General features: G+C 47.8%; 11 protein-coding genes across 37 annotated transcripts; 6 read left to right on the top strand and 5 right to left on the bottom strand.

The window, feature by feature from the left end:
• Window positions 1-75,784: 75,784 nt before the first annotated feature.
• On the top strand, window positions 75,785-97,618 carry MRPS18A (mitochondrial ribosomal protein S18A). 2 transcript variants are annotated; one of them, XM_057415318.1, is made up of 6 exons: window positions 75,788-75,936; window positions 76,103-76,134; window positions 79,748-79,858; window positions 86,822-86,945; window positions 87,742-87,808; window positions 97,318-97,618. In XM_057415318.1, exons 1-6 carry the CDS (start codon window positions 75,837-75,839, stop codon window positions 97,460-97,462), a joined length of 579 nt encoding a protein of 192 aa, XP_057271301.1. In that variant the 5' UTR covers window positions 75,788-75,836; the 3' UTR covers window positions 97,463-97,618. The 2 variants fall into 2 exon arrangements, with proteins under 2 accessions (XP_057271303.1, XP_057271301.1); XM_057415320.1 differs by lacking the exon at window positions 97,318-97,618 and having other exon boundaries at window positions 75,785-75,936; window positions 87,742-87,812.
• A 1,478-nt stretch (window positions 97,619-99,096) lies between these two features.
• On the bottom strand, window positions 99,097-118,781 carry RSPH9 (radial spoke head component 9). Of its 4 annotated transcripts, none has more exons than XM_057415313.1 (5): window positions 118,419-118,778; window positions 118,030-118,192; window positions 117,327-117,456; window positions 116,619-116,765; window positions 99,097-99,360 (listed from the first exon to the last, which is right to left on the bottom strand). In XM_057415313.1, the coding sequence occupies exons 1-5, from the start codon at window positions 118,643-118,645 to the stop codon at window positions 99,200-99,202; spliced, it is 828 nt and encodes a 275-aa protein (XP_057271296.1). In that variant the 5' UTR covers window positions 118,646-118,778; the 3' UTR covers window positions 99,097-99,199. The 4 variants fall into 4 exon arrangements, with proteins under 4 accessions (XP_057271296.1, XP_057271299.1, XP_057271298.1 ...); XM_057415316.1 differs by lacking the exon at window positions 99,097-99,360 and adding an exon at window positions 101,035-101,105 and having other exon boundaries at window positions 118,419-118,780; XM_057415315.1 differs by lacking the exon at window positions 99,097-99,360 and adding an exon at window positions 102,659-103,044 and having other exon boundaries at window positions 118,419-118,781.
• A 27,572-nt stretch (window positions 118,782-146,353) lies between these two features.
• Window positions 146,354-156,839, top strand: LOC130602492 (epoxide hydrolase 1-like). Its single transcript, XM_057415389.1, has 10 exons — window positions 146,354-146,488; window positions 147,833-147,856; window positions 148,774-148,987; window positions 149,671-149,851; window positions 150,524-150,754; window positions 151,127-151,256; window positions 152,183-152,397; window positions 155,139-155,247; window positions 155,573-155,698; window positions 156,538-156,839. The coding sequence occupies exons 1-10, from the start codon at window positions 146,460-146,462 to the stop codon at window positions 156,737-156,739; spliced, it is 1,461 nt and encodes a 486-aa protein (XP_057271372.1). The 5' UTR covers window positions 146,354-146,459; the 3' UTR covers window positions 156,740-156,839.
• A 781-nt stretch (window positions 156,840-157,620) lies between these two features.
• On the bottom strand, window positions 157,621-159,504 carry MAD2L1BP (MAD2L1 binding protein). Its single transcript, XM_057415349.1, has 2 exons — window positions 159,226-159,504; window positions 157,621-158,231 (listed from the first exon to the last, which is right to left on the bottom strand). The coding sequence occupies exons 1-2, from the start codon at window positions 159,502-159,504 to the stop codon at window positions 157,701-157,703; spliced, it is 810 nt and encodes a 269-aa protein (XP_057271332.1). The 3' UTR covers window positions 157,621-157,700.
• A 557-nt stretch (window positions 159,505-160,061) lies between these two features.
• GTPBP2 (GTP binding protein 2) lies at window positions 160,062-170,761 on the top strand. Its single transcript, XM_057415344.1, has 12 exons — window positions 160,062-160,258; window positions 162,511-162,537; window positions 163,159-163,343; window positions 163,605-163,713; window positions 164,238-164,435; window positions 164,690-164,864; window positions 165,498-165,717; window positions 166,146-166,281; window positions 166,699-166,757; window positions 167,521-167,692; window positions 167,946-168,110; window positions 168,533-170,761. The coding sequence occupies exons 1-12, from the start codon at window positions 160,079-160,081 to the stop codon at window positions 168,728-168,730; spliced, it is 1,824 nt and encodes a 607-aa protein (XP_057271327.1). The 5' UTR covers window positions 160,062-160,078; the 3' UTR covers window positions 168,731-170,761.
• A 2,954-nt stretch (window positions 170,762-173,715) lies between these two features.
• On the bottom strand, window positions 173,716-183,627 carry POLH (DNA polymerase eta). 2 transcript variants are annotated; one of them, XM_057415383.1, is made up of 10 exons: window positions 183,478-183,627; window positions 183,259-183,393; window positions 182,910-183,142; window positions 182,348-182,517; window positions 178,957-179,060; window positions 177,763-177,882; window positions 177,028-177,151; window positions 176,302-176,367; window positions 175,472-175,674; window positions 173,716-174,668 (listed from the first exon to the last, which is right to left on the bottom strand). In XM_057415383.1, the coding sequence occupies exons 1-10, from the start codon at window positions 183,612-183,614 to the stop codon at window positions 173,813-173,815; spliced, it is 2,148 nt and encodes a 715-aa protein (XP_057271366.1). In that variant the 5' UTR covers window positions 183,615-183,627; the 3' UTR covers window positions 173,716-173,812. The 2 variants fall into 2 exon arrangements, with proteins under 2 accessions (XP_057271366.1, XP_057271368.1); XM_057415385.1 differs by having other exon boundaries at window positions 175,472-175,635.
• A 282-nt stretch (window positions 183,628-183,909) lies between these two features.
• Window positions 183,910-213,445, top strand: XPO5 (exportin 5). 5 transcript variants are annotated; one of them, XM_057415295.1, is made up of 33 exons: window positions 183,910-184,143; window positions 184,454-184,575; window positions 185,192-185,264; window positions 185,847-185,984; window positions 186,299-186,481; window positions 187,486-187,527; window positions 188,395-188,421; window positions 188,719-188,904; window positions 189,564-189,640; window positions 190,094-190,193; window positions 191,587-191,670; window positions 192,053-192,178; window positions 192,411-192,501; window positions 193,223-193,351; window positions 194,090-194,205; window positions 195,131-195,286; window positions 195,702-195,743; window positions 196,358-196,447; window positions 197,789-197,988; window positions 198,595-198,694; window positions 199,735-199,916; window positions 204,769-204,869; window positions 205,912-206,008; window positions 206,553-206,689; window positions 207,313-207,410; window positions 207,928-207,974; window positions 208,155-208,249; window positions 209,099-209,161; window positions 209,640-209,722; window positions 210,437-210,544; window positions 210,723-210,860; window positions 211,028-211,192; window positions 211,752-213,445. In XM_057415295.1, the coding sequence occupies exons 1-33, from the start codon at window positions 183,988-183,990 to the stop codon at window positions 211,890-211,892; spliced, it is 3,693 nt and encodes a 1,230-aa protein (XP_057271278.1). In that variant the 5' UTR covers window positions 183,910-183,987; the 3' UTR covers window positions 211,893-213,445. The 5 variants fall into 5 exon arrangements, with proteins under 5 accessions (XP_057271278.1, XP_057271276.1, XP_057271279.1 ...); XM_057415293.1 differs by having other exon boundaries at window positions 196,340-196,447; XM_057415296.1 differs by lacking the exon at window positions 187,486-187,527 and having other exon boundaries at window positions 196,340-196,447.
• A 549-nt stretch (window positions 213,446-213,994) lies between these two features.
• On the bottom strand, window positions 213,995-217,418 carry POLR1C (RNA polymerase I and III subunit C). 4 transcript variants are annotated; one of them, XM_057415352.1, is made up of 9 exons: window positions 217,242-217,418; window positions 217,099-217,170; window positions 216,914-217,021; window positions 216,189-216,321; window positions 215,981-216,100; window positions 215,621-215,773; window positions 215,305-215,454; window positions 214,640-214,756; window positions 213,995-214,298 (listed from the first exon to the last, which is right to left on the bottom strand). In XM_057415352.1, the coding sequence occupies exons 1-9, from the start codon at window positions 217,392-217,394 to the stop codon at window positions 214,180-214,182; spliced, it is 1,125 nt and encodes a 374-aa protein (XP_057271335.1). In that variant the 5' UTR covers window positions 217,395-217,418; the 3' UTR covers window positions 213,995-214,179. The 4 variants fall into 4 exon arrangements, with proteins under 4 accessions (XP_057271335.1, XP_057271336.1, XP_057271337.1 ...); XM_057415353.1 differs by having other exon boundaries at window positions 215,981-216,127; window positions 217,253-217,403; XM_057415354.1 differs by having other exon boundaries at window positions 217,253-217,403.
• Window positions 217,419-217,514: 96 nt separating this feature from the next.
• YIPF3 (Yip1 domain family member 3) lies at window positions 217,515-223,271 on the top strand. The gene is made up of 9 exons (XM_057415350.1): window positions 217,515-217,743; window positions 217,832-218,032; window positions 218,113-218,219; window positions 218,775-218,820; window positions 219,211-219,303; window positions 219,612-219,743; window positions 220,246-220,359; window positions 220,770-220,893; window positions 222,780-223,271. The coding sequence occupies exons 1-9, from the start codon at window positions 217,546-217,548 to the stop codon at window positions 222,899-222,901; spliced, it is 1,137 nt and encodes a 378-aa protein (XP_057271333.1). The 5' UTR covers window positions 217,515-217,545; the 3' UTR covers window positions 222,902-223,271.
• A 4,858-nt stretch (window positions 223,272-228,129) lies between these two features.
• On the top strand, window positions 228,130-234,422 carry LRRC73 (leucine rich repeat containing 73). 2 transcript variants are annotated; one of them, XM_057415451.1, is made up of 6 exons: window positions 228,133-228,525; window positions 228,968-229,128; window positions 230,131-230,253; window positions 231,472-231,572; window positions 232,187-232,370; window positions 233,965-234,422. In XM_057415451.1, the coding sequence occupies exons 1-6, from the start codon at window positions 228,254-228,256 to the stop codon at window positions 234,033-234,035; spliced, it is 912 nt and encodes a 303-aa protein (XP_057271434.1). In that variant the 5' UTR covers window positions 228,133-228,253; the 3' UTR covers window positions 234,036-234,422. The 2 variants fall into 2 exon arrangements, with proteins under 2 accessions (XP_057271435.1, XP_057271434.1); XM_057415452.1 differs by lacking the exon at window positions 230,131-230,253 and having other exon boundaries at window positions 228,130-228,525.
• Window positions 234,423-235,556: 1,134 nt separating this feature from the next.
• On the bottom strand, window positions 235,557-274,279 carry TJAP1 (tight junction associated protein 1). 14 transcript variants are annotated; one of them, XM_057415444.1, is made up of 11 exons: window positions 273,854-274,279; window positions 252,201-252,305; window positions 250,200-250,239; window positions 248,227-248,385; window positions 245,614-245,642; window positions 244,331-244,492; window positions 243,606-243,672; window positions 243,111-243,140; window positions 241,859-241,966; window positions 241,066-241,149; window positions 235,557-239,440 (listed from the first exon to the last, which is right to left on the bottom strand). In XM_057415444.1, exons 4-11 carry the CDS (start codon window positions 248,350-248,352, stop codon window positions 238,124-238,126), a joined length of 1,923 nt encoding a protein of 640 aa, XP_057271427.1. In that variant the 5' UTR covers window positions 248,353-248,385; window positions 250,200-250,239; window positions 252,201-252,305; window positions 273,854-274,279; the 3' UTR covers window positions 235,557-238,123. The 14 variants fall into 14 exon arrangements, with proteins under 14 accessions (XP_057271427.1, XP_057271429.1, XP_057271428.1 ...); XM_057415446.1 differs by having other exon boundaries at window positions 250,204-250,239; window positions 273,854-274,278; XM_057415445.1 differs by lacking the exon at window positions 273,854-274,279 and adding an exon at window positions 269,965-270,570.
• Between the last annotated feature and the right edge of the window lie 7,070 nt (window positions 274,280-281,349).

Here is a 281,349-nt window from a genome sequence, read left to right as displayed (position 1 = left end):
AGGTCGTGTTCACATATGGTGATGGTGTGGCCAGCTGATGTCTAACAGCTGGGTTCTCCCTCTCTTTCCTTCAGAAATCACTGGTTTGCATCATTTCATTTACTCCAACAGCCACAAAGTTAAGTGGTTTTGAAAATTCTACTGCTCTTTCAGATGTGGTTGAAACTGGCTGACATGTTGAAGAGCTACTTGAAGAGGAAAGGATGAACAGCCAAACAGGCAGTTTCCTTTGGAAAATGGACTTCAAAAATACGCTGCAAATAAACCAGACTTTCTTTCTTTCTGCTGACCCTCAGTTAAAGTATATACTTCACCCAACAGATAAAAAAGTCCTAACCCAGTCACCCTAGCATGCAGACAGAGCCACCCAGCCAGGCCCATCCTCACTTGACCGAACTCCTCATTCTCTCATGAGTAAATGAACCAAAACTCCACCTTGCATCTGCTTTGCTGGCAGCCCATAAGAGGATCAAAATGTTCCCAAACAAATGCATTATGCAAATTGTTTGCCAAATACTCACTTGTTTTCAAGGGCCTTTTTTCAACCTTTCAAGGCCAAGTCGAAGACGAAGGTTACCTCTGGAGATTTGGGTAGGTCTCAGGGAGATAGGGCTTTCTCAAGTTGCTAAAGCTCTGGTCTTAGGGTCAGGAGACCTGAGACCCCCTTCCAGCTCTCTCCAGGACCTTCCACATGATCTTAGAGAAACAATTCCAATTTGTATTTTATTTCTCAGAGTTTGTCCACCTGCTTCATTTTAACTGTTTTCTCTCTGGGGAGGAGGCTGGTGTTAGTGAAGATTTGACCAGCATTCCCAGAATGGAACCATGAACTGGACATCCAGGCCACTGCAACACTACCAGTGCATAAAAATATATAAGGACTTTGCAAGTCTTAATTTCTGGAGAAATATATGCAAAAAAGTAAGTATGAAAAATATATTTAAGGGAATACGTACATACATATATACACATTTAATGTTCACATGTATAAAGAACCCAATATAAAGCGTGGGAATTGATGTATTTAAACCTTAAGAAGTCATCTTTGAAATGTCTGCAAGCGTTTGATCTGGTTATTGGTACTGGCAATGTGCATGGGACACGGGAAACTGGCGGCAGTTACTAAGATGTGCCACATAAGCCAGGCCTGCCTGACACTTCCCATGCAGGAGAAGGCTCGCTCCTGGTGCCAATGGGCATCAGTACTCAGTAGCCAACATCTCTCATCTACTGAAGAGGACTTTGTGTGTGCATCGCCATTGGGCCTGTCTGGTGGTAACCATGAGAACCACTGTGGGATGGAGGTGTTCAAAACACTTGAGAAGCATCAGAACATTTTTGGGGTTTGTGCTGTGGTTTGTCCTTTGGGTTAGGACACCACCAGAACCGGCCAAGAATACTTTAGCATTACAAAGTTCTCATTCGCATGGCCAGCATGCTAACATCCTCATTCTTACCTTGCATGTCTGTCAAGTGTAAGCAAAGTATACATTAATTGTGTCTGACTGAATTTCAGATGCTCATTTAAAAGGTCGCTGATGTAAGTTTAGACAGTAGGCCAAGAAGAGGCTGAATCGCTGTGGAGAACACGAAAGGCATTCTCCTGTGTCACTGATTTAATAAGGAAGAGGTGAATACATTCCTGTTTACAAAAGCCCAAATACTTTGACGGTTTCTGCTTGAATGGAAATTGGAATTCACTTTGGCTGCGCTCTCACCCTCTGTATGCTCACCTCCCTGTGCTTCCCCAGCCAAGTACTTTTACTGCGAGAAACATCTGCAATAGCAAGGGATGCTGCTAGCTTCTTGTGGGAAATCCTGTTTCCAGTAGGTACCTCTTTCCAAGTATGAGGCTCATCCTCCAAGAGGTGATGCATGAGACTCAACATCCAAGACTGTAAATGAAATGATCAGCATGTTCCAGGAGAATGAAGTTAACTCTTATTTTGAAGCACTGGGGATTTGCAAGAAATAAACTGCTGAGAGTTCATCAGGAGACAAGATATAAATGTATCACTTAGGATGGCAAATAATCAATCATAAAGTCATGGGCTGCTTGAAAACTTGACCAGGGCTGAAATGCCCAGATGGCTGATTGGAAGTGTTACTCACTTGGTTGCAGGCACGAATCCTTAGGTCCACCTAAGGGTAACTAGAAACTCAGCCAAGATCTCACCAAGTTGGTCCTAGCCGCCAACTCCAAAGCCCCTTTGCTTAGTCAAGTCCTCTGTGCAATACACACTTCCTGCTCTATCCCTTGCCAAAGTCACACTCATCTGCAGCTCACCCCCAGCAGCAGATGGAAAACATCCACAGCAAGAAGCAATGGGAAAAACCAGTTCTGGTTGGCTCCTTACCCCTCAGCACACTCTGAAGCCGGTGAGCTGTGCTGGCTCTCTATCCCAGAGAATGCTGCCATCTCTCCCTTCCTATTTTAACTGTCTCACATAAGGAGTGGAAAATTCTGTGAGGGAATTAAGGTGCTGGGAACACTGGTACGCACTGAGCTGTGAATAACCTCCCACTTGCCTGAGAGGCAAGAAACGCAATACTGAGGGAAGCAGGGCAGACCAATGGGATACTGGCACGGATGCCCTGCCATAATCACTCTGTGCCTCGCACACCATAAAAAACAATACACCATGCATTATATTTATTATATACCTTCATAAAAGCTCATAAAAGCTCCAAGCAGCAACACATGCCAGAGTCTGTGCTGCATTACACCTTTGCAGCAGCTCCAGACACAAGGTCTATCCAGGCACTACTCACTCCCTGGTAGAATATCTCATGGAGCAGCACGCTAGAATTTCATAAGCACTGTATGTGCCCAGCTCATGAAAATGAGCAACTGTCACATGCCTAACGCACCAGAATAGGGAGGCTGTGCATTATTGCAACTGCCATAATCACAGCTTCGAATCTCCGGCATGATAACAGACAGTTTCTATTACGCAATCTGCGCCAGGTAAGTCCAAGCAGTCCACAGCATGGCATTACTGGCATTCTAGGAACAGCTCTGCTCCTCTGCTGCCAAAACACGCTACCTGCAGCACGTCCCAGTGCGGTGGCACACACATGGGGAGCTACAGCCACAGGGAAACCTCTTCCTGCAGTCTTTCGGAGCTGGCCAGGAGCATGTTTTGGGGGGAATACTGTAAAGCCCTACTGGAGAAGGCCAGCGGCTGGGTGGCTGTGGAGCAGCTCAGGCAAGATCCAGCACCACCCAGGCTGCCTGTTGCTTATATAAAACAGCTAATAAAGCTGGTTATCATCCAGGGAACTCCTGCATTAGGTGTCAGTGGCCATGTGGAGGACTCCCAGAACCGATATACATGCTGGCTTTGCTGCCAAAGGAGAGGAATGTAAAGTAGGAACTCAGCAGTTGGGTTTTGTTGGTCCTTTAACAGACATCTAGCAACAAACGTGGAACAAAGCTATACTCAAAAGGCACTTAAGCATGTGTGGATTAAAGTTAAGCATGTGTTTGTGTGCTGTCCTAGATCATATCCATTGCAATCTCAAGGCCTGTGTCTGGGGAGACTTTGTTGGCAGAAGGCATCCCAATACAAAATGCCACCTACTGAGAACAGGCTTTGAATGGGGTCACCACACCTAATGGAAGGATATATCAAATCAATATTCAGAGACAGAGAATTACCCCAGTAGGTGTAGACACTCCAAGCATTTTTGGTAACACTCACCAGCAAAACCCAAACAAGCTCATACAGCTGGACTGTGCTTCCAGATTTTTGTGTAAGAGCCTAGAAGGCACATAATAGAGGCAGGCTTACACCTCTGCCCGATGAGGACACATCCTTCCATTCCTTAGGGTGAGAATATACCACAGTGTATTTAGTTGCAACCAAAAGCACGAAAGGCAGGTAGGCCTCAGTGAAATCTCATCCAAGGAAATTGTTAACATGCATTGCAAGAACCAGGGGCATCAAATGAAAGTGGCAAACAAAACAAGCAGTAGGAGGTGTCCGTTTACACAACAGGTAGTTACGCTATGGAAGTCCTTGCCTCAGGATGCTGCAGGTAGTACAAGTTTACAGGGTTTCAAAATAAAACACAACAAATGTATGGGAAAAAAGTCAACAAAGATACTAAGTCTGCCACAGGAAGTCCCCAAAGTACAAACTGTGGGAGGCTGGGGAACATTTGGGAGACATATCACTATACATTTGCCTGCAAATAACACTCTTTGTTGTGCTTGCGCTATCAGCCATGGCTGGAGCCAGGCTGCTGGGCTCCATGAACCCTTGGTCTGACACAGCACAGCTGTTTCTCCCCTGTGCACATGCACTTTGTGCTTGTGGAGGCAGAAGGGAGCCAAAGGGAACACCCAAGCCCTGGATCAGGCTCTGTCCCATAGCTGACTGTGCATGATCAGGGATAGGCATTTTACTCAAAATGAGACTGGGCAGAGGCTTGAATCCAAGCACCTCTCAGGCCATTTCCCTAGGCACAAACACTAGCATGCACCCCTCATCTTCCAGCTCTGAAAAATGTAAGTTTCAGCCTGAAAATCACATTTCACACATGAAAAATGGAAATTTGACACAACTCTGTCTCTGCCAGCATAGCTGAAATATTGTGGCTTTGTCCCAACACAGGCTGAGAGCTAATTAGGAAGCTTTGAAAGTTGTTCCCCAAAGGAACTGCTTTTCTCTGGTTACCTACCATGGCAGCCTCATTCCAGAAATGCATATATATGCAAAAAAAAACCACCCCAAAACCCAAAACAACATCCAGAAAAACCCAGAGATGTGTAGCAGTGTATCAGCAACTCATAAATGTATCTGGAAAAGAATGGCATGGTCTATTTTACACAAAAGTAGGAGCATGGCTGTGGTTAGAAGTTGAAGCTCGGAAAACTGCTCAGGCTCTCTTTCTCCAAAGCTATGATAGGGAATTCCAAAAGCCAAGGAGATGGGCAGTGCTGGAAGGAAGCTGCTGAAGGGTCTGGGCTCCTCTCCCCATGTCAGCAGAATTAGGAAATGTCACGGATTCAAAAGTGCACCAGAAAGACAGTGAAGCGCCATTCTAACACAGCAATGGCTATCCCAGGCACCCAAAAGCACAAAACAGACAAAAATCTTCACGAGCTTTGTTTAAAATAAAGAAATTAAAATCCAACATAAAAGTGGATTTTTAAAGTAAAGTGAAGTGAAGCTTTCATGTCTGCCACGGAGTCTTTAAGCCTTCAGGGCTCACAGTCCCGAGGTTTTCTTGGGGACTCTTTGGGCTGGGAATGTGTTTAAACAAAGCCAAGAAATGTGTGAAAAATAAACTGATTTAGGGGGTTTTTGGATCTAGTTTTTTGCCAGGGCCATTTTGAAATCCTTGCTGTTACGTGCAGAGCAGCTCCTGCCTAAATATTTACCCTGAAAAACACTTCAGCAAATAGCAAGGTCACAGAGGAACAGGGCCAAGGATCCATCCATAGCTATCAACATTTTTAAAAAACAGAAGATATATTTTGCTACATGTCTCTCTAAAAAAAAAAATAAATATCAGCACTATCATTAAACAGTGGGGCCAAATTTTCTGGACTAATTGGTGAGTAAATTCACTCAAGTCAAGTGGCCTGTGAGCAGAATAGCCTGCGGAGTGTTAGGAAATAAGGAACAAAGATGTTAGCTGGTTTTGCAACACAGAAAAAGAACTGACAGAAATACTTAAAAGTAGTTGCTGCTCTGTGCGGACAGTTCCTGACATTCAAAGTCATTACTGAATAATTAAGTTACCAACTCATTAGGGGCTATTTACATTGTTTACGAGCATGTGACTAATTACACAATGAAGATACCAAAACATAATCACCTAATAACAGCATATGGTTGTGGCTAGATGAATTGGGTGAGCGGGAAGATCCTGCCTAAGTGCTGCCAGCAAGCCCCAGCCCGCCCTGACCATGGGCTCACAGCACTCTCTCCCCATCTCCCACAGGCAGCAAGTCCAGAAGAGACCAAAAAAAAATCCCAAGGACACTTGCTTTAGAGGAGCCATAGTTCATAGGGAAAGCAAGGAGGGCTACACGTGTACCCTCATAGGGAAAGCAAGGAGGGCTACACATGTACCCTCACAGGGAAACACTGATGCGGGGCTCTGTACAGAACCTCAACACCAGTGCCACAGACATGGAGGGTGTAATCGGGATGAGTGGTATCTGGGAGTGGTTCCAGCCCAAAGGATTCAATCCTGATGAAGAGTGTTTGACAGGTAGCCTTGAAGACCAAAGGTATCAACATCTAAAGAAGCAGCAACATCAATGCAAATGGAGCAACCCCCTTTGTCCAGAGCAGTCTCCATGCTGGCCTTGCAAAGGGACTTTGAGGAAGAACCTTATCTCCAAACACCTAGTGAGTGTCTTCTGCACCAGTGGATTCTCCTCATGTAGAAACTTGTCCTTCTGGACCAAAACTCTGGTAATGCTGGATCTGACATGATGCATTACTATAGCAGCTTTGCATGTTCAGGGTTGCTGTAAATACCTCCCAGAAATGTCCTGTTGCTAGTGAGGCTTCTCAGGCAGGGAGCCAGCTTCCCCTTACACGCTTTTATCCAGGCTACACAGATTTACTTTACAGCTAAATTCAAGTTACTTAACAAATTAACTACTCACAATGTCACGTCTCCTATCTCAGGTAGGCTCCCCCTAACCTCTTTGCTATTTAAAAACAAAAGGCTGACATGGTCCTGACTTAACCAAAACAGATGTCTTAGGGTAAAGGGTTGTCTTGAAGATGGTAAGGATAAACAGTGCTGCTGAAGTCCTAGCTCCACACTGATATCAAGTTATGGCACAGAAGCTCTGCAAATGCTGTAAGATGTTCCTTTCATAGAAAAAAGCCATCCACCAACAGCTCACAGTGGTGTGAACTTTTCTAGCCCAGCCAGGCTGAACCTCCTGTGCACAGAAAGATGCCCTGGGCAGCCAGCACTGGGGCCCAGCCAGGGTCCCACATGCATTGAACTTGCAGATGAAAGTCTCAGACAGATGACGTTGCAAGGAGGATGGAGCGAGGAGGTGGCTGGCCTCTTCTCCCAATTAACAAGTGATAGGACAAGAGGAAATGGCCTCAAGCTGTGCCAGGGGAGGTTTAGACTGGGTATTATGAAAAATTTCTTCACCACAAGGGTGATCAGGCACTGGAACAGGCTGCCCAGAGCAGTGGTGGAATCACCATCCCTTGAAGTGTTCGCAAACCATGTAGATGAGGCCTTCAGTGACATGGTTTAGCGGTGGACTTAGCAGTCCTGGGGTAGAGGTTGGATTTGATGATCTCAAAGGTCTTTTCCAACCTGGCTGATTCTATGATTCTGTGTGCTGTAACACAGATCCTGAACCACGGCTAGGAAAGGGGAGTGCAAGACTGGACTTTTACCCACCAATGGCCAAGAAAGACAGGGACCCCAAGGAGCTGTTTGCTAACCTCAATGGCAGCAACATCTTGGATGAGGCTGCTCCAGAAGAAGGTGCTTTATGGGCGATGACAAAATCAGACAGACTTACTGTACTACTTATGAATACGTCATTTCATCACAGCACCTGCATGTACCAGAAAACTGCCTGTGTCCTCCACACTGCTCTGCAGATCAGTAGCGCCTGGTCATGGCACCGCATGCACCCTGGCTCCCTGTTCTCCAGCACTGGGGTCCAAAGCTGTGACCCCTGACAGACTGATATGCCCCCAGTGGTACAGCAGAGCAGTGGCAGAGACAATGTCAGACCACAGCCGTGGGTATCTGAAGGCACCTGCAAGGAGCTCAGTTTGCTGCCAGACAAATATCTGTTCTCAGTGGTGCTTTCTTCATTCTTCTTACTCACTCAATTATTTCTTCTGCTGTTTGAAGGCACTGCCATGTGGAGGGCAGGAGTATACTGCACCAAGAATGGAAGCTGGAAGTCTGGCAGCACCTCTTAATCTTGGATAAGGCACACCCAGAAAGCCCAGGACATTCTGGGAGGGTATCACACCACTGCATTTCTGGAAATACTGCACAGTGACACACACAGGGCACCCTCAGCATGGTACAGACAAAGGCAGAAGAAGGAAAAGAGCTTTTGCCCTGACTGGGAGCATTTTATTCATTGCCAATGCCCAGAAACAGGATGAATGTCTCTGTGATGGGGCAGACCGGCAAGAAGGGTATGGCCCAACAGCAGTTTCTGCAGACAAACCAGTGGCAGCGCTGCTGTGATCTACAGCTCCCGGTGCCTGTAAGCTCCTCATGCTGTTCTTATTCCAGCCACCCCAGTGCTAACCATGAGCTCTAGCTTCTCATCTGCTGCCAGCTACAACCCAAGTTTATGCCTCCAAAGCTGCCAGGGATTTGTATCCTGAAGCCCAGGGAGCAGCCACAGCCCCTGCTCTTTGGTCTGGCTCTTTTGGCATAAATGCAAACAGAAGCTCCAGCAGGAACTATGCTGTCTCTGAAGGAACCACAGGGAAATCCCAGCCCGACTCTGAACCCACACGGGAGAGGCAAAGGACCCAGTTCTCTGAGTTATTCTCTAATCTCTCCCCTCCTGCCCTAAACAGGATGGTCAAGAGGGAACATGCTGATTTATTAAAGCAGCTCTTGTGCTGAAAAGAGGCCCTGGGTGCAGGACTGCTGAGCTCAGCTGAAATTGGGCATCTCCCACAAGCAGCGGGACAGGGAAATCTGTGTCAGCTGAGGAGTGACCCTGCTCAAGGCGTCCAGCTGTTTCCCTTCCCGCCTGGGCCTGAGACAGCGCAAGCCTGCACGTTTCCCTCCCTCAAAACCGACTGTCACATTTGTCACAGACTACATCGGCCTAAATAGTTAGGTGTCACATAGCCAGCAGCCCATACAGGAAGATCTTACATAACCCGGATAAATGGGACAAGGTCAGCGCCAAGGCCAAGCTCCTCTTGCAGAAGACCCTGCACTGATGGGTCCTCTCAGGCCTCCTGCAGCACAGGGGACTGCTGGGGACGGGGAGGAGCAGGGGCTGTCTGGGAGCCCCAAACACTGTCCACAGGCGGATCAAAGGGCACTGCTGATACCTACAGGAAGAAATTCCTGGTAGGATTTGCAGGGCTGGAATGTGTCGGCGTCAGTGAGTAACCAGAGGTGCCAGATCAGGTGAGACAGTTTAGTGAAACCACAGGTGTGGCCCTTTGTGTGTGCGCAGCGCCTGGCCCAGTGGAAAAGTTTTCCCTGGGTTACCTCACATCCCCTGCACCTGCTGATTTGGGCTCCTCTCTCTATTTTTAAACAAGGAGCTCAGTGTCACCCCGGCAGGAAAATTACTCTGTGCCTCCAGAAATAGATGCTACACCTTATGCCTGCTTTGCCCCATCCCCAGGGGAGTCCCATGGTACATTTCAGTGGCGATCAGCGCTGCTTTTTCATGCAGAGGGACTTCTGCAGTGCCTGCTCCAAGATTGCGCAAAACCTACGTTTGCAGGAAACTCTGTGGAAGAAGGAGAAAGGGGTCTGAGCTGTAGGAGAGCAGGGAACGGGTCAATGGGGGAGTGGGGCTGTGTGCTTTAATTTTCATGGAAAGAAGGAGGGAGGGTAAAAACCACAGGCGGGAGAGAGGGGCCAGCAAGGCTGGATGCTATGGGCAGCACTAGCAGGGGTCAATAGGCGGCCAGTGCCGGGCCACAACTTGGGAGCATTGGCCTCAGGAGCAGAGAGAGATTCTGTCTAGGGAGGACGGCTCTGGAGAGGGGCCTGCCCCATGCAACAGGGAGAGAAGAGTGCAGGCAGAGGTACCCAAATTAGGATGGAGTCTGCAATAGCATGGGTTTTCCTTAGAGCCCCTGCTGTCACTGAGGGAAGAAATTTTTCAGGGCTTGTATAAAAACAAAAGGCAGTTTCTAGTCATGGTGGTTTTAGAGAAAAGCTTACAGTTGTGTCCCGAGAGGAATTTTAAGGGTAAGCAGTTGGAAATGGGGGAGGAGGTGAAGCGCTGTTAAATACAGATGCTTTGCCTTACTCATATTTTTACTCACTCTGTCAATTTGTTGTGCACTTCAGGCTAGCACTATGGGATTTTAAGGGCTGCTCTCTGGTCACCATGCCTTGCTGGAAAGTGCAGCTCCCTGGCCTGTGCTGTCCAGGAAGGGTCTAGCCCCACAGCCAGCCCAGTGCCACCATCTTACTTCCCTCTCCTACATCCCCATGTCCCTCTCACTTCAGGGACCATCGTCTCCTTTATGCAGAGCCCCTTTTCTACCCCCATGCATCGGCCTGTCATGTTCCACAGAGATCCAGGAAGCACCAAAGCAAGTCTGAAGGGTGATGCTGGCTTTGTGACCCAGCATCATGAACCCTAACCCATCCAGGGACACGGGGCCAGTTACAGGTGTCCATCACCTGGAGGAAGCAGCCGGAGAGCAGTGTTTGTATCACGTGCTGGAGAAGGAAAACCACAGAGTCAGCCTGAGGCCAAAAATAACAGCCGTGAGAGGAGGAATTCATTAAGAGAAAAGTCAATGGAAGCAAAGTATGTTTGTGTAAGGGCAGAGCCGGCAGCAAGCATCCTGCGACCCACAGCCACAGAGGGTCCAGGCTGGAGCCATGCCCACCCCACACCAGCCACCTCCTCGGCTGGTCTGTCCTGGTGAGAGGCATTCAGGGACCCTCCTGTCCCTCCTAGTGGGCCTGGGGGGCTCTAGCTGAGGGTCTTCACCAAGTTGATGCTTTCAACCCCCAGCAGCATCTGCTGCTGCTGCTTCCAAGGCACTTCAGCAGCAGCGGCCCCTGGGGCAAGAGGATGGTTTTTCAGAGCCCGAGGCCTCATCTGGGGGGCATGTCTCTGCTTCTCATGGCTCCCCAGCTTAGCATCCCCTCTGGCATGCAGGCCAGTGAGTTCTCAGCAAGAGAGCTGGAACCAACTTCAAAAGGATTTACAGTAAGCAACCTCTCTATCTCTTGATCCTCTCAGCTGTACAATGGATTAGGGGCTGGCTGAAGCCTGGAGCCCCCCCTCTGGGGCTCGCTCCCCTCACTCTCTGGGGATTCATCAGAGACCTGCTTCCCATGCTGGCCTGCAAAAGGGAAGTTCTGTCCAGTGTCAGTGGCATTCCCTGGACTCTGGCTAGTGCGGGCCCCCTCCCAAGGACATTGGAGGGTTTGCCCACTACACCATGTGGCAGAGGTCAGAAAGGCACAGCATCTCCTCACCTCTGGGCTCTGCCATTAGGGCTGCTCCAAGCAGAACCCTGTATCCAGGAGAAGGGAAAGCTGAATTAGTCCAGACCCTGCCTTCCCTAACTGTATTTGCCAAGACAGCCATCCTAGCAAACCCTGCATTGCCTGGGGCTGGGCTGTTCTGATTTTTAACTGGGCTGCCTCTCTTCAGGAAATACATTGGTTCCTTCCACAGTACATCCACATCATGGAGCTGATGCATTTCCTCAGGTCCCGGGGAGGAGAGAACGGTGCTGGAGTAACAGCACCACAAGGACTCAGAGGAAGGATAATTTCACACCAAAGAGGGGAAAGTGGGTGAGGGGAGAAGAAATGCTGGAGGGGCTGCAAATCTTAACAAAAGGACTAAGCTTTCAAATGGAAAAGGAGAAGGAAACCTGGGCATGGAGTGTGGTTTTTATTCTTCCAATGGACAAAAGACCTGGTCCACATTTTTGAATCATGAAAACACAGAGAGTTTCTGAAAAAGAGAAAAATTATTCTGGTTCAGCTGAAGGAAGCAGAAGGGTGGTTTGAGCTCAGCATTACTAACTTCCATTTGCTCTGCAGGATGGGTCAGTGTGATGTAAAGTTTGTCTCTGAAAAGGATGTCCAGACTTTTTCCAATAGGTGGGGATGGCAACGGAGGTGGAGTCACTTCATTAGGGACACGAGAATGGGAAACTGCTCAAGCAAAGTTCATACTGCAAAAGTGAAGATGTTTTGCTGTCACCAGAAAAATACGTAGCCAGTACAGTGGAGAGGGTTACTGCAGGGCAGGACACCAGGGCTCCCCTCCAAAGTGGAGGAGAAGGGCTGAGCAGCGGTACTGGAACAGTAGGTCCAGGGTCCGGAAACAGCACTGCTGCTCTTGAAGCCCACTTTTGCCACTGACTCCCTGTATGGCTTTGTGCAAATCTCCTTTGTGCCTCTGCTCACTGCTGTAAAACACAGTGAGATGACTTCCAGGGGGCGGTGAAGGTGTCAGCCACTATTTTCTTGTGTTTTGAGAGCCACTGAGAAAGGGAGAGGACTCCATCAGTGTCTCCTGGGATGACTTTGTTCACTAAGCCTTCAGCCCCCATCACACTTTCCCCACAGCTAGGCCAGCCAGGGCTGGGAGGGCCATTGCACCAGGAGGTGCCGGCAATCACTGGACAGAGCCACCACTGCTGCCAGTGGCACTTCATCTTGTTTGTTTTCCTTAATCCCAAGGGGCAACATCTCTGACATGACATGAGCAGCGTGATTAAAATGATCCAGTGTTGCTGTCACAAGCATGTAATTATGGGTTTCCTGTGTCACTCCTGCTGGGAGGTCAGTGACTTGCCCTCCCTCACTCCAGCAGCAGCAGGGGACAGCCGCCAGCTCCCATCTGCCTCTTACCCCACTGCCCAGCTCTGTCCTGAAGCCCCCACAGTGCTAGTGAGGGGTGGGCAGCCTGTGGCACATAGCCAGGCTGGGCAGGGACAGCAGGCTGGGAGGTGATGGCAAAGACTGGAGAGACAGGCGCTTGAAAGAGAGACTGCAAAGAATCCCCCCCCCCCCCTTGCTGGCACTCAGTACCTTTAGGTTTGCCCAAAAGCCTCTGTAGCAAAGTGGCCTGCATGGAGGCAGCTTGATGGCTGCCAAGAAGGGGCCTGGCTTTCAAGAGGGGTTCTAGAGAGAGGTTTTGGGAGGCTCTCCTTCAGCCCCCACAGAAGACCTGGCTGTTTAAGGGTGACACTGGTTCCAGGAAGAGGGAAGCACTGTCCTTATGCGCACAGTGGCCTCTCAGGAGCCAGTATGAGGGCTACACTGCCCATGGATCCAGAAAATGGGAAACTGTGGCCTGTTCCACCTCCCATGGCCCTTTTAAAACATAATACCTCTAGGACCATCCTGACAGACCTGAGCAAGATTTCCCATCCCCTATGTCCACCTATCTCTGCCTATAAATACATGAAGAATGGGAGCTTTGCCACAGTCTGCTGCAGGTTCTCCCAAAAGCACTGCAAAATCATTTAGGAGGCCCCCAAGGAATCATCTCACTCCTCAACATCCACGTTTCCCTTGGAACTAGCAGGCTGGTCAGGGATGCAGAGAGGAGCTACTCTCGCCAGATCAGTTTCTGAAGCTGTTGCATGTGGGATTAGCTGGAAATCACAGCAGAGAAGGACCCGCTGCTGCTCTGTCAGAACAAGAAGAGGTTTTGTGCTGCATTTGCTCCTGGAGAAGGCAGGGTTTCCTCAAGCTGTTTGTTTAGTGACCCCTACATAAGGGAATCCATCACATAGCCTCCTTTATTAATGCTGGCAATCATTTGCAACCAGCTGTTGCCCAGCTGTCAGAGCTGGTATTGCACAGGAATCCCTGCACAGAGAGCCACATATCCTTATACTTACAGACTGGGCTCCAAAACAGACTTAAGGAAGAGCCTGGGAGGATATGGCAGCAGCCTGTTTAGTTGGGTTACTTGTACAGGCAGATGCAGTGGACCTTGGTCTCTACTCACACAGCAAACTGCAGCTCAGCTGAATGCCAGGCTGGCCATATCCCCACAGAACCCAGTATCAGTGCTTAGTCTTGGCAGGAGCATTTCTGTCTGAGAGAATCTGCTACATGGTCGCTCATTCTCACACCAAGGAAAGCTTAGCTCTCCCCAGAGTACCATGTCATTGTGTTTAAATGGGGACCAAAGACCAGATTCAGATGTTCAGACCAAAACAGGCTGGCACTTCATACATAAAGCAAGCTGTGAAACTGAGTCTTAGTTCTTCCCTTACTTATCCTAACTCTTTGCATCTACCAAGCCATACCTTCCTGAAGGTCATCCAAAACTATCAAGAAACAGAGAAGAAGAAACATCACCCACAATAGAGTGCTCCAGTGAAGAGTTGCCTTCACCATTGAAAAATTCTGATTTCTTCCTAGTTCAGATCTTGCTGTCATGAGCTAAGAAGGCAGGCAAACGATACATGAGCTGTGTTTACACAGCTACCAAGAGCTACAGTCTTGAAGTAACTGCTATATAAACCTACATGGGAGCAGACAGCAGTGAGGACTTTTTCTCTAATCTACATTGCATTAGAAAATAAATGAGCCCTGTCCATAAAGCTTGCTCTAAGCAGGGGCAAGATCTAGAACCTCACAGAGAAAGAGGTAGAGTTTCCTGATTCATGCCAGCAGCCTTCCCAGGCATATGCTGTTAATCAAAAAATCAAGGTTTTCTCTGAAACAGAAAAGGGAGTAAGGAGGTCCTTCAAGTGAAGGCTTTCAGGAGCAGCCTCACATTACAAAAAGCTCCAGCTAATGCACAGGCTTAGAGGTCACTGTGTGGTTTAGCTATAAAGAGCCTTCTTGAAGGGTTAGCACAAAGTTAGCAGTGGGAGTGCTAATATAAGCTGGAGGAGGCATGAGGCAGCTGTGTGGATCCTGCCAACCACCCTTCCACTTTCCTCCAGAGGAAGCAGAGGAGAATGCTACAGCAGGCTGGCCTGTGGTGAGGATTACTGCTGAAATCCTAAATGCATGCCCCATGTAGTTGGTCTGCACACTGATACAGCCCTCTGTGCAGAGATGGCCTCCAAATAATAAGTAGCCATCTTGCTCCTGACCACTTGCACAGCCAGTCACTGAAACTCCTCTGGTTTCTTCTTTGCACCCCCAGTTCCCATGACACAACCTCTCTGTGTTCCTGAATGCACACAGGATGATTCATAGGCACCCGCACGATGGGCTGGTTTAGCACGAGGCCAGTGAGGAGCTATGCCTGCCATGACAGAGACACTGCTGCTTTCTGAAAACAGTTCCCAGGAGGAAAACCCTTCACCTTGCCAAGTGCAGTGTCATGCTGGCTGCACTGCTGCAGGGTTAGCTGTGACTGACACAAGCAGAGTCCCCTCCCAGGATGTGGGAACTAATCACTTCCCTTCCTCTGCCACAGCCCCAGGGATGGGAATATCCCATAGCAGATGAGACCCAGGGTGTAAAGCCCAGAAGTGTTGCTTCTGGAGGGCAATGGTATGCTGCTTTATACTGAACCAGTGGAGGGGACACCAAATTTGCACACGAGGCAGATAACTTTGAACCCAAAGCAGAAGGCATCCTTTAAGCATCATTCAGGGAAGAGGCAGGCAGCTATTTGTCACCTACAGGACTATTGGACTGGGTAGGACCACCAAGTCCATCTGTCCCATTCTCTACAACTACAGGCTGATCCAGAGAGATCACAAGGACGTTCACACCCATCCCCTCCATCACCCACATCATGAAATATGTCATTATTCTCCTTTGCAGTTCACAGGAACATCTCCTGGTACTCTAGGGAAGGAAACCATGAAGAAGTTTAAAAGGTTAAAGACCACAACAGAAGGTGAAAAAATTGTTCCTGACAATCTGATTTGGATGGAAATACTTTCCTGACCTCAAATCAGGCATTTCCTTAAGGCTAGAACACGTGCATTAGACATGTCAGGCAGGCCTTGGAGGAGTTTCTGTGTCCACTAAAACCCCCACAACACCCCACAACACCTTGTCTCTAGCCTTAGCCTTGGTGCAGCAGGGTGGAAAAGAAACTTTTTAACTGTCTTTTCAGCATTCTTTCTGAGTGAATCAAACGGAAAAACGTCTGCTGGTGGGTTTATATAGGCAACCTGAGATAGGGAGTCATTTAGGAGAACTGCATGTATTAACCAGGATTTATTAGTGCGCTGCACCAAACTGAAATGAGATCACTTTTCATGTCCCTTTTGGCAATACCACCAACTGGAACATCCAAAACTCAGTATTGTGAGCTTTATTCCTCCAATCCAGAACCCTGTTATCCCGACATCCGATCCCCTCCATAAATCCAGCAATTCCTGCCAATGAATTATTCAGCTGTCCTAGGTCTTACGCATCAGCTGCTGCCCCCATGTAAGACTCTTCATGGGAAGTGGGACAAAAAGTAAGACAGTTTGCTTTCTCTGTAGCTAAAGATCACCCTACAGCACATCACATCCCAAAAAGAGGACCAGATCTCCCCAAAGTGCTTGTGTTCTTCTAGCTAAGACGCACAATGACCCTGGGGAAGGGCAAGAGATTCATACAATTCACACGAATCTTGTATTTAGACTGGTTGTTGAACTTGTATCGTTTAAAGGTCGTGGTCACTGATATTTCTACAGAACACCATTTTTCAGTGCTTTTTTTTCCCCTGTTTATCTAACCCACGCAGGTTACTCGTGTGGGAAGTACTGACAGGGCATGACTCAGAAATACACACAAGCGTATCCCTCTACATTTACGCAAGTAAATTCCCAAGGATTTGCTGCTGAGGACAGCTGCATTGCACTGGATAGAACAGGTACTTGTACAAAACATCCTTGGAGCCCTCTGAGCTCCTTGAACACCCTGCAGCCTTCTACCATGATGGAAAACAGCCATACGTCCTCAGGCACTGGTCTGTGATGGAGGACCCAACACCACAAGTCCTACCACTTTCTGCTAACAAAAGCAAGGCACATTTTTGTGATGTTCCTTCTCCACAAAGGGATGTAAATCCAAAGAAAACACCCTTCTCTCATTAAAAAAACAATCTTTCCTAGGAAGCAGACTACACCATAGAGGACTGCTGTTAGTCACCTCTCTTAGCAAGTAAGGTGGTGTGTTTTGGAGGGTGAGGTGAGAACATCATCATATGTTAGCTGACCCTGTACCAGGAAGTTAAGCCCAGCTTTCCCTGTAAAGGCTCTGCAGATCTTTATCTGCTAGAAATGTGATTAATCTCTTCAGAGCTGGGTCTGGTGGGGAACTTGCAAAAGGTGAAAGCTCAGCAAGGGGAAAGGAGAGGTGGATGAACAACTGATGGGCCATGCCAGAGAACGGCCATCCAACAGCTCATGCAGAAGGGGACAGAGAGTGCGAGCTCTGCAGCAGAGCAGGAGAGAACTGAAAGTCAACTGAGGAAGCTCCTTCATGCTCCTTTGGGGAACTTCTTGCAGTTCATTACCAGCATGCCATGGCCAACTGCTGAAAGAAATGGATTCCAAATGACAACAAAAGACAGAGGTTCTGGGAGTTCTGAAACAAAGATCCCCACAAAGAACTAAAGCAGGACAAATATTGCCACAAAGACATAGGAATGGCACTGAAGAAGGTGACCTTGCCACCAAGCTGTGCAGAGCAGCACCAAGTCGTTAGACCATTTCTACATGTGAGCATCATTCTTTCTTGATTTCTGATTGCCAACACCAGAGAAAAGCAGAACTTCCAAAAAGCAATACACGAGTGTGGTAGAACAAGCATAAAGCAATGCATTGACTGCAACACATAACACCTCCATCAGGAATTCCAGAGAACTCCAATGCCCTTCACAAGAACCAGGTAAACTTTACATCCTTGCAACAAAGGCATTACCATTTTACTGACCAGGAAACTGAAGGACCAAGAGATTCCAACCAACATTTATAAATGTGAAAGCCTTAAATCAGATGTGTAAAAACCTTGCAGGCATGTTAGAAAGGGTCTCTGTATTTCCAAGATGCTTCATGTCCCCGCTGTTGCTAACTGAATAATTGCCAAGTGACCTACTTCAGTGCTCATGATCACAAATCTGTACATAAAGGTGACAGGCTATTCTTATAACTGATAAGAGGGCCCAATTCAACCACTCCATTCTTCTATTTCATTCCAAGGCTCTCAATGCCATTCCCACCTGATAAGACAGAGAAGGCTGTCATAATTAGCTTAAGATTCCCCCAAGTTTTCAGAGTTACCTCTTGCACAGATTTTCTTCTTCCACTCTGAAGGCAGCAGAGTCATGCATGACTATGTGGGGCCATTTGATCCTATCAGTTTGAAACAAACGCCCCCCTAGAAATCAGGTGCTAGCAAGTCCAGGCAAGAAAAATCTCTGTCCCAAGACCGTGAATGACTGTAGTAGAGATCTGCATTAACATGTCCTTCCCAGGCCAAAAGAGACTTCACAGCTTTTTACTGTAAGCTAACTTTATCCAGACTTCTGGTTTGGATCACTGAATCGGATGTTTGAACAAATCTTCTCACTGCTCCTCTTACAGCAGGGCAGCAAGGAGTTTATGTGACAGGCTTGAGACTATTTTGTTAGATGAAAGCACACAACTTTTTGGACATCAAAAAAGTGACCCTTCATCACTTACAATGCAAGTAGGAATTCCTGACCATGAAAATACTAATCTTAACACTTTCCCAGTCTGGGTTAAATTAGTAGCATTCATACGCAGCACTTCAGGCCATTTACAAGGGGCATTTCCTGCAATCAAAAACATATGTCCTGTAAATGGCCCAGTTCTGCCTATGTTTGCTTTCCTAGAGCAGCTGGCCATTCCTGAGAGTACAAAGGAGAATATTTAAGCAAGTGTAGTGTTCGCTGATACCCAGAGCTGGCTGGGAAATAGAAATCCCTTCCAGCAAGAAAGAGAACAATGGTAACTGAGTTTCTTTTTAAGGACAAACCAGGGCTGAAAAAAATCAAAAATGCTGTTCTAATTAAGGTTCCACAAAAATCATGCTTCACAAGGACCAAAAGGAAAACTCCTGGCTTCCTGGCTGCCCATCTGGTAGGGACTAATTTGATGTCTGGTGCAGGTGAGCTGTCAAAAACCTTGTGGGGTGACTTCCCATCTCCCTGCCTTCTTGTGCCTCGGCCTGCTCAGCTGCGTTTCTGATTTGTAGACCTGAGGGGAAGGCTGGTGGCTGAGAGCTGCATGGAAAGACAACTTCTGCTGGTTCGCCTGCAAGTTTATTTTTTCCTCACAGAAAAAGAGCCAAGGATACTTCACTCTGATTTTCCCAATAGAAATCTGCAATTTTCTTACAGAAAGTGCTGAGTTAGTGAAAAGGGCATTTTCCATTGGAGAATTATTCTGATGGAAAATTTCCCAACTGGCTTTATTAATACCCTTGACATTGTTTTGTCATTTCTCCTATTTGTGTATCAGTGTCTGGCCACTGAACCAAATTTCCAGCCTGGACTTTCGTAGTTATTATTCCCAGAGGGCCATCATGTAATTCTTGGAGTACAGTAGACCTGAGATTTATTACAGTAACTGCTCTGGTGCCACACGTTAGGCAACCTGGACGTGTATTTCAGTACTCTCTTTCCATCCAAGAAGGCTCAAAGAAGCTCTCTGCTAAGCCCATCTCCTCCTCCTCCTTTCATCAGATGCCTAAGTCAGGCCTGGCTTGCTCTCAGTTTCAGATTGCATCAGGGTACCTGTCACTTGCCAGATACTTGTGGCAGCAGTTACTTCCTATGCCTACCACACTAGCAGAGCAGGGAGTACCCCAGAGCAGGGAGTACCTCAGAAAGCTTCCCTCTCCCTAACCAGGTTGTTACTCTTAACACTGAAGCCAGCGTTTGACATTTGCAACCAAAGTAAATTGTTTCCTTTTGAGATAAGCTGCAGTTAAACCACTGACCTCCCAGGATGATGCGTGGATCTTTTCTCTGGGTGTGAGCACAGTGCTGCAAAGCCATGCCAGTGAGCCCCAAGCACAGGTCTTTTCAGTATCTGACCCTGACAGCTGACTTTCAGCATTGGTGTTTCAGGCCCAGGGGGAAGTGCTGCAAGCTAATTTTACAAGCAGAGTTTCACTTTCTGATAATCCAAAATTCTTGGCTTCGTCTGGACCTTGGTACATCATGAGGATTAACATTACTTCTGTCCTTTGTGCATTGGTCTATTTAGGGAGTGTAATAGTGTTGATGTATTGGGCAAGACCCCTTGGTAATAACTGCCTATCCCCAGAAAGGAAGATAATTGTGACATATCTTGTAGTTGAGGTGCCTTGAGAATAGCTTTAAGCATTACTGGTGATTTATGAAAATAATCTGCAAGTCCCACAGCACATGGTTGGGCTTCTGAAAGATTTACTTTTCCTTCACTTGCTGTCCAGCCATTCTTGGTAACGTGACCAGTACCTCTGCAGACATCCCTCGCTGCACTTCCATTAACCCATATGTTTTCTGCATAGCTCTGAATGGTAAAAATGCTTTGCAAGAGCTAGTCCATGGGCCTCCACCAGAACATGGGTGTGGAAGCTATCATAGTGCTAGCCTGTTATACAGGAGTATTCATAGTGGGGGGAGGGTTTGCCATTAGCCAGCATCCCCATGTGGCTGATAGGTTTTGCTGAGTCCAACCTAGGCAAAGGATACCCATCTCTGTTCATAGAGACCAGGGAACCACCACAGAATGGAAAGCCCCCTCTTTCTTTCTCGCTGTCACCACATCCTCCCCATAACCCATGAAAGCATCCCAGGTCCTGCTCATGTTGCTCTGCCCCTACACAGGTTGCCATGCAGACGGGTCCTCGGGAACACAGAGGAATTAAAAACACGTTTCTCTTTCAAGCAAAGCTGTCTCTCATGAATGTTTTCAGTTCTGACATTCCCCTTGAAAGACTTTCACCCCAAATGGGTGACTGTCCCCTAAAGGGGGAACAATAAAAGTTTTGTTTCAGGCTGTTTCCTGCTGTTGCAACTCCCTGTCTTTTGGAGTAGCTGTATCCTTTGACACAGCAGTTCCTAGAGCACGATTTAAGGGTAAATCGGCCTCAGTTAATAACCGTTTTTGTATTGCTTCATTTTACATACCACACACTAACCGCTCCCTTGACGCAGCATTTAAACTCTCTCCAAACTGGCAGCACACTAGTAATTTCCTTAAACACACACCCCCCCCAACCCCCCAACACATACTCAGAAATCGTTTCTTTTTCCTTTCTTTCTTACTGTGTTTTTCAAAAGCTCAAATGCACTGTTATCGCAAGTGCCTTTTTGGAGAGAGGATTTGGGAAAACTTCCACCATCTTGGCAAGCATTTCACCCACCAGTTTAACAGAACCCACTAGTCTGTGGTTTCCTCTTTAGCTTTTTCGCAGTCACTGTATTCCTGGATTATAATCCCACTCTGGTAACCATTTCTTGTTTTTCTTTCCTTCTTAGACATAACACAAGGAGCCATACAGTTACGGATAAGCACTTACTGAATACACACAGCAGCTTCTCCCACTACAACTTGGCCTGACTGTGGTGCAAATGTTGTGTTCTCCTTCCGCACTTTGGCCTGCCTTCTTAACCATTTATTTTCTCCCTGGAGGTTGTTTGGCTTAGGGAGGTAAAGAGCTGGTTTCTCTATACATCCTCCCAGGATATCTGTGAACTGATCTCAGGCACCTGGTGATCTCCACATCAGGTGCTGCTCTCGTGCTAGTGAATCCTCGCTGGGTGGAGTTCAAACACCCAGGTTTGTTGTATGTACATGGTCAGCGGTGTCAAGGCTTCACCACAGCACACAAATAGCTCTCACCACTGCCAGTACATGTCTCTGATCACAGCTTCAGGCCTTCGGCTTCCTTTCTTCTCTCCTTTCCATATGGGATGATGTGATGCCTTTGCTTTTTCGTTCAGGGTCCTGGGCAGTGCAGGCTATCTCCCACTTACCTTGCCCAGCTCCGCAAACATCTGACCCACCTCAGCTCTGGGTCAGCACCCACCTTCCTCTGGAAACTGTCAGTTTCAACTGTTACATTTATTTTTTGGCTCTTCCCCCACCTACTACTCCTCTAAACACCCCTAGTGCCAAAACCACTGGAGCCCGGCAGCAGTTATTGCTGCCATCATCTCCCAGTGCCTCTCACACCAGGCTCCACCATCTCCCCAGATGACCACTGCACTCACCACCCCTGCTGCTGTCTCTGCTCACGGGCAAGCAAGAAAATATCTTAAGTGCATCTCTTCTGGAGGGCACAACAGGGAGAAGAGAAAGGCAGCCTGTGTATCGAAGGGGTGGAAGGACAGTCCATCCATACACAGGTACAATACAGGGACCTGAGTGGAAAAAGGCATTTTCCACATCTACCGTCTGGCTGTGCTCTATATTCTGGCAGAGCTGTGGAAATTCACCTGCAATATTGCATCACTGGGGCCTGGCATAAAAAGCTGAAAAGGAAGAGGCTTCACCAGGCACCCAAGGACTGGCTGCAGGCACAACAGAGTGGTTGGAAAGGTACTGAGATGGCAGTGAGTCACAAGTACAGAGTCACATCAGAAAGGGGATACCAGCTTGTCCCCTCCCAGTCAGGTTTCAGAAAGAGTTGCTTCCTGGCTCCTGCTGGTGGCATTTTCCATGCAAACTTGGCAGCACTGGTGATGCCCAGGATTAGCTTCACTGAGGGGGGAAGGGAAACCAGGTGATACTTGGGGTCATGCCAGCCTCATTCTCATGCAGAAAAGAGCTAGTTCTTTCCAGGCTCTGCTTCTTTCTCTTGCCTGCACAGGAACACGTCACCCACTAGGGACAAGCCAGCAGGGTACAGTGAGAGACAGAAAAGGTTCAAGGAAGCTACTGCTGTTGGCAGCTATGCTACCTAGACTAGCCCAGTGCAGGATCTCCTGGATCTCCTGGGGCTTGTCCTTCCTCCCTGGCATGCTCCCCCGTTCCCCTTGTCTTGCTTGGGCACAGTGCACACGCCAAACCTCACAACAGCTGCAAATTCTCACTGCTTGTATGGAAAACAACAGACCAGCAACCCCCCAGTGTTTTCTTTTATCTTAAATATGATAAATGTCAAAGAAAAGATGAGGAATTAGTTTGGCCTGAAGTTCAGGATGGACAAGAGTGAAAGTCAGGCCATGGGCAATTTTAAGGCAATTAGCCTACAGTTTACTGTCTTGCAGAGCATCCCTGTCCTGCCTCAGCCATCACAGGCATCAGGGGGTCGCAGGACAGCAGCAGAGCTGGGGCCCAGGGCTGGACCAGAGCTGAGGGTCAGGAGTGCAGAAAGAGGCTTTGGGCTGTGTGAGCTGCATGTAGGAATGAAGGGCACGAGCTGAGCAGCACAGATGACATTTCCACAGTGGAAGTTTGCAGTACCTGACTCTTCTCTCTGCCCTTCGTCTATTCACCCTTTATGAGCCACAGTTGTTTGTCTCTTCGCAGTAATTTCAAACCCAAGAGTAAAGCTGGAGCTGCCCAGAGCAGTGCTACTGTCCACACACCAGCTGACCTCACGTATGTATACGCCAGGGAGATATATTCATCATACAGTAATGACCCGGGACCTGCAGCTTTAAACTCCAGCTATAGGTGTTGCGTCAGGTTATGTAAAGTTCAGTTGCATCACGGACTGTTTCACAACACCGCCAGTGCCTGACGGCAGCGTGCCAAACCCCACTTCATTCATCCATCAGGTCTCGTCAGCCGCAGCAAGCTGGTCAGGAGAGAGGTGTCTGCTCCTGGGGGTACCCCAGTGTGGGAACGGCCTCTCCCAGCTCACCACACCCTCCTGAAACGTGCAGGGGGAGCTGCCACCCAGGTCTCTGTTGTACTTGGCACAAAAGCAAGGTGAGAGCCCAGGGAGTGAACAAGGCGCAAGCCACCCAGGTGGCATCCTCTTGACCAGAGCTGAGACCATGTCTCCTCTGAGGCAGCCTCTGCCAGCATCACTCTACAGGAAGTGCTGCCAGGCAAAATGCGCCATTTCAGAGCCGAGCACCTCACCAACGGTGTCTCTGCGGTACCTCTTGAGGTGGCACGGCCAGGCCACCACAGCACTAAACCCAGCTGATGTAGCCCCTGAACTGCACTTACCCCCCAAGGACCTACAGAAAGCGTCTGCAGGTCTGCCCAGGACAGGACACCACACCAGCATTGCCCCGCTCAAGCAATTCAAGCCATGGACTAATGGAAGAGATGGTGAGCTGTCCTCCAAGGGCCAAAGATGATGGGAATGGCCTGTCCAAAGCCACTGAAAATCAGATACCAGCAGGAGCACACGTGAATCCCAAAGGGGGTTTGTGTTCGTCTCCAGAGAGACCCCTGCCCCTACTCCTGCCGGGCTCCCATGAAACAGCCTTCCCTGGACGTGCTGGGCCACCCATGGTGGCAGGCTCAGCAGCGTTCCCTGGATTCACCGCTACTGTGCGAACTGCTGCCTTCTTGCCAAACGCTCTCCTCCTCTGCTAACAGCGCAATGCCGCGATGACCCACTCCAGGGCGCGGCATTGCAAGCACTGGCCCATCCACCAGGCTGAACTGGGTGAAAGCCCTACAGCATGGGAGGGTCTCCTCTGGGAGGGGTCGGGGGGACCTATGGTGCAGCAAGGTGCTCTGTCCCCCTCCAGTGGCAGAGACCTTCAGGAACCAGCTGCCGAGCTGCACTCACCTGGCTCACCCAGCCACAGCCACCCCACACTTTTCAGAGCACAGAGTGGGCATCTGGGGCCACCAGGCAGTGTCACATCATAGATGTGATGGGCTCCAAAGACACCAAGGCTTTGCACCGAGAAAGTCCTTACCAAGGAAGGTGACTTGGCAAGAGGTCCAGTAGCCTGCAAGAGACCTCAGCCAAGCACAGCCTGATCCTGTGTAGACCTTGCCTTCAGCACAGGCACACAGAGCTTTGCAGCTTCTATATTCACTGAAGAAAAATAGAGGTTTCACTTCTGTTTCTTCCCTGCCCAAGATACTATTGCTAGAAATGGAGGAAGGAAATCCCCAGTATCTCTATATACAGAACTATAAATTTGCTTTTGCATTTGCCATGCCTGCGATTTCCTTATGGAGCTGTAGTTGAGCAGGGACATGGACTGGTTGACTGCAAGCCTGCCTGTCTCTACAGTACATGTACCTCCACAGGGGAACGTCCCAGCTCTTGTGGAAGACACCAAGAGAGCCCAGGACAACAGGGATCCACCCAGATTATGGCACAGAGATGCTCTGGCGATTTTCCTAGAGTAGCTGTTGATATGGGGATGATGCAGAACAGGCAGACACGAACCCAAGTCCCCTGCAGACCCAACTACCTTCAGGCAGCAGGAACATCCTCCAGGCTGGGCACGAATTTGGCATACAGAGGATGAAGGTGAGAGGTCTGTGAAAATAAAGAAGTCTGACAGGGTGGCACATCTAGTATTTTCACTCTGTGCAGTGACAGGAAGAAAACATGTCCACACCCTCATGACTTATTTTACTACCAAGATACCGTACATTAGCTGCAGCACGAGCACACACCATGGGAGAGAGTCGCAACCAAGACATGGCCCAGCTCCCCAGCAACTAATTGCTCCCTCCAGGAAGGCACCCAGCAAGCCACAAGCTGGCTTCGTTGGGTTTGCTCAGGCTGTTGAGTAGGAGGAGGGTTTATTACCAGTCATTCAGCGGTGAACTGTTTAAGATGTGAGGGCAGCTTGGCTTGAAGAGGGCATGGGAAAATTGTTGGACCTACTGTGACCTCTGCTGGCTTGGTCTGAAATCGGTGTGCCGGTTAGCCTGGTCTCACCAGACCATGGTGGGAGCTGGTCCCCCTGCTGCAGGGCTCCCAGGAGCTCCCGCACTGCAGTACCCTGCGCACCCTCTCTCCAGTTCAGACTTTGCTCTCGCTCCTGATGCAAACGTAATGCAGCTCCCTCGGATCCTCTGGAAAACAAATTGTCCTCTAATCCTCACGACAACATCCTTCTGTGGTTCCCGGCCATGCCAAGTTTAAGCTGTAATATTCTCAGAAAGCTACACGAGCTGAACCCAGGACAGACTGCTACATTGAGACAAGAGATTTTCACAGAGCAGTGATGTCCTGCCTCGAGCAGGACTGGTGATACATGCATTCTCACCCCAGGCCTCCCCCCATAGTGTGGCCACTATTAGGTCTATGCTATGGAAAGAACCCTATTGGGGGGGATGCAAATGATGCCCTGAACACCCATGACTACAAAATGTATTGACAAGTCCCTGCTTGGGTCTTCAATGGAAGAGCCTTGTAAAGGACACCCCAACAAGGTGAGCAGGACAGCTTGCCCCCTTCAGAGCTGCTATATCCAGGTCTGAATCTGGATTCATTTTCTCCAAAGAACAAAGCTGGCTTAAAAGTTTCTTGGCTCTCCCAAGCCTGGCTGCTTGCCCCTGAACCCATGCTGCAATGTTCTGCCTTCTCAGGGGCATATCAGTGGCAATTTTTCCTTGGTAGCAAAGCTGCTTATGAAACTCCTGCCCCAGCCTGGTGCTCCTTACCCTGCACAGCAGCTTGTCTTTTCTCCTGCCCCTCACCCCAAGTGGTGCCACTACATTGCTGTACATGACCACAGAGAGAGCTCATTCACTGAAATGGTTTGCATCCCTTTGTAACCCACACCGTGGTCCATCTTGTAGACAACAGCAGCAGCAAAACCAAACACACAGCAAACCTTAGTGCAGGGGCAGGAGTAAATGCTCTGGGGCAGAAATCTCTGCCCATCTTTGATGCCAGTTGAGCGGAGTCATTGAACTGCACCCTTGGGGTTTTTGGACCAAAGAAGCAGTTGTTGCTTTACTTCTCTTTAGCTCAGGGGTTTGATCTTTTCTATGTAGGCAAAGAGCAGGAAGCTTCCCTTTTTAAAGGAAATCTGAGCTTTCAATTTAATCCTGTGTTTTTAGGAATGCCTCGATCTTAATCCAAGCCTGGGGTTTGGACTGTTTTAAATAGCTGTTGTGTGACATTTCAGAGCTAGTTGGATTTAATTAGTGACCTAGAGTCTGTTCACAGTGCTTTGTATGAAGTTTTAGGCTATAGTTTGATGAAAAACACTAAAACACACTCACCCACCTACCCCTTCCTCTACATATAAGAAGAAATATGGAAGAGAGGCACAATCATTAGCAAACCAGGAGGGTGCTGAACCTCACTTTGAAAATCAAAACCAGAGACTCACTAGTGGCAACATATTAAAGTGTCACAAGCTGCTCCCATAAAGGACACTGCAGAACTAGTTTTGATCAAGTGTTTGTGCTTTTCCCTATGCAAGCTACTGCCTGTAGAACAACACAAATATTTCTTGTAGCAGAACTTCTCCAGTAGTTCCATGTTTTAATCACAATTCCTCCTGCAGCACTGAACAAGACTGAGCGCCCATACAGCTTCAATGGGGTTTGCACTCATCTGACCTCTCTTGTAATCCAAATACTCTTCATCACAGCAAGTACACCTTCCTCTGGGCTGTTTGTTCCTGCCAAACACAGGACAGATTCTCACCAGCATTGTAGTATGTATGTACTGAACAAACATCGTGTTGTGATTTAAAAATAAAATCTGGCAAAATGAAAACCTGAAACATTTCAAACCTCCTAGAAGACATTCCTGGCTTACAGGGATGTCTTTGGAAAAGCAGAGACACACAGACAAATGACACAACACATCCTTATCAGCCAACCTTTGTCCCAACCCATCAGGCTGCTTCTCTTCTATATGATGTATTGTATGGACTTGTGGACTTGACCTTATTGTGATGCTTTAGTAAGAGCCTAGCCTTTCTTTAGCAAAGGGGATTGTCCGCACAGAAGACGGGAACACCTCCAGATAGCTGACAGTACCACAGCAGAAAGTATTTACAGCAACGAATAACCGATGGTGGAAAACATGAGGCAGGAGGCTACATTATTACCCTTACTATTGCATTTTTGTTGCAAAACTACCTAAAAGATTCAAACTCACATCTTTAGGCCCAATGTGCAAGGCTGATCTACATTTGCCAAAAGCTGAGAGTCAAGCAACACACAAACTGAAACAGACAGATGAATGAAGAGCACAGAGACAGGCAAAGTAATTACAGAGGGAGTTCACAACATGTGCTGTGCCCTATCCCAGGGGCAGCTGGATTCTCCAAGTCGAGCCGGTGCTGGTATGGAAGAAAATATGTACCATTGAGAATTATGATGATTGTGACTGTGAGAAAAACTATCCTGCACTATCGGTCCTGACCTCACTGAAGCAAAGCCTTCTGAGTCTATGAGGCAGGGTGGAGTGAAGCAAGATAACTTAAGGAAAAAAAGACTCAAACACTCCCAAAACAAGAGTCTCAATAACAAGCAAAGAGTGACTGAACAGGAAGGCAGTTGTGGGCTCTGCCGTGGGCTGTAGGCTGAATCCCCAAAGCTGGAAAGTTCCTTTTGGTGTCCATATAAATATTTCTGTAAGTTATTTTTAAGTGTGTGTTTTGAAACTGAAATATATTTAGACTGGTTAAATGAAAATGTGGTTTATAGAAGGTTGCTTCTCCAGAAATTTCCCACGCTGGGGAGCTTCCTTGGCCATGCCAGGACTGACCGGATCTGCAGGCAGCTTCAGAGGCTGGCACCATGCAGGCACTGTGGGGCACAAGCAGGGGCATCTCTCTCACCAGGCAGGAGAAGACAGCCATGCACCAGCCCAGTGTTGGCACAGAAAGGCTGGCAGCCTATGCAATGTTTCCATGCTGCTTTTTGACCCTAGCATGCATGAGTGGGGTAAGATGTGGTGCAGCACATGAGAGAAGGGAAGGGCCAAGGAGGAAATCCTGGATCTAGGGAAAGCAAGCTTTCTCCTTCCTGTGAGCCACAGCCAAGTGACTTTTCCGGAGCGCAGCATGGGTCATGATGATAGTCTCTTCCGAATGCAACAAGAATCTGGGGTACTTGTCACATGTGGTCCAATCCCAGAGCACTTGCCACAGAATCAGGATGTTGCTTTGGCCAGGCTCCAGCCTAGCTTGAACAGCCAGCACCCTTTTGGCAGAAACAAGGGATCAAAAACGTTCAGAAGATGGACAGCACAGTTCCTCTGCCTGGTCAGTGGACCATGGCATGCCATGTTCTGCCTTGCTTTCCCTGAAGGAGTTTCACTGAGTTGCAAACTTCTTTTTCCTTTCACATCACAAGCCATTCCGAGGTGTTGCTGTGCACACATGGGCAGTTTTCTGTCTCATCTCGGAGAGAAGTGCTTTGCAGTGGATGGTAAATTCTCCTACCTGTGTTTAAGGCTGAAGGAAAACAATCATTTATACAATCGTTTATACACTGGTTCACATAAAATAATGCTGGAAGTGACATCATGTAGAAGAATACTTTTTCTCTCACATTGCTTGCTTGCATTATCTGTCCATCTCATGAGCAAAATTCTCACAAGCTTTCCCGTGGATTTCAGGCGGCTGGGTTGATTTAGGAAAAACCTTTGAAGCTTCTCCACTCCAGCCTGCACAGTTGGATTGCTTTTCGGGGGAGTTCTGGGAAGTACACATCCAACAAAACCTCTTTCCAGGACTCTGATTTTCTTTTCCAGCTTTTATAGATAGTCCAGCTGGAACAGCAGCATCATCTATGCTATAGTTTAGAAATCTGACCTAGTTCCTTTAATCCGCACTAGCCATGGGAGCTCTCAGAGGGCTCAGAAACAGTGAACAGCCTCGCCAGGTCACTTGCAACACAGGCTTTAAAGAAACATTTTCATCCAAGAGTAAAAACATCCTTTGATGGATATTAAATTAACCAAATAGGGGGCGGGGGGCACTTTGAGCTTAAGCAACAGCCAACTTCAAGTGAGTCTGGTTTCTTCTGCAGATGAATGAAAGCTAAACTCTCTGTAGCTCTGCAACACCCATCAGAGCTCCTTGCAGGGGAATTCCAGAAAACCAAGCGAGAGATGTATCTGGTAAATACAAATACAGGATTAACAACAACTGGCCCAATGGCAGGACCCCAATGAAGCTGCTGTAATGAAATAGAAAGCTTACAGTAAGTGCTGGTTTCCCTGTTTCCTGCACTGCATAACGCCAGTGCTTGGGGGCAACGTTCCCCAGTTGGAAAGGCTGCTGAGGGGGACGGCAAGACCGCCAAAGTGTTACTAAATCCCAAACAAAAGCAACATTGCAGCTTTCTTGCCCCTCCCCCAGTGCTACCCTTCGAGGTCCAGAAGTCACCTCTTTGAACACTATTTCTCCTCCCAAAGCCATCAGCCAAGCGTTTTGATGTTCCTTTTCTTTTTCGTAACACACACAAGGGCTTAATTTCTTTTCTTCTTCTTTCCCAAGTGAGGGGTTACTCCTCATAATAAAGCAAGGCTGTGAAACCCACTTCCAGGCATCCTCAGTGTAAGCAGAGGTTTTTATAAGCCATATTCACAGTCTGTTCTCTTCCTACAATGATAGGTGTCGTTTAAAAAGTCATAAGAGAAGCAGACCTGCTTTCCTTCTAGTTGAAGCCAACGACAACATTCCTTATCCTAAATCACTCTCATCTTTTCCCTCTCTCATTATAGAAGTGCTTTTCCCAGGCTCCCAGCCTTTCTCAATAGCAGTGCCCCAGCCCCCTCTGTTTCTTTTTTACCAGAGTTGGAGACTGTATTTCCTTCCCATGAGAAAATGCCATTATAATATTTGCTGCTTTTTCTTTTTTCCTTCCATCCCACTCCTATTTTTTGTTTTCTTTTGACCCCAGTGGCACAGTGGGAAGAGTTTTCCACCCAGCAATGCCCACTGATAGTGACCCTCCTGTTCAAGCAGCTACAGCTCATTTAAAACATGGTCCTGTGAACAGTCAGTTCGACCAGTCCCTTGCCGTGCGCCTTCCCCCAGCTTGGTTTGCTTCTCTGGACCTAAGGGTCCAGATGTTTCCATCGCCCTTCTCACACCTCCTTTGGAGCAGAGATAACACTGTCCCAGGGAGGAAACCTCTGGGCCTCGCTAGCGATGTTGAAAATACATTTTGGATGCAAGTCTTCATCTTGCACAGTATCCCGACAGCAGCAACATACTTGTCTCATTGCTTTGATCAGCCCTTTTGAGAATATCAAGCGTACAAAAAGGACACTTGCTAAGATCAGCTATGAAAATTTAAGAGGTGGCCACTGCCTGCTTCATGCCAAAACTCCTCCTCCTACTCTGTGCAGGGAGACATTTGCAGGATCACTGGAGTTTTGTTTTGCTTTGTTTTAGGCAACAGGGATTTTGCTTTTGTTTCCTAGCATGCACATGCAGCTGAGGGGGTTTTCCAACACAAAACCCATCCTCCATTACAACCAGCAAAAAGATGGGCCCAAGGGGCATTCTGACCTCACAAAAGCAGATATATTATGACAGTGATAATTTGAAAAACGAGAATATTCAGAGTGAGTTAGGTAAGCAGAAAGAAATAAAGGTGAGTTTCGGAAAGGTATAGAGACCCTGCTGCCGCAGAGCTGATTCTGCATTTGGAACCCTGGTCTCACTACCCTTGGGTACAAGTCAACCAATAACCTTGCTGTAGGGGTTCATACACCTTCATCTGTCAGATGTCCTCATTTGGCTGTGGTAAAGGGGAATCCCAAAGCCCCCATGTGTGGTTGGCCCCGCAGACGTGGCGAGCCGGTGGGGCCAGCCAGGCGCCCAGCACACAGTTTTCCCCACCTCCCTCCTTTTCAAAGGGTCCTTTCTTATCATTCTCCCCCTCCCTGCCCCACCTCCCCATTTCCACACGTTACTCACATTCAAGTCAAATATTTCTCCCAGCCCCTTCGGTCTGGTCCTCCCCCGTGCTTTTAGGAGGCCCCTTTATCAGGCAAGATCATGGCAAGCCAGGCAAACATTACCTCAGGGGCGCTGTGAATCGGGGCTGGGGCGTGAATAGGCCGCACACATTCTCTCCAGCCTCTTCCCTTTCCTATAGCAACCAAGTTGGGAGCAGGCAGGTCACACAGCCCCTCCGTTGTGTGGAGAGTCCTGCTGGAGCCCGGGGGGGCGGCCATGAGGCCGTCCTGTCTGGGAGCGGGTCACAGGGGGACAGGGTTGGGAGCAGGGGCCGGGGGGGCAGTGCTCAACCCTGCTCAAATATGGCAGGGGGTGCCCCAGCTCCCCGCCCAGGGCCTGGCTCGCTCTTCCCCATTAACCAAAGTCATCTCTTCTGGTGTGAAAGGGGAACTCTCAGCTCCATCCCTGTCTTTTCCGGCCTTCAGAGAGGGGAAAGGAAAGCAGCACTATAAAAAAAAACCCTCTGTGTCAGCCACAGAGCCCAAAGGAAAGCACCAGGCAAAAGAGGAGGAAGGAGCAAGAGGAGACTGGCAGGTCTTTCCACCAACGAAGCTCCTCCAGGAGCCTTGGAAAGGGACCTCCTCCCAGCAATCCCAAGCCCCCACATGCCATGTGCAAGGCAGGAGCCACTGCTCGGGAGGGTCTCTCCAAGGCAGCACCACAAACCAAGGCGTTGTGCCTGCCTCTCCACTCCAGCCCCCAGCTCCCCCTGATGGACCCATGTTGGGAAGATCCCTGTGAAGCCCTCAGCCTTGGCGTAATGCGGACCTTGTTTCAACAGTCCCCTTGACCTTCACAAGGCATGAGTACCAGCTCCCTCAGAGTACTCAATGGCATGCTGCAGCCCTGTGCATGGACTGTCCTGCTCCCTTCCTCATCACAGGGCTCTCTGCAGTTTCATCCCAGGGGAATTTTTAGTGTTTATCTAAAGATGCCAAAGGGACATCTAATCTCTCACCCTTGACCTCTCACAGGTCACCTCCCTCTTGCCATGCTTCCTTCTGTGAGTATGGAGGCAGGGTTTAAACATGGCTGCCAAAAGGACTCACTCTCACATGGCTCCACAGAACTCCGTATCTGGATGTCCTTGGGGACAGCAGACAAGGTTCACCCCCTGGCACCAGCAACATGAGGGGGGACAGCACCCATTGACACCCCAGCAATGGGAGGAGATCTGGATTTTCATAGGGGAAAGGAGAAAGGATGCCAGTTTGGCACTGTAAAGTTTTCCCTCACAAAATCTTTATGACCTGATGTGACAGGGCTCTACATGCCACAGCAGCCTCCCTGTGGCTCCACACGTAAGGAAGAAGCACAGCTGTGTTGGGTCACACTGAGCATCCATGTAGCCAAGGGCTCTGTCTCCAACACTGGCTGATAGCAGATGCCTGAGGGAGAAGAGGAGCAGGCCAACAGCAATATTGCCTCCATACACTCTCCCAGGCCAATTGTGGCTCAGGACTTCCTGGGCCAGAGCCTGTCCTCATCTCTAACAATACTTAAGGGACTTTTTCTCCATGAGTCTGATTAGTCATCTTTAGGGTTCACAGATATTTAGCACCCACCACATCCTGATGCTTAACCGAGGGTTGTGTGACAGACTAACCCCCTTTGCACGATGATGTCTGGGATTCCAGAACAGATCCTCTGGCTCCAGGCTTCTGGTAAGAGACTGGATGCACCCACCCAGTAACAGGCTGCACAGGCAGATGAGCTCAGTCCAGTGTCCTTTCCATCATGCCCAGGTGTGGTGAGACTTGCTGCCTTTCCATGCCAGAGCCATAGCTCCTGGCATTGATATTGTGCTGAGCTGCATGGGACAGATTGTGCCTCTGCCAGGGAGCCCTTCCAGGAACTCCTGCAGCATGCAACTGGTGACACTACTCCAGCACCTTTCTCACTTTTACTCTGCTCTCCTATTCTGTCTTCTGCAGCCCTCCCCCAGGAGTCATTTCAGTCACTGACATAGCAGACATGCAGAGGATGGCCATGGATGGATACAGTCCCTTCCATGGGCTTAACTTGGTCCATCAGAGAGCTTCCAAGTCTAAAAATAGAGACATTGAACCGGACTTTGTTTCCAGAAAGTGGGATAGATTGTTGAAGTGTAGACGTGAAAGGGACCCTACTCAGGCACCACCAGCACCCTCTGGGAGATACTAGTCTAAGCTCCTCTGAAAACATCACAGGAAGCCCATCAGAAAACATCCCATCGAGCCTTTAGGTTGTTTGCCCCAGCATTAACTAGCCTGACAAAGTTTTTCCTAATACCATACCTCAAATATTCATGGACACTTATGCGTGCTAAGACTCATACCCACTGGAGCTTTTTCAGGACCTGTGGCTTTACTCCTAAGTATAGAGGGAAACAGTCAATTTGAATTCCCATCTGTTGCCAAAATGAGTGTGTTGTGGTTATTTTACTAATGTTTTTTATGTCATAGTAGCAGTTGCGAGGCACTACGAATTGTACAGATAGTGAGGGAAGAATGGACTTCCCAAAATCCTACATGATTCATGGCGAATTAGGACACTGACAAAAGGTGGGTAGCAGGGAGCAGCACGCCAGGAAAGCGATAGTGATGGTGACTAACATCCTGACAGCCAGGAGCCGTTTGGGCATTACTACCCACGCCTGAGACCCTCCATCACTTGTGGTTTCACAGTCATATATTCCACTTTCTAAAAAGGCTTTCACTCTCCCCCAAAGGCTTGTGCAAGGCCCACCCAAACAACGGAAGAAACTCACTGACCAGACAAAAACTGATTGCACCCAAAGTGCTGACACATGCACCGCACGACCCAGCCAGGACCCAAGCACAAGTTTTCCTCCATTCTTGGGATCTTGGAAACTTCCCAGCTCAGCATCAGGATGGAAATAACTATGTGAGAGATGCACATTTTTAAGTGGATAGCACCCCTTCATAAATTGCTACATTCTCTGCTGAGAGATAATTGGGTCTATCCTGGAATATTTTTGGAGGAAAATAAGACATCTACCATCTTCTGCTGATTCAAGGGTAAGGAAACCCTTCCTTACACTGGTCTCTCTCATGCTCTCTGACAAGAAGTCAGCCTCCATCCCAACACCCATAGCCATTCCCACCACATGACAGGGCTTACGCTCTCCAAGCAATGGAGAAAACCAGCCCTCTAATCTTGCACCAGAGACACTGCTGGCTGTGTCTAAAGGAAGAAGCTGAGGGACAGCAAAAAGCATGCTGTCAGTTGCACAAATGGTGTGCAGAGCCCATGACCTTCTCCTCATGGGACTCTGAGGGCTTCAGGAAAGAGGGGACATAAGAAATGAGCAGATCCTGTGCCAGACAATGTGGTCTGGCAGACCCCAGGTTGTGGATCATCACCCCAGTGTCCCAGGATGATGTGGTGGGATATGGCAACACCACATGCGTGGTAAGCTAACATGTTACACCAAGCGTGAGACGCAAGCTGGTACAGTAACATCCTTCAGCACCACCTCGACCCACTCCAGAGCCATGCACTGCCCCAGCTTGGGGCTGCTGCCCACATGGCACCCAGGGAGAGAGTTCGTGCTGGTTCCCAACACATGGCAAAGCTGGCAATAGTCACCGAGAGGGGCTGACCACCACCATGGCACTGATAGCCTGGACACACAGAGCCACCCACATTCCTTCCCCCTGACTCCAGGGAAGAAAACCCGGCACTGCCTGGCAACTGGCTATGTTATCTGGGGTTAGGATCCTGGCCACGTTGGCAGGTTTGGTACGTTGGCCACACTACAGGCAGGGCTGGCTGTATTCACAGCACAACGGGGAGAATGTGCTGCTAACAGCTCCCCAGCCTTGGCCCTGGAGGGTTCTTGCCACCATCTTTCCACCAGGAAAACCTACCCTTGAGGAAGAAGTCTGGTGGAGAAGGCAGCTCCCAGCACTGGCCAAGAGGATCTGGTGGCAGGCTCTTTGTCTCTGCAAAACTCAAAGGCTTGGTGAGGGAAATTACTGTAAGTCCTGAATTGTCAGATGACTCTCCATCCTAACACAGGTACCAGTCTCAACTTTTACCCTGAGCACCACAGAAACTTTGCACATCTCTGCATCATTCTCAGCCTTTGCCTCTCACCAGGTACTCCCACGGAGGAGAAAACACAAATCTGTGATTAACACAGTGGGCTCAGGACTCCCTCCTCTGCATGCAGCAGGCATGAGCCTCCTTGCCTCAGTGCTCCCACCCTGGGAGTCAGGGCTCACAGGTAACTGCTCCCTTCTCCTGGGGCAGTGGGAAAAGTAAGTTGCTGAGGGCTCTGTAGGCATCAGCCCTCATGCTTCCTGATGGTTAGCAGGTTACCATGTAGCTCATGCATCATAGCTGCAGTTTAATTAAAACCAAAGGCAGGCAGAAGAATAGCAGGGATGCGCTGGCTAAGGGCCACTTATCCTGCCACCCCCATGCGTGCAAAGCCTCCATTTGAGGCATCTGTGCCTCTCCAGGGACACATCTTCTGCTCCCGGACTGTGGGCAGAGCCCTCTCATTCCAGCTACCTCCTGCCCCCCTAGCCCTGCAATTGCCTGTGAATTAAAAGGAGCTATTGCTACTTCTTTTGAAACACAGAAGTTCCCAGAAAAAGCACTTCTACAAACAATAATCTATGCTAACGGGAGCCTTCAGGAAGGCACCCACCTTTGTCTTCCTGTCTCATTGCCACCTACCCAAATCAGCAGGAGCAGTGGGTGGCATTTACAGAATATCTCCCTACTCAGAAGCACAAGCACTAGGAAGGTGGCCCAGCTACCAGAGTGGGAAATGCAGTGGTCTGAGAGCACTTGGCCTCAGTGGTTTATTTCTGGTAACTCAGCCACAGCAGCTTCCAGTAATGCTCATAAAGCTCCTTTCCGCTTGGGAGATGCTGGCTTCCAAGGGCCAGCACAGCTATCACTCTAGTTTGGCTTCCTTTAGAGCATGCTGGTGGAAAACTGAAGTTAATGCAGGAGGTGAGGCTGCCCAAGATCCCATGTGGGGGACACCAAAGATTTCCTAACAGAACCCACAAGGCACTTTTACACTATGAGCAGTGATGAACCAACCTCATATGGTCTGGCCAACATCCACATGTTTGGAGAATGACAGGACAGAATGGCTTATGAAGACTACCTGTTCCTGTCATTCCTAAGATCTGCCTTATCCAGGCAGGGATTCACAAAGACCTGTTCTGGACAGGCTGTTCACATCACCTCACTCCCACTGAGACCAAGACATGGCAGTCTTAACTGGGAACAGCTGAGGCTTTGCCTTACAACTGCTCTAGACCTAATGATGTCCTGCGTATGCATTGTCCCATGGGGAACCTGGGATGCTGCTTGAAAGACATCTCCAGGGACAGCTATAGGAACAAAACCACAGTGCATCAAAGCCCAGCCTTGCCCAGACCCATTGTACAAGCAGATCCAGTGACTCTATGCTGTAAAAATGCCACCAGAGCTGCATTAAGATGAAGTGAGGCTGAAGAGGGCATGGTCCAGCCAGCTACCACAAACCCTTCTTTTGCCATGCCAGACTTAATCACTGATCACTAACTTGCTTCTCACCAAAAAGAAACAGGAATTCTCACCTATCATGGTGTCCTGTCTCCCTGCCACACTGGAAAGCAGTAGCAGGGTCACAATCAGAGCACCAGCAAGGCAACATCACCTCTGCATCTCACAGTACCCCTTGCTCTGTGTGGGGTTTCCCCTGACTGCATGCACTAGCCCCTCACCCTTGCCACAGGCAGGCACTCAGACCTGAGGACTTGACCCTTACCAAAGCCTCTGCAGATCCTGGCTCCAGTGGCTAAACAGCACCACCTGGGGCACTTTCTATAGCAATTGGCTAATGCTGCTTCTTGGTCATTAAAAATACTACATGTGCTCTGCACTTTAGTGTTCACCTGGGTTTGAGGGTTGCCCAATCACCCCTTTTATCTGCCTGAAGTTTGGCCCCTTTGCATTTCAGCTGTGCCCCCTTCACCTGAGACTCAAACCGGAGCCTCCCTGGGTTTCTTTGCACCATTTGTTCCACTTCTATGTTGCCCCATCTTCTCTCTGAGCTACCAACTAGGCCACAGCGCTCCCCTTGCTTGAGGTAACACACTTTTCAAATTGCTCCCTGTTTTGTCTCCTGTCTGATTATTTTGGGCCTCATAGCTAGTCTTGTGCCTCTGAACAGGGATGCAGCACCAAGACAGGGAAGGATGGAGCAGCAAGGACAGACAAAACCTCTTCCCATGGACAGCACACCCCACGGGTACATACAACTCAGCCTCAGCAGCATTCCACTGCGTTAACAGACACACACATGCAAACACACCAGCAACATACACACATACCCAAGCACTGCCATTTAACATCAGCACAGTGGTTCCAGAGCCCAGGTCAAGGAATCTGCCCCTGAATCTACAGATGCTGCTTCCTATTCATCCCCTATTCCCAGGGACCCCCCAAAACACTCATCTTCCAATCCAAATGTCAGGAGAGGAGTATCAAGGAGGTTGTCACAGCAGATCTCATCTCCCGCTCAGCTAGGCAAGCACTGCCAGTTCACTGGGGCAGCCAGGAGCCATTGTTAGCAAGGGAAGAAGGGATCTCATTCCCAGCTGAAGTGGAAATGATGGGCATCAGCTGAGAGCCCACCCTTATCCCCTCCACTGCTCCAGGCTGTGCTCTGGGCTTTCCTTGGGGTAGTCATTTTAATGCCTGAGCATGTCTCTGAATTTCCTGCCAAGTTTCAGTCACAGGGATGGAGAGAGAAATACACGCAATGAAGGGGAAAGGGGAGCAAGGCAAAGGGAATGAGAGATATGTTATCTTCAGCACGTCAGCTGGGGAGAGAAGGGCCTGAGCAAATGAAGGCAAGCAAAGCGATGTGTACTATCAACGGGTGGCTTCACCCCCAGGCCAGCCAAGGACCGAAGCTGGGCAGGGAGTTAATGTGCTGCAATGAAACACAGCCAAAGAGCAAAGGACCCCAACGGGGAAAGCAGAGGAAGAGAGGGAAAAGGTAAATAAGCATGCAAACACCTCCATCTTCCCCATGGAGACTTGGTAATTGGGAGTATCTAGGAGCCTTCAGGCTGTAGACAAGAGAATTAGTGAGGATTAAGATCCAGTGGAGATCAAATGTCCAGAGCAAGCTGGAAAACTTGGACGATTATTTCCCAATATGGTATATTTTCTAGGAGCTTGCTGATCACTGAAGCTCATAAACACAAGAGCCCTGCGGTGCCTACAGGTACCACTGACCCTCTCACTGGAGAGCCCAGCCACTACAGCCCATGGCCCCAGTACATGGCATTTTCCAGCTGAGGCATGTTCCCTTCCTGCCTGTGCCTCTGCCTCACCACCCTGCACATGAAAATGTCAGCAGGGATGTAGCTGTGCTCTGTGTGCTCCAACAGGGTGCCAAGGCTGGGGGCATGTCTGTCCTTTCAGTTCCCTGGCCATTGCTGACCCTGGACCAGAATCTCCCCTATGTCTGCCAGGAGTCTGGATCAGGCTCCTCTGTGAGGAGCCCAAAGCCTCTTCTGCTCCACTTCCCCTGTCCACTCACACCACTCCCCCCACCCTGCCTCAGTTTGGACTCCAGACACAAGAGCCTCGAACTTGTCCTGTCCTCCTACGGTGACCAAATTCCCCAAGGATACGCTGAAAGTGCCTCCCCAGGTCAGCTATGTTTGTCACTGTGGCATCTTGCCAAGCCAGGACCTGAGTGTATCCCAGGCTGAGCTCCTACAACCCCCCTGCCTCCCTGTGGGATGCCACATCGCTGGCCTCCAGCAGCTCCAGTGCACCAAGGAGGGCAGGAAAAGCTTTTTTTGTTTGTTTTGGAGATAGGAAAAAAATTGAGAAGGTGGTAAAAAGATGATGGCATCCACAATGTCACCTCTCTGTGCACACTTGGGTTCCTTCTGCCCTCAGTTCTGCAAATACCATGCATTGGTATTAATGCTAATGACTTTTATTCCCAAAATAACTGATGTTAAGAAACAGTGCTATCTGAGGACTGGAGAAAAGCCTCCCAGCAGATCCAGAGGAGAATGAAGACAAGGAAAGGAAGAGAAACTCTCCCCCTTCCCATAATACATACATGTGCTCCCCTGTTTTTATTTAACCCATGATGCAAGACTCCTCTCAAAAAACTGCTCCTGAGACTTAACTCCCCAGACCAAGGGTGCTCACACCCAGCTCTTCCAACAAACATCTTTCCCCTCCTGAGCACTGCAAGCTCTGCTTCATAAGTGGAAAACCCATGCCTGCACTGCCCACAACACGCTCAGCCCCCATGCCACTGCTCCCCACCACCCCCCATCTCCTCTGGCATCTCCCAGGGAGCACCATGACATCAGGACAGTGACAGTGTCCTGAGCTTTCTCTCACCCCATGGAGCCAATTCCCCCCTTACAGCAGCACTGAACTGGCCTGGAAAGCACTGCAAGTGACCAAGGAGAGGAAATTAATTCCCATGCCCCTCTGCCACAAAGCCTGAGAAGTAATCGGGGAACTTTATTAAAAAATAACAGCAGTGATATAAAGAGAGAACAGTAAGCCACCTTGGAAGCTGTTCAAACCAAGCACAGGGAGCACAGGAGGCCCTTTCAAATGCAACCACAAGTGAGCCCCCTCAGGTCCAAGCAGCACTGGGGCAGCAGGTTGCAGCTATGATCCATGCCGAGGCCCAGCGCCAGATAATTCCTGATCAAAACCAGCCCCCACTGGCTCTGCTGGGAATGAAGCACATCCCCGGGCTGCCTTTTGCCAGGATCAGCTCCCGCCTGGACAATGAATGAAAGAGTTTCACAAAAGCCAGCAGTGCCTCTTCCCAGCAGTTCTCCTCTCTGCACCTGGGGATTCCCCAGCAGGGAGCCCGAGGCTTCCCCCAGGTCCAGCTCTGTGAGCAGCCAGAGCCCTCCCAGCCCCTGGTGATGTAGCAGGTCCAGGATCATCCGAAAAGCCTTTTCTTAAATGTTTTTTTTTTAAATCAGTGTTTACAAACAACACAGAGCCCAGGGTGCACACCTGGGGCTCCCCTGGTAGCACAGAAATCAGGTGGGGCAGGGGCTGACAGCCCCAGAGGCAGATGGTATATTCATACCTTGTAATGGTATTTCACACCCTCTCCCCCTCCAGGACCCCTTTTGCCACCACTGCTAAGAAGGGGGAGGAGATGGGAAAGTCATGCTGATTTCCCCGTTCTCCAGCTAGGGAGATGGAACATGGCTAAGACCCATGGCCTGTCAACTTCCATCCACACAAACAGGGAGAAGCCAGCCCCTAACTGGGGAGAAGGTCCCATTGACTTAGAACTGCTCTGTGAAGTCCAGCTTCTTCCTCCATGTGGTGCCTCTCCTCCCCACAGCTGTCCTGAATCGCTGCTGGATATCGCACTGGTTACTAGCCTCCACCTATTTCTGACTTGGGCTGCTCTCTAGCAGTTTCCTTTCATATTTTTGTCATTTTTCTACTCAGATGAGCTTGCTCAACGTGAGGGAAGAGCTTCCCTGATTTATTCTTCCCACTCTGGCAGATGCCTTTCACATCACAGTGGAAGGAGTGCTCCAGCACATCCCTCACGTCTCTTCACACCGCAGTTGTTCATCCTTCCAACTCTCACAGTTTGTCTCTCTCACAAGAGATGTGTTGTTTCAGCAAAGCATGGTGCTCCATTATCCGTCACACCTGGAGTTCATCACTCCATCAGTGAAATCCTCCAGGCAGAAAAAGGCAATTCAGCATGCTACAGTGTAGGTATTGTACCTTCAGCTTTAGTCTCCAGGGTGGTCCTGTCCTCATGTGGATTCACCCTGCCTGTTCCCTCACTAGCAGCTAATGGATAAAGTGGGCATTTCATGCAGGTGAAGCCCCTGTGACAGGAGACCATCTCTAGGCAGCATGATGTGCTCCTCTAGGGAGGATTTTCTCACTCCAGGAATAAAGGATACCCAGGCAAGAGGCAGGAGCTGAGGGGAAGGCTCAAAGCCGCTGTTGGGATCAGAGCTACCGGAGAAAGGGACAAAACCATGGCCTGTGGGTGGTTGGGTCCTTCAGAGCTCTGTCTGCTGCAAGCCAAAGCCACGGCTGCAGTTAGGCCATCATCAATGTACTGGGTTTGGCTGGGACACCCCAGACAAGGTGATACTGTGGCCACTGGAGGTGGAAACCATTTTGCAGTGCCCGGTTGCATGTTGCCCTTCACACTGATCCTACCCATCCCCCTTTTCTCTGCTCCTCTGCACGCAGCTGTCCCACAGGGCTCACCAGCAGCAGGGCCAGGATGGCTGGCAGGAGCCAAAGGCTCCTTCCAGTGACATCCTCCTGTGGCTGACTGGGATTGGGCTCGTCAGCCTGAGTCAATCCCAAGACAAAGAGCCAGCAGCACGCCTCCCTGCAAACACAGACCATGCCAGGGCACAGCGTGCTGCCTTGTCACATCGGGTGTTTCAGGCATGAACTTGCTTGCAGGTAGAAGAAAGATTAAGGGAAGCACAAAGCCTGTCTCTGCATCTCTCCAGGCCTGCCACCTCTGGACAGGATCAACAGGAAACCAAACATCCTGTACACACAGAGCGTATCGCGTGGCGGGGACAGGAGTTTATCACCCGCTTCCTCTGCCAGCCTGCCTGAGCCTCCCAGGCTCAGCCCCGCTCCCAGCTCCACGTAACGAGAGGCGCAAACAAACTGCCAGCTCATGCCGACCTCTGCACTCCCCAGGCAGCCTCCCAAGAGCAGCTTTCCTCCCTTCACCTCCTCAGGGTGCAGGGAAAGCAGGAGAAAGTCCTGCTCCTCTGCCCTGCGGAGGAAGGAAACCTGGAACTTGCACTACTGAAAACCCAGGTGCCTTCCCAGCACTCCAAGCAGCATCCACCAGGCTCAGCCCCCAGCACTTTGCCAGTGTAATAAGGAATCGCTCCAGCCTCTAGGCTGGCCCTTCTCCTCAGCCCCACGGGTGTCCCGGAGCAGCCCATGGAGTTGCACCAGAAGGAAAGGTTGAAGGCATTTAGGACAAGGGAGTTAACAGCCAATGAAAGCCACAGACAAACACCTCAGCTAGGAAAAAATGGTACCAGGTTCTGCATGTCATGGCCACTATCTATGGGGTTTTCCCTTGCAGCCTCTGTTTTCCTTTGGGCCAACCCTCATATTTTTGAAGTCACAATCCCAGCACGAGTCCATTGCTACTTCTATTATTTCCACCATGCAGTCCATTACACAGCTGGATGTCTTGGATGTAATAATCATCTCTTGCGGCTAATTTGACTGTATTGGCGGCTTCAGTCCCAGCCTGCTTCATCAGGGCTGGGAGGTTTTTTCTGGAGGGAGAAGTGACAGAGGTCACTGTGCTGCCTCTGTTAGGTTAAACATGAATTTGTCTCGGGCTTTCTGGAAAATTGGTCACCTGGGAGCTGTAAAGTGCCTCCAGGACAGCCTGGACATGGAGAAGGAAGGCTGAGAGGGGAGCAGAGAGCTCACCCACGGATCTGGATTCCATCTCAAGCACTGAAATGGAATAACCCCCATGAGCAACTTCTCACTTTGCACAGGGATGCCTTCCCAAGGGAAAACACATGCCTAATTAGGTCCTGGAGGAGATGCTGCACCAAAAGCCACAAACTAAACCTTTGTCTTCACCTGCAGGCAGAGGAGACACACCTTTCACTGAAAGCCCACCCAGTTTCCCCTTTCCTCTGCAGCACTCTTTGCCTGCAGAAGGGGCCAAGGTAGGGATGCTGAAGTGGCAGCCCCAGTCCCCTCAGGCTCTTTACACCCCTCCACTCTGCTCCTAGGCTCCAGGAGATCATTATCAGCCACAAGTGACCACGGATTAGCTCTCTCCACCCGCCAGGGTCTGCCATCCCCCATCCATTACAAACCTCCTCCCTCAGGAGCAACATGGCTTCCTGGACCCCCCTGCAAGTTTGTCAGGGATGTTGGGACACAGAGGGGTGGTGGGAGCTGTAACTGATAGCCCATGACATGCTAATCCTGGGACTAGATGGAATTCAGAGGCTAATTTACAAAGGTGTGTAGAGGAAGAAGGGGAGAACAGGGACCATGGGAAGACCCAAAATGACTCTTCTGCCTATGGAGCAAGTTTAGACCCTGGCTGGCTGCAGCTTCTGAAAGACAGCATGAAGGAGGCAATACTCTGGGAAGACTTCATCTCCCACCTGGGGTCAGAAGGGCTGATCCCCCCAATGCCTGACCCATCTCTGAGCCACCAAGCATCCCCAAGGCCCCAGCTTATGGAACTAGAACAGACCCACCCACAGGGGTGTGAGGAAATCAAACCCACTGGAGACTGTGCATGACTAATACGACCCAGGCAGAGCAGGAACATAAAATGGGGACGAGAAAGGCAGATATTTCAGGGGGAGGCCACAGGATTTACAAATCTTCCCACCCATGCTGATTTCTCAGACATCTCTGCGGCAGAGAGGCATCACGCAGGGAGACCTGAATGGGCCCCCAAGCGGGAAGCAGCGTAAACGCTTCAACCTCAGTTCATTATCAGAAAACACTGCTAATTTGCTCCAGCACAACCCTACTAACCGCAGTTTTCTGGCTTCCAAGCCATGAAGTAGCTATCTCCACAGGACACCGCTCCTGGATTAAGTAGCTTTACCCACCCGTGGAGAGCTGCCTGGGTGCCTGGCATGGCAGACGCAGCCCCTTGCCATCCATCAAGCCCTGCCGATCACAAGGGGAAGAGAGGGATGGTGGAGGGTCACTCCCCAGCCATGGTCCCCAGGCAGCAGCCCCCCGGGCCACCAATGAGCTCCTGGCATGCCCCTCACCTGCCTCGTCACTGTCACATCCCCAGGGCTTTCCTTGGGGATGTCATTAGTCAAAAACTGCGGCATATGACTGCACATCTGGAAGGAGTTAGATGACAAGAGCCTCTGCCAGCTGTCTCCGTTTAGGTTTATTCATACTTGGAAGCGCTCTGCAGTGTGATCTGTAAAATAAAAAGTTGTGCTGATTGACACAAGCTGAGGGTTTCCTCCAAGGCGCTCCCTGCCCCCACTGCCTCCACTGAGGAGCCAGCATCAGTACTTATTACATCCCTGGCTGTGTACAACAGAGGAGGCTGTGTAATAATTTCAGTGCAGCAGTTAACCATCACCTTTCTTCCTGCCAGAGCATGGCCAGTTCCAGCCAGGACAGGGAGCCCATGGGAATGTCATCCCTGGCCAACACCAGGACAGCCCCAGCGATAAGTGTCACAGCCAAAGGGGCACCCAGTGGGACTTTGGCACAACCCTGCTGGAAGGCCGGGGCCTGTCCCTCACGGACTTCACCCCATGCTGAGGGCTGAACCACAGGGAGGTCCTGTGGGCTCTGGGGGAGCCAGTTCCTGCCCTCTCCCCATTTCTGTACATGCGATTCCTCCAGCCCCCTTCCCAGGCCCCTGCGATCCCCTGAGCTCATGTGTTTTGCTCTGCTGGCAGAGGGAGAGGGAGGACAGCCCCCTGCTGCAGTGTCGGGGATGGGGGGAGGGAGGGGGACTGGCCTTCCTCCAGCATTTCCCTCCAACCTCCACGTGCTGGACTAGGGTGGCTAGACAGGTTGTCCTACCTCCACTCTAAGGAAGGAGATGGGGAGAGAGACACCAGTGTTGTGAGGCACATGGGACAGAAGGCAATGCTGCAGCGAGCATGCTGGCAGCAGTGTAGCAGTGGGGATGCATACCCTGCTGTGACCACAGCTCAGGCATTCCTTACCTGTGAGTTCAGCCTAAATATCCCCAATACCTGCACCACCATCAAGCTCAGGAAGGGCTGCAGAGCTCACTAGGAAAGCAGATGGGAAGCTTGGGGATCTCCCTTTTCCACACCACACCACAGACTACCGAGGGAGACTTTCAGAAGAGTGGTGTCCAAACTTCACTGAATATTTGTGTATTTGTCCACAGCATTGGGATCAGCTGTTCACAATCTGATAATCCAAGTCCCATACATGCAGCCAGAGGTTGCTGGGAAAACAGCTCATCTGTTTTAGGATCCCCCAGGGTTGGATCCTTCCCACGAAAGATGAAGCAGGATAGGAATGGCCAACCACTGACACAGAGTCCTTCCCAAGAAAAAGGATGCTGCACTGCAGGGAGGTGGGGAGGGCAGTGAGGAGGTGTGGTGGTGGGAGATTATGTACCCCTGCAAGAGTGGCACGTATTCACACAGCCACCCTCAGCTTCCAGCTTCCGCAGGGCATGTGTGACTTGCCCAAAGCAGCATCAGGGGCTTGCAGCGGAGCCTGGGCGGTCATCTCGTCTGTGCAACACATGATCTCCCAGTGAGGCTGCCAATGCTGGGCCCCAGCCAAGCGATCGCGTTCCTAAGGACATGTCTTCAATTAATGGCTTTTCCTCCCCATTTTATTTAAAATTGGGGTTGAGCTGCTTCTAAACAGATGTGTTGGGGTAGCCAAAATATTTGCCTTTCTGCTGGCGGCTTGTTTGGCATCCATGCCTGGCTGATGATAAAATATTCTTTCCTCCCACCCGCAGCTCACGGGGTGTCGTGGGCACCCTCCATTCAACTACCCAGAGAGTCAAATTCAGCCAGGTCCGTGCTGCCCCCATGGATCACCTGCAACCCCAGCATCTCCCACGCCAGGTATGTGCTGTGGGAGCACAGAAAATGCAAAAACAGCTCCTCCCCTGAGAAATACAGGGAATAAGGGTCCAGCACTGGGTGGAGGGAGCAGGAGCCCTGGGAAGGAGTCTTCATGGTAGGGACAGGACAGCAAGCAAAGCCCTCCTGCATCATGAGGCTACATACAGCAAGCACCACTCACTCTGCTCATTTTGCAGCCCCTGCACCCAGCCCATTCCAACTGCACCCAGAGAAGCAAACCCTCCACCGCACACCCAGGGGAGCAGTTTCAGGGCTTGTCTACCCTGTGGAGAGAAATGGCTCTGGAGACACCCTGAACTACAGCAAGAAGTAAGGATGCGCTTGGGTGAAAGACACCATACCAGGGGCTGCAGGGTGGTCAGCACCCTCTGTCCCTGTGCTCTCTGTGGGGACAGACACCACAAAACACATCAAAGCACGGCAGGGACTTGCACTCGCTCAGGGACACTCAGCCCTGGCTTGTCCAGAGACGTGTCCTTGGAGATAATTCCCAGCTGCCCGAGAGGAGGCTCCTCCGCACGCAAGCCCTTGCACTGGGTGCTGGGAAATCCCCCTGCTTGCAGCCCGACCCCTGTGATTCAGAGGCTGGGGGGCCGGAGGGGCAGTTTCCGTGCAGGCGCTGATGAGGCAGGCAGGCGTCCTCTAGCTCTGCTCTGAGCCTCGGGAAGCAGCGGGGCTGCGCAGCATGCAGACACCCCGTGACTCAGCCCGGCGTCAGGCTCAGGCTGCAGCTGGGGAACCCGCCAGCACCAAGGACGTGGGGGAAACCTCTGCCTGTCTCGTCCTTTTCTTTAGAGACGTAAGGAATAGCATCGTGCTGTCCCCTCCTCCCTCCTCCCAGTCCAGATGCGGAACCCTTCGTGCTAGCAGAAAACCGCAGTCAGTTTGGGAGTTGGGAACGGGGCTGTCTCTGTAGATTACACGCTCCTGGCACGCTCTTGCCACCTATAGGGTTAAACGCAGCCCCCTGCCCTCTCAAGGGCTCTCACCAAAGCTCCCAGAGCCTGACACGCCAGCTTGACTCTCCAAAAAGCTAATAACCAATGGAGAGAGCGTTAAACCAACTGCTCCAGCTCAGCAGCCAGGTTCACCCATACTCAGTGACGCACCTGTACACTCATCCATGAGGCAGACAACTGTTTATGCCAAGGCTTACAGGCCACAAAGAACCCTAGTATATCCTTTGGTCCTAAGCATGAGAGGCCATGGTGCGAGGAAGACATTTCAGCATTGCAAGCTCCTGTCCTTTTTGCTAAGTAATAACCCAGAGGGTGGAAATGTCACTACCGGTTCACCCCAACCCTAGGCTGAGCCATCTCTGCCTCCTTCCACATTTTTTACCTCTTCTGTTTCCCAGGCTCCTCTGTCCTCACTCATCAATGTCTGGGTCCAGATATTCAGAAGACCTGGATACCAAAAGGCAAAACAAACCAGTCAGGTCAGTCCCTGGGTCCCATCAGCAGCTATTTGGGTCTCGCTCAGGGGCTTATTCTTGCTGGTGGCTTATACAGACACCAAACCGTCAGACCTGTGGCTGCAGCACCACAAGATGAGGTGTCATGATCCTGAGGAAGACATTTTTACACTGACTGCTTGACAAATTGAGACTGGAGTAAAATTCGCCTCTGAGCCAGTATCCCAGCGATGTGGCAAGCCACAGAAAGTCCTTACCCAAAACAGGAGGGTCAGGAGCTGACCTGGGAGCATGTCTCTTTCTATACTCTCACATATGTTTTCAGAGTTTGGTGCCAATTTTTTGGACCCACATACTTCTAAGTCTCCCTTGATCTCAGGCTTCAGTGTCTCTGTTACACTATTTTGTCTTCCGCCATTTCCCTGCAACAGAACCCAGTCTCAGCTGGTCTTGACCTCCAGCAGCAGATCTGAGCAGACCAGATACCCCAGTGCTCCAGCTCAGAGACAAGCAAGTTAGTTTCAATATCAGTTTAGATACCCAACTCCACTGCCTTGCAGTGGCCCTCAGCTCAAGGTCTGCTCTAGACCTGATATTGAGGCTCTCAGCCGCCCTGGAGTTTCTTGCAGCTCACAAAGACTCATCATATTTGGACCTGCATTTGGCAGTGGATAAATCCAAGCCATAAGAGATGGGAATCAGTGGCAAGGAAGAAGCAGCAGGTGGTGGGACATGCTGGCTAAAGTCAAATGGCTGGCACCTATGGTCAAGCTGGTCAGAAGGTCAGAAGTACAGAGCCAGAGGGTTAGCATGATCCATCTCAAAGGGACACATCACAACACCAAACTCCTCATTTCTGCTCCAGCTGCATGGCAGCACAGTGCCATCACGGGTTTGAAAGCCAGACTGGTAGGCAAGGCCAAGCAACTGTATCACAGATGCCTATGATAGCTCTGGCTGCATAAACAATATGAAGGAGGGAAGTCAACAAGGAGCTCATCCCTGAATCAGGATGTCCACACAGCTTCCTGGCCTTTCCCTTCAGTGAATTTTTGCCTTTTCTCCTCTGCCTGTGAAAGGCCAAGGGGAGAGGACAGTAGTGCAGCAGCCTCACAGGACTACACCCCAGCAACACCCTGCAGTTGATGTTGACTTCAGCTAAATGCCACAGGCTATAAAACAGGCTTCCACCACTGCCTGCGTGATCATGGCTGGGATCCATCCCTTCGTAAGGTAGAGGCTCTACCTCTCCAGTTCTCCCAGTCCAACATGACAAAAGACCACCCATCTCCCCTTTGCTATCCAGTCCCTAGGCCCATAGGCATGCAAGAGCGAAAGGCTGAGGTAAGATATAAAGGACAGATGCCCCAGCTGATCCCACGGCTGGGCCAGCACCAGCCCCTCCAACAGATGGGCCTTTGAAGGAAGGACCACAGAGCTCAGGAATATCCACTTTCACACCTGCTCTTCAGAGCAGCCTACCAGCAAAGATGGGGGCATGTTGTGAGAGTACTGTGCAGCAGCACATCTGTGACCCAGCTGCATGCCGCTGGCAGCACTGGCAGTATCCAAAGCCTCCTGAGGGGACAGAAATCACCAGCCCATGTGTGCTGAATGAGCTATTCCTCCAGCTCTGGGTCCTCACCACTGCCCCCCCTCCCAGCCTTTTAGACAAAAGCTGGCTGATCCCCTGAGGAGAGTCCCCCTCAGGAGGGCTTCGCATCCAGATGCCACCACACAGGAGTATCCAGTGAGGAGGAAGCACGGTCACAAGGCCTTGCCCGTTCCTGGTTACCACCAGCTCACTTACTGCCTCATCACAGTGTCCCAGACAGGTCAAGGCCTACTAAGTGCTGTCGTGTCCCCCCCCCCCCCCCCCCCCCCCCCCCCCCCCCCCCCCCCCCCCCCCCGAGACACCCACCAGGATGAATTCCTTCCCACTTAGAGAAAATGTCTAATGATGCAACAAGACTTCCTTTGTTTCCTCAATACCTGAGATTTAGGGCTTTGATTGCCCAACACTCATCTGATGAGCATTAAGAGAGGGGGAGGGACATTAAGCCAATATCCTCAGAACTGATGAGTATCACCCCAAAACAGCTTTGAGCTTGTCATGAAGCTCTGCCCCAAGTCATTCCCTTTTGAACTCAACAGTCATACAGTAAACATCCTCATCTTCAACACAGCAACATCAGATGCCTGATGTCCCTGACTGGCTGCTCACATACACTACTCATGTATTACTAGAGAGCACTTACATCTTCATTACAGCATCAGAGCAGGATTGTACTTTTCCAGTCTGTTGTGAGTCAGTGGTGAGCAAGTGAGGACATGCCGATTGTATCCGGTGATGGCATGCCGTGTGTACTCACATCTGGGGGAGTAATTAGACACATGGTCACACTCACCTTCCTCTGTGGTCTGATGCTCAACCTGAAAGCCAGAGACTCAGAGCAGTCCAGCCTCTCTGACAGCAAGCAGAGCAGAGCTCTGGTTTGAGAACATCGCTGGGGTGAGAGATATTGTGATGTTCACTTCAGCCCCAACTACCCAGTGCCTTATAGACAGGGCAAATGGTTGTGAGATGATGTGAGGGGAGAGGGTGCTGGTGAGGCTCTCAGTTCCCCATGCTCAGCACCAGACCCTGCAGTGCATGCCCCTGGGGTGCACCGTTACCAGCCCTGACTGCTCTCACTACTGCCCCCAGACCCTCAGCTCAGTGTCCTATCCAGCAGGACATCTCCCAGTGAGCGCAGCCAGCGGGAAGCGTGGGCATGCTCAGCTAAGGGAAATGAGGCTCATTCCTCAGTCCCACACCAGACAGGCAGAGACACAAAAAATTGCTCTTTATTTGTAAAAGACTCTTTCTCTTTCCCTTACCTTCCCCTACCCCCATCTGTGTCTCCTCACCTCTGACAGCCCTCCTACCTGTACTCCCAAGGAGGAGGCTATGATAGCAGCAGAGCTGGATAGTATCACTTCACTGATGCCAAGAAAGCCTTTGGTATGTTTGCTAAGACCTGTCTTGGGGTAGCAGCAGCCCAGGCTCAGACAGAATGAGACACAGGGGAGGTTTTTTGCTGCTCAGAGCTCCAATGGGGAGGACACGGATCCTCCAGGTGGGGTGAGATGTGAGCATCACCACCCTGGGCCCCTGCAGATAAACTCCAGGGATAGGATTGGGTGCAGCTGCTGGGAAGTAGGGGTGGTGGCTGCCCAGCTCAGCAGGGGAGTCCTCCCAGATGAAGAATGGCTGTAGCTTAATAAATGCAAAGTTTTCCTGCATTTCCCTACTAGTACAGTTTCTACCTCACCTCATTTAACATCAGACTTCGAGGAACACGCAAGGAGTAGGACCGCTGCAGGCAGCAGCAGTGCAAACCCTCACACCCTCTAGCAGGGTCACCATCACCCACCAACTGACTCACACAGGTCAATGCTCTTCCCCAGGGGCCAAAATGCCACCAATTTTCTGAAGAGAGGGCTGCTGCCTCCCCTTGGGATGGATGCTGCCTCCTCCCCAGTTCAGCCAATAGGAAGGTCAGACAAACCCAAATCTGTAAACAGACCACATCCATGTTGAAAAAAATCCCTTCATCAGCATAACAAATCCTTTGTAACAACCTGTATCAAGGATATCTGTGCTCCCATACTCCATATCAAAGCTAAGGCCTCTTGGCAAAGCCAGGCTGGGCTGGCAAAACCTGCTTGGCTGTTATGGCCTGGTGCAGCCAAGGACCTTTGGTTTGGAGGTTTCACACTATTGTCTTTCAGCAGCTCTTTAACACACAAAACATAAAAGCAGACAGCTGCTCAACCTGCACAGAGGAAGCAGGAGTGCTTGTTTGCAGGCTACTTTTGGAGAAGACAAGCCGACTCCAGCCTACCCCAACCCTCAGCCATCCCCTTTACTCATAGCTAGGGAAAGGGCTCGCTGGCCCCAGCTGTCTTTCCACCCCAGCTACCTTGCCAGATGTTGGCAGGTCCCTCCATTAACAGGGACCAGCATGAAGCCAGGCTTGCCTCTGGGAGCAGCCTCCATGTGCTGTTAGTGGTACGTGTGTGTGAGCAAGCGTGTGTGTGCGCAGGCCAGCATGTGTGTCTGCAAGTGTGTCTCCAAGGGCTGCAGTAACCGCTGCTTTGGCCTGCTGCCAGAGGTGAAACATCTTTCTCACACACGCAGGCTCTTGGCTTTTTGCTCACTCTTGCCCCCTTGCTGTTTTGCAAAGCCCCAGACCCAGCTGACTCAACAGCTGAAGTATCCAGAAGCTGGGATCTGGACATCTCCATCCTCCTCAGCTGTGTTCACATTCAGTGCACACCACTTCCCCAGCATGTAGAGGTGCCAGCCTCTGATGCTGCTTCCGCCATCCCCATTTGGCTCACTTGCTCTTATCAGTCCAGCTCAGCCTCACTCACACAAAAAGTCCAGCTTTCTGATTCATCTTCCGTGGTCCTGAGGAAAATGAATCCTCAGCTTTCGTCTTCTGAGGATGGAGTGGGATCTGTTTACTCAGGGAGGCAATGAAGTCATTTTTGTCTCGTTTATGCCAATAGCAGAAACCCATTTCAAAGGAAAAGGAGTAGGTTCAAAACTGGCCTCAGACAGAAGCTGAATGAAGACAGACCAGAATCACAGGCAAACAAAACTTCTGGGTGGCTTGTCCATAATACTGAGAAGTTCCTGACCCACGTTCTCTGACACTACAATCAAAGACTCTCCATTATGCACAGGACTACAGCCTATGAACCCTGGCTTCTCATCCCCTGTCTCCCATGATTTCAGCAGTGCTGCCTCCCAGGGTCCTGCTTCATCCATTAGGTCAATTTATTTCCTAGAGCTGGAAGGGGTGAGCCCTGGACTCCTGCTCCAGCCGTCTGGCATCAGTGTTTGGAAGAGCTCTTGATCTACCCACTGAACACAGTGGGGGCTGTGGAGGCACCTAGGGATAAAGCAAAAAGTGGGGCTGGCTTCATCAGCCTTTTGGAACATGGACACAGGATCCTCAGCTCATGCCCAGTTCAGTGCCAGGTGGAGGAAAATCTACAGTAACATTGAATCTACAATAACATTGTAGATTTTGTAACTTTTTTTTTCTCCTCTAAGCTTTGATCTTAAAGTCTTCACCATTTGGCATTTACACCTTCCAGCACAACTCCCCAGCCGATGCAACCAGAGTGCATCAGACACTGGGTGCTTGCTTAGGAAGATGAGCAGAGGCTTGTTGCCTTCCTTGCTGCAGGACCCACAACAACCACTGCTCCCACTGCTTCGTTGTGAAGCAGCAGCACATGGGAGATGGCTGGTACAGCCCAGTGGCTGATAGCTTCAGCATTTCCACAACTTTCTTGGCCTCAGTGGGTCAGTGGTCCTGGGGGTGGCCTCAGCTCCCACACAGGACTATGCATGCAGCAAAAACACAGCCGAGAGTGCAGAGGCATGGCCAGTGTATTTACAAAAACCTGTGTTGCTAAGCAGACATGCAGCTGGGATTCACACCAGTTGAAGTCTTCTTTATTCCCCCCTTGGCTCTGTTCCCAGGTGTTAATGAGTTGTACTCAAGGAGCTGAAGGGTCCTGCTGCCAGATCTGCATCCAACAGAATAGGCGTGGGGGCAATCCATGGTCGTGTAACCTCCCAGAACTTGAGATGTCATCATTGATTTCACTGGGTGCATTTCACTGCTCTCCAGAACCCTGCAGAGCGGCTCACTGACATCATTCCTCTGGCCGAGCTTGGCAGAGGTGGTGGGGATGAGGCCCACAGCAGCCAGCAGCCCAGGGATGGTCTGCATGGTTTCCATATGTCAGTTCCTTTTCGGCACTTTCTTCACTGTTCAAAAGCCTCAAGTGCCCTCTTTAGTTCACCAGTGCAACAACCGTGACTGCTGCTGTGTATGCAACTTCAACAGAGACACCCTGGCTAATGGGGCAACTGACTGGAAACCCTTCAGCTGCTTCTGCTATAGGCAAAGAGAAATTAAATGAGTTACTCACAAAGAGAGCCCTTCCTTTTTTGTTGAGTTGGCTATGAAATGTAAGATTTTCACCACTGCTGGAACACTTTCAACAAGTCACAGCAGGATTTGGGACTGTAGACACATCTGTGCTTCCCCAAAGGTACCTTCACATACAGGTCCATGCCAAACGATGGGCAGAAGGGAAGGAGAGAGGAGGGACAGCTGGAGAAGCACAATAGCAGAGCACTGCTCCAAAAATGACCAACACAGAAAAAAAATCATGGTTGCCATTACTAACTACCATCATTACAACCCAACAGCTGAGGTCCACAGCATCCATAATGTAGACTGGGGAGTCACAAGAAGCTTCCTTCCAGTAATATTTCTTACCAAAAGGAAGCTAGAAGAGCACTTTATCTGGAGCAAAATGCACACACCAAACAATGGTGCTCTCTACAAATAGCCAGAGAGTTGCTCTGTGTCTCAGCACTTCAAAGACAGATTAAAATAAAGGCTATAAGTAACATAACAAAAAGGAGAAACATAACTTTTCCTAATAAGCTCCCCATATAGACTAACAATTTAATGCATGTGCATGCTATGACAGAGCAAGATGTGTTTGAAGTGAAGAAAGATTCACTGGAAACTGAGACACTGAAGACTTCCACACACAGTCTTGGCCAGGATACCATGAACAAGGCTTTACTTTCTCATGAAAAATACCACCAGACTCTACACTGATGAGGAAGAAGACCACAGCTCTGTTATCCCAGCCAGCAAACAGCACTTCCTATAGCCTAGTTTCTCCTGGCACCATGATGTGCCATTGGGTTCAGCAAGGGAAAGTGCCAAATCTTGAATCATCAGGACTTGCTGTTCACTCCGCAGTGACTCAGAAGATACCTTTCTAACATTTATCTACTTCTTGTTTCTCTTTTCACCATGCTGTTCATATTAGATATCGCCAGTCAGGCAGAAAATGCTATACAGCCTGGTTTCTGTTACCTTGCATGTCAAACTGAAGCTCTTTTCTGTTTTTTCACTTGCATATACTAGTAGGCAAAATACTTACAGCTAACTATGCAGCGCATGTCTTTCGCTATGATGTTCAGCTGGTGCGAGATGATTTCTGGAGCAGATTCTGTTCTGGGAAGAAGACTGACATGTCCGGACTAGATCTTATCTGGTATTTCTCAGCAAAGTTGTTTTTTTTAATTACTGGAAAAAACACCAAGTTAATTGAAATTAACCTTTTTGTGGAAGCTTATCAGGGCTGAGAGATCACACAGATAGAGGTTTGGCACTCAAGAAGGATGTGGGAAACCCAGATTCATGGTCTGCATCAAATGTACCAGAGAGACGGATTCATTACACTGCTGTGGTTCCTCTGACAGGATGAGGCCTGTACTCAAATCCCTCTCCTAATAAATATTGATTCCCTTACACAACATGGAACAGCTCCTTGGAAAGAGGGCGAGCACCTCCACACAGAAACTTGCAGGATAGGGAAAATGTCTGGGACACTACAAGCTGAGATCTCAGTCCCTGCTTCAAGCCAGGCAAATATTTAAGCAGCTCTCACTTAAGCATCTTCAAAAGAGTTTGTGCCACTCTGCCCACAGTACTCTGAGTGGCCACTTTGCTCACTATAACTGCAGCAACCCTCACCTGGCAGATGTGACCTGAAGCACTGCTCTTTGTGTCCTGTCGTTCAGGGAGATCAGTGAGGATGGCTGAGCTGCTCCCAAAGCACAGACCAAGACATTAAAGAGCTGAAGCAAAGTGCTAACCCCTGCAGAGATCAGCCAGGTGCCCTCTATAAGGGTAGTAAATGGTGATGACAGGAGACGTTAAACACTGTCTGGGCAGCCAGTTTATGAGCCACCTCATTGCTGAAAAAAACAGTGGGACCTAAATCTCCTACAAAGTTGTGGAAAAGCAGATGGGATTTCAGATGCTTCAGGCTGCCCACCAGAGGCTCCTCTCCTCACAGGCCCTGGACAGTCCATTGTCTAAGCAGGTCCCTAAGCTGGTAAGAAGCTGGCATCTCCAGGAAGACTGAAACCAAGCCAGAGCAAATAAAAGCCACGCTGCACACCCACTCCTCTCCAGCAGAAAGTACATGGTACGGGTCCACAAGCCACATCCTGGTCATTCAGCCCTCAGTATCTCAGTGCTCCTTTCAGAAGCACAGCCCACACCACAAAGCACACTTTGCCACCAGCAACGGAAAAAAAGCCCTAACACCCAGCCAGCCACAACAGCCTAACACGCCAGAACTGAACAATAATCCCCTGGTTTTTACCAAACCATTGGAAGGGTGTGCTCACAAGAAAGGTCAGACTCTGTGTCCTTTTTTAGTATCAACCTATACCTATGACCTGGGGTCGGGCAGATGCTTGCCATTCTATGGTGAACTTGGGTATCAGGAGAGCTTTGCAAGCTATTCCCAGCTGCTCCTTGGCAAAGTTGCTTTCTGGAGGAAGGAATTCCCCAGAGCTAGCTGGTTGTCATAGGCTAAGCAGGGCTGCACCTTCTGGGCGTTCCTCCTGCTTTTCCTCCCTACTGGTGCTAGCCCTCACACAGCCAGGGCTGCCTTGTTTGAGGGGCAGCAACTCCTGGGCTACAGGACCAGCGCTTCTGACTGCAGAAATGCTCTGTGCAAGGCAGCTACCCCCAGCTCTGCCCTCCCCAGCCAGCCCCATCCAGCTCCAAAAGCCCTTTTGGCAGAGCGCCTCCTGGCTCCTGAGAAAGCATCCCCTCGGGGGCCGTTCCTAATTGGTGGTTTCCTCCTCTTTCTCTTATGTCGCTGTGTTTTGCTTCCTAGCTCATATTTTATAAGGCTGGTTTTTAATAGCCTGAGCAGGCTGCCAGACCTGAGTCTACCTCCAAACTTCTACTATTGGGAGAAAACGTCCTGTCTGCAAACCAGAGGATAGCAGTGGCTTTGTCTGGATGCAGGCAGGGCCAGTGGGCCCACACAGAGATCTATAAAAGCTCTAAGGTTGAAGGCTTCAGGCCTGCAATAATTTGGGTAGTGCCCAAGTATCACAGTGATGAGCACTGCAGCCCAAAGAAGACAAGCTGGGGGTGGTTTCTAATGTGCAGTTCGGATATCTGTTAACCCATAGCATAGTGTGTGTGATGGGCAGGAAAGATCTTCACAGACTGTCAACAGGCTGAATATTACCCTCCTACCATTACTATATCCTCCTTGGCCAGGGGATCACCAACTGGGACAGGGAGTAGATGAACCTGAAAAAAGCACTGCCTGAAACACAGGCAGGTTTTATTGCAGTACATTCCATCTGCTGAGCAAGGAATGACTAGACACAGGTAATTTGCCAGGACATGACAAACACACAGGAGGAGCCTGGCATCAAAGACAGAGGCTAGCAGATGCAGCATGCTCCCTTCCCACTGCCTTGGCCATTTGTGTCTCCATACTGCCCCCAAGAATATGCCTAGACACCCCTGAGAGTCAGGACACTGCCATCTTCGAGGCTCCTTTGTCCCTTTCTTCCCATGTGGGGACTAGTGGGGTGGTCTGGGCAGCAGTTGTACTGAATATGAACACCCATCATACACCAGAGCCAACTGGGCTTGGCAGCATCTTTCTCCTTACCCTGAGAGTAAGTCCTGGTGCTGGCAGGGCTGCCACAGCAACAAGGCTAGCCTCCACCTCCGGGTGAGCCTCCATTTGTCTGAACAGCTAAACTCCACATCCAGAGAGCAGACAGGAACAGCGGCACATGGCTATGGTTGGTCAAAGCCACAAGCTGTTCTCCAAGAGGAAGCCCAGGCTGAACTCTGCCATGGCAGCTGCAGTCCCAGCTCCTAGAGGCAGACTGCAGAAGCCCCACACACGCATAGACCCAATCTTCCTCCCTGCTTCCAGCAGATTGGCTCCCTTACCAGCTGCTCAGCTCCTCACCTCCAAATCGCCACCAGCTCCGGGCCTGAGCAAATCTACAAGTTATCAAACTTCACCTGCCTCTTTACTCAGATCAAAACTAGGGAGCCGTCACCCTTCCCCACTCCCACCTCTCACCCCCATCATAGTCCCATTGCTGCTTGAAAAGATTTCTCATCTCTGAGGAGCCCACACATGGTGTGACTACCGAACCCCACACGTGGCTGGCAAGTCATGAGGAGCTGTTTGTGCTCCTGCTTCAATTTACAGAACTGGCCAACATACCATGAATTACAAGTGTCAGATATCACAGGCACATCTCCAGCTGGATTTTCCATCCAGAGGGGAAGTATTGGTTCAACAAACTGCAGCAAGTGCCTCCCAAGAGTAAGAAAGAAGGGTGACTGTCAGGGAAGGGTCAGGGCTTGATCCCCTGCTTCCATCCCTCCTCCTCCTTCACTTGTGAGTTGAGGATGGGTTGCTCTGAAGTGTACCGCCCCAGTGCCTGCCAGTGAATATTCAGGCAGTCTATCTTGCATCTCCGAGCCTTTGATCCTATTTGCATACAAATGTCCTCAGAGATAAGGGGCAAAGAAGGGAGACAGAGGCAGGACTGGTTTTGGAGAGAATTATGTGCCTTCTGCTTTCCCATGGAGAACTGGGAGTGCTGCATCCCTTCCAAGCCACTGGCTTCACTGGGCACTGGAGATGAGCCCCACCACCAAGTCTGGGCACCAGGTGACCAAGAATGAGCTCTCAACCCCACGAACGGCAGAGCAGGATTTATTGAAGAGTAAATTACTACTAATCACTGTATGCAGTACAGGAGAGCAGAGAGGTTCTAGCTGAAATCATGGCTTGAAGGCACAAACACACATACACAGAAGCTCATCCCTGCCGCAGAGCTTGTAGTCTAAAGAGGTGCAGATGCTGATGCAAAAGGTCACAGCAGGAAACAGAACAGAGGTTGTCTCAGACCAAGCCGAGGTTCTCAGCTATCAGGCAACACGCACAGGGAGGAAAGAATACTGGGTGAAGAAGTGGGGGCTATAAAAGAAAGCAGATAAAATAAGTGGGAGACTCAAGCAAAGACAGTCACTGGAACAATTCCCCAGCACCATGCATTCTTGCAACCAGAAGGCACCCTGATGAACGCATAAAAAATACTCACAGGTAGAAAGACAACTGGGTGTTGCTGCTGTCCTTGGACACACCAGGGAGAACAGATATTCAATAAGATGAAGAAACAACCACTCCAAACTTCACCAAAGTAAGTAACTTCCTTCATATTACCTGTAATTGGACTAAGCCACCCCTAGCACAAGAAGCTGGGGAAGCCAAGAATTTAGCAAACCTTACAAAAAGATTGGACAGTGATGTGGATGAGAATAAAAGGAAGAAAGAAAAAAAAACCCAACAACATAATAATGAGAGCTAACAATGTTTTTGGAAAAGATGCTAAAGTTCATACTCAGGTGCCAAGCCCATCCCTAATGGGTAGGAACCAGAAAAGGATGTTAAGTGTGGAACAGATTATGTTACATCTGCCTACTGCAAAGTTCTTGCACCTTCCCCTGAAGCATCTGGCAAACGTATCAAAAGAAAGCATCAGAGCATCTGAGAAAGGCTCCAGGAATAAATGGATTTGGGGACTGACCAAGTTTGGCCATTTCAAGGCTCCAGCATTTCCAGGGTCAAGATTGAAATCTCCATGTTTGTGTATACAAAGTTCTTGTAGACACCAGTGAAGTGAAGCCATCTGAAGCAGCATTGCCAGTGCCTGTGATGGGTTGTGGATCTCATTATACTGGTCCTGTTTTTCCTTAAAGCTCCAGATCCCGATGACAGATGATTAGGTGAGAAACATGTTTTCTACAGAAGAAAAGTTTCTAGTCCTCTTGATTGTGGGGAAAACTGAATATTAGGAGCCCAATGCAACATGTTTTCTACATGAGAGAAGTTTCTAGTAGTCTGCACTGTGGCGAAAACTACAAAATGCCTTTTGAAGGCTCAGAAACCAAGAGGCAAAGACAGAAAATACAGCACTTTCTCTTTTATAAGAGCTCATGATTTTAAAGATATCACGAATTTTTGTGGTCCAGCTTGAAATGTCTGAAACCTTGGGAGTCCAAGTACTGAACTTAAGGCAATACGAATTGCTTTAAGCTTCCTAACATCTAAGGTCTTGCTAACTTCTCTCAGTCACAGGGCTTCTGCTCAGCAACTATTCAGAAGCCCTCCTCTGCAGGGTCTGCCTCCTCCCGCCACCCTGTGATGCTGACTTTCTAGATTTCATCAGACATCCCATTTCAGTCACTGTTTTTCTTAAAGCCCCAGCTCTCAGACTTACTCAATTACGTGAAAACATACATCTTATAAGCGAAAGTTCTTCCTCATAGCTGCCAGGAAAAGCTAGCAATGGAGCCTGACTCTTACCCAAAAGCCCAATATTGCAGGCCTGACAAAAACACCAGTATCTTCTTACACTGCTGAGACATTTATGATTTGAGAGATTTGAGTCTTGGCAACACTGCTCTCCTCACCCCTCTGTTTCAATGGGTCTCTCTTGCCTCCAGCCTACTGCTATGCCCTCCTAAATTTACACCACCACTTCCTAAAAAGGCTGGAAAAGGCTCCACAGCAGTATGGATTCTGGATGAAAAAGGAGACTCATGTCCAATTCCTTCCCTCGAACACCAGTTTTTGCAGAGCTTTGACCCAGCAAACATCACTGTTGTGCCTGCCTCCTACCCTCCAGCTGAGCTCTGTGCCCTTCTCCCTTGTCACAGGACACAGCGTCCCCTGGTGCCAGGGAGAAAAAGCAGCTCTCCTGCCTCCATTCCTGGCTCCCCACTCAGGTGAGCAGAACTAGGAGCTGGTAAAGGTTACAACCAGTTTCCCAGTGCTGCTGTAATTTGGCTCTTGTTTCTACAGCACAGCACCCTGTCAAGGCCAGGCTTTCAGAGCCCCAAAAGTTTTCCGGTTGAAGCTGGAGGGAATTGGATTCTGAGGGTTATGGCATTCACAATTTGCATGGAAAGCAAGTTAGTACTCTAATCCAGGCTCTGGCCCAGGTTTAGCATACAATGGGAATGTACCCATGTACTACAGTCTTGTCCTGGGGCTGTCTTATGGCAGCATCCTAAAGGTGAATGTACACATCTCCTAACTTTGTGTAACCTGCTCAGTCAGGGGTTGCCAGTGTGTCCCTCACCCTGATAAGCAGGTGTGTGAGATCTGCATCTATAGCTGCTGCACACAGGCAGAGCTTTCCCGGGAAGGTGTGTTTTCCAGCTCTTTCCTGTGCCAGTATTGCCGCCACCTGGAGATGAGAGGAATGGAGGGCTCCCAGCCATCTCCTTACCTTTATCCCTCTGCCTTTTCTCAGCCACAAAGCACACCCCTTTGCTTCAGCTGGAGGGAAAGCTGGCAGCCTCCCAGCTCCTGTGGTTATGATGTCCCATGCGTGCAGCCTGCTGCAAGCCCTGCTCTCAAGACAGGGCCCTTATGCTCGTGGTAAAAACACAGCTCCGGGGCACTAGAGGAGGCTTTTGCAAAAGAACACGACCCCCTACTCAGTGCACTCTCAGTGCTGCACCTTCTGTGAGGAGGCAACTTGCCCTGGGCTTTCCTGTCCTTGTTGGTTTAGAATTCAAGTTGCAGATCTGGGTGAATGAATACAAGCTTGTGTGCTCAGCAGAGCTGGGCACAGAAAGAAGGGGTTTCCTGCATGTATTTTATGGCACTGTCTGGGTATGGAGATGGGAAGGAGCTTATACGCTGCATGTGCACGTGCACATTTTCATGTTGCCTGCACGTGTGTGCATGCATATGTGCATTTCCATATTGTGTCTAATAGGCTCTTTGTTTCTCCAGAGAAGAAGGAAAAGGAAATCCGCATGTAATGAATCCATTTATTTTATGGAGCTCCCCTGGAGAGGGCCAGGGGAGCAAGATTTATGCAAAAAAACAGGCAGCTGCTGTTGGGAGGGGGACATCAATCTGGTTTTGATTTTCATTTGTAAGTGGAGGTGGCCACACAAGCCAAGGCCTCATAAACTCCCTGTAGAGGAGAGTGGCCCGTTGGTGTGAGGCTGTCAGAGCCTATCTGGCCATTAGTACCAAGCCGCCCTCCTCTGCCTCTAATTCCTACCCTGTTACTTTGCCTTCCCACGACTTGCTTCCCCATTCTGAGGCCTCCCATTAGAAGACGGAGGCAGAGCTGTACTGGGCCACAGACCGAAATCTTTGTACTGAAGGGCAAAAAGCCTTTTACAGAGCATTTGCAGTTCATGTCACTATCTAGTGTACACTACATACTATTAAAAAAAAACAACCACAAAACACAAAAGCAACATGACCTGTATGCTACAGTCTAGTTCCTCTCTGCCATTTATAAAAATGCAGGGAGTGAGATGGGGTAGAAAGACTCCTGGGCTGGAAGAAATAGCCTGGAAACTAGATACCACCCATGAGACTTTTTTCCATCCCTGCCATTTTGCATAACTCCATGCATATTGTCAGGACTGTGAGTGCAAAAGGACAGTGGAGAGTTGCCCAGTGGGAAAGCTATCTGAACAGGGGCAGAGCTCTCGACAGAATTCTATTATCTGTTTCTTCATCAGATTAAGGGTCCATGGAGTTTATCCATCAGCAACATAAGAGAAAACTGCCCTTAGCACACTCTAACTCACACTATGACTGTCCCATATGACAAGGAAGTTACACTTGGCTTCCTGAGGATCTGTCCCCAGCTGCCGGTGCCAGGCACAGCTCATATACAAGGAATCTAGCTCAAAGTCTAATTCAGGGTCTGTACTCTTCACCATCACCTCGTGAAGGTATGCAGGTACACGGCCAGACAGATAAATCAATTCAGGAAACCAGGAATGAAAGCTGGTCTTTTCTGAAAGCTGTCTTCACATGCTACCAGCAATTAATTACTGGACAAAGGTAGTAATTTGTGTATTTTAGTTCCTGTCTGTAACTCATATCCCACAGAGGACATGGATTCTCCAGTTCTCCACACAGAATGATATTTTTAGATCCCTCAGGTACATATTGTCTATACAGAGAAGCACTAGCCTGTTGACACTGAACTTTAAAAGATTTTTTCTTTGGCAGAATTAAGGCCCAGTGATGGGTCAATGAGAAGAATTTTTGAAGAAGAGGTGTGGTTCATTTACCACTCCTTAAAATGCCCAAATTACCTTGTAGGAGAAGGATTCATTTTGAGAGCTGCAGAAAAGGAAGGTGGCTCATTCACATGTAACACCTTTGCAGATTTTTCAGCTAGTCTTTCCAAGGCTCTCTAAGATCTTCCTTTACCACCAGCTTGTAAGACAAGAATCTTAATGCTGTGCTGCCAGTAAGACAGCCCGTGGCATCACATTGCTTTTGCATTACCAGACATTCTGAACCTCTTGTTCCCTAATATCTGGAAGGGGGGCGGGGAGGGGGAAAGCTGCTGTGAAAGTATAAAGGCCAAATGTGCACTAATGTGAAATGCTGACTTTAGAGAAGCAACCACAAGGAATGTTTGTTTCTGAAACCAGTGGGATCAAGGTCTCTTCCTGAAGCCAAAAATGGTAGGTCAACTGGGCCATCAGTATTCAGGCCAAGAGAAGGAGCTGCTTTTACAGCATATGCTAGAAAAAGCTCCTATAATAGAGTCCAATCTGTGGAGGAATGGATCAGATCACAGAGCTTCCACCAGCAGAAGCTTTCAAGGATAGAGTTAGATCCCTTTCATAATTTTGTTCTGAAAGAGACCTACTGGCATGGTTTAACCCCAGCCAGCAACTAAGCACCACAAAGCCACTCACTCACACTCCCCCCAGTGGGATGGGGGAGAGAATAGGAAGGGTAAAAGTGAGAAAACTTGTGGGTTGAGATGAAGACAGTTTAATAGATAACGCAAAAGCCACACACACAAGCAAAGCTAAACAGGGAATTCATTCACCACTTCCCATCGCCATGCAGGCATTCAGCTATCTCCAGGAGAGCAGGGCTCCATCATGTGTAACGGTTACTTGGGAAGACAAAATGCCATCACTCCAAATGTCCCCCTTTCCTTCTTCCCACAGCTTTATATGATGAGCATGCTACCAAATGGTATGGAATATCCCTCAGGTCAGTTGGAATCAGCTTTCCCAGCTGTGCCCCCTCCTAACTACTTGTGCACCTCCAGCCTCCTCGCTGGTGGGGTGGTGTGAGAGGCAGAAAAGGCCTTGATGCTGTGTAAGAACTGCTCAGCAGTAACTAAAACATCCCTGAATTTTCAACACTCTTTCCAGCCCAAATCCAAAGTGCAACTCCATACTAGCAACTATGAAGAAAATTAATTCTATCCCAGCCAAAACCAGCACACTTAATTGTGCATTAAGTCTCAGAACTACTGGTCCTGTAGCAGAGACTAACAAAGATCAGTTGAAAGGCCTTGAATTTGCAGTAAAGTGTCGTTATCCACACTCATCCATTGAGAACTCCTAGTTCAAGTATTTTCCTCTGCTTGAGACAAGACTCAGAACAAATGACGAAAATACTGTGCAAGCTGAGCGAGTGGCTAAAAGTAAACAGATCACCTTAATGCTCTCCTGTTTTATGTTTTCCTTCCTTGTATACAAATGTAGGTATCTTCAGGAGCATTGCAAAGGATATTTAGAATTAGGGAAATGCTGAACTGATATACCTCTCTACCTCATGCACGCTTTCACCTCCACTTATCAAGTGCACGTTTCAAGTCACCTTATGAACTATCTTATGAAATCTTGGCTGAACAATACTGTATCTATCAAAGTTTTTCAATAGTTCCTTCTGCTACAGCTTGCACAACTCTTAATTTTAATGTCTTCATCTTCATACAGACCTAGAGGGAACAGACACACCATTATTTCCCAGTTACAGTTCAGTCCCTGAGGAACTTGAAGACTAAGGCTTGTCCCACTTTGCAAAGCTCATCCAGTCAAAGAGGGCTTCTGATGTACTGTGCCAGAAAAAACCCTCATGTAGATGCATTTAAAGTGATGCAACCCTGTACTGTCCAACTTTTTGTCACTGGGTAAACAAGCAAATGGCCCTAGGCTGGAAAGAGAGCAGGCAGTAAATGACACTCAGACCAGCACAAAGACTTCTGGATTTGCAGACCATATTCCCACTAGGTGGCTCTGCCATGTAGCTATGCTCTTGATCATTTGGTAACTACTTAAAGCTATTATTTCTCAAGCACAACCAAATAGACCACATGTATGTGCTCTGTACTTCATGAGTAGCCAGCATGCAAAAGCTTATTCTTGCTAAATTTGAACCCATGAGGGTTCTGACTGTTGCTTCTAAAAATGTGTCATTTGATTGGTCACAAGAAAAATGTGTTGGAAAAATCACTTTGACTTGCCAAGGTCACGAAAAACACCTGTGGCAGAGGATTGAGCGCAGGTGACCTACATCCTCAGCCAGTCACCTAAGAACACGGATGAGATGCTGCATTGCAAGGAGGACAGCCTGGAAGCATACTGAGAACATTTATGCCAATAGGATGTAACAACCCATAAAACAGGAAGCCTTGACAGACAGTCACAATGACATGCTCACATATGCTATTCCATGGCTAGAGACATGGCATGCCGAATATTCCACGACACAGCACTATGTACATGTCATGCTATATGACACCTCTTCAAATAGATGGCTCTGAGGACAATGAGAGGAAACAGTTTCCTGCAGTATCTCTGAAATCAAAGAAGCTTCCATACAACTAGGGCAAGGACAACACAGTGAAATGAGACAGCAGCTGTGAGCAGAGAATATTCCAGCTTGGCCTCAGGGCACCTACAAAGAGCATAGTAAATTCTTCTACTCCTTACACAAAATCTATAGGTCCATTGCTGCCTGCTTGGTAAGGGTTTTAGTATAGAACGGGGAAAAATGAGAAAAAAATCTTAAAGAGCCTAGTTTAGTTCAGCTGGTCAAGAACAAAGTCCCTTCTTCTAGCAGCAAATAACTCAGCACAGCCCTGACTTTTCCATGTAGGAGGTGAATTCCAACCAAAAGCTCCTCATCAGTAACTACACCTTTTCAGCCAGCTCTCTGCAGTTCCTACTGACTTGGCATAATGAAAGTTACTCCTGATCATAACTGGTTTAGTAAAGTTCCTGTCAGCTCAAAACTGACCTCAGCTGGCTCCTGTCATTTCCAAAAAACTCCTGCTAATTTGGCTGACTGTCAGAGCTCCAGGAAAACTGCACTTAAGCCCTGCATTTGCAGAGGGTAAATTCTCCCCTTCTGGAACATGAAGCCAACAGGAAAAAAGCAGAGTCAGTTTGTCTGTATGGAAATGCTTGCAGCAACACCTGCTCTAGGGCTACTGACCCTGAGTAGGGCACCAAGACACTCTGGGTAGACTGACACCCTGGGCCTCAGTGACAAAAGCTGCACCAGCCTCCTGGCCACTTTCTTTCTAGCTCTTTTTGACTGTTCCAGGGCTGGACACCCGAACAACTTCATGCTGCAGCCACTTGCAGAGAACCATCCTTATAAACAGTTATCTCATCTTACAGGGGGCCAATAATGTAGCCCTGAAGAGGACACTTGGAAGCAGTCTATACTTTGGAGATGCGCCCAGCAGAACTTTCAGGAACTTTCCTCACCTCTCTCAAGCCCTTGGCAGAACCAGGATTCAAAATGATTGCTTTAATTAGGGGCTTATGGCCACTTAAGCATCTGACTTCCACGCATGGCCCACCTGGCAAGGCAGGCACACCTCCCCCAGACCCACACTGGGCCCATACATTTGCAGGCTGTGTGGGCTGCTCTGCTTTGGGGCCAAGGAGCCTGCCGTGTTCCCCTCCAGCTGTGTCGTCGGCAGCGTCATGCTGATAGGTTCAAGCCATGCAGAGAGAGTTGTTTTTATAACCCACTCTCTTTTAAAAAAACTTTCCCAAGCTTATTCTACCTTATAGTCAGGATCACCTGCTGCTCAGGGGGACACAGATTCTTAAAGGAAAATTGCAGGAAAAAAAAAAGGAAACATTGACACATAGCGGTGTCCAAGGAAGAATAAAGCACCTCGGCACTAACTAGTTACTCAAAATACTGAACTTTGCCAATGTCCCTCATTCCTGACTGGCAACCCCCCTCCTTTCTCTGTTGTTCCCTGGTGTCACCACAACAAACTCTGTAGATGCTTGTCAAACTGACCTGCAGCTCTCCTACTATTTCAACCCTGGGACTATAACATATTTTTGAGTAGCTGTCTTCAAGTCTTGATTGATAGCCCCAGTGCCACAGCAACATGCTGGTTTACTCACAAGTTAATCACAACTCAGCTCTGTGATCCCATAACCCATCTCTGCTGGCCTGTCCTGGCATTCACTTACATCATCCCAACTGCTCTAGTCCCACATTCAAAGCACAGCTCCTTCCACGTACCTCAGTCCTGACTCGCCACCTCCTTTAGCCCATACAGACAGAAACCAGCAAATGTGGAACAAGTTAATCACTCTGCTGTATTAGTCCCAAGCCTATAGTTCAGCATCTCACCTCTAGAAAAAGCTACCAAACAAGTCAGAGGAAGATGTAAATCTACTTAGCAACCTGTCCACCATCCAAATTTGAGCTGGTATTAATTTAAAAGCCTGACTCATAATGCTTATTCTGGCTTTCAATTACGTTATTAATAACTATAGTGACTCTCCACATACTGCCACTCACACAATGCCCAATCAAGTATATTCTCAGTGATACTGATGAACACACTCAGTAGTGTCGTTCAGGTCTTTTTCTAGACTAAAGGGATAAAATTAGAGCAATTGAAGACGTCTGAGCAAATGAGTTTTCTCCCAGTCATGCATTATCTTCTGTGGATACCACAGGGAACTTAATTTGCCACTGAGCTGCCTTTTCAGTAAGCTTAGCTGAGTCTCTCTGAACTTGCTCAGTGTTCTTCTCTAGTCTTGACCAACCTAAATTTGGCTGGTGCTCACATACTAATATTTAACACTCCTGCAGTACAAATTAAGAAAACATGCTACAACAGGATTCTAAACAATGCCATTTGGCTTTTTTTGGTTTAAAATTTTTGTATTGAATTTCATATGCTTGAATCCACAGCCCTGGAGAGCAGAATGCCCTTCTTACCCAAAAGAAGTTGCACAGGCAAGACAAGAACAAGTTTCTTCACAGTGTGCTGGAGGATCAACTTCTACATTCCCTAGCAAGTTTCAACTCTGAGGGATATTTAGTCCAAAACTTCTTCGATTGAACTATCAATGAGCACGATGAAAGTCCAGTGCCTTTCTGAGACAGGGATATTCTCACCCAGTAGGAACTGGACTACAAAACAACTTATTTCACACATGCGCTGCCAAAGAGCTGTCAAATGGATATAGCTTACTGTGAAATGTTTTTGTCATGAGAACAAATATTCACTCAAGAGCAAAACAAAACCTATCAAACTCTCCAACTTTAAAAACAAAAAGCCCTCTGGCCAAGAGTTTCAAAGTTGTTCACCATCCTCAGTTGGCTTGAGATCCAGGATCCAACAAAGTTCAAGACCTGATGCCCAGCAGGACAGCGAATGAGATCCCAAACAGGTGTGGACCAGGTGTTAAAAAGTAGAAGGTTAACACACCCCATCCATCACTGTACAGCACATATGTAAAAATGGAAATAAATATTAACTCAAGTCAAAATCTTGATGTCTGGAGATGAGCAGAATTCTCCCCAGTGACAACTAAAGAATATCATGTGGTGAGGACTGCAGCTGAGCTGATTTACTGCTAAACTGTGCTTCTATGGCTGCAGGAGGCTCTCATTCCCTTGCTGCTGAATTGCTTCTTAGTACAAGAAACAAAGAGTTCTAGTGCTCTTCTGAATATCGCTCTGGTTCATTTTTCCACTTGCAAAGCAAATGAAGTTTCATTGTCTTGCCAGACTCATAAAAAGAAGCTCTCAAGCACTAGCCAAATTGTGAAGAACAGCATGTTTTATGAAAACCCAATTAAACTCTGGCCATCAGTATCTCACTTTCATCTCTGCTAAGCACTGTCTCAGCTTTCTTGTTGCATGCCAAGCTCATATTCTTCTCTGGTTCACTCAGTGAGATTAGTTAACAGTTTTGTTTTGGGTTGTTGTTGGTTTGTTTTTTTGTGGGTTTGTTTTTTTTGGGGGGGGAGGGGGGGGTGTGCGGGGTGAAGGCAGAGCTCTTCTTGTTTATATACGAGATCTGCAGGGTACCAGAAACAAGTATCCTCAAGGTCAGAAGGGGAGTTTACTTCCACATCTCAGATATCAAAATGAGAATTGCTTATCGTTATCACTCACACAGAGAGACACCAAATGCCTTTCCCAGAAAGAACTGACAGAAATTAAATGCAAAGAGAAGGAGCACTGTGCTTCAATACACTGCGGAAATCCTCATCAGTGGAATAGCTCTCTGAGCTGCACAACATGGCAGAGGCCATGTAGACCCTACAGTCCAACGTACCAGAACTGGAAAGTGTCATAAAAGTGCTCCTGTGCCCTTCCTTCTGCAAGGAAAATTCCCTTTTCCCTTATCTGTCTCTAAACAGATAAGGTATCCAGCTGGTTGTGGCTCATATGAGGAAGCTGTAAGAAATGCAAGACCATGCTGTGTTTTCACCTGCCTGGCAAGGAGGGCAACACTATTATTTTCCAGTAGCCTCCAAGTCTCTTCCAAGCCACTGAATGTTTAAAGAATTCACTAAAAAATGCAATGCAACAGATTACAAAGCAGACAGCACTTATGGTTAGGGATGATGTAAAACTAATTTCAATAAACCAACAACCATCTCTCCAGCCCAGCTGATCTTTTTTCCAACACGCCAGTCCAGAAAGCGTGCTTGATGATCCCTGAAATAAAACAGAGTTGTCCTACTGTCTTGTACTGCTATCACTCTTCCATTTTCTGTTTTCTATTTAGAAGACTGTCTAATAATACTGTCTCCTGCTGTCTGCTACTCAGTGTAATTTTGGTGCTAAGTGATAAAAATGCAGTGAGTAGGGCAGTCCCTGCTTTTATTTGTCATTATATTTGAGGCTTTCATGCTGAACAGTATCAGAAGATGTAAAATAACTAGAGAGCAAATACATTCCTTCCAGATTTGCAAAATGCAAAGATAAACTGAGGTTCAGGTAAATGGCTAATCAAGCCAAATCTGCTAGGACTCATAGCAGTAGCAAAAATAGGTGTGTACAACAAGTGCCACATCCTAAACTTCTAACCAGCCAGAAAACAGCAGCATCACAAAGAAACAGCACTCTAAGAGCTACATCAACAGCACAGTTGCCTAAGCGAGCACTCTTCTCAGAAATACTCAGAGGAGTTAGATGACTGAAAGCCTCCAGAAGTGAAGGGCTTTGAGGCGAATCCAGCTGATATATTTGTTGTATGGTGCCAGCATAATTTCCCTTAACGGCTAGAGAAAAGGGGAAGCATGAAAAGGGTCAGTTGGGAATATACGTGCACGTGGGGGAGGGGGCAAAGAAAAGGCAAAACTAGCTGAGAACAGGCTCCATTTAAATTGCATACAGACCTCACACAAAGCACAGAGAATTGGTCAGTAGATTGAAGCCATCTGGCTAGAGGAGCCATAAGAGTAAAACCCTGCTGGAGATCTCTCCATCACGTCCCATCATGGTCCAACATCAGAGCACAGCACGGGCCTCCCCCACTCCAATCTCATGGAGCTAAATCTGTAAAGAAGAGCAAGAAGAGGACTACAAAGTTCATTGTTATGACAGAGCCTCTACTCTTCTCACAAAGTATAAACCCAGCTGGCATCCTCTCCTACAATCCATTTCAGTCTTCATGCATTGTTACAAAAATCCTACTTCACTGAAAGTCTAGGTGTTTAATGGTTTGGCTGGACCAGGCTGCAGAGCCTGCTCTGTGCTCAGACAGCCCCATGTAAATCTTGAGTGGAGTAATCTAAGGCTAAGCTTGCGGATCCTCCTGCACTCAGAGACAAGGAAGCACACAGATGTCCACATTAAATACTCAGTGAAACAGGTTCTAAAATAACGCATCCTTCTGCCAGAAGGAAGGATTGGGCATCACTGGGTTTTGCCTACACTTTCCCAAGGCTTTTCTGGTAAACCTCAGGCTTTGGTGGCAACAAGAGAGGAAACCGAGTCAAGGCTATATGTGCTGCAGCCAACAGCACAGAACACTGATGCAGACAGCTGGCCTCAGGCTTCCGTGACTCAGTAGTGAGAGACCACCCCAGGATTCTCCTCATGCGAATGACCCAGGGGACTCCAGGTCTCCTCCTTCTCATCCTCACCATTTACAAGCACGTCTGTTGTTGAAAGCAAACTCAGCATTCACTGTAACACAGCCTGAAGACACAACATTTTTAATACAAAAAAAAAAAATACAAATGTATTTCAAAACTTATAAAACATCTTAATTTTATGTCCCAGATAAACCCTCTGACTTCATTTAATGCAAACTAACACTGCCTGTGTTTCAGTGCACTGGTATCTGAACATGCAACAATGTGGTGGTCTTTATGGCAACCACCCCTTACGAATTCAATGCTTTTCATTGTCTGTTTTTCTGAAGTCCCTCCTTCACCTGTGTTAGTAAAAAAAAGGCACTTAACATCTGGAAAAATTAAAGCTTTGGAAGTTTGCCGGTCTGATTGCCATGGTGTTGTTACAGAGGTTTTGTTCCTTACAATTCTCTCATGCAGACCTATTAACTGTCAGAGATCAAATCTCAGCACAAGTGGTTCAGTTGTTTTCCATCATTTTGACTTGCCCATATGGAACATTTCCAAAATGTCAAAAGTCATTAGTATTTTTTAAACACTGAAAATCTCAGAACTTATCATTTTTGTATCAGAAGTGATTTTCAGTGATCCTAAAGGTTTCTCCCTCTAACAAATGCCATCACTGAGCTACTTCAGCTGGTGTCAGCAATGCCACATATACTGGGTATAAGAACAGTAGCAGTGAAAATATATAAGGAGAGGAGCGGGACAGAAACAGAACCGAAGTGCTCTCAAAAAAGGAAGTTGGATTAATTTTCCCAAAGGATTTTTCCTGTTTACACTTAGCTTGAAATCTGGGAAAGAAATGCAATGAAATTATTACTTGGTTATTTTACTTTGAAAAATAACCATACCCACTGGGAAAATAATAAAACCTTAAAAATATAAACAAGTTATTTTCAAGTGAGTCGCTCACTCTTCTACCAGACTGCCATCTCTCCCTGCTCTTTTTGCAGCCTTTCCTTCCTACCACCTCCAGCCACCTTTTCATCCCCATCCCTGCATCAAATTATTAAGTTCTGTCCCAGTGTTACTCTCCTCCATGTTCTGAAGTCTGTTTCAGAACCCATAAGATGCTGTTGTGTGGAATGGGCCCTTCCTGCTGTGGCCACTCTCCACCAGGACACCTGACTCACATATGTGAAGTGATCCCTGCAGAAGCCCCTGTGCCCTAACAGACTCATGACACTGGAACAATCTTCAGAAAGGTTGCTGTACTGCAGTGCTTGAGTAGGATGAACTGCATTTTCAGTGCAATGTGATTGTTACTCTCTTCCCTTCTTCAGACATAAGAGGGGGGTTGACACATATTTTTTACAATCAAAAATTTCATTTGAATTCTCCAGGCATTTTTTTAATGTAACTATAGAGTATTACTGTGATAGGTTCTAAATATGGACTAGACAAAACTGTGACTTGGTGTCTTTTTTGCTACAACTGGGCCTCCCCAGAGCAGTTCTCAGGATCTGCCACATTTAATATGCCTACATAGCTAACAAGTTGAAGAGCTCACTAATTTAAAATCTTGGATGATCAGTTGCTGGACTTGAAGACATTTCTTCTGCTTTTGGTCACCCAACATTATATTACATGCTATAATGTACATTTTAGCCATTTTGCAACCTACTCGTCACCAGATTCAGGTTTTCCTAATGTTGCAAGGAGGGGGAAGGGAGGCAAACTGTTGGATGCAAAGTGAACACTGACCTGCACTGACCCCTTCTGGAAAGCACCAAAAATGTACCATTGGAAACAAACCTGTACTGGTCCAGGGGAGTGCATGTGGGAACTATGTGACCTAATAGCTTTTTCCATCTCCATTTCTATAACTTTTAATCATGTTTGGTTGGAACGGCCTCAGCCTTCATAAGCTATTTGCACGGGTAAGGCTCTGGAGCAGATATACACATCATCCACAAGCACTCAACGGACCAGAAAAGGCCCAAAGGACCACAAAAGTTTCTTTGTAGTTGGAAGCAGAAAATAGCAATATGTTATAGGAAATCAGAAAGACAGCAAAACATATTCTGTTTTATTAGATAAGACCAGAACACACATTAGTGTGAAAAGAAAAATGAAGCCTTACAGAATATCTACAATGTCAAATCCCAAAGCATCTCAAAGAAGGGAATACCATTTCTTTGAGAACAGTCCCATAAAATCTCTGGAGACCATAAGCAGCTAGGACATACATTTCTCATCTAAAATGGGGTATTTCCTTGCTCTTGACCAGACCTACTTGGGACCACTGGTTCAGTTTTAATCCAAAAGGAAAAGGAGTCATTCTTCAATGGCCAGCGACATCCCTTGGAAACGTTCAGTTCTAACTAAACTGGATGACCCTCCGCAGTGCTGACAAATCACAGACCATGGCTGAACTGACTTACAGAAAGAAAATCACTTTATTTTCTCTCTTGTGCAGAGACATAGCATTCAGGGCTATTTTTCTTTTCCCCTGAATACAAGGTCTTGCTGAAATAAACACATTCAAAAACTATCTGCAAGAAATCAGAAATATGTCAAATTTCCAAACTTGGAAAGTGATGATGGGTTTCAACTCAAATTGGCACATGCTTTGTTTGTCTCCTTGGGACTCAATGTTCTGCATTACTAACAGTTGTAGAAAATACTCAGGAGACAAAACATCTCAGGAGTAGAGGCAATTTGCTCAAACCAGACTGCTGTTTTTTAAGAAAACAACTGTTTTCCTTCTTTGCATTAATTTATGTGTCACTGAAATTCCATTAGAGACAGCATTTCTTTGAAGGTGAGGCAAGCAATTGGAGTACTTACTGTATCTGAACTATCACTGTGCTGCCAGCTTCTTTCTGTCCAACCAAATACAGTGCTGCTTACATATCTGCATCAAAAGTCCTATGCACAGAGAAACTCTTGAACAGCCCTTGCTCCTCTGTCTACCTATCTTTCAGCATGGTGAGCCAGCACTATGCTTACCAATGGCTGGTTTCTATCCCATGGATAGAAACCCACCCCTTCAGCTTTCCCCATCACATGATGCAAGGAAGCCAACATAAGAAATTGGCATTTAATTAAGCCATTGAATAACTCCCCTGTTAGGCTGTTGCAGCTAAACTCCTTCCACTAGAATAAAACTCTCTATAAAATTTAAAAAAAAAAAAAAAGTAAAGCAGCAACTCATAAAAACATGACATCACTACACCACTGAGCCTAAGAGTGTTCCTTCTCCTCATAAGGAAGTTATCCCTGGACTGGATGGCAGTAAATATTTTGTTTGGCTCTCATGCTTAAGCTTTTGGACAAGCCAAAAATCACCCTGCTTCTAGAAATCATTATATAGCATAATCTGGCGAAAGATCTCTTCCAGCAAGCTCTCCTACTGCCGTTTGTTCTCTAACTGGGATAGCCCCATTTCCATTGCTCGGCATAGAGTACAAGAGTCTGGACAGAAGCCCTGCCTTCATTCCCACTTCTTCAGACAGTCCTGGAGCTAAGAGCTTAGATGTGCCACAGAAAGAGGTTACCAGACTGGACTGTAACAAGAAGCTAGTGTACCACACAAGAAGGAGGTGGAAGACCTCCTGAAACAGGAAGATCACATCTTACTTTACATGAAATTTCACATTTATGTCACAATTTCCATTTTACACATTTTAGCTACTGAGAAGAATGTACAGAACATCTCAGGTGAGCACTGTTGACCACTGTTGAAACAGAATGGCATGAATGTGCATTAATGCACATGACTTCCAAGGCACTTTATCTCTGTTAGTTTTGCCTCCAGGATTTTTCTGAAGAGTTGAAATTACAAAGAAAAAGCAAACAAGCTTTGGGGAAACCCCACAAATGACCTTTGCTATTGACTACAGTCCAACTCAACCTTAAGAACGCTCTTCATGAAGATACAGGATTACCATCTAAAACAAATAGTTTGTTGGTATCTGAAGTCCCAGCTATCTGACACACACTCCCAACGGGCACCTCTAATCTATCTTCCATCAAAGCCTGATGGAAGAAGCTAAAAGATGAGGCACAAGAAGGATGATAGTAAAAGTTATCACTCAGCAGCCGACAAGCTGTGCAAGACCCACCAAAGGCAAGTGATATTAAAACAAAAATGGAGAATACTTAAACTGGACCAACTGGTTACAGGAGTAAGTTTACAGCCTGGCAACATGCTGCTTCAAACCTTTACCTGACAAATTACAAAAGCCAGTGCAGGAACATGCTCTGACCTCCGCACCCCTAGCAGATACAGATGCAAACTGCAGATTTGAAACAATCCCCTTCCCTGCACCCCACAGCTGACCTGAACACCAACCTCCAACCCTGGTACAGGAGTCACTTCCGAGGCAATCCAAACAGAGAAGCCACTCCACCACACTTTAAACTAAACCACCCCTTGCCCTTCCTCTCACTGGAGACTCATGAGCTATGGCAGAGTGTAGCTCTGGCCTCCATAACAACTCCATAACTAACACACAGCAAGCACTACCTCTAGATTCACCTCCATGCCATCCAAACCAAGCTCAAAGAGAATCAGAATCACAGAATCATTAGGGTTGGAAGGGGCCTCTGGAGATCATCTTGTCCAAACCCAGAGCAGGTTACACAACAACGTGTCCAGACAGGCTTTGAGTATCTCCCAGGAGGGAGACTCCACAACCCCTTTTGGCAGCCTGTTCCAGTGCTCTGCCACCCTCAACGTAAAGAAGCTCTTCCTCCCACCGAGATGAAACTTCTTGTGTTTTAGCTTATGGCCACTGCTCCTTATTCTGTTACTGAGCATCACTGAAAAGAGTCTGGCACCATCCTCCTGGCACCCACCTTTGAGATATTTATATGCATTAATGAGATCCCCTCTTAGTCTTCTTTAGACTCGGTTGAGGCCCAGCTCACGCAATCTCTCCTCATTAAGAAAGATGCTCCAAGCCCCTGATCATCTTTGTGGCCCTCCACTGAACCTTCTCTATTCCTCGTCTTTCTTGTACTGAGGAGCAGGCAAACCGTAAGGGGGAAAACGCTGGGCAAAGAACAACACACTCTGACCCCTCCCTCCCCTCAGGTGTCATGGGCGGAGAAAGACGCCGTATCAAAATGGCGCGGGCAGAGCCCGCCTTTCCCCCGGCGGAAGCAGAGTGACGGTGGGCGACAGCGACAGCAAGATGGCGGCGCCCAGCCTGCTGCGCGGAGGGTTGCGGCGGTTGTTCACCGGGCTCTTTGGCGGCGGTTGGACGTCGCCGCCGGCCCGAACCCTCCGGGAGGGTGAGTCTGGGGGTTGGCTCTGCCCCGGCCCGCTCTCCGCTGCCTCACCGCGGATGCGAGAGACGGCTGTGTGCGCTGTATTTCACCCTCTCCCCCCTCCAAAATACTGCTCCTGTTAGTCTGAATGAGTCTCATTTTGTCCTCCCGTCTCTTTCTTTTTTCGCAGTCGTGGAGGTGACTGAAGGCAATACGACCACAGTAAGTCCCTGCACCCCTTTTCCTCAGTAGTTGCCCTTGCTGTCCCTTCTCTGTCCTTCAGCCTCCCGTTGTGTGTGTCTCTGTCCACCAAGGCCTCACTGCAGTGCCCAAAAGAAAAATAAACGAGGGTAAAAAGGTCGCTTTTCTGCTTGAAAGACATCAGGGCAACCTTATCTAGTTGAAGATGTCCCTGCTTATTGCAGGGGTGTGAACTAGATGTCCCTTGGAGGTCCCTTCCAACCCAGATCATTCTATGGTTCTATCGCAGGGTGTGAAAGGAAAACCAAAGTAGGAGTGTGTTGCAAATGCAGGTGAGCAATGGAGGGCTTGGCAGCCAAAGGTTGGGGTCGTCATCCTGTTGCTGGTGATGGGTGCATCCAGTCAGAGCCACCCATAGTGCTAAACCCCTCCTTGTACCCCAGGAAAGTTGGAAGCCCTGACCAGAGGCATTCAGGACCCAAAATGCAAGAGGCATTTCTTCAGATGCCTGCTTCAAATGAACTTTTGAGAAGAAGTCATTTCTTAAAGGTGACGCTTGGCATCGCTTTGAGTGCGAGGAGGCATGAAGGAGGTTTGCCTGGTGGCTTTGTCACTTCACCCTGTGCCAGCAACACTGTGGTGTCATAGGATGTCTCTCTACCAGCTTCATGCCCCACACAGCTTGCCTTTGCTCCGTATTGTGTTTGTTATCACTGAGTATGCCATAGTGACTGGAGGTGATAACAGAGTTTGCATCTTGTAACGCACTTGGTTTGGTAAGGAAAAATTTTCATTCAGAGGGGTATTGTCAAAGGGATGCCTGAAATACTAAAGGAAAACTGCTCCTGAAAATAAAACAGAAATTCTGTAGTAACTGATAAAAGTATTTTCTCAGCTACGGTTTAAGGTGAGAAGGAAAAGACCAACCAAAAGAATTAGAATTTTACTGAATAAGCTGCAGCAGATCAGATGGTGCTCATCAAGTGAATTTTCATTTTTTACAAGAAGTACTGCAATTTGGTGGAGGGTGCAGGAGTGGAGAGAGTGCGTTATTCTGCTCACATTATATATGCTAGTAGCAATCTATGCCTTAGCTGGAGACAGGCAGCACAGGTACTTTGTGTAAATACAAGAGCAGAGCAGGAATTATTTGGGAATAGCTAGAAGACAGTGCACCTAAATGCTAATCTGTATATACATAATAATAAGGAGGGGACAGACTTTTTTGCTTGCTAATGAAACAGGCAAAACCTGATTGACCATGCCTCTGAAGGTCTTGAGTTTCCTTCTTGTTACATTTGTTAGTGGACGTTGCTGTATTGGAAACCTAAATGGAGCATGCTGCTTGTATTTTAGTTATATAATATCTAATAGAATATGGTATTTAGCAAGATCTCAAAGACTGTCAACAAAAAGAAGGTGAAGGTGTGAGTTGGTATAGTGGAAAGTCTCTTTTTGTTTTCTCTTCAAGTGCCAGATTACTAATCTTTGCCCTGAGACCTGAAGAGAAGTGCTCACAATCGTGCACTGAAGTCGTTTTAACAAAACCAAGGGGGAAGTGCACACACCAGTACAACATATACAGTAGATTGCTGTACTTTGCCCTCAGTTTCAGAGGGAATGCATATTATAATCACAAAGTGCCAAGACATTAACTGAGGCTTGAAGTAAAAAAGTTATGCATTGCAATAGCAGAGCCCTTTAGAAAAATCATTCTCCCTGGCTCATTGTAGAAGCATAAGGGAGACTTTCTACTGTGTAATATCCTAGCATCAGTCTAGGATCCATCAGTACCCATAGATGAGGAACATCTTGTAACAGTGCAAATTGAGCAACCAAAGGGCTTATAGTCTTCTTGGCATATCCTCTGTTCGCTCCATTTATCCTACCAACTCTACATCAGTATTTCTGAATCCATCTTTCTATGTTCATCTTTGTATGTGTCCTTGCTTTTATTAGTATTGAAGGAAGTGTTTGACATGAACCAGATGAGTGAATCTCAGAGAAATCTGTATTTCATCAGCATACTGAGAATGTAGAGTCCCTGTATTTCCTCTTAGTTCTCTAACAGAAGACTAAAATCTGGGTAGGTTAACAATATGAAAATCCTCAGTAGTTGGGGAATAATTGCTAAAGAACTGTACGTTGAAATTTGTCTCAAGAAGAAATGATATTGACATTGTCTTCTGAATCTTTATTTATTTCCAAGATGGAATTACAGTTAAATTAAAGTCTGAAGGCAAACTGGCAAAAATCAAGCCTGGATACACTGGCTTCTCAGAAAACTGGCTTTACTAATTAACAGAAAATTAGACACTGGCCTATGTTTTATATTCATAGTAAGTTTTTTGGTTTTGTGAAAACTGGCTGTTCTACTTGTGGGGGGAGGAGTCTTACTTAAAAATTTACAATATTTTCTCTCTTTGAGGTAGCAAAATGCTTGAACTACATAAAACTTATCTGTTGCCATTTTTCCATCACTAGACAAGAAAGACAGAAAAACATGGTTTAAAAATAGTTCTGACAGTTCAGCTGGATGCCAGTTTCCCATGCACACTTACAGAAAAAAATCATGCTTTTTTCTTCTCAGGTTTTCAGGCACAGAAACTGATGGCTCAGTCTAAATCAGCCAGCTTTTTTCTTTAAAGTAACATTGCATTCCACCCAGGGTTTGTTTTTAAACCCTCTGGTGCTTGCCCTGTTTGAGAGTATCATTTGGTGTTCAAAATCTGGTTTTAATCTTACCTTGACCAGAGGAAGGTTTGAGAATATTTTGGAGGAAAAAGAACTGGCTTAGTTTTATTGTCTTTTCTGTCTCATTCATCTGCAGTTTGAGATAGCTCTTGCTTCTATTCATAAGCCCTCAAAAAAAGGCAAGTGCACATGTAAATAGGCTTCATATTCCTAACATCTACATTTAGGAAACAAATTTCTCAAGTCCTTCCCCCACACCTTCTGCATCTCTTTGTGTTAATTTGGAGAAAACGTTGAGTGTTGGGTGTCACCACTTCATAGTGATACAGAAAAGATGACAAAATGATCTGCTAAAGGAATTGTTCAGGGAATTAAACTGGATTAAAAAAAAAGAAAGTAAAAATCCACAGTCATTTCCTGACAGTCATTTCTTAAATTTAACTTTTGTTAAGAATTTTTCCTGTTGGTGACTTACAGTTTAGCAAGCCCCTGTGTGTTTTCACCTGCAGTGGCCATCTGCTATTCTGTGACTTTCTTGTATTTGCAGAAAAAAATGTGGTTTAAAGCTTTTGGCTTAAAGGCTGCTACAATTTCAAGGTGTGGTGCTTCATAGGAGTACTGCAATAAGTGGAATTCAGGGAGACATGAGAACTTCACACTGACTGTGAACTAGTTTACATTTAGTAAATCATATACGTGAATTTACCAAATGGTTCTCTGTGCCCCTTGGATTTGTTCTTCTCTCCATAGCCTGTGTATATGCAAAGTGCTTGGTATATCTACAGGTAAGCAAGTTGGATAATGCAGATACTCTTCCCCTTGTATGTACACAAGAGTGGTCAACATGTTGTGCACTTGATGAAAAGTATTCCTCATGTCACAGGTGCTGGTAGAGGTCTAAATGATTCCTGAGCATTTTATCCTCTGAATTGTTTCCTAGATCGAAGGGAGAATTATAGAGGATAAAAATGCTGCAGCACCAACTCCTCCAAACCCCACTGGCCAGTGTCCCATCTGTCGCTGGAACCTGAAGCATAAGTACGATTACGTGGTAAGTTTAATGAAAGAGAGTTCCCCTGTTCTCTCTCTCTTTTGCTTTGTGTTGTGAAGATAGCTAACTCTATCTCTGCTTCTTTTTGACTTAACAAAAGCTTCCTAAACACTAATTGTTTTCCTTGGCTGATGGTATTCCTTTGAAAAAGAAGGATGACCTCATATCAAATAGAAGGTTTGGAATTATACACATGGCCATCTGATCTGAGAAGGTCATATATCTCTTTTGTGCCCAGCTGCTGCCTTTCAGCATTGCGCTTCCAGGAGAATCAAACTGGAATGCAACATACAATCCACTGATAAAGGCCTGTTCTAACTCCAGAGAGGCCAAAAGACTTGAGTAGATCAATTAGGTATCTTCAAGCACTACCATTTCTCACTGAGTCACTGTCTGTTAACAACTGGTTTATATAACTTCTAAAGTCTTGATGGGTATGAAGGAGAGCATATGTGTTTACATCCCTTGCAACATCAGAAATAGGTTTGAATCAAGCTTTTTGCAGGAAATGTTAATGAGAAGTTTATTAACTAATGAGAGGATTACTAACACTAAATGTAGAAGATGGGAGTGAAATCCTCTAATGCTTTAAAACAAAAGCACAATAGTCAAGACACTTTAGAGTAAGCATGAGATACAAGATGCAGAATCTAACTTTACAAGAAGTCATTCAAACAGAGTTTACAAAAGGACTGAGTGCCCTCCCAGCAAGCTAAAAACCCAGTACTGGAATTAGAAAAGAAGAAAACCAGACAGGAACATGCTGTTAGTAAGATAAGGCAACAGCAAACTCAAAATAACTTAATGTCAATAGGATTAGGGTAAGAGAGATATAAATGCACTTGGAGGAAAAGAAATCTGTGTGAGAAAGCCCATTAACGAGAGTAGAGGACTGAAAGCCACATTGGCTGCAGAATGACTGAGCTGCTCACATGCAGTCCTAGGACGTACACAAAAGAAAAATTATGTTTTAATATCTAGGTAGGAATAGCAATCTTGCAAATGTAAACCAGCAGGAAAAACAGGTACATAAATAACTTGAGTATTGAATTAGGTACTGACCAGCAGGCCTGAGTTGTATTTAGCCCAAGATCTTAAAGGTAATTAGCTAAAAAAACACATTATTTCACTTGCAGGATTTTGGTTTTTGTTTAAAAGCCTGAAAAAATTCCTAAGGAATCACTAAATGGTTTGAAAATAGCAAGTGAAATCCTAAGTAGCTGAGAGAGGAAGGAGAATGATGCTGATGACTACCATTTGGTAACTCAGACATTGCGAATTCCAAGTAAAATGGTGTCAACTAGGACTAAAACCAACCTGTTGTATAGGGCTAATTATGACTCATGAATTATGAAGAATGTGAGTACAGCAGTGGTGCCAGATAAAATACTTGCAGTTACTCCAGGCACGTGAAACAACAGATGGGAGATGTAAATGAAATACTAGTTTACTATCTTTCAAAGCTTGTGTTGCAGAAATAAAAGTTTTTCAGGATCTGAGGGTTGTCAGTGATTGATTCAGGCTGGATGCAATATTAAATGGTGAAACAAACTGGGAACAGTGGAGTATTTAGTGTTCTCTGGTCTAGTTTCTCAACAGTCTGAGAAAGCTAAAAATAGAGCAATTTGCAAATGATAAAAAAATCAGGAAAAATGGCACATACCATTAAGGTATGAAAAGTACTACAGAACAGATCACGTCTGTTTTATTTTGCTTGTGTTTGAATGTAGCAGTTTCTTGCAGCTCTTTCCTGCTCTGTGGTTGCTGAACTGTGTTGTGATCAAAACAGACCACACTGGAAAATATTTAAGGTTAATACATTTTTATGTGACTCCTAAATGCAAGGGGTCAACAGTTTCATTAAACCAGGTAGTTCTACAGACTTCCAGAGAGTATTCCGTAAGTCACACATTAACAAGCCCAGAGAAACTATAAACTGATGCTCAGGGATGAAATAAGCTATAGGAGCAGATTAAATCTTGGAAGTTAGTATGGAGACTTACTTTCTGCTTCTGACTGTAGAAGACTGTTGCAGGTAGAGATAACAGTGCCATTGAGAGGCAGAAAAGCCTTTTTAGACAACATGACAGTGTGATGCTGTAGAGCCTGAATTTCAGGATTAGAAGCAGGCTGTTGGTCCCAACAGACAATGTAAAGGATGAGTCTTAAGTGTATTGGTAGAGTGAACTAAGGTTATAAGTTTTCTTCCACACTTCAGTTTTTATTTATTTAGATCCTGATTTCTATTATTCACTATGGAGGCAAGAGAAAACGAAATGTGAGGAGAGATCCTGCAGCCAGAGTCTTGAGAATCATTGCCAAGATCATTCCTAAGAAAATGTGGCCCTGAGAGACAAACTAGAAACATGTTCATCCTGTTATGTAATTTTTGAATGCGTATGTACCTGATGTGTATGTATATATATCCAGTACTCCTGCTGTAGAGCAGAGGAGAACCTAGACAAAAAGCTAGAAAGTCATTTCCAAACTGTAGAGTTTCTTACCTCAATATTTAGAAGCATTCCTCTGTGGGGCTGATGAGAACTAGGAGAAATTTCAGTTCTGGAGTAAATTGCCTTTTCTACATGAGTAAGTCCCTTATATGTTTGACAGGTTTGTACCAGTCACAGATTTTCAGGCTTTTAAATGTTAAGGTGGATAAAATCTCCCTTTTCTGCACAAAAGTACTGTCTATTCTTCTTTGCTGCAGCAGTGATGAGCAGCAGAAATTTGAAATGCTTAAATAATAAAGTACAGGCATTTAACTGTGGGTAATTAAACAGTGTCACAATTTACTCACTGGTTAATTGTCCTGTAAGTCTGTAAATTGAGAACAGCTATTTTTGTTAAAATATAGAGCTTAGTTCATACAGCATAACCTATAATCTATGCTTGGTAAGAGATCATAATAGGTGGATCACAGTGGTTCCTTTGAGATTGATAAGCTGAGATCAGTCAATTGCACAGAAGGGAAAGTGTGAGCTTTTTTGCTTGGGATGCTTGTAATTGGACTGAATGAGGCACTATGAAAAGGGAAGTGTTGAATTAGCCCCTGAGGGAGCTGAGTAATATGACCTCACAGGACTTTCCTTTTGTCATGTGCAACTAGCACCGTCTAAAGTAGTGGCATAATGAGTTGCTTTGGCTGTCAGAGAACTGGGGGACCAATGTCTCCAAAGTTATTAATCAACTGAACAGGCATTGTGAGCACTAGCAGGTCATGATTCTAACCTGCCTCAGCTGTGGTGTGGGGGGCTGCAGTTGTCTGTGCCAGTTCAGCCCTTAGTCTCTGCTGAGGCTCGGTACAGCAGAGCCCAAGGTATAAATTCCCATGGTTTGTGGTCTGCGTGGGTCTGACCATTGAAACTGAGACCTCAGTTGATTTATTTTCGCATCCATTGGAGATTAAAAAAATAAAATATTTTGGTCCCTGTCAGGATGCAACTGGGTTGAAACCTGCAATCCTGTTATGAAATGCCTGGAGAATGGTGTATGGCTCCCAGGGGTAAGGGAGAAAGGAAAAGCTAAACTCTTGTATAACTGGAAATAATGACTGGCAGACTTGTTTGATACAGCCCAGTAATAATTTGGCTACACAGACAGAACTCTTTGTGCGGTAAATGAAGGCTTTAATGAATTGCATGTAATCAATCAAGGATCCTGTGTTTCAAAGCGCATGCAGATATTAAAACGCAGAGATGCCTCTGTATTTTGGTTGCCATCTATTCACAAGAACTTGCTGTACATAGTGTTTCGTTTAGCAAGTTTATCCAGACCTTTTAGAGGTAAAGGCTAAACTTGTTTTTAATTTTCCCCCTTTTCTACTTCAAACATCATTAGTCTGAGTAGGCAGTAAATATGTCATCTTGCTTTGGCAGCAATTAGGGGAAACCAAAGTGCAAGCTTTGCCTGTTAGCCCTAGATTAATTCAGTCCAAGTTGTTTTCATCAAATGCTGCAGATTACAGGGCTGGGAATCTGGGTCCAGCCTCGTGGGAGCTGTCCAGTGATTAAAGCAAATCCGTGGTTATAGGCTTGGCTGTCCACGAGCACAAAATGTGAATTTCATGGAACATGACGGCACCATGAGAACCTGCCAGATATATTTTTTTTTGTTGACCGCTCTACATACTTGTTCGCTTCCCTCCACAGCTGCCCCATAAAATTGGCTGTACCTGTCTGCTTGCTCCCAGTGGTAAGAGGCATCTGTGTGAGTACTTAGGGAGCGGCACATGGCCTGTTGTTAACTGTAGGGATCTTCAGAAATGAACCAACCTTCTGTCAAGTGTGCAGCACTTAAAGCCGAACAGCGCAAGTGTAATTTGGAGCTGCAGCAGCTTGGACATGGGTGATTTTAGTTAAGAAATGACAGCCACGCAAGGGTGTTGGTCAAGTGGTGACACTGTTGGTCAGAGATGGTAGCAGAGAATGGATTTACCTGATTTTTTCCACAGGGGGGAAAAAGACTGTCTCCCTTTGCTTCCTACCTCCTGCCTTTGCATGGAAACACTTGATAACAAGCTTGTGACTCCATGAGGCGTGGTAGTAATATGAGAAATAACTTGGACCACACACACCCTTCTCAGGAGCCTGTGGCCTACTTAGGCTTTCATGGCTGCAGCAACCGGAACAGTCTCAAACTTGCCATCAGCTCCCTTTTTCCTCTTCCCCACAGACTAATGAAACAGTCTAGTAGAAAAGTCTAGGAAGTGTTTTACTTTTTAGGCACTTGGAACTGAACAGTCCGTTTGCACTTGAGGAAATGATAATACTTTTGCTAAATGGTAAATTGAGCTGTTAGTGACTTGGAGAATTGATAAAGATGAGGGGAAAAGGGGATGGAGACTTGCTCTGGTTTCCTGAATCCAATCCACTGCATTTCAAGAATGTCCAAAAGTCAGTGCCCTTGGACTGTTTCGGCTGGCCTCTGTCCGGTTTCCACCTCTGCAGCCAGCACCAGCTGGTCCTCTGGTTACTGTTCTCATTGGCAAGGCCATGTGTTAGCTGGGCTGAGGACACTTTGCTTCTATTTTAACTGTAGATGGCTTCTCAGAAGCTTGCTGCTAGTTTCTCAGCTGTGCTTTTCTTGTTCTTTTGATACACCATCACACTGTATGTGGTTTGATAAGTCATTTTTTATCAGTGAGAAGTTGCCTAACCTGCTGTATTTTTGGAGGTGCTGGATCTGAAAATCAGTCTGAACACGTTCATTGTACACAACTGGAGGTAGAAAAGAAGGGAGATAAGGCTAGAGGGAAGTTGTCTGTCATGATGATATTAGTAAGGGTGGGATTGAAGGCAAGGAGGCAAAAGAAAAATACAAACCACAAAACCCCCAAACAAACAAAAACCATCTAAATTTTGACTGCAGCACTTGTATGACAACATCTGTCGGAACTGGTCATTACCAGAAAGCCATACTGACTTCCAGCAGCCCCCTTCAAAGCTGAGCTGCTCTTCTGCAGTGGAGGTGGATGTATAATTCCTAGATAGCTAGGTTTTCTGAATATTCATTTTATATCCACTTGTGTTTGCTTGCTTTTGCAAGGGCAGTAAATGGAGGTAGGAATGTGCCGGGGAGCTCTTTGTAAAAGAGCAAAGATAAGGGAGTGGGAGCAGGTCTGTGACTCTCTGAACAGCAGGCAGTCATGGTAACCCCATGTGAAAAGCAATAAGTACTCCTTGTTCTTGCCTGTTGCCCTAGACAGGGGAGGTGTAAAATACTGACGTACCTGGTTTGAGTTCTCTTTCTGTCAGGTGCTCCCTGGCAGGTCCCTTCCAACCGGCACGTAGCCTCCGCATCATCCAGCTACCTCAACTATCAACATGTTTACAACAGCAGTGAAGAAGTAAATTCTCAACCAGCAACAAATCTGTCCACAGATGGGGAAGAAGCAAGCACAGAGTCTCCAGAGGCTATTTGGACCAACTTATGCTGATGTCAGCATGTCGAGGGGACTTGCCTGCGTTGGCCTGATGGGTACATTTGCACTTGTGTGTGGAAGTGGAGAGCATGTATATAAATGCTGAGATGCTCTGCTGTGTACAGTTAATGGGACACTTGTCCAACAGCTGTTGCTGCTGTGTTTAAAAAATGGTCATCCCAGCCCTGTGATAGTATCTGATTGTAGAGATTCCTTTCATTTTGTTTTTATTAAGAGTGCTTTATGTTTCTAGAGCTCTTAATTGGAAAGGTCAACAGCAGCCCAATCTAAATGATTCTCAAGTCACAGACAAACACGTTCCACATGCTCTGAGTGCTTCTTCCATCCCGCATGGCTGTAACAGCCCCACCTAATGCACGCACAGTTGAAGGACTGAAAGCAACAGTTTATCCTGTTAGGTCTTTCTCATCAGCATATGTTCTCTTCTTATAAAAAGCTGCTTCATGCAAGATCTTGGACCATTTCCCTGCTCTCCACCCCTCCAGAGAGACATAAGGGAAGTTCCACCATGGGAAACTGGATGAAAGTTTGAAGAGTAGATAGCAGAGAACAATCCTGCTCTGAGGGGACAAGGAGGGGGCCAGAGGTGATCTAACATATCTGCGACCTTTGGGACAGCAGCTGTGATGGCATTTCAAGTTGTGTAAACACTGTCCATCTGTAGGTCTTGTGTAACCGTGTCTGAGTACCTAGGACAACATTATCTTAGCTAGAATCTTGGAGCAAGTGACAATGAAGTAGCAGCATTGCGACTGACATCATGTGTTTACTCTGGTGAAGTCAAGGGACGACTCAGACCATCTGAGTGAACTTATTGAGCTAAGCTGGCAGGCAGAGTGACAGAAAGCAGAAGTCACTTGGTGTCAGACTGCAGCCAAAATGCGTAGGAAGGAATCATTGTTTTGTTTTGCTTTGTTTTCAGTTGTGTACACAGTGCGAGGGTCAGCACAATACCTAAGAATCACAGCAGTTAACATAGCAGTAGTACTGATGGTTTTGCCCTTCTCTTGGTCCCTCAGGATGTCTTGCTGCTGAGTCAGTTTATCCGTTCTGATGGAGGGATGTTGCCACGAAGGATCACAGGCCTTTGTTTGGAGGAGCACAAGAAGATTGCTGTCTGTGTGAAGATGGCTCACCGTGCGGGTACCTAGCCTCCTCCTAACACAAGCCCTTATTATGGGGTACCATAGAAGCCCTTGAGAGGGGTCTCCTGTCCAGTTACTGTAGCTCAGTAGTGAGATGTCATTCTCCAGTCACCCAGCAGACTCATTATGGCCCAAGAGCTGGGACAGGATGATGGACCATAGGCTACTTGTTCCACTTTCTATGTGTCTTGGCTCCTGCCTTGGCAGCAAACACCCCTGCAGAAAGATCTGGGAAGTGGCGTAGTTTCTCATAACTAATGATTAAATATCAGCATCTGACATTACTTGATTTAGTGTAAACTTGACCTACCCTGTTAATAGCATGGTAGCACCTGTCTACCATCTGCAGGCTTTTTTACTTTATCCTGTGAGTAGGACCCAGGTTAACACAGTCAAGAGTATAGTGCTGATCGTTATGCCCGGTACCTGAGTTGTATCCAGATTAAATGGACTGAGAATTTTAATGGTCAGTTTTTCATCCTAGAGATGGGATCTGATTTGACGCCAGTGCCCTATGTCTTCTCAAAAAGCCTGTCCAGTGAGCCCAAGTGGCTGTGTCTTTGGTGTGCATTTCCTCTCTCTCTATGCAGCAAAAACTCCTACCTTCTCTTTGGCTGGAGTTGCAGGTTCAGCAGTGACTAAAGATAAAATACCCTTTCTACTCAAGTTTTTGCTGTGCTGTCCCAGTAGGGACCTGGGTCACTGGGCTTATGAGATGTAATCTAACTTCTGTATTCTCTAGAGGCAAGAAGGAACTGCAAAATATTCTCACGCCTTTATTTTTTTTGTTTCAGGTTTGTTGCCAAACCACAGACCTCCACTTCCTGAAGGGCATATTTCCAAGAAACCCAAGCTCAACAGGTGAACAGTCTTGTCTTTCCACATCTCTTTTTCAGCATTAGATTGGAAAAGGAAAAGCAGTTCCTTATAACTGGGTAAAAGATGGCTCAGGCAACAGGACTCATATGTCCAGCTGTGGACCAGTAATGAGTGGTGTCACTCAGGGATCTGTATTGGGACCGGTCTTGTTCAACATCTTTGTCACTGACATGGACAGTGGGATTGAGTGCGCCCTCAGCAAGTTTGCCAATGACACCAAGCTGTGTGGTTCGGTTGATACCCTGGAGGGAAGGAATGCCATCCAGAGGGACCTCGACACACTTGTGAGGTGGGCTGATGCCAACCTTACGAAGTTTAACCATGCCAAGTGCAAGGTCCTACACCTGGGTCGGAGCAATCCCAGGCACAGCTCCAGGTTGGGTAAAGAAGAGATTCAGAGCAGCCCTGCGGAGAAGGACTTGGGGGTGTTGGTCGATGAGAAAATGAACATGGGCTGGCTTCAGTGTGCACTCGCAGCCCAGAAAGCCAACTGTATCCTGGGCTGCATCCAAAGGAGCGTGACCAGCACGTCGAAGGAGATGATCTTGCCCCTCTACTCTGCTCTTGTGAGACCTCACCTGGAGTATTGTGGGCAGTTCTGGTGTCCTCAACATAAAAAAGACATGGGACTGTTGGAACAAGTGCAGAGGAGGCCACGAGGATGATCAGGGGACTGGAACACCTCCAGTACGAAGACAGGCTGAGAAAGTTGGGGCTGTTCAGCCTGGAGAAGAGAAGGCTGCATGGAGACCTCAGAGCAGCCTTCCAGTATCTGAAGGGGGCCTATAGGGATGCTGGAGAGGGACTCTTCATTAGAGACTGTGGTGACAGGACAAGGGGTAACAGGTTAAAATTTAAACAGGGGAAGTTTAGATTGGATATAAGGAGGAAATTCTTTCCTGTTAGGGTGGTAAGGCACTAGAATGGGTTGCCCAGGGAAGTTGTGAATGCTCCATCCCTGGCAGTGTTCAAGGCCAGGTGGGACAAAGCCTTGGGTGACATGGTTGAGTGTGAGGTGTCCCTGCCTATGGCAGGGGGGTTGGAACTAGATGATCTTAAGGTCCTTTCCAGCCCCAACTCTTCTATGATTCTGTAAGTGTACTCAGCATTTCAGAGAAGGTTGACCTATCATCATACTCTGTCAGTCTTTTAAGGACAGACCACATCTCATTCGAACCATTTATTCACACAGGATTAAAACTGCCACACATGTTAAGAGCCTGCCCTCCCTTCCTCAGTTGCTCTCACCTCCATGTCACTAACACTCAGTAGGGCAGTCACAGCACATGGAGTAGTTGAGGTTGGAAGGGGCCTCTGGAGAACATCTGGTCCAAGCTGCCTGCTCAAGCAGGGTCACCTAGAGCAGGTTAGCCAGGACTATGTCCAGTCAGGTTTTGAATATCTCTGAGGATGGACCTACCACAGTTCCCTGGGAAGCTTCTTCCAGAGAACCACCCTCATGTTGAGACAGTGTTTGCTTACATTCAGACAGAATTTATTGTTTGAATTTGTGCCATTGCCTCTTGTCACTGGACACCACTGGGAAGATTCTGGCTCAGTTGTCTTTACACCCATCAGGTATTTCTGAACATTGCTGAGACCCCTCTGAGTCATCTTTTCTCCAGGCTGAGCAGTCCCTTTCTCTTGCCTTTTGGTGCCTGGCTCCCAACAGCAGTGGGGTGTGCAGGAAGGGGTACCAGCAGTTAGTGTGGGGCTGAGCAGCCAGCAGGGGACTATCACAAGCCTGTTCTCCTCTGCCCCTTACCTGTTTCCCCCAGTCAGCGATTCACCCTCTGCCTGTCTTTGCTATGCAACGGGGTTTCTTCCCCCTCCCTAGCCTGAATGGCCCCTGCCTTTGGTGAGCAAAGGGAAGGCCTGTGTCCACCTCCTGTGCTGCACCAGGACTTGGAGGTGCTAATCCCCTGTTTATGACCTCACACTCTGTTTCCATGGGGATGTCAGAGCAGTTTATGAACCTTGCATTAGCAAGCTGTGGGGTTACCAGGGGATATGGGGCTGTTGCTGGGAGAACTTAGGCTGCAGGGCTGGGGAAGGCTGGAAACTCCTGCATTTCAGGTCTGCATTCATTTCTGCAGCGGGGATTTAAGGCAAACTCTTGGAAATGTCCCTTGGATGCTGTCAGGCTATGTACTAGCTATCAGTGAGGATCAAATTAGAGGAATCTACATTTGATGCAACCCGGTAGCCATAAGATACTTTAACTCTGAAAACTTCTTCCCTGTGTCTTACAGCAATTTGGGATGCTTTAGCAGCTGTCTGTGTCTAGCAGCTGTGGGGTGGAGTGCATTATCTAGTTAGCATTCACATAGCAACCCTGCTTAGCAGGTTGAGACAGGAAATGGTAAATCCTTTATCGCTGGAATCGCACCAGGACTCCAGCTATAATGCCCTGACTCTTATAAGTTGTTCCATAGACTTTTAGTGAGAACAAAGAACAGATACCTCTGGATACATTGTATGTGCAAGTAGGTGAGCTACACTTCTGAAATTAAAGAGATTTAACTTGGAGATTAGTATCCAACCTCCCTATTATATTGCTACTCCTTCCCTACACCACCCTTGGTTTTCTTCTCCCAGCAAGTGAATGTAGCAAGCAAAGTGGAAGCAGAGTTTAAAAAAAAGAGCAGAGCTGTTGCTGAGGAGATAGACCAGCATTGAAATAGGCAGGCTTTGGGGTCTGGCTGGAGAGAAGAGAATGGGATCAAGAAATCAAAAGTTTTTGTGGTGGGGCTGGAACTAAAATAAGTGAGTCCCAGAGGCAGGATAATGTGTAGGGGTACTTCAGGAATACTCTCTATGATATTGTCTTCTCAGCCTGCTGCAAGCAGAAAGGTCTGCATGTCGGAGTTGTGCAAACTCTTGGCCACTGAAGTTCGATGGGAGTTTTGTGCATAGCCCCACCTGCATCTCCCACAGTGTTCTCTGGAACAGCAGCTGACATCACATAAGGCAGGAGATACACAGCATTGCATGGGGTTGTTGTGGCCCAAGCGCAGGACCTGGCACTTTGCCTTGTTGAACCTCATACTACTGTCCACAGCCTGTCCAGATCCCTCTGCAGAGCCTTCCTACCCTTCAGCAGATCGACACTCCCACCCAACTTGGTGTCGTCCACACATTCACTGAGGGTGTCCTCAATCCCCTCATCCAGATCATCAATGAAGATGTTAAGCACTGGCCCCAATACCAAGCCCTGGGGGACACCACTAACGACCAGTCACCAACCAGATGTGACACCATTCACCACCACTCTGGGCTCAGCCGTCCAGCCTGTCTTTAACCCAGAGAAGAATCCACCTGTCTAGGCCATGAGCAGCCGGTTTCTCCAGAAGGACAGTGTGGGAGACAGTGTTGAACGCTTTACTAAAGCCCAAATAAACAGTGTCCACAGCCTGTCCCTCATCAGTGGGGCGGGTCACCTTATCACAGAAGATCAGATTGGTCAAGCAGAACCTGCCCTTCATGAACATGTGCTGACTGGGCCTGATCCCTCTGTTTTCCCACATGTGCTTTTCTCTCCAGTCTCACAAAGTTCTGGCTGATGCTCCCTTTTGCCAGGCTTCCTCCAGGATTATGTCAGTATTTTTGAGAGCAGCTTCTTCTCTTGCCAAAAGAGGGACAGACCACTCTGATGGAAAGCCTTTTTGTCTCTGCTCTTCCCCGTGAGACAATGTACAGGCCAGCGGCATGAGAGGAACCCTATGGATCCTAAAGAAGTGCATAAAGAAGGGCTGAGCAGCTGTGTTAATGTGTACTTTTAAGAATACCAGAAAAGCTTCTCCTCAACTTTTCCTTGGCTGCACTTGGCGGCTGTCTTGGCCAGAGTGTTTGGCCCATGTCACGGTCACCTTGTTTAAAGTGAGCCTGCTTCAAATACAAAGTGTCTGGCATGCACTAGCTAGCACCTAGCTGAGATTAAAACATAACATGCCACCATATGGAACTATCAGCAGACTGTCTTAACAAGGGTCAGGAGTGCTGCCTTGCTGTTGATCTAGTGATGTGGATTTATCTAGTGTGGATTTATCATCCGGAATGCCTCTGCCTGCTCTGCTCCTCCAGAAGGTGCTCTTGCGGTGCTTATTCAATGTTCTCCAAAAGGCAGAATCCCTGCTTTATTTTCTGAAGGGGTTTTATTGTCTCCATTTTATGAACTTTGGGCATTCCCTTCTACGTAGTCCAGAGAAGGGCCATGAGGATGATCAGGGGACTGGAACACCTCCAGTATGAGGATAGGCTGAGAAAGTTGGGGCTGTTCAGCCTGGAGAAGAGAAAGCTGCGTGGAGACCTCATAGCAGCCTTCCAGTATCTGAAGGGGGCCTATAGGGATGCTGGGGAGGGACTCTTCATTAGGGACTGTAGTGACAGGACAAGGGGTAACGGGTTAAAACTTAAACAGGGGAAGTTTAGGTTGGATATAAGGAGGAATTTCTTTCCTGTTAGGGTGGTGAGGCACTGGAATAGGTTGCCCAGGGAGGTTGTGAATGCTCCATCCCTGGCAGTGTTCAAGACCAGGTTGGACGAGGCCCTGGGTGATACGGTTTAGTGTAAGGTGTCCCTGCCCATGGCAGGGGGGTTGGAACTAGATGGTCTTAAGGTCCTTTCCAACCGTAACTATTCTATGATTCTACATGCCTCAGATTTCTCTGCAGAGAGGTAAGAATTTCCCTGCTTAGCACTGGGTCACTTGGCAGCTGGCTCCCCTTACCCACCCCATGTCCTGATCCTCTTCCTACCACTAGAATGGAAAAGGAGAACAAAATGCTTTGGGATGTAGTGGCCTGCAGATTCCATCTTGTTCTTGGTCTAGTGCAGTATGGAATTGCCTATCCACAATGTAATTTAACATAGAGGATGAGATTGGGAACTGCAGAAGGTGTAACGTGAAAGTGAAATGCCAGTCTGAGCTAAGCTGTATAGTCCTGTGGGTGGTAGGAGACATATGAGAACACCTTGTAGTCAGAATTCAACTGGGGAGTGCTCTGCAGTGCTCTCTTCTACCCCCTGCAGCTGTGACACTGTCCAGGTGAGACTTGCCATGATATTTCTTATTTCTTGGACTTTAGTGCTTTGACTTTTTGCTTTCTGCCTGATTTGGTTTTGACAGCAATAGCCCATGAGTATTACCACTTAACTGCTTTACTATGGGTGCTTTTGAAGAAATACGGCCATGGGAATACCCCTGTCATCCATAAACTCTTGAGTCTTTTGTCCTCTACCTCTCTTTTTATCATGTGTCTGCAGAACTTGGACGTGGAAAACCAATGAAGTTACCCCCCGTCAATGCAGAATTACTTCCTACCGTTCATTTTCTCATGTTTGGCCTAGTCTAGGGCTTTCACTGCCTCCAAAGGATGATTCCACAAGCAAATTTGTCTTGCAGCCAAGAATTGTTCCCTCATCCTTAGCCTGAATTCTCCCTTTCATAACCTCCTGCTGTCATTTCTGCATCCATTTGTGCTTCAGCCGGGCATGTTCCAGTGAAGTGCTTCAGCAGCAAGATATTTTCACTAGCCCATGAGGCTGAGGAAGTTGTCAGGGATTTCACTAGCACTGTGCACAGTGACAGACTGTTCTCGTATTCCAGAGTCGTGTGTGTGCAGGCCACCACCAGAACTGTTTGGGAAGTGGTCAAGCACAGCTGCAGGTCAGACTTCTGTCCTTGCTTTCAGGAACGGAAACCTGAATAGCTCAGCAGTTTTCTTCCCAGCATGGAAGCTGGCGCATGGATAGTGTGGACTAACACTCTATCCAGAACAGTCGCTGAGTTCAAGCCGGCATTTAGATGCTCTCTTAATGTGAAAATAGCACTCACTTTCTTTTGGCAGGTCCAAAATACTGATTAAAGCAGTTGTTCCCTTTCCAAAAGGGCTAAGGGATATTACAGGTTCCCTCAGTCTGGGCTCTGTCAGCAAGATGTGCTGGAGTACTTACGGAGTACTTGATTTTGAGTGCTCAGTTGCCACTGCATTTTCAGCTTCCTGCTGGAAGAACAAAACTTGGCAGGGACAGTATCCAAGTCAATCCCTCCTCTATCACCTAAACTGAAGAAGTTGCTATGTGTTAGGAGAGAGGCAGTTCCATATGAACTCCTCATGAATTACAAAGTTCTCGGGCTCTGTGGAAACCTCTCGTCCCTAGGAGCAGAATCTGGTTTCACTGCTATCAGTGTTTCACTCCAGCAACATGTGGTTTCTCTCATCTGCATGGAAACTGTGCATAGCATGTGAATTCAAAGCAAAGAGCCAGAGCGGCTGCAGGTGAGCAAAGCCAAGAGGTGTCATGGGAAGAGATGTGGCAAGGAGGAGGCAGTCTTGCCAGCACTTTGATCAAGTGCTTCCTGCAGTCTGGAGCCCTCAGCCTTCTGCTCTGAATCCAAACAAAAGCCAGATTGAGAAAGTTCAGTGAGGGTTCATTAGTTCAGCCTTGAACTGCACCAACATGGCCTTTGCTTGGGCTGTGTAAAGGACTGCAGTTACCCCACGGGTAGGTCATGCCTACTACTAGCTGTTAAGTGGCAGCCTCTGAGTGGGAAGGCTTTGGGGCCCTCCTGCGTGCTGAATAAATAGACTTGGACATGCCACAGAGATTGTAGGCAATTGCAGTGACTGCAGGTGACTAACCACAGTTGTTTCCATCCTGCTTATATCTTGCCTTTTCCCATCAGGGAAATCCTATCAGAATTCCAATCCCTGATAAAGCATGGATTCCCATGCTTTATCCAAACTACTCATTTGTGCAGCTGGAGTCTAGGATTCTGGTTGTTGCCCAGGATCCTATGGTACTCAATGGGACAAGCAGAACCTGGAGGTGAGCTGCTGGTCCCCTAGATGGGCAGGTCTGTACACTGAGATAACAGGTTAGGAGACTGTGGACCATCTGCCTTTGGCATCCACATGGAGGCTCTGTCCTCACAACCCTCAGCAGGTTAAGTAAATTCAGACCATCTGCCAGTGTGTGTTTGTAGGTGATTATAAAATCTCCCCAGGACAAACAGTGTGGTTGGATACAATGGAAGGTTGGGTGGCTTGGCTAGAAAATGGGGTATGCTACCTTACGTGTACAGCAGAGTGTGCAGAAAAGGCCTGGGTGCTGGGCTTCAAAGCTTTACATGTGAGTTTTGTGGATTGTTTTTACTCTCAGGAAAAAAATGAAATAAATCTGTGACACAGTAGGAACTGGGGTTAGTCAAAGAGGAAAAGAACTTTGTAGACTGACTGCTCCCAGGCGTGAGGCTTTTGCTACTGCTGAATCAAGGTAAAAGAAAATTTAGAAAAAAGGGAAGAAAAAAGAGGCAGCAAACAAAATAGGACAAGTTTGAATCTGGGACAAAGCAAGTATTAAAAGCACTAAAAGCAAATGTGCTTCAGGAAGGGAAAGCATCCAAATGTCTGTTTCAGCTAACAATGAAAAGCCCCAGCCTGCAGTCCCCAAAGGAAGCCAAAAGCCTGGACCAGAGGGCTGGATTAGACCTGCTCAAAAGAGAAATAACAAAAGGTTTAAAATCAGGCCATTACTAAATCCTCCTTCCTATGCAGAATTGGGGTGTGCATTTCCAGCCCCCACACAGAAACAGAGGGATTTCTTAAAAAGCCACTGTCTGTCTAAACCTGCACACAGCATTGATGTGTATCTGACATTCACACACTCACTTCTCTCCCAGTGAGATCATTTAGTATCATGGGAGCACTTTCCCGTAAGCGTGTGGACACGTGACCAGAACTGCACTTGGCACATTGACACATTAAAACAATTTGGTTTTTTTTTTTTCCTCCTTTGCTCTAAGTTCAGTTTTGCAATACCAAAACTTGTGCTACGGACCTCTCTCTGCAGCAAGGGTAACATGAAAAGAAGGACCTAGCCCCATGTGCCTGTCTAATACCCCTACAGCTTCTCCCAGAGGAGCTTTGCCATGGTTCTTTGCCAGATTCCAGACTGGAACCTGTGTTTGGTCTCCTCTGAACTCTCCTTGCATGTGGAATCAGAGACAGGAGAGTCTCTCCTGCTTCCTGTCCTGGTGGTGTTATGTAAGGGATTCCACTAATGCACTAGCATAACATTAAAGGTCAAAAGGGACTAATTTAATGCATGCATAGGAGAACAAGTGGCTGGATCTTGCTGTATACCAGATCCCCCCCACTGTTGCTTCTAGATGTTTTAACTGTCATAAACTCCAAAAAGCAAAAGCAAAGCATTTCAGAAGTGGCTTTATTTCTATGGCAGGAACCTCCAAACGTGATTCATTTTTCAGTCTGCGTTGTCTGAGATCGCCGGGGAAGGAAAGTGCTAGGGGAATGGGCTGCTGTTATATAGTCTGTAGCTGCCTGGCATAGCGACCTTTCTCTGTAGTTCTCAGGAATGTGCCAGATGCATTCAAACAAATGCATTACATGGTCTCTGTCCAAAGTTCTTAATATCTCAAATTTGCACAATGCAAATAAAAGGTAACAAAGCTGTTTGGGGAGAGGATGACTGATGGAGGTTACATTAAGACCATGGGATTACTCAACAGAGGCATGCAAACATCCCTGGACAAAGTTTATCAGTCTGTTCCAAATTCTAATTTGTTGGAGCATTGTTTGTGCAGATTATGCTAGGATTTTACTTTGGATCCTTATTGTCTGAAAGACTCCTCTTTCTCTGAGGACCTCTATTCCCCTCTCTACTGGTAGCAAAAGATTTAAAGCTTAACAAAACTCCAGGCCACCCAGCCACAGGGTAAGATTTCCAGTAACTGATTCTGGATCTGAAATCCCCTGCCAGTTTGCAAAGCCAAGTCTAAAACTTCAAATGGTAAAAGCAGGGGATATTTGCCAGACGTTGCTCTTCCCAGAGATTTGTAGTTGTGATGATAATTCCATTCTAGTACCTCTTACACTGTAGGTTTTGACTTCCTGCACCAGCAAGCTGCAGTAGTATTGTACAGAAAGTACCGAAGCAAATTTAGACATACGGAAATACAAGACTAGGCCAGAAATCCATTGCATGCAGAGAAATAACTGATTATCCAACAAAAGTAAAATTAATCCCTTTTTAGAGACCTTATTTCTCAGCAGCGCTTAGCCTTTGTAATTAGTTTACCTTATTGAGGCCAGCTGTTGAAATAGCACCTCCCATAGAGGCTGGATGTAAGCAGGCTTGGACTTTGTTGCAATGAAGGGATTTGGCACTCCAGTTTAGCTACAGGTAGACAGCTTGCCAGCAGACTGGAGACTACACCTGATTTGTTTTGTGAGGCTGAAAGTCAAGCCGGTGCTGGTGAGTGCAATACAGAGGTCCAGCTTAGAAGTTCCAAAACAAAGATTCCTTTCCAGTGGTCCCTTCTGAATGGAGGGAGCTCTGCTCACAGTTACTCTTTTTATAAAGATGCATGTGGGGAGGCAGAGGCAACAATGCCTGCTCCTGCTTCAGTCAGAACCTTTTCTCAGTGATCAGTCTCAAACTGAAATGTGTTTGTGTTGTTTCAACAGGTATCTGACCCGCTGGTCCATCAGGTCTGCAAAGCCCATCTGGAAGAGGGGCCCCAAGTGGTGCAAAAAGCCCTTCCCAGTCGGACACCCTTTGCTGAAAGATAATGTCACATACACACAAAAGCTTCTCTGTTTAAACCACTAGTGGCCAGAACCAGAGTAGCCAGTAAGCACAGCTGTTTTCCGCTGTTTCTGCTGTTTTTGCAGGTTTGTCAGTACCTCCAACTTTCTTATTCCAAAACCTTATTAGTATTGTCTGCAGTGTGAATGAGCTGCAGTCTGCTCCTCTAGGAGCAAAGCAAATTTAATGTGCAAAATGATTTGGAGAAAGGAAGGGGCAAAGGTGCTTACCTCAAAGCCAGAAAGGGTCTGAAGGCTTTTGTTTCATTATGGTCCACAGCTGGATTTGGAAAAGGATGTTTCCTCCTTTTTCCAGCAGTGAACAATGATTCCCCATTAATCTGTATTTCAACTCAGATTTGCCTCATTTGGGCTTTTGTGCCTGGTTTGTGCTTCACTCCTGGATATAGCAAATACAGTATGTTGACATCCTTGATGACTTGACTTGTTTTTTCACCCTCCCCCATTCTATTTGCCCTAAGTTTTCCATGTCAGTGATACTGCTGCTTCCTGGGATCATTTGGGGCTGATAATGTGCATCATTTTCCATCCTGTAACTAAAAAGTGGCACCATTTCTCTCCCTGTGCAGTACATGTATGCACCATCCACCTACTGACCACTGCTGCTTGAAAAGTGCTACTTACAGGCCTGGTATGAAAGGCTCATTAAATTTATCAGGGTCATGATTGCCTTTGGCTCCTTTCTTTGATAACTGTCTGGGGGCTACAAACCAACACAGCTTTTTTATGTACTACTGTGCCACTTAACCTTGTACTGCCTTCATCAGAATCATCTGCCAATACCTGTTGGCATAGACAGGAGGAAAAAGTAAGGGTAAACCCTTATTACCCAGGAAATCAAATTAGATCATAATGGCTCTTTTTAGCCTTTCTTGGTGAAATGCAAGCCCTACATTCAGCCCCTTGAGCTGACCAAAATCTTTTTGCTTTGGGAGGCAGAGCCAACGCTTCATTAACTATCATGAGATAAAATCTCTGGCTGACCACCTCTGTTTTATGAAGCTGCAGCCCCGCAGAAAGGAAGAGATTTTTTCATTCTCCTACAAACAGAAGTTACTGTGTCTTCTAGCCCAGATAGCTCTGCAGAGTGAGCTTTCCAAATAAAAAAGTGACTGGATTAAATCATGCTTTGAGATGAACCTGAATGAGCACCTTTTCCAAAAAGACTGATTGATGCAAAAAAAAAGTTTGGGTTTTTTTTCTACAGTTTAGTGCCATGAGCTGGAAAGATCCCTCTAATTTTGGTGAAACTGAACATCTAAAAATCAAAATACTCTCTTCAATATGCCTTTCTACAGTTCAGGGTTTAGAACAGATCCCTTACAGTATGCATCAGCTTTCCATGCTGACTCAAACTCTATTTCTGTTTGTCATTCATGGGTGGCAGCTGGCATTCATTCATGTTGTCTCCAAATTAGTTTTTGTGTAAGCGTGGTGTCTTTGTAATCAGACAGATGGCCTTGGTTTGATTTCTGACCTCAGGCTTTGCCCATCAGGGAAGAAAATGCCATTTGTTACTATCTAAAGGATCTGCATGACACATTACAGGGAATTCAATCTGGAGTTGAGGGAGGATTGCACACAGTGAAGTCCTACAAAAAGAATCGGGGCCAGAGTCCAAACACAGAAGAATCGTGCTTAAAGTGCAGAGGTTTCACATATTTATTAGAACAAGCACTAAACAAAAATATCCTAAGTATAAAATCTAAATGTTCTTGAATCCTCACCCTGGACAGGAGAGTCACAGCATGAAGGGCAGATCCAAGTTCTTCTCACCGTTGCCAAAGTAGATGTAGCCATATTGCTTGGTCATTGGGACGTGGTAGAAGGTCAGTCCAAGCCATAGCAGGCTCCGCAGTACCACCACAGTGCCTCCCTTCTCTAGCTGGACAGTCCAGGAGCCTGTGCAAGAGGATGTGCTAATGAGTTACTAGGAAGCAGGAAGAAGCAGTGCTGCTGGAGCAAGCTGTCTCCAAGCTGACCAGAGGACTGCCATGGGTTCAGCCTCACCAGTTAACAGTGCACAAGGCTGTACTGGTGTTTATGACACCTGAAAGAAGGAAGCTGGGAGACCAGAAACCTTGATAACCTTTTTTCTTTTGTCAGTTCATCATTATATTTCCGTATGTCTGCCTCTAGGTTCACACAGTAGCATATTCCCATGGTGTCCTGGGTTCAGCAGTAGCAGTCATGTTTCTCGACTGCAGTCATGAAACTCGACTGCATAATTTGTGGTAGTGGGGGACTGCGTTCGCGCTCTCCCCTGGTTTAGCTACCAAGGAGGAGAAACATGACTGCTACTGCTGAACCCAGGACACATGGCTATGATGGTAATGCCATATGCGTCACAGGAAGGAACTCCTGGAGCTCCTATCTTGTATACTTGAGACCTAGTTGAAGCTACAGCTATTCTTGGCTGCTTTTGAGTGGGCAGCAGTTACTCTAACAAGCTCTGTCACCTACTTGGTCTGGCTAATAGCTGCAGAGAGCCAAGACTAGCTACAGCAATCCTGCATAGGTATGAAATTTCTTCTTAAAATAAACTTGTAGCATCAGTTGTGGGAAGAGAAAGAAGGCGCTTTCCTGATCCAGGGAAGACTGGTTTCCCTGATGCAGCAACTGGGAAAGAGGAAGAAGAGAAAGCAGAAAGCAGGGTATTTCCTATCTCAGAGAAATCTACAGAAAAGGTTAATTCTCTTCAGTCTTTCTTGGCTCCACCACTGGAGAGGATGTGCGTGGTAGGGGCAAAGGGATTAGTTTCTGCATTAATTTTGCTTTGGCTCTGAAGAGGATCTTCAGAGCCAGTGTAAAAATGCAATTTCTCCTGGATGCGAGGAGCTCTGAGCCACTGAGTATTTATTTTGCATCCGACATGACAGCCTGGGAACAATGCCAGGAGGGAGGGAAGGGGGCTGGAGCATCAGCTTGGATTCAATACCCTTGGAGGGCAAGGAGCTGCCAGGAGAGGAAAATGCCAGCTTCAGCACCAAATCAGTAATGCCTAGAGGCTGCATTGTAGGGAAGGTTCCTGCTGAATCTCCATCTTGAGGCAAAAGCCACAGGCACAAATTAAAAGGGAAAAAAAAAAAGACAGTTGGAGCTGTCAGGCTACTACTGGCCTGGATTCAAGTCAGCCTATCTGCACCCTGAGCCAGAATCTGCCAGTTCCAGAGTAAGCAGAAGGCCCATAATGTGTTGGGCCAGTTAGCCAGTATTCATCTTGTAGATAATTTTAGGCTCATCAATTTATGCTCTGACTCATGCTTACTCATGTCATGGTTAGCCTGGGGAAGGGCTTCTGTGATTGCTGTCAGCTGCCAGTCCTCCCCCTCACTTCCGACTCATGGCCAATTTTACATCCGACAAAGGGCTGAAGAAGTTCCACCACAAGTTCCTACTACAGGTCTCCACAGAACATGGCCCAGGGGTTGACTGCAGCTCCTGCAGATATTTGGTCTGCCCGCAGCTGTGAGGGAGCACAGGTTGCTTGGTTTGCCTGGCAGCCAGGAGGCAGCAGCTAGCGGTGCAGTTGGTGTTGGGGGTAACTTTGGGCTCTTGCACACTCACAGTACACGTAGTTTCTTATGCAGTTCATGGCAAACTACAGTAGTTGAGGGCTTGAAGGAGGGGAGACATGTATGTGGTGGCTGCAGAATCATAAAGAAACACCACGGTTGAAAGCCCTGTAAAACCAAGTGTCACAAGTTGTGCTGCTCACCTGTTTCCCATCTCCCTGTATTTCTGTATTTTTCAGAAGTTTGTTGGACAACATTGTTTGCCCTGTCTCCTTCAGCAACACGTTCCACAGCTTTGTTATACCATAGCGTAAATCCTATATCATCTTTATCTGTTACTTTTCAAAGTACCCTCTTCAGTTATGTGCAAATGTGGAACTAAATGGATAGATTGTGGCTGCAGGACACAAATACAAAAGAGACATTCACAGTCTTTAAAAACTCAGGAGATTTCTGCACTGGAAAGCTTACTTCTGACTCACTCAGCTCCATGTTTCCACTAAAGACAAACAGCTGAAATCACAGTAAAGCAAAGCACTACTTAATACAGGGCAGGACCATTACAGGTGTGTGCCATCTTTTCACCTTCCTTGCACTCCTGTAACATTCTAGTTAAAACATGAGCTAGTGTCTTCACGAGCAGTGGTTTCACATACAAGGCAACCCCAGTCTCCTATGCAGTCTCTCCATTGCCTCACATGGACACAAACTGAATCAGATCTTTGTCACACCTGAGTAAAAACACATGCTATGTTTCAGCCAGTGGCATTAAAAATTCTGACCTATTGGGTTTCCGACAAAATCTGCATGTTCTTAAGAAATTTCATTACTTTGATAGTATGGAAACCCAGATGAAGAATACTTCACTACAAGGCAGATCATCCAGTGGCTGAAGCACTACAGCCATCTGCTGTCAAAGGACAAGCTTTCAAACAGTTTCTTGAACTTTGCCTCCACGAGTTTTCAGTATTTGCTTAGTGGCAGTAGCTAGACTGTGCATGGGGCTGTTGAGCAACAAGTGGCAAGTGCATAGGTCTGAATGCAATTGTGACAAATAACTTTTTCCATTTCTCCTTTGAACACTGAACTGACTTTGCTTTAAGTGCATGGTTCTTTCAGCTTGAACTTGCAAAGTTATTTGCATGCCCTTCATCCAAATACTGGTGGGTCTTGCTACAGCTTTACACGTTGGTTTGCAGAGGGGGGACTGTAAACTTTTGGAAGAGTTTCTCTGACAAAAAGATAATGGAATGAGAAACTCTCATTGTATTTTAGGACCAGTCCTCCAAGAAGCAAGTCTGTCAAGAATAGGACTGTGTCTTGCCTTGTTGGGTGGCAAAAGCCTGTAGGGATTATCTAGTTTGCTAATGCCTCATGACATACCAAAAGCACCCAACAGCCTGGGTACACATGATAGCATGTATATATATGTTCGTGTACACAAATGAACCCTCTGCCCCAAAGTATTTACAAAGCACAAAAGGAAATGCCTGGACCATGGCAAGTGGGAAAGGTGAGAGGGAAAGCAGGGATATCAATGCTCCCAGGACCTATAACTGGATTCAGACTTTTTTGTTGGACAAATTTGCAGAGAGGGTAGAGAAAATCAAGTTCAACTTGATTGAATCCCCATACCTATGCTTTTTCAACTTGATTGAATCCCCATACCTATACCCCAACAGGGTACACTGATCCATGATCTCCTCAGAACATGTACCCAGTGTTACACAGGCTTATCAATCTCTGCGGAGTATTCAGCAACAGTTGACTGCTGATCAAAGGAACTTCCCATGCACCTTCACACCTGGCAGAAGTGGACAGATGTAATTGAAGACAGCTCCATTCACTTTTATGCCAGATCTGTGAAGGCTGTGATGTGCAGCTGCTTCATTTCCCTCCAGCCTATCCAAGCTGCAAACTCTCAAAGGGCTCAAATTCATAAATGTGAAATGTTTGGGGAATACTAAGTTGTTATACTTTCAAGTTCTTCTCCAAGCCTTGATTCTCCATCTAATTCTATGCAAATATGGACAGTAAAGTTTTGCTGGTGCTGCGTAAGTATTCATGTGAACTGAGGGCAAAACAAGCAGGTTACTTCAGGGCAATCCCAACTGGACTGACACAGCATGGGTTGAGGATAGGGAAAAAATTTAAGAAACTGCCTGAAACGATAATGTCATTTTCACACAGATCCTGTTCGCAGCCAGAATGATGGTTAGCCATACAGCTGCTTTTTATTCTTCAGGGCCAAACAGCAGCAGCAGTACCACCTTTACTAACCAGATCACTGGGCACGTTTCTCTAACCCAGCTATGATAAGTGACTTAGTCATGTCCTGGGTTCAGCAGCAGCAGTCATTTTTCTCCTTCTTAGTAGCTGGTGCAGTGCTGTGGTTTTGACTTTCAGCCTGGGAACAACACTGATAACACCGATGTTTTCAGTTGCCACTCAGTAATGTTTAGTCTGACCAAGGACTTTCTGAGTCTTATGCTCTACCAGGGAGGAGGGGAAGCCGGGAGGAAGCAGAGACAGAACACCTGACCCAAACTAACCAAAGAGGTATTCCATACCACAGCACGTCATGCCCAGTATATAAACTGGGGGCAGTTACCCAGAAGGGCTAGATCATTGCTCGGGTCAGGCTGGGTATTGGTCGGTGGGGAGCAGCTGTATTCTCTTCCCTTGTTATTTCCTTTATCATTATTATTATTGGTGGCAGCAGCAGTGATTTGTGTTATACCTTAGTTACTGGACTGTTCTTATCTCAACCCGTGGGAGTTACATTCTTTCCATTCTCCTCCCCATCCCTCCAAGAGTGGGGAGAGGAAGGGGGGGGGAGTGAGTGAGTGGCTGCGTGGTTCTGGGTTGCCAGCTGGGCTTAAACCACAACAATTCAGTACACTTCTCCAGGCTAGACTTCTGCAACATACAAAACCAATTCAGAAACTGCACTTGATACACAATGCTGGTGTCTGCCTTATTAGAAGACATCACATTACAGTTCTGGGACCTGCCTGCTTTTCTTGGTCCTTTAAGAAATTAAGAGTCCATTATCTCAATACTTATTTTCATAGAAATACAGAACAGTTTGGGCTGGAAGGGACCTTAAAGCTCATCCAGTTCCAACCCCCTGCCACAGGCAGAGACACCTTCCACTAGACCAAGTTGCTCAAAGTCCTGTCCAACCTACCCTTGAACACTGCCAGGGATGGGGCAGCCACAGCTTCTCTGGGCAACCTGTGCCTCACCATGCTCAGAATAAAGAATTTCTTCCTAATGTTTAACCTAAATCTACCCTAATTTTTTTCTACATGTTAGCAGTATTTGAGGAAATTGTATATAAAAAAAAAAAAAGAAAAGAATATTTGAGCTCACAAGACATGGAGAAAGTTGTTCTCCTTAAAAGATCCAAGACAAATATATTCTCTTCCATCACAGCTCAGATTTCATGATCTTCAGACACAATACTTTTTCAGGCCCACCTTTCTTGTAGGAGTTTGAAATAATGATGTTATAAATCACTCCAAAAGTACTTTAATCAGCAGCTAATGAACAGTATGAAATAATAGCTTAAAATTAATATGCCTTCTTTCCTCCTTCAAGAGAAAGTCTTAGAAATGCATTTAACAATAAAATCTGAAAAGGGATGAGGAGAATTGAGAATTACTAATTATGAAAATTAAAAGCTTTTATTTTCTTTTTAAGAACCTTCCCTGCTATTGCAAATGGTTCTTGGAGTAAAATCATCGCACAGGTAGTTGTAGGTCTGTATTACTATAATAAAAATGCAGAAGCAGGATGCTGGGTTCAAATTCTTGCTAACATTGGCTCAGAATATCCCATGCCAGTCCCTGTGCTTGTCATTGCCCTTGTATCAGATAACAGGTCTCTTACTGGGAGGCTGGGAAGCTGTAAGAAAGCATCATCAATCTGTAAGGCACACCAAGACTCCTAGATAAAAGTCATTAGGAAAAATTATTATTACTTGAATTAGAGGGAATAAAAGTAGAACTTGGAGACAGCAAGTAAAAGCTGGCTTTTCTGGAGTTAAATACTGATTTTAACTTGCATCTGTGTGTGAGCTGTAGCCTGTATTGTCTCTAAATCAGACAGCAGAGTTAACTTCACAATCATGCAAAGCCGCTGAGGTGCAGGGAACTGGAGGTCATTGCTCTCATGCTGGAGATTTCTTAACAGTAACACTGCTCTGGTGAGGTTTCCATTCTTCAAAATACGTTTTTTTTAAGAGCAAGTTAATTCTTAAGCTGCACCCAGCAAACCTAAGGAAGCCAAGCACTGTCTGTGCTGAAGCCATTGCCTGTTGCTGCTCCAGAAGGGAAGGGAGGGAGCTGCTGTGTGGGAGGAAAGAGCATGGGAAAAATATCCGCTGGATGAAGATCTGGAGCTTCCTATTCCCTCTTTGGATCAGCCTGCAGCCTCCACCCCTCCAAACACAGGCAGGAATTCTGAGGAGTTCCTTACATCTTTCCCAAACAAGAAAGTGCTTTGAAGATCCTGATGCTCACCCAGTGTTAAACCACTGCCTTTTTTATGGCCCTTCAACAGCTGCCAGGACACCAGGGCTGAATTTCAAAAGTCAACCTCCTTCTCAGCTTCTTCTTCCTTTCCAGTCGCCAATAGAAATCCCTGTCTCATCCCCTGTGTCTGTCTCGGCTATGGGCTGAATCTTGTAATCCACTGAGGCAAGAGGGTGCGTGAGATGTTAGCTTTTAAACAAAAGCCTTTTAAGAGGGCTGTTTGCAGAAGAACTTTCCTGCCATAACGTCCACTTTCAGTATGACCTCTCATAACATGCTGCTTTGGAGGTGATTCAGCAATGCCTCATTTCAGTGCAAGCTTGAGAAGAAACAGCTTTAAGAGCTAGACAGCCTGATAAAGAGGCTCCATGTCACAAATGCTCACAGAGGGTCATAAAAGTGACATTATCAATTCCTCTTCAAAGGAGGAAATGTCTCAAGGGAAAAGCAGCTACAGCATGGTTGCACTTACCATTAACACAATATGCTGCCACAAGAGCACGTAATAACATATCTTGCTGCAGTCAGTCCTGAGAGAGAGTGAAGTATGGAGTAATGGGACAAATATTAACACCCAGAGAGGGGCAACGTAACCATTTCCCTTGCAAAAGCAGCCACTGCTTGGCTGCCTGACCCCAAGCACTTAGCTCTGACAAAGCTACACTACACCCATGGGATTTAGCTTCTATTTGCCTCCAACAGAAAACCCTACACTGGGAAGAGTTTCCTACTTCTAATTTGCTGTCTGTAGGGAATAAAGACAAATTGCAAAGCACAGCAGCTGTAAGGAAAGGCCACTGTGCTTTGGCTCTCAACAAATTTCGACACACGGACATTTCAAACACAGCCTACCAACCATAAGGACACATCCATTCTTATGTGGGGCTAAAACTCCTTTATGCCACTTACTGGCTGCAAACTAAATCTCTTTCATTTGCTTGACACACCACCTGCACCCCATATGTTAACACTGCTGTCAATATTGCCAATTCCCCATATAACTATTTAATAATAATTAAACAAAAACACAGACTGGTTGCAGGTTCAGTACTGTTTTAAAAAGCCTCCAGAGCCAGGAAAGCACAGCTTACAAACAGACAGATGCTGCCAAGCGGCTCTTGCCTGGTCCTAACGCCTGCCACATCTTTGACACACAAATACAACCATGCCCAAAACTCAAAGTAAAATGATCTTGCTTCAGAGGCTTTTTCTCTCTATTATCTTCCGCCACTGGGGACACCTCTGCAGCAGAAACAATTAAGACAGGCCTGGGCCTTCTGTTTACACACAAAGTACCTGTTTCCTGCTGACAAGGAAGACTCAGGGACTGCAATGATGAATAGTATTTAGGTGCCTCCGAGTACTGGGTGAAATTTGGGCCATACTTAGACATCTGACAACAGTGCTGCTTAATCCAGTTGAAACAGCTTCTATCTTCAAACCCTTACTCCCCTCCCTCATCACTCTTCCATTATAGAGACCACAAAAGTGTTTATTTACTGCTCAGTGAACCAGGTCAGGGAAATGATCTGGCTGAAAAATAGTCTAGCCAAAAATAAAGTTATTTTTCCAGCTGGAATCTGGCTGCACAGCCAGCAATGCCAACACAAAAGAACGGACAATACGCAGACATAAATGAGCAGCAGAGGATGGTAAGGACTGAAAAAGCCAGCACAGAAGTAATACACATTAAATAATAGCCTCCTCCAGTTAGTTTGCCCTTTAGTTGTAAATCCACCTGATAATTAGAATAAAGCTATTATAATCCTTTTTACTTTTTTTTTGTTGTTGTTAAGAAAAAGATGCAGACCTTGCGTGAAAAACATCCAGAACAAAGATTTGGAACAGGGCTGTGCACTGGGGGAGACAGCAAGACAATATGCAATCAGAACTTAGGAGGAGGAGGAAAAACTGATTTGAATCCCTGCTATCTAGATTCTGACAACTACAATACAGACCATTGTATTTAAGGTCTTCTGTAGTACGTTTGGAAATCTCTGAGTGGCAATGCACCCTCCTTCCAAAGCACAAGTTTATGCTGGTTCTCATCACACTCCATATTTCTTGTTCAGCTGGTCGCTCTGGAAACGTTTTTGGAGCGTGCCACAAGTCACGTAGCATCTACCTGGGGAGCCCCTGCATTAATCCGTCACCTTCGTGGGCTCCTGTGAGCCCATTGGTTGGTAGGAGGAAAAAGAAGGAGTCTCTCGCTCCTCCCTGCTCTGAATGAAAGACGCTTCCTCTAAATCTTGCTACAGGATTTCAGGCTCAATTCAGCTTCTTTGGGGCTTTTGTTACCAAACAAATGTGATGTCTTTGAAAGCAAGATTAACAGTTTGATGAAAGGATGCAAGGGACAGCTTTGTTCTAGCCTGCTTCCCCCTAGAGCTTTCGGTCACTGTCACTTTCTTACCCACGGGAGAATATCTGTCTGACTCTCAGAGGAGATTATGACCACCTTGTAAGATTTTGCCTCTCCTGGTAACAAAGCACCGGCCACTTTGAGGAGGTGATAATGATGAACAGGGGCTGGATTAGGGGCAAAGAACCTCACATTGATCTCTGAATCCTGAGAGAACACAAAGCATTCGATGCTGGGATTCAAAACCCACTGAATACTTAGGGCACATCCAATTCACTCTCCTGCAGGAGGGGCCAGGCTACAAGCCCTGTCAGTTTCCCAGTTGTACTTCTTACGTCATCATCAAATTAGCAGGACTGGTTAAAAGGGCTTAAAATGAGGAACAGATGGCACAGATTATAAACTGTCCATGTTTTCGTACTAAATCAGGTATGAATCCCAAATTACCTGAAGAGTTTACCAGTTTCTGGGAAGACTGTCATACTGAGCATAGCCCCACAGTTGTGTTGATAATGAAGCTAATTCAGACCACTAAAGATGGCCAAGCATCTTCCAATGCTTGGGATAGCCTAACTATCTCTGTACGGCACAACTGCTGTACAAATATACCCATAAAGTAACTGTCCTTTTCCTTTTACACAGCCACACACCCCTTCAGGATGCAGAATTTCAATCCATATGATACTTGTGTACAGTAAAACAAGTCAACACCCACTGACTTCCTCCCTGCAAAAGTTCTATGGCCAAAGGGGCAGCAAACAGCAGAGCAAAGCTGTATCTTCAGGGCTAGCACCAATGCCAACTGCTGCACTCCTTACGTGGAGTCCCTTCAGAAATAGATCACACCCAGCAAAAGCTGACCTCGTTCCGACTTCGGTGACACACAGACTGCCCTATGCTTTCCCCCACAGGTAATTTTTCATTTCCTATAGAACGGGTTAGGCGAAGGCTGACTGATGTGGTGATAAAACTACTTCTGGTTCTAAGAGGCTTTACCAGCATTTCCTATCAGTTCAGCAAGAAGCTCATCTCCTTTTCATGTCCAATGAATCAGGAGCTAAAATGCACACAGGGTAGGCCATGGTTTCTTTTACTAGGAGGACAAAACTTTAAGTACAATACCTGGAAAGTTACTACAAAGACTCTGCTTCTGTCCTCATTTTTTCACTGAAGCAGTCAGCTGAGCAAAGGACTCTACCACAGCTCTCAGATGATGGGCAGCTCTGCTCCAGTATAAACTCATCCAAGGCCTCTGACTAAACAAGACCCCTGAGGTGATACAGACCTAGGACCCAAAAGCAGTGAATGCACTGCTTTATTATCCACAGACACAAAGCCCAAGGAAAACAGACTCCTTTCCAGAAATCAAGACAGACCATGCACAGCCAGTCAAAAGCTATAATAGTAGCTGGCTCTGGAGCCCTCCTGCTGTGCTGCCATGTGAGAGGTTCCAATACGATCTTGAACTCCTGAGCTGGCAGCACCCCAGCTTGTAGGAGAGACAACATCTTGTCTTGCTCCCAGGCAACAATCTTGGGTCACTGCAGGAGTGGCCTTAACAGCCTCTAAAGGTTCCCCAGCCCACACACCACTAGCAACAATGAAGAGCGTGTCTACTTTTGTAGGATGTGGAAGACATGTTTATGTATTTGTGTATGGCCATTTCATGCCTGTGATCTCTAAGGGTGATAAGAAAGCTATTGAAAAGCCCAGTGACCATTCCAGAAACAGCCTAAGCTTGGAAGGGACAGACTAGCTTCTCCATACCTACAGTTCAGGAGGTCAGTATACCACACACAGTCTGGAAACTCAGGCCATAGCTTCTTCTCAATTTGATGCTGCTCTTCGTGCTTTTCTTTCTCATTTTACTTCTCTGTGGTTTCCTTTTCTGTGCTCAGGACTGACAATGCTGGCACTAGAGTGCGCCCTGCTGGAAGGCAGCAGCTACGGCCATCCTAGGATTATTTCTAAGGATGGCCGACTTCAGTTTTAACAGAGAAATTCAGGTACCGATGCTGTAACTAATAACCAACTGAGACAGCTACTGGGTTCGAGTCTCATAATTGAAAGCCAACTTTTCTGGTGCACAGTAATTTGTTTTACTCCTTCTGTACCACTGTTATAGAGCTTATTTGTCAAAACCACTTGTATAAGTGGCAGGTAACTCCATGGGATGATGTAGCTCAGTTTCACAGATTTACTGAGCCTAAAGATTACCTCTTCTAACCAGGAATAAGATAGCTGTGAGCCACATGAAGTATTTCGGTCTACATTTTGGCTACCTCTTTTCTTCCTTGCTAACACGAAGCAGTGCCCTCTCATTCATTATGGGTCTTTTAGTTTGGATTTCAGTGAGACAGCTTGAAAAGCCTTGTCCCCGTGTGGCTCTTGGCAGGCTAAGAAGTAAAGTGCTCTTACTCTCAGCTTTCACAGAGCTGGGGAGGTGCTGCTTATTGTTAAGCAATGAAAGGGGAGGACTCAGGTCACATCTGTGAAATGTTAGCAGAGAAGGGAGGCTGGGTGAAAGTAGGTGGCCAGCACAGCATAGCACTCTGCTGGATTTTGCAAGGCCACTGGGGAGATAGGCAGCCATTTGTCTTAGAGCCCTGATAACGGGCAGACTTGCTCTCTGCTGGCTAGCTGAGGGTTGTAAATACCTCTGCAGACACAGACTCTTCAAATGGCTGTAGACGAGGCTGATAGGGGATTAATCGCCTGGAGGTGGGGTCAAAAGGGAGTTAATTAGCTGTGTTAATGCATGGAGATAAAGCAGGTTTCTGCCTCTTCACCTTCTTCTTTCCAGCACCTGGGTTTTTGGGCAGCCAAGATGGGGCAACCAAAATGGCTCTTGAGAGCGACCAAAGGAAACTATCTCCCACTTAGAAATGCAACCTCTCCATCTTCAAAGACCCGTTAAGTACCAGCTTTTGCTAAACCGATAGTGTGCTAATGAAGCTCAGACGACAGGAGGTTAGTGTTCTAACCCAGGCTACTGTTCAACAAGTTTACAAAAAAGTTAATGGCAAAAGTATTCAACCAAGGAAATAGCCACAGATCCCTTTGTCTGTAATGCTGTATAAGGAATGCTCCAAATGCAGTTTGGGGTGAAGAAATAGAGCTACAGACTGAGTAGCTGTCATTCCCTCCACAGTCAAAATGGTAAAGAAACTGAAATGCTCTTCTGTCTAGGTACTATAGCTGAATCTTGAAACAGCAAGTAGACAACTCACTATGATCCGCCCTGCCGCTTTATACATATTTAGAATAATACTATAAAGTCTCCACCAGCATTACAGTCAGCAATTACATTGAAAGGTCTCAGCCCCCCAGTTTGGCCTTCACAATGGACAATAGTAAATCAAGAATCTCCTCGGTCCTACTTTGAGCCCTCATGCATCATAGTCCAGAAAGCAAAGCCTGTGCTTTGAATCACTGTCTCAGGGACCCACTGTCACCTTTGTGTTATTGTCACTGACAACGAAGAAGCCCATGATCACCCTCCATGGCTGTTGTCAGGTTTACAGCCAGGTGTACCCCGAAATCATCTGTTCTGGACTCCTACACACCACTGCTCATTAAACTGAACCCAGTTACTCATGTCTTGGACTAACAACTTATATTTGCATTTGGCTAAAACACAATTCCCAGGAAGACATCCAGCATGATGTTAAGATGCCAAGAGACACAGACCCTCCATTGCCCTTGCTAGGCTGGTAATCATTTCACTGCTCAAATTTGTACGTAATTTTTCACTTTAGTTTTTCTAGCTATAATTTTCAGCTGCTGATTCGTGTTATGCCTTTTTTCTCTGCTACACTAAATAGATCTTTAGTACCTAAGAGTCATTCTCCTGTTATTTTCTGCAAGATAAACAGATTGAACTGTTTATGTCTTCTTACCAGCCCTTGAGTCATTTTGTGGCTCTTTTCTGCAACTGTCCAGTTTTGCAATGTGTAGTAATCCAGTTACGATTCCACTAGCAGTAGATGCAAGAGTAAAGTCTGTATAGCCTGTTCCTATTCGCTACACCCTTGTTTGTATCTATAGATCAAATTAGCCTTTAAGTCTCGGGATCAGACTGGGAGCTGGTGTTCAGTGCGTTGTGTCTCGATTTCCTTTTTCAGCCATAGCTTCCAAAATACTATTCTTACATTGCAGACTTCCAGTCCCTGCTCTTAGATATGTGACTTTGTAGGTAGCTACATCAAAGTGTGCTTTCTTTAAGTGAGCCCATTTTACCAGATCTCTGTAGCCTCCCTGCCCTTGTCATTATTTGTCTCTCCACCAATCCCCTACTTCCAGATCACTTAAAAATAGGTTGGAGAATATCAGTACTGGCACTGGTCCCAGCTGAAGCCCCCTCTGACCCCTTCCAGAAACACACTTGTTCAGTGACTTCTGAATCATTATCAGTACCATTGGTGGAAATGACAATGTTTTCTTTTCTTCTCAATACAGTTAGAAAAAAAAATCCTCCTTACATTTGTCATGGATTACTCCAGGATAACCCAGCTTCCTTTGTCATTTTTTACTCATTGTAAATTGCAATTTGTATCAATCATTTGTTGTTCCCACTTTAATGTATTTCCTTTTATATTGATTTTTACATTCTTTAAAAATTTAAATTATTTAAATTTAAATCCTACTCTTATTTAACAGTGAACTGTGATAGGCTTTCAACCAAATGCAGCTATTTATTGACTGGGAGTCATGACTTTTGAATAAAGTCTTCTATATAAATCTTATTTCCACTCATATCTCTTCCTATCTACATTTTTCTTTTCCTTTGCCTAGGACACACCTCCACTCCTGCATCAGTTTATAACAGTGCCCTGTTGGGGTCCCATATCTCCATATCAAAGTGATTTGAGTCAGTAATCTGTAACAAACTTTCAGAGTCGGGTTACTGCTTTACTGAACCACAGTTTGAAAGCTCAAAGAACTGAATTCTCCATCCCATTTTACTTCCAAGCTTTCCATTCTACACTAGTACCTTAAGTTTTCTCCCATCCCCTTCCTTAATCCTTGCAGAATGTATCATTGCCTCATCCAATACCATGGTCACAGTAAAACCATCCTTCCCTCTCCCTTTTCACTTTCCCTATCATGTCAATGCCTGACAAGTGACTATTATTTCATATCTACACAACATTAGGTCATCAAGTGAAAATGCTGTAGGCATGCTAGGAATTACTGCTATTTGCTTTGCCATTCCATTATCTGCAAGCCCATGTAAAACTGCCACAACTCTAGTTCCTGAAATGCTATCGCCCAGGGTGCTGAACTCCATGCAGCAGAAAAGACCACACTGGCAATCTGCCAGGAGCTGAAAGGCTACATCTAATTGTGCATAAAGTTGAGCAGATTGTCTGCTTAGACTAGAGCAAACAAGCTTATCTTTAATGCAGACATATGGCAGCAAAACCTACAGATCCCAGCATGCAACATTCTGGCCAGCTGGCCATTTGGATCAGAATGAAGCATTACATGATCTGATACTGTGGTAACAGAAGATCAATATCGCAATCAGTCCATGTTCAAAAAACCACTCCATGTCCAAACTCAAACTCATGAGTTTGGCTCAAAAAGCTGAAGACTTTAAGGGTGATAAACCAACTGAATTAGCTTTGGAGACAGGATTCACATTCTCCCACTTTTCTCTACAATCATTTTTTTTTAAATGTGGGTTTTTAATAAAAGCTAAGTCACAGTCACTTGTCTCTGGGAGCTGAGACATCAAGAAAAAACAGACAGACTCACAGTATGATTAGAGGAGGAGCAGCAACATATTCTGAACTCTTAAAGTGCACAGATAACCCAATAGACACACACACAGAATCTGGAAGGTGCAATCATGACAGGTACCACTGGTAAAGATAAGAGTGGCAGACAGTTTTGTTACAAAACTCCAGGTTTTCCAATCTTGCACTAAACTCTCCGCTTTTACCATCGTTTCCCTTATTCAGCCTGGATTTAACTTCCTTTCTTCCCACCTCTCAGCTGTCATATAAAATGTTCTCTCTGCCTCCAACTTGCCATTCTGTAAGACACCTCTGCTCTCCTATAATGACACACCATACATTTTATGACAGTTACCCCCTTGACAGCCGTCACAGAGGCTCAGTCTCCAATTTATAAAGAAAACTATTCCAACAGAGTTGTTACTTTTAGACAAGTTAAGATTAGCCCTTAATCTCTCAGTCCTGTTCTTCAGGTCTTTTAAGGTGCTTTTAAGGAAATTCTAGCCAGTGCAGGCTAGAAGCATCACTCAGATGTCACTCACCCCCAGTCCACTTCATGCACATTTGTTGAGGGCAGAGACAATTCTGACTTCAGATACAGTTCTAGATACAACAGATTTGGGAATTCCTACTTCTGCTCTGACAATAATTGCTCAAGAGAAGATCTAGCCAGGGAAGGGAAGAAAAGTTTCAGGTCAAAATGAAGGGATTTGACAGAGCTATGAACAATCAATGTGTCAGGAAATACAAAATGCACTGTCTGCTCTGGGTCGGGACCAACACACACTGGCAGAGCTGAAGGAAGGTAATCCAAGAACCAGCAGTTGAGTGCCTTGCAACCAGAACTGAGTGACTTTGGCAGAGCTATGCTGATAATATCAGCAGAAAGCCTGTGTCTGCCCTCCATTCTTTCCCCCCCCCCCACATTTTCACAAGTAACCGGTACTTTAGGCAACTTGAATGCTTGTCTAAAGGGAGGGTAGGCTGTCCTTTCTTTAATGTTAGAGCTCCTGTCTGCATGTGATAAGAATGCAGTTAGAGAGGCTACATGCTTTGCTGATCCTGTAACCAGTTCATGTCTTACTTCCTTCACCTGACAAGCTCATTCCATCAGCCCTCAGGTTCAGTCCAAAAAAGAGCAGGACAGAGCAGCCAGAGCTGCATAGGCACCATGATGAATCTTCTTTGCCATTAAGAAGCACTCCACTTCCCTTGAGCTCAGGTAGTCTTTGAGAGGTAATTTTTTTGAGGAGGCTGAAATCTGCACTAACAACCACAGCCTCCCAGGAAGGGGACAAAGGTTCACAGTAACACAGACCTCAGGTTGCCTCAGGGAAGACAAACATGACAACAGCACAGCTGAGCCCCATTTTCTATCTGCCACAGGGTAAAATACAGCTATAAGTCAAATTTGATTTAAAGACTTCAACAAAACCACCATCTTCATGTCTAACATGACTTGCCAGTTGCCTGGTCCCTTGAACTAGATGTGAAACACTGCAGAATAATATCTGTAATCTTTCAAAGGTGGCTAAAATCAGTTCTGTGATGCAAATCAGCCTTCAGGCACTTAGCCCTTGGTGCCTGCATTCTAGTAGAAACATAGAAAGCACCACAGATTCATCTCCTGCTGCAACAGGTTTGTAGTTTCAGGCCTCACAAAACCAAAAACCTCTCTACCACAAACCCTAAGAAAAAAGGGAGAGAGAGGGAAATACAAACTGTAGCAACACCTAAACTACCATAAGAAACTGCAGCTAAAGTTTTCTTAGGAGTTAACTAGTACTAAGCCCCCTTGCAATACTCATTTTTTGAGACAAAAGGGCCAGCTGATTGAGCCAGTGTATGTAAAAAAGTGCAGTCTCTCCAGACTGCACCTCTAGAAAATGACTGCCACAAGGACATTCCCACAAAGTTGAACAATGGCTTAGATTTTCTTGCTGTTTATGCTCTGAACAGTCAAAAATGTTCAGAACACAGGCAGAAGCTCACTAGGTTCAGTCTTAGTTTTTGGGTTTGTTGTTTTTTTTTTTCCAAAGGAAAGACTGGAATATATATATATATATATATGTATATATATGTAAAGTCTGAGAAGCTATTTACAGTACTGGCAATGCACCGTCCTTCCAGCCAATTCCATCTGGCACTGGTCACCTACTATCCTATCTTGCTACTTCAGGATAGGAAAGAAATAGCAAAGCTAAGTTCTGACTGTGTCCCAAGACTCTTTCTAGACAGCAGAATGTGAAAACACTTGGCCCAATTAAAAAAGAAAATAAAAAAAAAATACAGCAAATCAGCAAAAAGCAGTTAGAAGCAAATAACAACTTGTTCCCATCTCTTTAGAGAAAGATTCTGCCAGACATCCCTAGAGGAGGCTTTAAATATATTTAACAGTTGTCCAGCAGAACAGTACAGATGTGAACTGAAGATACATTCCAGTATGCACATCTTTCTTTCTCCTTCCACGGTGAGTAATCCTGCTAAAGTACAGATTATTCCACACTGCAGCACTTCTATCAGAGTTTATCAAAGGAACTTTTGAATTCAGCCTCTCAAAGATATCAGCTTCGTGTTAATGACAGCCCATTTAGATAAAGAACAGGAATAGTGGGGTGGGACAAGAGGTTTGAATTACTTCAAACCATATAAATTCCCTCTATCAGTGGTGGAGTTCTCTCTCCCCAGAGGAACATCAGCTACCACAGGCTTTACAGAAGTGAGGCCAGAATATGGCATTCAGGCAGAAGGAATAACTGCTGGTGTGGTCAGACCTGTGGAAGGATGCGACAGCTGTGGTACACTTACATCTTACCATTGTAAGCCTTTATAATTACTTAAAAAAGGAATTAAATACAATATGTAGTAAAGGATAAAGTTCCTTTACAGATTTGCATAAGCAAATACCAACTCTACAGTAACCCACACCTTGTTGCCTTGGCATTTCCCACACTACTCAGACTGCCTTTCATTTCATTGTAACTGTAGATTCCGCTACCTTTACCTCGTGGGATATCATGCTCCAGAGAGTCTAGAAAGTCGGTGGATGGGTCCAGATCAGCCTTTTCCAGCAGAGTTTTATTCTTCAGATTAACAGGCTCAGTAAAATGGAAATAGGAACTTAATTTTTTTGCCTCCGTGAATGAAAGACCTGCAAACAGCCATTGGTGACCATTAATACAGCAAGCTAGGCTAACATTCACTATATCAACAAATACCATATTGTTTCTCTAACACCCACAGCGTAGGACAGAATCACAATCTTTCTTTAGTGGACTCCACAGAAGATCAAAGACTTGCCAGAAACAGGGCAGCAGCACTCCCTGATACTGTGCATTGCAGACCATGCTAACTGCAGCTCAGAGAAGCAATGGAGACTGAATTGAGACCAACCCTCTGTGCCCATTTGCTTGCACCCTGTATCTAGATGGAGAATTCACTGCAGCTATAATTGCTAAACACCGACATAAACTATACACAGACAAATGGAACTACAGGTTTAATGACTCAGAGCCATTACTAACTCTCCTCCCACCTTCCAGAGTTGAATCATGCACCTGAATATTAGCGGCATTAAATTCTCTCATCCCATTCATCTTACCCAAGGAAAAAATAAATCTGAAATCAAAACATCAACTAGAGAAAGTCATCTTAATTTACAGCATTTATGATCAAAGTACAGTTGATCCTGATAAAGAAAATGGGACTTTACCTTCAAAGTTTCTGTTTTCATGCACAGACCCAAGAGGAGTCTTCACAAATGCCCCCCGGGGGATGATACCAACTGCTCTGTCTATCTGTTCTATCGTAGCCACAAGGCGGACCTCCTCCTTGATCGAGGTCTTTAAAGTAAAATAGGCAAATTTTAAAGGCAAGGACTAGCCTTGTTGTCATTTCTGAAAATAAACTCGAGGTGACAGCAGAAACCACAACTGACTCATCATCTTGGAGCCCAATGGCACTAAGAGTAGGACCTCAAACTGGACATTCTTCTCATGAGATGACAGCAAATGTGGCTAGGAGCAGTGAGGACCCACCAGTGGGCTAACAATCCCTCCCTCCATCCCTTCTTCCCTCTCAATTAAGCTACTTATGACTTGTCTATTCATTTATAAGCAATGGTGCCTGCATTCCTATTAAAGCTTCAGAAACTGCAGTGAGAACCTGTACCAGTTGTGCATAATAAAACATAAGGGAGATATAGTATTTCTGAGCCATGTCTTAACTCCAGCAGTAACTGAAATAAAAGTTCAATCAAGAAGCTGTTGCTACACAATGACAGAAAAGAGAAAATTGGATATATTTTGCCTGAGCTCAGGCTGCTTATTACAAACAAGGAGGAGGAGCCACCACCTGTCCAGTGTGAGGGGTACAACTGTAGCAAAGACAGTTCAGACGTGTTTTGCTGTATTTACCTCCTTATCACCTTCAATCAATTTCTCACCATCTTCTGCGTTTTTCTCAGCAAACTCATACGCAAAAGAAGGATCTCCCTGGAAGCGGCCCGTCAGCTGCTCAGCCTGCGCAATCATCTCCTTCGTCACTGGTGGCAGGAGGCTCCATTCCACGCAGTTCAAGCTGCAGCGCAAGCATGACACAGGCCTGAGCTCGCGGAAGAACCCGGATTAATGCAGCCTTGCCAGGCCCCTCAGGGGACAGAGAATCCCCCTCCAGGGGAGCTGGGCAGCCTGCCCTGGCTCCCCAGTCCCCTCTCTTCTCCCACCAGCTCCCAGGCCGCCCCCCGCCCCGCTCCCAGGTCGTTCCCTGCACGGAGCCGCGGTGAGGCCCGGCCCGACCTCCGCACCTGTAGAGGCGGCTGCGGGGCGCGGCGCGGTCGGGGCCCAGCCCCTCGGCGATGTAGTAGGCGCCGCGCACGCCCTGGATGCAGCCCCAGAACCAGACCCGATCGAAGCGGTAGTCGCGCTGTAGGAGCAGCAGCGAGGACCCCAGCACCGCCCGCTTCTCCGGGCTCAACCCCGCGCCGCCGCCGGCCGCCAGCTCCAGGGCAGCGGGCAGCGACGCCGCGTCCATGGCGGCCCCGCGTCGCCGTTGCCAGGCAGCCGTCGGTCGGGCTGGAAGGCTAGGGTCAAAGGTGAGGATGTGCTTCCGCTGCAGGGAACGGTCCCAAAACGTCCATCAAAGTCAGCGCCCTGGCAGAGGCCCGGGGGAACGGCGCTGCCATGGCAACGGCGGGTCCCGCCTCTCCGCTGCCATGGAAACGGTGCCGCTGGGCGCAGGCCGACAATGGCGAGCACTCGCTGCTGCCTCTGTGCCCGCTGGACGGCCGGTGCCGTGCCTTCCCACAGCGGCGCTGAGGACCTGAGGAGGGGGGTCATGGACTCATAGAATGGTTTAGTTTCGGAAAGACCTGCAAAGATCATCAAGTCCAACTGTTACCGCAGGATTGCCAAGGCCGCTGCTAAACCATGTCACTCCAGACCCTTCACCAGCTTTGTCGTCCTTCTCTGGACCCACACCAGCACCTCAACATCTCTCTTATAGTGAGGGCCCCAGAACTGAGCACAGGATTCGAGGTGCAGCCTCACCAGTGCCAAGTACAGGGTGGTGATCATTTACCTGGTCCTGTTGCCCACACTGTATCTGATACAGGCCTTCTTGGCTGCCTGGGCACAAGCTGCTCATGTTCAGAACTGACAGTTAGCACCCCCAGGTCCTTTTCCACTGAACAGCTTTCCAGCCACTCTTCCCCAAGCCAGGAGCATTGCATGGGGTTGTTGTGGCCCAAGCGCGGGACCTGGCACTTTGCCTTGTTAAACCTCATACTACTGTCCACAGCCTGTCCAGATCCCTCTGCAGAGCCTTCCTACCCTTCAGCAGATCGACACTCCCACCCAACTTGGTGTCGTCCACACATTCACTGACGGTGCCCTCAATCCCCTCATCCAGATCATCAATGAAGATGTTAAACAACACCGGCCCCAATACCAAGCCCTAGGGGACACCACTAGTGACCAGTCACCAACCAGATGTGACACCATTCACCACCACTCTGGGCTCAGCCATCCAGCCTGTCTTTAACCCAGAGAAGAACCCACCTGTCTAGGGCATGAGCAGACAGTTTCTCCAGAAGAATGCTGTGGGAGACAGTGTCAAATGCTTTACTGAAGTCCAAACAATGTCCTCAGCCTGTCCCTCATCAGTGGGGAGAGTCACCTTATCATAGAAGGAGATCAGGTTGGTCAAGCAGGTCACAGCGAGGAGGCTGTGCACTATCTGTGAGTCTGCCATGGCCTTCCTCTAGAACCACAAAAGAGAAAGCGGGGCCCTGGAGAGCTCACAGACAGATCTGGCTGTAAAGCTAACCCTGTCAGGAGCCCCAGAGACACTGACAAAGCAACGCGGTTAGAGGTGACTGACCTGCATAGGTGTTCCTCAATTTCAAGAGGCCTCAACCCAAAGGTAAGTCCCAAAAGGAGGAGGGCATACAAATGTATTGCACTTTAGCTGGAATACCATAAGCAGCTCCAAGCTCCATTTGCCTTGTTTCTTGAACAACAGGGAAAAAAAGAAAGAAAACAAACACCTTTGAATCTCATTATTTAGTCTCATTTTTATGGATCTTATTTAGCTCAGGTACACCTATAAATAAATTGCTTATTTATGAATGACTGTATTTGGATCACTCTTTGGGGGCTCATTTTGCTGAATCATAAAGACAAACACTTATGAAAAAGCTCCTGCCCTAAAATCTTGCAATCTGGCATAAGACACAATGCAATCAGTAATAATGAGATTGTTGAATTTCTGTTCAACATCTTCAGGAAGTTAAGCTTTGTATGTTTGCATTATATAAATAAATGTCTATGCACTTAGAATTAAATCCATTGCCATGTCATAAATTCTTGCATTTCTTTTTCCTCCATTTCCTGTTCATTTCTAAGGAAAACACTGATCCTGGGACTGCTGCCTGTAACAGTCGTCACCTCCTTGTCTGTCAAGTGAGGTGTTTCACGAGCTGTGCAGCCCACAGCCTGACCCCTTAGTTTTACTTACACCACACAAAAAGCAACTCAGATTCTTGAAGGTTAACCACCTCTCTTTGACATGAATCAGGCAGAACATGCAGGAGTGACTGCAAATATTTTGTCCTTGTTGTCACCTATCATCTTTGCTGATTTGCTCCATGGGAATAGAAACTTTCAGGCTTTGTAAAACTCATTTGATCACTGATGTCTCTAGAACTGTGCATCAACATTTTCTATTATGGCTATTATTGAGCTAAAAAACTGCAAGTAGAACTGCAAGCCAAACTCATCTCGTATGAGTCAGAGGCAACTTGAGACCCTAATGAATTTCTGCCACTGTCAAAACCTGCTGGATTCAAACCAGATGCTAACAGCTGAGAGGCTCTTTAACCTGTTATGGAGCTTCTAAGCCACCCAGTCTCCAGTCTTTGCCTGTCCTGACTGAAGATAATCAAAAAGGAAATCTATAGCTTAAGGAAATTCTTCCTGGTTCAGTAAAGTCTGGTGGGTAACTGTACTCTGCTTTGCTTTGTCTTGACCCCAATTACTAAACATTGATAAGGATCGGGAAGTAAGTGGTTGCATTATTTAACAAATGAAAGGTCAAAAGTGCTGCTATTCAACAAGGTCAAAGGTTACCATCACTGTTATTAAAGAGTTTGAAAGCAGTTTCTCCCATCGGTTGCCATTCCAGGCTCAAACGAGGAGCTGCAGAGCAGTCGGGATGCCCGGAGAAAAGAGAGGCACCAGGCATCTATAGCCAGCTGCTGGCCAGGAGGCTTTTCTTAGAGACCTGCTTCGGGGAGGGAAAGTTCCATGCTTCAGTAACACACAGCAGCTCCTACAGCAGGACTGAGCTCTCTTGCTTCTGTACAGAACATGCACATACCTGCATGCCAAACAGCTTCAGCTCCTCCCAGCTACCCCCTGTTAGAGCTGGCATTCTCTCAGGTGAGAAATAGAACTTTGGTTCCTTTTCACTCATCTTGGGCAAGGTAATGAAGTGCACAGAACTATTAAACATCTTGAAACACATGTAAGTTACTGCTGAGTAGACAGCGGCTCCTGTGTGCTTGCACAGCTTTATAAGGCTTTATATTTGAAAATAGTTTTAGTGATGTAGTAGGAAGTGAGCTCATCCTCCTTTATGTTTTTTAGTATACGTCATCTCAAAAGAAGAATACTTATTAATCCATGTCACCATTGCTGGTGGCACACCCTCAAAGTACTGTTTCAGGACCATCGCTACACTGCAGTGGACATCCATTAAGCTGACATTGCTCACAAGTTACATTGCTATCCGTCATCCAGGTCGCTTCTTCAGGTGGTAGAGACGGTATGCAGCTGGTTTTGATGCAGCAAGAAATAGAGAGGGATTATTCCTCCCAGATGTGTTGAATATAAAGTCTGATTTTACTCCCAATTACCTGAAAAGCTCAGACTGTCTCTGGCTTCAGAAACATAGCAACTTTGAATCACTTTCCTGCATGTAAGTCATTAGTGTATAAGGTCAGTAAAGATGGTAAACAAGAAAGGAAAGTAGAGAGTTTTTCCTCAACAAGCAAGATGTGATAGATGGCTGCTTGACAGAAGGGGAGGAGATTCTGGATAACAAACTAACTGTTAAACAAGCTTCAGAACTGCAAAGTGAAGCCTTGAGCTGTGTTGAGTATAAAGAAACTGGGGCCAAATAACAGTTTAACAGCAACATAAGGGACATGGAATCATCGAATGGTTTGGATTGGAAGGGACCTTAAAGATCATCCAGTGCCAACCCCCTGCCATGTCCAGAGACACCTTCCACTAGACCAGGTTGCTCAAAACACAGTCCAACCTGGCCTTGAACACTACCACGGATGGGGCAGCTCCTCAGCACCGTCACGGTAAAGAATTTATTCCTCATACCTGATCTAAATCTATCCTCTCTCAGTTTAAAGCCATTACCCCAGGATGTCCCTACTTCATATAGTAGAGATTTTCCTCTGTCTTGGAGATTGTACTAAATATGGCAAAACTACGGGAAATCTTTGACTGCAAACTGTTCAAACTAAAACAGTGTCAGCCTTTTGGCTTGTCTGCGACAAATGCTGTTTTCTCCATTAGTGAGACCTGAGCTAGCTGTGTGCAGTCACTGGGAGACTTGGAAAGGAAGGAACGAAGGGGAATGTGTGCTGTGGGGTGGGTTTCTCCACATCTGGAATCCTTGCAGTAGCATTCTCAGTAACAAGTCAGCAAGAAATCAGGCCGGTAGATCAGGATGAGAGCAGCTGTGCTGAGATAAAGAGAAAATCTGCAGGATGACTTCGACAAGTCTTCCCTGGAGATTGTTTTCGGCATAATCCTGGGCAGGCAGTATGCTCAAAAAGAAGTGGCTATACTGCCCTACTCAGGAAAAGACAGGAAAAGACAATAGCCAAAGAGCTTTGTCATTTTGTGACATGTCTCTAAGGTTTATTTCGTGCATTTCATCACCCCCCTGTCTTGCTGAATGCTCTTGACACAGTGGACAGGTAAAGGCTTTACTGGGGTAGGAAGTACCAGTGTGATGATTATATCATCTTGCCTGGTCATCACATGAGTAGCTGTGATGCTTCTACCTGGCAAATGAACACACGTCTGTCTTTGTGTTTTTTGCCAGGTACCCAGAGAGTTGAGATGCAGCCTTTTGACCTTGCATCCACCATGCTGCCAGTCAAACTGCTGACAGTCTGAGTAGGAGAATGATGTATAATGGTGCAGACCTGAGTGATGTGTGAGAAAAGCACGTATCATGCCAATGATAGGATGAGTGTTGCTTGCCTACAGCCTGAGAGCTCAGAGCAGAAGTGAGGAAGTGGATCCAGGGCAGCTCTGGGATCAAAACAAATGATAAGACAGATCTCATTAACTAAAGAGGACATTTCCAGAAAAAATCCTTCTTCTCATAAGCTTTGCTTTTATCTAGGCAGAGCTTATTCCCGTTGGAGACATCTGCATCTCTCCATTTGCCAGATAGTCAGAGACCAGTGGCCTTTTCTCGTGTACTTTCTATAGCTATTGCTATTTCCAACACCCTTTTTTTGCCCTCCTCTGGAGAATACTTCCCAATCTGAAATTTCTGCTCAGACTCAGGCACCTGGTTAGAACCTTTAAAAACATGCAGGAACCAGAGACCAATTCAGGTAGAGTGGATGGCCTGACTGTGCCCTCCAAGCATCAAACACCCAGAGAGGTGTTTGCATCCCCATCTCTGGGGCACTGACTCTTGTCAGCAGAGCTCAGCCATCCCCTTAGCAAGCCTTTTGCCTTTGTGTGGATTCACTCTTCCCACCTGCTGCTGAATCACTTTGTTTGAACAACGCAGCTCTGTCATGCTGACACTTTTATGTGGTTTCTTTTTCCAGCTATAGAGTGGAGCCAGGTAAGTTGCATCTGAAAAGGGGAGGAAAAGAGGGCTCCATGCACTGCATCTGCTGCAGGGTCTGTTCCTCCACATGCAGCATGTGGCCCTTACCCAGCCAGCCTTGAAGCTGCACTAACCAAGGAGGGTTTTCCTCGTTTTTACTGCAAGACTGAAAAATATTTTGTCTCTAGTTCTGAAGAAAATGTTACTCCTCTGAAATTTCCAGCTTTTCTTTCCCACCTGTACTCAATTCTGGGCAGAGATTGAGGAAATCTGAGATGACCCAGGAGAGAGAACAGCAGAATGCTTGGCCTAAACTGTTTGAATAGCTAATACCCTTTCCAAATATTGGCACCTGGGAACCCTTTAATGACTTGGATGATGCTTTGGGTTGACTGAATATCTTCTTTCAGAAGCAAAGACATTATTATTATTTATTATCTGCCTTAAATCTTAGAAACAGTCAGAAATTAACCCTTTCTTGCATTATATTCCTGATCCTATGCCAGATACCATGAGGCCAAAGTGTGCTCTCATTTACTCTGATCTAACAGCAAGTGTAAGTCAATATTAGGGCAGATATTTCAGATTTACATCAAAGAACAGAATTTGCCCCTATTCATTTAGTAAAATCTTGAATGCACATTGCATGTTTAGAAGGGAATTAATTATATGTGGAAAAAATCAAAGTACTAAGTGGATGTGTGCCTCCAAAATAGCTATTGAAAAGGTAAGTCATCATTTGTAATGGAAAGAAGGATTGTCACTGAAAGACATAATAGACCACCCTGTAAAATGTGTTTTATACTCTGCATTGGGCAATTGTTTTAATCAGCTGAACCTTTGTTGATTTTTCTTTATTGATAGAGCTCCAGTAGGAGAAATTTTTCCTTCTTTTCTGCTTAGAGATTAGTACTTGGTCTAAAGAGAGAATGAATTCTGTGGTTTCATGGGCATGCATGGAGACTCTTCTTAATAGCATGATCCAGAGTCATAAGCCTTTGAAACTTATCTTCTACCTCTTTCTATCTTGCCTTGATTTGTTTATCACCATCTGCATAACTCCCAGAACCTCATTAGCTCTACAAACTCATAATGTATAGGCTTGAGCCACACGGTTCCTTGCAGACTCCAGCCTTTCTCAGTTTCATCTCTTTTTCAGTCCTCTAATCTTTAAATAAGTGAAAGAATTTATAGCAAAAAGGTGAAAGAGTAAATGCTGCAATTTTAGAAAATTTCCTTTACATGAGCCCAGCTTACACCTGTAAACTGCAGGGTGGAAGGTCAGTCTGTGTTCATTCAGCACCTAGAGAATTAATCCTCCCTCCAGTCTCAGTTGTGACTTCCCTGTATGGGAATACAGGTAGTATCACATATAATAATGATAATGACAACTACTAGCTTGCTTTACTGCAATAACTGTTATATTTTCCTTTGCCTCTATACAGCCTCTATCTTAGAATTTCCTGCAGAATGGCAACCTTGTCCTTGTACATCAAGGTTTGGAAGTCATTGCAGGTATGACCCAGGGAAGTTTCCTCAACAACAATAAGAGAAACCACATGCCCAAGACCCCACTGTGAGTTTGTCAATGCAGCAGCACAGCACTATGCCAATGGAAAATGGGGAGGGTCTCACACAGAGTTATTTGGGCTTTCTTGCCAGCCATGGGGAAATTTCAGAACAAGCTTTGAGGCACAGAGGTGCATCTGAAGTGTGAGGCCTGGGACTGTTTTCCATTTTGGAAGCCCAGATGTGCCCTGCAGTCACATCCTGCTTGCTTGTCAGGACGAAGCCTGGGTTTGTAACTGTCTGCCCTCTCTTCCTTCTCCTCCCTGCCATGCTTCCGGCTTTCCATTGGAAAGAAAACAGGGAATGAAGGCAGGGAAGCAAGTGCTGTTGTGGACTCCTGGTTTAGGCTGCCATAGCATCACTTTACAGTTCACCTCAGACTAATAACAACACATAGCAAAGTTTGACCTTGCACAGTAGAATTACTGTGGTATGGGCTGTTGCCAGCTTCTGAGCACCTGAGACATACAGACTTGGACTGGAGCAGTGCCTTTGAGCCAAATTTCCTTTCCCAGAGAACCACCATGAGGCAACCTCATTGCTTGTTTTACAGCTATCACTACCAGCAGGGATGAGTTAAGATGTAGTTGTTTTGGGAGAGAACTGTTTGGGTCAGTACTGACTGATCTGGACGCCTAGTTCTAGAACTTCTGTGGATCTCTGTGTGCAAACGCTCAATTAGTTTCATCAAAATAAAAAACAACTTAATGTTTCCTTTTCATTTGACCACAGCTTTATTTTTGCCCCTTTTAACCCAGAATCACATCTTGGCCACTTGAGATCATTTATTTTTCAAATGATGGGCTACAGCTGTATGAAATTGGCTGAGGGTAGGTGAAAGCTGCAGCTTATTTAAAAACATTGTCTACCTGATGTAAGCAAAAACAGAAGCTCAGGTAGGTTATTAGATGTGTGTATTGCTGAGTTGTTGGAAGAATTGTGCCTAAAAAAAAATTAAATAGGAAACTGTAGCTAGATTAAAATACAAATTCAGTGACAGCCAGGGGCTGCTAGTTGAAGTGTAAGTCTGGCAGAAGTCAGTGGTAAAGCTTTCATTCATTTTGCTGAATCAGGGTCTCATCTGTAGAGTGCAAATGGGGAGCCAATGGAACAGCAGTAGCAGAAACAGCAGCAAAGCAGTTGGTAAGGTCGGGTATGATGCTTGATGCTGTGCATGGAGAAACAAAATTATAAACCTACAAAATGAACTTGATGAGAAGGTTGAAGTGTTTGCAAGGTGGCTACATGCTCTGAAGAAAAGCTGTTAGATGATATGATGGGAGAAAATTTAGAGCATGTCCTGGGCTCTGATCTTTGGGACTACCTCTCTCCCGAAGAAAGCTCCCAGCTGCTCCATATTACTGACTAATGTGGACTCCTAAGGGGAGAGATTCCTCACAAATTACTTGTTGTGAGAGCACAACAGCACGGTTCAAACTCCCAGAGGACTTCTGGTTACAATTATATAACAATGCCAAAGTCCATTGAACTGATTCTTTAAGCCAGAAGTAACCTTGGCTGATGACGAGCTCCCTTGTATGCTGTAGAAATCCTACCTTGTAAACATTCATAGGCTTCACACCCACCAGAGCAGCCCCCTGCTCTTCCAGTAGTAAGAGCATCAGGGCACTCATTCCTACCCTATAAGAACTGGTTTGCGAGAAGGCAGCATGCAAGAAACCTCTTTCCTCTTTAGTTTAAACAGCACCTCCTTGGGTGTTATGAAAAACTCACTACTAGTAACATTGTCATTTTTCCTCTCCTCGATTGTTTTTAAACTGAGAGATGTAATACTAATGAGAACCCAAAGGTAGAAAGGGAAGGGGGTTTTGTGCATTTAGTACTTCTCCTTTTTAAAATAATGTTTTATAAGGATTCTTTCTTTGCAGAAAAGACCTAGAGTGGATGAAGAAATCTCTCTCTCTCTTAGACACTGTGTTTCAGAAACACATATGGATTGTGTTCTATGGGCAGCTCAAGTTGATTTTTTTTTTTATTGTTACAGTGGCTGGGTCAAAACATAGTGGGTCTAGTGAAGGTGGTAGAGACAGCAGGCTTGTGAAAGTAGAGACCAAGCAAGCAGCAACTGAAGTTCACTGAACTGATTTTGTACAGCAAAAGCTTGGTAGACAGTGCCCTCTTCGTTCCACAAAGAAGAATGCATCCCTCTGAAAAGCAAGAAGCAAAATTCTGGCTATGTTGAAGAGATGCCAGCCGTTCAGCCTGGCCTCTTAATCTTTGAGTTTGGAAATCCTGTTGAAGTCAGGGCTATCCCAGCCTAAACTGGAAACCACAACAAATGATTGAGCGTAGACTTCTATGTCCCTGCAGGGAGATCTATCAGACATGGATGCACAGAGCAGGAGAAATATAAAGTGGCTTTGATCCTCTGTAGGAGTACCAGAATTGTATCCACTTCAAATGCTGTTTCTCTTGAAAGGCTCTTAGAATTTGAAGCCTTTGTGGGACCCAAATGCAGGGATCCAGTAAGATCCCCACTTGTTACATTCCCTGTGCTTCTGCTAGAGTTCAGCCAGGCTTGCCACAAGCTGGAACTGTCCCGCCTCTCCTAATTTTGGTAGCAACAAGAAGGTGGGTCTTTTTGGTGAGCCCTCCTGATCGAAAGAAACACAAAACATGGAGGTGCCAGGGGCTACAACCAGAGTTTTCATGCTCCAGAAAAACACAAAGTTTCTGGGCTTAGAAGCAAACCTGTATGGGAAGGATCTGGAAGTAGCCTATTGCCCAGTGGCATCAAAATGCGTGAGGTGCCCAGGCTGCAGTCGTCATCAGGGGATGCAGCAACTGCTGTGGCTGACGCACGCACACAGGTACTATGGAGGCCTCAGCTCCTCACAGTTCCAGGAACTAAAGGAAGACGCAGCCAGGAGGAGCAAAGAAAACACAGACTGAATAATCAGGAAAAGAAGATAAACTGTGCTGAGTGGCAGCTGGTTTTTAGAGAACAGGCTGTGTAAATACCCCAAGGGCCTCGCACTTCATCCCTGGGAAGCTAGTCCCCAGAGTGGGACTCAGCTGGATCACCACGCCACTCCACACTGGAGGTATGTTTATTTCTGCCCAGCCTTCAGTGTTTCCTGTGAGAACATTCCACTGCTCATAACCAATATATGCTGACCTTTCAACAAGCAATGTTTCCCTTCTGTCCCTGTACACATCTGTCCATGCCAGAAAAAGCCTACAAATAAATTATTTACTGCTTATCCTCTTCTAGGCACAGAAGGCAGAGGAGACTCCAGTCCCGCATTTCCCAGTGTTGAATGGGAAGGCCAGCCACCAAATAACAGGATTCTTCACTTTGTGTTCCATGCATATGTGACATACAGTGTCATACAGTTTCTCTACCTGTATGTTCTCGTACTAGAAACAGTTTGTAGGACAAATTTGCCTTGCATAATTTTCAGCATAATATACACTGACAGCTCTACACCGATGCTGTTGCAAGCGGTCAGGATGGGTGACTTTTGGAAGACAAATGTGCCTTGCCAGCATAATGAAGTTTCAGTGCCTGCTGTTAATGTTGCTTCTGGCTATAATTGTACAAACCATCATTCAATGACTATTTAACAAAAGTTATCACCAGTTTGCCCTTCTAATTTACTCTTAGGTCCATTTTGTGTCCCTTTCTTTCTCCTTTTGTCACAGACTTTGCCGTGTTTCCCTCTTTTCTCTGTGTCTCCGGCACTCCCCTGCTCCCCTGGAGCAATGTGTCTTGTTTCGTTCACTGCCTGCAATTCATTTGTACTGGTAGACTTGCCAGTGCTTGGAGGCACACAGCAGTTTTGGCACTGGCTTTGACATGATCTCCAGTGATCTTGGCAAAAGAACCGACGCCAGCCTGGAGCTGTGGGTTTCCTTACAGGGCTCTGCAGAGGCCCCACAGAGCAGGGATAGCTGAAGGAGAGGAACAGCTGAAATGATTTACTATCAAACAGTTGCTTTGTAGAAGCTGAGGTTTGGATCAGAAGATAAGTGCTGTCAAAGGAGCACTTAGGTGTCTTTCCACCCTGCTCAGTGTTTGGGCTGTAGCTGTTGTAGCAGTGAATCTTTTGGTCTTGCACCAACCAAATCCTTGGTCTCTCTTCAGTGTCCCTAGGTTGCAGTTTCCACCCTCCTTTTCCACACTTTTTGATAGCTGTCATCACCCAACACCTGGTTCTTCAAGGGAGCTATCTGACAGAAAACTTTCAGTGATTGCATTACTCTAGGAAATTAATAAATATGAAACTTTTCCTAGGACAGCCTACACCAACAGCCTGACAAGCATTTGCTGTAGGCACACTGTGCTTGCTCCCTGACACAGAAAACATCCCTACTCTAAGAAATGTCAGTCTGATTTAGAAATGAAAAATACCAAGAGACAGCAAGGAAGAAGAGAGAAGATGTGACCCACCTTTCCTTAGAGTGTTTATTTCATGCAGGGAAAAGGAACTGGGGATTGTCTTTACTCTGCAAGTGAGAGGCAGGTAGTGGAAACAAACCAGAGACTGGAAAACAAATGTGAAGAAAGAGCTTGGTCATTCAGAGATTGAGGTGAAAGGGACTGATCGTGCAGTGACTCCTGGGATCTACTTCTGAATTTACTGTTCCACTCCTTAGTTCTCTATCTAAGATCCCTACAGTGTCAGTTAAGGACCTGTTGATGGTGCCCAGAGGCTCTAAATGAGAACAGATAATTATCTGCTTTTACTGCAGTGCCAGGGAACTTCTGCCGTAGATCAGAATCTAATTGTTCTAGGAATACAAACAAACAGAAAACACATAAGCACAGAAGAAAGCAAAGTCGCTTTCAATCTAAGTAGATAAAAGAAAGAGCCGGAGAGAGAAAGCATTATCACCTCCTTTACATGGATGGAAACTAGAGCATTAAGAGATCAAATAACTTGTTCAAAGCCATAGAGATGATGGGCCAGGAAATGAACCCAATCCATCACCGGTCCTTACTTGCAATCCCATCTCTTCTGTGCACCAGGGCTCTGATCCACCTGTGCAGACAATGTGGTCATTTAACTACCATGTAACTCCCATGTTAGGATGTAAATTAAGTTGTAGGTTTTATAAGGTATAAGAACTAAACTTTGTGAATTCTGTAAGAACTGGTGCTGCTGATGACGGGCTACTCAGTTCCATGGACCCATAAAAAGGACTCAGATTATTTCTGTGCTTATACCCACTTGCACCTGTGACTTGCCTACATCTGACATCTTACATCTTACAGGAGGTGCAATAACTACCTAAATACTAAGAATGTTTTAGGGCAGGAAAGCACAGGAACTAAAGACTTGGGGAAAAAAAATCTGATTTTTTTTTGTGCTACATAATTTTGATGGAAACTGTCTGCATATCCTCTTGAAGAAAGCCTGTCTGGAAGTTGCTGAGGGATGGAAAAGACAGTTTGTTTTTCCAGAGGCTGAAGTGGTTGCAGCCACTTGTATTGCAGGTGGGCAGTGGGCACACAGCTGGTGGCTCCTGTGAGCCCATCAATTTGCCACTGTCATCACAGCTGCTAGAGATCCATTCCTGTATCCTGCCCTCTGTAAACAGCAGGTCATAACCACAAAGCACCAAGTGTCTCTGGTCCAGCATCAGCTCAGGGAGCCAGAGAGCTGCTTGCTGAAAGCTGCCTTCTGTTTGCTTTCAGAATTGTCAATATTTACTGAGTGAGGCTCCACTTTTGCCCAGCTGGAGCATGACAGCTTTGCCACTCTTGCACTCAGTGGCCCTATCTTCCAGCATTAACATCAGGAGGTGATGAGTGACCAGGCTGGCCTGATAAATGGGAAGAGATCTGCAAACAGAGAACAGCAAACACTTCCTGGGAGGCTCAGGACACCTGCTGAGAAAAATGTTCTTTTTTTGCAAGGATCAGGTAGCATATGATGCTGTATCAGGAGAGACACAGGAAAGGTACTATTGGTGGTGTTGGGTGCTGCGGCAGGTCCAGCTTCAAGCAGGGGTATGCGGTAAGCTGTTAAGGTGGCCTCACAGAGAGCGCACGGTGTGATCTCAGAGCTGTAGCCACGTCTCTGAGCTTTGGGCAGAGCACTATAAGGAAAACAGCCTGGAGCATGTGGCAAGGAGAAGGGAAAGATGGTTCAAGAGGTGCACCAGTAAGGTTGTGTCTCTCTCCTGTTTCTAACTATGCAGGAGATGCAGAAGGCAGGACGCAGGATGCGCTTGAGGGTAAAGTGCCGCCACAGGTTGGGGGTTGATCTTTTCTCCCATATAACAAGTGATAGGACAAGAGGAAATGGCCTCAAGGTGCACCAGGGGAGCTTTAGACTGGATACTAGGAAAAAATTCTTTACTGAAAGGGTGCTCAGGCGTTGGAACAGGCTGCCCAGAGTAGTGGTGTAATCACCGTTCCTGGAAGTGTTCGCAAACCGTGTAGATGAGACCCTCAGTGACATGGTTTAGTGGTGTTCTTGACAGTCCTGAGGTAGAGGTTGGATTGGATGATCTTAAAAGTCTTTTCCAACCTGTTTGATTCTATGATTCCATGATTCTACAAAATCCACTGCACGGTTAAAGCTGCAGTTCCTCAATTATCAAATGTGCATGCGTGAGCAATTTTATGCAAATAAAAATCAAGAGGCTCGTTTCTGCCATTAAGTCTTCAAGCTTAATTCTCCATGATTTCACAGATATTTGCAAATCCTGTAGCGGTGGGTATATTGCAACTAATGGTTTGAATGTGACCAGAGCTTACTGGCATGTTCTGTTCTGAATTAGGCAAACAATAGCTCCCAGTGGTGGGGACTGGCAAAAGAGAGGGATCTGTAAACAGTAGAAAGGGCTTACAGATGAATGGGGGAGAATATTCAAAAAAGGATAAAGCTGTTCAATTTGGGCTGTTTCTTCTTGGTTAGTTTATTTTTCTTTATCCCTCTCCATCAGGACCCTGTAGGGAAAGAAATTTAAATGACTGAAGTCTGGGCCTTTCTGTACCACCTAAATGACACAGGAACATGAGTTCTCCAGAGGCTGGCGGAGGCATCTTTGAAAATCCCTCAGAGAAATCAGTGTGGCTACCAGCTTTTCCCTGAGGATTTAGGAAAAAAGAGAGGGTGAGCAAGGAGGATACGAGGAAAAGGGAGTCCAGCCATTATATGGGTAAGTGGTGGCTTGATACAGCAGAGTGCAGGGATAGACAGAGTACTGAAAGGAAAGCAGGAAAAAAGATAAAAAATGGGGAATAATGTGGCTTATGCACTAAGGGAGAAAAATGAGTTTTGGCAGCTGAACTGTGTTTAGAATCAGGCAGTGTCACTAGCACATTCTGGCTTTTCTGATGGCAAGCTTTGCATCACAGATGGTTTAACATGGCTTGGGACTAATGACCCAGTGGTTCAGATCTCCTTTGCCATTATGGATTAAATGTTTCACCCCAGCGGGGCCCAGCATCCTGCAGTTAAATTCTCATGTATTATGATCAACTAAATGGGGTTAATTTAAATGAATTTTTATGGATAGGTCAACCCATGAAACAAGCTGCCACAGCAGAAATGGGTACCAGCAGGGCCGCATTCAGTACCGTCCTCTGAAGAGCAGTGCAAGGCTGCAAGGATCCCAGCCCTGCTACCCTGAGCTAGCAGAGCCTGAGGCAGACAGCAGCTGCACCAGGCTGCCTCCCAGGAGTAGGATGGGCAAGATCAGTCAACATCTGTTCCCCTTTAATCTCTTGTTCCTTTATGTTTTGACATAGTGCTTTTGTACCTAATGAGTTACATGCTCTGGCATAACCCCAGCCACTCTCCTGGACAGTGGTTCCTCAGGCAGGCAGCACTGCCAGGACTGAAGAACTCTCTGAGGCTGGGATGTGTCAGGAGACAGTGCAGGCTACAGACTCAAGTGTGTTTCTGATGGCTCAGCTCCTCCTGCCCCACGAGATTCAGCAGGATACCCAGGGCTCACCAGACCCCATCAGGAAGAGGCTGAACCGTGTGAGTTGGTTCTCCTCCATGTCACTGCTTCCAGCTGTTTTGATTACAAGGGGTTCATGTCAGGACAATCTCTAGGGCTTCCTTTCACTCACACCCCATTACATAGTCAATGTATGCACCTGCATACATTTAGGCTTACCTAAAGCCACTGATGCTTTTAACCTCACATGTATGCCATTGAACACACTCTGAGTTAGCAGAAATGGAAAGAGGGGAATAATGTACTAACAGTCTTCCACAAAGGCCTTGTGCTTCCACTGCTGTCTCCAGAAGTTTACTGTGATCCTGGGAAGGGAGCCAAAGATGGTCTCCTGCTGAGAAAAGCAGTCACAGATACTCTGTGGGATCTTTCTCCATTTAACCCCCTGCTGAAGGAACTCACAAAGCAGCATCCAGGGTAGCCGCCTGGAGTGTGAGGGCTCCTTGTGATATGAAGGATTTAGACAGACTTCAGGAGAGGAGGTGCTTTTCTTTCCAAATGATGTATGGAACTCTAGATAATTTCCTTCTGCCTTAGTGTTTGGAGATGTCCCTGCAACTCCTCCAGGCTGGGAAGCACAGGAGGAAAACATTAATTACCTTTCACTTCTGAGCCTTTTGAAACATGAAGGCCAGGATCCATGCAAATGTTTGTACCCAGGAACTTACCAGCAAGAGTAGTCCTGTGTACCAGAACACACAGTTCCATGTACCAGAACATACACGGGACTGAACTTAGCTGAAGTAGTGATGCACCAGCTTCTGCACAACAGCACGCTGCAGTCAGGAGCAGCAATGGTGGCAGTCTCATACACAGAAGAGCAGTTCAGATGGAAAAGGGATGTCAGAAATACGTGGTGAGACGGATACTGGAGGCTAGTGAACCCAGAGCACTTCCAAAGGATTGTGAAATGACCCTTCTTCATGTCCACCTGTAAGACAAAGCTGGCTGGATCTATATTCCCAAAACTCAGAGCAAGAGAGGATGAATAAAGCATGAGGCCCTAAGCAGAGGGGGCTACTGGCTTCCAGATTTCCCAAACCAACATCATTTCATGCTGGCCAGTCTTTGCTTTAGTGGTACATTCTCCTCCTCTTGAAGTCAAACGGGGAAAGGATGGGATAATGGCACCCTACAGCTAAAGTAAAAGAGCCAGAAAAACACCTAGAAAGCTGAGCTGCTGCCCTGCTGTGCTGGTTTTGGCCGGGATAGTTAATTTTCTTCATAGTAGTTAGCACAGAAGCTATCATAGCTTCATAGTAGCTAGCTATGAGAAAATTCAGGCACGTTTTAGTTACTGTAGAGCAGTGCTTACACAGAGTCAAGGTCTTTTCTGCCTCTCACACCTCCCCACCAGTGAACAGGCCAGGGGTGTGCAAGAATTTAGGAGGGGACACAGCCAAGAAAGATGATCCCAACTGACCCAGGGGATATTCCACACCATATGACACCACTCTCAGCATATAAAGGTGAGGGAAGAAGCAAGGGGGAGAGCATTCAGAGTAAAGGTGTTTTGTCTTCCCAAGTAACAGTTACACATGATGGAGCCATGTTTTCCTGGAGATGGCTAAATGCCTGCCTGCTGGTGGGAAGTGGTGAATGATTTCTGTTTTGCTTTGCTTGTGTGTGTGGCTTTTGCTTTATCTATTAAACTGTCTTTATCTCAAGTCACAAGTTTTCTCACTTTTACTCTTCCAATTGTCTTCCACATCCCTACCTGATCCTTGTAAAATGGAACATACCATCCCCATCTCTGTGCTAAGGGGAGGATGATGAACTTTCTCTTATTTCCTCCCTTGCAGTCTGTGCAGCAGGGAGGGATTGTCATGTCTGGGGAGCACACATAGCATGGAAACTATTGCTGTTCCATGGGTGACTGTTCAAGGGCTCAACCCTTTCTTTCCTTTTCTTTCACACTCACAACAGCTTTATGTTTTCAGAAGCCAGTGAAAGCAGGATATGATGAAATCAAACTAACCTCTCTGACTGCTTCTCCCAGGAAAACAGCTTATGGGCAAAGACCCTGTAAAGCCAGGAAGGAGCTGCCAGGAAAAACATAACAGTCTCCTAGTGGTGACTCCAGCTAGGGGGACCTCTGCCATGTCTTCTGTACAGAACAGCTTGTATCTCCCTCTTCATGTCACTGCACAGGTCAGGTACTTGAATGCATTGCCAGATACCTTTTATATGATGCTTTGCAGCAATGGAGCCTAAGGGTAGGAGATAGTAGAAACCAACACAGAGCAATAAGCACTTCCAGTACTGGTTTCCCTATTTACCTTCTCAACCTCAGCTCAGAGATACCCAGTTTGGGAACCTGCAGAGGATGCTAGTAAAGAACAGATTGGTCTTTAGGTTGCCAGAAAAGCCATGTCTTACAGGCTTATGCGCTCTGAGTCCTAGCTGCCATGCCATGGAGGCATGAAGGGATCTGGGCCACAAAGCTGCCCACACCAACTGTCCAGAAGACATTTGGAAGAAATTTGTCCTCTTTCCTGGAACCAGTGGTTCTCAAAACAGATGAACTGTAGCTTGGTTTGCTTGTGCTTAAACAGAGATCCAGGCTTGAATCAGTATTAGAATCAAAACAAAAGCTGTTTGCTCTTTGATTATTAATCTTTAACAGGAACCTGAAAACAGTGGACTGTGGGGATAATGTTCTAGCAAAGATGGTGCATTAGTCTGCCTCCAGGGTCTGAGATAGTCTGGTGTACGTGAATGTTGACTCCTTGATCCCAGTGCGGGGGGAGATATTGCTGCAGGCTGTAGAAAAGGGATTTGATTAGTCTTATTTGCAAATAAGTCCTCTGAGAAGAGACAATTGATTTGGCCATCTTTTTTTGTTCTCTGAAGACCTGTCATCATTGGTAAAGTTCAGCCCTACAATGGGACTGTTGGAAGAATTAGGATTTTCTTTCTTAAATAGGGAATCCGGGAAGGGAAGGAGGGGTTGCTGCTTTTTATTGATTTCGGCTTGGAGTCAGTCTAGTTGCTTGAGCTCAGTTTGCTTCCCAGATTTTCAGGCTCTGTCACGGTTAGGGCATGCCTGTCACAGCATCAGTGTTTAACTGCAGCATAGCAACTGTACATAAACTCTAACAAGGATAAAGTAACAGCAAGACGGACTTCCAGGAAGGCCAGTTAAATCTAGTCAGTGGCTTGAGCAAGCTTGTTAGACCATGCTGCTGAGGCTCCACTGTTGACATCCTAACTACTTGGAGCTAGACGAGTCTGCTGCTGCAGCATTCCCTTCTCCAATTGCATTTTAAATAAGGAACATCTTGCAGATCCTTCTGCCATGTCCTGGCGTAACAGGGCACCCCACACATTGGAAAGGCCCAGAATCACTCCTTTTGCAGCGCTCTTCAGTGGCCCAAGATCACCCTGAGGCTTTTGGCTCTGTACTTCTTATGAAAACGAATCCCAAGTCCTTGAAGGGAGCTCTGTGCAAAGAGCTGATTTTCATGCTGCCATATTCCAAGGGCTGATGTGGTCCCATCAGTGACTAAAGGAGGAATACGGAGGGACAGAAAGAGAAGAATGGAAGAGCTTGATAATGGGAGGCTTGGGTAAAATTGATAAATTTGGGTTCCAGGTGGATGGTTGACAGCTAGCAGAGGGAAAAGTGGGGAAAGAGATGGTTCTCAGCTATATCAGCATCCCTTAGACCTCACCAGCAAGGGGTACTAAGAGGGGAATGAAGCAAGAGAGCAGGTGATGGATAGGGCAGAAGTGCAGACTGGTGTTAGACAAGGAGACAGGAGATGCCCCCTTTGTACTGCCCTGGTTTGTAACACTTGCTTTATTGAGCACTGCTGACTCAGGCAGGCTGGCAGCTCCTACCAAATGATGGGCTGTGCCTCTGTCTTAGCACTGTTTTCTTGTGTTGTACTTACAAGGGCACTCAGAGCCCCCTCCACGAACACTGTGTAAGCTCTTCCATTCCTGAGCAGAGGACAAAAGCCAACCTACCCCCGAGTGCCACAGCTTTAGCTCTGCAGCTTAGCTCTGCCTTCAGGACTGGTACAGCATGATCCTGCCAACTATGTACGTTCCCAGGTTGCTAAATCCGCTCTTTGAAGAGGCTCAGTAACACCAGGGCTTGCAGCACCACACCTCTGCTAGCTTGCTCAGTGTATCCAGCTCACCCTGTACTACTCTCCCCTGCCCCATCTTGGAAGACTCCTTACACCTCTCTCCTGCCTTGTCAGGCAGATGGGAGGGCTGCCTGCTCCTGAGGAGGTACAAGGCTGGACCGCTTCTATCATGGCCATCCTGCGGGCTGTTAGAGGTACTGAATTGGACCCACACTGCACAGCGCCTGGTTCTCATTCCCCTTGGGTCCTCTGGCACACTCCTCCCAGTCCACAGCTCGCTACTGGTACATTAGCGCAGTGAACACCTCATTACCCACTGCCATGAGGCTCTGCCAAAGTTGTGCTACAGTAGACAGATCCATGCAGTGAGGAAGCCAAACCTGAACTGCAGAGCAGGCAGGACTTCTGTTTCCCCTCTCTAGACCTGTCTGCACACATATATGTGAAGGCAGCAGCTCGGTGTTTGTACAGAGCAGCTCGGTGTTTGTACAGAGCAGAATGCCTCCACCCCACTCCCCACCAGAAAAATAATTCTCCAGAATCAAGGCAAATGGTGGTTTGTCCCATGGGCTGCCTCCAACCACTGTCATGTCTGACCAAAGGCCCAAACACCTCCTCCCCTGGGAAAGCCATGGGAAGGTGGAGAAGTAGCCCTGGCCTAAAATCAGTGTTGTTCTAAAGCACCCCCAATAATATGTCATAGGCTGGCAAAGAAGAAAGATCCTTCTTGGGACCATATGTATCTCCCACACATGGATGTGGGAGAATAGTTTGGATTTCCTGGAATTTCTGACACTTTGGAGGAATGACCACTCTTTCTCAAAGAATTTCTTACTTTGTGGTACCCCTATCTTTGTGCCCCCAAAACACTGGTGTCCTTTAGCTACTGGTCATCTCCTGACTTCCAGATAGACTATGAGCTGCTCTTCTTGACCAAGTCTCTGTTCATGGCCCATACTATGCTTACCCTGACAGAGCCTTGACCTTTCATTAGAGAATCAGAATATGAACACCTCCAATTCACAGCCCAGTGTCTCACAGGCAGGAAAAACACAAGAAGAAGACCAGGCACATCTTCCTTGCCTGATTTCCACCAATTACTCATACTTCTTTATTATGCTGAATAATTTTTCTTCACTCTTTGAATATTTGGAGGCCAAGATCCTGCTCCTAATCAATCACTCCTTAGGCAAACTAGATTTTGCTTTTGTAATGTTTTTCTGCATAGTAGCTCCAGCCTCCTAATCCTTTTTGTTGCTGTTCTTGGAGCTGCTTCTTGTTTGTCACAATTTTTCTGGTAATGGGATTCCTGGAAGCAAGTGGGATACTGCAGGCGCAGGAGCCCTGCACATCTCATTGTGTGTGTGATGTTGCCCTCAGGTGGCTACTCCAGAGAAAAGATGCAGCTTTGAAAAAACCACTCCAGCGTCTCCAGGATGGATTTGTAACTTTCTGTGGAAAGGATAACTCTGTGCTCTCTTACGTGATGCTTCTGCGTCAGAAGACAGGATTACACTGGCTTTTTCTGGCTGTCCATCTTCAGTTCTAGCTCTCAGCGTTTAAAGTTTATTTCCCCATGTGAACACTGCTGTGGTTAAAAAGCAGCAGGAAGAATCTCAGTTTTAGTGAGCTACACAAAGCTGAATGGGAATACGAACGGACAGACTTTCACCATCAGCAACTTTATTCATACTAATTTTCTCACTGCAGCTACTTATCTTGGTCACATTTTTCAGCAATTCTTTTTGTCTCAAAATTATATTCATAATAAAATTAGATTTCCTTTATTACACAAGGTTTTGTGTAACTCCTAGATTGTAATTCATATAAAGTCATAGAAGGTGCTCAAGAGGTGACAGAGACCTTATTAAAGGTTAGATCAGAAATCCGTTGTGTTTGTCTCTTCCCTAACTCAGCTCTTCACAAAGCTAAACCATCCTGCTCACTCATTCCCTTCTCCCACCGCAACCTCCATTGTCCCAGAGATTAGGGTGCCCTTTTTTATCCTGCCTTTTCTATGCCTATCTTCCCCTTTGTTACAGAATGATCATACCTAACACTGGAGATACTCAGCTGCTACATTTAGGAATCATTATGGCAATATATACATTCCTGACCTATTTAATACATGACATCTTATTTTGGTTTTGCTTCGCTCTGCACTGAGGTTCCTCTCTCAACACTGCACCACCCACAGAGGTACCCGGAGCTTTTCCCAGAGATCAGCTCTAATTCAGAATTTTTCATTTATGTATTAGGTAATTTGAAATCTTTTTCCAGCTTCCCTTAACTTATATTGGAATACAGAGAGCTCCATCTGCCATCACTTCGTTCCACTTACCTAACTTTTGGTTCATTCCTGTTCCTACTGAATGGAAATGCCAAAACATGCAGTGGGTTTAAAAAGAACAGCCTTTGCTGTTTTCCCAGTTATTCTATATCTTGCATAGATTTGGCCACCTCACTGAGCATTTCATCTTCTGAGAGTGGTGCAAAAGTAAGCTTTGGTCTCACTAATGGCACTGAAGATTTTGCCATTGAAACCAAAGGAGCTGGACTGGATCATTCTTGGCTCCTGTACGTCTCAGTGCTGATCATAGGGGATGTCTTGCAACTCCTGTCAGTGCAACACTGATAAGAAATTGTGCTTTCTCCTGTGTTTTCTTTCACAACTTTATCTCCTTGCTTCCTGTAGAACCAATGCTTGTACAATCACCTCATGTGTCCTCCCAGTAAGTTTTTGATCTGTTCGCTGATTTCAACAACTTCAGAAAGCAGAGATTTCAGAAATAGTTCTGAAAGGTGTTTCTACACATTTCATAAAAACTGCTTTGGGAAGTGCTGGGGGAATTTTATAAACATACCTAGAGAAAACAAAGTCTTAGAACAACGCAGTTAGAAAGCCTTTTTGCTTGCAAAATACATATTATTTGTGTTTGCAAATAGTAGCTGTGTTTTGCAAATATGTGTAGGAAATGAGGCTTCATTAGTCCCACCGCTTGTGGAACTGCTTACTAATCTTTGGCAAGGATTCATCCTGCATGCTGCTCTTGCCAAGATTTCTTAATAGCCACTTGCAAAGGGGTTTATCCTCATACCTTTGAGAAAGGCCAGTCAGTTACATACCCTGGGATTTTGCTTAGACAAATCTTTCCAAGAATGCTGAAAAGCTGGAGGAGTGAAAAAAATTGGACTTGCTGATAGAGTCTTGCTTACCATATTCAAACCCGTATCTTGAAATGGAATGCCTACTCATTTTCCCAGCTGTATTTGTGGGTCCCCAAATAAGGCTCAAGGCCCATAGTGCTATTTTCCTTATGTGAGATGTCTGCAGTGCTGTTTATTACATTATACTCAAGCATCTCTGGTTTTCCAGACTAGCTGTTTTTAATGAAAAATGAAAATCACATCCTTATGTTAGAAGTTCAGTTTCATTTTCTTGATGGCTCTGGACCTGAAAAGTTTCTTCATATTACTGTTATTGCTCCTGTTGTTGTACAGTGTAGGCATAACAACTAATAATGGACAGTAGGAAAAACCATCGAGAGAACAAATAATTATTCAGAAAGGAATATTTCCAAATAGCAGTGCTGTTCCCAAAAAGGGAGGAAATAACACACAGGATCAGAGCAGAAAATTTTCCAAAATCTCCAGTAAACTGAACACATCACGAGACCTACTTCTCAAAAAGCACATCCCCTCTTGCATGTGTCTTCAGGCCTGCGAAGGGAAGCTCAGCTGCTCCAGCAGCCCCCACCCACCTCCCGTACCAATCATGGGAGTTCTGCAGATGTCTAAAGCTCAGCTGATGTCTCCGCAGAAACAGTGCTTAGATCTGGGCTTTTTTTCCCCTGAAGCTCCTCTCTGTTAGGGCTAGTTTTGAGAAGTTGGCTATCTGGCCCTCTCCTACAATGCGCCTACCCCTTGCAGCCGCTGAGCGCTGATGCCCACCAAAAGCAAGACCAAGAGTTTAACAAGATAAGGATGGGAAAAAGGTACTTGGGATCTGGCCTGTGATAGTAGCTACTTATAATAGTTAATAGTTACTAATAATCCTATTATAGGATTCTCAGAAGCAGTCATTGTTATTGAGAAGGATGGAGATCACTGTCATTTTTTTGCCTCAGCCAAATACGATAATTGCCTTTTTAGATTTTTTTTGTTGTTGTTAAACTATATAAATCATTGAGTATAGGCCCCCTACACATACTGATTTTTTTTATTTTTACTGCAAACCTTTGTTGAAGGTAAGGCCTTTGTTTCTGCCACTAATGCTTCTGTCACTACAGTAATGACAAATCACCCAGGATATTCTTTTCCATAAGACACTTATATCTATATTGTCCTACAGATCTTAAGAATATTCCCTTCTTCAAGTGCCTTTGGTCAGTTGCATCCTTTTTTTTTTGGTTATTTTTTAATTATTCTTGTTTCTTTCCAAGATGATGATTTTACATGGCTTGGAGCAACAATTGCAGGAGGTGATACATGACACGACCACAAAAATGTCGTAACTGACCAAGATTTAAAGTTGTATCTGTACTGATTGTATGGAGTTTCCTTCTATATAAGAAATTCCACATGTCCGGGCATTTGGGCACCTGGGTTTCCTGAGCCAAGCCCTCAAGCCTCTACCATACTCACCAAAACACCAGTAACGTGTCCGAGCCCAAGAAGGCTCTGTCTCACACTACGCTCAAGGATTAACACTCCTAGTGCACAGCATACAGGACCATGTCCCAGAGCACAGAAAGGACCTGTACACCCAGCTTTCAGTGCGTGGCTGGGTGCACATGCAGGGACCATCAGGTTTTGCTCATCCAGGCTTTGAGCACAAACTCCCAGCGCCTGCTGCCCACCTCCCATAACCGATATCCCCAAGATTATCCCCGGGGTATCAGTGACCTAAATACACTCTTTGGGACTTGAAAGTTGCTTTTGTTTTTAATGTTGCCGAGTCTGTAAAACAAGCACACGTAACTAACTGCCTGTTTCCAAACAACTGTTGTGTAACTGCTCCCCACCCCCAGAGATGTGGCCTGCCATTCATTTAATGGGCTCGGTTTCACTGGGAAGTGCCTTGGGGGAACCTCTTAAACCCCTAATTAGTAACAGAAGGGCTAGTCGTTGCTGGAGGTAGCAGCGAAACATTTGTGAGGTCTCCTGGCAATCAGGGAGGCAGAGAGGGGGCGGTTCCAGCTGGGAAAAAAACACTTTTATTCAAGATACGGTGCAGAGGGCTAAAGAGAAAGTGTTGGGAGGAACGTACTTGCAGAAATTATGATGGGCTTTCGGGGTGAGAAAGAAGGGGGAGGAGGAGATGGGAGAGACTGTCCCTGGCCCTCCCAAGTTCTTCATCCCTCCTCCCATCTGAGTTTTATATAAGACACTGTGAAGTAGCATAGAGGCCTGGTGGGCTGGCTGCTGGTGGAGGCAGGTGCAAGGTGTTGCTGTGATCTGCTCTCAGATATTTGAGCTGGCTCTTGTTAATTAGATTCAGGAATTAACAGCTTAGAAGTGCTTAGGAGCTCAATGTTTCCTCGAGTGATGTGATCACTGAGGCTGAGCACAGAACCTGCCATTGAGGGCTGAAGTAGATTTTAGCACAAAACAAATCCTCTGGCAACCAGCTGAATGTCCTGACACCTCACTGGAAAGGTGAAAACTTTGCTCATCCATTGCAGGTAGGGTGATGCGCTTGGGCTATTCCTTATCCCCCAGGACACAGCCATGCATGGCGAGTTCTCCGATTTTCCCCATGTGATCCCATTTCTGGGCAGTGCTTTTTTTCATACAGTACCAAATGAGAAGAGTTGTGTGTGCAGAAACAGTCCCAGCTTGGACCTGTTGGACTGTGAGGCTGATTGTCCCTCAGAAGTCATACATGGAAATACAGCATTCAGTATCTTTGGCCTGTGGGAGCAAAGAGACAGCGAAGCCAAGGAAAGCCTCTTAGGACCATCCTTAAAACCTAAGGAAAAAGATGAGGTTCAAAGACAGAGTGATATCATGGGGCAAGTAGGGTTGCAGGAGCCTGGAGGACCACAGGGGAGATCTGAAGCTTCCAAATCTTACCCTGCTCTGCAACATCACCAGCCAGCAGTTCACTAGTAGTAGTCACTGAGCAGATAAAAAGGAGAGGGATTGACCTTGCTATAAATCAGGAGGCTATGTTCATGAAGATCTCCTGTTACAGAGCACCATTTCCTCTCTAGTAATATTCTTAAGAGAGTGAACCTGATTTTGTGCATGCAAAAGGAAAATTACTCAGCAAAGCATTCATGTAAGTGTGTTACAGCCAGGGTCATAAATCCCAGCAAAGGCCTTGGAATGGTACTGAAAGTCAGAATATTCATTTCCAAGTTGCCACAGCATCTCAAGCTGTAAAAAAGCTATGTTCAAAGCTTTTGTGCTCCACTCTTGCCCCTGTTCGTTAGCTCATTTCATAGCCAGAAATAACCAGCTTTCCTTCCTGTGTTTCAGGTTTCAGTATTAGTAATACTTATGAGGTTTGGATTATGATTAAATGCAATTGGCAATGAGAAAAACAGGAGACCGAAAGAGAAAAAAGACCCAAGAAGATGAAAAAAGGTGGCATTAACTGTATTGCGAGCTGCTCTTTCCCACTAGAGGGCACCCAGTATTCGCAGAACTGCTGCTTGGCCTTTGGGTGCTTCCTCCAGCAGCAGCCGGTCACGCTATGCCAACATCATTGAACGGGCCTGGGAGAGCTGGCAGGCGATGTTGTGTTTGGCTCCTGCTGCTAGTATCCAGCTGCTAAACCAGCTGAAAAAGTACATTACAGTAATGTATTCCTGTGCACATTTTCCATCATTGCTGCAGGGGTCATGCTGCAAATCAGTGGCAAGAGGAAGAGAAAAATATAGGAAGAAAGCTTCCTGTTCGTATGTGATTTGTGCAATGGAAACACATGAAATCTCTTTATAAAATTATGAGAGTCATAAAGGGATTGTGGGGTTGCAAAAATTGGAAGTTTAGATGGAGGCTTTTTAAAATCGGGTTTGCTAAGGCATCTGTCATTAGGGATAAGGGATCCTGCTCAAGTGCATGGAGATGCTCTGAGATGCTTTTGCAGGTTCTTTCCAGTGGAATTCTCCTTTCCATGGATGGAACATGCATCAGAATCTCGCAGGAGGAGGCAGCCTTTTTGAAGCCAGCAAGCAGTTTCTGCCTGGATTTGTGCATTTTGGCCACTAGAGGTTGTAAGAGAAAGGGGGGAAATCCCAGGGCTGGATTTCCTCTGGGAGCCTTTGATACCTGCCCACCAGCACTCACACAACACCCTTGCCCATACCTGCATTTCAGTAGGCAGGATCCTGGCTTCTCGGCTGTTTATCACCAGGGGGTTGTTGACTTTTAGCCCCAGGGTATTAATGGCCTTGGTGTGTTCCTTTAAAGCAAAAGCAGTGCTGATTCTCCCAAGTCTTTTGGATAGAGAGTAGCAACTTGCATCTTTTCTTTGCAGCTTTAAATAGCTCTTATGGCTCTTTTCCCGCATTCCTGCTATAGATAGCACTATAGATAGCACTCTTAGATGCTTAAACCAGATCTTCCTCCATCAACCTTTATGCTTTTTACTAATGCTAAGTAAGAAATACATTAAACTTTGACCAAATTAAGGATTTACCAGGTTTCCTTCCTGATGGCTCTTTTTGATGGCACAGTGTGTGCATATGAACTAACAGAGACCTCATCATCACAGAGCTCTCTGGTGATGGTACTTTTCTTTAAGCATGGAGATAAGAACCCTTTCCTCTGACAGTAGAATGTAGCTATTCCTGGAGTAAAACACAGCAAGGACACTCTGCAGCAATTTACACTATCCAGCAAGATTATACTGACCATGACGGATATGAAATCCAGTCCCCTGAGCTAAAACAAAGCATTGATTTTTGTGGAAAATGAAAAACTTGTTTTTCCCTTTTAGTCTTGGCTGCTGCAAAGCACATGGAATAGAGCCACTTGATACACAGGTTGGAAGCGATACCTGGAGGTCAGCTCATCCCAGCTCCTGCTCAGAGCAGGTTCAGGTAGGTCAGGTTGCTCCATGCCTTGTTCCTGCCAAATATTGAATGCTTCCAAGGATGAAGATCCCACATCCTCTCTGGGCCCCTGCCCCAGTGTCTGGGTACCTCCATGGTGAACTGATTTCTTCTCATAATTAACCAGAATTTCCTTGTTGCAATTTGCATCCATTGCTTTCTGTTCTTCAAGTGTTGCTCCTCCAAGACGAGCCTGGGTCCATTTTTCCTATGCTCTCTACTACGGAACTGTAGACAGCAATAAGATCTCACCCTTTGCTTTCTCTCCTCCAGGCTTAACAAGCCCAGGTCCCTCTGCATACCCCACATGCCCCAGCCCCCTGGCAGCCTGGTGGCCCTACACCACCATTCCAGTCTTTGCACTAGCAGCAAGGCCACAACTGGATTTGGCGCTCCAGATATGGTCTCACAAGTGCTGAAGTGACCAAAGGATCACTTATTTCAGCCTGCTGGCTAACGTGTTTACTATATAGCCCTGTACACAGCTGTCCCTCACTGCAAGGACACCTTGTTGACTCAGGTTCAGCAGGTGACTTCAGGCCAGCCTCTGCAGAGTTGTTTTCTCTTCATCTGGCATCCAGCCTGCGCTGGTGCACAGGGTTATTCCCTCCCCATGCAGGACTTTGCATTTTCCCCTGCTGAACTTAATTTGTGGCTGCACACTTAGGCAATAGGTGGCACTAAGTGATGACGTAGCTTGCAACTGCATTGCCCCAGAGTGTCACTGCTGAAAAGAAAGCCAGCAGAGGAGGCACCTGGACTCATTCACCTGGAGCAGCGGCCAGGAAAGGAGGAGCAGACATGTGGCAGGAGATCCTTCCCAACACCTGGTGAGGTCTCTTCGGCATGGGGAGGAGAGACTCCAAATGGGGCTCCCCAGGGCTGGAGCAGGAGAAAGCCCCTGTGGGGTCACCAGGGTGGGAGCATGCAGCTGAGTTCTCCTGAGCATAAATGGGGAGGAGGTTTTATTAGACTGAGCCTTGCTGTGCATCGCTCAGAGAGCTGCTTCAGGAGCACACTTGTTTTGTTAGCAATGCTGAGTTTGTGCTATCGCCATGATAACTGGATTCATGCCTCTGACTCACTAAACTTCAGGATGTAAGTACAGGGGGGTATTATTACTTGTTGCATAAGCTGCTTAGCCTTTAGAGAGGTGGAGGCTGACACTGTTTGCTTTTAGGAGCCCTATACTTCCTTGCCCGGGAGCGGCTTAAGGAGATACCTCCTTAAAAATCAAACTGTTACAGAGATTGTTACCAAGTTGCCTTTGCAATTGCTGGGGTCTCCAGAACAGGCACCAGGTTCTGCATCACGGGCAGCAGTGGGAAATGATACTAGGCAAAAAGAAACACTGGGTGGACTTGGGTTTTCATGGAGTCTCACGTCTTTTTTTTTTTCTCTTTTTTGGTCTCCACGTATGGTAATTGTGACACCAACAGCTCCCTAATCTCGCTGCTTTCCAAAGGACACAGTAACAAGACTTTTTCTTGTCACTTTTAATTTTGCTAGATTTTAGGTTGCACTTTTCTTGCAAGAGAATCTACCAGGCTGAAAGAGAATCAGGGAGGATGTTCTCTTTTGCTTGCAGGCAGATGAGACCTAAAAGCTTGGCATTCAGTTAGGGGTAGTTAGAAGTAGCAAAAGTATAGCAGCTCATTGAACTCTGAACAGGGAAAGGTCCTGCACAGCTCTCCTCGTGCCAGCCCTGCAGCACAATGAATACAACATGGCTGGCAGCAAAGTAACCCTTGAGCTTGAAAGTGCCCTGCAGAGGCTGCACACCTATTGCTATACCTCAGTCAAAATAAGCTATTTTCTTGTCTGAAGTAACACAGCTGCTGGTAGGATGAAACACCACAAGGACACCTACAGTTGTTAAGTGTCTCTTATCTAAATTATGCCAAAGGAGGGAATATTATGGCAACAAATTATCTTGCTAAAACACAGCCCAGAAACACCGTCTCTTTGTGCAGCAGCAGTGCTCTGAGCCCATGCCTGTCAGTCCCACCTGAAAAATAGGGAAAATAATGGCAGATGTTGCGGGGTGGCTAAACTGTTTGTGATTAAATGGTGCTGGTAGGTGATATTCTCTGTACCACCCCCAAGGGTTGGTACCATCCGGACAACACTATCAGACTATAAGTATCTTCTTTTTCTTTCTTTTCCTTGTGTAGGGAGACCATCTCATCCCAGATCAGGTGAGTGAAATGTCTGCCCTGTGCTAAGGTCTCCACTTTCTATTAGCACCCTAGCTGGGGCACAGCATAATCCCTTCCATACCCTGTATGACAGCAACAACAAAATCTTCATTCACAGTTCCCTTGCAGCCCCCTGCAGTAGCCCCAGACAAATCTCCTAATCCCCAGGGGAAGCTGGATTGAGGCAGAGGTCAGAGGGACAGGAAGGTGCACAGCCTTTGGGTTGCTTGCACAAGCATGTGAACAGTTTTGAAATATGCTGTATGTCTGTTTAAGTCTGTTAAATCCAACCCTGGTGACTCAGCCCTCGCATCTCACGAAAGTCTGAAACCTTGCTGTCCAGAACAGAAAGAGACAAGCTGAGACTCTTGCCTACTGAAAGCTGTGGTGGAGGACCAGTGTTGCCCTAAAACAGGACTGAATCTGTAGGAGAGCTATGTACAAAGCACTGCTAAGAGGGACATGTCCACCACATTAAGCTCTCTCCAGCAGCTGAAGACCCTTGTGTCTGCTCCTGCTCCTCAGCCAGTTCTCTCTGTGCAGTTTTTATTCCTGGAGGTGTCCAACTGCCACTATCCCATTCACTCCAGTACCTGCTGAAAATAGATTGGCCCGTATCCTGTTGACCCTTGTCCCCCAGGGCATCTTGGCTCACAAGAAGAGGGACAAGGAAGCCTTGTGGTCAGCAAGTCCTAATCAGTAAAGACTTGAGGTCACTAAGGAGGGCTAGTAGATGTAACCCTGCCCCAGATCTTGCCTGTGATCTTCAAAAATTAGAAACCCTCAGCCCCTGCTGACTCCATGGGATCTGTAGGCATTTGTTCCTGCTCAGACCCAACCAATGTGCATACGAGCTTCAGCATAGTCCCTTTATCCTTGACGCTTCTTTTGCTGACCACAATGTTATACCTCCCCAGGTCTTTTGGATATTCTCAGAAGCATGCAGTCCTGGTCCCTGCAGCTGCGCTGGGAGTTGGAGGGTTGCTGGTTTACTGGCTGAGGTCTAGACGCAAGATCAAGACTATTGAAATGAGTGACGGATGGTGGGGCTCAGGCGAAAGACCCGTAAAAAGGAAAGAAGATGAAAGTATCCGTCCCTTCAGGATTGAAACGTCTGACAAAGAAATCGAGGTACCGGTGGCTGGGATGTGAGAGAGGCAGAAAGCTGCAAGGTTGAGCCAGTTCATCACCCACCTTGCTTTGAGGAGATCCTGTTGGGGTGATAGCAGTGCACCAGCCAGTGCAGCTACCTAGATGATGCTCTGGCTCACTGCCCTTTATGAATGGGATTTGAGCTCAGATTCATCACAATGGGCCATAAAGACTTTGATATCACTGACTCTACATGTGACGTGGGGCTTCTCCTGTGGAAAGGCCACTGGACAGCAAACAGTGGGTCTGTGGATGATGGATTGGGAGGGTGTCAGGACAGCAGTGATACTGGTGGGGCAGGACAGAGCAGCTTCCACAAAAGGAAGGGCTGGTAGGGTGAAGAGGGGTGGAGGTTTGACTGAGTCACAGCACCTCTGTCCCTACATGCAAACGTGTCCCTGCATGTCCCTATCTAGCCAACTAGCAGTTAGCAGCTCAGGCTGAGCTTTTTCCCCCAGCCAGCTCCTAATGTCAAAAGCCTAAAGCAAGTTAGCAGCAAGGCTAGGAGTAGGACCCAGTACTCCACTGCTTCAGGAGGGCTCGTGGTGTCCCAGAGAGCAATATAAAAGCCAGCAGGGCCAGATGAGCCCATCCATGCCCACCTTGGTGTAGGGCACGTGTGAGCCACTGGCCAGCCTCACAAGAAAGGCTCCATTCTGCAGGACCTGCACCGGCGCCTGGATCAGGCCCGCTACACACCACATCTGGAAGGGGCTGCCTTCCACTATGGCTTCAACTCCAGCTACCTGCAGAAGGTGGTGGCCTACTGGAGGAACCAGTTTGATTGGCGCAAGCAAGTAGAAGTCCTGAACAAATATCCCCATTTCAAAACCACCATTGAAGGTGAGGGGTCTCCGTGGCTTGAGCAGGTCTTACTCTGAAAGACAGAAAGGGGTGATTTAAGAGATTACAATATTTAAGACAACACTATGTGTAAAAGCTTAGTGATATAAGTGAAATATCACTAGTGGCAGCTTTATTATTAATAACCTCCCATAGATTAAGACAGTCAGAGTGGCAATAAGATTATGTCTACTTCAATATGGGCTTCATTTGGCCCTGAACCTGTGCTAAATAATGATCTTTTCTTCTGCTATGGCCTTGAAGCCACCTTTGAAAATGGCAAAATTTACCCAGACTCTGAGGCTAGAATATCTACTACCACCACACAGTTTAGCCAAGTGAGGTTAGCCAGATCTGCAGGCTAAACTTCTATGCTATTCATGTAAGTGCAGCTCTACTTATATACTGTGCGTCCAGTTCCTCAGGAGGTGGATGTCCAAACTCTTGTGACTCCAATACCTGGGGCTGGGATCAATACCGTTGTTTGTATGCAAAAGACGAGATGTAGGTACAATACCAGCCATCCCTTTCAGCTAGGCCTCTTCCTGCCGTGGATTGTATAACTTCCAATGCAAATGATAATAACAATTTTTCCACCTTCCATCTTCAGAGTCCAGAGCAGAAACTGTGCAGAACCACAGCTTTAATTTATCTGTCTTGGATGTGTGGCAGGGATCGAGATCCATTTTATACACGTCAAGCCCTCCTACGTCCCTCATGGTCGAACTGTTCAACCTCTGCTAATGGTCCACGGCTGGCCCGGTTCCTTCTATGAGTTCTACAAGATCATCCCTCTGCTGACAGAGCCAGCCAGCCATGGCCTGAATGAGGGTGATGTGGTGTTTGAGGTCATCTGCCCATCCATCCCAGGCTATGGCTTCTCAGAGGCACCACACAAACAGGGTAAGTGATGAAAAGGCTTTGTTGGAATCACAAGGGTTTTGGAATGACACCTGAGCCATCCCTGGGCACTGCAGTTTGTGAATGCAGATGCTTAGCTTTGCATTAACACCCATGTGGCTGAGGCTCTGGGGGTGACTGCATACTTGGAAGGCATTGGTAGCTGGAAGCCATGTCTGATTCCCACTTTCTCCACTTTCCACTGAATTTCTTATCATCTTGAGTTCGCTTTATTGCCAAAGAGTGAGGCAGAGCAGCATAGCACTCTGTGCCTTCACACAGCAGCATACTCACATACTTCTGAAAGGCCACAGTCTTTGGCCAGTGGATGAACACCAGGACAGAAAGGTCTCCTCTGTTCTTCTCTGCCTACAGGGTTTGACAGCATTGCAGCTGCTCGAATATTTCATAAGCTGATGAACAGACTGGGCTTCAAGGAATACTACCTACAGGGAGGAGACTGGGGATCTCGCATTACCACAAACATGGCCCAGATGCTGCCACAGTGAGTAGCAAAGGCAATCAGTGCAGAAAAGATGCCCCCAGTTCTCTTCCTATCATTTTGTGCTCCATCGTCCTGGTCCTGCCCTCTGTTTGCCCTGCCTCTCATTCCCTTCTGCTCAGTTTCCACCAGGGATGTCCCTACTCCTGTGCATTCAGTTGTATCCATATGCTTTGCATTGATATTGGCACAGTTTTCATGCTTTCTAAATTTCAGAGCTGTTTGGCTTCTCTGTCACTAGCTAAAGGAGACAGATTCTCATTCCAAATCAGGAAGGAGATAAATTTAAAATCAGCAGGGAGAAAAAGAAGGAAGGAGCTCAGCCTCTCAGCAGCTGAACAGTACCATGAAGTATAGAACTTTCCTATAGAAAATGCAGAATTGAGCCTGAAGAAGAAACACAACACCTTCCTTACAAGATGGCATCACAGCTCATTGTTTAGCATTTAATGAAAAGCAGGCACCACAGCCATGCTGAGGTCAGAGAACAGATAAAGTGGGAAAGCTCTTAAAGCAGTTAGATTGGAGGCTGAGCAGCTCATGCTCCTAATGGCAGTTGTGCTCTGGAGCACCCAGAGCACCGTGGCCATGTGTGATCTAATCCAGCTTTTCAGAAGATTACCAGCGCAGCCTGTTCCTGTAGCACAGAACAACATTAGATCAACAGCCAGAGACATCAGCATGGATATACCACATCCAGAAATTGAGTACCTGAAGCTAAGATCATACCAGTGGCACAGCTGCATGGAGATGACACCAGGTGTACCATTTTTTAACTCCCATAATTATATTTATTTTCCAATCATGGTGAACCTGAAGGGCTTCAAGTATTTTACTCTGTAAAATATTTCTATCACAGCCCCAGTCAGACTTATTTTATATACAGATAATCACTTGATTTAACCTTCTATTCACTAACTTAATTTCAGGTGCGTGAAAGGGCTTCATCTGAATCTTGTCTTCATTGCCATACGAGGTTTGGGAAAGGTTATTTCTGTCATGCTTGGGGCTTATGTACCATGGCTCGTAGGCCTCACTCGGGAAGATGTTCACCGTATGTATCCTTTCGTCCAGAAGAATATATATGACATTCTGCGAGAATCTGGATACTTACACATCCAAGCCACCAAACCAGACACTGCAGGTAGTGAAACTTCTATACATCCCTCTGAACATTATATAGTAACCGTTCATGGTATGTAAAGACGTAGCTGAACAAAGGCCAACTGTGTTTGAGAAGCAATGAGTTGTGGTGACTAAATATAAGACATGGGGCAAGAACTGTGTAAAAGGAAGTTAAGGAGAACAGCTTTAAAAAAAGATAGTACAAGTACCACTCTTCAAGGTCTTTTAAATGGCATGCCACGTCTCTTGGGGAAAGAACTCTTTTGCAAAAAAAACCCTTAAAATACAGCACAGGGTCCTGAAATTGAAGCTTCTAAAAATAAATTTGGTTGAAAACAAGACAAATAGCATGAGCAAGTCCAGTGGGAAACTTGCAGGAAGCTAGACACAGCCCTAACACCTGAAAAGCCAGAAGCCTGACACAGTGAGGCCAGTATATGAGGAGTCTGAAGAAAGATATGGCCACCTTGGGAAAGTTAAATGAATGATTTGCATCAGTCCTCCCTAGGGAGGACTAATGGGGTCTTCCTTTAACAAAATTAGCCTTCATCAGGAGAGACAGTGGAGCTGTCTCAGACTCCTGCCAGATGTGGAGACCATAAAACGAATAGCACCCCATCATGGCAACTCACTGAAAACAGAAAAAACTCAAACTGAAAAGTTAATTAATGCCTAAGTCTGTTGCTTGAACCGATTGCAATACCAAAGGAATAAAAGGAGACAAACAAGACACCAGCTTGTTTTCTTGGGTTTTTTAAGAGCCAAAAATGAAGGTAGACCCAGAAAAACAAAGAGCAGTCTGTCTAGTCACTGATCAGGAAACGAGCAAAACTATTTTAAAGAGAAGAATAGGCTTACAAGTGATAATATCACAAGGAAATCACGCTTCAAAAATCAGAGCTCTGTCAGAATCAAAGAACTGGGGATCCAGTAACTGAACATATTTTATTTCCAAAAATGTTTTGTTGAGGTTCCTTCCCCAATGCTGTTAAAGAAATTAAACTGCCTTGACTTAAAAGGATTAAGATCATGGATTAATAACTGGCCAATGTGAGAATCCACTCATAGGAATACATAAGCAAGTTCCAGGAGAGGGAGAGTAAATAAAAACCCTGTGCTGGAACCTGTTTAATTCAACATGATCCCAATTTCTCTACAGTTAAAAGTTAACCATTAAGTGAAAATCTGACAGCTATCCAGGCTTTGGTTTACTCTAAAGATAACTGCAGAGAGTTGCAAAAACATTTAAGTGAGCGGTTGATTAAGCGGGCCAATAAAAACTGATGTCAATGAAGTCCAAAGCAATTTGATTAAGAAAGAAAGTCACAATGGGCTCGAGTTTGGCTGCTGCTGCCATATGAGAGAATCCATGAGTCATGGACAGGGCTTTGAAACGTCAGCCAGGTCAGAGTTCAAGAGAATCTTACAAACTCTTAAAGAAAGCGAAAAGAGACTAAGACAAACACTAGATCTACAGTATTCAGAATCTGTTGCACCCCTGTTTGCCCTGTTTCATAAATGTATTTTGGAATCAGAAGAGTACAGGAAGGGGAGAAAAGGAAGGCTGGAGTGACCAAGCAGCTTCTGTATGAGCACTGTACGTAGTCAAGGACTCTTCAGCCTGGAAAAAGAAGAGCAGGGATTTTGTAGCACACTAAAATTGTGAAATGTAGAAACTGAAGAGGGAGGAAAAAAATATCTATCTGCTACTCAGTCTGAAGAAATACCTACACTGTCAGTTTAGTTTTTATTAGGCAGGTCTAAAGCAAAGCTTGAAGTATTTCTTTTACCACAAGTTATAGGACCTAAGATGTGTACAGGGTGAATAACAAACTGCAAACAAGACCCGTATTTCTGAGCATCTAACTTGTGGATGTTGGATACAGTAGTTCAGAGGCAGCTTTCAGCCCAGAAAAAGCTCATCTCCGGATGGGTTACATGCTAGCTGCCACATTTCAGCCTGCACTACCACTGCTGGTCAAAGCATTTACACAGCTGTGATCTGTACCAAATCACTCCAGGCCTGCCAGCACAGGGAAACAGTTGTGCCAATGCACAAACTTACTTTGCATTTGCTATGTCCACTATTATATTAAGACTGTGTTGTGCATCATCTTCTACATAGTCACTGAGTGCTCATAGTGCATAGTCACAGCACTCAGAGCTGGCAATACCAAGTATATTGTAAACTACAGCCTGGGGTATGATACAGGAATTTCCCAAGGCAAGCCTCCTTCACAACTGAAGTAATCCCTGTCCCAGTTTTACAGGTAAGAACAGAGATAGAATATACTGTGTACATGCCATGTTTATAATATTTGCTAGTGTTTCCCCATAACCAGAAACGGGTAACAGATACACTCCACTGTTTAAGTTAGATAAAAAGTGATGAACAGCATTCAGTGTGCTGGTTATCCACTCTAAGCAGGATGCTGCCCCAAATAGTTTATAAAAAATGTCTCATAATCCCTTTACACCTGAATTTGTACCTCCTGCCACACATGACCAAGAAGCCAACAGGACTTCCTTAGCTCCTAGCTTCCTTTGTGTAGGAAGTACCTAAGTTTGTAGTCAGTTACAGCTAGAATTCCATTGGGGTGAATTTCTCAAGGATAAAGTACTACCAGGCCTACTAAAATACAGATTTTCTACTGAATTCTCATAGAAAACTCTAAAGAACTCGATAAAGCCCAGTTTAACTTCCACTGAAGTATTGCAATGCCAGGCAACTGTAATAGCTCTCCCCTTCTCCTGAATTAGGTTGTGGACTGAATGACTCCCCCGTGGGGCTTGCTGCGTATATTTTGGAGAAATTCTCTACCTGGACAGATAAATCATTTCTGCAGAAAGATGATGGAGGCTTGGAAAGGTAAGAAAAGAGATGCTCTTCCCTAACAACATTCATTAAAAGACTGAGTGATGAAAACTGATGAAGGCAGAGGTAAAAGACTGACCAATTAAAGCTGAATAATGGAAGATTACATGTGACAAGCAGTAGTTTAAACTTATAGCAGATTGCCTGCAGGCTACTGCTTGAATACCAGGTAGTTTCGGTCTGGGTACATGGGTGTCAATTTGCTGCTTGAATACAAGTGGAGAACAAGAGGAAACGAGGGCATTTCAGGGCAAAATCACAATACAGCATACCGAGAAACAGCTTCCAATGAAATTTCTTCATCTTTCTCACTCAACAGCAAATACACTCTTGATGAGCTTTTGACCAATGTGATGATTTATTGGGTGACAGCCTCCATTGTGTCCTCCATGCGATTCTACAAGGAGAACATTACCAAGGACCCTGATCTAAGTGCTATTTCCAGGTAACATGAAACCAAAATCACCAAGTTCTGCTTACTTTTGATAAATATAGATAAGGGTCACTTTTCTTTCAAATTATAGTTCACACAGGAGCTTGTGGCCAAGTATTTTCAGTCTTGGTGATCAAAATACAGGTCATATACTTATTCATCAAACAAATGTAATCTGTGGCTCAGTTCAGTAAAAAGCAGACAGAAAAACATGAGCATTTTTAAAAGAGAAGTTTGATATGAATTAGGAAAGATGAGGCTCACTGGTGGATAAACTAAAAGCTACAACTCTTGAGTAGAACCTTGGGGAAGCAATTTGGAGAGCAGTACTTGAAACATAGCACCTTCTGACAGCTGCTGGCTTTAAGATGAATATGAGAGGCTGAGCAGGAAAATGCTGTTGAGCAGAATTCTCCAAGTGATTGATCATGCAAACGAATAGAAGAGTCCTTTTCTCTGTAGACTGAACCAGTTTACCTTTCCCCTCAAGAGAGTAATTTCTTGCACTGGCACCATGAATTCTAAAGTAAGCATGAGCCAGCTGGTTTCTGACCTCCCAGAAGTGTGACATCTTGCCATACATCACAAAACATATACAAAACAAGGCAAGTTAAAAAATATGAAACATTTCAAGACTGGGCTGGGTGCACAGTTGGCTCTGCTTTGCTCTTTGGGTACAACACTTTTAAAGTCAAGGAGACCCAAATGAAAGCACAGCACAGTGCAAGACCACAAAACAGTTTGTTGTGGTAAACTTCCCCAGCTGACTGTGGCAGTTAGCAGAGTCAGAAGGGGTTTACAGACTTTCCCCACTACTTGCTCCAAAAATGCAGTTAACCAATGTCTTCTAGGGTTGGAGTGTATGTTCCCACAGGGATTGCAGCCTTTCCTCAGGAGATAACACATACACCACAAGTCTGGACAAAGGAAGCCTACAAGAACATCATCACTTACTCTTACATGCCACGTGGAGGGCATTTTGCTGCCTTTGAGGAACCAAAGCTTCTGGCACAAGATATCATGAACTTTGTCAGAAAAGTGGAACATCTGTGAACCTGCAGTTTCAATATGTACACAGAATGGAGGCAAGTTGGTTTGCCACCAGCAGAACCTTCACTTTGCCAGATAATAAATCCGATCCAATTGCATGTAGAAGACAGCATTTTATTTGGATAACAATTATAGTACTAAATTTGTTAATTAAACTCTAAAAACCTTAAGAAAAAAAACTTAAAAACATCTTGTCTTCTTTCATACCCAGCACATCCTTGCTGCATTCAGAGTTCAAGCATAACAGAATATGTAAACAGTTTAACGCAGTAACATTGCACTCATCTGGGGAAGAGAATAGCAAGGAATGGGGCCCTTGTTCCTCAGAAGCAAGTCTTCTCTTCGAGAGCTTATGCAGAACTAGCAGCTTTGGTGGAAGAGCTTTGATCTCCTGAGCACACACTCCTATGTTCAAGTTATGCTTCATTCAAGAGACCTGTGGTTATATATTCAAGTAGATAGCTGCACATAAGACTGCCTTCTTCATTCTGGCAGTTCTTCCCCTAGAGCAAGCTTTAGCAGTCACTACACATTGTAAGCGGTTCTTAAAGAACAGGCAGAGACAGCACCCCTAGTGGACTCCAAGCTCAAAATTATCAATTTAATTTCCTCCTAGTTTTATTATCTCATTCCATTCCAAAAGGACAAAGTTAAAAATATGCATCAAGTGTAGAGCGCATCAACCTTTACCTTCCTTTCAAAAGATTTTTACCACCCTCCTGTGCAATATTTGCTATTGGGAAACTGCAAGTGATCTCGCTACTGGTATGATTGGGTTTCTCTCCAAACAGGATAGAGCTCCAAGAAGACAGATGAACACAGGCGAGCTAAATGAAGCCAGTAGATGCCCAGGATAATAGAACCAGACAGACAAGAATACAAGGTTATATTTTATAAAGTTATCATCACTTAAAGCAGCACCAAAGGTTATTGAATATTCTATAAACATTCTACAGAGCACACATCATTCATGAAAGCCTTTGAGTGTCACTGGTGCTTGAAACCAGATGTAGTCCTCCCAGTCGGAAGTCACATGCTGAGCAGGCAAGGCACTTATATTGATGTCTCCATCACAGGACAAATTCACAGTTAGCTTCCTCCCTCGAGTTGGCACTTTATAGTTGAGCTTGGGCCGGAACCAATCAACACCACAATTGCGGTGTCCTTGGAGCATAACAACAGTGCCCATGGCAGGGAGAGCCTTAAGTTCACTGAAGACATCCGCGACGAACAGCGAGTGGAACAGCTTGCGAACGCAGGATGCAGTTTTCAGGCTCTCTGCAGCACTGCCTTCAAGGATGCCTTCCAAGTCGAGCTCATAGAACTCCTTGGGCCTCATGACATTGCCTCCAAGTAGAATAAGAACCCGAGGAACCACTGTCAGACTAAACATTACTTCCAAGTGCTGGAGCACTCCCTCCAGCTCCATCAGCACCTGCTGGCACTTCCTGCTTGCCGGGTCCATGGGGAGTGGCTTCTTAATCCCATCTCCATCCTGGGGAAGAAGAAAAAAAAGAAAAAAAAAGAAAAGGGAAAAAAAAAGAGAATTAGTGTATTTAATTATTAGGACACATTAGTCCTAATACACTCTTCAGAAAGTATAGCCCATCCCTGAAAGTCAAGGAAAGCTCAACCGTTTTATGCTCCTTTCAAAAGATATAGGCATCCACACACAGAATCAGATCAGAGGAACACAAAAGGACACTCTATAGCTACTCAGTTTGAACCTGACTCACGGAACTGATCAATTCCCACAAGAATTAGAAGCCGCATGTTTTGAAGAACAGTTATCACTAGTGTCCTGGTTTCAGCTGGAATAGGGGTATCCCATACAGCAGCACATCATATAAACTGGGGGGAGTCACCCAGAAGGTGCAGATCACTGCCTGGGTAAGGCTGAGTATCAGCTGGCAGATGGTGAGCAATTGTATTGCTTATCACTGCTGCTTATTGCTTGTTTTTTCTTTACCCTTTTAGTTTTAGAATCTCTCTGCTTGCCATTTCCCTTATTATTATTATTAGCAGTAGTACTATATTGTTCTTATCTCAACCCATGGGGTTCATATTCTTTTGATTTTCCTTCCCACCCCAGCTGAGCAGTGGGAGAGTGAGCAAATTGCTGTGTGGTGCCCAGTTACCATCTAGGTTTAAACCACGACTCCAAATCACCTGATTTTTTTTCCTGAAGAGCTGTTAGAGTAACAAACAAAACAGTGACATGCGTTAAGCATAAAGCAGAACAAGAAATAAACAGTAACTCATTGAGACCTTCGGCCCCCAATCTACAGCTTTGCCTTTTTTGTTTTGTTGAGCAACTTTTAGGGTTACAGCTATAAGGAGCAGTTCAGAAGCAGTTAAGACTCAATGACCGGGAGTTACCGACCCATAACGGTTAACTGACAGGCAGCACTTGAAGGCCGCGGGCACGACTACCCCCGGCGCAGGGCTCCGCTCCCCCGACCACCCCCTTCGCCACCACGGCCCCTCACCTTAGCCGCCCGCCGGCAGAAGTAGGCGAGCTGCTCGTAGGGCAGCGGGAGCTGGTGCCGCTGGTGCATGACGTGCTTAAGGAGCTCGCAAGCGAAGAGGCAGCAGCTCTCCCGGGTCACCGAGCCCGGGAACACCACGGACACCAAGGGGCAGGCCACCGCCAGCTCACTCCTCCGGGACATCACCCTGCCGCCGCGCTTCAGGCCCGGGGGGGCCTCAGGAAGAAGCAGTGAGGACGCTGGAGAGACGGGAACAGCCAGAGCACCGCCAGACGCCATTTGCTGATCGCCAGCCAGCTGCGATTTGAATGGCCGCGGCCGCAGTGCAGCATGGGAGTGACGGAGCTCCCGCCCACAACGGCTTGCTGCGGCGCATGCGCCGTGCCCTGTGGGGCGGAGGCGTGTTCCGGCTCGGGAGGGGCGTGGGCAGCTCAGCCCCGGGCCTTCTGCGGCTTGGCCAGCAGCGGCGAGGCAGGCGGAGCGGAGCGGCTGCTGCTGCTGGGGTGCTCGGTGGGGGTTACGAGCGCCGCACTGAGGAGGCACCGCAGTGGCTGCGGCAAACTGGGTGCCCCAGTCCGGCCGCGGGCACCGTGAGCTGCGGCTGCCACGTCGCAGGGCTGCCCAGGCGGCTCCGGAGAACTCGCGGACTGGGTTTCCCGGCGTCCAGAGCACGACTGGCAGGTGCGCGGCAGTGAGGGGGCAAAGCCCCGCCGGGGGCCGCTGAGTTCCCTTCACCCCTGCCAGGCAGCCCCGCTGGCTCCAGTGCAGCGCAGAGGAGCACCCTCCGCCCCGCAGCGGGCGGGGAGCATGCCGTGAATGGGAGCTGCCGTGCGGCGGGGCCGTGCCGACAGCCATGGACTCACGGGTGTCGGAGCTGTTCGGGGGCTGCTGCCGGCCGGCGGGCGGCGGGGCTGGCGGGGCGCTCCGCGGGCGCGGGGGGGCCGCGCCCGGCGGCGGCGGCTCCAAGGCGAAGAAGAAGAACGGGCGGAGCCGTGGGGGAAAGGCCAACAACCCGCCGTACCTGCCGCCTGAGGTGAGCTCCCCCAGCCTGGCCGAGGGCCGCCGAGTCCCGTCAGCTGCAGTGGGGGTCTCCCCCCAGTCCGGGGCCTGGCGCCGCAGGGGCCCGCGCCGCTTCTGGCAGGGGCGGCTTGTGTCCTAAGAGGTCGGTGCGGCGCGGGCTGCCCCGCACCGGGCGGGTTCGGTAGCGGGTCAGGCGGGAGGCAGCTTCTGGAGAGGCTCGGCCGAGGGTCCCGGCGGTGCTGCTGCGAGGTCCTGCCGAGCTGGGCCAGCAACCCTGTGGGCCGTCCTGCGGCCCCGGCAGCCGAGTGCCCTGCAGCCCCCCGACCTGTCCTCCGGGGTTTGACGTGGCAGCGGGCAATGGTTGTGCCCCCAGTGCCAGCGGGCTCCCTGCGTGGTCTGCCAAGCCCTGTCCGTCAGAGGTATCTCGCTGCCTGGTGTCTGTCTGCCGTCTGGGAACTGAATGGCTTTGGAAACAATGCTTTGCTCAAGTCGTAGTGCCGAGCATCTTGTTCGCATCTCTTCCCGAGAGCCGATCTGGTGCGTGTAAGTCCCTTTCCAGCTGCCAAACTCAGGCGTTGCTCAGCAGGTGCTAGTGACTCCTTTCACAGCTAATTTGGCGACTGTTTTCTTACATGGACATGTAAATGGTACTGCGAGAGTGTGAGGCACTTGCCTCTTGCAGCAGGAAGAAGTGACATTGGTAGGAAATGGGTGTGTTGGTTAGTCTAATAGGACTGCCACTGTGGGGAGCATCATGTTGCCCCGGAGTCAATTGCTTGGCCTCACTGTAAGTCTTCTGTAAAATACGTAAGAGCCTGCGCTTGGAGGGAGCAATTCCTCCACAAGGCAGGGCTGTGACTCTTGGCAAGAAGGGAAAACAGCGCTTTGCTACTGTTAGATGTTCTCCACGGGCAGTACTGTACCCTGCAGCCGCGGTTCAGTTTTTGTTCCTTTGAGCTGGAGGCTGGACAGCCCCCTGTGGGTTCAGCACAGCTTCCTGTCCCTGACCACCCTGTGCAGTATGTGGCCCAGCAAGTCTAGGCTTGTTGCTTTTCTAGTCTCAGCCGCCTTGAAGGAGACCCACACCCTTATTTAAACGACAGCTCAGTATGTTAATGTGGATTTCTTAGAGCTGGAAAGCTGGTAGATGGTAAGAGAGGAAGACTTCCACAAGCACCCTTTTCTCACTGCATAGCTCCGCTGCCTGAGAGCTAAGCTGACAATTACGAACTTCCCTCTGTTGGCCCTTTGCCACCCTAAGCAGTGCTGTGGTTAGGAGCTGAGCTAGAAGGCAAGGAGAGGACTATTGCCTCTCCTGACATGCAAACAGGTGTCCAGAGGAAAAGGAAGTGCTTAGGTTTGGTAGCCCATTTAGTTTGCCAGAGTACTTGGCTTCCTCGAGGCTCCCGCCCTTTCTCAGTAGTCCTTATACCGAATCGGTGGGAAGATTACTTCAATACCAGCTACAGGTTCTCACTGGGAAGCTGCTGCCTGTTGTGGTTGTAGCAGACCTGATGAGTACACAGGCCTTTCTGTGAAACCCCAGTCTGGCTTCAGCCCTTCTGAGCATGTTGTATAGGGACGGTCCTGATCAGGCCTGGCTCTCCAGAACTGCCAGGCCAGTGACCAGCTTGCTCTTCTGCAAAGAATTCAGTAGCTTGCTTCCTTATGTTTGTAGTCCTTCTCTCTTGCAGAGAGATGATACACAAGGATATAGAAGGGAGTTAAAGAAAAACTAATTGGGGGAGGGTATCAGTGCGCACAAGAGGAGGCAATGACTTTTGTTCCCAGTCCTCTGTTTCTGTGCACATTGGGTAGATGGAAGCTGCTGGATAGTGTGGGAGTGGGATGCTGTGGGTGGCACTGTGGGTCATGGGTGGGTGAGGGGGAAGACTCAATCATCTGCTGCCCTGTGCCTTTTTGAAACTGGAACTCTCTCTCTCTCTGGCTGTTAGACTGGCCCTATTCTTTAGCAGCAGTAAAAAAATCCTCCCCAAACAGTATTGCCTCTGTGTCCCTCTCTAGTTTTGTCCTCTGGTTTTCATGACGTGAGATGCAAATAGTAGAAACAAACTGAAAGTAAGTTCCAGTTGAGTGTAGGAATGAATGGCAGAAGAGGCTGTGACCTAACATAGTGATTTCTGCCAATCTCCCTCTCTCTGAAACTGTCAGCACAAGTGGCAGAGTATCTGGGCAGCTGATGCCTATGGAAGTCCCTGCTGGCATAGCATCTAACCTTTGTGTCTCCTTTCGTTCTCTGACCAGGCAGAAGATGGAAACATCGAGTATAAGGTGAGCCTTTTGAGGTTGCAGAAGGAGGTCTTCCTCCCAGAAGGTTATGTTGCAGTGAGTAACTTCACCAAAGACAGCATGTGGGGAACATGTGTAAAGAAGGGATGGAAAAGTAGATACTGTACTAAGGAAGTATCAGTCATCTGTGTTTCTGTACCTAGCTCACTATGCTGAGCTGGAAGAGTCTGATCTCAGGACTCATTTTTACGAATTTGTTTTAGGAGAAGAGACCCACTGTGTTTTTCCTGAAATCTTACTCCTTTGGAGAGGGAGGTGCAGGTGTCACTGATAATCATTTGCCACATTCTTGTGGCTGTTCCACCATTTGCACTTACTTGCAAATGTGTCACAGATAGGTCCTGTCCTTACCTATGCAGTAGGCAAGGTACAGCTGCCTGTAGCAAGATGCAGAAAAGTTCTACCATGTGTATGCACTTTTGTGAAACTCTGTCTCACCTGTCCTGTGGTGTCTGTGCAGATGCTAACATGGGCTGTGGTTTCTAGAGGTGGGTCAGGACTGGAAGTGTTGTTTCACGGTGTTGGGTCAGGCAGTTGCTAGCTTGGGCAGTGCGATTCCCTCTGCATCCAGCTGTGACTATAACCACCCCCTCTGTTAAACAGCTGAAGCTGGTGAATCCCTCCCAGTACCGCTTTGAGCACCTGGTGACACAGATGAAGTGGCGACTGCAGGAAGGCCGAGGTGAGGCCGTCTATCAGATCGGCGTGGAGGACAATGGGCTGCTGGTAGGCCTCTCAGAGGAGGAGATGCGTGCCTCGCTCAAGACGCTGCGCCGCATGGCAGAGAAGTACGTGTTCCCTTTCATCTGCAGGGCCTGCAGCCATAAACAGCCTCCAGTAGAGAGACTGCCCCAGGAGTCCCCTGGGGAGCCGGTGGCTCTGTTCTGCAAAGCCTCTGTATGACTGAAATTCCCTCATCATGAGGTCCTGGAAATGTGAAGGCTCTTTTCCTGCTTTCATCCCATTCACTTTGCCAGCTTATAATTCTTGAGGTGCAAGAGCTGCCAAAGACAAGTGTGTCTCACCCATTTCTTTCATGTTTGTGGCAGGGTTGGGGCTGATATTACGGTGCTGCGGGAGAGAGAGGTTGATTACGACAGTGACGTTCCCAGGAAGATAACGGAGGTGCTTGTCCGAAAGGTGCCTGACAACCAGCAGGTAGGGACCTGTGTCTTGGCCATCCTCTCCTGCTAAACACTTAGAGGCTTCATGTAAGCCACTTCCTTTTGGGATGGGAGCCCAAACCCTAGAGGCACTGTGTCATAGATTGGTCCATATCAGATGCTTTAAAGAGCTGCCAGAGGGAGGTTTGATGATAATGCTTTTCATCTCCAAGACTGTGGTTGAGGCAGATACCAGAGGGGACATTGCCTGGAGCAGAGGTGAGAAATCATTTCGCTTCTATGACAACAGTTCTCATGCAGGCCACTGTGCAAACAGGGAAGGATTTAGAGGTCCTGCTGTAACAAATAGCCTTTTTTGGTGATATCAAAGCCAGAGTGTGTATCACAGCTCCTGGGCAGTAGTTTGCTGGGGGCAAGAGCAGAATCTGAGCAAGATTACACTGCATAGTGTCCATTGCAGAGGGCAGCTGAGACACATCTCCCCCACCATGTAGTGTTCATGCACAGCCAGCGCAGTGATGGTGAAGTTTCATGATTTCTCTGTTCTTCTGCCTGTAGTTCTTAGACCTGCGAGTAGCTGTGCTGGGGAATGTGGACTCAGGGAAGTCAACCCTGTTGGGTGTCCTGACACAGGGAGAGCTGGACAACGGGAGGGGCAGAGCACGCCTCAACCTCTTCCGGCATCTTCATGAAATCCAGTCCGGGAGAACGTCGAGCATCAGCTTTGAGATCCTTGGCTTCAACAGCAAAGGAGAGGTGAGATCTGAAAGCTGGAGGAGAATAGAGCTGCCCTCCTGTTACAACTGGGACGTGAGGGTAAAGAAGTGACACAGCTCTGTGTCCCTTTACCTGAACCAAAGTGCTAGGTGTCCATTTACAGCAGACGTTGTGTCCTGCACCCATGGTGAATGATCTCACTAATTCTGAGGTCAAAGTGGATAGATAAGAGCTGAGTTTTCTTCACTTGCCTGCTAGAACTCCTTTTCTCACCGAGTCCTTATGTCCCTCAGGTGGTAAATTACAGTGACTCCCGAACAGCAGAAGAGATTTGTGAGAGTTCTTCCAAAATGATCACTTTTATTGACCTGGCTGGCCACCACAAGTACCTGAAAACAACCATCTTTGGCCTCACCAGCTACTGTCCGGACTTTGCTATGCTGGTGGTTAGTGCCAACACTGGCATTGGTGAGTGTTGCCCTGCCTGCATGGATTGACAGCGACGGGTGAAGAGAAATGGAGAATGGGGGAGTGAGTCCTTGTTAGCTGGGAATGGTGGTCAGAAAAACATAGGAGTCCGGAAGCCTCTACTGATTTCTTGTAAGCCAGTGCCTGGGAGGGGAGCAGAGCTAGGATCCTCTCACCAGCTGTAGCCAGTGTTAAACTGCACACTGGACAGGGAGGCTTTGTTTGGAATTTGAAGCTGTGTTTGTCAGAAAACCCCCACAACTTTGGCATATTCTTAGAAGTGCTGAATCCCAAAGCCTTGTAAAAAGGCAGCTGGAATTCTCCCACATCTTTTCTTGACATTTTTGTGGCTGTTTTCTGGCAGACTGCAGCCCAAGAATGAAAACTACTGCATCTTTCTGAAACAAACAGATCAGTCACAAAAATCCTTGGTGGTTTTTATTTCTTCCTGGACTGATGTTTGGTTTTGTTTAAAAGAATAAATTTGACTTTTCGTTGCCTGAGAATCAGTTTCACTGGTTAGACTGGTCACTCTAGAGTGGGCTTGTGGGAGAGCCAGGAGACATAGCTGTCACATAAACAAGCAACAATGATGACTGCTATTGCACCTGCACTCTCACTTGTTTCCTGCAGCGGGCACAACACGAGAGCACTTGGGCCTGGCCATGGCCCTCAAGGTCCCCTTCTTCATTGTCGTCAGCAAAGTTGATTTGTGTTCAAAAGCCACCGTGGAACGGACAGTGAAGCAGCTGGAACGAATCCTGAAACAGCCAGGCTGCAACAAGCTCCCCCTGCTTGTGAACTCAGATGATGATGCTGTTACAGCAGCACAGCAGTTTGCACAGTCTCCCAAGTAAGGGACCATTCCTTTCTTCTGCTGGGAGCCCACAGTTCAGACTGGGCTACTGTGTGCAGCTGGGGAAGGGTGACCACATCCTTAATATCTTGGTTTCTCATCAAGTTTCCTACCTTTGCATTCTCCAAGAGGGCATTTTTCCCTCTCAGGCCTTTTTCTGGGCTCTGGGAGCAGAACATGCCCAAGGCTGCACTGGAGTTACTTCTCCATGACAGAAGTGTGGGTTAGCAGGCAGTCGGAGCCTTGACCAACCACTGAGGCAGAGGTTACTGCAAAGCTGTACCTAGCCCATGTGTCCTCCTGCTCGAGCCATTTATTGCTGCAGTCTCTGTCCTTTTGCTGGACTTGGTAAATTCAGAATCCCATCCACCCTCTGCAGCTGTGCTCTGCCCTTCTGCTTATTCCTGTTTATTTTTATCTGACAGCATCACCCCAATCTTCACACTGTCCAGTGTTTCTGGGGAGAACCTGGATCTCTTAAAAGTCTTCCTCAACATCCTGCCTCCACTGACCAACAGTAAAGAGCAGGAAGAACTAATGCAGCAACTAACAGAGTTTCAGGTGCGTAAGGGCAATTTGTTCCCAGTTCTGGTATTGCAGTCATTGCTGTGACATGTGACAAGCATCCTGGGGATCTGAACACCAGGGGTAGCGATGTGGTGAACTCCTAGACTATTAGGAGACATTAAAATAAAGGAAGGACTCAGTCTTTGGGAAAAAAAAAAGCCTGTTAGGCTAGGCTCTGTCCTAACCAAGTGGTGCCCATCTCAGGGATAAGATTGTTTCTCTGGTTGCCACTTACAAGGCAGAAGTTCCTCTAATGGGAAGGTAGCATGAGCTGGTGAAAACTTCAACATAGTGTCTTAACGATCAGCAGAGAGCTTACATCCATCCACGTAAGGGATGGGAACCTTTTCTTCATTCTGGAGTGCTATTTCACAGCTGTCTGAGCAGCTTGTTCTTGTTGCCTTCCTGCAGGTTGATGAAATTTACACTGTGCCAGAGGTGGGGACTGTGGTAGGAGGAACTCTGTCGAGGTAAGTGAGGCCAGGCGGACAAATGTGCGTGTGAATGGTTGCTGGAGTTCCCTCAGGGTTGGAGTCATCCACTGCAGATGTGGAAGTGGTGCAAGGCTCGGTCCTGACTGCTGCCAGATGACTGAGCCAAGAGAGCGTAAAGCCCTACAGGGTGTCGGGAGGTGCCGTGAGCAAATTATTGGTGGTGTGGTGGCAAGCAGAGAGTCTGCTGTAAAGTTGCTGGATTGGGAATGTGACCAGCAGAGTGCTGAAGGAAGGCATTCTGGGATCCAGAGTCGGCAGAGGTTAGCCATGACCCCAAGGTGTTGCTTTCCTCCTTCCAAAAGCAAGGGGAGGAAATGTAGAGGACAAGCCCTCCAATCCCAGCAGAGGTTAACTGCGTGCTACCCTGTGAGAATGCAGCTTTCCCTCAGTGTTCAGGAGTGACTGGTTTGGCTACCAGCATATCTACACAGAACCGGTGTCAACTGCAGTCTCCCCAGCAGAAACGGTGCAGTGTGGCAGAGCACTGGCTACAGTGCCCCCTGTCTTACCCGGTATTTTCTTAGGAGCTGTAGTGTGGCTTTCATTCTTACTGCAGGAAATCCCTGTTCCCAGCAGCTTTGCATCCCTGTTAGTTGGTCCTGGGTAAGAGTCCAAGGACACTCACCTCCTTAGCCGTGGGGATTTTTGAGGGGAGTTTACCTTTGGAGGGTGAAATTTCTTCCTTGTCTCTTGATGAACTCTGTCCTGCACTTCTTTCCTGCTTTCCTGCCCTGGGCAGTGGGATCTGCCGAGAAGGGGAGAACCTGGTGGTTGGTCCCACTGACGACGGGAAGTTCCTCCGGTTGAAAGTGTGCAGTATCCAACGCAACCGCTCAGCCTGCCGCGTGCTGCGGGCTGGGCAGGCAGCCACGCTGGCCCTCGGGCCCTTCGACCGCTCCCTGCTGCGCAAGGTGAGTCCTGCTGCTGCCGGGACTTGAGATTTACCTGGAGATCCCCCATTGGTAGGGTGGGAATGAAGCAGAGATGCTTGCAGGAAACTTGCTGGAATGGGAGGAGATGGCCAGGCTGCAAAACAGGATGAGACAAGGCTGAGAATGGGATGCAAGTCCAAGTCACAGTGTGGAGCTGTGTTTGTGGTTTTGGAGGCTGTTCAGAAGCACGGAGACAGATCCTAATTGGTCTGAGTTTTGGGTTGTTGTGCAGGGCATGGTCATGGTGAGCCCAGAAATGAACCCTACTATCTGCTCAGTGTTTGAAGCTGAGATCGTGCTGTTGTTCCATGCCACGACTTTCCGGAAGGGGTTTCAGGTGACAGTGCACGTGGGGAATGTGCGACAGACTGCTATTGTAGAGAAGATCCATGGAAAGGTAAGCATGGGAGGAAAGGGGAGGAAGACAGCCTCCCTGTGGGGTTTGTTGGGATTCCACGATGCCCTCTAGTAAACCTAGGGGCTACTGGTATCTTCAGTAGCTGTGTCCCTTCCTAGGAGTACACTCCATTTCTTTATCCTGCCTGCTTCACTGCTTTTCCACCCAATGTGTTAAATAATTCCTTCCTCACAAAGTAAGCAGCACGATGGACTACAGCAAGACTGTGAAAGCAGGTGAACTCTCCTTTGTTCAGAGCTAGTATCTTTGTCTCTCACCTTATGCATACAATAATTGGAAGGGTTCAAGCCATGCAGTCTGAGGGAAGCAAGCTCCTCATTTACCTGATCTTAGCATCCAAATGCCCGTCTCCTGCATGCGCTGGAATGGTGCACAGGGTTCTAAGGTCTCCTCCTTTTCAGGACAAGCTGCGGACGGGAGAAAAGGCAGTCGTCCGGTTCAGATTCATCAAGCATCCAGAATACTTGAAAATTGGAGCCAAGCTGCTTTTCCGTGAAGGAGTCACCAAAGGCATTGGGCATGTCACTGACCTCCAAGCCATCACCACCAAAGAAAATGGGCTGGAGGAGTCCCTGGGGCCTGGACAGCTGAGTTTCTGACTACCACTGCATCAGAAAGATCTCCACTCACCAACAACTGGGGAGAAGGATGGAAGCTCCTGTGGCTGAGTGATGCCGGGAGCTGTTGCTGTCCCGTTCTAGCATGGGTGTCCCTCCTTCACACTGTGAGATGGAACCTGGGAGAGTTTCTTGCATTCAGTGTCATACATGGGGCAAGTTAAGCATGCTGTCAACATCGCCTGCAGCTTTTGTTACCCTGCCCTTCTTCAGAAGAGATCAGAGGCACCTGCAGACCTGGACAGGCAAGTTCTGGCTTTGTTTACTGTTTGAAAATGACAGGTTGGGAGGAGCAGAACCCCTGAAGACTAGCAGTGAAGGGATGTTTTTCCATCTCTGACACAAGAGCTGGGCCTATTTCTGCTCTCCAAGTACTGGGTTGATAACAGTCCTCTCCTGAGTCATCATGCAGAGCATTCTTCTGGGCAGGGGATGGAAGAGGCCCTGCCACCCACAGCAGAGCCTTCGTTGAACCTCTCAGAATGCATTCAGGATACTTTTTAACCGTTCTAATCTTGGTTGGTTTTAATCTGCTGTGTGTCCATTTGTGTGTTGGTTTTGCATTACTCCAATCCGAGTGTCTTACTGTTGGACAGATGTCCTGTTCCCTGCTCATACATACATACACACCCTTTCAGCATCCCACTTTCTGACTCCTGGGAAGCTGTGGCTGCTGAGTTGCACAGCCTCCCGATGTAACATGAAGGCAGAGTTTGCACTTGCATCTGCTCCTTGCAGCAGCTGTGCAGGATGCCATTCTGTGGAGAGGAGCAGGGCCTGCGCCTTTGCTGGTGTGTGCACGTTGTTTCCACGAATGTTCAGCTGAGGGTGTCATCTGCACGTTAGCAGCAGTGGTTTGCAGTGGGTTCCCCTGGTGTGGCTCTTCCAGGTCTCAGCCCAGTGTGCTCCCCACATGCTTGCCTTAATGTGCGAGGAAGGCGGGGTGTGTTACGAACACAAAACCAGGTGACTTTATGGTTTAGTTGTGATTTGAAAGTGGCATGACTTTATTTCTGTTTCCCCTGGAGGAAGAATTTTCTTTCCCTTGCCACTGGGGTTTGTTGTCAGAAGAAGGGTGACGTTGCCAGCAAGGACTCTGTGCACAAAGAGTGGAGCACATCTGTCTCCTACTTGCTGTCATGCAGCTCTCCTGTGTACCCTGGAGGTGCAGCAGGGGCTGTATAGCTGTACATAGGCTTTTGGGTTTATCGTTGACTGTTAGACAAATTGTGTCTGCTGTGAACAATGGGCCTTCAGCCAACCCTAACTGAAGGGAAGGGCAAAGGTCTATGATAGCACTTGGACACCCAAACAGCCCTTCTAGCATCATGAGAGCAAGTTCTGCTTTCTGGGCTGCTGGCACAGGCAGCACCTGTGGGACTGAGAAGCCCATGGATGTCGCAGAGCGGCTTTCCACAGGGCAGGACTCCAGCAGGTGGGAAGTGGTGGCTGCACCCTGAAAAGAGCTCGCTCAGACATGGGGAAGCCAGTGTGAAAGGGATTCAGAGGCAGCTCTGTAGTGACAGGAGTGACCTGTCCCTTCAGGGGAGCACTGAGCCAGCTGAAAACTCTGCTTCTTTCCCATCAGCCCAGCTGTGAGACAGGAGCTGCTGGGTCAAGGTCACTTCTCAAGCAGGATCCCCCTTTCTTCCCATCCTGGCAGTGGTCTGGGTATTACGGTGACATTGTCTTTCACCCATGCCTGCAAGAAGGCCCCAGCCACCAGGCTCTTCCCTTTGGTGCTTGCAAAGTCACAAAGAAAACTGTCTGGGGGTGGTGGGGAAATCCAGCTGTTTGCAGCAGCCCTGATGTTTTCTACCCAAAAGTGGGTATGTGGTGCTGTGACCTCTGAAATAGCTGATGGTTGGTCTCACCACATCCCTGCCATCTGTGGCATGACTGTTCTTGGTGCCATGGTTTCATAATTGCTGTTTTGTTGTCTTGAATTTTTCTAATGCTGGGGGTTCCCCAAGCATCTCTATATAAATGTACAGAATAAATACGTTTTATTGAGCTTGCTGGCAGAGCTGTACAACAAGTGAGGGTGGAGCTGGGCTCTTGCCCTGCTGCCCTTGGAGCTGGGTCAGGGTTGGAGGCGGTTGTGCTTCACACCTTCCTAAGCTTCCCGCATTCAGCCCTATGAATACCTGTGTCTGTGGCATGGAAGGAATGCACGCATGCTGCTGTTTACAACCGCTCTCTCCCGGCTTATCTGAGCAAGCCGGGGTGTGCAGCCCGGGGTGACAGGCAGCCACGTCACCCTGAGCACAGCACTTCAGGCTGTTGTGGGCGGAACAGGCTGCTGCAAGCGCTTCCTCGCAGCCACACATTCCCCCAGAGCCTAATTAAAGGGATGCTTTCTGGGGCACACAGCTAACCCTGCTTGGTTTTAAAAATAGCTCCGACCTTAGCAAGGGGTTTGCTGTTATGGCCTCTCCATGAGAACAGGTTGTTCTCTTGGGGCAGCAGGGGCAGAACAGCTTCCCTGTGGAGGTGACTGTGTCGCTGAAGGGACTGGTCTGGTCTCAACTTTGGTTTTGTGTCCGGTCCCGCCCGACACTTAGGAAATGAGATGTGCCGCTGTCATAGGAGCGTGAGGCAACCCTGCCAGACTGGTTGCTATTTCTCTTTACGTGAGGACTTTAGGGAAACTTGTCACTTTGCAATGTGAGGACTGTCATTAATGGAAGTGACTCTGTAATTTCTTCCTCTGCACGCACCAGAATGAGCTCTTACTCAAACCTCTTAACAACCGTGTTGTCATGTATTAGACCCCACGGACAGTAATGTGGCAGCTTCTTGGCACAGGCTGTCTGCTGGAAGGAAAGCAGCTCCACAGCTCCAAGTAGACTGGTGCAGTTCAGAGAAGACAGGGAAACAGCACATGCAAATATTGCTGCACTTTGCATCATTATCCACTCCCTGCTCTCCCCCTGCAGCTGATGAAATGCTCAGCAATTTCCAAACCCCACCCAGTGCTGCCTTGACGTGGCACATCCCTCCCCCCTGCCCCAAGAGCCAAGTTCAAATCACTGGCAACAGCACTTCCAGAAGAGTGTCAGGCTCCAGGCAGCCAGCAGTGTAGCACGGAGCTGAGCCCTGCCAGGCAGCTGTGGGCAAGCACAGCTCTTGCCCTGGAGCTGGTCTCTCCCCCTCTCAGTGCCCACTTGCTCCCTCCATGCTATTCTGCTTTGTTGGTTGATGTAATCTGTGGAGCACTGCGGCAGGCACCCTGATGTGAACTGTGGCCCAAAGAGCTGAACAAACCATTCAGTTTCATAGGGTCAAAACAAATACCTGTCATCAAGTTACACAGAGAGTATCACTAAGTCTGGGAAGGAGGGAAAATATAGAATCATAGAATAGTTATGGTTGGAAAGGACCTTAAGATCATCAAGTTCCAACCCCCCTGCCATGGGCAGGGACACCTCACACTAAACCGTATCACCCAAGGCCTAGTCCAGCCTGGTCTTGAACACGGCCAGGGATGGAGCATTCACAACCTCCATGGGCAACCCATTCCAGTGCCTCACCACCCTAACAGGAAAGAATTTCCTCCTTATATCCAACCTAAACTTCTTCTGTGTAAGTTTTAACCCACTACCCCTTGTCCTGTCACCACAGTCCCTAATGAAGAGTCCCTCCCCAGCATCCCTATAGCCCCCCTTCAGATACTGGAAGGCTGCTATGAGGTCTCCACGCAGCCTTCTCTTCTCCAGGATGAACAGCCCCAACTTTCTCAGCCTGTCTTCATACTGGAGGTGCTCCAGTCCCCTGATCATCCTTGTGGCCTCCTCTGGACTTGTTCCAACAGTTCTGTGTCCTTTTTATGTTGAGGACACCAGAACTGCACACAATACTCCAGGTGAGGTCTCACAAGAGCAGAGTAAAGGGGCAAGATCACCTCCTTCGACCTGCTGGTCACACTCCTTTTGATGCAACCCAGGATACGGTTGGCTTTCTGGGCTGCGAGTGCACACTGAAGCCAGCTCATGTTCATTTTCTCATCAACCAACACCCCCAAGTCCTTCTGCACAGGGCTGCTCTGAATCTCTTCTTTGCCCAACCTGTAGCTGTGCCTGGGATTGCTCAGACCCAGGTGTAGGACCTTGCACTTGTCATGGTTAAACTTCATGAGGTTGGCATCAGCCCACTTCACAAGCGTGTCAAGGTCCCTCTGGATGGCATTCCTTCCCTCCAGGGCATCAACCGAACCACACAGCTTGGTGTCATCGGCAAACTTGCTGAGGGCGCACTCAATCCCACTGTCCATGTCAGTGACAAAGATGTTGAACAAGACCGGTCCCAACACAGGTCCCTGAGGGACACCACTCGTTACTGGTCTCCAGCTGGACATTGAGCCATTGACCACAACTGTTTGTGTGCAGCCGTCCAGCCAGTTCTTTATCCACAGAGTGGTCCATCCATCAAATTGATGTCTCTCCAATTTAGAGACAAGGATATCGTGTGGGACAGTGAAAAATATGGTCTGGCACGTTTCCCATCCCTCTGTAGCGACTCTAGCAGTAGACTGTTCATGTGTCAACAGCAACTATTATGAACTGGTGCTTACATTTCAAAAAGCCTAACAAAAAGTATGCCTGTGCAGCACCAGCTTCCTCAAGTCTTGACAGCAGGTCTGCAGCACGCCAGAGCTGGTGATGAGCACCACACGATGGACTGCTAAACACTGCAAATACACTGTGTTTACAGTGCCTGCTTTTAAAGTAGGAACAGGAAGATGTAGGAACAGAACTACCAAGCTATGGAAATACTCAAGGCAAGACATGTATGTGAGAGTAGGGTGCAGCTTCAGTTAGTACCACGCAAGCAGAAGCAACCTTGCAGGCACCACCTGAACTGGGTACATCCAGCATCACACACACTCTGCAAGGTCCAGTTCTTCTTAGACTTGGGATACAGATAATTTATTAGACTTTTCTGCATTAAAAACCTGGCAAGCAGTATAAAAACTTTTAACTATATTTAAAAACACCAATTCTTTAAGAACACTGATTCTTTTAAAAACACAGATTCTATAAAAGCTGCCAGCACAGGTGGGAGTTAAGGAGGTAAGCGCTTAAAGAAGAAATCTAAAGTTCTTGTTACACCTTCTCTGGGCCGTTTTGCACTAGATCCTGCTGAAGTCTTGGCCTTGTTCTTTGCCTTGGCAGGAGATGTGGAAGCTGCAGCCATTGGGTTGGGGTCTGCTGCTGGAGCAGTAGGAACACTGGACTCCAGGAAGGAGCTTTGCAGCTCTAGAGCAAAGTGGTAGTCCATGTGCTCTGGGAACTCCCACACCAGCACAAGCTGGCCACACTTCTCACAGTGTTGCTGGTCCCCTGGTGAGGCAGGAGGGAGCAGGGTGAGCTCAGGAGAGGGTGGCAAATTCTGCTCATTTTCCTCCATAGCTGGCTCTGATTTCAGAAGGGTCCTAGAGCTGGGTGGAGTTGAGGGTGTTTGTGTAGCATCAGACAGTGACTTCCCACGGTGAAGCCTCTTGTAAGAAGTACTGCTCCCATCTCTGGGACTCTGCTTCACAGGGGACTCCAGGTCACACTGCACAGAGCCAAGGCCAACGCCATCTCCCTCTTGGTGCTCTGGGGAGCTGGGCACAGGTGACGCTGCAGTGGGAGCAGCAGGCAGGCTGGTTGCTGCTGCCATCTGTGACTGCTGCCTTTCTGATGCCTTTTGGAAGAATGACTCAATAGCATTAGCTGGCTTCTGCCTGAGCTCTTTGCTTGGGCTCCTAAAGAACTTGACCATGGGCCTCCTGGAAGATGTATTGTTTTGGCCAGCGGTGACAGTGTCATCAGGCTGGGTATCACCCGTCATGAAGGTGGTGATGCCTGCAGAGAGGAGTGTGGCAGGTTCTGAGAACTTGCTTGCCGAGAGAAGCACCGATATAAGTGGTGGAGACCTGCAAACGACAGACTAACATCAGCTCAGACACCAGCCTGGGAAGCAACAAGTCTTTTGAGGTAAAACTTTAAGCAACATAAAACATTCACAGGCAGGGGAACTTCAGTCTGAGGTAGGAGAGATGTTTCGTCTGACAAAATGTTAGTTTTGCTGCCTCCGGAACAGTCTCTCAGACATAGCAGGCTATGTTGGGCAGAGCAGAAAGCTTCTTTCCAGAACAGCATTTCCCAAAGGAAGGGGCACTGGAACAGAGGCAGGTAGCTACCAGCCTGGACTTTCAGTCCACCACAGGCCAGAGCTGCTGTGAGACTCCCAGGCAAGGTAAGAGGGCCTTTAAGGGAGCAGCAGCCTTGTCAGAGCCTAATAGACAGGACCTTCTCACCTGCACTCAGAGCAGGAGGAAGATGAATAAAGTAACACGGAACACAGGAGCTATGTTTTCCTTCCTGCCCCCATGGCCTCCTCCCAAAATGCACCTTTGTCCTTAGGGAAGGAGAGCAAGGCCTACCTAGCTTCTCCAGCCCAGCAGGGCAAAGGACTGCCTTGTCCCAGCTGGACACCCCTGTGCCAGTAGTAATCATCAGCTCCAAGTACAGAAGTAAGAAGTGTCTTGCCAGATGCGGGGCAGGAAGAGGCCAGCTCTCACTGCTGTCCTACAAGTTCCATTTCTGTGCATGGAACAGGGACCACTTTTTCCTGCCAGTCAGTGTAACACTCCCGTTCCTTTCTGTGCTCATCCTGCACCTCCTGCAGCAGAACAACCTCCAGTGAGGACACTGAACTACTTTCTCGTACACTCACCAGGCCGCCTGGTGAGCGCCAGCCACGTTGCAGTTTTGGATGAGGGCAAAGGCATCGTTGCACATCTTCTGGGCATCGTAGCGGGTCAGAGCACAGAAGCGTGACACCCGGGTGTTTCCCTGCATGCGGATGACCACCATCAGCTGTTTGGCCACTCGGTGGTTCTGCAGAGAGAGAAGAGGTAGCTGTGTTTCAAGCGACACCTGCAGGAGAGAGCAGGAAAGGCCGAGGAGACTGTCCCGCTGCCCAGAAGCTTGCGCCATCAGCTACGGCCTGTGACAGATGGCAGCTTGTCCTGCCTGGCCTGATCTCCAAGGGATGACATACAGAACAGCAAGTGCTGGTACAGCTGTGCCACACCGGATGGGAAGCAGTTAGTCCTTGCTTTCCTTCCAAAGCAGCTGTGCACCCTTTCTTGCCCTCCTTACAACAATGAATCTAGATTTCTCACCCTCGCCTGCAAATCTACCACATCTAGATTTGAGCATATTGCCTCCTCTCACAGCCCAAAGCACAAGAAGAGCTGCATCAGCAAAGGGCTTGCAAGGGAGCAGGATGGTGTGGTGGCTTTCAGGTCCTTGCAACCTAAAGCACAGGACAAGGACAGTCCTTAGCCCTGCAGTGTTCTGGGGCAAAACCAACCTCCAAAGAGGCTCCTACACACCTCTTTGCTTGAGCACCTCTGCACACAAGCACATATCTGAGGGCGAGCAGATTTACACACACACACACACAGCACCCTCAGCCTCCTGCAATCAGCTCACAGTGCAAACGGGCTGCATGGCTTCCTGAAGCAGGGGGAATGCTGTCCTCGTGCCTCCCCTCCTTACCTGGCTCCTGTCTTTGATCAGTCTGGATTCCAGCTCCAAGGCCATCTGCAGGAGCCAGTGCTGCACCTGGACAAAACAGTGGTAACAGACAGATTGGATCTCTGCTCACAGCACTGCCACCAGGCCAGAGCAACACTGCGCAAGCTGGGCAGTGCTGGAGAGGGATCAGACTGGAAAGGACACAGACTATTGTAAGGCCCCATATCTGGAGTACTCCTGGAGAAACTGGCCCAGGTAAGGATTCAGCACTGGAGGCAAGGCAGTACAAAGTCCTCCATACAAGTCCTCCAGCATTACTACTAGTCTTTGCTAAGTAAACTTTCTACCTGTCTCCCCACAAATCTGTGGGAACCTCTTCCCCAGCTAACAGGCAAGGTGTGTCCTCCCTCTTCCTTTTAGGCTGGTTACCTTTTTCTGTAGCAACCAAGCCCTTGAAGCTTAGCACCAGGAATACCTTTTGAACAGCACAGGCCCACAGTTTTTCTTATGGAAACTACAAGAAGGTTGGACACCTTGTGCAGTTCATCAATGCATTTCTGTCAAACAGGGATCTCCTTAGTTTCTGAGGCTCAAACCACCCACTCCCGCTCAGCCCAACCCTAGGCTGAGTTTCAGGGCATAGTGATACAGAAAAGCAGCAGTTTTGCAAGCTAGTCTCAGCTTTTAGCGTTCTCATCTTCTTCAGCACAAAAGCCAAGCCTTACGCTAGGAGTAGGCTTCTCCTACCTCTTTCTGTGTGGCCAGGGCTATCTTCCCAGGGAAGTTCTTGCTGCAGCCAATGGACTGGGGCAGGTACCGGTTTTTGACAGGTTCCTCTTCAATTCCTCTGCACAAGTAATAGAGCCAGGACCTGAAAGCCACAGAGGAAGCATGAGGTGAAGGCAGCCACAGACAAGCAGGCACCACTGGGCAGTAAGTCAGCTTTCTGCTGAGCCATGCTTTCAGCTTTGTGTACGCTGTGACTCTGCCTCTAATCCCCAGCTCTGCAGTTGCAGCCACAGTGAACAGGCAGGCTTCCCTTCAGGCCACAGCTGCCCGTCAGCACAACTCCTCCACCCCTTCTCCTGAAGTGGCAACAGTTCACCGGTCTGCAGGGCACCCGAACTGCTGCTCTGGGTGTTTCCAACTCCAAATCCAGCCTTGTAATTTCCTCTGTAATGAGACTGTTAAGCCTGCTTGCTTCCTAGCCTGCAGGGAGTACTTCCGCAGCTTGGCCCCAGTCCTTAGAACCTCTAGAGGAAGGCAGAGGAGCTGGCTGACAGGCAAAACATGCTGGGGAGGGTGCTTGGGAGCAGGCAAGACTGAAAACCTATTTGTAGGCCTGCCAGACTGATGCTTCTCAAGAGTTGTCACCTGAAGTTTTACCTTCCAACCCTCCTAATCACAGCAGAACAACCTGTGACTGAAAGGAAGTCCCAGTTCCTGCCAAGAGCTAAGTTGTGACAAGTGGTTTATCATTACCCAGTTTTGTCTCCAAAGTGAGTCTGGAGCTCTCTCTCACTGTACCGTGTCAGCTCCCCAATGTACTCTACTCCCAGGATGTCTGTGATGGCAGTGCCAAGCTTGCCTCCCAGGTTACGGCTGTGGCAGAGAAGAAGAGAAAGAGGAAACAAAACCAAAACATCAGGTGGAGACTATACCAAGTCTTCTTGCAGCAGCTGATCATGCTAGAAACTAGCTGATCAGCAGCTAGAAACAGTCAGGAAATAGCAAGACAAAAAGGAACACTTGGTAGAAAACAGCTCTTAGCTCATAGTGGAAGGACACATGGCAGATGAAGTGGGAACTGCTGTTTGGTTTACACAGTTTCAGTGCTTCTTTCTCAGCTCCATCTTCAAAATGTGGTCTCAAACCATACTTTGAAGAATGCCTTGCACACTCCCTGCTTCTTCCTATGCAGACAGGACCCCTCTACCTCCACACCCCCCTCCTCTCCATCCCCAGTGAGACACTGAATGCAGAGAGCAGCAGTGTAGGACCAGGAATCCATTCATTTGGAGCAATGGTGCTGGCAACTCTTTCCCTCACCAGAAAAAGTACTTGTGAACAGTGTGGATGCTCAAAACCAAGCCACATCTGCTCTCTGGGAGCACAGTTCTGTCCCTCACACTGGGGCACAGCTACGGCCTCCTTGCTCACAGCTGCTCCTGGCTTACACCTACACATGCCAGCAGTCATCTCCAGCACAGCTCTAACCAGGGAAAGGCTGCCCACAGGATGCTCGTGGGCTCTTCAACTGTAGTCCCTTCATGGGGAGGGCTGCAGCTCCCACACAGGCTCCTCCCAACCTGTTGCTCACAGCTGTGAGGGATTACTGGCAGGATATCCTCTCCATTTCTTACAAGCATTGATAAGCAGTTACTGTGGAGTTAAAAGCCTTTGCTGGCTGCTATCAGTTAGCATCACTGCTCTCTGTTGAGGTGGGCAGGAATAGTGTTGTACCCCCAAGATACTTTAGTTCTGCTCACACCAAGCAATGATGACAAACCAACAGGAGAAAGTACCACAACAATGAGGACAAACAGGGCCCTCTTCCTTATAAAAGCCTAGATAGCGGATGCATAGCACCAGCATTTCACGTACCGAGCTCTTGCCACAAAGCAGCTCAGCCTGAGCCCCAGGCTGCACAAAAGCAGGCAGCTCCCCAGTACTTACATATTGCCGACAGGCAGCTGGCTGAAGAACTGCGGGACAAATCGCGAGGACAGTAGTGTCTGGCGATTGGGCTTGTTTAGCCCACAGGCCAGTTTTGCCAGTGTCTGTAACACACAAGAGAATGGAAACACTGTTATTACAAACTCTGCACTGACTTTACGTGAATCTACCTAATGGCTTGTGCTTTATCACCTCTAAGAGCTGCCTTTGGAATAGCTGCTAGGAAGGATGTGCAGACTGCATTGTTGCTTGCTCCCAAGTAATACCCAATTTGGGACTTGGCACGCACTGGCTGAAAAGCATGTGGCATGCACTCTGAACGCGCTGCTGCTTCCAGACTTCTAGCTCTGCAAAGGGCTGGACTCCTGCTTCAGGTAGCTTAGGGGATCTGAGTCTATCACCTGTTCTGCTTGGCTTAGTTTTCCATCAGGCAAGCATGCTAGAGCTTCCAGAGCATCCCTGTAATCCTGTCCAAGATATTTCTCTCACTATGTCTTGCTCCTTCATCTCTGTGTTTGTCTTGTTTTTTCTCAATGTCACTAATTTAATCTTCTCTCTGTGACGTCCATGGCAGCATAATGCTTCAAAAGGAAATCTGCAGAATACAGGCCTACTAGCCTGGAAGGGATGTTCTCTAGCCTATCAGCTACACAGCTTCCCCTCCCACTCTAATCTACAGCAGGATCAAGAATACACATACCAGCTCAGAATACATACAGCTGGGTGTTTGGGGTTTTTTAACAAGTCTAGTAATTTCCTCTTTCATTGCTTTACCACACATCCTATAACTAAGCAGAATTTCCTTCCTGCTCATTGAACTATGTTCTTTATTAATAGCTTATTTTACAGTCTCACATGCATTCTCACTATCTAGACAAATAGATATCTTTCCTTCAACTTTTCATATCCAGTCATTTTCCAGATGTCCAGTTATCATCATTCTTTTTTCACTGGAGACTATTCCAAGTTTGCCCACACTGTTCATGAAATGCTGCAAGCTGAACCCATCATTGAGACTTCATGGGGAGAAATAATTCTTTTTTCGTGACCCCTTCACTAATCTGCACATGCTGAAACAGGATTTGCCGTTTCTACAAGAGCACTCATATTACTGACTCATCCTGCTGCTTACCCGCAATAACTCCAGGCTACTTGCTGCAACTTAGCCAAAAGTCTGCTGGTTGCTTTTTTTCCTATAAACCACAAAAGGCAGCCAGCGAGGAGTGTAAGCAGCACTGCGTGGTGATTTCAGACTGTTTCTGGGCTTTTCAAGCCCAGAATTTTCAGCTCTGATTTCATCTCCCAGAACTCTCACAGCCCAGACCCAGAGCCCCATCTTAGCACCACCTGAATTCCTACAGCCATTCGCTCTCTAAAGGCTGCAGTGAAAATATTGGCTCTTTGCAGAGCTCAGACAGATCCCCACAGGATCCCACTCTAAACGTCCCTGAACACAATCATTATGGGCACCAGCAAGATTTTCTTTGGCCAGATGCATGCCCTTCAGATAACATCAGCCGTGTTGCATTTTGCTAGGTTGTCGTCATCATCGGTTTATGCAACTCAGGCTGAGGTGTGTTAGAAACCTTAAGGTCAACACCTCACAGGTGCAATTCCCCCTGTACATTAGGCCACTTTTGCTGTCAAAGAGGGCACGTAAATGAGTTTGGCACAAGTAGTTCTTGATAAAACCATGGTGTTCCCAAATAGTTCATTCAATTATTTGGTCTCGTTTATCAGCTGGGTTCTGGGTGTACTCTAATGAGTTAGCTCACTAGGAAGAAAACTTCCTCAGGAGGGTCTTCTTCAGAAAAAATAAAATGAGCTCAAAGGAGGAAACCTGCACCTTGAGTTTTAGGTAACAGTGGCTGTAGCCAGTGAATGGTTTTTAATGACACAAATTCCCAGTGGCTTGGACAAAAAACACCACCAGTTTGGGGCACTGAGGTGAGGGGCTGCTCTTGCTCTTTCTGGTCCATCAGTCTTTACCGCTGCTGGCCATGCCTTGGGTGATGCTCAACCAGCTGCTGAGAGCAGTGCAGGAGCACTTGGTGCATGTCAGAAGCTGCAGAAACAAACAGACTTTGATGCTGCAGCTACAGAGGGTTTCCTGCTGGGTGAAATACTGACAACACCTCACACTCCTTTCATTCTCTGCAGAAAAGGCTTGTACCTACAGAGCTGAGCTGGCTGTGGAAGCACTGTAGTGTGTTCTGCACAGGCAAACATAGGCTCTGGTAATCTCTTCATTGTGCTTTCTGGTATAGATCAACAGGTCTTCAGGGACAGCACAGTACATCATAATTTTCTTACCCCCTTTAAGGGAATTTAGAAAAGAAAGAATAATGCTAGCATAGGAAATGGGATGTGGGAGAAGCTGCTAGGGATAGCAGGGATGCTCTTTACTATTCTTGATTAAAAAGAGCAAAAGGGCAAATTGAAGATCTCTTCCACTGGAAATTTCTGTACCAGTGTTCTTCCTCAGCTAGCTCATTTCTGCCTCAGTCTGCTTTAGTTTCAAGATGAGCCAGTGCAGAACTCGCTCCACTCCCTGTGTACAGCTGGTAATAGTTCCATTTTTTCCTGCAGCAGTCCAAGATGAAATGTAGATTCCTTAAGTTCCAAAGCATTCATTTAGTCTTTATCCTTCTATTTTTTCAGTCAGAGCTTGTACTGTTAAAAGTCACATCTGTACAGATAAGCCCCTTTTGCAAACAGCAAAAGGAGTGCGAGGTGCTGTCAATAAGGCACCCTGTACTTCTCCCAGCAGGAAACCCTCTGTAGCTGCAGCATCAAAGTCTGTTTTTTTCTGCAGCTACTGACATGCTCCAAGTGCTCCTGCAGCTGCTCTCAGCAGCTGGCTGAGCATCACCCAAAGCACTGCCAGCAGGGTAAAGACTGATGGACCAGAAAGAGGAAGAGCAGCCCCTCACCTCAGTGCCCCAAACTGGTGGTGTGTTTTGTCCAAGCCGCTGGGAATTTGTGTCATTAAAAACCATTCCCTGGCTACAGCCACTGTTATCTAAAACTCAAGGTGCAGTTTCCTCAGCTCTCTTTTTTTCCTGAGGAAAACCCTCCTGGGGTATTTAAAACCTTTGTCTTCTAAGCAATTCATAAGGGTACACCAGGAATCCAGGCAGTAAATTGATTGACTGCTGACTGCATAGGCAGTCATCTAGGGAAATCTCTAGGCAAATCTCTAGGGAAAAAACTCCTCCCCTTCCCGGATGTCCTATAATTTCCCCAAAGGCATGCTCACACATGGCTGCACTCCCCACTCAGCTCATCTTTTATAGGAAACTTTGCAGAGCACATAGGAAAGCGCCTACAGAGCGTCTACATTCTGATTCTGCTCCTCAGAAGAAATCAGGCTGATGTGTTACACACATACTTTGTTGTGTGAAATTCCAGCTGAACACTTGAATCCGGTGGCTGCTTCTACGGCCACCCTCATTTCCTCCACAATTACCGCACCCATGGTCAGCTGCAGGTCAGGACAATCGGGGTTATCAAATGACAGCGTCGCTAGCCACTCGTGTAAGCCACATTGCCGCAGCTCCTCTAGAAAAGGGACACAAAGGGGATCAGCGTGGGCACTTCCTGCTGAGCCCAGCGAAGGGACCGGTAGCATCAGCCAGCCCCAGCCAACAGCCACATTCTTCACGCCAGCAGCAAGGATGAGACTCAGGCACCTTAAATGCCATTCACGGGGGCAACCATAGCTCCCATTTACCACGCTCTCGCTTCGGGGCAGGTAAAGCAGCACACCCTCTGGTGATGTACAGGACGCATTACCGATGGAACAGCACAGGGACAACACAGGGCACCCAGGGTGGCAGCGCCGTGCTCCTTCCTTGCTGCACTGCGCGTCCTCAAAGCAAAGCCGTTAGAACCCCCCCGCTGCGGTATGCAAAGCGCCAGCCGCGGCGGCCGAAGCCCGGGTCGGTGCGTACCCTTCCCGCCGGGCTGGGGGCCGGGGCCGGGCTCGGGACCGCCGGGGTCGTCGGGCAGCCCGTGCACGAAGGTGGTGGGCAGCAGCGCGGCCTCAATGGGGCGGCCCTGCAGGGCTCGCAGCCGCTCCCGCGCGCTGCCCGTCAGGTCCAGGTACGCCTCATCGATACTGGCCCGCTCGATGGCGGCGAAGCGAGACAGCACCTGCATCACCTCCGCGCTGGCATCCCGGTACCTGCCGGGCAGCGGGCACGACTTCAACAGCGGGCACGGCCTCGGCCGCCGCCCCGCGTAAAGGCGGCCCCCGCCGCTGCCGGCCAACCCCCCTAGCCCGACCCCAGCCCCACTCACCGGGTGAGGTCGGCCTTGCCCCGCGCCTGGGGCACCCGAGCCAGCGCCAGCTCGGGGCACAGCGCCCGCGCCTCTGTCGCCCACATCCCGCGGGACACGCCGAAGGCGCGCGCCTCGTAGCTCACCGCGATGATCCTGCAAGACACGGAGGGCAGTGCAGGGCCGCGCGGAGGGGCGGTGCGGGGAGCCGGGGCCGCCGCCGCCGCCGCCGGTACCTACCCGCCGCCCTGCCACTCGGTGTACTGCACCACGGCGCAGGGGCGGCCACGCAGCTGCGGGTCGAGGCGCTGTTCCACCTGCATGAAGAAGCAGTCCATGTCCACCAGGGCCACCACACGCTCCTGTCCCCGCGACATCCCACTACGACCGCGACTGAGTGAGTGAGTGACTGAGTGAGTGAGTGACTGAGTGAGTGAGTGAGTGACTGAGTGAGTGAGTGACTGAGTGAGTGACTGAGTGAGTGACTGAGTGAGTGACTGAGTGAGTGAGTGACGCGCTTCCGTAGGGCGGCACAGCAAGGAGGAGGGCCGCCGCCACAGCAGCACCCCAAGAGCAGTGGTACCCGCGAAAGGCAAGTCGGGACTTGTAGTTCTTAATGGGGGCGGCGCATGCTCTTTCCCCACTAGTTCCTCCTCCTTCCCCGGCACATGCGCGGAGGCTGCCGCGGTGCCGCGCGTGCGCCCGCTACGGGGTGCCCCCTCTTTTCGCCCGTCGGTGGCTGCCGCCGCCATGGCTGCCGCCGCTGCTGTGGCCGCCGCTGCAGCTGCCATGGCCGCTGCCATGGTCGGGGAGCAGGTGAACAGCCTCTGCGAGCAGTTAGTGAAGGCGGTGACCGTCATCATGGACCCGGCTTCCACGCAGCGTTACCGCCTGGAGGCGCTCAAGGTACTCGGCCGGGGAGCGGAGGGGAGGCGCCGGGCTCCGGCCACGCGGGTGCCCCGACCGCACGGCCCCGGGACCCGCTCCGGCCCGGTGCGTGAGGGACGGGGACGTGCCGGGCCCGGGTAAAGCCGCCAAGACTCTGGGAGCCGGCAGTGGGTGGGGGAAGGCAGCGGGGCTGCGCCTGCGCGGCGCTGAGGGGGTCGGGCGCCCCCCTCTAAACGCTGTCCTTCCCGAGGGGCTGCGGCTGCCCCCCGTCACTGGCCGCCCCGTGCCCGCTCCTGTGTTTTAACCCGTGTTGCCGGTGCTTCCCCAGTTCTGCGAGGAGTTCAAGGAGAAGTGCCCCATCTGTGTGCCCTGCGGGCTGAAGCTGGCAGAGAAGACGCAGACGGCCATCGTCCGGCACTTCGGCCTGCAGATCCTGGAGCATGTGGTCAAGTAAGGCAGCTCGTCCCGCTGCCTGTGCCGGGGAGGGAGCCGGCCTGCTGCCACACAGCCGCTGGTGTGGGTTCTGCGCCCGGCCCGGCGCCTCCCTCAGCAGGGAGGCACTTGGAGGATGTGAAGGGTCTGTTCCGCAGCAGAGAGCAGTTGCTGTCCTGCTCCTTTTTTTCCCTTCCCTGTAAAATAAGGAGAGGAGAAAAACAACTTTCAGGCAGGTTGGGAAGGTTAATTCGCCAAGCACTAAGGTACCTTGACATTGCAAGGTGTAAACAAGTACGCAGGGTTATCAGTAGGTCTTTGCAGCGTTCTTTGGCCATAGCCTCATGCTAACAAAGAGGCTTTGTATTAGTTCAGTTCCGAGATTCGTCTCTGCCGCCTCTACAGACCTGATGCTTTGTGCATTTGCTGCTGCTCCCCATGTGTGTTGACCTCAGTGGTGCACGCCCATTTGCCAGCAGCAGTTTTAACTCAGCCTTTTCATTAAGGCATTGGGCCCTGGCAGAGCCTGGGAGCTGTAGTGTCCCTGTAGGTAAAGAAGCGGTGGTTGGGAATCAAGTCAGAGATCTTTATAAATATTTTGATTTGATGTCATTTTTGTTGCTCTTTCAAACAGGTTCCGGTGGAACAGTATGCCTCGCCTAGAAAAAGTTTATCTAAAGAACAATGTCATGGGCCTCATATCCAGTGTAAGTGCCTTCTACCACAGGCTGTTATCTGACGTATGATTCTGTCACCTGAAGACAGAAAGCGGGAGTGAAAGGACAAAGGATTCCAGTTACTTAGCACACAGTACCTGAATTCAGTTGTGCATTTCATTACTTTCTTGCTGTGCATCCTTAGTTGTTCCAGGGATTTTCTCTGTCTTGTAGTTGGGTCAATAACCATGTCACTCCGTGTGGCAGAAGTTGCAAGTCTTGTATAATGTATATGCAGTGCTTTCTTTCTTAGGAGGCAGTTTAGTAAAGATGGGTGTTCTTATACTTTCAAGAATATCAAACTCGTCATCTTAGTCGTGTTTTCTCTATTATGATTGCTTTTGTGACCAAGTGACCTTTGTCTGAGGAAAATCCTTTTGGCTCTCGGAGTTCACTAGCTGTGGGTGTTTGGGAGTGTAGGAGTGTCATCCAAGGTCGCTGGGATGGAGAGCGGCTCAGTCTTGTTTCGTTGTTTTTCTGTGGTTTAGAATATTTGCGACCACTGTGCTTTGCAAGTCAAAGTTACAAATGTCTGACGTTTGCTGTTTTGATAACTCTGTCCCTCTGTCTCAGGGAACTCAGAGTATTCTGGAGGAGGAAAGTCATATTAAGGATGTTCTGTCTCGCATTGTGGTGGAGATGATCAAGCGCGAATGGCCTCAGCACTGGCCTGACATGCTGAAGGAGCTGGATACCCTCTCCAAGCAAGGGGTATGAGACACACCTGTCTGTTCTCTTCTGCTTGGTCATAGCATGGGTTTTGGTCTTCCATCATCCTGATGAAAGCTTAATTCAGTTGTGCTCAGATGAGACAGACTGATGATGGACTCAAAAATCCCTGTTAGATTAAGTTATTCTAGGAGATGATTTTAGCAGAAGAGTGGGGCGTCCTTCTGTCTTACTTTCCCAAGATGTGACTTGTATCTTCATGCATGTTCACTTTCTCCATACATCTTTGGCCTAGCTTCTAGGGATTTTAGTCTTTGAACTGTGCTGATGGTGTGTATTTCATTTTGGGACGTCAGGAAACTCAGACGGAACTGGTGATGTTCATTCTCCTACGTTTGGCAGAGGACGTAGTGACTTTTCAAACTCTGCCTACCCAGCGGCGACGAGATATCCAGCAAACCCTCACTCAGAACATGGAGAAGATCTTCAGCTTCCTGCTAACTACGCTGCAGCAGAATGTCAACAAGTACAGACGCATGGTAAGAGTCTCTTTTCCTTGAGTTCTGTCAGTCCTGGAGGTGCTTAGGAATTGGGATACAACTCGCAAGTTGTTGGGGAAGCAAGTGCAGGGACTGTCTGAAATCTTTTGCTGTCACTGTGAGTAGGGATCTGCTGTGGCCTGGAAGCTGGTGCTGATCTGAGAGACTGAACACATGAGGTTGACAGGGTTAGTGTTGACAGTTTGGATTTGCTAATGAAAATAGCTAGCTAGAGTGGATTGTGTGCCTCATCCATGCTGTTGGAATGCTCTGCTGACGCTAGGGCTGTACGGCTTAGCAAACAAAAGGTGTGGTTGTAGCAGAAACAGGTAGATTTGGGGTAGTTTCTGTAACACACGGTGGTAAAGAGATGCCATCCTGGGCTCGTATTTGCTCTCTTATGCTGCAGTGGTGTCTTTGTGATGATACACCAAAATGCAAGAGTGTTTGATGTCTCTGCATTGCATCTGGGCCTCTCTGGTCTTTTTCTCTGATAGCTCAGGTCAGAAAGCCATTTTTTGTCAGTTGTGGTGAGGAACCCTCTTCCTTTTTGTGTAAAGACACTTCTTTCCTTAATTCTTGCCTAGAGTCAGAGATGTGCAGGTATGTCAAGGTGGATGGCCAAGGCAAGTCTCTGTCCTGGTCTGTTCCTGTGAGAAGGAGGTGAATTTGAGGGCAAAGTGCATTTGAGAAACTGATACAGCTCCTTAGATGTATCTCTTGTTCTTTTTCTTACTGTGAATTAAAATTCAGATACAGTGGACGTGAAACTTGGATTCAATGAAAAACTCTCTCCTGTCTGACTTTCCTGGTGCACTGACAGGCTGAACAAACCCACCTGCTGAGCAGGCAGTTCTCTCTGCAGTTCATGGTGGTGGGTGGGAGACCCTGGTGCATTTTGTAGTCTGGTTGAAATGCATTTCCAGGTAAGGTTTGAATTGCAGTGCTTGAGGCTCTGAAGTGTGGCTGCTTGTGCTAACGGTGGAATCTTTCTGATTGGCAAGGTTGGCGCACCCCAGGAACAAGAAGTCCTCGCCACTCCACAGGTTAGCTGATCTTTGGGATGTTTGCACAGGGTAAATTCCGAGGGTTGGGTGTTCAGTTGCCTGTCTGAACACAGAGAATGGGGGAGCTGATGGACAAGACCATTAATGATGTGCAGTGCTTAGAAGTATGCAGTTCTGGTATGGCGGCTCTGTTGCTAAATGTTTGAGACATGTCCAGATTAACTTAAATCACTGCACTGATTACATTGATGAGCAGAGTTTCCAAACCAGAACCTTGCAGCAAAAAGACATGCTCGTGGTGTCTTTGCATCAAATCAAACCTGAGTGTCTGAGGGACTCATTTGCACTGGTCAGTAAGATGGTGCAAGCAGTGTCTTGCTGCTGTTCAGTGTTTGGAACTGGGAGTCAGGCTGTAAGCTGTTGCCCCAGCTCTCTCTCCAGCTGCCTGTCTGACTGTGGACAAATCATTTGCCCTTTTCAGACATCAATCTCAGTGTGTAAGAGGCACCAGCATCTTTCAGAGTCTGGCTTTTGAATGTAAGGTGCTCTAAAAGGTCAAATGTTTCTTCCCTGGAAGCTTCCAAGAAGCACCAAAATTCCTTTCCTTGTCTGCTGTGTCTCCCTGGTGCCTGCTGACTGGAATGTCATTTGGATAAGAAGGAAATTGTGGCTTAACTTGCAGTTCAAAGTCCTGTTGTGTTACCTGCCAGGAGGCTGTGGAGGTGGTTATGAAGCTTGCAGCGATGTCCTGAGCAGGAAATGGTGTTGCTGCCTCCTTCACTGGGGAGCTGCTCTGTGAAGCTGCTTTTGGCTGCGCTCTCAGGAATAAGCCTGTCCAGCAGTGGCTGGGTGGAAGTGTTTGTGTGCTACAGCTGCTCACTTACTGTCTCTTGTTTTCTTTTTCAGAAGACTGATCTGACTCAGGAGCCAAAGGTGAGTGGAACTAAGCAAGAGTTAGTGCATTCGTCATTCTTAAGACCAAGATTGCTTAGAACTCGGCTTTTCCCAGGCTTTGGAGTCTGTTACCTGCAGTTCTCATTTCCAGGTGGATTTGTTCACTCCTAATACAAAATCCTTGTAAAGAGAGAAGTGAGAGGTGGCAGCAGAAGGGTCTAAGTCTCACTCTCTCAGGATGGTTCCTGGTACTGTTCTTCTAGGGAGTGTACTGCTTTAGACAGGAATTGGTGTTTCTCTCTGGCTCTGACCTCCTTGCCCCCTCTCTGTTCACAGGCCCAGGCAAACTGCCGCGTGGGGATAGCAGCACTCAACACCTTGGCTGGCTACATTGACTGGGTGGCTCTGAGCCACATCACAGCAGACAACTGTAAGCTCTTGGAGATGTTGTGTCTCCTCCTGAATGAGCCTGAGCTCCAAATAGGAGCAGCAGAGTGTCTCCTGATTGCTGTCAGCAGAAAAGTGAGTTCTTCCTCCTCAGCTCTTCTGGTTTTGCTTTGTTTTCCTCCTGTATTCTTATGTAATTCTTCAGATAGAGCAGTGATATTTTTCCCCTTTATTTAAGAAACAAAATTAAAATTTGGCTGCTTGTGCTAATGATACTCGGTGTAAATGGCATGCTAGCACAATACATACAGCAACTGTTGGAGTCCCATCTAGCATGTGCTCACCTCTCCTCCAGTGTTGGAGATCCCCATTGACTTTTTTTCCCCCCTTACTTTCTACAACTGTGAAGTGGGAAATACTGTCATCTGGCAGCTCAAAGAAATGACAGCGGCATCTAAAGAGGTGATTTGAGCCACATGTTCAGAAGCAGCTTAGTGTCAGGGCTATGTGTTTGTCAGCTGCCTTTAACTAGTCTGCCATGAAGAAGAGTTAAAGTCAGTTTTTCAGTTTAAAGTTCCTGTGATGGAATTGCTGGGGGAAATTTCTTGAGATCAGTAATACCTGAGAATTTTTGTCAAGTTTTAACTAAAATTACTTGCGGGCTGCGAGCACCTCCCCAGATAGAAGGGCAGGGGGGATCTCCTAATTTGACCTGCAGCTGGGAATAAATAATTATGTAGGTGGGAATAAATAGTTGTGTTCTAACTGAGGCATTTGGTGTATTTTACACATAGGGCAAGCTGGAGGATCGGAAGCCTCTGATGGTCTTGTTTGGAGATGTTGCCATGCACTACATTCTGTCTGCTGCCCAGTGAGTACCATCCTGCTGCTGTAATGTCACACGAAACTGCATACAAATGGCTTTGTAGATAAGATTTGCCAAAGATAACTGTTGCTTAACTGCAGGAAGCAGGGACTGGGTTAGGAGAGAACAAAACCACCATTTCTCTTGCAAAACCTGAAAAACTGCAAGATTTTTCAAATCCTATAATTGAAGGACAAAGTGGTGTCAATACCACAGCTCCCTCAGCTTTCTTTTTAGCCTGAAACTGATCGGGAGGAGCTCTTTCAGAGAGGCAGTCCTAGAGGTTTTAGGTGCCAATAAAGCACTAATAGCAAATAATGGTAATAGCGAAGCAAATCCCACTGTGATGAAATCAGATTGTTCTAGTCCTCTTTTTATCTGCAAGATGGATAGCAGTGTGCCTCTTGCCTACAGCATGAGTAACTGTGAACCTGTTTTTCCCCCTTCCCTCATTCCCAGGACAGCTGATGGAGAAGGCCTGGTGGAGAAGCACTATGTTTTCTTGAAGAGACTTTGCCAAGTTTTGTGTGCGTTGGGCAGCCAGCTGTGTGCGTTACTAGTAAGTCTCTGCTAACAACAGAAGCAGCCCTGGCAAGGCTAGTTTTTAGGGCAGGGGGTGAGGCAACCCTCAGGTAGGACCAAAGTTCTCTCTGTACATTTTGTAGCCATCGGGTTCTCTCCACACGTCTGGAAAGTGCAGAAACAGCTCTACTTGCAAGTGGGATAACTATCCTTCGAAGCCATAGGAATGTAGAATGGAGGGACCCTGATTCCAAGCTGCTTCTGTCCTTCTGTAACCTCTGTAAACTGCCAAAACTTCATTGAAAGTTGATCAAGTTTTCTGCTGTATACTGCTACAGAAAAACTGCTCCAGGAAACTACTGTTTTATTGGAAGCTTTTTAAATTTCCCTATTAAATAACTCAAAAGGATATATGTTGTTTTTCTACCAAGATTCTCTCAAGCTGAAGGCAGAAATAGGTTTTGTTCCTGCTCTTCACCTTTCTGATGCTTTGGGTCAATTTTGAGATGAAGATACGCATTGATACTTTGTATGCCATGCTGGCTGCTCAGTTCCTGCTCCCTCCATTCAGAGCAGTGCTTTGCCGTAAAGAAGGGAGGCTTGTGAGAGATGCTGCTCATAGGGAGACTGAAGCATCCTGTGCAAGCGATAGACCAAAGTAAATTCTCACAGGGAGGGGAAAAAGAAACCAAAACCCAAAACCTTTGAGAATTTATCCCTAAAAAGAATGGACAGCAAACAAAGGGTGTATTATTACTTGCAGTGACTTTACTGGCTGTTAGGCAGTGAAAGCTGTTAGTGCATAGATGAAGTAATAAGGTGGAGATTTGACTCCTTTCGCTCATACTCAGGAGAGGCAACATTGAGCTGTACAGCTCCAGAACAGGGTTCTTAAGGGCCCTAGGTCATACTATGATCATGAGGAGCTGCAAAACCATGAATTTATGGCTCTGGGCAAAACCTACTTTCCTGACAGACATTCCACAAAGTTACTGGTAAGAGATGTCCATACATTAAATACAGGAAACATTTGGAGGAATGGCAGCAAAATCTGGGTGTATGTATGAAATTCTGCAGTTGTGAATTCCTCCACTTTGCTGCTGCTGGGTCTGCTTGACCCAGTAGGAGTAAAATTGTCACTCATGGCAGCAGCAGTGGACATGAATTTGGTTTTAGCAGAACTCCACTGTTTGAGAAGTCACCCTTTTCCCTTGAAGGGTGGTACTGTCTCTAGCAGCCCCAGGCTGCTCAGCAAAACCTGCTACTTCTCAGGCTATACTGATCTAATCACAGTTGTTCAGGTTTTTGTCTCTGTTCCTTTACAGTCTGTGGCCTTGTAGTGCTTCTGCTTTACCCAGAGACAGAGCACTTGTGAGTCCAGTGTGACATAGAGTTAATATTTTGTCTGAAATTGTTTGTCTTCCTCATAGGGCTCAGATTCTGATGTTGAAACACCACCCAACTTTGGAAAATACCTTGACTCTTTTTTAGCCTTTACAACCCATCCCAGCCAGGTATGTAAAGGCCTGAAAGTCTTGTGTATGTTTATGTAAGAATGTGTGAATTGAACTAACCTGCAGTAAACTGCAGCACTTGAGCTGCCAGATACTGCTTTCCATTTCAGCTGAAGACCTGGAAGGCAGAGTGGTTTCTTCTCCATTACCACCCTGTTAGGGACAGTGCCTGACTTAGATCCTGCATACAAAGTACAGAATTTGCAGTCAGCCCTAGTATTTACTTAAAGACTTGGCATTCTGGAATTTTATGCCTTCAGGGTGCCTTAGCCTCAACTGAATAGTCACTGTAATTTGCTGTTGCCTTCTGATAGGAACACAGTGGTAGCAGTGGAAATTCCAGCACTGACATCCTTCTTTTTTCCCCTCTTTTCTCCCCTAGTTTCTGCGATCTTCCACTCAGATCACATGGGGAGCCCTCTTCCGGCATGAAGTTTTGTCTCGCGATCCCTTGTTGCTGGGTATGATTCCCAAGTACCTCCGAGCATCTATGACCAACCTGGTGAAGGTATGTGGGAACTGCGGCCAGATAGTTGTGAGAAGGTGCCTACATGAATGTGGCCTGTGGGAGAGAAACTACGTTTTTATTGTGTCTGCCAGAGACCTGATCTCCTGGCTGCTGAGCAGACAGCTCTGTCTCAGCATTTTGCTGTCTGCTCCTTGTCTTCAGTCTGGCAAGTAACTGGAGTTAGCTGTGATGGGTAACTTTTCCTTCCTGACCTTGTCTGCTCTGTCTCCAGGTGGGCTTTCCCTCTAAATCAGACAGCCCCAGTTGTGAATATTCCCGCTTTGATTTTGACAGTGATGAGGACTTCAACGCCTTCTTCAACTGTACGTTGCCATCATCCTGTGCAGATGCTGTTGTCTGTACCTTTCTGTTTTAAAGATTTAAGTTACATCTGTAGTCAGCAGAGCCTATTTTTTTTGTGTGGTCATGCACTGGAATATTTTGGAACAAATGAAATTCCTATTCTCTAGTTTACTTTCAGTATCACAGGGCTCAGATTCTGGTGTGGAAACATAGAATCTTTCAGTATCTCTTCATTATCACAGAGAAGCTTTTAGTATCTTCGAAGAAAAAAAAAAAGACTTCTTTGGGGTTTTGAGTTTGCATTAGTTTGTCAGCCTAGAATCTGAGTTGGGTTAAGTCAAATAATCTAGAAAAGTGTGTTTATCTGAAGGAAGCATAAGTTATCTAATGCTGCTTTTGTATCTCAGTATCTCAAGGTGCAGCAAACATGTATAGTTTGAAGGTGTTTCTTTTTTATGAAAAAGAGGCTTAATTGTAGTACCTCTGGCTTTAACATAGATTTTCATAATTCATATTGCATTTTAATTGCACTTCTTTTTATGTTAACCCATCACTATTTTTAGTCCATTTAAATCACTTCAAATATTGCCCGTTCTGTTACACCTAGTTTGCTGGCTGTAAATCTGAGCTCACTGCACAACTATTGCCGCAGCAGCAGCCCGTAACATTCCCAGGTCTGCTCTGGGGAAGCGAGCGTTTGCAACATCAGCTTGCTGCAGGGTGTCTCATTTTCCACTGCAGCTTTCCGAGCCCAGCAAGGAGAGGTGATGAGGATGGCATGTCGTCTGGACCCTCGAACTGGCTTTCAGATGGCTGGTGAATGGCTGAAGTACCAGCTCACAATTCCTGTTGATACTGGACCCATGAACTGTAAGTTACCTGAAAAAACAAGATTGATATGGGGTTTGGTTTTTAATTCAAGCTGAGAAGCCGCTTCTTTGCCCTATCTTTTTAAGGGTGGACCAAGACTTAACACAAGGTTTTTGGTCTTTAAGATCATAGAAAGTTAAAAACAAAATCAAATCAGGCTCATTCCTCCCCACATTTAACCCTTTACAGCCTACCTAGGGAACAGCTAATGTAAAGCCCTTGGCTCCTCCTTTCCTCCCCCCGTATCCCTCTGCAAAACAGATGCAGCTGTCACTCGTGACACAGTTTTGCGATTATTTGAGCCTTGTTATCTCTGTAACATTATTTTTCTGTCCAGGGGAGTTCTGCTTTTTTGACAAGTCCTTCTGTCAGTCACATTGCCTTCCTCCTATGAAGGAAAGCCACTTGGTGCTCTGTAGGGTCACACTGAGGGCAGTCTTGCCTGCGGTGCTGAATCTGGGCATGCGTTCTCCCTCTGTTTCCATTCTTTGATTTGTTGGTGTTGCTCTCTATGTATCTCAGATATCAGACTTGTGTCTCAGGAGCCTTAGCTTGAATGAGGCAAATCACATTGGAGCACCTTATTTGCTCCCTGTGCATCCCTGCCAGGCATCCTCAGGGATTGCTGTGTGTCCAAAATACTTGAGTGTTAAGATGTTGCTGTGAAGGAGCTTATCAGCTGCTGTTGTGCATGTGGGGAGGAGCATGGTGAGAGCTCCAGTGTTCTCTTCCTTTCAGCGAAAACAGGCGAAGGTCTCTGCTCCATCTTCTCTCCGTCCTTTGTGCAGTGGGATGCCATGACCTTCTTCTCGGAGAGTGTCATCAGCCAGATGTTTCGAACCCTGGATAAAGATGTATGTGTATCAGATGCCATTTCCTGCTCTCCTGGCTTGTTCTTGGTTGACCTGAGTGCGTTTTTTTCAGCTATGGTGTCATTGAAAAGTTTGTAGTAACTAGTTACCTCCATGAAAAAAACCATGTTTGTTGAGTGACTCTTATGAAGAGTAGTGACCCTTTTTTAGATGAGTCCAAAGTCATCCTGGCTTAATTTTGGACACTGTGCCATGAGAAGTGACAGGAGAGCACTCAGGTGGCATACCGTGAAATGTGCCTTGCTAGAGGAGGATTGCTTAAGTGGAATTTTCCCATGTTTATTGTTTTTAATTATCCTCTGATTAGATTATTTGAACTTTAAGTGAGAGAAACTCCTGCTCAGGGAGTAGGAGGCTGGAAGTGATTTCTTTCTGCTTTTTTTGTTTCCCAGCAGGCAACAGAGAGAAAGCATTTTTTTTTTCCTCAGTCTTATGTAGGCTGACTTGATTTCTTTTTTTGTTAGATCGGGCTTCTCCTGAACTTCAGTTCATCATTGTAACCACAGTAAATTAATTGCATGGGTTGATGTAGTTGGTAAGCATGGAATTTGTTGGACCAGAGTTAAGAGGAGAATTGGGAGACAAACTGAGGTAGAGGAAATTTGCCTTTCCCAGAGATGCAAGCAGCACTATGGGGACTTGAGTTTGACATCTCAAGACTGCCCTACCAACAGTGGCAATGTTGCTGTCCTTTTTCCCTCAGCAAGTGCACGTAAGCATGCTGTTAAATAGAGGTTTCTCCTTATTTTCTTTCTGCTTTGAGAACAGTTGCGTTCAGTTGAGAGGCATGATGTGATAGCAGCAGCTCTGTGACCTAGCTCTAGGAGTTACAGGATGTGTGCTACAGGCTGAAGTAGTGAATGTTGTCTCCTTTTTGATTTCCTCTTTCCATTTGTTGACCTTTTAGGAAATTCCAGTGAATGATGGCATAGATCTGCTGCAGCTTGTCCTTAATTTTGAGACAAAGGATCCTCTCATTCTGTCCTGTGTGCTTACCAATGTTTCTGCTCTCTTCCCATTTGTCACTTACCGACCAGAGTACCTACCACAAGTACTTTCCAAGGTAGGTACTTGCAGACCCTGCTTAAAATCAGATAGGCTTTTTGTGGTGCAGGGCCCTTGTACTAAACTGCAGGAGTTAATTCTCTTGATGTTACTGTTAGGGAAGTGCTGTCCTTCATGTTAAAGGTGGGAAAAACCGAGATTGAATCTTGTTCAAGAAGAAACAATGTCAAATAACACCGATTTTTGCAGTTCCTAGCCTTAAATCTTAACATTAAGTGCACGCTCTGGCCAGTAAACACCATTTTTTTTATTTCAAGACCTCACTGTGCTGCCAGTTCATCTTTCCACTTAGTCAAGAGGTCTTCACTGACTTTAATGAAATTGCACTAAAGTCTTATGATCTAGTCTTTGAGCTCAAAACACGTGTGCTAGATATTAACAAATGATGTGAATTTTTGGATCTTTTCTCACAGCTGTTTGCATCAGTTACCTTTGAAGTTATAGAAGAAAGTAAGGTATGTCTGAATTATTATCTACTAATGAGCTATAACAGTTGGATCAAACTATATCCTATTTGAGAACATGCTGGGTCTGAAGACTGCTGTAGTAGGCTTCTCAAGTATAGCTCCTGGAAAGGGCTTGAAAGTCTAGACATAACTGATCTCTTCTTAGTTGCCACAGCCTAATAAGCCTGTGCTCACAAACCTAGAAGGCCACAAGTATGGTCTAAGGCCAGTGTACTTAGTCCCCTGGTCTATGCTGGCCTTCCTGAACACAAAATCCCTTCATTAGCTGTGGGTGTTCTTCAGTGGTTGGTATACATGGCTGTGAAGGATGGCTACAAAGCTGCTAGCTACCCTAGGGAATGCTTGGGAGCCTTAAAATAGTAAAAGCCGTGACATCCTTGCTCCCAAAGTAGACCTTGTCTGAACATGGGCTTCCTGAGTTGGCTACAGCTCCAGGGAAAATTTGTTTGTTGGGTGATTGTTCAGGGGGGGGTGGTGTGGAAATGCTTTCTTGGTCTGTACTCAGCAGTGCAGAAAATTTTATAATGCATTTGTCTCTTGAAAATCCCTGCATTTTTCTGAACTTTTCTTTTGTTGCATTGAAGTTTGTTATGTCTGTCCAGGCTCCTAGAACTCGAGCAGTGAAGAATGTGAGAAGGCATGCATGCTCCTCAATCATAAAGATGTGTCGGGATTATCCTCAGCTTGTCCTGGTATGTAAATGCAACTGTATCATGAAGAGTCTTGCCTCAATTTCAGCTGGATTTTGTGGGATCTTCAGCTTCTTTGGCTACAGCCTCTGTTTTTCTTCCAAGAAACATTCCTGCTGTGCAAATGGCAAAATGCTTTATTCCCTGCACCTCCTTTCTTCCCCACCCCACCCCTGAAAAATCTTCTGCCTGAAGAGCTGATTTATAAGGTGACGAGTTAAATGCAAAAGGGATTATGAGGAGGCTACGTGCAGCACTAGATTTGTTTTATGGGAATGTTTGCTGAACTTCCCTTTTGTCACTCGTGGTGGTCTCGGTTCATTCCTTAGCTGAAGATGCAAGCAGTAACTAATCTTCAGGCTTCTGTCACTTAACAGAACATAGGAGCAAGAGGAGAGTATTTGTTTTCCAGATTAGCCTGAGGAGACTAGAAAAACAAATATTCTTAAAATCCATGAGCCAGTGTTTCATTTGGTCTTGTTGAACTAAACAGCCTGCCCCAGCATGCAGCTGTGAACTCCTTTCTTTAGCAGTGTTTGTATGGAATGGCTGTAGGACTGTGGGAGCAGCATGGGACGTTGTTAGCTTAAGCAAAGACATTTTTTGAGGATGGTAGTTAATGTAATTTAGGCGTTCCAGTCTCCATTCTGCAGTAGCTGCTGCAAACTAGTGGGTTTGTCTTTGTCCCACTCCACTGGTCATTGAACTACAGTTGGCTGTAGACATCTACAGTTGGTCAGCTAGACATCTTCGCTGGAAGAGCCAAGGGCCCAGAGCTGCCACAAAATATGTTCAGATGACTTTGCTGAAGGCCATGATTGCTGATATTTATAGAAGGTTACAGGAAGACATGGCCGTGTCTAGAGTGTGTAAGGAAGAAACACAACCGTTCCTATAGAGATAGTGATAACCACATGAATTGTTACTAACCTAGTTTTGAGCAAGGAGATGGAAAAATCCTGAGCCTTGCACTTGAGAGCCAAAGGAACGAGGTGCTTTCTGTGAGCAAACAAAAGCACCAGACTTTTTCTGAAGTGTGATGCTGCTGTAGGGAATATGACTGTCTAGAAGAGGGACATTTCCTCTGCTTCTTTTGGTCATTCTGGAGGCTAAAGTAAACTGGATGCAGGATAATGATAGGGTGATAGGGAAGAAAAGAGGCTCTTTTAGACTGAACATTCAGATAAACTTGGTCTTAGAAGGAGATAGTTATGTAGAGGAAGGGTAAGGTAGACATGCTCCTCCAGCTGTACTGTATAGTACAGTACACCCTACCTGCTTCCCCTAGTGGCCCCCATTCAAACCATGTGCATAACGCTTTTCCACTTGGATGTGTTTTTTTAGCCAAACTTCGAGGTGTTGTACAACCACGTGAAGCAGCTGCTCTCCAATGAGCTCCTTCTGACACAGATGGAGAAGTGTGCTCTTATGGAGGCCCTCGTCCTCATCAGTAACCAGTTCAAGGACTATGAGCGGCAGAAAGCTTTCCTGGAGGAGCTCATGGCTCCTGTTGCTGGCTTGTGGCTCTCCCCAGAGATGCAGAGGTATGGGTCGGTTTTCTGAGCTTTGAGCTGGAGGCATTGCAGAGGTAATGCACAAACCTAATGAGCATGCTGGGGTGCCTCGTGACGCCCTGTGCTCTGGGCAGTCTTGGTAACAGCTCTCTTGTAGTTTGGGAACTGCCAACTCAGTCTAAATGCTGTTTGTTGGAAATTGCCAGGTAAGACTCATTTAAGGTGATAGAGGAGCACTTTTTCCCAGCATGCTCAAAGCATTTGCAGAAAATGAGAAACTTGTGAAAACGAGCAAAGATGTCCTTGCTCATGTCCAGGAGAAGCTAGGAAGCTGAGCTCTCAATACTAAAGCTGAGGTGTGCTGCAGCTGTGGGCAGCTCAGCATGCACAAGAGGTTTGCAAGCAGGACTATCTTCATAAGAGGTTCACTGGTTTTAGGTCCCCATGGCCCAAGGGAACTGCAAATGTCTGGAGAGTGCACGTGTCTCTGGTGCTTTTTATCGTGTTCCCACATAGTGTGAAGCTCTAGCTAGGCTCTGGCCTACTCTGTTTGAGATGTTTGTTGCCAGTGCAAAGCTCTGCTCAAATTTCCTGCCGCAAACAATGATCCTCGTTACTGTCTTCTGCTGCTGCCAGAGTCCTCTCGGATCCTGAAGCCTTTATCTCCTACGTGGGTGCTGACAACAAAATTGCCGATCCAGTCTTGGAAGATCCCAGTGGCCTGAACCGCTCTAGAGTGAGTATCGTTATCAGCAGAGGTGTAATCCTTAGCGAGACAGGACTTGCCTCCTTCCATCCCCCATTCGTTGTGGATACACATAAGATCTTTTCTGATCATCTGCTTCTTTTGGGTGCAGATTAGTAGGTTTTTCAGATTGCAGAATAACTGGCTTTTGCTTCCTTAAGCTACAGCAATGAGAATGCAGGCCATGCAAAACCAGATTATTCCACAGAGTGAAGCACACTGTCCCTCACTCTCTGTGTGGCAGAGTTTGGTTTTGGAACACGGTTTTTGGAAATCTGGTGCAGTGGATTTCTCTTCAGAGTTTCGAGCCAGGCAGTGTGGAAAGTGTCATTCTGAGACTGCAGCATGGGATATATTTAAAATACATCTGCGGTGATTTGTGTTGTTTGAATTGTTAGTGAAATGTGTGCACTTCTTGGACAAGTGGCAGTGGAGTTGCTGTCTTTAGGTCTGCAGAAGACAATGAAATGCAGTCCACAGAGCTGGGCTTGTGATCTGGCACTAATGCAGTTTGACCACTGTGTCATTACAGATCTCTACATTCATCCCAGCACATTGAAGGAGCTGATGGTGTAGACCCTTCCTTTTAGGGGTTAACCTATCTGGTTGCTCGCATACTTATGTGACCATATGCATTAATGCTTTATCTAATAGCGAGTTCCTAGGCCATCCTACTATGGCCATTGGTCAGTCTGTCAGCAGGTAGAGGAAGTACAGGGATATGAGGAGCTCTGGCTGGCAGGAAAGCTGCCTGTGTTGAGGATGCCTTCAGGAGTATAGTTGCATTACTTTTTAGAGGTGAGTGCTTCTCTTAGCTCTGTGCCATTAGGCAGCTTTCCATGGGGATAAGCAAAGCCCAGTGTTGCTCATGTTTTCTTAGCAGCAAACCCAGTGGAGTTTGTTCTTGTCACCAGATTAGGCTCACTGTAGAGCATCCCTTTGAGATGGGTTGATGATGGGTTCCTCTGAAAACCTGTTTATTCGTGTTGTTCTGTGGCTTAAAATCGCTTCCTCCACATCTCTTCCTGCAGATAAGCTTTTGCGTGTACACCATTCTAGGAGTTGTGAAACGAGCTCGTTGGCCTGCTGCTCCTGAAGAGGCAAAAGCTGGAGGATTCTTGGTGGGATACATGCCCAGTGGAAGTCCAATCTACCGTAATCCCTGCACTGAACAGGTCCTGAAGCTGCTTGACAATTTACTTGCTCTTATAAGGTGGGTCGAGTTGACTTGAAATAATTTTTGTTGACTTAAGAATCTCTGAAAGCTGAACTGTGATAATACATGGAATGCTCAGAGCATGTTTACCCAGTGAAGCCAGCAGGAACACAGGCTGGTGCAGGTGCCCAAGTACCGTTCCTGACTGTTCACAGTGGGGAATGGCACTGGGGAAACTGGAGCCTTCTGAATGTTCATTGGCCTGGCCTGCAAGAGTCCATCAAAGCCAGTGGGAGCTTGGGCTGGGGTTGCCTCCCCCACCTCCACTGCTATAAATCTGCCACCCAGTTAATTGTTTCTCAACTAACATCTCTGCTCTGCCCTCAGCCCCTGCAAGGCCACCTCTCCAGTCACCACCAGGGCAGTCCCAGCTCTCATCGCATCCTGTTTGCGTTGTTCTCTCTTCAGTGTTAAATTAAGCTGGTTTTGCTGAACACGGACACCAGCCTCCTGAAGCACTGTCTGCTATTGAAATCCGTGGATGCATACTCTCAGGCTGTTGCTATCTTGCAGTGCCTCTCTGCATGTCGCTGATGTGTACATCTGGGGTAGCCAGAGAAGGGGGCAGGAGAAGGCAGAAAAAGGGAATACTGAATAACAAAGTTCCCAGAATTATAAAGGAGGAGCCTGTCTCAGGGTAACTGCTGACACTGGGATTTTGCCAGTCTTATGGGGCAGGTCTGTGAGGTAATGCTACATGTTAAGTACTTGAAAACTTGAGGCTCTGTCCTTGGCAGAAGCCTGTTGGGAAAGAGCATTTTCAGATCCACTTAGATTTTCAGCTCCAGTTCTGTGAGGAAAGGGGCCCTATTACTCGAGCTCTGTGTAGTCAGGTATGTTTGGTAGTCACTGAGCTCAGGACTGTCCTGCTTCCAGTAAGAATGCTGGATATGCTGGACAGGTAGGACAAGCACATGCTGCCTTGGCCCACCCTAGCAAAGCTCTGTGTAGCACAGCAGGTGGTACTTTGGCCAGTGAGCAGGATTGAACTATCTTCTTAGAGCTGTGGAGTTGTGCTTTTATCCTGGATTTTTTATCCCAGAAATGGTTTTATCCTGGAAGGGTGAAGGTCCTATCAAGTGGAATTGCCTGAGTAGAAGTAGCCTCATGCCAGTTCTTCCAGAGCCTGAAACATGTTCCATATTGTGAGAGACCAACAAAACCAGTGCCCAGGGTCTGAAGAGGCTGCAACAGACAGACTTTTTGCTTGTGTGATTGCTCTTCTTGCTGGAACTTACATATTATTAAGAACACTTGGATTTGTGTCACAACAAACTTAGGAAACCTCTGTCAAACTCTATCCCTACCTGGAAAGAAGCAGAAAATCTGTGCCCTCTTGTTTACCACCTCCAGGAAAACACATGAGCTAGTTCTGTTGCCAGTGCTTTCCCATCTACCTAAAGGAAGAGGTTCCCTGGCTGTTTTTTGACACAATGGATCTGTGTTGTTCAAGCATCCTCCCTGGAGACCAAAATCTTTTCTAAGCACTTTGTAGTAATGTACATGGAGCAGCCTGTACTTCACTCAAAGGTATCCAGGCTTTTCTTAAGGCCGAATGTTCCAACAAGAACCAATGAATGATGTATTAAGAGCAGTAGATCTTCCACCTCATACCTTTTTTGGCTGCTGCTGGATGTGGAGGTGTCTGTTTGTGACAGCTGCAAGCTCAGTTCATTGCAAATGTTGATGATGCTTATGCCTTTCTAGAGAAGTTAGAGATTGTGCTGGGGAGCTTCTGGTATATTTTTGCTGCCTTTTGAGTGCCTCTTCCATGTGCTGCTTCCTCGGGCTGTCTTTAATACAAATTATGCAAGAGGACATGGAGTCTACAGCAGTCTGTCAGCAGGTAGAGGAAGTACAGGGATATGAGGAGCTGTGGCTGGGAGGAAAGCTGCCTGTGTTGAGGATGCCTTCAGGAGCATAGTTGCATTACTTTTTAGAGGTGGGTGCTTCTCTTAGTTCTGTGCCATTAGGCAGCTTTCCATGGGGATAAGCAAGGCCCAGTGTTGCTCATGTGCTTATGCAGGAAGCAGATGTGGAAGTCCTCACGGATTGTGTTGGTTACTGTGTGAGCAGATCTGCAGATGGCAGTAACATGGATCCTACTGAGAGCTAAACTGAGTGCCAAGCTGGGCACCAGTATGCAAAAAAAAAAAGGCATTTTGGAGGGCAAGCTGTTGTGTCTGCTGCACTCTGGATACTGGGTGGCATTCTGATGTGTTTGCAGACAGAAGCAGTGAATGTTCTTAAGCCATTGGCTGTTTTCAAGGGTAAATAGCTGGAAGATAGGTCATGGATGAGACCAAAGAGCCAAGAGGAAGGAGAGGGAGTCTAGGTAACAAGAAAAAGTAAGGTAGCTTTAAGTGCTATCTCTTTGTACCCACCCGTATTTGTCTTTGTCTTTGGTGGCTGTATTTACCAATGTATTTTGAGGCTGCTTTGTTAATCACTGCTTGCAGCTTTTGAGGTGATGATTCTCCTATCCTCTTTTCACCTAGGTGCTTTCTACCTCTTCTGGCTTAAATTGTCCTCTCATGAAGTTAAACCCAAATCATGATCTCTAGCCAGACAGATGCACATGTAGTCATGTGTCTGGAGTCAGTAGCTGCATGAACCGATTGGCTCGGCACCTTTATTGTGTTGACATTTGCTCGTGTGTTGTTACAAATGGACTGGTTAGGCTCAGCAAATGCTTTGCATGGACAAAGGCTTTTCTGGAGCTCATCTTGATGAGATGCTGACATTACCAAGGCATTAATGCTTGTGAAAGAATTGTTGGATAGACATGGATGCTGTAGGCATTTTCATTGTAGACGTCTCCAGCTTTGGATAAAGATTTTTCAAGCATGAACTGTCCTAAAGGACTCATCTTCTGGCCTTTAATCCCACCTCCCTAGGCATCAGATGTTTTTTCCAGCAGAGCTGTGACTATCGCTGAAAATCCCCCAAGTCCTTTGCCCACAAGGCCATATCCTTTGCTTGTCTTTTCTAAAGCATAAATGTCTCTTAAATTTTTTCTATGTTCTCCTGTGTGGGGGGTGCCCGGGAGTGCTGCTCGCTGCCGAGAGTCTCAGCTGGAACATGCCTAGGGGCTACATCTTCGTCGTATGTGAGGGCTGTTGGATGCTTTTTCATGGGGAGCAGCTGATTAGCCATTTTCTCTCCATTACCACTGGGCTCAAGTTTGAATTAAGGGAGACCAGCCTTGAATTGAGTGAATATCTGCCCTCCCACCTGTCCAACCTGAGAAAATGTTTCAAGGACTCTGAAACAACTAAGGATCATGACCACAGCTTCAGGATACGATTGGACCGTCCTGCTGAGATTAGAGTAGTGAGATTTCAACGTTCATTTCAGTTCTTGGGTTTGCCCAACTGCCCTTCTACCCACCATGAGGCAAAGCCAACACTGGCATGGGGCAGGCAGGAGACATGTGAGAGGAGGTGATTTTAGTAGTCAGGTTTCAGGATAGCCTCAAGCAGAAATGCACCTTTTTTTGAGTCAGTGAAACAACATCATCCAAACTTTTGTGGCGGCTGGGCTGCTCCCTGGCTCTTGGGAAAATAAAACCAGCTTGTGCCCCCTTTGAGGCCTGTTGCACGGTGTTAGATCCAGCCCAGAATGAGAGTATGAGTCGTTAAGAAGTCATTTGTGTAGCTCTTTCTTGTGAACCTTACATACTTTCCTTCCTCACGTGCAGTGAGCAGGGAAGTATTTAAAACTTGCAGAGAGAACTGGGATAGTTGACGTTTCGGAGGTAACCGAGGCAGACGTCACTGCATCGGGGGTGCCAGGCTTGTGAACATAGACCTGCCAAAACAAAATTAAATAAAAACAATAATTACAAATCGTTAAGACAGGAGTGAAAGCTGAGACTCTGGAGAACATACCGAGGTCTGTCCACGCTCCCTTACCCCAGCCATTCCCATGTACCCCCCTGCTTTGGGAAACGCTGCTCTAGGGGGAGATACTGAGTTGCCCTTGATCACCTCTAGCAGCAGGTACAATGGCATTGCAGTTTTGGAGGAGGCTGCAGGATTTGTGCTGTGTGCAGCTGGCGACACCCAGAGTGGAGGTCTGAGGTCTCAAAGGAGAGAGGTAGGTGAGAGAGACACCCCCCAACGAGTCCAGCGCTGAGTGTCAGTACCCTGGCTTAGAGGGGACCCATTTTGGCCTGGATGGCAAGAGCCAGCCACCCGTGGCTGAATTGGTGTCCCTCGCGGAGAGCTGACCATGGCCACCTCCTGATGATGCGGAATTGTTCCCAGCTGGATGTGTTGTCCAGGGGGCACCTGTGTCTGCCATGAGTAACATCTGATCGGACTGATGTTCTCCCTAGAGTCCCTCCAATGCCACCTGCCATTCTGGGGACTGTGACCCATCCCTGGGGGGCAGTGTGTGTGTTTTGGAGCTGAAACAGCCCCTCCCTCTGCAGGGGCCTCAGGTGCAGAAGGTCTTTTGAGATTGCAGAATCTGCGTCTTGTCAGTTTTTGAAATACGTTCTCTGATCCCTTTGGCCGAGCTACTAAGCTGTTGCCAGCATCAACTGGAGACTTGCTGGGAGTTTTTCCTGCTAGTGCTTGCAAGGGGTGGGGTGAACTGAAATAAGTGGAAGGGGGCAGCCAGGAGATTCAGGACATGAGGTGGAATCACTCCATGTCTCTATCGGGTCAGCTTCCCCAATATTTTTGCAGGTGGGGAAGGGGGATCCCATGCACACGTGCTTGGTCTCACCTTCCTCATCATCTGCCTCAGAAGAGCTGTTCACAAGCTGAAGGAGAGGATCCCACTGTCAAGGGCAAAAGGGGTGGACTCACATGTGTATAAACCAAGTGCTCTTCTGTTTCAGGACTCACAACAATCTCTACATGCCAGAGATGGTGGCTAGGCTGGGGGAGACGTTTGCAAAGGCCTTGGACATGCTGGAGGTGGAGAAGAATGCCATCCTAGGTAAGGGGCTTCTCTTTGGGAGGAATGTCTGGTCGGATTCTCAGAGGTATCTGAGGTAGTGGTCCATCAGTAGAAGTGAAGAGGGGCTGGAGAGCCAGCTTCTTCATAGTATTCACCACTCTGCTGTGATTTGAACCTGCTGAAATGAAGAAGTTATTGGTCTCAGACAGATTGGTTTCTTCTGCATGAAATGAAGGTGCATGACGCGGTGGTCACTGCAACATGATATTTCTGGCTGGAGAGACTGGGAATGCTGTAATTATCTGCCTTTGAGCAGAATTAGTGCTCAGCAGGATCCCTGAGTGCTGGTATAAAGACCTGTCATGGAGGGCAAGAGCCAAGTACTGCAGCAGAGCCCTTGCATTTGTTTCCAGGTTGTGTATTAGGTAGAGGATCTTGGACCATCTTAAAACAGAACAGAGCTTATGAACACAGAAGCCTTCCCAGCCAAGTAGAAGTGGATGGCCTTGTGGATAAAATCTGGACCATGACTTTAGAAATTGGGGTTTAATTTCCCATTCAGACAGTGAAATATTTCAGGGAGTATGCTTTGTCTTTCTTGTCTCCATTTCCTGTCTGTAAAATGAGGAGATGTTTCCTTTACCTGTTTTCTTTGACTTAGAAACTCTGTCTGTGAACCACTGCATTTAAAGCAGCAGGGCCTTAATTTCTGCCTTGAACATTTTAATACAGTTCAGCATGTGCTGACAGAGATGAATGATTGTGCAGCTCCTCTAATAGCCTGTCAGCTTTGCTTCTGAGTGGGTTCTGATAAGCTCCAGTAATTTCATTTTGGAGAAATGAGAGGACTGTGACAATCTTATTGGGAGCACCTCTGCTCTGGGTAGAACCAATCTGAACTTGTCTGACCTCTGAGGGAGGTTCTGTCCCAGGGTTGCTGCACCTCTTCCCATTTGGATGCAGGTTGATCTTGCCAGGTGCTTCCCTCACTGCTGTCAAGGTGGCTGGGGCCTGCGCACCATATTCTGAAGGTGCACCATGTTCTCCCATTAATGTAGCTAAAGCTTGTTCTCTCCCACAGGTCTCCCTCAGCCTCTGCTGGAGCTTTATGACTCTCCTGTTTACAAAACAGTCTTAGAAAGGATGCAGGGCTTCTTTTGTACCCTCTATGACAATTGGTAAGAGCACCAACGTATCCCACATGCAGTCCAGCATTGCACAGCCCGAGCAGTAGGCTGTTGCTGGGTGCTGACTTCTTCTAGAGCTACACTTCTCACGTGAGCTGTGTCCTGTAACATCCAAGTAGGAGCTGCAGTAGTAAACTGTACTTGGTGGTTGTAACTTACCACATACTCATGGAACACAGTGGCTGAAAAATGTACTTCAAAATGTGGATCTGTTTTTAGCTTTTCTGCAGTTAGGTAGTGGGATTGCATCACTTACCTGATATCCTGACATAGTTTGTTGCTTTGCTGCTTTTTTAAATCACGTGTTAGGATACATAAGCACTTGAAAGTGCATTTTTAGTGCTTAAATGTTTAATTCATTATCCCTCTGCATGTATCCCAGAAAAAAAACACGCTGCTAAAACTTCTCTATAGTATTTAAGAGCATGACAACTATCTGGTCTCAAGATGATAGCACTTGTAGCCCTTACAGCCCAGAGGCATGGTACCTGTTACCTGGCAGGCTTACAACTAACTTGTTTTTTTTTCTTGGAAGTTTCCACATCCTGGGAAATGCAGGCCCCTCCATGCAGCAGGATTTCTACACTGTTGAGGGTCTTGCCAGCCAGCTCCTCAGCTCCGCTTTCATCAACCTCAACAACATTCCTGATTACAGACTCCGACCCATGCTCCGTATCCTTCCATCACTGTCTTGAGGCCAGGTAGGGAGGCTTTCAACACATAAATTGAAAACCTGCATGGTTTTCAGTATGTTTAGCCAAAGAAGGGTGATTGAGGGGGTAAACAAGCAGGGATATACACCTGGTGTGGATGAGGTGTTGAGCCTAGGAGGGCACAAGCAGAAACAGCAGTGCATGGGGTCAGAGAGAACAAATGCAAAGGATTTGTGTTGTCCTGGAGGCACCATGAGAGGTGGGTAGTGCCTTCTGGCCGTAAGGGGGCTTGGACACTGTAGCAGCTTGGCAGTAGGGTGTCTGACTAGATTTTGTGTTTGTGTGGGAGACCATCTGGTATTCCCAGCCCACCTTCCAGGGCTGCACATCCAGTCTCACATCTAGGATATGGGCGCTAAGCACCCTTGGCTTTCTCAGCTGCCCTGTTGGGGAAGGGGCTAAATTACCTCATGCTCTCACTGTACGCGGATGACACTTGTTAATTCAGGGCTGTAAGAAGATGGGCTTTGAGGTGTCTGTCACTTGGCCTCCCAGGGGAATGGGCTGGTTTGGGCCATGTGCTGCAGTTTCCCTGGCAGCTGGTCATGTGTGCTGGATCTCTTCCTTAACTGGCCTGTGCAGGTGTGTTTGTGAAGCCCTTGGTACTCTTCTGCCCTTCAGAATACTATGAAACCCTTGTCTGCCCCATGCTGGGACCACTCTTTACCTATCTGCACATGGTAAGAAAATACCTTGTTCTATGCCTGTTCCTTGGCAGCCCAGACTCCTGGTTGTAGCAGGAACATATAAGAACATCTGTTTCTCCAAAGCCAGCAGAGACAAGGGCAGAGCCTCAACACTTAATGATTTGGATGCTATCTGGGTGGGTGGGAATGCTTTTGAGGTGTGTTGAACCCTGGCTGTTTCAGAGCACCCCTTGCTGTGAATCCAAACCTGTGGATATCAGCTCCTCAGCCTTCAGCCCTGAGGATCTTTGTGGGGGTTTTGTTGCTTGTGTCCCCTCATTTTCCTGACAATTCACTCCCACTCCTACAGCCAGCACAGCCACAGCATCTTTAGCGCCATTGGTAGTGGTTCCTGTCCCATTCAAAATAGGTCTTTGCATCAGAGATGTGTTTAAAGCTCTGTCAGCTTTAATGATGGCGCTTCTATCAGCAGCTGTCACTTGGGGCCTCTGCATTGTGTCCCATGTGGCTCTTTAGGAAAGTATTGAATCTTTTCTTTTGTCTTGGACAGAGGTTGTCTCAGAAATGGCAGGTGATCAACCAGCGAAGCATGCTCTGGTAAGTTTCTACCCTTTGGTGTGCAAGGGAAATGGGGAGTGGGATGGAGCTTTGGTCTTTTACATGCCCCTTTCCAGCAGGGGCTGGAAAACACTGTTGAACCTGGTGGTGACTTGTGCTTAGGCAGAGGAGATACTTTAAGACAATGTCTCCCCTCACATTAAAACCTGTTCTCCTCAGTGAGGATGATGCTGCAGATGACAACCCTGAGTCTCAGGAGATGCTTGAGGAACAGCTGGTGAGGCTGCTGACCCGAGAAGTCATGGATCTCATCAGTAAGTGAAATTAAGCTGAGTCCCCTGGGATATTTGGGAAGTTTGCCCTGGAGAGAACAAAAGGAATTTCCAATGTGCAGTAAAAATTAACTATAATAGTCAGTACTATTTAACATAATCCTTAGAAGCCAGGTGTGACAGTTAACCCTGCCAAAGTCTTAGCTAAAACCTAATAAGAAATCCGTTAAAAACCTTGAGAAGAGTGTTTCTTCCGTTTTCTCAGCATTTATGGCTCCATTGTTCTGGCATTGCCCCTGTAGGAGTCCAGTCCTCCTTTGGAATCTGGGTTCTGCCCTTCTGTGCCCTGGAGCCCAATATGGGACATCAGTTTGTTGACTACCTGAGTGTAGAGCAGTTTTATTGCTGGCCATTGCCAGACAGAAGGGGAAATTCCCCCTGCTGAGGCAGTCTCCCTTCTCTGCATTCCATTTCTCCAACATCATGTTTTTAACAGTGTGGCTTTGAGCAGAGAGGCTAGGAATCTCTGCATAGAGATCACAGCTCCTCAGCCTTCTCTCTCCTTTCTTGATTGGCCTTGTTGCCTTCAGATGGTGATGTTCTCAGGTTTAGGCTTCGAATGGTTTTGCATGTTTCTGGTTCTCAGCTGTTTGGAGCAGCCCCCGTGCAGCAGGTTCCACTGTGGGAGGATGCTGCGGGTGGGGTGTTCCAGCCTTACAGGCAGTGCAGTATTTGGCTTTTAAACTGGCCTTTCAGATTCTTCAGGTGCTGTGTAAGAGCTGGGGGAGCTTGCAGCAGCTGTGAGCCCATCACACTCTTAGGATAATCTTTGCATGTTCTGAAGTAGCATCTTCTGTTTCCTGCTCCTCTGACCTGCAACTGTTTTTGCAGCTGTTTGCTGTGTTTCTAAGAAAGGTGTTGAGCATAACACTGCAGTTGCTGTAGATGGAGATGGTGAGTAAATGCCTACTTTGTCTTTCCCACCCTTGGTGCATACAAGCCTTTTCCCATTTCCTCAAGCATTTCTTGAGGGCATGGCTGGCCTTTTGCTGGAAGTTCTGGGTGAGGGGTATAGGTTTGGTAACCTTCAGCTCTGTCCTGCCCAGTGTGTCCGGGGCCACATTAAAACCTGGTCTAACCTAGGAACAAATGTGCTGTGGAGTTCACAGGTAGCATGTTGGGGCAGCTAATTCTTAAGGTACCAAGAAAAGGGGGATATGAACAGCCTTCCCAAGGCTGGAGGTAGCTAGTTGGGTGCCCTTCCTGACCCACAAAGGGTGGGTGCTTTCTGCTTGGAGAAGGATGTTATGAGGAGCTGTGCCAGCATACTGGTCCTGCGTGCTGCCTGCCAGCTTAGTTCTCATGGTGCTCCCATGTCTTCCTCAGTCCTGGGAGGCCACGCTCACAGTGTTGCCTTTGCTCTGCTCTGCAGATGATGAGGCCATGGCCACGGAGGTGACTCCCCCTGCCAGCGCAGAGCTCACCGAGCTCGGGAAGTGTCTGATGACACAAGAGGTAAGAGAGCAGGCTCTGATTTCCACCACCCTTTCTCTGTGCTCTGTGTCGTGCTTGCCTGTGGTTCAGCCAGACGCTGCTACAGATTGCTGGGCTGCTGGAGCATTCCCCAGTGTGAGAATCTTCTCTTGGGAACATAGGTGGGTTTTGCAAGGGCCTTGTTAATGGTTGCAGAAGCCACAAAACAAATGGTGGTTGGGATCCAGTGTAATACACAGCTACAATGTTTTGCCCTTCTGTGGGGAAGGCCTTGGGCATTCAGCCCCCAGGGCTCTGGTTCCCTCCTGTGCTCCAGCCTTCACAAGGAAGAACTTTATCCAGTGGCTCTTTTTTCCTGTAAAAACCTGCCAGAGCTGGCCCAGGAGCCACAGTGTTAACACAATCCACTGTGCCGGTACCTTCATCCCAGTACCTCTGTCCTCCTCTGCTCTGGATGCCTTGGAAGGTTTTGTAGTGACTTGAGAGCAGCAGCCGATGAGTGCTCCAGGGCCTTTCCAGGGCTTGACCGTGGGACCGTGGTTCCTTATGGCTGTGGTGCTCAATGGGTGCCTTTGAGCACCTTCAGCTGGAGCAGCAGCATGCAGGATTCTCAGAAGGTAGCCCTGAGGAGCTCCTGCAGAGCCCCTGGATTGCTTCTTGGCTCCCTTCAGATTTGAACCCTGAAAGTGGCAAATAGTTCCTCTGACTGGTTTCCCTCTCTTGACTCCTTTTCAGGAAGTTTGCACAGCACTGCTGATCACTGCCTACACATCCCTGTCCTGGAAAGACACCTTGTCCTGCCAAAGAACCACAACACAGCTTTGCTGGCCGCTGCTCAAACAGGTACCTCTGGGAGGAAGAAGGGCTTAGTTCTGGCAGGGTTGGGAGAGGAAGCACTTGAACGTGGTGCCAAGTGTGACTGCTTCACCCCTGGGCACCTCTCTTGGGCAGACTGAGCTGCTGAGGAAGGGCAATCATGTATCAGTATCCTGCCCCCGTGCTGACAGTGCCTTTTCCCCAGGTGCTTCAAGGAAACCTTCTGCCCGATGCCGTGTCCTGGTTCTTCGCAAGTGTGCTGAAAGGCTTACAGACACACGGGCAGCACAATGGCTGCATGGCAGCTCTTGTCCACCTGGCTTTCCAAATCTACGAGGCCTTGGTGAGAAATGCTGCTCTTTATCCAGATGCCAGGTTGGCTGGAGAGTGGTGGAAAATTAATCCCATGCCTGCTTGTGGGGGGCAGAGGAGTTATTGTTCCCCCAAGGAGGGCAGGGCTGTTTCTCTAGAACTCTAACAGAACTGTGTTAACCATACTTCTCCCTGCAGCGCCCTCGCTACACTGAGCTGAAGGCAGTGATGGAGCAGATCCCAGACATCCAGAGGGACTCTTTGGAGCAGTTTGATTCAAAGCTCCTCAACCCAACACTGCAGAAGGTGGCAGACAAGCGCCGGAAGGATCATTTCAAGCGCCTCATCACAGGTTGCATTGGGGTAGGTGATAATCCTGAAGGAAAATGAACCTGTTTCATTTCACACCTGTATGCTGTAGAGTGATGGGGTGGCCAGCCTGCCTATCTGCCTCTCCCCAGCTGCCTCCCTTCCCAGCTAGGAGGCTGTTGTAGCATGTTCTCAGTGTTTATTGTGTCTCTCTTTAACTTGGAGGTACAGCAGGGATGGCAGCACAGGCTGAGCAGCCCCTCCAGCAATGACTTCTCACTGAGAGGCAGGGGATACCTTCGAAAAGGGTGCCTGGGAAACAGGGTGTTAGAATGTTTGAATGAAGCTGCTAGGTGGCTGCTGGGCTCTTGTGAGGGTGCTAGTGTTCGAGCCTGGTGGCACTGAATTAGCAGCTGGTGCACTGGTGGTTACCCAGTGTCCCGACACTTGGGAGGGACCAGGCCCAAGATGCCCCAAAATGAGTACATGGAATTTGGGCCTAGGGACTGCTCAGAATCTGGGGTCTGCCTCTGATCTGCAAGCAGGCTACCCCTGAGCTGAGTGGGGGGATGAAGGGAGTGATGACTGATGTCTGCCTGTCTGTCCTCTGCAGAAGCCCCTTGGGGAGCAGTTCCGCAAGGAGGTTCATATCCGGAACCTCCCATCTCTCTTCAAAAAAGTCAAGCCATCACTGGAGCCGGATGTGCTAGAAAATGAGGATGGAGAGAGCCTCACTGTACTCTTTGAGTCCTGAGCCTGGGACACTGCAAACGTCTCCTCTCCTACCTTATATTTTGTCTCTCCTCATAGTAAGCACATTAGATTCTTCTCATCATCGCCTCCACAAGCATTCATCTGAATAAAGCCCCTTATGGGTCCTGTCCCATTCTCCTCCTTACACTGGGATGGGACCTGTGGTGGCATATGAACCAGTCTATTAAGCTTTCCCTGCTTCCTTCCCCTCCATTGATGAGCATCTTTAGGCCTGTGCTTCTCTGCAAGGTGGGAGCTGAGCCCATAGACTCCGTTAGGTAAAACCTGGTCATCCTGTAGACTTGGGTGATTTTTGCTCCACCTCTTCATCCCTTGGGGTTTAGGATTTATGCAAAGGGCAGAGTAGTGCGCTGTGTGGAAAGGGGTTACCCTTCTTTTCCTCTGGGCGCCAGCAGCCAGGCTTTGTAGGGAGACATCGGACACTCCTGTCATGCCTGTCAGCACTTGTCCCCAGTGGACTGGTGTTCTGATGGATCGGATCCGTTTCCCTCCAGGACGCTGAGCCTTGGGCTGAGGGCTGTGTGCCAGGAAGCCTAGCAGTGCTCTAGGATCTCCCTCGAGATCGGCCTTTCTAAGGTGCAGCTGCTCTCTAGAAAGAGGCAGACGTTGGCATACATATATATACATACATACATGTATATATATGATCATAGAGCTTGTTCTACCCAGAGCCAAACCGAAGGCTTTTCCTTTGTGCCAGCCTTTCTTGGACATCTCTCAGGGGGAGCAGGACAGTTTGGTTTTTTTTATCTTTTCTTTTTACCATGCCCTGTAGACTAGAACATGGCCAGTGCAGGGTACACAAAACCTGGACCAATATCTGAAGCACCTGCAAACCAAAAGGGATCTCCTTACCCTGTTGCTGTGGAGGTGACAGTAGCCTGTGTTTTTACCCAGTCTGGTACTTCTTGGAGAATTGTACAGTGGGGCTGGCGGGGTGGGTTTATACTGCAGTTTACAGGGGGGAGTCAGGTCAGAAACTGGGTTTTAGATGAGGTGGGACTCTATCAAGCCACTCCAGTCTACAAAGCTGGTGGTTCTTGACATGGCAAATGATTCACTTGACCTGTCCTGGTGTTAGCACAGGAGCTGGGAGGGTCTGTCCACAGCTATCTGGCAGTTTTGCCAGCCAGGCGACAGAACAAGTGATAAACTGTGGAGGGCAGTTAAGGTGGTGTCTCCACCTGGCCAGACTGGATAGAAGACCTGGGGTTGGGAGTACAGAAAGGAAGAGCAGGCCTTGGGAATCCACTCACCTTCCTGCCCTTCCTGTGCCACCAGCACCCTCCACTTTCCTCCTGGCCTCAAATGTTTTTAACCTCTGAGCTAACATGGCTCCTGGCTCTAGCAAAGGCTGGGTGTATTTATTGTGTTGTGATATTTTTAACATTCTGTGACTTCATGCTAGACACAAGGGGGTTTTTTTAAATGGTTTTTAGAACCTTTTTTGTAGGAATGTTTAAATCCGAAGCTGTCTCTGAACTGGTTGTGTTACACCTCTGGATGTGAGTAAAGCTATTCCAGTTTCATACACATGGCGTCATGTTTCATTTTTACCCTTCTGTTTATTTTGGCAAGATCTGAGACCTTCCCTGCCCAGACTGCCTTCCTATTCCTAGTTCAGCACTTCTTATTCCAGCTACCGAAAAGGGAGCACCTTTGCTGGTAGTCAACATATATTATCAGGGAGAGGATGAACCACTCCTGTCACTACCGGTCCTGGTAAGAAGTCTTCCTCCATGCCCCCCCCGGTATACTGAAAAGCCACAGTAAGGTCTCCCTGGAGTCTCCCCAACTCTTTCTTCACAGGAGAGGTGGCCCAGCCCTCTTGACAATACAGCCTTTTATCTACCACATTAACTACCCCAGAGATGGTCTGAGATACCTTCAACAGTCCTGCACTGATACTGATGTGTTAAATCTCACTGACCTGCTGAGAAGTCCTTTACTACATTGCCATGTCAGTCCTCTTCACATGCTGCATGCAATCTAAAATGAATACTTGCTATTCATCTTTAGACCTGCAGCCACTTTCTTTTCTGTGTATTAGTCTCAATTGTGAACAGCACAGAAGGAGACTGCTGTAAAGAAAAGCCTTTATTTTAGTGCATCTCCTCACTGAGGCTCGTTACTAACAGCAAATTCAAAGTGGTCCTAGGACTCTTAACAAGCCCATCTTGCCCCTCTTGCCCTTGCAAGAGGCATCACCCTGCAGGCAGGTGGCAGAAGCCCAGAACAACAGTGCAGGGATATGCTTCCCAGCCTGCTCACTCCATAGGTACTGAGTCCAGCTCATTCAGGAAGCGCTGACACTTTCCCATCAGTATCTTGATGGCTTCACTCACCAGCACATCTGGAGGCAAGATACCCGTTGACTCCACTGAAACTGCACAGAGACACAAGTCAGCACAGCCACTAGGCAGCTTCAGCCTATACCTGGCTCCAGCATTTCTGTCCCTCATCTTCCCTTACACCACACTTCCAACAACCCTCATCATCATCACAGGCAGAGAAGAGGTTACACTTGCAGGCAGGAAGCACACATTAAATCCCAAAGCAACACCAAACTGCAACCTCAGTAGCTGCTCAGTGGAATACGAATGTAGGAATGCTGATGATATGGCGGGTGAGGGGAAGGCAGAGCCCCAGCTATATGTGCTGGCAGTCTCTGCTTGCTTGGACAAAACACAGCAGGGCTCTCTGTTCTGTGGAGCACGGGGCACTCACAGATGTAATGATTCCGTACTCTTGCCAGGCGCACAAGGTTTTTCAGACTCTCATGTCGGAAAACTTCTCTGCTGAACGTGTCCAGCCGTGCATTGGCTACTCTTGCCACCTTTTTTCCTACGGGGGAAAAGATGAAACAAGATGGGTGCCTGCAGCAGACGGGCTCCTTGTGGACACAGCAGGCGTTTACCCCTCAAACATGCACGCCCCATCAGCAAAGGCAGTGAAGCCACCACTATAAGGAATTGGCATGTCCCCAAAAGGAAAACTTCAACCTGACAAAACTCGTCTCTTAAACAGTTCCAACCCAAACACAAAGCTTGTATGTGCCCTATCCCTGGGCAGCACACAAGACGTCTTTTCCACAAGAGCAAACTCTACCCAGGCTTATAAACAGCACTGGAAGCTGCAGACAGCAGCTGCAGAGCTCTGAGGACAGGCACCCAATGCCTTAGCATTTCAGGGAGATCCCAGTTTGTGACCCAACACATCTGCATGTGACAACCACTGATCCATAAAACCAGGTTCAGAATAGCACAAAAGGTTGCTGATCAGCAAGTCAACATTACAATGTGGTTTTGTCTCTACAAGGTTTGACTCTGGTCTCTATGTGGCCTGTGCTAAAGCTTGTAAAGAACAAGGCACTCAGAGCAGGAAGAAAGTACCCTTGATATTCTGGATTTCAATGACTCCAGGGGAAAAGCACTTCTGCAACATCTCAGCTGCCTCATCCTCAATAGGCTGCAGGAGCGTAATGTCAGGAAGCAGTCGATAACTAGCTGTGGCCACAGGAGAAAACTTGGCATGATCCTTACCTGCAAGAAGAGTTAAGCATCAAAGATGAAGGCAGGCCTCAGGGGAGTACAAGGATGCCAGGGCCCAAGTTCATGGGGGAAAGCCAGTTCTCCACCCTTCCCCTTCACACAGCTGTGCCCTAGTCCAAGCACTCACATTCGTCCTCCCACTTGCCCCAGGACTAACCTATACCCTTGACACAGTGCATAAGCACATCTATTTCCTGGCCAGGTCGCAGCAGTGCAATGAGGATGTCATCATGAACAGGTCGAAAGTCAGCATCTGGAAAGAGGTCTGTCTGATTCCCCAAGGGCACCCATGTCATGTGTTTACTGTACACTGCAAAGAGAAGCCACAGCATCAGCCAGTGCTGTCTCAAAACAGATCACTGACCTGGACAGGACTGGAGATGGCAAAAAAGTTCAGCAAAATGAGGGTATCATATCTCTCAGCTCACAGGGCTGAGAAAACAGACCAATTCCTGTATCCCAAGACCAAAAAAAGGGAAAAAAAAAAAAAAAGCATCTATTTTAGGAGAGATCTCACCTTTGTGATTGAAATATAATTCATTAGGATCAGATGATTCCTTGGCTGCCTGAGAGTTTCGGCTACATTTTATTTTCAGCTGGAACTGCAGAGTATCAATTTCTGTGCCTTCCTCATCTCCTGGGAAGGGGAGAACAGCATGAGCCTCTGTGGAATCTGCTCAGTTTACATGACCCTCCAATATTTCTGTTTGATCCAAGACTCTCACCTTGGTTTCTATATTCGAAGAGTCGTGGGTCTGCTCGTATAGGGATGAGGCCTAAGCGATGAGCCAGAATTTCATCCTGCACAATGGATGTGTTGTTGTACACAAAGACTTTCTCTACAGCCATTGTTGGCACCTCAGGAAGACAGGAGATCAAGTCAACATGACAGCTGAATTACACACCAACACAGCACCAAGCCAGTGTCCCTTGTCTTCCATAAATAACTGCCCTGCAAACTATTTTCAGTGGCATTTCTGCCAAACCAGGCTGCCCAATACACTTACAGCCATTTCCCTGGCAGTGTTCAAGGCCAGGTTGGAGAGGGCTTTGAGCAACCTGGTCCAATGGAAGGTGCCCTGCCTGTGGCATGGGGATGGGCACTGTATGAGTTTTAAGGTCTCTTCCAACTCAAACCATTCTGTGGCCATTCTATGATTCCTTAGGTTGGCTTTCTTTAAAGAGATGATCACAAGAGGTGAAGGGGCAGACTGATGCACAGTCACTACCAACAACTCCCTTAGAAGCAACAAGCACTACTGGCCGTGCTGCTAAAGCTCTTACTCCCTAGGCTCCTGGCACGAGTGCAGAACGAACCTGCGCTTCTCTTTCAATCCCAGAAGCTGCCCGCAAGGGCTGACGTAAGGCAGGGCCTTCCCCGCTCCCCATCATGCAAGCGTCCCCGCCACAGCTCCCAGGCCGCCACCCCCGGGCCGGGCAGCAGCAGTACCTCGGCGAGCAGGATGCGGCGGAAGGCGTTGGCGATGGCGGCGTCGATGCCCACCATGTCGAACTCTAGCGCGTCCCCCTCCTCGCGGATCACGTCCACGCGGAACGCCTGCAGGGGCCGGGCGCGGAGGGTCACCCAGGGCACGGCGGGGCACCCCCCGCCCCATCACCACCACGGGCACCCACCTGCTCGAAGCGCCGCTGGTCCCACGCGTCATCGTAGCCGGAGTAGTTGCCGGGGAAGTCGGTGGTGTGGACCTGCGAGGAGGCAGACAGGCGGGGCCGTGAGGGGGGTCGGGGATCCCGCACCGCGCCGCGCCGCCCCGAACCAGCGGCTCACGTTGCGGACGCCGAACTCGCCCAGCACCACGCGGTCCCGCATCTCCTCCGTGCGCCGCTTGGCCGCCATGGCCGCCGCCACCGCCAGCGCGGGGCGCAGGGGGCGGTGCTCCCCGCCACGTGACTGGTCTCCGCCCGCCCATGCGTGGCTTCGCTGCTCCAGGGGAGCGCGGAGCTCTCTGGCCGCCCGGCCCCGGGTCCCTGTCGCCTCCTCGCCGCCCCGCACCCCTCACCCGGCCGCCTTGTCGCTCCCCCGCCGCTCTGCGCCCTTCCCCGCCCTGCGCCACACACAAGATGGCGGCACCGCTCACCCTCCCGAAGCGCGGCCTCGCGAGAGAGTGGGCGCCTTTCCGCCGCCAACGTCACATCCGGGTGCTGCGGGGCTGGCGAGCGGCTGCGGCCAGCGCGGGCACCATGTCCGCGGCGGCGGCGGCGGGCGGCAGCAGGGGCGGCACCGCCGGCGACTGGGGCGGCTTCGAGGACAACATGCAGGTGGGGCCGGGCTGCGAGTGGCGGGGGTGTTGTGGGGCCCCATAGCGGGGGTGCCGAGCGGGCGCTGACGTTGTCTGCCCCGGCGCAGGGTGGCGGCTCCGCCGTCATCGACATGGAGAACATGGACGACACATCGGGCTCCAGCTTTGAGGACATGGGGGAGATGCACCAGCGCATGAAGGAGGAAGAAGAGGAGGAAGGCGAGGCGGGGGCCGCGGAGGAGGAGGACGGGGAGTTCCTGGGCATGAAGGGGCTGCGGGGCCAGCTGGGCCGGCAGGTGGCTGATCAGGTGAGCGCGGCCCCGGGCTGCCCCGGGAGCACCCTGCCTGCCCGTCCGCCCGCCCGCTGCCAGCTGCCTTTTGTCCGCAGATGTGGCAGGTGGGGAAGAGGCAAGCCACCAGGGCCTTCAGCCTTTACGCCAACATCGATATCCTCCGGCCCTACTTCGATGTGGAGCCCATCCAAGTGCGAGCCAGGTGGGCAAGGCCCGGCCTGGGCTGTCTCCACCGGGGGGCAGGGAAAGGCTAGCTGCCCCCACAAAGACGACAACATGGGGCGGGTTGCCACCCTTGCAGGAAGGCTCAGATGCCTGTGTCCCAGTGTCCTTAATGGGGGGCCCGAGGTGGGTTGGCAGCCTGGTCGCTTGTCATTCAGCATTGCTGCTCAGGGAGGAAAAAAGGGCTTTGGGCACATTATGTGGCTTCTCTTGGGTTTGCATCATAGCTATGTCCAAAAAGGCAAAGTTCTGTCAGGCACCATGAAGAAAGGCTCCTTGCTTCCTCTTTGTCAGTCTCTCATCTGCAAGTGGATCCCTAAATGTTTTCACTGAATCCCCTCCAGCAAGGTTAACCCACTGATGGTCAGTTTTTTTCCTTTAGTTACTTTATGTTACCCTTTAGAAGGACGTCTCTGTCCCACAACAGAAAACACTGGTAACGGGTGTTAGGCATCTTTTACTTTTGAAGTATTTTGTTAACCATTCTCTTGTCCTCCCTGCTCCTGATGTCATTCCCTGCCTTGCTGTGATGCAGACTGATGGAGTCCATGATTCCTGTGAAGATGATTAATTTCCCACAGGTGAGTTCCCTTTTGCTGAATCAGACTCCAAGGCCAACTGAACATCCACATACGCCTCGTAAAACTGAAGTAGTCCATGTTATTAAGGACCTTAGTTTGTTAGGTGCTCACTTCCCCCAAAATGTTGGTAAACCCTTTCCTGTAGTAGTCCCAAACCTGAGTGTGCTACCTTTAGTGCTTGTACAGTTCCAGAGCTCTGGGTTTCATATATCCCAGAGTCCTTGTCACACAACATATTCTGCCTGGCTCCTGCCAGCCATGACCCTGCTGTTCCTTCTCAGGCAGCTAGGTGATAAGCTTTGAACAAGGCAATTCTCGCATCACTTGTGGTGGGGAGCCTGGTATTCCAGAGCACTAACTAAGCCCTCCCTGATCTGTCTCCTCTTATAGAAGATTGCAGGCGAGCTGTATGGACCGCTCATGTTGGTTTTCACGCTGGTGGCCATCCTTTTGCATGGGATGAAGACCTCGGACACCATCATTGTACGAGTCTCAGTGATAAGTTGTGGTTTGACTGGGCTCTGGATTGTTACAATGACACTAGAAATGGAGAGGAAACCTCTTCCATGACTGAATTAGCATCTTGCTGGAAAGCAGATTGATTTCAAGAAGAACCTGTTGGTTTGGGGATGGGAGGAAAGATGGGGAAGTCTTGATGCTTTGCTGCTGGGAGAGCAGGGTGTTTAAAATGTGTCACCCTGAACTTAGAAAGGGTCTGGGACTCTCTGAGGTGGAATTTGGGTGCTGACAGGTCACTTCGAGTTCTCCTCATCCTCATTCTGTCTCCACAGAGGGAAGGCACACTGATGGGCACAGCCATTGGCACCTGCTTTGGTTACTGGTTGGGCGTCTCATCATTCATCTATTTCTTGGCATATCTGTGCAATGCCCAAATCACAATGGTGCAGATGCTGTCACTATTGGTATGTACAGATGGAGCTGCCCCAAGATGTGTGGTATTCTAGCACAAGCTCTTCCCAGAGAACAGGAAAAGTCCTTGTAAATAGGTCATCCCAGGTAACTGCACTGGGACAATCTGGAATTCCAGGATGCTCTTCTGACTTGCCCCATCCTGGGCACAGTGATAGCACAAAGAGTCAGTTCCTTTGTGCAGTTCTTTGGCTTTGCACTTCCTGATTTGAGAGCATGGTGGTACAAAACCCAGGAGATTTCAATTTTTCTGGAATCAGAGGCTCCTCTGTTTCCCAAGTTGTTGCAATCTCTGACATCCCTGTGAATCTGAGAAATCATCCGGGTATGAGGCGCTTTTAAAATTATTGTGCTGGTTGACTCTTTGGCCTTGAATGAGTGTTTTAGGAAGCTTTGCTTTGGTGAAGCGTTGCAGGAATAGGCTGCTCGTGCTCTTGATCAATGGCCCTTTGTGTGGGACTGATGCTTCTAACATGGATATTTTTGTTTTGTCAGGGCTATGGTCTTTTTGGACACTGCATCACCCTCTTTGTCACCTATAATATCCACTTCCACTCCCTCTTCTATATCTTCTGGTTGGGTGTTGGTGGACTCTCTACACTACGAATGGTAAGGGACAGGTAGAATGGGGTCCTCTTCTGGGGACAAAAAAAGGGAGGGAAATGTTGTTTGCATTGTGTTCCTTGGGCCTGGCAATTCATTTCACAGCCAGTTAGGCTGCTATGAAGAGCAGCCTGACACTCCGATGTATGAAGGTGACACTACAACTGCAGGAGGTTTACTCCCTTACAGCTATGGGGAGTCCTGTCTGAACATCCTGTACTTCTGGTGAGACCAGGCAGGGTTCACCTGCACAGAACAAAATTAGATTACTCTGAATTTGTTGGTGCAAACTGTGAAAAAGGCTCTGAGCAGTGTTCCAGTGGCTGTCACTACTTGGCCCACCCTCCTGCGTGCTCCTGACTGCAGTGCCAGAGAGGCAGCAGCTACCTAGTCTCTGATCTCCACCTCTTTTGTAGGTTGCTGTGCTGGTGTCACGTACAGTGGGGCACACCCAGCGGCTCATCTTGTGTGGGACCCTTGCTGCTCTGCACATGCTTTTCCTCCTCTATCTGCACTTTGCTTATCACAAGGTGGTGGAAGGTAAGCAGGGGAGATAAAAAGACATATCCTCTGTGGGAAGAGGAGCTGCGTTTTACTCTCTCTGAGAGAAAGGATGGACAGTTTGGATCTGACGTGAGGGCATCTGTGCCAGTTTCCAACCCAGGAATGACCACCACTAGCTTTATTAGAGGAAGCTGTCAAAGCAGGGCAGGAAGTAAATGAGGGGTAGTTTCTTTGCACTGAGTTTTGTTGTGACGCAGGATGCTTATTCTTTCCCCACAAGTGACGTGTAACAGCATTGACTGTTCTTGCAGGCAGACGTCCAGTCCTTTCCTGAATCATGCTGAAGTTGGGTTGCTTTTCTCTGATCTGGAAATGTGCCTGTCCTGGTTTTGGCTGGGATAGAGTTAATTTTCTTCCTAGTAGATGGTACCATGCTGTGTTTTTCCTTTAGTCTGAGAACAACGCTGGTAACACACCGATGTTTTTAGTTGTTTCTAAGTAATGCTTACTCCAATCAAGGACTTTTCAGTCTCGAGGACTTTCATTCTCGTGCTCTGCCAGTGAGGAGGGGCGCAAGAAGCTGGGAGGGAGCAGAGACAGGACACCTGATCCAAACTGCCCAAAGGGTATTCCATACTACAGCATGTCATGCCCAGTATATAAACCCGGAAGGGACCAATCACTGCTCGGGTCGGGCTGGGTATCGGTGGGTGGTGAGCAGTTGTATTGTGCATCACTTGTGTTTATTTTTTCCCTTTTAGTTTTATATTCTCTCCCCTTGTTATTTCCCTTATTATTATTGGTATTAGTATTGTATTGTACTTCAGTTATTAAACTGTTCTTATCTCAACCTACGGGTATTAAATTCCTTTGATTCTCCTGCCCATCCCACCTGGGGAGGGAAAAAGGGGGGTGACGCCTTTTTTTATCACGTGTTTTACAACACAGCAGAAGCTGCATTTTCCCCTGTTAGTGCTGCTTACAGGCTCTACATGTTCAGGTTCCCTTTCTGTGTTTCTTCTTGATTTCTCCTAACAAAGTCTCAATCTCCTTTTAAAAAGAAAAAGAAAGTCTTCCTCCACCCCAGCACCAGAGAGTTTCCACATCCCCAAATACAAAATTCTGCAAGCCTCTTTATGTGTTTAGGCAGCCAGATTTGTTGATGATATTTTAGAAAAATCTGCATAATTTGGGGTTGTAGCATAGCTTTACAAGTCCTTTTAGATGTAAATACTGTTCTTTCCTGGATCTGTTCTCACAGAGAAGGTTCTGAGCCCTGATCTGCAACTTTTCAGCAGGTGAAATAGGAGAAAATATACTCCAAGCAATTTTCTGCAAGGCACTCTATGGCTGATTATCAGTCTTGAGAGGGTAATTGACAGGGACTGGAGGACGCTTACATCGGTATGTGTGTTTTCTGCCAAGCATGGGCTGTATTTACATTTCAATGATAAAAATTCCACATTGCACCCTTGCTATAGCTCTTGATGTGAATCTGCAAATGTACCTCAGGATGAAAGCAAACAATCTAAGAGCAGGATCTATGCTGGGATGAAGTAGGGACAGGATTTTACCTTTCTTCCTCAGCAGAGCAGCATCCCTGGCAGTGTCTGCAACTAAGTCAAATGGTAGGAAACTGGATCTGGCACTTAGAGTGAAAGGATCTATGTTCCTCTTGGGAACACAGTTTCCCTGCCCCAAGGAGAAGCTCTGATCCATACCCTGTGGTCTCTGGATGAAGGTGTACATTCCCATTCAGTCTTTGGGGCTAGATGTTTTCTCCCGTTACCTGCAAGTGCTTCGGATGTCCTGGGCCCTGCCACCGTCAACCACTACCTGGCCAGAGAGAAAAACAAGGAGAAACGTGCCATCTGCATCTGAACTAATTCTTGCTACTCTCCCCTTTTTCCTGTTCCCTGCAGGTATCCTGGACACATTGGAAGGACCCAACATGCCACCCTTTCAGAGAGTTGCCAGAGACATTCCAGTTGTTTCCAATGCTGTATTGAACACAACAGCCAAAGCCATTGCATTGACCCTGTAGTTTCACAGACTTGGACTTGCTTCCTTCACTACTTTTGGGGCTGCATAGGGCCATAATAACCTGCTGCCTCTTAGGAACAGGACAGAACAGCAGGAAGAAGAGTTGGTTTTGTTTCCTGGGATCTGTCCTTTGGGTTGCAGTTCTGGGCAGCTGAATGGACTGCACCTCAGAGAGTGGGAAGAACTATGCTCTTCCCCCAGCCAGATCTGGGCTGTCTTGAGTAAAGAGTGGTTCTGTTGCCTGATGTTTAGCTGGGATTTCCCAGCACAGTTTGTCCCTTGCCCCTCTTTCCGCTTGCTGATGTAACCCCGGGGGTCTCTGCCCTGTTCCTGTCCTGAAGAGGGAAGAATTAAATTGATGTTGGTGCTGAGTGATGTTTTATGTTTGAGCATACTTGTGTAATAGAAGAGTGGTGTTGGTTCTCTACACCTTTATCTGTCCTGTCGTAGACTCAAAGCAGGATTCTTTGCAATTTTCTGCTGTCCTACTTTAAATGCTCTTTGATACATGGTCTGTCTTGGACACCTTTTCCATAGCCCAGAGGAACAGGAACTTCAGTTTCTGTGGCGATTTTCAAGAACAGCATGACATTTAACCATATGCTCTTCCTTGTCATTTTCCAGATTGATCCCTCTTTTTTTTCCCTTGATCCAAGGTGCTGTCTCACCTCACTGTCCCTTCTCCCATGGATGTCAGAAATGTATCTGTCCCCATGTTTTCACAGCACCTTGTGTTCTTACCACCATTCTGCCAATGTTGCTCCATGGGACAGCAGTTCTGACTGCAGGGACAGCATGTTTGTGCATGTTTTTCTGTGGATATTTCTATTAAGAGGCTAGTTCAGCCCACCCTCATGCAGCTTGTGCTCATGTCTTCCAGCCTTGGGACCTTCACCTCACTGCTCTGAGCAGCATCCTGCTCCTCCAGACACACAATCTGCTGTGTACTGTCTGGCTTTTCAAGCTGGGTCTAGGCCTTATTCCTGAAAGGAATCCTGGATGCTTTAGAGCCTCTGGCAAGCTTTTCTGCAGTGTTTCCATTAAACTAAGGGAGAAACTGGGGAGTGTGAAATGGTAAGAGAGTTGGCACATTCATCTCCAGCATACTGGTTCAGGAAAACTTCAGTAAGGATGTGGAAGTGAAGCAGCCCAGTGTAGGCTTACTTGCACTGCAGTAACTCATAGCTGAATAGTTCAGAGGTAGCCTTCCCTCACTGCTCTAACTTGTACTGGTCCAAGAGTGGAAAGCTGTTGGCTGATAATTGGCTTTCACCTTTTCTCTGCCTGTAGCTCTGGATGACTGAGGGAGAGGAGCCTTACAAGTTTTTTCTTATGCTCAGGATGAAGAAAAAAAATAGGTGTTTCCCTTTCTTCTTGAACTTACAAGTTAGCTGTGCACAAGGCAGATGGCACATCAGAACTTCACTCCTTGCTGCCTTGCTTTTATTAGTGGGAGAGGATGCAGCTGTAGTGGCATTCGGACTAGTGCCAGAGTACAATGAAAGAGGAAGACAGGGCCAGCTACTGTCATCAGGCTGGTCATCTGCTTCAGTCAAACAAAAATGTCACTTGAGCATTTGCAGTCACAGACCTACTTTCCACTGTTGCTTATTCCTGAGTTCATAATTTGTGCCCCCTTCCAAGAGCAAGAAGCTCATCTGCTAACAAACATACATAACAGACATGTTCTCTCACTCATTTCCCCCCTCCCTGGGAAATTTATTTTGGCTGAAGAGCACCACACAGAGCAAGTTATTTGGGGGAACTAATTATCTAGGCCTATGGTCTCCACGTTTTTTGGACCAATTGAACTACTTTAAGCTTGTAGAACTTTTATTACTTTCAAATTTGACAAATAGGAAGTGTTAGTTTGTAATGCTGATTCTGCTATTTCCCTCTTTATAATTCCAAGGGAGGTTGGTTTCTGATTCATATTTCTTGCCCTGGCAGCCTAGAATGGGTCTGTTTCTCTTGGTGCAACTCTCAAAGCACAGGCAGGGGGTGAAGGAAAGCAGAAAGAGACAATTGTCACCAGAATAAGTCCAGCCAAGAAGAAAAATCATTCTGTGCCGAACTCCTATCACTGCTGAGCTACAGACACTGTTGGAGAAGAGCTGTGCACCACTCCAACATCTAGCCACTTACCTACATCAGAGGAGTGAAGCTGTGCCCTGTGCTTTCACTCAAAGCACAGGAGAGAGCAGTGAGCTCTTTGTGCCTCCCCTGTGCAGTCTGTGCCATGTCAGCTGGGGACAGATGACCAGGGTGACAACTCTCTTGGAAGCCATGGGGCTTGCTCTGCTCCAGTTCTTCAGGCCTGATTAATTCTCTGTGCATGAGCAGCTGGAAGCTGAACTGTTCTGTGCTTCCAGAAATACAGTACTCGGCTGAGAGCTTCAGCATCTCCTTTTGCTGACAGAGAGAATGCACTTTTGCAGGGAAATACATGTGCGCTGCAATTCCAGGGAGGGTGCTGAGCATGCAGCCCTAGTAAAGTCCTTGTGGGAGGACTTCAGTAAGCACTGAAGTCTAGTTATCAGGACAAGCCTTACAGCCCTATTATGCCAGACTATCTCTGCCTTTGTTTCCTGCCATGGCTCTTGCAGCAAATCCAAAACAATTCCTCCCCTGCAGCAAATCTGAAATAATTCCCCTCCCATCACCTCTCCCTTTTGAGGAAGGTTGCTGAGACTTGTGTAAGCCCCTTTTTATTAAATATGAAAAAAATCATGTCAAGGTGTCAGACTAGAAAGAGGAAGATAAAGTGTATTAAAGCATTCCTGATCTCCTCTCCTCTGCAGTACCTGGGAGTCCAACCCTTCGAGTCCCTCCTTGTTGCACTAATTGTTGCAACCTCAATGTGTTTTGGGTTACAGGCAGCCGTATCTTCTCCCATTTGCATTCCTTCCTGCATCTAGTCTCACTGTAGCTGCTCCTCATTCACTGTTTTTTTAAGTGTTAGCACTTAATGACATCAGTCAAGAGAGTCAGCCATTCCTTGTGCCCCCATTAGGTAAACAATAAACTACCTTCCCCATACCTGCTTCATAACTGCACATGACAAGGAGGCAATATCTAGTTCTTCACAAAATACCATTGCCAAATTCCCCTCTCCATAGCCCTTAATTAGGTTCAGTGAGCCAAGAGCCAAAGCTTTGAACCATTAACTCCCGTGCCACTTTTCATAACGTGTTTGAGCATAAAGCAGGGTAGGACCCTTGTCTCCTGAATGTGCTCTTGCTCTTGACAACATGCAGTGAAGATGCCACTACTAGGGCATCCTCATCAATACTTCAAGGCCTCTGCTGTCAACTGAAGTGGGACACATCCCAGGGGCTCTCCTTCAAGCACCTCTCTAATAATAGCCTGTTCAATGAAGCATGGGTTAATTAGTGCCTGGAGCTAATTACAAGGTGAGACTCAGTGCAGTCTCTCAGTCAACCTGTACAGATCAGCAGCTGCTATTTTCTCGGCTACCCCCCTGCCCACCACTCTGACACCTAGCCTCTGCCCCTTACAGCCCTGGAATGCATAGGATCTGGTTCTCACCTGGACCATTTAATGTGACCTTAGAGATTAGTTGCTCAGTTTTTGAAAGCCACCACCTGTAACACAACTGGATGCTCACAGCTGCTGCTCATATCCCAGTGCAGACGTGTTGCCAGGCCAGTGTTCTGCTTTGATGTGTCTTGCAGGTACAGAATCAAGCTCATGCAAGTATGTAGATAGCTCTAAAGAACAGCAATACTCCAAAAAACTCAAAGGGTATGATGACACCTACACTGTAAGTTAGATGCTGCAGCCAGTCTTAAAGCTGACATCCAAGTCCAGCTTCTTATCTGCTGCTCTCCTTGTCTTATCCAGGACCTAACATGCAGCCCTCAGCAATGGTGACCTGCTCCTCCACTGAAATGGAGAACTGCTTCATGTCCCCATCCTCTCCCATTTTTCCCCTCACTTTCCATCCTCTCTTTTCCACCCAGGCCTGCAAACCAAGCAGAGGAGCCTGGGTTTGTCCCAGAGTTACCCACCAGACTGGAATTCACTTGAGCGTTGCTGTATGCAGCAGCCAGATTAGTTATGTGCTAAAAGCTGCCTACTTAGGCGGTTTAACCTAATTTCCACATCACTGGCTTCCTTTTTCAGCTCAGTGGAGTTGAAAACGCTGGGGCCCTGCTTCCTATTTCTCTCCAAGTACAGGATTACCCAACGAGGGGGTAGAGGGGACAAATCCCTCTGATCTGTACCTGTAAATGAGCAGGGAGTGAGGTGCATCCCTCACACTTCAGGTGGGGCTGAGGGAACAGGCTGTGTGCTGCAGGAATAAGGAAGCCTGTGGCACTTCCCCAGCACTCCACCTTTCACCAGCTGCCTCCAAGCACCAGCTCTGCAAGCCCTGGCTGTGAAGAGTGGTTCACACCAACCTCACCATCAACCCCTGGGTCCAAGCTTAGGGTGTAGTGGGTTTAAACACTGCCAAAGCTGGTGGAAGACTTTTGTTCCTCAGACCAAGTACACCATGGCCCAGTGCCTTTGGCACCTTGCCCAAGTGGTAGCAGGGCAAGCAGGGAGAGCCCTTCCCAGGATCTTCTCCCACTCTCCCTCCGCTCCTGCACCCCCTCAGCGCCAGGGATGCAGCCCCGGACGGCCTCAGCCCCGCTGTCTCCTCAAGGCAGCAGGCAGGAGCCGGCAGGCGCCAGCGTCGCCCTCACCGGCTTCGAGTGGTGCCGGGGCCCAAGATGGCGGCGGGGAAAGCCGCTGTGGGATAGGGGTCCCCCACGCACACCCCCTTCGGCGAGGAGGCGGTGGCCTTGCCCGGCGGATGACGAGGTGAGGGGCGGTGGGCGGTGCGGGCCCGCCCCGGGCGGTAGGAAGGCCAGTAGCGGTGGCAGGCGGGAGGCGGGGCGGGGCGGCCCGGCAGGTGCGGGCGGAGCGGAGCGGAGCGGGGCGGGGAGGGGAGCTACGGGGCTGCTCAGCCCCCGCCCGGTGTTGCTGGAGCAGCGCAGCGGGGTGGTGCGGTGCGGCCCAGCCCAGCCCAGCAGGGCTCAGAGCCCGGCGCCGGTGCGGATTAGCCCCCGCCGATGGCTCCCCTGGGTCTCGCCGCCCGGGTGGAGCGGGGCGGCCCCGCGGCCGCCGGTAAGGCTGCGCGGTGACGCCCCCGGGGCCGCGGTGGGCCGGGCCGGGACTGCCCGGCGGCGGCAGCAGCAGCAGCAGCAGCAGCAGCAGCGGCGGCGGCGGCGGCGTTGGCGACCGCCCCGGCCCGCAGCGCGCAGCGCGGCTCGCCCCCGGCGCCCCACCGCCGCGACGGGGTCGGCGGTTGTCGGCGGCTGGCGGGTCCCCGATCGGGGGGAAGATGCTGCCGGGGTCCATCCAGATCTCCGGGGAGACGCTGTCGGGGGCTGAGATCCGAGACATCTGCGAGAGCCTGCGGGAGAACTCGGTGCGGCTGCTGTCACTGCGGGGCTGCCAGCTCTCCGAGCGGGACTTCGGGCATGTGTGCCGGGGGGTGGCCGAGTCCCGCTCCCTGGCCCAGCTCAACCTCAACCTGGGCATCGTCTCCAACATCAACCGCGTCAAGCAGTTGGCCGAGGCCCTGAAGACGAACCGCTCCGTGCAGTCCCTCTTGTGAGTGCAGCGGGGCGGGTACATCGCGGGGTGCCCCTGGCCCCCTCCGGGCGGGGAAGGGTCTTTTAGGGCTCTCAAATCCGAGCTGATCCCTGAATTTAAGCCTTGTCGGAGGAAAAATGCCCTTGACGCTGTAACCCCTTGCCCGTCATCCGGCCGGGACGGAGCCGCCTCTGCCCCACAGGCTGGGCACGGTCCTGGCCCTCTCAGTCTGAGCCTCTCCAGCGTGGCTGGCCCGGTGGTGGGGCTGCCCCTGCCCCGCTGGCATCCCCTGCACACCCCAGGGGGGATACCGTAGCGGCTGAGGCTTCCCAGTGATTTTCCCCCACGTGGGGTTAGCATTTATCATCCTCCTCATTCCGTCTGCTTCTCCCTCCCCACCAAGGTTAGTTAGCCCCCGGGGACGAAGGCTCCATCGTAATTTTCCCTTTTACCTGCGCAGCCTCCATGGGAGTCCCCTGACAGATGCAGGCTTGGCCCTCCTCAACCCTGCTCTCTCCATCCACCCCTCGCTGGTGGCTCTGGATCTAGGAGACTGCATGCTGGGTGATGAAGGCATCAACCTTATCTGTGGGCTCCTGCCGCCTGACGGGGCCAAGTCCGGTAAGCACCAGGGGCTGTGGGCTGCACGACCACCAGTGGCGCTTTCACACAGAGCAGATGTACACAGCAGTAAAGCCTCAGCCCTGGAGGAGGCCGGCTCTATGGTTTGCCTGGGCTGAGGAACTGAAGCAGAAAAGCCAAGCAACAGAGGAGCAATTCCCTTGGGAAGGGACTTTCTGCTGTTGATCTGCCCTGCTGACAGTTTGGAGTTCAGGGCCCAACAGGTTGCTTCTTGATCGTGACAGGAGCGTTTGAAACTGGAGGAGGGGACAGCTTGGACTTTGAATTTATTATTTTGCATTTGTGTGTTGATAATGATCGTAGATAAATATATGGTGTGCCCCCACCTCAGCACCTGCCTTTATTGTCACTGCCTGGGAATTGGCCTTGCTTGCGGGTGCACTCCCTGAGTGTGTAGGTGCATGGTAATAACCTTAATGCCAAAGCTCAGATCTTTGCAAGGGATGATCTTTGGTGGTCAGAGGCCAGCAGGCTAGTTAAGCTGAGAGCTGCCATGTGCTGAGGTAACACCACCCCTCTCCTGACTCACAAAGTGCTTTCCACCGCTCCCCAGCACTTTCTAGATGTGTGCTTACAGTGCTACTGATGCTGTTATCTCTGCTGGCTACCCCAGCCCCCAGCTGCAGGCTTCAGAGCCTACTGTCCCTGTTATCTCCTCTCCAACCTGTCACCTCATGCCACCTCCTTCTTGTCAGTCATCTCGCACACACCTTACTTGTTTCCATTCTATTTAGGGTAAGCAGGACTCAGGATGGGAGCAGAGAAATAGGGCGGTCGCAGCATGGGCAAATGAAGAGCTACTGCTGAAAGCAGTGAAATATTTCACTGTTTAGTGAACTATGTCGTGGTGTTTGTCAGCGTAAACCAAACCCTTTAGCCTGTCAGAGAACAGAAGACATGACCCAAAACTGTTCTGATTAGTTCCCCTGAGACTGCCTCGGTGACCCTAAGGCTCTGGCTTGGCTTCTCTCTCTTCTCCAGGCCTCAAAGAGCTAACTCTGAGCGCCAACCCAGGTGTCACAAGCAAAGGCTGGGGGCGCCTGGCCATTGCAGTGGCTCACAGCTCCCAGCTCCGTGTGCTGAACCTGGACTACAACCCCCTAGGTAAGCTGGGGGGCCAGGGAGGAGGAGCAGGGGATGCTGCACTCCTGTCTCTCAGCATTTGTGCAGTTTGCACCAGTGGGTGGCTGGACCAAGATCTACAAAGGTGGTGGTAGAGCATTACCAGTGGGATGGGGCAGTTTCTTGCATAGATGCCTTCTGATCCCCAGCAGTGAGTTCACCTTGACAGGTGCCTTCAGTGTAGGGAAAGCCACCCTTCCTGCTCTGGTTGTGTGAGGTGGCCACATGCCCTGCAGGGAGGCGCAGAGAGGAAGTTGTGCCTTGCCCACTCCACTACCTTTGTCATCATATTTGGCCCTCCACGTGTCCCCTGTTCCTGAAGCCCTGGGGCCTGATGCTGGTTTGGCAGATGCAGTATGTCCCTGCACTCCCCCCTTCATCTTCCTGGTGGAGCAGGAGGAGGAGGAAAGCCTGGCACTCGTTGCCATAGAAACCAACTCTCTTCAGCTCTGATGCAAGGTGGTGAGGAGGAGACCAGGCCGTGCCTCCCTGAGTGCCAGTCTCTCCTCACCCAGTCTGGTCTGGAAACAGGAGCCTCCCTGCAGGCCCTGTCTGCTTGACCAGGTACCTCCTCCTGGGCAGGAAGGGCCCCAGGGTGTTACCTGGCAGCAGCCTGTTGTTTTTTCTTTCCAAGAGAAGGTGTCACAGTTGTACGGTATCTTGGCACTCGCCCGGGAATATCAGGAGAACATGCTGGAGCCCTGTCTCTTTAGCAGCATCAATCTTTAATGCTCCTGGTCCTGCTGCAGCCACCCCCAAAGCCTGTCCCCTTTCCAGGGAGATTGTGCAGGGTCCTCTGTCCAGCTACAGCCTCCCCCTAGACTGAGGTATTCACCTCCTTATTCTGCGTCTGGGATGCCTTACAGGGATTGTTAAAGGCCCTCACATTCTCGAGTAGGAAAAATATCTGGGGAGATATGGATCCTTGTGGAATAAACCCAATTTCACTGTGTTACTTTGTGTTCCCCTGATAATTGGGGACTGCTCCCATTACTACAAAATGGTGTACCTTTACCTTGTTTCTTTTCTCAGTTAACAGCTTACTCCCTCCCCACCCACAGGGTAACTGAGATTTGGAAATCAAGAGATTTCTAAATAGTCGGAGGATGTTTCCATGACAGCCCAAGGCCCATGAAGGCATGTAGTGTTACATGAGAGAAGGCAGGCGCTGCTGACAGCCCCGCTTTGCTTATCCCACAGGTGACCAGGTAGCAGGGATGCTCGCTGTTGCTGTGGCTTCCAGTCGTACCCTCGAAGTTCTGGACTTGGAGGGAACAGGACTTACCAACCAGTCAGCCCAGGTATGAGAGCACACTGTTACTCTACAGCATCACTGATGTCTCAAGGGCATAGGTCTTAACTGTTCATAGAGGCCCCGGGACCTACACCTGCTTCCAATCCCCTCCCCAGGTCCATGGCACCCCTTCCCTCCCTGTGCCCAGGGGTGATGTTGCTTTCCCCTGGCCCTTACAGCTACAGGAGGAGATTGTGAGGCACAGTTCTGACCTAGGGCTCCTGGACCTCTCCCACGTCATCAGGGAAAAACACACAACTCTCTGTAGTTTGGAGAAAGTAAAGGGTTGGGTTTGTGATTGAGGATCAGAGCTAAAGCTTTGTGGACAGATACAGGCCAAGGCTTGTTAGCACAGGCTCTTCTCTCAGAGTCCCAGCTCCCAGCAGGAGGAGGTGACTAGCCTATAGAGCCAGGAAATCCAGGCTCAGCTGTTCCCACAGAAAGATGGGAAGTTCTCAGGCTCTCAGAAAGCCTGGTGCAGGGAGGTCATGGCCAAGGGAAGGTTGAGGTAAGAAGAGGAGGGCTGGAGTTTGCAGGGAGACAGAGCATTGAAGCTCTTTCTGCTCAGCCTAGCTGCTGTGTGTGCTGCTTGACAGCCTGTTTATCTCGCTCTCCATCTAGACCTTGCTGGATATGGTAGAGAATTACCCCACAGCTCTACGGACACTCATCCTGGCAGAGAACAACATCAGTCCTGAGCTACAGCAGCAGATCTCTGACCTGCTTTCAGAGGGTGAGGAAGAGGAGGAGACAGAGGCTCGCGAAGTCACAGCCAGGGAGAAGAACCCCTGGATCTGCCAGAACAGTAAGAGCTCTGGGACCTGGGCTGCGGGCAGGGGCTGACAGGCAGGAACTGGGGTGTCTGGTCTTTTGTGGTAGGGCAGGTGAATGGAGTCTGTCCTTTATCCCTGTGAACTGGCATCCAGACAGCCTCCAGGTGCAGCCTTCATGTTAAGTAACATTGGGCTGAGCTGCACTTGGAAAAGCAGCCTCCAAGGACAATGCAGCTGCTGCAAGGAGTGGCAATGGTGCCTCAGAGGCATTTCCCTGATGCTGCAGGAATGAAACCTTTGTGCAGTCTTAAAACTCAAGGGCAGGAGCGTCAAGGATCTCAGGGGCCTTTGCCAGATATCCTAGCCAAAACTCATGTCATTCCTCATGCTTCCTGAACCTCACTGCAATCCGCACAGCATCACCTATTCCTATCTCTGCATCCCAAACATGTGAAGGGTTAGCCAGGTGCCACAGTCTGTCTGTTGCTTGTAACATACAAAAAGGCGTATTATGGAGATAGCAGTAGCCTGTTGTGTATTGCTTGTATATATGACACTGTATATTGTCATGCCTGTGCCCTGATCCTGCTGGTTTTCATTTTGTGTTGGACTTTTTACCTTTAGTTGTCCTTTCTTCCCTCCCAGTTCTCTTATCAGACTAGCAGGAGACAAACCCAACCACTCCCTCAGCCTCAAAACATCTGATCCTCATTTATTAGCACCATAAAAATCCTTCTGCTAGCAGCTCCGGCCAAGTTTTGGATCCAGTTTCCAGAAATTAATCCCCAAAATATTGATCCCACGCAGCAGTTTCCAATGTGTAGAATGGGATCACACAAAAAACACAGCCACTACATATGTCCCTTGCCTACAGGAAAAAACAGGGTTGTTTTCTGCTTATAAAGCCTTCTGGACGGGAAACTGGTACCCTGCTGAGTTTCTTACTTGCTGTGCGTGCCCCTCCTCCTTGCAGCTGATTCACTTGGCGTGGGGAAGAGTTCCTGGCTGGCGCTCTGTGCCACCAGAGAGCCAGAGAGCTGCCCTCACCTTCCTGAGGCAGGAAGGGCTGCACAAACCCTCCATTCATGCAGAGCTGAAGGTCAGGATTTCCAGGCCTCTGCTGCCCTGAAATGGTTGCTTGCCCACTGCCTTCCCTGCTTCTGGGAAGGCAGTACCACTGCCCTAGGTGGGTTTGGCTGGCTTGCAGCCTGCCAGCCCTGTCACACCTAGACACTCTCTGGATGAAAAGACACAGGGTGAGTGCAGATTTAAAGGCCTGTGCAGTGCTGGGTAATGCACAGTGGGGTCAGCACAACCATTGTCACCTGCAAGTGTGTGTGGGGAGGGTTTAGAGCTGATGCTCCTTTCCATAGCAAAGATAAATGCAGATTCCCCACCCAGGGCTCTTACTGCTGTCTCTGCCTTCCCTCCTCCCCAGACATCAATTTTGTTCTGCTGCATGGCCAGAGTAGATATAGTTACTACTTAATCTCACAGTCCTCTCAGCAGTTTGCTTCCCACCCTGCTGCACTATAATTCCTCCTCCTCACCTCTGGATCTGGAATACAAGCCCAGCACTCTCTGGCAGCCCGAGCAGCTCATGGTTTCCTCCCTCTCTCACCACAGATTCCAGCTCCCAGATGGTCCTGATGACGTCAGGTCTCGGTGACAGCCTCTTAGCAGAAACAGAAATGTAGCTGGGCTACCCTGCCTGCTTCTGCCGAGAAGAGCACTGTGCCCGCGGGCAGGTGCATCCACAGCTCCCTGCCACCGGCGGGCTGCCCCTGCTGTCTTCTCACACATTTCACGTCCTGTTGATGCCTCTCCTGGTTCTCTGAGTGCCGGAGCCTGGCCCAAGCGAATCTCTACACACGTCTCTGTGTTGTCACGCACCACATTGGCCGCTTGTGCTTGTCCAGTCGCTGCCTGTGTAGCTCACGCTGCCCTGCCTCCCCCCTGTGCCCTGTTGTGCCTGCAGGGCGCAGGCTGTATTTATTCAGATGTGTATAAGAGATGTTCTTTCTATTGCTTGTACTGCTGTTGCAATGAGAGTTTTATAAAGGTCACAGACATGGCACCACTCATGGCAGTGTCCCCTCCATCACTCTGCACCCCCTGCAATGGGGCAGACACTGGTGGGTACCAGGAACAGGCAGGAGGTGTGTGGGGCCTCAGAGCACCAGCAGCAGCCTGCCTTGCCCGTGAGCTCTCCTGCCCCCTGCGAGGGCAGGGTCCGAGGATGTTCACCTGGCCCCCCAGGGAGGTTGGTCGTAGTAACCCCTAGGCTTTTCCTCTGTCCAGCAGCAGAAATTAGACCCCCTCCTGCATGGAGGTTGGCACCAGGTGGCTGCCTCAGCACTAGTTTTCATTGCTCAGCCAGGTGGCTCTTGCTGGAGCTAGGTAAGGAATATCATGTTTCAAGGCTCATATTAGGTTGGAAGATTGTGGCAGCAGCTGCTACTCAAGGGAACACAGAATAAAATCATTAATTATGGGGACAAAGAAACAAGAAACTGCTCCTCTGTTCCATACCCCCAGGTCAGAAAGGCACAGGCAGCATAACTTGGGAGAAGGAGGAAATTTCATCACACTCCTCTGACCTCTCAGCCAGCAAAATGCTTGAAATGGGGTAGGCAGAATTTTATGAGTAACCCTGAGGCTGCTTACAGCACAGTAAGCTTCACTGTAGAGGTTTTTTACTAGTCAAACCTTTACAGCCTTTAAGTAATGTGAAAATTGCCCACATCGTTTTCAGTGTTTCTCAAAACTTGCCTGGTCAAATAATCTGCCCTTTTTTTAAGCTGCTGTGAGCTTCTGAGTCAGAAATGACACAAATGCTGCTGTGAACAATGCATTCTGGTCTGCAGGCTCAGTCTGATCTTTGAGCTGACAGTCTACATTCAGAACCAAAGTTTGCAGAGACTGGATTAAGATTAAAGAAGAAAACCACAGCTCATCCCCACACATTACTCCTTGCCTGGGATTGCACCTCTTCTCCAACACAGATGACTTGATTTGCACAAGCACCTGGAATCAGGCTGTTGCTAAAGTGGGCAGTCAGGATGACCAATGAGTTCACAGCTTCCCTGGGAGAGCTAATGAGTAGCACACACAGTTCAGCAACCCTGGGACACTGTACCACAACAGGATCTGCTCCCTCACATGCTCAGGATCAGTTCAGGTCTTAGCCAACAGAGAACACTGTAGCCACTGCCACCTACTTTTAAAATAGTTTATTTCTGGTCTTAAAATATACATCAGTTTGAAAATGTCAGAAAAAAAACACATTAGTTACAGATTAACAGTCTGGAGTTGGGACACTGAAAATGGGTCAGCTCAGGGGCCCAGAGCCAATACTGCCAGAGGCCAGCAGGAGTGCAGAGGTCAGGCACCATGGCCACTGGGAGAGGGCTCTGCTCCTCTTGAGGCTCCCCCTCAACCTCTGCCAGCAGCCTAATGCTATGAAGAAGGGTCTGGTGAGGCACTGGGCACCCCTTTGCCACCCCTCCATTTCTAAGCCTGCCTTGACCAAAGGTAGCAGAGGGAGGCTGGCTCTGCCCAGCACCATCAGGCTAGCTGCTTCAGCAAGAGTGGGGTTGGTCCCCTGACCAGCACACCGGAAAACGGGGCAACACCTCCCCCTCAGGGAGCCAGAGGAGCTCACTTGGTGAGCATCCAAGCCCAGGTGATGTTTGTGAGGCAGGAGCTGGCAGCCACTGCACGTACAAGCCCTCAGCAACGCTGCAGAAGAACAGAAGAAATGCAGCAGTGGAGCAGCTGATGAAAGCAAAAGCAAGGACCTCACCACCACGTTCAGGTCCGGGTGGATGAACACCCTGCAGGCTCAGAGGAGGCTCCTGCTCTCAGCAGCAGCCTGTTTGCACAGGTATCCAGCAAAATACTGTAGTGAAACACCGAGTTCCAAGTCCCCGCCAGAGGGTGGCATCAGCTCCACAATGTTGGAGGTGGGAAACGAGGCAGCAGGGGACGTAAAGCAACCTACAGAACCACCACAGCCGCCTGCAGCTCCCTTTCACAGGCCCTGGAGCCTCCAGGCTCAAGCTGAAGCCCTGGCTGGCCCCAGCTGCAGGCCCTGTCCAGAGACAGGGGTTTCAGGAGGGGAGCAGGGCCCGAGGCAGCTCTTGGCCACGCATCTTGCTGTAATCTATGAACAGAAGCTCCCTTCCCAGAGAGAGGGCTGCTGGTTACAGCCCAGTGAAGAGCCCTCGCTGAGCAGGGTGGGAGGACAACACAAACCCAACTCAAAATCCAGACAGCAGGCTGAGGACAGCCAGTGGATTCAAGGGGGAGCATGGCACAGGGAACCAGGCTACCCTGCCTTGCACCCCTCGGGGAGCCAAGAAACACCAGACAGACAAGGGCACAGGACAGTTAAAATAGGATGCCTGGGCTTTGTAAGCCCTCAAAAAAAAAAATCTACATCTACAGACCTCTCCCCTTCCCTCCCCCCTAACAAGACACTGAGCACAAAAGACTGAGATGAAAAGTCACACATTATCGCACTACACTAGGAGAAACGCACAGACAGGCCCTATCCAGAAGGGGAGGCCCCAGAGAGGCACCAGAGCCAGCCTGGAGCCCCCGAGAAGGGGGTGTGCGAGGAGCCCCTGGCAAAGGGCTGCTGCTGAGCCATGAGGTAGTGTGTCTGCAGGGAGCTGCCCTCACATCCCTGCCAGCCCTGCACCGAGCCCAGTGGCATCCATCACACCTTGATCGCCTGGAGCAAGACCTTGTTCTTGAGTCTGGAGGGGTTTCTGCAGGTTGGAAGCCAGGATCAGAGGGAAGCACAGCGCCAATCTGAGCCTCCTCAACACACCCTCAATGCAGGCATCAGACTGGCTGCCAGCGGCTGTGTCTGTTTATGCAGGGCGGGGAGAAAGGAAAAACAATACACCCCAAAACCAAAGGCTTGAAAAGAAGAAAGCAAGCCCACCCAAGAGCAAAGCATCAGCACTGTACAAACAAAACAACAGCACGAAGAGCAGGGGAAGGTGTGAGGGACACACAAACACAGATCCCAGTGCCCAGGTGGTGCCTCCCAAACCACCCCAGCAAACAGCACCCATGCCCCACGCCACAGCACCAGCATCCGTGCACTGCCTTGGGGGGGCCTGGATGCTGAGCCCAATGCAGGAGGCAAGCGATGGGGACCTGCAGAGGCAGATTCTGGAGAACCACCCAGAGGGCAGCTGGAGAAAACAAAACCAGCAGGAAAATGAGACACCAGAAATCCCAGCACATCCCCAGGGGCACAGAGCCATCTGCTGAGAGAGTCCTGGTGCCCCACTCACAGCCCCTGGGGGCTCCCAGGGAATCAGACACCACCACACAGGCACTCTGCCCTGTTGGCACAAGTTAAAAGAGAGCAGAGCGGCTGCAGGCAACCAGCATGAGAGCACCCAGGGCCTCAGGTACCTGAGTGGGAAGGGGGAAGGAAGATGTGAGCATTAAGAGGCACAGGCACCAGGACGAGGGGTACCAAGAATGAGCTCCGGTACAGGCACCAGTGTGAGGCTGTGAAGAGAGCTGCGACTGTGCCAGGGCAGTGGGTGCGCTTCTGCACACTGTGTGTGCTAGTACTGTGGGTCTGAGGTGCTGGGGAAGGTGGACTCCAGCTCTTCCAGGTAGCAAAAGAAGAGAATAAATACAAAATTTCAGAGCAGAGCCCCCCAGGAGGAGGGTACTAAAGGGGGTTCCTTCCTCAGAATTGGACAGATGGAGGCATCCCACAGCTCTGCAGCATGTGGCTGCTTCTTGCCCTGCCTCAGCTGAGAAGGTTGCCTTGCTCCTGGGCTTGCGTCAGACTGTCTTTGCGATGCAAGTGGTGGACACCCATCCTCTTGGGACTGCGGTGCGGCCGACTGAAGGGAGGCTTGACCCTGCCTTCTCCACTTTCTTCTTGGGCACCTCCTTGGTTGCTCTCCTTGCTTCCCTGGAGCAACATTTCTCTCTCCTCAGCTGGGCTCTCAGGCAAGCCCAGGTCTACATAGTCCTTGTGCTTCTCTGGTGAGGGGCTTCCAGGCTCAGTGGTACCCCCACCACTTTCCTGCAACAGCTTCTGAGCTTCATCCTGGGAGAAATCTGTACCATAGTCTGAGGAGAAGTGGCTCCTGCGGGCTCTGGACTCAGTGCTGTCTGTCTCCACGCTTGAGTCCCGGCTCACAGTCCAGCTGCAGCTCTGTGCAGACTCCTCACCATCCGAATAAACTGAGGCCGCCCTACCCAGCTCCTGCATAGAGCGGCTGAACCTCTTCTGGAGCTCGGGGGCTGTGTCATGGCTGAAAGCCGTGCGGTTCATCAGCACCCGCTCCGAGGTGGGGGGAGCCTTGTCCACAAACATGCGCTGCCAGTTGGCCAGCAGGTCCTCCTCGGAGCTGGCGGAGCTGGCAAAGGCGCTGGGGATCTGGGGGGGGCTGCTGAACGGGCTGCTCTGGGAAGAGCCGTGAGGCCGGGCTGCTTTGGGCGACTGCTGACAGGAGCAGCTGGAGGCTGAACGGCGCCCTTCTGAGGCAGGGCTGTTGGGGAGCGTCCGCTGCCTGTCACAGCTCTCGTCTTCACTCTGCACCAGGCTGAGGGAGATGGCCTGGCGCGTAGCATACGTGCAGTTGGGCAGGGGGCTGTTCTTTGGGATCCTTACCTTGTCTTCAGAGAACTCAATCACTTTGCGCCCAGGGTACATCGGATGGGGAGGGGATGGTGTAGGGTACGGGCTTAGCTTCTCAAAGGCAGGCACCTCCTCCGGCACACTCTCCACACTGCTCTGAGGCTTGCAGCCACCATTCTGCTGTTTTCCTGCATCTCCTCCCTCCTTCCCCGACTGTCCTGCACTGCTGCAGGCATCAGGAGGCGTACCACTCATGTCCACGTGCACAAAGACATCCTCGGCCATGGGACAGCTGCCACTGCTAGACTTGGCTGAATTCAGAACCAGAGATTCTGGTTTCTCCAAGACTCTGGCAATCACCGAGGTGGGAACAACATCAGATGGAGCCAATGTATGAGTTGCTTCTTGACCAGGGCCTGCGGACTCCTGAGTGCTGTGCAAATGCTTATTGACCATGTCCTGCAGCTCATAGGGAAGCTACAGAGAAGGAAAAGGGCATTAGAATGGGGCTGCCACGCAAACCACTCCCAAATAACCTGCCTGCTCCAACCAACCTTCACGTGTTCTTTGTACTCATCTTGACCCTGTTTGGGGGTCACCTACCTTACCCTGAGAAAGGTATCTCTTTCCAAAGCTAACCTGCCCCATGAGCGACTGTCAAGGATCTAGCTGTCACACCAGTCATGTTTCTAGACCATGTTCACAGGCCCCGCTAGGCAAAGGCAGAAAGATGGCCCATAGGCTCAGTCCCCCATGCCTGTGAGCACAGAGACAAGGCTCAGCCAGTGCGTGCTAGGAAGGGGTCTATTGATCTGTGGAAAATCAGCTGGTGGTTGCACTGAAGCGACTCAACAGCTCCCAGTGCTGGGATCCACAGTGCTCCCTGAACGCAGTTACTGCAGCTATTCTGCCTTGGCAGCCTGCCCACAGAGCAGAATCGATGCCTTCCCTTGTTCTCACCAACTCATCCCACTTCCTCACTCTCCCCCTTTCAGAGAGACAAACATGGGGTTTATAACCAAAGCTGCAGGACTGGGGTCTCAGCACTGCTCATTTTCCTGCAAATGGGCACTACAGCTCTCCCCATCACCTTGGCAGGCTGCCCTTGCCTCGGTCACCACATCCATGCACCACGTGAAGTGGAAAGCAGAGCTCACTCTCAGGGTCTGACCCATCAGAGGCAGGAGGAAAGGGGGGACACTGCATGACAACAGCTGGCTGTGAGGCTCTCTGCACAGCTGCTCAGCACCAACCCCCTGCCAGTGAAGCCATGTGAGACACAATGCTCTGAGGGGCAGAATGCAAAGCTCCAGGGAGGAGAGACAGCTGGGAGAGAGGTCAAGGTTACCCGAGCAGTAACTGATACACTGACCTCAAGAGTGCTAATTTGAGACACAATCGGGAGGGTGACATACTGGTCACCTGCTAAGTTAAAAAAGACAAGCACGTGGTTTTGCTGAGAGGAATCTAAGAAGGGATGGAGACTGGGGGTATGGCAAAGAGAGCGCTGCAGTAGGGGCCTGAATGATACTTCCAACCGAAGAAGTGATGTTACTAATGTGGAAGGCCTGAACTCAGTATCTGCTTATCCTGAGGGCATGATGAGCTGAACAGACTCCACGAGGGGGAGTATGATTTGGTACCAACTTCTCCCACTCAAGCCTAAAAGACATCCTGAATGCTGCCTCCCATATTTCTCCTTGGAGTAAGAAGTGAAGCCAGGCCAGACTATTGCAGCTCAACTCCTTATCAGGCACATGGACCTTCCATGTGGACAGGTGAGGAAGGGAAGAGGACAGAGCAGGGTAAGAGAGAGGTCTGTCCTCCTGCCAGCTCCCATCAGGCACCCAGCAGGCTATCAAATTCAAGGTTATTGTGCTTTTTATAACAGCTCCTAGCTGAGCTGTGAAATGGAGCTGGCGTGAAAGAGGAGATGGCAGAGGCTCTGTGATGCTTCTCAGTGGGAGTGGGAACAGGAGCCCTCCCCTACCATCTATCTGAGGCTGAACGAGACCAACAGCCCTGCAGAGAAGGCTGAAGCAAGCAAGATGAAGGCAAGACCACGAGCCCTTCTTCCCCACCTCAGCAGGACGGCTACTCACATCAGCAAACTTGTGGTTCCTGAAGTGGGACTTGTTACACTTCAGCAGCTGTACTGCAAGGTTACAGTCTTGTCGATAGCGCTCCTGCAAGAAGGGCATAGGTGTGCAACAGTGTTAGACTGGACCCATCTCTTACCCAAAAATGCACCAGCTGATCAGATGCTGCTGGCACAGAAGCAGGAAGAGGTATGTGATGAATCACTCATGAGGACACCTGTCATTCCCTCTTTTCCACACCCCTTTGTATTTCCTTTCAACTCAGTCAAGGTGTTCCTTTAAACTCCAGTCCTTGTCCAGACACATACAGTCAGTGTGTCAACACTCTCTCCCTCAGGAGATTTTAATAGTCTCCAAAAGTCCCACCAGATTTGCTATCCCATCCCAAAGCTCTCAACCATGCCTGAAGACACTGCCCTCTTGCAAACAGACAGATTGGAGGGAGTTGAGGGCAGCTAACAGATACAAGCAGCAAACCCAGGAACTTCTCTATTAATGGTGTAGAAAAAGCATCAACTTCCTCCCAGCACTCGAGTAGATGACCCCTCTGCTGATACAGCCTGGACTCAGGTCAAACTAAACTCAGAAGAGCCAATACATCAGACTTGAAGATCAGGTCTTCCTTGCTCAAACCCTCAGACACTTTTCTGTTTGTCTGTCCCTACTGCTGTGCACAGCTTCCACACTTTCACACATAATGAAGTCACTCACATGCTTCTTTACACTAATAACTTTCAACAAGAGGAAAAGCCCACACCTCACAGACTTTCACAGCCATTTGCAGACTAACACTTACATTGAGTTCCTCCAGTTTATTGATGGTGGTTTTGGCATCAAGCAATTTATTAGTGAGCTCTACAATCTCCCAGTCCAGTGTCTTGCGGTCCATCTCTGCCTTTTTAATCTGGGATGCAAGAACACCAGATGTAAATCTCCCCAGAAGAGAAGCACTTGGCTTCACCACCCACCTCTACCCGAGCATAGCACAAAGACATGCTCAGCTGGGACACAAAAACTTCCAGATAGACAGACAAGGGGGACAGCTACAGAGAACAGGTTGAGTTCAAACCTCCTGAACACAGTATCTCTTTCTACAGCACAAGCAGTGCCTGGTGGAAAACTAGTGGTTTTGAACACTCAATCCCATCCTGCCATTGGCAGCAAAGACCTCTGAGCTTGTGATACCCAGCCCTCTTCTCTGGGACAACAGAACAAGAACACTGCCCATTAAGATTCAGCAGCCAGTGCTGAATGGACAAAAGAGTTTTTGGCAGGGTGAGGGCATTATCTTTAAAGGGTTTAAGCCTTGCTCTAGTAAGAAAAAGGACCTTTATAGCTTCACGTAGAGGTCAGTTAATGCCCTCCCTAATGCAGACAATCTTGCCTCTTTAGAGTCCCTAACAGTTGAGATGCAGGGCTGATAGAGACCCAGATGTAATAGCAGAGAGGGGTAACAGTTCAGAACAACCAAGCCATTCCCTTCTCAAGAAGTTCTTCCAACACTGCACAAGGGTGCTGGAGGCTGAGACAATCAGGGCCCAGCTGTGCATCAGGGTGCAGCACAGCAACACACAAGGGGGTCAGGTAGAACAATGCTTTCCACATATACAGTCTCTTCAGGCACTAGCACAATGAATATAAACTCAAGAAATTCAAGTGCTAGAACCAAAGAAATCTCATACTGGGATACAGGGAGGCAATCAGCACCTCAGCTGTTCAACTTGCCTGCTCACAGCTGGGAAGGGGAAGGAAAAGGAGCAAACAAAGCTCATAGCCATCTGTATCTTGTGCAGTGCCACAGCTTATGGGCACCACTTCCCAACACGCCATGCTCCAGCTGGCTCAGAGTCAAACACTCTTCAGATGGAGCACTGCAAGCTGGGACGTGCTGCATCTGTGGGCAGCTGCTGGATACCAGGTGAGCCCTTGGCTGGACGAGGGCCGGGGCCCCTCCATCTGGGGTGGTGTTTGTGGGACTGACAATGGAACCAACAGGCTGAAACACGTAGAGAGGAGAAAGAAAAAACACACAAACGAAAAGACGCAACTGCAAAAATCCAGCTTTGGCTGAGAGAGGCCTGAGCGATGAGTGCGCCCAGCGTGTGCCAGCGGCAGCATGGGGAGGAGAGAGAGAGAGAGGGAGGGAGAGAAAAGAAACAGCCATGAGTGTTATGAATGCACACAACAGACATATATGCACATTTGTTCTGTTCTGACTGCCCCCGTCCTCCCAGGATGACCACCCAGAGACTGGCTGACATATCCCTGGCATTTTGAGAGGGACTGAAGCAACATGACGGAATACCATGCAATTATGTGTTGTGGGGAGCCAAAGCTCACATGCATGACCAAGCAGGGGCTCAGTAAACGAAGAAAACAGTTCATGACACTAGCAAGAATGGGGAATAGATAGTCAAGGCCAGAATCTCACTCTTCACCCACTGCCGCATCTGCTGAGTAAAGCCAGTGCCCCTCACCCCATCTGCTCCTAACACACAGGTCTCTTCCACCTCCTCTCTGTAGTTACTTAATAGAGCACTTACCAGGGCATGCAGCTTCTCCTCCAGGTCCTGGTTGGTTCTCTGGGAAGCTGTGTAGCTGTTCTGCAACCTACAGAAACAAGATTGTACACATGGGAACAGATCTCAGGCACCTACTCAAGTCCTCTTCATAGCTGCCAAGCAAAACACCAACTCCACAACTACAGAAAGACTGGTACTAAGACAACCAGGTATATTAGCTATGCCTTACCTCTGCCACATAATAGCCTTCAGGCCCCATGTTACTGGAGGCAAGATAAGCTTGGCTGGGTGAAAGGATCTTACAGAGGAGGGTATAAATGACTTTGGAGGACTCCTCCAAGCTATGTCATGTATCAGCATGTGACCAGTGATTGGCATTGATTTTTAATTGAGATACTTTCCAGGTAAAGTGATGTATTCTTTTGTAACCATCAAGAGAATGGAGTGTAGAAGGAGCCACCAGTGGCTCCTTTCACACATGTTGAGTAACCATCCAAGATGGATCCTGCCTTCCATCCAACAGATGAAGAATTCCCTGTTCCTCACACTGGGAGCATTCCTACACTGTACCCTGGAGGAAGGAATGGCTGCAGAGCCTTTAACTCTCCCACAGTCTAGCAGTGAACCTTTCTGAGGATGCAGCATGGTTTTGATTCACAGAACAGGGCACAGCCTGCTCACGCCAGCTGAGCGAGTCCTTGGTGGGAGAGATCTCTCCGATTCTGACTCTCGTTTTCTTTTCATACCTACGGAATTTGTCCTTGAATTTCTCCAGCTCCTCACGGTTCTGGCCCAGCTCCATCTCCAGGTAGTCCTGACCAGACTCCAGCTCCCTCTCCATCGCTTCCATTTTGTTAGTCACATATGTCAGCCGGCGGCGCAGCTCCTCATTCTCATGCTGCAATAGCCTGTGGCACACAGGAACAACATACCACTGAGTGCACAAAGGGTACTCCACACCAGCACCTCCACCCTGCTGCCTTGCTCTAGGGCCTGAGACCCCACATGGGGGCCCCATGAAGTCAAGAACTGAAGTGGCAGGAGACTCCAGAACATGCAGTGAGAGGTGCATCTCTATCAGGAAAGAGAGACTCAAACTCTCTTGGAACAGGGACAAAGAAGCACGTACCAGCTGGCCAGCCATGGCTCCCAGCTCCCTCTCTGGTTACAATGCCTGAATAAAGCCCACTAGCCAGATGAGCTGTGCAGCTCCTGTGTCCTTCACTAGTGAATGAAACCCAGTCAATAATTTATCACAGTCCAGGTTAGAAGAGTTGAAGGCAAAAAGAGTAAACTCATCTCCCTTGAACCTGTTCAAAAGCCCTCACCCCTTAATACACGGTGGAAAGAGGACTCCATACAGCCTTAATGCCAGAAGCAGAGGTGGTGGGGTGCATTTACAGATGTGATCACAGCTGCCAGTCAATCCCATTCCAACACAAACTGCTTCATTCCTCCCCAGCCAGGACATGCTTCGTGGTCAGAATGATTTCCTGTTATTTTTCATTCCTTTGTGCTCAGTTGCTTGGAGAAACCCAGAAGAGCACTGCTTGCTTCTCTTTGGCAGTGCAAACCTGCTCTTCACTATGGCTTGGAGCTCTGTGCTAGCAGTTTTCTGTGCCCCACACGACCACTAGTAAAGAGCTCAGCTCTCACCCTCAGTCAGCAGCAGGGCTTCTGCATACTGCTTCTGGTGGCTTACACCGAAACTAGAGGGTTAAAAAAGGCAATCCTCTCTCCACTTATATTAAAGGCTTCATGTCTTACTTTCTTTCACACCCACCAACTCTTCTGCCTGCACCCGCACTGAGGATCTCTGTTCCCTCCCTCTCCAGAGGGAAAGATATGCAAGGCAGAGATTGGCAAGGCACAGACTAGAGCTTTGCCCACACGGCCCCAAGAAGGTTGAAGGAGAGGAGCCTGAAGGTCCAGTCGTCTTCACTGTGCAGGTGGCACAGGGAAGGATGTGAGGAATCAGCACCCACACAGTTGTAGTATGACAGGCATAAAGGGGGAGCAGGACACTTACTTCATCCTTTCTGCATCCGTCAAGGGTTCCTGCACAGGGAAGAAAACAGCTATGAGATTCAAAGGAGGAGCTGGTGTCTCATACTGCCCTAAAGGGCAGAGTCTTGGTTGCTAGACCCTTCCAGGATCTGTACACAATGCTCAGCTGTTTGATACCAAGCCAGACCATGTGTTCTGGTTCAGGGTAGAAGAGCTAGACTAGAAACCACCACACAAGTTAGGCAACTTTACTCTCCCACGATTCAATCTCAGCATCTCTTGTAATATCACCACCTTAGCTGGTATTTCAGCTTCCTCCACAACCGCAGTTAGTGGGTAGCAGGAACCTCACAGCCCAGAATACACTGATGATTAAATTGTCACGACAGTAATCACAACACCCTTGAAGCCCCACAAAAAGAATGAGAGTCATTTGGGAGCTGAAAAATGTGCTACCATTTCCACCACCCAGATAGTGCTGTGAAAAGGGTTCCTTTCTGCAGACCTGAAACCAGCCACTGTAACTATTCTAGGAGAGCAGAACAAACACCAAAGGTCACAAAAAGCTGTGAAAGAAATTAATGTTCTGGGCAAGTTCTCCAGAGATTGCTGGAGCAGGGATCTACAGAACATGGGGATACAGCACAGTGACAAGAGCACACCCCTCAGCTATTCTCACTTCCTTTGCACTCTCTGTGTTAACCCCTGAGATGGCTGCTGCCTGCCAGCATGGCTGGCAGAGATTTCATTAGCATCAGAAGCAAAATACTTTTTGTGAAAGCCCAAGATTGTGACCATTGTCACAAAGCCCAAGCTGCCCATAGGTTATTTTTGGTGCTTGGTACTAACGGCACTGCACAAACCCGAAGTGCTGCCATGTTTCAGGTTGTCCATTAAGTGTCACAGCCAGTTCTGGGCAGAGAGGCCATCTCACAGACAGTTGTGGATGAGGTTGTTGAGCTGCTAGCAATACTACAGAAGCAAACCACCCCAGTCTAGGCCTTAAGACATCACAGGGCTGCTTCCTTCATCAATGCACACTTTAAAAGAATGATCCTTACCGCCTGCATACATTCTTCTATCCCTAAAGGCAAAGCATCAATCCATTCTTTTCTCACATCCTGACCCCACATGGCAATTGGTTAATTAATGTAAAATTATCTAGCAACTGCTACCTCTGCCCCCACAAAAACATATATAGCAGGTACTAGTGACCAGGCAAAAGGCTCTCACTCTCCCCACTGGCATTACAGACTAGATGAGATTCAGGTGGGAGCTTTGGCTTTTGCGAGACCCCTGTCTGTAAGCCAGTGGCCCTGGCACCTACCTTGTTTAGTGCAAGGCTCAGGGAAGGGGAGGCTTTAGATGGGGCAGACCCTTCCTCCTGACTACAGCATGCTGGAGTGGAGAAGGATCCTTTCTCTGAGTAGCTTGGCTTCACTGCACTCTTCTGCCCAAGTTTAGCGCACAGATGGTGTGGCTGTAGTAGCTGTGAACGAGGACTGCTTTCATCCCTTCTGCTCTCTGCACTCCTTTTCCAAGAAGACAGTGAGTGCTGCTGCCTGGAGGATGTTCCTCCCAACCCCAGGTCTGCCAGCTGCTTCAGCTCATACTGACACAGATCTACTACCCTCCTCTCTACAGAAAGGAGTTTTCCCTTGCTGTCTTTCCTCCCAAGGGCAGGTTTCTTTCTTAGTCTGGAAGCTCTCTCAGCCTCCTCAGAACACTTTCTCTGGCATGAAGCCATTCCCAGCTCCTCACATTTAATTTCTGCTCTTCTTCTGCTCAGGTGGGGGGATCTTTCAGCTACACGCTTGGTTTTAACCCCTTGGCCTTCTGGCACAGATCTTCTGGGGAGAAGGGTAAAGTTCTGGTCTTGTTCTGCTCCCCTGGTCTCTCGCAGTGAACGCAAGCGGATGGGACTCAGCACCCGCTGGGTAATCTCATCCAGGAATTTGGAGAACTGCAGTTTTTCCTCCGTGATCTTCTCCCTGTGCTTGACAGAGCCAGCAGCACTGCTGCTGCTGTGCTCCAGTGACTGCTTCTCCTGTTGGCTGAGGCAGAGCTGAGGATCACTGTACTTGCGTGAGCTGCGGCCATGGGAAAGCGTCTCCACTGACTGGGACTTGCGTAAGCTCTCAGGGCACGGGCCTCCTGTGTTAGTCTGCTTCAGGATTCCTTTGAGAGGCAGGTGGGTAGAGGAGACCTGAAACTTCCTTGGTGTCAGGACTTCAGGAGGCTCTTTAAACATAAGTGAGCGTTCCAGGCTTCTGCTCTTGAAGGAGCAAGTGGGATGGTGTCTTTCATCTTCAGGCACCACGACTGTCTCCATGCTACGGCTCACAAATCTACTGCGGTGCCCATGACTGTGGGTTGGGCACCGCCTTCCACTTCGCTGCCCCATCTTCCCACCATGAGGAAGTGCTGGCAAGACAGTCTGGCTCTTGATGTTCAATTCTGCTTTGCACCCTGTCACTTCCTTCTCACTGCTGGACTCCAGGGACCACGATGAGGAGAAGTTCAGGTTGCAAAACTCAAACGCCTGTGCCTGCTTGAGCTGTCCTGCCTTGTTGTAACTAAACCCTGTTTGCTGGTGCAATGGTGTTAAGCCCTTTGCCACCCGGCAAGCTGTTACCTGACTCTGTTCAGCCAAGATCACTCCATCCTGGTCATCCCGGATGATGGGTACCTCATGGCGGATCTCCCGATGTTGCGGGGGTGCCTTGCGGTAAGGCTTCTTTGACGGAGCGGTGCTTGACATCCTCCCACCTGTGTGGCTCCAAAAGCAGGTTACCTACCAACAGCAGAAAGTGCATAGAGGAGAGAGTCACAGGTGCTCCATCGAACCCTAGAAGTGACCCAGCAGGAATCTGGCTCCGCTGGAGTCCCAGAGCTGGTCCCCATGCAGAGTGCTAACAGAGCTAGGAAAGGATGTGGCTGCAATCCTTGAGCAGCGGCTGCAGGAGAGGGAGCAAAGTAAGAGGTAGCTGTGTCCTTCTCCCAGCCAGTGATAGCAGAGGGCTGGCACATCCTCTCCCCCCTCTACACACGCAGTTTGTATGTATCTGGATTATATATAGCAAACGAGAACAGACCTCACAGCAGCATATTGATTAGGCTCTTTAGGAAAGGCCTTTTCCAATATGGAAACTGCAAGCCTTTACAGGCAGCAGTGACAGCTGGAGCACTCGTTATTGATCCTGTTCTGTCACTGTCAGCAGGGACTATGTGGGAGGAGACTCCAACCACTAAAGAGCCCAAACCTAGAAGTTTTTGGCTTACACTAGAATCCCAATGGAGCAGACCATAGGAGTCTTGTCAGAAGGAGGTATCATACCATACCAAATGCTCACTGTCAGAAAAAACCAAGACCACCCCCAAGTCATAGGTGGCATTGAATTAGGATGGCAATGCCCTTGATGTTGGTACCTTAAGCCAGATTTTGCAACATGCATCAGTACCACTAGCGGAAGGATCAAATTAGTCCCTTTACCCCAGCCATGCTGGGCATGGAGCTGATGCAGGAGCTGTAGCAGCAGAAGAGCAAAAAAATGAGGTAGAAGGAAAGCAGCTATCTTGTACACATGGAAGAATCTCCTTCCTTTCCACCATGTTGGGACTGCAGTGGAGGGCAGGAAGACTTACCTCCAAGCAGCCAGGATTTCAATCACCCCACTGTACACAAGACAAGAAGTCTTGGAGCTGCCAATCAGTCCTTGCAGAGCCCAGTACCAGATATTCCCTGATGACAGCATATAGTTCATAGTTGCCTTACATTTGAGGTAAGCACCTGCTTCTCATTCCCCTTTCACTTGCTGGATCCTAACACTGATTAAGTCTAGCATTTCTGCAATCCTCACTTGACCTGCAGAACTTCAAAGTGCTCATATCAACTCATATCACCCTCTCCCTGCTTCTACAGGCAGGGCCATTTGACTCCCATTCACATACCTTCAAGACAGTTCAGTCAATGGATACCACTGGGCCAGTGACCTAGCAGATTTCACTTGCTTTGTGTTTTGGCCAGTGGAGTTTTACATGCTAAGTGTCTCAATGGAGCCACAAGAATTCTCTCCAACTCTTACCCCTCTTGCCTATCTGCATCTTCTTGACACTTAGACTGAATCCTCTGGGAGGACTGTCACATGTGAGGTGCTTGCACCAAGCACAGAGTGGCTCCAAGCCACAGCAGGCTTTACACTTACACTTTGCAAGCTAGCCTCCATGCCGCTAAAAACAGAAACTCACAGAAGATTCTCACACCTTTCCAGAGTCATGAACAACTTCCTAGCACTAACAAGTCATTCCCTCAAGGTCCCATCTCCTAAAAAAAAATCAAGTAGGTGAAGAAATCGCTAATACCTCAGAAAAATCACATTCAGAATACTGAATGCACATTCTATTACATCCCCAAGCAAAACAGATGGGTCTGACTTGTTAGGAATGCTGAAATTCTGAGCAGAAGCAGGTTTGTCAACACCATCAAATAGGAGATCTAGGGGACTCTTCTGTCAGCTCCTTCCAGGCTAAGGACAGTAGATGCACAAAGATATATCCCAAGCTGAAATAACAGTCATATCTCTAGCCTATGAGGACCTGAGCACTTACCAGCCTGGGCTCAAATTCAAAGCCTCATGAAGCAGGGACACTCATGCAGATGCCCTGAAGAAGAGAAACAAATAGTTTAGCATACAGTAAAGCAGCTGGTTTGAAATCTCACCCCATGAATATGTTAGAAATAGGAAATGTGTATAACCAAGAACAACTGTATGACCATGTCACTCCAGGTACCTGCATCAGACCTTCTGAAAGTAAATGAAATCAGCTCAGGGTAGTTGAGCCACGTAGCTCAGCCAGAGCTGGAAAAGCACCTGGCAGGGACAAGTCCAAGGCACTTGGGCAACTGGGACCACACAAACCCAAAATTCACGAAGCTATAGCTTCAAGGAAACCTTAGTTCCAGTAAGGACCAAACAAACTTCCCATGAAATGGGACCCTCCCAGCTACTTCTTCTTGCTAACTGTGCAAGGATGCTAACTGTGAAGCCTTCAGCACAGAAGTTTGGTAATGCTAACAATTACCTCACACATTCTTTTAAGTCAGTGTTTCTCACCTACAAATGAGCTGGCAATTATCAGGCTCTTGTTTGAGCCAAAACATTATGTCCTTGTGCCTACAGCTGTGATAACCCACACCTCCACTAGAGAGGAAGGCAAGCTAATCTGACTTCCAGCAAGTAGCACGCCATGTTCTACCTTGCTGCTAACAAGCCTCTCTAAAATAAGTGTCCAGCCAATCAAGGATATGTAATACAAGTTCAGAAACAACATTCCTCTGTGTTTAAAAGCCCAGCATACCGTCCTGGTTTTGACTGGGCTAGAGTTAATTTTCTTCTTAGTAGCTATGTTTTGGATTTAGGATGAGAATAACATTGATAAGACATCAACGTTTTAGTTGTTGCCAAGTACCACTTTCCCTAGTCAGGGACTTTTCAGCTTCTCTCACCACCCCACCACCAAGTAGGCTGTGGGGCACAAGAAGTTGGGAGGGGACCCAGCCAAGACAGCTGATCCCAACTGGCCAAAGGGATATTCCATACCATGATGTATATTGGTATATAAACTAAGGGGAAAGTTGGCTAAGGACCACTGCTCAGAACTGGCTAGGCACTGGTCAGTGGGTGGTGAGCAACTACATTATGCATCACTTGTTTTGTATAGTGGGGAGCGAGTGAGCAGCTGTGTCATGCTTAGTTGCTGGCTGGGGTTAAACTATCACAGGCACCCATCATTACAAGAAGAGGAGTGGGTTGATCTGGGAGCCAGCTGTAAGAGCATAGCTCTGTGGCCATCACACTGCCACTAGCATGAGAGAGACTGCAGCGGAGCCTTCCTTTCTTCCCTGATGAGCTGCTGCTGTGCTGCTTTCTCCCTTGTCAATGGCACCAAGCCCTGGGAGGGCACAGGGTGTGCAGCAGTTGTACATACACAGAGAAAACCAGACTGAAGCTGAATAGAACAGGCAAGCAACCAGGACCACGCAAACTCAAGCTCTGCCAAAACAAACTAAATAGGTGCCCTAGCGCTGGCCCTGCCCCAACAAGCTGTCTGGCCCTTTTCCTTACTACAATGCTATAGTCGGGTCTCAACTAGCACAGGAATAAAAACAGCTTCACAACAGCAGAACAGGGGAAGAAAGCAAAGAGAGGGAGAACACAGACCTCCAGGAAGGACCAGGCCAGCATAGTTTGAATCTGCTTTTCCACCAACTCCCAGCAGGAGCTGGCTCAGCATCAGCAACATGGGCTGGCAGACAAGCAGAGGCTTCCAGGAACAGCTGCACCCATGGGTCCACACATGTTCCCATTGCAGTGGGGCTCAGAACAAACATGCCAAGCAAGGGCCTCCCTGTCTCTTAGCACATAGTTCCCTCAGGCCCAAACAGGACTGTCCTGCTTCCTACCCCAGAGCCAGCAACTATACTACCCCCTCCATCTCATCCCCACCTACCTGGAAAAGATACTGGGATTCAAAACCTACCCTCATAATCTGAAAATTTCCAGAGACACTTAAATACTCACAGTGCCTCCAGACAACTTTCCCTCAAACAAGGACTTACAGATCCAATGTGACGATGTGTCCAAACATTTCTGGCCACTTGTTTCTGAATCAGCTTTCCCCTGTCAGCATCCAGCAGCATCTGGCCAACAGCTCCTGAAACATGAGAAAGGAAACTTCGTGTCAGTCACCTATCAGCACAACACATGGAAACTGCCAGGCATGCGTCAAGCAACCCACAGCCAGGTGCCAGGGCAGAAGCTGGCAACAAACTGCTGCACCATCAGGCTACTATCTAGTGCCAGGACCCTTCTGTGAAATAAGCTCATCTTCACCATGTCCCAGAAAAGGAAGGTCTTTTAACCATCTCTCCACTAAGCAGGATACCTGTGCAGACCAGTAACTAACCTCTGAAAGGCAGCTGTTTTTTCTAGATGGCTGGAGTGAGTCACTGCTTCCCCACCTGCATTCCTGTACACGACCAGGAGTTCAGCCTCTCTCATTCTGATCCAACCACCCTGCCACAATCACCTAGTTTTGTTCTGCAGACTTCCCTGCACTGAACAGCACAGTTAAGCCCTCCTTGCTTACAATACCTGAACATCCTTTGCTACCACAAAGATAATTCCAAGGTGGCTCAATTCACCACACCTCTGTTCAGAGAGAAGCAGACGCTCTCTTCAGAACAGATTTGTGCTCCAAAGCAGAAATGGATATAGGTAATATCCACAAATAGAAGGTGGTACAAATGCTGCTCATCACACTATTCACAAGCTTCTCTCTGAAGGAGCTTCCAGTCAAGTCCACATTCCGAATACCCTGGAGAAACTCAGCTTTAGCCTGGAGCTACAGCAGGCAGTAGCTCTTCAGCTATCCTAATTAGCAACGTAATACAAGAGGAAACTTAACCTCCTGGTTCCTTTTATCTGCCTTTTCCATCTCTCATCAGTAATGTTCCTTAACATTTACAGTCCTCTTCCTAGCAGGCTACCGTCTGCAGTAGGTCCAATTCTATTTTCTTCTAGCCACTACCCGCTGTAGTTCCAGTCTCATTTCTAAGCTCAGTTACAGCTTCACTGGAATGGCTCACTGAGGGCTGCAAGGCTTGGATTCACACTGATCAGCATCAGCAATAGTAACATCTTCCAGGCAAACAGACATGAACACACAAAGGGTCAGAAGACTGCAGGGGAAACCCAGCAATTTGCTTTGTCAGTGCAAAAAGCTGTGGATTCCTCTGCCCCCTCACAAATACAAAACACTCACAACCTCTTCACAGTGAGGGAGTGCAGCGACAGTCACTGAGTGCACCTGCACAGGGAGTATCCAAACCTGATGCTAGCTGTTTTTACCAGAAAGCACCCCTCAGTGTAAAATTCACTTGAGAGCAGCTATGTTCTCTATGTGATATAGAGAGAAAAGCAAAACCTTTACCACACACTAGGAACAGACGCAACCTAGCACAGAATTGCTTAAGACTATTCTGCACAGGACCCACAGAACTAACAGCCACTTGGCATGCATGCAAAATCCCAACACAACTTGTTAGCATCTCTTTGTCTCCACTTACAAGAAAGAGGTCCACAGAATACAAAAAAGGTCCAAAAAGAAACCCTTTGAACAAAAAAGGGAAAGCACCAAAGAAGAAAAAGCAATATCTGTAGGCACCTACTGTTTTCCTGACACTTGACAAGTCCCTTGAGTCTTGAGGTAGCTAATACTTAGCTCTGGTTCTAAGATGCACACTTTGAACCAGGTTTCTGCCTGCTTGCTGTTACAGCAGCTGAACATTCCCTGTAAAGAGGCAGAGGACTTGCAGAGTTGTCCTCATCATCACCTTCTCCTGCGTTGCCTTTTCTGACCTTATAAAACAGCCTGCTTACCAGTGTTCAGGGTCAGCAGTCTCCCTCAACAGATAAATGGTGACTATGTTGCAGAGACTGTTTCTTATTTCAGGCACTGTGTCATCTTTCCAGCCTTTTCTTCTTAAAAGCAGCATTCTTTAATCTTGCTTTTTATTCAGAAAGATAAATTTGTATGACAGATAAAATACATTCCAGAACACAATCACAGTTATATTTGTTTCTAATGGAACACTACAGAAAGATTCCCTGGCTATCAGCGTACTCAAAAAAACTCCAAATGCAATACCCACATGTAAATAAAATGCTACTACTGGCCTGGGCCACATATCTGATCACCACAGCTAACCCAGAATTTTCACTCTGTGTGGGCCAACCTATACTCTGAATGCATACCCAACACAGGACGTTGGCACATCCTGTTTTAGGGGGCAACAACATCTTTCCACTAGCATCATGTGAAGCAAAAGCAAGAGAAGCTTGTCCAGTTGCCTTCCTGTGCTTGTGAACAGAGGCAACCTCAGCCTCCATATGTCTCAAGCCAGGCTAAGTGAGAAGCTATAAACCTGATCAAACCTAATCAGCAAGATGGATGATGCAATAAATGCTTCAAGAGGTCTCGTCCAGGACAGACAAACAAGCTGTGTGAAGTTAAAGGTAGCACCTGTAGACTGCTGGTGCCAAGTACAATGGAAATGGACTGCAAGGTTATTAAAGGACACTTTAACATTTAATGAGAGACATATTTTCATTCAGAGAAGACATATCAGAAGTATGTTCAGATCAATTCTGTTGCTGGCTACTTTGAAGCTCAAGATAAAAGGATGGCAGCTCCTAGCGCAGACACATCTCACTTCTGCTTGTATATTAACGCTCACGATTCAGATCTGACTAACAGCATTATAGTGACTTGGATTAAAACTCAGTTTCAGGAGGATTATTGCTCATTCCTGCTTTTCCATACCGATTAACCTTGCCTATTAGACAGAAACCTCTGTTCCCTACATGGGAACAATTCCAAGAGCGATCAAGAAAAAGGGATCAGGCTAGCTGCTGAACAACAGTCCATGTAACAAGCCCTACTTAACACCTAACGTATTTCCAAAGAAAATTAAATCCCTAGACTCTACAGTCTTACATAGTTCTTGTTGAATGTAAATACCACTGGACATATCCCATGTCTTTCATACCTACTGCACCCTGCAGAAATCTCTCAAAAGTAATTAGAATTGTACTTTGCTTACAGTCCCGCTCCCTCCTCCCACAATACAAAGATCCCATCTCCCTAATCTAGTTGCACTCCGTATCCTCCAGTACCCCATTTTATTATCTATACTCTTTGCTGTGTTAACAATAGTTTAGCTTCTCTAGCCCTTTTATGAAAGCCAGGACAGAGCAGCACTGCCCAAGAAACACTACCATTGCTAATATGTAACTGGAATAGAAGGCAACAGCTGATTGACATCTGAACAGGAACAGGGCAGGAAGCAAAGGACCCGAATCCAATCCCCAGAAGGAATGTTAATGGAGAACAAAAATACCCAGGGGAGATTTCAACCAGGAAATGAGCGCTAGCTTTCTAATGCATGTAAAGCATAGAACCACCTTTAATGGCTACATCTGTAACTGCACAAGAACTAGCACAGCAGAAGGTCATTTGCCAAGTTACCTTTAGAAATGACAGCTACACTGGGGCCTAATGACAACTCCTCATCCAGAAATGCTGACACACCAGAAGCCTGTTTAGTTTGTTCAGTGATCCTTTCAACTCTCACAAGATGGTTTAGGCTACAAACTTCCAGAGCCTCTTCATCTTTGCGCCACGTGTTTCCTGTCCTTTCCCACTCTGTCTTCTTACCTGTGTTTTTGTAAGATCTTCCATGGGAAGACTTTTGAAGTATGTTCCTCAGATATTGAAAGAGATGGGTGCCAGGCCATCAGAAAACAACTCATGGAGATTCAGAGAAGTCTAAACAGCTCCTGAAAATAACTGTCTGGGCCCTGCTAGAAAAAGAAATTCTTGATACTCTAACAATATGTATCTGGGAAAAAGCTGGTAGGTAACATAAAGGAAATTGGGGAGTCATGGCCTTAAGCTTGGCTCAAACACAAGCTAGGGAACAGCTATAGCAAGCAAACATTTTAAGAGAAGTGAAGGAGGGAGATTTCTATGGAAAATCAATACGTAGCAATCCCCAGACCTCCATCAGCTCTTGTGCTGTGTAGAAGGGGAAAAAAAGGGGGGGTGGAAAACATACATTACCTTCCTAGAGCATAAAATCAGAATGCATTTAATTAGGACAAGGCAGAAACAGCTTAAATTCTTTGACCACTGAGAAGTGGACTCATAACCCTAAGTATTCCCTAAGTCTCATACAACCCTAGCAACTAATATCAGCAGCCCTCTTGTTTCAGCTGTTGGTTTCAGAAGTCCCAGAAAACTGCAGTCTCCAGCTCCTCAGTGCCAGGGACTGAATGTCACTGAGCCATCCCTGTTAGCAGAGAATATAGCAATGCTAGAGAATGCTTCATTGCTGTAACCTATGTACTTGCCTCAATACATTCTCCAAAACACCCTGAGTCACAGCAATGCGCAGATGGCTAACACACTATGTAGTACCTACACAGCCGGACAACGGAGCAGAGCGCATTATTTACACTATTTACAGAAGGCAGATGGACAAGTTGTTGCAGTGACCCAGCCTACAGTGCATCTGCAATGTTGAAGAGGAATTAAGTCCAGCCCTGATGCTTGCAGGTGCTGGCAAAAGCAAATTTCAATAAATGAAATGGCTGTTTACAGCAGCCAGCTTTATTCTGAAACGCTATCAGTGCGACCACACTTAGGGAGTAATTCACATGCCAGTTTTGTTCCCAGAGCCTTCACCAGCAAGAGGAAAACACAAGATGTATTGACTAGAGATTTATCCTTTTCAACAAGAGAAGCGACATCTGCAGTACTTCTAGTAACTTCTTCCTTGGCCATGTGTTTTGTATGTATGAGAGTCACTATTCATAACTGAAGCACATACAGGGGGGAGACAGTGACTGGGAAACAGACACAAAATTGGGTGAAATTTCTTTAAAGCTCTACCTAGCTGCAGAAAAGTGCAGCTCAACCTGGCTCAGCCAGCTGAACCTTTTGAAACATTAAACATTTGTGAAAGTTTTGAGATGTTGTTTTTGCTGCATACACAGTGTGCTAACCAGGTCTGAAGGCTCTTTTACTGGCAGGCTGAGGAGGAGCTTTAAAATAACATTTCAGGAGTCTCACATCTGTTCTACACAAGAAAAAGCCTAATTTAGAAGGAGGAGCAATCTACTTTAATCAAACGCTATGGCTATGAAGGACCAAGCTGTACAAAGGCTTGCAATGATCAGTTCACCCATCCTCCACCAACATGTACCACAACAGGCTCTTTCATTCCACAATCACATGGCTGCAGCCAAACATGACATACTGTTCAGCAAGTAATAAAACAGACCAGATTTTTCCCCAAGGTCTTGTCTACATATACACGGTACTAAATTAAATTATCTTAGAAAATAATGTAAAGCAGTATAATGCTCCTGGGTAAATGTTCTTAACTCAGTTTAAGAGCACTTTACATTGAATCAGCTTAAGTTAAATAGATAGATACAAGACACAAACTAAATTAAGGATGCCTATACAAGAATGCTGCACTAACATAATCACAGCTGTTTCTAATCTGATTAAGTTAAATCAACTTCCCTGCAATGGCAAAATCCTTACCGATATTGAAGTTAACCCTTTTTTCCCTTTTCTGCTTCCAGAAAGGGTTTTGCTGGGTTTTGTGTTTGTTTAGTTTTTTCCTTCTGGAATACCCAGTATGACATCTCAGAATCAGTGTAAGCTAATCACACTACACAATGTATATTAAGGTATTAAAGGTATTGACATTTGAACCTTGTGCCAACTAAACATCACCATAATGCTCAGACCAGCATAACATTTTCTCCACTCTCCCCAAGCAAAAGGGGAAGGGTGACCACAGATCCTTGCACCGTATCCTGCCTTCCATACACCCACACAGCTTTTGCTTGCTAATGTCCAACATACCTGGAGCAGTTCAGACACTGGGAAGGCAGTGTTTCCCACTTGCTCATTCCTAAGGGTATGGCTCACCAACAGCTTATCTGAGACAACTGGAGTGTGGAGTTAGAGCATGTTATCCAACTGCCCCCAGGCATGGTCTTACTACTGTCCCTCTTTCACCAAAACGTGAAGTTCTCTTGCTGACTGTAGGTTAAGCACATACACAAAACAAGTCTGAGGTCACAGATTTAACATGCTACAAATTCATACTCTAAAATCACCTCTCACCTCCTCAGTTCCCACACCATTTCCCTTTGAAACATATTTGTCAAAATTCAATTCCAGCAATTTAAAAATTATGGTGGTTTTTTTGTGTTCCTCTCTCAAAACACACCTGAACTGCTCCTCCTGACTATCAAGGCTTAATTTATCTCCATTCTTTTGGTACTCTTCAAGCTCACTGCAACCTCCTCACATCCACCCCACCAACACAACCATCACCCCCTCCTCACTGCCACCTTCTCCTACCATCTTTGAGCTACCATATACAGAATTAACTTCCTCTTCTGTACAAGTTTTCCATGTTCAGCATGCAAAGAAAATAGCAAGAATCTTCTGAGAGCCTCTTGCAGGGAACTAAATCGCTCATTGGCCTTCAGAAACGAAATTTTGCCACAGCTCTGAAAAACACAGTGAGCTGTCACTTCTGCCAAGTACCAGTAGCAACTATGAAATCAACCAGAGTTGTAAGACTGTTTAATTTATTATTTTTGAAAGAGCTATTTTGAAACCCTGATCTCATGGCAACAGGGACTGTAGGTACACACAACAGTTCAGCTGCTAAGGGAACCACACTTACACATTTTCTGTTTTACGAGATGTAAATTTCAACTCTCAAAAGGCTGCAGGCACATTTTCACAATAAACTGTTTGGTCTTGAGTCTCAGATTCGTGCTGGTAGCTTCTAGCAATTATAAGGTTATGTGGTCCCACACCAACTCTAGAATTCCTGTTCACCATAAACACATGCAGTGAGAAAGGCAAGAACAATTTATATTCCATCAGTGAGGAAACTGAGGCACTAGTAGGAAAAAAAACAAAAGAAAAAGCTTTGTGAACTGTTGCATGAAATTCCATGTTAAACAGCCTCAGCTGTCACAAGAAAGGAACTTCATGAAAATTCAGCAAGACAACCTAAACCAAGAGTGAGCTGGGATAGAAAAGAGAAGGAAAGTGTGCATGAGCGAAACACCTACCTGACAGCAATTGAGTTGAATAGCCTGCAATTCTTTGTTACAAATAAAACAGCAACCTTTATCCAGTAGTAGGAGAACAATATTTGTACTATACTCAATTTTCTCTGCTGCTGGGGTTTAATCCCAGCAAGAATTGTTTTGGTTTAATTAGTTTTTCCCTAGCAGATGGTCAGATGTGAGAGGCAGAGAATGGTACAGGCTTAACTGTTGGGTGATTGTGCAGCTGCATCTGTAGCTGAACAGTTAAGCATGTCCAGGAGTCCAGCTGTAGTTTGCACGACACAGTCCATCTCTGCCATTAGCCAAATGTCAGCTTCCTCTTTTTCCAGATTATATATCACTCAGAAGTACTACCCTAAGACAGGCAAGCAACTAACATGCAGTCTCACCGCTATTCCCTTTTTCAGACAAAACCCTCAAATCTTAATCAACTGAAAGTCCCCCTCTTTCTTTGGTGACAGAAGCACATTCAGAAGCATTGCCATGGAAACTTGAGACATCTTCTGTGCTATTCATCAATGAAGAACTAGTGCAGAAATATTTTATGATTTTATCTCCACAGCACTGCATACAGACAGCAGTCAGTATAATTCAGTAAAATTACAGGCTCCAGCATTGCGTGAGGGTCATTCTTCAACCAAGTTGCCTGATCTTCACTTCACCTACAATGAGCAATAGCTCATAATAAACTGGCAGGGAAAAGCAGCGTTAGCACTGAAACAGTGGTATTAGAGGAATACACCTATCCACCCAAAGGGAGAAAAGAGAAAGGGGGTCACAGCTTTTTCCCAAAGCTTATTATATCCTGACACTTCCCCTACCCAAAGGTTACAAATGATGTTTTTACTGACTCCTTTGCAAAGAAGGATTCTTACCAGGTACAGATGCCTCCCACTTAACTGAAGTGACAGCCACCACCTACCCTGGAGACCGCATCGAGTATTCCCCATGAGCTCCCACTGAGCCTCTGCACCCAGGCATGATGTGGACTGGTAGGGCATGCGCGCACACACACACACACACACACATACATACAATGGCAATAGTCGTCTCAACAGGCCACAAGAACAAAGAAAGGAGACAGCTTTCAAAAACATGCTTTGGGCCTAGCACATTCAGAGCCTGAGCCAAGGGCACGAACAGGCACAAAACTTGTCTCAACTCTGTAAACAATAGAGCAGCATGGCTCCTGAAGCAGAATGCAACCCTGGAACATCTTCTCTCTTTTTTGTGGTGGGGCCCTGTAGTTAAACTGCCTCAGTTTGCCTCATTTGGGTTTTGTTGGTTTGCTGGGGGACGGGGACGGGGGGGGGTGGGGTGGTGGGGGGTGGCTTTTGGTGGTGGTGCTAAAGATTTTCTTTAATGATTCTCTTAGTCTTCAGCACCACTGAACTGCTGATTTTATTCTGAGAATTCAGTCACAGGAATACAACATGGTTTAATCCAGCTTAGGAAAAACGCACAGATCCACACACCCACCTTTCACTGGTGACCTGTATAAAGCACGCAACTGGCTATGGCTCTTCTCTCCCCATTCACCTGGGCTCCAGTCAGATTTTTTAGCAGCAGGATCCTAACCACAGTAGAGGGGACATACACCTCCAAGAGATGCCCTACAGGCCGTACATGAAGAGGCTGCCTGTCATCAGCAGACACAGGCTGCACTGCTTGTCTCTCCCATATGCTGTATTGTACATTCTAGGTTCACCTTCCTCCCTTGGAAGGAGATAACCACAGATGCCCCACCTAAGACCAAGCAGGGTTGCTTTGGCTCTTCCCTCAGACACAACCCCTTCTTGCAGCAGTCATTGCTCTCATCAGCTATCTCCTTCCACATCTGTCACCAGTGTTGTTCTTCAGCTGGAGCTAATCATGAGCATAAATTGTCTCAAGGGGAAATTGCAGTGAAGGCCCAGCACTCCAGTTTTACCATAAGGTCAGCTTGTCCAGACTAGCACTACATTCTCTGGCCAGCAATGCTCTTGTAAAACTGAAATGCTTGGTCTTTACCATCATTATCCTTTGGGATAGCATAAGCCTATTAATTATTCCAAGGTTAAGGAAAAACATCTCATTTTTCAGCAGCAAAGACAAGCTCTTTACCTCCATGGGGCTTCTCCCTGTAGAAACCCTTGTAAGTAAGCCCTGTGCAGGTCTTGAGAGAGTAAGGTGGGAATGAGATACTTGAGCTGCAAGTGAAGTCACCTATCCTCAAAGGGGCTTTGACTGAGAGCAGAGAATAATCAGCCCCAGGTATCCTAAAGAAGGCAAGCCACTGTGTTCAGCTACTTTTTTTTTATGGTCAAGTGTCAGACTAAACCTCTCAAAGACCTAGCAGCTCACCACTCATCTAAGGGCAAAGACCATGGATGAATGCCAGTATGTAGCAGGCAGATGTTGCAAAGATAAGATGTTTGTTCAGCAAGCTGTTCACTATGCTTTCAGCTTCATGCAGCTGCATGAGCTCAGCTCTACGGAGTCTGTGACTCTGGACTAAGGAATGTCTCAACTGGAGAAACACCACATCTGCTGCCGGCTCAGGATGCCCCAGGATCAGACCAATTCCAGTTTTACTAGCCAGCCGAAGCCCTGCTTTCTGCTCCGGGTCCCACCAGTGGGAGATCTAGCTACTCGGTGAGGGTTACTCTAGCCGGAGGAGCACATCTCCCTGGCAGAGGCGTTAGGGAGTGGACACAGAAGCACTCAGATCTGGATTCCTGAAGGCCGGCACGGAAGCCAAACCAAGAAACTAGTCACTTTCTCTCTGCAATATATTAAAACTCACTTACAGGAAATAAAAGGCCAAGACTCAGCCCTCCTTCCTCCTTAGCTAATGTCACATCCATTTCATTCCAGGTCCCTTACTCCCTTTCCTGGCAGTTAGAAAGGGACTACCAGAAGCAGTATTTAATCCTGAACAAGACCTCCTATATTGCATGGCAAAGCTGAAATGCCCAATTGTTATACACACTTAAATGTTCTATCATAATATTCCACATAACCCATTTTTAGACTTTTTTGTATTTTGCTACACTTCATGCTACCACAGAGTATACTGTCCAGTGTGGCACTGCAGAACAGAGGAAGGCATATGAAGATTCAGGAAACACTCTTTCTTGTCAACACCCAAGCCCTAAAAGTCAGGTATGGAGACACTGGCATGAAATGAAATGCAGAGTTTACATGTAATCAAGAGAGAAGAGAATCCAATGTGAATAATTTCCAACCATTTCACAACGGTAAGAATCTTTTGCAACAAGTAATATTGCCCTAATCACCTATCACTGAGATCCGGCTTTGAAAAGTAATGATGTATATCCTGCAAGACAGAGGGTGGCATGAACCAGTCTGGTAAAAGGAGCTCTGCAGCAAGTGACCCAGAGACTGTGGCAACAGCTTAAAAGCAAAAACTGTGCTATAAAGCCAGAGCACTTCTGAACGCCAATTCTTTCATGCCTGCTGCTGTTTAAGGATGGCAGTAGGGAGGTCTTCTGCAAAAGACTAACTTTAATATGGAAGTGACTGGCAGCTCAAAGAATTTCAGGCTACTAAAAACTGCCAGAAGGGAAATTACAAGTCCCAAAGATCAAAGCAAATTGGGTCATGAATTGAACAGCCCATGACTTACTCAGCATATAGACCATGCTCTACTGTTCATTCCACAAGCCTTGCCTGTGGTCTGCCCATATTGACACTGCCAAAAGTGATCATGTTTCCCTGTGTCAGGCTTACATAAAGAGGACAAGGATGGCTTCCATGACAAGGGCTTAGGAAACAACTGACACTTTCTCGCAGACATCATGTCAAGGATCCCAAAATAACGCATCTGCATCCTGATCTGCCATCCTTCACCAAGCTTTCCATCCTCATCTCTTGAGGCGCCAGCCAGAAAATGAAGCTTTTCCAGAAGATACTGGAGTAATTCAGCTGCAGCATATACATGTAAGAACATTTACGCACCAACTGAGGGAAGCACTCCTGCCCAGGTTAGATCCCAGAGCCATTCCATCTCCAAGCAGACATCTCATGCAGTTTGTACTGAGCAGACCTTGATGGCAGGAGCCACTCAATCATCTACCGATTGCCAAGAGCACAGAGGCTGCAGGGGGGATGAGCCAACCTTAATTGGCCTTATCGGTGTAAATTAAACCCTACAACACACCCAAGCAAACAGCCAGTTCCTTTGGAGAAACAGGCATGACTTATTTTGCTGCAGCTATAAAGGAAACATTGCTGCTAGGACATGCCCCTGGAGTGACTGTGCCGCTTAGCTCTCCCGCTGCATTCCTGGGGTTGTTTAGCACGGACTCAGCTCCAGCCTTTCCACAAGCAAGAAGTCTGAACCCTGAATGCCATCTGCAAACACAGCCAGACCCCGCCTCCTGCATGCCTGCAGGCCATCAGGTGTGGCCAAGAATGGCACAAGCTACACACTAAACACACCTTTGATGTGGAGCTGAAAGCATGTAGCTAGAGGGCATGAACAGCACGCCGCCCGCCGCTCTGCTGACTCCCAGTGCAGGAATGCAGTTGCAACCACAGGCCAAGGAAGGCAAACACATTGCATTCCTCACCAGGCAGGAAAGGAAAACAAGCAGCAAGCCCACACACCCAACACACTGACACCCGCCACGCTCTCCACACATGATAACCCTGCCACTGCCAGGACCCCAACAGCAGCTACAGCCTCAAATTCATGTGTGGGAGACTCCTTGATTTCTCCAGGCAACTTCTTGAGCCACGGGGAAAGAGAAACAGAACAAGGCAGGAGAGTTATCAACGGGGCATGCAAGTCAGGGGCAGGAGGAGAGATGCCACCAAGTTCCTGTCCACAGTCCAGGACAGGAAAAGCTCTGTGCAGTAGCCTGGGAAGGGAATTTCCCTGACTCTTCCTATAAGACAAGGAGCAAAGATAACACTGAGACTTGTTGAGCTGAGGGAGCAGAACAGAGTAAGAAGTTGACTTCAGGCATTAGGGATGCTTAGAAGGATCCAGGCCTTTTCCATCCCCAGAAAACCACTCTACCGTAAGTCAAGCAGCTTCTCTGAGATGCAGGAACTTCCTTATTACCCCAAAATCCTTTCATAAACACTGTCCCCATTGTGCACAGACACGTATCTGATCTTTGTTGTACATTATTCTCCCCTTACAGCACTTATACCTGGTCTCTTATGTGATCAAGAGAATAGAGACTCAATGTACAAAAGCCCCAGACATCAGGTAAGCTCTCATCTCAGAACCTCACTGTTCTAGAGTCACAGACTCTAGTCAGAAGAAAAACACTACTCCTCCTTCATGTGGCCCCCTGCAAATCCCAAAGCTTTCCAGAGAACTCACAGTGCCCAAACATGAAGTTATTCTGAATGTAAAATGATGAGGATGCATCAGGAGGTGGTCAGCAGCAGCATTCTCGAGACCTCAAAAGGAATGCTGTATTGTGAACCCTCCACGTTCTGCATCTGCACACACTTTGTGTAATACAGCTAAATATCAACCCACTCCTAAAACCTCACTGCCCAGTGCTAAAGGCCAACTGTGAGACTTAATAGCCAGTGTTCTTTCAGCACCAAGCAGGAAAGCCAATGCTCACAAGTGCTGTAGCAAGAATATATCCCACTTGAATCTACACCAATATTCAAAAGGCTGCCAAAAAAAAGAGCTTCTATCTGCTGTGCTTCACAGAGCAGGTTCTGAACTTCTGGATGTCATAAAGGAGCAGGATTTCATGAGGCAAAAATGACAGGAACAGCTTAACACAAATGGATATAGTAGAACACATACTCTCTTCTACTTTCCAAGAAGCAAAGAGAACACACAGAGAGGAAGACCTAAGTTATCACTGCACAAAACAGCCTCAGCAAATTCAAAGAGCACCAATGAAGGGCTGAAACACTGTAATCTCTGGAGAACTTGGAAGAGGAAAGGTTAGTGTACCCATAAGCTCCAGAAACACGCCAATGCATCCAGCAGGCTGCTGGAGCAGGGATGGTTTATAAGGCTACGACCCAGCTTCTCCACACTCCATATGTGTATTTCATGGCACTCCCCAAGGGGAATGGTCTGGTGTTAGGCAACAAGAACAGACCAGATGAGGTCCAGTAAAGTTCCCCAAACCATTAAAATGCAAGGCCTCAAGCCACCTACTCCCTTCTAAGGCAGTAAGGTTAAGCTGCTCCAGTACTCAGAAGAAAGCAGCATGAAAGGCCAGATTTACCAATAGATTTATATCCAAAGATATAAATAGAAGCCTGGCAGGATTTACAAAAGCACCAAACAGATTAGGTGTCTAAATCATAGCATGCAGGAGAAAGGGCTCCTCCACTTCTAACCACTCCATACCTCTCCAACCCCAGCCACCACAAGAAAACCCATTTCAGGGAGACGGAAGCCCTGCTGCTCTTACAGGCTGCCAAGGGCCATCTCTGTATAATCCACTTTGATGGTGACAGGACTCAAACCCCAAACATCCACAAGTCTCAACAGTGCAACCTGAAATGACTGCAGCTCTCACAGAACGTAGGTCTGCCTGTTTCCCAGAACAGGAGCTGCCTCTTCAGCCTCTGCTCTCCCTTCCCCCACTACACCTTTCTGTTTCATAGGCGTAATACTGTTTCAAGGTACAACCCGCATCCTGCCACCGGTGGGCGGGTGAGTGGGGGAAAGGGGCCCTTTATAATTGTAGTGTTGCAATCTGCCAGCCCGGCCAGGCAGCCTGTTCCCGCCTGCACTGTATTAAATACCTTATAACTGATTACACCCCCATGGGGCATGATTAGCAGTCTTCAGAGAACAAAGTCTACTTTCATAAGAATAAGAACAGACACGTACTGCTAACCTACTACACAGCTGGGCAGGTGAGGAAACGGAGAAAAAAAGGAGGGGGGTGAGGGGGGAAAAGTTAACTGTATTGCTAACTCTGTTCTTTCCTTCCCTTCTCTATCCCAGCATCTCTGAGTTGAGATTTCCACTGCCTCAAATTGTTCCCTTCAGACCTACCCCAGAAGATTTGAGTAATGCAAGCTCACAAACAAACTACTGCCAGTAGAAGTCAGGCAAACTCCTAAACTGGAGAGCTAAGGCCTTGAGGAAAGCAAATTCTTCTCTGGGTGACAGCAATTCCTTCACACTGGTTCCCAGAAAAAAAGGGAAGGGGGAATTCCAACAGCAGCATCAAAAACAAGGAGGAGGGAAAGCTTAAAATACAATCACATACCCACGCCCCTCTCTAACCTCTGTATATATCTGGAAAGTCTATATAAGTAACAGCAAAACATCTCATTCCATCTGGAGGTTACAGCTCACCAGAATCAGATGATCATTTTTTTCTTGTGGCAAGAGAGGAGGCAGCAAATGGGAGGAAAGCCCTCTCCATCTGAGATAGGTAATAGGGATCCCCAAACATACACAGTCCATATGCATTGCCGCAACAAAGAAACAGCCTGATGGAAACTTAGCCAATCTGACATGAAATGACCTACAACTCATTAGCAGGTGCCTTCGAAATCTCAAATGCCCACATGAACAGCCACAAACATATGGGGTGCTATCTGGCCTCCATCTCAGCAAAGCACAGAATCAAGCAGACTGTACAGCCTTTCACCAAAAGGAGTCAGAAAAATGGAGGCAAATCCTAGGCTCAAAGAAGCCTAGGACGAGCCCTTCCAGCTATTCTCCCCAAACCTATGACAGGGAGGAGAAAAGGAAGCTACAGGAAAATGGCCTTATTTCAGAGGGATGCTTGCACAGCAGCTTCAACAAAATATTAAGAACTAGCTGTGTCATTTTGGAAACAAGTCTCCTGCTTTACCCAGAGCCCGCTGGCTCACGGTACAGTCTGGAAGCACTCATGTTCAGCTGGTGCATCTAGGAGAGGGCACCTTGATGACACATTCCACCCAGATTCTTACCCAACCCACCCAAGAAAGAATTTGTTGATGGCAACACCAACCCAGCTAAAAATGATCTGCTTCTATCTGCTTTACTCAGCAGCTGGTCCTTCAGCCAGCACAAAGGAACTGTACTGTCTAGTCTCATTTGTACAGCAAAATCTGCATATTCTCCTCATTACAGAAAGACCTGAAGGTCCCAACTGACTTTAGGCTTTGATGTACTAGGCATCAATGTAAAAGCATCGTACATTTAAGAGTTATCAAACAGATTGTGCTTCCAGGGTTTGGATAAATGGGAGGTTTCACCATAAACACAAGTTAGTCATTAGAAGCTCCAGGAGGTGATTTAAATTATCACAGCCAGCCCAAAAATAGTCGTACTTTGGGAGCTGAAGTTGCAAAGCTGTAATAAATTCAAGTGACACAGTGAAACTTTTTATTAAAGCTGAAATTAGTTCTGAAGCCCCAGATGGCCTTACATATAATTTGGTTCTGCTACCTTGGGCTAGAAAAAAGGAAACCACTCATCACAATGTAAAAGAAAGACCCCAAAACTCCTTCAGCTTCTAGAAGACAGAAATAGTCTGCTTGTATTTTGTGTGTACATACATTATACATACAAAATATATAGAAATAATAAATACATAAATAAAATTTAAAAGACATACAGTCAACAATTAATTGTTCAGTCTTTCACCATGCTGGACAGCTATCAGCCAGGCATCTGAGCAATCCAATGCTCTCCCCTGGCTGCTGTACCCTCACAGATACCCTGCATCCACCCCCCATTCCTAGAGTAAACTGTCTCCTCCCACTGCAGAGAGGCACTCCTGCTATTCTGACACCAGCATTCACCACCAGGGCAAGAGACCCTAATTTAGCCCCGCACGGGCCTTCTGCAAACTGCTAATCCCCAGTACACAGCTGGTTTTCAAATGTACGAGCATGAGCAAACCATAAACGATTTATGGCGCGTGGCAGGAAGACTCCTGGCTCCCTGTGCAGGCAGGGTTTTGGGACAAGATCATGCTTGGACTAATGTTTATATTGCAAGTTGTCAGTCAGGTAGTAAATCATCTCTGGAGCTGCATAGTAATACAGCTCTACCCATCCAGCTGGAGCCTTGATGACACTGAATTCTATTATAGCCATTTCAGATGCACCTGGGGACCTATTTACAAAGGCATCATCTAATCAAGGGAAAACGGAGACACTTATAAGTAGATTCTGCAGAAATTCTGCAGCCCAGCAAGGGTGATTTCCTTTCAGGAATCAATCTAACCTGGTATGAGAAGCTTCCCAAAAATGACACTCTGCACTAACCCAAGAAGAAACTGGATTGAGTGCCTACACAAACACCTACTATAGAGTGTATCACTAGCAAAACGCAGTCACCTGAGAAAATCCTTCTGAGCAGTTTTTATTTCATGGTATTTACATAACCATAGTGCAAACAATGCTTAGAAATTCAATTCTAAAAGTTCAAGAAATATATTTTGCATATTTTAGTGCATGAGACACTTTCTGCTCAGAAAAATAAAACCCCTTAAAGGTAGGATGTGAACTTGAAGTCCACTCTCAAGAAAGGTTACTTAAAACAATTTTAATTTTAAACATATATCCTGTCATTTTACATTTTTTTCTTCTCCCCCCCCCCCCCCCCCCCCCAAAGGACTGTGCACACAGTACACTGTGTATAGATCTCCCACATGTAAAAGGGAAAAGGGAAGAGTTCTCCATAAGGGAAAAAAAATATAAATAAAAACACACAAGAAAAAACAGACAGTGGAACTAACTGCAATCACTTTTAAGTTATGTGAAACAGACCAGATTTCAAGTCACCTCCCAACGGGCAGCAGCCAAGCCCTCAATAATGAACAGAAATGCTGCTGGATGAAATCTGATTTAGGAGATAATGAAACAAGGCATCTCTGGGAATTGTAGAAAGCTTGTGCACCCAGGTCTAAAAGTAGTTACCCTGAGTAGCATATGCTAAAATAATGGTCAAAAATCTTACTGCCACAATGATTATCTAATTATTAATCTCAGGAAAAACTTAAATTATTTTGTTACAAATGCTGTAAGGCTGTTTATGAGCCTAAGTATAATTCTCCAATAGTTAAGGAAACTACCCCATGTGTCCCTTTTAATTTCACAACCATTCATGCATGAGTGTCACATTAATGCAGCTGGACAACTGAGACTTTAAACACAAGAGTAAGAAAACCCAGTTATGACTCCCACAGCATTGCCAAAGCCAGCTATATCACGGACTCAAAATACAAATATTGAACTCGAGCAAAGACACAGTAGTCACTATGGGACTTTCAGTTCTGAATTTGCTGACCTCCAGAAATCAGAAATTTAAACCAGTTCTCTCTTGCCACCAGCAGCAAGCCAGATTCTCTGTGTCTGAAAACCAGCCTAACCCTTGCAAGAAACCTTATTTTCCAATCCTGACCCATTTCATTTTCTCAGCACCACAAAACCTCTGTGAACATCAGTAACCCTTTACTCAGCCATTATTACGCCTGCCACAAAAGGGTTACATTGTACCCTAAAGCACATGTTGTTCCTAGAACAGCCCATAAAGAGGGCACCCATACAGGGATCTCAAGGTTTGCATGACCTGCTCCTAGCTCAGAGAATCCCCTCATGCACACCTTTTTCTTCAGGAGTACCCCTTGCATTTAGGAAAACCTTACAAACATACACCTTTGTACATGTGCCTCCATACCACTGCCACTTACCTTTATTAGCCTATTCATCAAACTGAATTTATGCCTACTTGACTAAGCAGCACTGATGATTCTCTTGATCCTCAACATAGATTGGACATGAGCACAGGACACAGACTGTCTTCTCAGACATGAGTGTGCTGAGGCTCACACTACAACATACTGGATCTCACTCGAACAGCCTTAAAGCCCTTCATTTCAATTGCCCTCTGGACTGAAGTCCACTACAAGACTGCAACGTGGAAAGGCCAAACTCCACACATTCTTTCCCTTTTTACAAGCAACAGCAGGAAGCACAAAGTGCTTTTCCTGACCACTTGGCATGAAGAGACAATACTTATATGTGTTCACATTCACGAATAAGACAGTCCTTATCTGTGGACTGCACTATCTTTCCAAGGACCCTGCTCTTCACCGGCTTAAAATCCTCAAGCACCAGGCCTAATCAAAGCAGCTGGAGTGCTTTGTGGGTTTGTGTTTTGGCTGATGGTTTTTTAACTAATGCAGTTATCACCGAAAAAAAGGTTAGTGGCCACCTAACAGCAAATATGTGTGATTCAGTGCCTTTGCCTCTGATGTGGGCCAATACAAGGTGGTTTAAAAGATGGAGCAAAAAGCTTCAGTGGGCAATTATGGAACAAACTGCCCTTTCTTCAAACCTTTACCTGTTAGGAGATTGGGTTGTGTCTGAAAAATACACCTTCTAAAGCAAGCTCTTTAGCTAAAGCAAGTCTGAACGTTTCCACTCATAAGCGCTTGATCTTTCTGAATCCTGCTCAGCTCTTAGCCTCAGTGCTATTATGTGGTAGTGAATTTCCACAGATTAGACATCATGTGAAAATACTTTAAAATCATTATTCAGTTTGATGCCTATCAGTTTCACTGAATTGCATTCACCTCAACTGAAGAATACATTCCAGCTCCTTCACCTCTGCACAGCGGTCTTCCTCAGGCTTGGCACCTAGCATTGTTGAAAAGCAGAGGAAAACTGAGCCCACCCAAGTGATGCTTATCCTGCATTCCAACCATTGCAATGTTATTCTCACACTCCTACAGGGCCTTCCATGCCATTTCCGTCCTAAGCACAGCTCACAGGACAACACTCCAGAGAGGGTGGCTCATGTCATTCCAAATACGAGCCAGCCTGCAAGCTGCTGCCTTCAACCCTCTCTGTCCGAGGACATAAGCAGTAAGATCATACATAACCATCCTGACATGAACAGAACAATTTCCAAGTCTTGAACAAATGGTGGGGCAAAAAAGAGAGAAGATCAATTAAAGTCAAAATGATTCAGCTAGGTGTTAAAAGCCAGGAAAACAAGCAAACAGCTCCTGGGAAAGTAAAGAATGGAGAGAATCTCAAAGTGCCTAGTTGTCTTAAACAAGGTAGGGCCTGATTTCCACTCTATAGCAATTTCACCATGCTACAGAATACCCAGGACAGCGGATCACACAGGAGGCCACCTCATTTTGAAGTCATAGCTTGGAATATCATTTTCATCTCTCCTCCACTGAACTTTACTAAAGCATTCAACACCACAGTATCCAAGCATCTTGTAGACACTTAAGGAACTCTTTCTCAAATCACCAATAAGATGGGCGTCAATTGTATACTGCAACCAAAGAATGAAGAGCAAGAAACAGTAACAACCTGAACACACTCACACAATAAATCTGTCAGAAATTAGGTACCCTACACTGTAGTTCAGAATTCTGACCACAGGTCACCCTTCCCTCTCCAACCAGCTGTAAAGGTACTTCAGTTTTTAAAAGTAACATTCTTCCTACTGCAGTTACAAACTCAGCCAATCTAGATCTAAGGAAAAGCCCTCAGGCAGGGGAACTGGCAGGGAAACAGGATGGATGATTTCATGCCCTAAGGCATCAGCGCTGTTTGCGCAGATTACGGACATAGCTCCTTTGCTGTCCTATGTAAAAAAGGATCCTCCTCAGAGAGGATCATATTTACCTAGTTATTAGTGACTTGAAATATAAACAGCTAGCACAAATGCCACAAGCACTTACTCTCTCCATAGCTCAAGGTGTCGTATGAAAAGGGGATATCTCCCCAGCCAAAGTCTTCAAGCAAGGAGATGAACGTACACAGCTTCAGGGCCTTAAATTTAATCTCAAAGCATCAACTAAGTTGAACAGCCAAGAAATTCTGCTCTATTATGACAATTCCGGTTCCTGACAACCCAGTCAAAAGAGCAGAGATGAGCCAAAAAGCCAGATCTTCATTTCTTAGCAAAGGAATCCTGCTCTCAATCTGTACCATATGCAGACTCATTGAGACCCCTACATATTGTACATCTCCCAGCAACATGAATGGCATTACTCTTGTCACACTGTGCTGTAAAAGCTAGACCCTTGCTAACAAGTACACAACACTGTTAATTTGTTATGAGCACCAGAACTACTTAATGGGACCATGCTATAGATGTGTCAATACACAGAAATCCCAGAGTCGTTTTCAGTCAACCCACCATAAAACACAGCAGACATTTTAAGAGGTTAGGGAGCTCACCTCCAGAACTCACAAGCATTGAGTCTATTTCAAACAACTACCAAAAAATACAGTGGCATATTACTGAAACTTGTTTACTTTGCTATTTTTCAAATAGCTTGGCTTTCTTCACCTTTTTAAAAGCACTTTATATGCCACACCACAAACCCTTTCTCCAAGACAGCTCTGGCACCATTCACACCAGCACATTGACCAAAATTTATCCCATCTGACTTTACTTGTCCTGCTCTGGGGCAAAAAAGGGGGCTGACCTGCAAAGGACTGGACCTCTTTCATAGCTGTAGTCTATTTCCCCTACATACTATGTCACATGATCGTAGTTAGAGCAGATAGCAGAGGTAAGAATTCAGGGCTTCAAAGCTGCAAAGCAAGTGACTTAGCAGCCAACAGACAACCTGAAACAGACTGGAAAAGAATGCGAGGTCATCTTTGGTTCAGAAAGCTGGTTTCAAGAGGCAACATGTCTTGACACATAATTCTTCCCCTCCTGACCCACTGCATTGTTAATATTAAAGATGAAGATAGCCATGGCTTGCACTTTGGAACTCTGCTGGCCCTGCCGAAATACATTCCCATGATTTCAAGATCACTGTGTGCCTGGGAAAAAATGGATAGCCAAAAGCTCATAATACCACAGCCAAGACCTGCTTGCTTAAATGCTGATTTAACATCCAGAAGCTGAAACACACTGTATGCAAAGCACTATTGGGATACATACACTTTTTGCAGTGATTCAGTAAGTGAAGAAAAGGAGTTGTACTAAAAGTGATTTGATAAGTCCTGAAAGGTATAATCAAAGGACCAGCTGCTTGGGTACCAAATAGCTGCTCCTTCAAATTGGATCTCAACAGTGAGTTCAGGAGAGGACAGAAAGGCCAGCAGTACACCTGCAGCAACCATCAAGGGATCAGTTAAAATACGTGTGGAAAAAACAATGTGGTTGGAATAAATAATCTAACAGAAGAAAGGGTCACTAGAATTACTTAACTTTGGCATTGCAATTATGGCAAGAGCAGATCATCAGAAGGATTTCATTGGGATTCTGGCACCTCTTGTGATTACACAGACAACGCAGCTACTTCAAAGTGCAGACTTTGGACTGCTTCTCTGGGTGGCATGTGATGAGCACTGGCTTACAGCTTTAATTGAAATTTCCTCCCAGGAGCTCTAAATGAGTTTTTCAGAGTCACTCCCAATTCATTGACACCCCTGGCTTCTCAATGCAGGCAACACAGGCCTACCATGATGCAGAGAACACCATGGAGAAGGACACTTTTTAAGGTACGTGGTTCACATATCCTCAAAAAAAAAGTAAGTAGTGGGATCAAAAGAATGCAGTCTGACTCAGCATCAGCTCGTTCCTGGTTTTCTTACCTGCTGTCTGGTGCTTCAACAAGGACCCACTGCTTCCTCTTACATAGGCCCTTTATCTCAGTTTTCTCTGAATCTGTAAAACAGAGATGCATACCTCTGAAAAGCTTTTGCTGGCACAGAACTATCAACCTTTGATGGATGATTCTTTTCAGTGGACAATGTACACCTGGCATCTCTCAGATCTAGGTCATTCTCAGCCTTGCCAGACTTGCACATCACCTGCACACTATGATGCCTACCAGTACAATCTCCTGCCCATCTACAAATCTGTTTATTAGCATTTGATCTTTTACTCTGCTCCATGCAGTGTGCTCAAGCCCAAAGCAAGAGGCAGTTCAGTATTTACTGTTTGTCTGTTCTTCTTTAGAGTCTTCGTATGTTCCCAGGGGCCACTCACTAATTCTATAGCAGGAAGCATCTCTTCCACTAGAGAGGATGTTCAGGCTGGTAGAAAATTTCCAATCCCCCCCTGCCAGATTTGGCACAAGACAAGTACTACTGCCTCCCTTCCAGTTCTGCCTCTGTCAATGATACTCTGGTTCTTTGACACACACATGCTGGTGCAGACTTCTTCCACCTTCCAGCCCCTACTTCAGCAATGCTCCCTGCACAGATACAGCTTTCACATCTCCCCACTACCTACCTCTCCCATCACCCAGACAAGGCTACACCTTGCACAGACCTAGCCTGGCCTGCTGCTTCCATGCCTGCTCTGCTCCCCACCACAGATCTCTCCCCCAGGAAGGAGAGCTCCCTAAAGCCCTGATGGCCGAGGCAGTAGTACTACCAGCCTTCCCCGTGGGGACGGCCCCTTCCTCAGGGCCGAGGCTGCGGCCCCACTATGCTCCCGCACCCGGCCATCACCCGCCACCCACCCCGCCTGGCTGACTGCCCCTGCCCAGGGTGCGAGCCTCCCAGACCCGCAGCTCTCGGGGAACGCGACACCTCCTCCCGACCCCGGCCCACACACGGGAACAAGGAGAGCCCTCCCGTTCGCAGGGAAGCCCGCCCGGCAAGGCCGCCGAGGCCGGGGGCGCAGAGGGGCCCCGCCTGGGCCCGGGCTCAGTCCCGAGCCGGTCGCGTTCCCCGCTCCCCGCCCCTAGGGCCCCAGCCCGGCTCTGACCCGGTCGGGCTCGGCTCCGCCCGGGGTCCCAGTGACTTTGCGGCCGGTTCTGCCAAGGTTCGGCCCCACCTCGAGCCCGCCCCAAACTTTGCCCCCGCTCGGCTCGGCCCCACGCTCCCGCTTCAGGCCGCCATTCTGCCGCGGGGCACGCCGGGTAATCCGGCGGAATCCCCACGCCGCAGCGCAGCTGCGTCATCGGCCGGCAAGCGGGGGGGCGGGGCCAGGCGTGGCGGCGCGCGGCGCGTCTCCCCCGTCACCGCGGCAACGAGAGGAGAGGGGCGGGCCGAGGGAGAGGGGCTACGAGACGAAACCAACGGGGCCGCGCGGGGGGGAGGGTCGGGACGAGCGAACCTGAATGCCGGGGGGGGGGGAGAGAAGAGGCGGTGCCCGGGTCATGGCACAGGAGCGGAGCGGCTGAGCGGGACCGTGTGCCCTCGGGTGGGAAGCTGGCAGGGTGAGGTCCCTTCAGACGTGTGGAAGTACACGGGGTGGCCCGCCGGCTGCTCAGCTGCCGGCCGCAGCACTGCGCTGGCAGAGGCCTCTCGCCCGGCTGGGGAAGGATGAAGACCCTGCCTTGTGCTTCTGGAGGCTCCAGCTGAGCAGGCAGGCTGCAGCCTTTGGGCACCGCACCGGCCATCTCCGAGGTTACAGAGCTGAGAGCAGACCTTGAAAAGAGGCAGCTCAGCCCCTGAGTTGATGAGGATGGCAGAAAAAAAGCCTGAGGGTGTACTTGGGACCCCAAAGTGATCCACCCGCTTCAGGTGTTCGCCAGCCAGGACAATTCACTGGGATCCAGTGTCCAGGGTTAGCTCCTTCCCCTTGTTATGTGCCTCGCTTCCTGAGAAACACGGTGACAGACTGCCGCGCATCACAGCCTGTCACTAGGGAAGGGTCCTCCGTGAGAGGAGAAGGAGCGAGGGGGGGAGTAAATCGGAAAATCTGCCTAAAAGCCTCAAGGACGACTGCTGCATTCTTAAAGCAGAGGGGCTGAGGGCAGTGTGTTCTAGTCAAAGGCAAACAAGGGCCTGGATGCAATTTATTAACGTGCTTTGGTCTTCATTTGCAAAATCTTCCACTCTGTTGTTCTAGCCTTGGGACCTCAAGAAGTCAACACATTTTAATCTTGACACAAACTGCTCCATTTATTCCACTCTGAGTACCTCACACAGGTACTTTGTTGCCTCCCATGTCTGGTGCATGGACTTGCTCACCTTCCGCTCCCTTTCCCTACTATCGTTTCTTTCACAAACAGCTCCTGAAATGATTATTCACATGGTAAATACTGGAGCCTACTCCAGAGGAAATTCGTGTGGCTGAGAATAGTCACGATGATAGTATTTGGATGATGTGCAGCATTTACAAAGCCTTCAGATTTGCATTCAGATAGTACCAGCTTGCAGCACTGCAAGCTCTGCCCACACGGTCCCCTCTCTTACACAATAAAAGACAGGTGCTCAGCAGGACCCTGCTTCCATGACCTTGGGAATATTGTGCAAAAACCTCTGCTGCGCACCCAGCAATCGCATCTGCACCACGCCACGTGTCAGGCAGGGATATTTCAAGATAGCCTTCGGTCCTTGTGCCCCCATAAATTCTCCAAATCCTCCCTATGCCAGAGTCAGATAACAATCAGAAGGACAATGGCTTCAAGAATCCAGGCTGCCCATCTGCTCTGCACTTCCAGATTCTTGCTTCCATAGCGCCAGCTGATGAAATTTTCATAGCTCGTGAGGTTTCTCATTTCCATCAGGCCTTGCTGCCTTGGAGCCTTCACAGTTGTGGTCTGTTCAGGTTTCTGTGCATGTGCACTGATGGCAGCAACGATTGAAGTCCTTTGCTTTCTTTGGCGACCTGTCAAAGTAGGACTTCAAGCTTCTTACAAGTCTAGGTGAAATAAGCCCCGCGGGAAGGAGAGCATTTGATTTTCAGGTGGTCTCGGCATTTACTGCTTCCGTTAAACTCAACCCTTCCCAAAATCAGATCCCAAGGCCATACAGCCAAAGGGAGACAGGAACTGAACTCAGTATGCCTGAACACCCGAGCACTGAAAAGCACTCCTTCCTCAGATCCCAAAGGCCTTGATTCTCACTCTGTCTTCACACACATCCCCCATGCCTTTTCCTGTATCCGGTATGCTTCTGAACTGGACTCACCACTGCCCTGAGCCCAGAGATGTGACATGATGCGGAAGCATGACGTTAGGTTACATTATGTTCATTTATATAACACCATTCATACCAAAGTGCTGCTCTCTGCTAGAGCCAGTTGCTTGCTAAAGCCTCTGCAGCGCAATTAACAAGCACCAGGTAATCTAACACTTGACTCCCAGTAATCCTTTTATTTTAAGTGGCCTCTGGCGGATGTAAAGCCCTCAGCAAACAGTCCTGGAAGTACATTTGAGATTCTCTCAAATACCAGCTGAATTTATGACCCTTAGTGAAGAGCAGGGAGGAATCTCTTCAAAATACTTTCCAGCTGGCAGCACTTTATATAGACCCCTGTAACTGTATAAAAGGAATCCCTGGAGGGGCAGGTGCCACCCTGTGGAGGGACAAATCCCTCTAAAGTACCTATGGTCTTGGGTAGTGAAGAAGTAAATGCCAGAAATAAAGTCTCCCCACCAGAAGAAGGCAGTGGAGGGTTGGTCCTCTCAAGTTCCCCACCAACCCGGGTCAAGCAGGGAAGATGGTGGACGCCGGACCACCCTTTGTTGACTTGGAGGCTGCTACTTGCCCGAGGGTTGCATGAAGTCCCATTTCCTCCAGCTTGGATTCTGCAGTTCTGAAGGGACCTCCTCTGCCGCTTCTCTGACTGCAGCTGCACAGAGGATTCCCCAGTACACCTCAGCTGGGAAATGCTCAAAGACAGAAGAGGTTTCATGGATGGGCTGAGCCCACCAAAACCAAAAAACACCAAGACATTCTGAGCAGAGCTTGCAATCTGGGATATGTCAGTACAAGAGGAGCTCAGCACACAAAACCGACAGCATCTTGGGAACAATAAGATCAGTGAAACACAGCCAACCTGGGACAGCCAAACAAGTCTGTGGATGCAGAATTGGACAGCTAACATCCTGCCAGCATGCCTGGAGCGTGCATCTACCAGAAGAATACAACCCACCAGTAAAACAGTTCCTAACAACACCCATGTAGATAATTCAGTCCATCCCATTCAGGGCTCAGGAAGACACAACCCTCAAAACACTCATGGAGTTTTTTCACAGCCAAATACTTTGCTGTCAGGATCCCCAGGCACCTGTCACACTTGGGATGTAATTGTGCTGGGTACTGCACAGAAAGACAAGCAGATACAATATCCTGCCCCGAGGCTTGAATCTCTGAATCTTTCTCAAAGCTTCTTTGCCAATACGGGATGGAAGACAAAGGCAGAACCAGAGAACAACAGAAACCCCCCACCACAGTACCGTGGTGCTTGGCACGGCTCAGTGGTTTCATGATGCTACGAGGGTTGAGCAGGGATGCAAAGCTCACACTGGTATTTCAGGCATATGTAGGGGCATTTTCCCCCAGCCTGTACACTTGATGAATACATTGCACACCAACACTTGCCCACTACAATTGCTGCCTGTGGGTGTTCTGTAGATTTATTTGCATGTGTATAAAAGTATAGTAAAATAATTATGGTAAAATAAATAGATATCAGTGACCCCTACTGGCCACTTCTAATTAGCCATAAAACGGTGAGCAACAGTAGGCTCTCACCTCCTGCCCTGCCCCTGGCACAGTATTTTGCTGTGGAGCAGGGATCACAGTGCCTGGCAGCGGTGGATTTGTGCTCCCTGCACTCGCTTTGCACCAGCTGCATCAATCCTAGAGGAAGGCAGGAGAAATCAGGGTCTTCTGGCCTCAAGTATTTGGTTGTGGCATGCCCCTCATCTCTGCTCACTGCCGGCTCCATGCCACGCTCACCTGGTGAGCCAGCTCTTGCACTGAGCCCAGCTCAGGTGCCTCCAGCTCTCACTCTGTGTGGCTCCAGGGCTCTGCAAAGGACTATGTACTGGGATGTGACCTTAGAGAGGTTATTTTGCCAGAAAAAGCCAGTTCCCACTGGGATCCACACCACAGTTACCACCGGTCTCTGGGGTGAGCTCCCTGCAGTAGGAGCTGCCCCAGCACTGAGGTTTCTCCTCCCATCAGCCTCACCCAAGCCCTACCAACGCTCCCGGTAAAGCCTTTGCCCCAGCAGATGTTAAATCCAGCATGGGTGCTGCCATGCAACAGAGATGGAAAGGCAGTTGCCTTCCCATGCCAGCAGTTTATCCTGGTGAAGGAGTGGAGAGAAATGGCACAGGGTCAATATAGCTGGTCCAATGCAAGGCAAAACTCCACGGGAAGCAAAGGCTGGAGTCACGGCATCAGCCTCAGACTGAGACTTGAGGGGCTCTGCCTCTCTTCCCCTTTGTCAAAACTTGTTTAGCTTGTCATGCTAATAAAGTGTTTGAAATTAAACGAGTTAAAAGTATGTGGAGAAGAAGGGGGAGGATGTCTCACTGGAGCACAAAGGGAGGTGGCAGAGGGGTTAGGTGTGAAGCTGGCTCTCCCTGAAGTGCACAGGCAGATGGGGCTTCATCCAGGTCTGGGGCAGCACACTTGCCTGTGTGAGGGAGGACACTGCATGCCGGGGTGTTGGGGGTGGCACTTCACCAGGGCACACAAATGGGGGCAAGGATCTGATCCCCAAAGCCTCGGAGGGCAGAGTAGGGACTCGCAGGCTCTGTCAGGCAGAGGCACGTGGCTGTGTGATCCTGAGGAGCCCTCCTGCGTGCCTAGCGCGTGCCTCCAGCTCAGAGACCTTTTTTGTGTGTGAAATCTGCTGCTCTGCTCTCCTCGCGCAGGGACGGGTCTGGGCAGGCCGGGGAGGAATTACCTTTCCCTAGGACACGCTTGGTGCTTGGCTGAACGCACTGCTTCCCTGCTTCACGGGAGCTGCTGAAGGCCAAGGAGCCAGTCAGTCTGCAATTAGCTTTCCCCCCCGCCACTGCTCATCCACATCCCCTGGAGCTGCTAATTATGGACTCCTCTCCTCTGAACCCAGGGTCCAAGCCTTTCTAAGCACAGGCCATACCTTTGAATGACCTTGAAATTCACTGCAACAGGCTGTCCTGTGAGGTTTTGTGGCAAATGCCAAGATCCACCAATTTCTGTGAATACCCCCAGGAGCAAGCTCAGAGGCAAGCACCAAGGAAGCTCCAAACATTTGCTTTAAGTCCCGTTAAATGCTTGTGCGCTCCCGGTAAGATGAAGAGGTTTCATTGCTCAAGCCGCCAGCTGGAAAAGGAAATGGAGAGGGCATGGCTGGAGGTGGGCTTTGAGGCACTCCCAAGTGTGTGCCAGCAAAGGGAAGGTCTGGCAGACATCTCCTTCCCACTGCCATGCTTCCAGACCTCCTCCCATTGGAGGGAGGCTGGTGAGGGAATGGGTACAGCCCCTGACGTCTGTGTCCTTGAGAGAGCCCTGACATTAGCTGTCCCACACGCACTCCGAGGAAGCCAGAAATCACAGAGCAAAACACCTTCTCAGTGAAATCATAGTGCTTTTTTTGAAGAGGATGACTCAGTTTTTTGAGCTGTGGGGGCGCAAGGTAAAAATCTTTTCTCTAGTCGCCCTTCATCATATATAACTCAATTTCTTTCCTCCCTCTTCATATCTAACTACTCCTTTTGCCTTCAGTATTTAATCTTTCTATTTTTTTCCCCTCCTCCCCTGTCTTGTCTTGAATAGAAGTACTGGGGTGGACTCAGGGAATCTGTATCTCAAAATAACATGTGACTTAAGCTTACTTTTCCAGCTCCTCACAGCAGGTTTGGGGGCTGCCAGGCACTGAACTTAAGTCCATTACACCCACACTCCTACACTCAGAAGATGTGTTATAATGGAGCAGCCCAGCAGACAGTCACATAGCCCCAGCACAGCAGCAACCTGGAGACCGGTGCAGGGTACAGACACCCCTCAGGAAGCAGCAGCCCTGGCAATGAGGGACTCCACACAGCTGGCTCGGAGCACAGGAGAGGAGAGCTGGCGGTCACACTTGAACAGGGGCTGGCACTTGGCTCTGAACACTCAGGAATCACCTCTCCAGGACATCTCTCAGGCACCACGGGAGCATCCAATACAGTCCCATCCTTCCCTGGCCTTAGTGATGGGAAATGTATGCTGGGCCACCCTTTCGTCCGGTGGGAATGTATGGATGGTGCCTTCTCACACACAGCATCCTTCCTGTCCCAGGGTCAGGTCTGCATGGCTCAGGGGAAGGCATAGGCATAGCTCTGCACACAGTTACTGCCCTTGTGGAAAGCTGCTCCTTACTCCATGGCCTAGAGTTCATTTTCAGTGCTCTGAAGCACAAGATTTTA

This window comes from Pezoporus wallicus, unplaced genomic scaffold (genome assembly GCF_028554395.1).
Source record: "Pezoporus wallicus isolate ANWC-B61680 ecotype Strahan unplaced genomic scaffold, APGP_CSIRO_Pwel_v1 contig_5352, whole genome shotgun sequence".
NCBI classification, from domain to species: domain Eukaryota; kingdom Metazoa; phylum Chordata; class Aves; order Psittaciformes; family Psittacidae; genus Pezoporus; species Pezoporus wallicus.
This window is presented reverse-complemented; position numbering and strand designations above follow the sequence as displayed.

Excerpts from the sequence above, each read along its gene's own strand:
- XPO5 (XM_057415293.1), top strand. The coding sequence starts at position 183,988 with ATGGCTGCCGCCGCTGCTGTGGCCGCCGCTGCAGCTGCCATGGCCGCT. Across the intron at positions 207,975-208,154 it reads AACCAGCGAAGCATGCTCTG|TGAGGATGATGCTGCAGATG; the intron begins GTAAGTTTCTAC and ends TGTTCTCCTCAG. Across the intron at positions 211,193-211,751 it reads TCATCACAGGTTGCATTGGG|AAGCCCCTTGGGGAGCAGTT; the intron begins GTAGGTGATAAT and ends TGTCCTCTGCAG.
- RSPH9 (XM_057415313.1), bottom strand. The coding sequence starts at position 118,645 with ATGGACGCGGCGTCGCTGCCCGCTGCCCTGGAGCTGGCGGCCGGCGGC. Across the intron at positions 117,457-118,029 it reads TGATTGAAGGTGATAAGGAG|ACCTCGATCAAGGAGGAGGT; the intron begins GTAAATACAGCA and ends TTTACTTTAAAG. Across the intron at positions 99,361-116,618 it reads GGAGCATGATATCCCACGAG|GCTCCTGGACTGTCCAGCTA; the intron begins GTAAAGGTAGCG and ends CCTCTTGCACAG.
- TJAP1 (XM_057415434.1), bottom strand. The coding sequence starts at position 247,995 with ATGGGGCAGCGAAGTGGAAGGCGGTGCCCAACCCACAGTCATGGGCAC. Across the intron at positions 244,493-245,613 it reads ACGGATGCAGAAAGGATGAA|GCTATTGCAGCATGAGAATG; the intron begins GTAAGTGTCCTG and ends TGTGTGCCACAG. Across the intron at positions 243,141-243,605 it reads AGGAGAAGCTGCATGCCCTG|GCCTCTCTCAGCCAAAGCTG; the intron begins GTAAGTGCTCTA and ends CTCATCGCTCAG.
- YIPF3 (XM_057415350.1), top strand. The coding sequence starts at position 217,546 with ATGGCGGCACCGCTCACCCTCCCGAAGCGCGGCCTCGCGAGAGAGTGG. Across the intron at positions 217,744-217,831 it reads GCTTCGAGGACAACATGCAG|GGTGGCGGCTCCGCCGTCAT; the intron begins GTGGGGCCGGGC and ends GCCCCGGCGCAG. Across the intron at positions 219,744-220,245 it reads TGCAGATGCTGTCACTATTG|GGCTATGGTCTTTTTGGACA; the intron begins GTATGTACAGAT and ends TTGTTTTGTCAG.
- MRPS18A (XM_057415318.1), top strand. The coding sequence starts at position 75,837 with ATGGCGGCGCCCAGCCTGCTGCGCGGAGGGTTGCGGCGGTTGTTCACC. Across the intron at positions 76,135-79,747 it reads CTGAAGGCAATACGACCACA|ATCGAAGGGAGAATTATAGA; the intron begins GTAAGTCCCTGC and ends ATTGTTTCCTAG. Across the intron at positions 87,809-97,317 it reads AAGAAACCCAAGCTCAACAG|GTATCTGACCCGCTGGTCCA; the intron begins GTGAACAGTCTT and ends TTGTTTCAACAG.
- GTPBP2 (XM_057415344.1), top strand. The coding sequence starts at position 160,079 with ATGGACTCACGGGTGTCGGAGCTGTTCGGGGGCTGCTGCCGGCCGGCG. Across the intron at positions 163,344-163,604 it reads CTGCGCCGCATGGCAGAGAA|GGTTGGGGCTGATATTACGG; the intron begins GTACGTGTTCCC and ends TGTTTGTGGCAG. Across the intron at positions 168,111-168,532 it reads TAGAGAAGATCCATGGAAAG|GACAAGCTGCGGACGGGAGA; the intron begins GTAAGCATGGGA and ends CCTCCTTTTCAG.
- LRRC73 (XM_057415451.1), top strand. The coding sequence starts at position 228,254 with ATGCTGCCGGGGTCCATCCAGATCTCCGGGGAGACGCTGTCGGGGGCT. Across the intron at positions 229,129-230,130 it reads GCCTGACGGGGCCAAGTCCG|GCCTCAAAGAGCTAACTCTG; the intron begins GTAAGCACCAGG and ends TCTCTTCTCCAG. Across the intron at positions 230,254-231,471 it reads CCTGGACTACAACCCCCTAG|GTGACCAGGTAGCAGGGATG; the intron begins GTAAGCTGGGGG and ends CTTATCCCACAG.
- LOC130602492 (XM_057415389.1), top strand. The coding sequence starts at position 146,460 with ATGTGGCAGGAGATCCTTCCCAACACCTG. Across the intron at positions 148,988-149,670 it reads CGTCTGACAAAGAAATCGAG|GACCTGCACCGGCGCCTGGA; the intron begins GTACCGGTGGCT and ends TCCATTCTGCAG. Across the intron at positions 152,398-155,138 it reads CACCAAACCAGACACTGCAG|GTTGTGGACTGAATGACTCC; the intron begins GTAGTGAAACTT and ends CTCCTGAATTAG.
- MAD2L1BP (XM_057415349.1), bottom strand. The coding sequence starts at position 159,504 with ATGGCGTCTGGCGGTGCTCTGGCTGTTCCCGTCTCTCCAGCGTCCTCA. Across the intron at positions 158,232-159,225 it reads TCTGCCGGCGGGCGGCTAAG|GATGGAGATGGGATTAAGAA; the intron begins GTGAGGGGCCGT and ends CTTCTTCCCCAG.
- POLR1C (XM_057415352.1), bottom strand. The coding sequence starts at position 217,394 with ATGGGCGGGCGGAGACCAGTCACGTGGCGGGGAGCACCGCCCCCTGCG. Across the intron at positions 215,774-215,980 it reads ATTATATTTCAATCACAAAG|TGTACAGTAAACACATGACA; the intron begins GTGAGATCTCTC and ends TTCTCTTTGCAG. Across the intron at positions 214,299-214,639 it reads AGTACGGAATCATTACATCT|TTTCAGTGGAGTCAACGGGT; the intron begins GTGAGTGCCCCG and ends GTCTCTGTGCAG.
- POLH (XM_057415383.1), bottom strand. The coding sequence starts at position 183,614 with ATGTCGCGGGGACAGGAGCGTGTGGTGGCCCTGGTGGACATGGACTGC. Across the intron at positions 183,394-183,477 it reads ACCGAGTGGCAGGGCGGCGG|GATCATCGCGGTGAGCTACG; the intron begins GTAGGTACCGGC and ends CGTGTCTTGCAG. Across the intron at positions 174,669-175,471 it reads GGCGCTCACCAGGCGGCCTG|GTCTCCACCACTTATATCGG; the intron begins GTGAGTGTACGA and ends TGTCGTTTGCAG.